The following is a 288,358-nucleotide window of genomic DNA, read 5'->3' on the forward strand; positions in this document are numbered from 1 at the left end:
AACATAGTTCGTCTTCATTATGATGCCATATACATTTTTGGGTGTTTCATTTTTTAATTTTATGAAAGCTTCAAGTGCATTTAATTTTGTATGATCATACAGACGACGGCGGTGTTGAATCTCTTTTATTTGCCGTCAAACAGTTGACCGCTGCCGTGTGTGTATCCGGTCACAAAATGCGGCGAAAAGTCCTACACAACGGTAATAGTTTAAGGTGTTTACATGTCTGTACTGCACTTTAATAATGCGACTAAAATAGGAATACTCCATAGGTCTTAATTCGATTTGTGTTTACTTCGATTATGACTTTAGCCGGATTAAGGCAATCAAAAATCTCTGTTTGCATGGGAGACTCTTAATTAGAGTATTGTCTTAATCGTATTAAAATCGGAGGAATGATGTCCATGTAAACGTCATCATTGTGTATCGAGATGAGCATGTATTTATAACCTCACAAAGCTACCACTCCATTTGCGTGCTGTAATGATATGATCTTCAATTTGAATGCAAATGCCAGTTTGGCCATATATCATCAGGTTGTGTTTATTTATGGCCAAATACCGTGAGAGAGAACATAAATGACCTCAGAGCCTCTTTTTTTAGAAAGGTTAAACCTCAGACAACACATAGTACTGTGTTATAAAGTTGCATGAGTTTTGTTTATATATGTATTTTATTATTTATAATATATTATTAATTGTATTTTTTCGATGTAAAGATACATATTGGGATTGAATATGTAGAGAAGTCATTCAAAGATTGATTTCCTTGCAAAGGAAACATTGTGACTGTGACACTATCACAATATAGATTTTTTTGTTGCATCTCCACCAGCAGGATTAGGATGTTTGCTTGTCCAACTAAAAGTGAAAGTGATGTGACATCCGGCCAAGTATGGTGACTCATACTCAGAATTCGTGCTCTGCATTTAACCCATCCAAAGTGCACACACACAGCAGTGAACACACACACACACACATACACATACACCATGAACACATGGTTCGGTGCCTTGCTCGTGGTATTGAGATTGGAGAGAGCGCTGGACATTCATTCCCCCCACCTACAATCACTGCCGGCCCGAGACGCGAACACGCAACCTTTGGATTACGAGTCCGACTCTCCAACCATTAGGCCACAACTTCTAATGGAAGAGCATTGAAGAAACCTGAAACTGAAAACAATGGGTGTCATTCACTAATAACAACAGGAATTATTCATATTTATACACACAGGACAGCTTTCCACATTTTTCTTTTTTTGTCAAATTCACAACCCTTGTATGACCCCAATTATAGACCATTCATTGTAGCTGCATAAGCATATTTATGCATCTCAAACTACAATGAACCTTTTCTTACTCTTTTACTGTATGTGATGCAATTTATACAGCATAAAGATGATTTATCTCTAGATAACACTTTTTTTTCTTATTCTTAACACATTTATAGTCTTATCCAGAGTGTGCGCTTTTATGTGGTTTCAGTTGTTCCTAAATCTTTTCATAAATTTTGTATGAAAGTTTTTTTTTTTTTCATTAAAATGTTCATACTCAGAATTCATGCACAATTTATGTAACTGCATAGTTAGTAAATGAGACCGAATCGTTGCTGATGCAGTAAACTGAATCATTATATAATATAATTGCATTTTGTGCATGCCACTTAACTAGATTTACTGTAATAGAAAATAAAAATAATTTTTATCAAAATACAATACAAAATTGCAATAATTTCACTATAACTCAGGGATAAAAGAAAATCCAGAGTTTCCCAACAGTAATTACAACTTTTTGGTGCGGTTTATGTGAGTTCAGCTCTTAAATACAGCCTTTTTGAAATGATTTAAATGCACCAAAAATGCATTTAAAATGTAAAAGTTGAAATATCAAAACGACTTTAATATCCTTATAACTAATTATCCAAGGTCTTTTATTCTATTCTTAGGAACTAAATTCAACTTAATTTCTTTGACATTTTAAAAGGTACATCATTCTTGATGTAAGTGACCATGCAACCAAATGACTCTTTAGCTATTATTAAAAAAAATTTATGAAAGCAACATAGAATATCTAAAACTTGCTAAACTTTAAAAGTAACTTTAAATCTACTGAATGCATCCTACTAAGCTCGGTTTCTAGACTAACTAGCAACAATCACTAGCAAATAAGCCTGCGCTACTGATGCTGTACGTGTTTACTTTGTGAGGTACCAATACCCCCTGAAGGGTGGTCTGTAACTGAACAAATAAACTCTGGGATTAGTGCATGCTTCCCTTCTCACTGATAGCATCTCGGTCTCCTGATTGAGGAAGAATAGATAAAAACAGCGCAGCATCAGGACTCAGATGGCACTGACGCAAGAGGCAGTTCCACTCAAGCCATTGCATTTGAATACAGTAGCGTGTCAGTGAACGCTAATGTCTTATTAATGCATCGTTTTGACAAAGCATACAACAGATGATAGCATCAGTGTTACCTTCGTCATCAACTCATTGTGGCCAAAAGGCATTAAGATGAGCTGACAGCTTTCAATCAGACAGAGTCACTCCAACTTCTCTGTCGCAATCGCAAATATCATTACCTGAGAAACACACATGCAGACACAAGAAAATCAAACTATCAGCATCAAGTCTGGTGCATATTGTTGCTTTTTCTAGGCATGACAATCACTTAATCATGAGGAGGACATCTGAGTGACTTGTAAAGCTGAAGTCAGTGCAGCTAACACATTAAAAGTTCATTTTAATAAGAATCAGCAATTTGAGAGATGTGGGCGACACCACTTATGAAAATGAGCTGGTGAATACCAATGTGCATAAATGCAACAGAGTTTGTGATTCACCTTCTAACAAAATTGCAGACTGTTTATTAGAAATGGCAGATTGGAACAGCTCCTGTGTTTTAAACATACAATATGCATCATATGGTTTGTGAACAGCCTTTAGGCGTGTCGTCTGATACTGAGACGACACAATCACAAAGATCACTTTCACTTACCCAGGTAGGTGGCATGAGGTTGGAGCGCTGCCATACAGTGTGAAGACACTCAGATGGTGAACGAGGACAAGATGAGGAGTGCGAGAAGCTTGACTCATGTCCTCCTCCTCGCTGCCTCATGGGACTGGGTCCTCATGTCATAAAACAGATGCGTCTCTTTGATGTGAACATGCCAGACTGTAGCATTTGATGTCTGATACCCCTCTATCCATGTGATCTCTTCATTTCAAACCCCTCACATCTGAGGTAATGCACTATATCTCAGATTTTAATATCTGTAGATATGCCAAACCGGATGGAAGCAGATTAAAAGGAATAGGATGCAGTCGCTGAAAATCATGAATGTTTGTGACTGACATCTCTAGTATCAGACATCGTAGAAAAAAAGCATGTGGAACCAAGCAAATATTTACATAAACTATGAAAATCACATGGGAATGTCAGCAAACATTCTCATTTCATCACAAATGTAAAGCACCTGAGAAAAATACAGGTAATATTGGAGGAGGAATTTAAAGACAAGATTTTTGACTAACAGCTAATCGGTATAGAACTTGTAACACGCGTCTAGTAAAGTGCCGGGGACTAAGCTTGAGTTGTTATAGTATTATTTATACACTATTATTATTATATATTTTTGCATATTTTAAATTAGCTTTTATTTTCATATTTTCAGTCTTTATTTTAATTTAAAAGTTTAGTATTTTTTCTCAACATTACTATTCAGGTTAAATTTATATTATTTCAGTTTTAGTTTTAGTTCAGGTTTGTTACTTAAAGAGACAGTTCTCCCAAAAATGAAAAGTCATTATTTACTCAGCCTCAAGTTGTTCCAAATCTCTATGAGTTTCTTTCTTCTCTTGAACACTAACTAAGATATTTTGAAGAATGCTGGTAACCAAATAGTTGCCGGTAGCCACTGACTTACATAGTATTTTATTTCATACTATGGAAGTTAATGGCTACCGTCAACTGACCGGTACCAACATTTTTCAAAATGTCTTCTTTTGTGTTTAAACTTGTGTGTGCGATATGACGATTTTTGATCATGGACGATAAAAATCTCTCCACGATCTGCTTTTGAAGAAATATCGTAGTATCGTGCTACAGCACACATTCTATCAATTACAGTTCTGGCACCTCCGTCTATACTCTAGTCCAGGGGTTTTCAAACTTTTTTGTCAGCCGAACCCCTTTGACCTAAATTATTTACTTGAAGTACCCCCTGAGATTCTAAGTAAATATTTCAAGAATTTAATGGCACATTTGCATGTTTAACTTTAAAAAAAAAAAAAAAATTGACCATAGGGGGACAATGCGGGACACGTGTGAGACAGATACATTTACTACAGTTATGCTATGCAAATACTGATTTACATCCGTTGTCATATGTGCTTATTTAGGTTTCTGAACGCGCACAAGTAAGCGAGAGAAAGCGCGTCCGTTTTGTGTAGGAGTGAAGAGAATCCACCTGCGATGTAAGAGATTTGTGCCTGTGCATTACAATGCGCTCTGGACATTTGTCATTAAAATATCGCCATAGAAACCGCATCAAACGAACTATTAAAATAAGAAGAAAGTTGTATAGATTTTTTAATTGGTTAAAATGAATGGATAATATCGTGTTTTTCCATGTGCGCTCGACCTTTTCCGTCGGTGGTGCTAGATCGCTTGATGAGGTCTGCAAAAAGAATAAATAAAAAGCTTTTAAAAAGCAATATGACAATTAAAAATCAACAGACTGATGAAAATGTGAGGCATTTTCTCAATATGCGACATGCAGGACAAGGGGTGAACATGCTGTGCGGTAGGCCTAAAACGCAAAGCGGGACGGGTGGTCATCCTAACCATGTACCAACTCACGAACCCCCTGCAATTTCCTCACGAACCACCAGGGGTTTGGGAAACCCTGCTCTAGTCTATACAACACGACATACAGCAGTTGAGTTACTCTGACAGGACACTGCAATTATTCGCGATCGCAAAAGTTGGTTGTTAAATGTTTCATTTGCGCATTGACGCCCGCTTTTTCTGAGCGCACGCACTAAAACCCTTTCAAACAGCGCCTGATTACTGAACTAAGTTATCTTTTGCATGAATGCAGTCAAAACACACAAGGTTTACATATAGACTTACATATAGAGTTGGTTATGTCTAAAATGAAAGTAAACAGTTGAGAGAAAAATGGATACATGCATGTATATTAGATGCATGCAGGTCTTAAAGGGACAGAACGAAACATGCTGTCGACTAACATTAAAGGGATAGTTCACTCTAAAATTTTAATTTACTCGCTCACGTGTTGTCCCAAACCTGTATTAATTTCTGTCTTTTGCTGAACACAAAAGAAGATATTTTGAAGAATGTAGGCAACCAAACAGTTGCTGGTCCACACTGAATTTGATAGAAGGAAAAAAATACTATGGAAGTCACTGTGGACCAGCAACTGTTTGGTTTTCCACGTTCCTCAAAATAGCATTTATGTTCAGCAGAAGAAAGAAACTCTCTTAGGTTTAAAACAACTTGAGAGTGAGTAAATGATGGTATAAAAATAAAACTATCAGAATTGACAGAATTTTGTACCTTTTACCTATAACTATTCCTTTAACGTTAACAAAACGTAAAGAGAAAAATCCCTCACTATTCTTGACTGAAAAACTTTAGTACAGCTGCTTTAGGAATCAGTCTATGTAGTTTTTTATTTTTATATTTGTTCATTCAATTTCTTGAATGCTTAAATACACCTATTGTACCTGAAAATAAAGCTGTTTGTTTTATCTGTATATTATGTGTATCTTTGTTCTTATTTTTTAATAAGAAAGATGAAATAAATGAAAGATTTTTATCTTTGCCCACTTTGGCCTAAATATCTGCCCTTCTTTTGTCTTTATAATAGGGAAATTATTTTGGCTGAACTGCAAAATACTTGCAAAATAGTAAAACCAACATGACAAAGAATCGTGATAAAATCGTGAATAGTGATATTTCTAAAAAAAAAAAAAAAATAGTGATATGATATTTTTCCCATATCGCCCACCCCTACTTTATATTTTTAGTTAGTTGCCAATTTTTTTATTTTAAAATTGTTTAGTTTAAGCTTTTATTTCAGATTAATTTCAATGACCAAGAAAAGTTTTTAATAGTTTTATTTTTACTTGCAGTTAAAGATAATAGTCTTTTATAGGAGGCAGATTTTTGTCATGGACCGCTTTGAATGGAAGTAAAAGCAGATGCAGGGGAAATGGAGGGGAAATGTGGCCGGGCTTCATGTAACAGTTTAATCTACCGGTACAGCCGATGATGTCACATGATGGAGTGGAGACACTAATTAGTCATGGAGTTATCGGGCACTTTCCACACATGGGTACAAAATGGGAAGAATTTTGGTTCTTTTTCAACAAAGATTCCAAGAAACAAGGTGCGCAGGTATCAGATTTTTTTTTTATCATGCATTTAGGGAACTGAACCCATAACCTTGGCATTGCTAGAATCATGTAATGCTATATTGCATAAAATAAAACTAAAAAGTCACATTTTTTCTTACAACGACACGACTGTAGATGTCAAGTTCAACCATTCAACAGTCAAAGACTACAATAAAAATCAAATCGAATTTCCAACTTGTCTTCCCGCCACAATGATGTCACTTCCCGGGTGACAATTTTATTAAATGTTAAATTTTTTTAAGAGGGGAAAAATCATGTATTTGTGTGCAAAATGTGATTTTGGTAATAATTAGTCATTTTAATTATTTTTTCTCTCTAATTAACGGCATATTAATTCAGTATATAAATGTTCAATTTTTGACACTTGTGTGATTTACATTGTTAGATGCAGACAAGAAGGACAAGACCTATGAGCTGAACACTTTGAGATATTAAAAAGACTGTCTGCTGAACGATCCAAGAGTCTGGAGTTTGTATACTTAGAAATAAACTCTAACGTATATTTATTTACCAGGAAAACGCATACTGTTCTGACAAAGATGTCTATCGTCAACAACAACAACAAATATTTGTACAGCAATAATTCTTTCCCCATCACCTTTCAAAACAACTTCACTAACCCGTCTTTATATGTTAAGGATATTGTAATGATTTCCTCATGATTTGATGTATTTACCTTTATGGTGGTTTGCATTTTCAGCACTGGAGGGAAGGTCAAACGGGCCAAGGCTCTTACTGCAGACAAGAACCAGGTGCTACCAAAAGCCGCTTCCCTGTCTGTCAGTATTAATAAAGCCTGTGTTAAAAGACACTGCTGAAGGAAAAAAAACAGTTGGCAGAAACATTTACAAGCATCATTTATCATACACATACACAGTTACGTGATTGACTGAAAGTTGGGCACCCTTTGAATCGAAATTGTTCTGGCACATTTAATAAAGATATAAGGCTCTTCTTGTGTCTCAATCGAAATAATTCAAGTGATACTATAGGAATATAGGTAAACAGATGAAGAGGGAAAACGTAACTTTATACCCAGGCAAACGTTCACGTCACGTTCAGATTGAAGTGCTATTCACCCATGTTGAAGGCCCCACCTGATGCGGATCATAGATTGAACAAGATCTGGCAGAGGAGGACGTATGGAGAAAAACATGACGGCTGGCACATTTGGACGTTTCATCTCCAAGCTGGAATCAAAGGAGAGGGCAGGGTAATCCTGAAAGAGTCTGAATTAACCCTAGGTGTCCCACTTTCACAGGGGCGCGACTGCATCTGGAGGCCAGCTGGCTCTCTGTATGTATATATCTCTGATATATTTCGTTGACCTTGTACAGCAGTTGCACACGGCACTGTTTAACTACGGGAACTGGGGAAATGTACGTTGTGATCAGTGATTTTCCCGTCTTCTCATATTTTTCGACGAGCGCAGACTTTTAAATATCAATGAAGCTGATATTTGTGATTTTATTTTGGTGGAATGGTTTATTAAAGACACTGAGGTAAGGACAATGCTGTTAAAAATAAACAGGACAACTATGAGTTGTAAACTGAAGAACGTCTACATGACAGTTTTTCTATTCTAATATGACACAAAAAGTCATAAAAAAAAATACTTCAAAAAATGTACCTAAAGACAAAGCTAAATTATTTTGTTCAACAAAACACTAGTTTCAAACAAAGGAATATCAAAACACTATGGTTAGAAATGTTACAGACTAGACAGATGCTATTAAAGTTATGCCAGTAACTTCAAGAACAAACCTCACAGATTTTAATTGTTTTGCTGCTTTGCAAGCAAGTTCCTTAAACAGTTGTCCAGATTTTAGAATAAAATGCTGCCAAAACTAACACAAAGGATATACTGTTGTCACCACACCTAGTTGAATAATCGTTGAATAAAACAACAGGGTTTTTTCTAATGATATCAACCGTCACAAACTGTATGTGGTCGCATCCAGGCACACATTTTGGCTCCAAGAATTGTTCACTGCTCAGTACATTAAGCTCTATCAACAGCATTTGTGGCAGGTTGAAATGATTTTATGGTAAGACAAAAAAAACTAAAAAAAACACATTGTTTAGTGCAATGGGTCTACTGTTCTAGGTCTTTTGTTTTGATATTTCTCTATGCAAAAAGTCCTTTATTATTGCACGCATTGTGCAAAACGTATTAGCTTTACTGATGTTACCGACTTTTTGCGGTTTAAAAAGTCAACATGTATTTTCTGTTGTACTTCTTTTGACAATATGCCAAATGCTGTCAATAGAGCTCAACATGCATTGAAGCCAGAACAATGCTGTAAATGTAACCGCTTCAATAAAAGCTCTTTAAGGCAAGTAGGGCAATATTAGGGCATCTTTCATCCAATTGTAACAGCGATTATGGAGTGTACAAGAATAGAGATGACAATTTACTAATAAAACATTTTAGTTTTCTATCTTTACAGTATTGAATACTTAAAATGCACCTTTCACAAGTTAACTCACTTTCTTTTTTTAAACCGAACATATAAAAACGCAGTGATTTAATGAGGAACAACATCCAAAACAGTGCAAGAAGTCCTTTGGGTGGTCCCAGTGTTCAATCATTGTGTGTGTTTTGTTTTTTTACAAACCAAGATCACCTCCTTTCCCTTCTTTGACTGTAACAGAATTGCTTCCGCCTCACTCTCTCCGCACCTGGAAACCGGCTTAGGCCTTCTCTAAAGACTGGTAGTATTCCTTGAGAACATTCCAGGCTTTGGGTGCCATGAAGCCTTCCGGAGGGTTCTGGCCCTCGCGAGCCATCCTCCGCATGCGGGTTCCTGAGATGAAGTCATAGTCCTGGGGTCTGGGTAAAACGAGACGGCAGAGGGAATGTTAAGATGTGCACGGTAAAGGGACAGAGTGGTACCCAATGTGATAAGAAAATGAAAATGAAACATAATCTCGGGGTTTGCGTCAGAGATAATTACTAGGTGTTGTACACTGCTCCATTGTTCGGGACGTTTCGCTCTGGAGGGAACGATGCATTATTCTCTGAAAAGAGCTCTATGATAAAATGTTCTCTCAAGTGGCTCTTCAAGCCACATAATTCCTTTCAACGGTGCAAAGACGAGGAGGTAAACAGGCTGACTTTACTTCTAGTCAAAAAATAAATTAGCAAGAAACAGAAATCTAAACTTCAGACCCACGTCATTAAATCCAAACTCTCGGCTACACATTTCCATTTAAACAAATGCTTTGAAAATAAACAAATGCAAAAAGTCTGATAAATAGAGCTAATTAGTCTCCAACTGCATGTATAAAACTCGAACACTAGTCTAAACACAATCTTCAACGACTCCTACAGATAGGGTTTATTTGTTACGGATTAGTTGTTCTTCAATTAAGACGCAGACCTTACGAAAACAAATTCATACAGCGCAATTAATTTATAAACGTACACGGTTGCACTGCGCTTTCCCTATCGTAACCACATTCACTCACAGCAGCTTTTCAGTCTAGACAAGCAGTTTTACATGCGCTTATAATGTGGAAAGTATTTGAACAAACCCAAGTATTTTAAGTCAGAGTCAAGTCATTTTTATGGTACTGATAGAGTATTTAATAGGATTCATTTTGTTTTATATACGCTTACAGTACAGGATAAAAAAAATACACTTCTACCGTTAAAACGTTTGGGGTCAGTACGTTCTTTTTTCCCCAAAAAATTAATACTTCAATTCAGCAAGAATGCTGAAAGTGAAAAAAGTGACAATTATAATGTTAAAACAGTTCCTATTTCAAATAAATCCAGTTCTTTTGAACTTTCTATTTATCAAGGAATCCTGAAAAAATGTCCTGACTGTTTCCAAAAAATATTAAGTAGCAAAACTGTTTTCAACATCGATAAATATATGAAATGTTACTTCAGCAGTATATTAGAACGATTTCTGAAGGATCATGTGACACTGAAGACTAGAGTAATGATGCTTAAAATTCAGCTTTGACATCACATGAATAAATTACATTAAAATATATTCATAAAGAAAACAATTAATTTAAATTGTAATATTATTTCACAGTATTACAGCTTTTACTGTATTTTGATTAAATAAATGTAGCCTTTAGACATTTTTTCAAAAACAGTAAAAAAAAAAAAAAAAAAAAATGTGCCACCTTCTGAAAAGTACTGTACAGTAGGTATTAGGGGTGTAACGATACGCGTATTCGTATTGACCCGTACGGTACAAGTCTTTCGGTTCGGTACGCATTACAAACCGAACAATTCGTTGGACTAATCCTATTACTTTTGAAAAATAAAAGAGCTTAAAGTGTGTGAAATATAATGTTCTCAGTGCCACTGTGCTCATCAAGGCAGCCCAAACGACGTAACAAGCAACGTGCTGTCTGCCCCATGATAACCTCTCCTTGCATCGACGATAGCCAGAGATATTGTCAAAAAAAATCAATTACTGGCAATATTGTTCATTCTTATTTTTATTAATATTATTATGAAGTTACTTTTATTATTAAATTAAAAATACAATTAATTTGCCCTGCAATAATTACCACATAACTGACGTGCTGCGAATATAAGATTAGGCTATTTACTCCTCAATTAAAATGTTCTTTTAAAACAGGTCTATTAGGCTATACAATTAATTATAGTCCTATAATTAAAAGTATTAACACTGCAGTCATCAAAAAAAAAAAATCAATGAAATAAAAAGCACCGACTTTCAAAAACAACCTGTTTAACAAAATGTTTCTTCTCAGTTTTTTCCCTATGTATGGGCCACAAGAGACATATTAAGGGAATAAATGAAAACAGCTATAGCCTATATCGTTATCAGCATATTGAAGTAGATTCGTTTCTCGTTGTCTGAGAGAATGAACTTTACTTTCACTTTCTGCTTATAGTGAATTGACTGAGATTAAGATGTTCACCAGCATAAATATTGCGCAAAGTTTGCACGTGGGCGAACGCATGCTTGTGTGATAACATTGGCTCACCTTCATGGTTTAAAACAGAAATATTTCCAACATTGCGACGAAACCAATTACCCTGCCCCGCGTATCGAATACGTACCGAACCGTGACACCACTGTGACTTATCGAACCGAACCGTGAATTTTGTGAACCATTACATCCCTAGTAGGTGTGTATATATAACCACCCAGAACACCCTAGCAACACCAACAGAATTCAGAATACAAAACTACATGGTAGCACCCTAGTAACCACCTAAAACACCCTATCAATGCCCTAACATGCATTCAGAACACCTTAGCAATCATCCAGTAGTAACAGGCAAATATGATGCATCCTACTATTGGATGGAGCCCCAAATGATAGTTTATGGAATATTATCACCGTTTCACCTGGTAGTCACTTCAATGGGCTGAAGGGGTGGAACACATAAACTCCAACTCCATAGAGAACAGTTAATATGCATTTAAATGAGAAACAGCTTGAACTGATTTGAGGCATTTTAGAAGAGGACTTTAAGGGGGATGGCTGGCAATTAGGCTCAGCATCCATATTAGTCTCGAATTTTGCCAGGCCCAACACCCTGCTCAAGGAGCAGACGGAACGCCATAAATTTACCAAGGCGCCAAGCGGGGCCCTTTGAAAGTCAGACAGAGTGCGAGTCTGCCACCCAACCCTGCCCCCCAACCAATTTTTCGGGGGTCTTGCTGGGATGGAAGAGGGAAGCGATGCCAGTAACCTACAGCCCCACTGTCACATGCGGCTCAACTTCACATATCAAGGTAAGCAATGATCTCAATAAAATTGCACCACTTAAAACATAGGTAGAGGAACACTAATTCCAAAAATGGTCTCGTATGACTTTTTTCTTGCATGGAAGACAAAAGGAGATGTTTCACAGAATGTCCAAGCTGCTCTTTATTGACTACTTCAAATGTTTATTTTCTTTTATACTTGAACACTGAGTGACCTTAATGCACTTAAATGATTTGTATAGATTATTTTCATAGGTTTTTTTCTGGTCCTCTTTGAATCTTGACAGATGAAAGATCTATTTGAAGATCGGTCTTTGTTGTTGTTGTTCTTCTACAGTAAAAAACAGCCATATATTGTTTTGGAACGACCTGAGGGGGAGTAATGAATACATTTTTTTTTGTTAAGTCATTCCTTTAAACTCTGTGTGGGATGTTCATTTGCATAAAGATCATGCAACATTAAAAGTCTGCTGTCTTTCTTCAAGTCAATTTTGCTGCATGTTGACATGCTACATGGTCTTCATCAGGGTTGACTGAAAAGCCTGTTAACTCGATAGCAGTGGGCGCTATTAATTGCAAGAGGAGACGCAGCGAAAACGCATGATTTTCGTTAGTCATCTTCCGCAGCATTTGCACAGCGCCAGAGGAATAATGGCAGATCTCCACTTCTAAATGACTTCAAAGAATGGAGCAAAGCCGTAGAATTTGGTGAAAGCACACAACAACAAAACATTTCCTGTTATTCTTGGCAATGCAGCAAGGAATCGAGGAAGCCTGACATGGAGGGAAGTTTGTACAGTGATAGATTGTTTGAACATGTATAGAAGATAAATGTTTATGAAGTAAATTCATGCCCTCAGTGGTTTCAATTTACCACAACTGTCAATATGCCCAAGTCTCGAATTTGATGACATTAGTTGCTTAAAGATACTTGTCTTATTCAATTTGTATAGTTAGTTTGTTTTAATAGAAAGGAAGGCAAATTTAAAGGGGGAAAAAGACAAACTTACTTTTTGGGGTCATAAAAATCCATGGCCTTCTTGGCTTTATTGTAGGCTGCCACTTTGAAAGGCACGATTTCCAGGGATATGAGTCCAGGGGCCATGGTGAGAACTTTAGCTCCGTGGGAGGGCTCGTAGAGGTCTTTACCTGTGTCTGGGTGAGGCATTCCTGCGGGGTCACGGCCCACTATGTAAAAGTTGGCCCCAGCCACCATCCGGGCCCTACAGTGCCACTGCACCTGTTGGAAGCAGTTCAAATGTATTTTATTTTTACTTTAAAACTAATCTAAGTGTTAGCATTGTGCGAGAAAAAGGCAAAATTTAAACGATTATTTGCTTAAAATCTTTCCCTCTGTTATAGCTCTCAAATGTCATTCACATTTGTGTTTATTTGAATATGGCATAACAAAATGTTCTCGCAACCAAATGCATGCAAATAAGATTTGAGACCACCCACAACAGGAAGATTTTAAGTGTCTAACTTCAATTTTGGTTTTTGAGACAAAACGGCTATGTGATTTTAGAAGACGTAAAAGTCAAACAGAGAGACACAGAAAAAAAACATCTGGGACAATCTGTGCTGAAATTTCTTCTTTTCTTATGTTATTCACAAATGAAAGAAAGGTTGGAGCAGGATGAGGGTGAATAGATAGAGGGTGACAGATTTGATTTTCTGATTAACGCTTTTTACGCTTAAAACCGGCAGAACAATGATAATGTAAACCAAATGCAAATGTGAAATTTTGTTTAATGGCACAGAGATAGCAACAATTAAAAAAAAAAAAGTCAAAACGTATAATTTCAAGATAAATGAAAAAATCTCTTATTATGGACGTATGATTAGAATTGGCCGACGTCACCTAAGCTGATTCTTTTCTGTGGAGTCAGCATGTCCCCTACTTCCTCCTCATAAGTCAATGAGGCAAACGAGTGCTTCCTGTGGGCTGCTTTAGTCTTAAGACTCTGTCTGCTCCCAATAAATTTTTTAATGTCCCCGGCCACATGATTAAAGAACAAGAGACTTCAAAATAGCCATGGAACACTACACCAGCAACAAGTTTTGTCAGAAGAAAGCTCCCCATTTGTGCTTGCTGTGTGTGTGTGTGTGTGTGTATATATATATATATACACACACACGTATGGATTGTAGACGCCACTGGCTTCTAAACAATTTGGCTCTGTTTACATCACTCTTGGAGACACAAATCAATTCCTACTGGAAAGTCCAGAGACGCGTGATGCCCACAAGAAGAGCATGTCCCTGTGTTCTTCAGCCTCAAGCACAGATTAGGTGGAACAGATCAGAAATCCAGTGCACCACCGACGATTCATGGCGGAATGTGCCCTGTGCAAGTTTCCTCACCACTAACTTTCCATACAAATGTTAATTGGCTTCAAATGCCGTTTTAATTATCATTCTCAGTACAAAGTGCATTTGATAGAGCTTCTTTCTTTAAAATATTGCATATATCAAACAATTTGTAATTCCTAAAGTATGCAAGTATGGAATACTTTAAGAATTACATATTGAGAAAGATCTCAAAAGCTACAAGGCTAATTTGAATCTGGTGTTTCAAAATGAGGTGCATTAACCAGCTGCATTAAAAATGGTCTTGGGGAGGATTTCAGTTTTAATTTTTTTATATATGGTGAACATCATATCTTTAATAGATGACTAGATGTTCAAGAAATCTCCACTTGAAGCAAGAATATGGAAAAAATATAATGACCAGCTGACCTTGAGTTGTTATTTTAATGGGGTGCCTCAGGTATCTGTTCCCTATCCTTTTTCATTTTACACTAACCTCTGTTGGGCCGGCGTACATCATCGGTGAAGGAAAAATGGCCACTATGGTGGAGTTGGGGTCAAGCAGTCCCTCCTCCAGGACGGCCGCATGCTGTTTCATGCGCCAGGCCAGCGGCACGTCATCATCTTTGGTCCAGCCGCCCAGTGGGTGAAGCAGAAGCACAGGTCGACGATAGCCACGTTCAATTAGACGCCGCTGCGTGTCCTGCATAAGCAGTGCATGGCCATTATGTACCGGGTTCCGCAGTTGGAAGGCAAAGACGGCATCTAAAAATGAGAGAAGAGTGTTTAATGTTTCATAACTTGCCATATATATAATTGTATTGCAGCAATATATGGATGAATGCAAGTCTATGATAATACAATTAAATTCCATTGAACAAAATGTATGCCTATGTGACCTGATACAGTTCGAGGGCAAGATTACTTCTACCTCACAACATAGTAGTCAAAATTTGGTCAAAAGGAGCAACTCCTGAGTGTAGCTCCATACCTGCATTCATCTCTTTAAACTTCTGCTTAAGTTCGGTTGGTGTGAGCCTGTAACTATCCAGCCCATCATTCCAGTAGATCCGATCCAGCACCTGGAGATCACCACCAACCAACCAATCTCCGCTCTCCATCACCATCTGCCACAGGAAAGACCATCAGGAAAAACACCAATGATCATCTGTACAATACTGTTGGAAAAACTGCCATAATTTGCCCTGTTTCTTTGAGGCATGAGGAACATAAGGAACCCTTCAGATTCTGAAACCAAATGATGCATGCAAGAACATACTGACTTAAACACTCAACATATTGTAATAAAGTGGTCTAACATAACTATTGAATAAAGTCTTGTATACGGTCTTCTTCTGGCCACAAACCAACAAATGTTTAAAATGGCCAACCATAGTTGGTTCTGAAAACAAACAAAAATCAAACAAAACTATGCATTTAAAAAATATGATTGCTGTGAGTTGTACAACCCAACTAGCTTTTCCTTAAAAGTGCTCACTGTAGCAGCCTAGAAACTTAAATAGTAAATACAGTTTTGTTTCCCTGTACAAGTTTAATAATCCTAGTTAGAAAGCTCTAGTCTACAAGCTTGATATCATTCCTAAATTTGGGCCCCTCTATGTTTAGCTTAAATTTCTACTCAGTTCCATTTAAAACCAGGAATTACAATCCCTCTATATAGTGATCTTTCATATCAGGCTACAACTCTCGGCTGCTTTTGCTAATATTTCGCCTTCAGGAGGTCTTTGCTGGCATTCGCTGAGCCGGTAACTTGGCCAGGGTTAAAAAGCAGTACAGCATGGTGAGAATACCACAGCTCTCGGCAGATTCAGGGCTGCTAGGATGGAGAATACCATTTCACAACCCCACAGACTTTCATCTATTGATTTGACTTGACAGCAGCACTGGTGGCTCAAGAACCTTATGTGCAAGTATGTGATCATATTAAGCAAACTTGGAGAGGCCTAAAAGCGGTGAATGTTAATAAAACGCTTCATCCACGGCATTGCTTTTGCATTTGAAGACTGAATGCATGTGCAGCTGTCATTTGCTGGCCGCAGTATAGCAACAGTAGCAGCTGTTTATTTAATTTATGTTGCAGAGCCTGGTGATGGAAAAACTCAATGAGCGATCTGTTGGCACTTAGCGCACCTATACAGTAAATCAACTCTATTAGCTGTCATAGAAAATAGCGGAGCACTGGTTGAGCACTATTCCCCTTTCAATGAGGAAAAAAAAAAACAGATAATGCAATTAGGTAAATGCTCTCAAGTCTGGTTAACATCCCCCTGCACCAAAACCCCAATGTGGATTCAGCCGTCAGACTGACAGCCGAAATAAACAGGAGAAAGTGTATTTACCTCACATTATGAGGCTAGTTTTACAGTCCTGCTGATTGACACGCTTCAGCAGAGGGAGTTTAACATACACACCAGATGAAGTGAAATAATGAGATGAACATAATATATTCTCAGTTTATATATTAATATTTCACATATACAGATTCATAAAACCAAATTACAGATTCATAAGCTCAAAAACTAGAAATAACATTCGTAAGCCATTTTCCGCAAAACAATTTTGGTTGAATTAATTATCCAAACAATAAATGAATAAAAATGATGGCCAGTAATATTTAAATTCTATGCTGTTCTGCCTAGAATAATATAGAATTATAATAATAAGAATTATGCAAACCAGAGATAAAGTAAATTGTTTAAAATGCTACACATCAATTTAGGCATGACAAGATCATAAAGTACACAAAAAAAATGCATATTCATTTTGAGATTTGCTTGTTATTGAATGATTAGTGTTTTCAAATTTTTTTTTTTTAAATGATTATAGAAGTCATTTAAATGTAAAAAATTTATGTAAATAAGTATGCACAATTAAATATACAATTTCAATTTCATATACAAACTAAACTTTTTACAGCAATTTTAAATTGAAATAACTCTCTCTCTCATATATATATATATAAAAAAAATTATTTTATTATATGGTTTATATCGTTTTAGAATTTAATAATAACTTAATAAATATTCTGAATTTTTTTTTTCTTTTGACATCCTCCAAAAGGACTCAAAGTTTATGGATTGTAAGAAGTCTAAACCTCATCAAGAGAACGCCACTGAGCGACGAATACTGCAAATAAAGAAAGCCGATTGCTAGTTTCTTTCCTATGTGCATGCAATTTCTCTGGTCTGTGGATGGGTTTATTTGTGACCAAAGGCAAACAGACAGACAGGGCCATTCCAGAGTCCGAAAGCCCTCCGTTGGCGCCCATTAGTGCGAGCTGGAGCAGAGCGGAGCCATTAAAGTCCACCTAAGCCCACAATCCCTACTTACAGATGGAAACAATTGTTCAGTATTTACTCTACGAGATTTGTAAGAGGAAGGTGAGGGGAGAGGAGGGGAGGAGAGCGCCACTTGACTAAACACTGTTTAAATAGAACGCAGGGCGAGAAATCCAACTAAAACACATGTGTGAAATGAAGGAGGTCGAGGAATAAAGAGATTACTAAAGCGGAGCCTGAGCAAAGATGAGAGAGAGAGAGAGAGCAAGACCTTGTTTCCATGGAGCGACTAAGAGGGCATCGTGGCTCTGTCTTCTGTCAGAGTGCAGTCCAAGGAAAGCTTGGCAATGCGACCGCACAAAGACCTATTAAAGCATCAGGTCAGCTGTTTCTCGCTAGATATCCATGACTTTACCTTCAAAAAATGGGACATAAGCGGAAAATCTTTTCTTTTAAACACAATTACAGATACAAATAAAATTTCCCTGGGATAACTCACAGTCATGATGTCCCTTCTTAGGTGTCCTTTAAGAAAACAGTAGATTTAAGCTGTAATTTCTTTAGCGCAACACTGCGGGGTTGAGTTTCAGATCAAAACCAAAGCAAGAGCAAATTATTCCTATAAAGGTGCTCAGTCTCAGACAGGTGAAAAGTGATGCATTAATGGATCATGCTGCTGAATCACTGCGATTCTGCTTTCTTATTAACATGTATGTAGTCTAAACAGTGCTCTCATTCACGGCATGCATATAATCGGGACTTTCCAGGTGGTTTGTGAGTCAGAAAAGAAAGAAAAGGGAGGGAGCTGACAACAAAAATTAGCTACAAGATGACGTTAATCATTTCCAACTGCTTACATAAGTTAATAGAAATATTTTATCAACAGTTTTATTCTAACCAAGATCAAGTCTATGGTTAGGTTTACATATATGTGGTTAGCACAACAAAATCTCATTAGTCCAAAATCCAGCTCCACACTGTTGTATAAGAATTACCGTAATTAACCCTCTAGTGCTGTTTGGGTTTTTTTTTTTTTACTTCATCGGAATTGTACGAAACTTGGAAAAGGTTTTGGCACTTGCTATGTGAACACAAAAGAATTATGGACATGATTTAGAAAGGTTAAATGGTCCTGCAAAGTGTCACACTTGTACTGTTCACAGTAAAAAAAAAAAGGACCTCATTAGAAATAGTGTGAAGCAAATCTTATCTAATGGAAACATCTGGTACAGCACCCATTAAAAATCTCATGTTTGAGATATCATCCTCAATTTTGGAACACAACCGGTTTAGATTATGGCTTTGATTTTCACACAGTTTTAGAGTAAAACATGTTTAAGAAAACACATTTCAAATAAAATTCCAAAAAGAAAAAAATGTGCATTTTTCAGAATAATAAACTTAAACTTCTACCATTGTTCTACCAAAGTTTCACTTTAACCTTTTTCACTTCAGTAATAATCTGCCAAGTGTCTTCTTAAAAAAAACTGACTCTGCTCCAAATAATTTAAAGGGGTCATATGATGCTATTTCAAAGATCATTATTTTGTGTATTTGGTGTAACAGAATATGTTGACATGCTTTAATGCTCAAACAACACATTATTTTTCAAATACTGTACATTATTATAGTTCCTCTATGCCTGCCTCTCTCAAACGCGTCGTTTTCTCCAAAGCCCCTCCTTCCAGCAAGCACAGTCTGAACTGTAACGCCCCTTACCATAATCGCGAGCTTCAGTTTTCAGTTAGTTTTACCATCAGTTCAAGCCCGAAAGGGGAACAGAGTCACGTGACAGACACAGTGATGATGCTCGTATGTATTTGCAGCACACAAGCCGCGGTTAAGACGATTTTTGATGGGCTGTACACTGCGCTGTGATGTCAAGTCAATATTATTTGTATAGCACTTTTAACAATGCAAATTGTGATTTATAGTATTTATAGTATTTAGACAGGGAAATAGTTTGTCGAAATAGTGTCATTCTCCTCTGGCCAGACAAAATCAGCAGTTTAAATCTAGGCTAAAACAGAGTCAGATTGTGCAAAGGACTCATCTGGTTCCTATTGTCTTGTTCCGATGGCCGTCTAGGAGACAGGGTCTTTCAGTGATGTGACCCTGTTCCCCTCACACACACACACACACACACGACGCGTTACGCACAAAACTCCGTATTTGAACAGTCAATAGCAAATACTTAAACTAATAACAAAACATACTTACAGTCGCTGATTCAGAAGCGCCAGATTGTCATAGCAAAGTCGGAATTGATGCATAATGCATAATGCTAAATGCATAAATGTAAATGTAACATTAGGGTGGCATTACCCAAATATTTCCACATCGTGACGTAGACATGTGGGAGTGTGTTTTAATGAGGCGTTATAGCCCAGTCTGGATCATCTTTCTCTTTTAGATAGAATAAATCCTTTTGTGGGAGACTTTGAGCTTTGTAACTCTGCAGATCTTATACATGCACAAACAGCTACATTACACACTAAAGAAAAGGAAAACAAGAAATCGCATCATATAACCCCTTTAAGATTTATGACAGTTTAAGTTTGAAATTTTGCTTGCTCAAAAAGTGGTTAACACTTAACCACTTTTTACCCGTTAACTGGTAACAAATGGATCATAACTATTCCATGAATACAATTTAGTACCATAAAAGCCCCGCAAAATGAAAAAAATGAAAAAATATAATATATATATACACACATACATACACTAAAAAAAACATTCAAGTTAAAAAAAAAAAAAAAAAAAAAAAAAATTCACTTTTAAGCAGCACCAGAGGTTTAGTACATTTCCAATTTGTAAAATGCACTCAAATCCTCATGCTTGTAACTACTTGCTGGCATAAATTGTAACAATTACTTGTAAACTCACTTAAAATGCGGAAACACTTAAAATGGCAGTGGCTTTAGCATTACAATGTAGTTAAGCAGTTATTTTGTTAAATTTCTATTTAATAACTCCTATAATTGACTACTGTAAATGTCTTTATTATGCAAGAACAATTTAAAAACAAACAAAAGACATGCAATGCAGTATAATGTAGCTAGCCACCTAATGTCCCGCAAAAACACTATGTTTATTAATAAGGCATTTGCACAACTTCCTGTATTGTGGTTTTGTCTATTGATTACTCGAATTACACCAACTCATTTGGAATTCATAGTGTTGAAATTCAAACGCATAATTCCGAGTTCTAAGAAGTGAGTTGCTCAGAGAAAAGTAATTATAGTAATCTAGTAATTACAATCAAATGCGTTCTAAATGGCTGTGATTGTGTCAGGTCATGCAGAACTTTTGCTTTTTCACTTTTGTTAGGAAACTGTTAGTAATCTTCTAATCATACAGGTTTTGTCTTTATTGACCCCCTCTGACCTTGATGTATGGATGATCCTTGCATGTGGTGCCCCACTGCCGGGCACAACGCTCTTCTTTGCGATGTTCGTAGAACTCTGGGTTTCGCATTATCGCGATCCTCCGACCACCATAGGCCAGCGCGAACGCAGTGCTGCCATCCAGACGCTCCTTATCGGCACTTGAAACCGGGAGGACCACCGGCACCGACAGGTTAATTACCCCACCTATAAACAGAGGTCAGATGCACGGTACATATATCAACCAGACTGAGCCTGTGAAAAATCGACTGCTTTTAAAGGCCTAAAAATGAAGAGTCCTATGACCTATGGGGCGAGATAAGAGAAAGAACTCTTGAATGTGAAAGTGGTGAGTTTTCTAAGTAAGACGTCCAACACCTTGATTAAAGCAATATGAGCGGGAAGCTTTTAAAATCCATTTTCAGGATGAAACACACACACACACACATCATAGCAGAAACAGCTGTTTTCCATAATAAAGAGCCCTGCGAGCATCCCATTTCTGCTCAATCCAAATTAAACTAGTATCAGGCCGCAACATTCACAAATCTGTCCGCTTCATAAAGATGGCAGTCTGGTCCAACAAGAGTCCAACTGGGCATATTGTAAGGATTAAAACAATAACACAAGGTGTTGTACAGTAATCAAGTCTAATGATGCTGTTGATGTAATGCATGAACACCTAATGGCTTTGTTTTGCTGTATTCGGTCACAACTAAACTCAAACATCTACTAGGCCCACTCTATATCTTAGTGTGTGTGTGTATGTGTGTGTGTGTGTGAGAGAGTGTCAATGCATACCTTGAAAGCAAATTTGAATACTAGGCAAGACAACACACAGCAGAGCGTTATGAGGCTGTAAAACTAAATTGACACTTTCTGGAAACTCAAGTTTGATGTAGGAAATTGCTGTAATTACCCAGTTCTATAAATGCGAGGACCGCATTATGGTTTTAAAAAGCCATTCTCACATTTGTCGTTCTTGTAATCAAAAAGGTGCCGACTTTTTATTTCAGATGACCGGGTTTCTGAAACTGGCTTGAGAGCATACGATCAACATCACCCAAACCATTAAAACTATAATAGCTCTTTTATTTCTACCACTAATTAACATTTAAAATCCACTTGCTGAGCCTTCAGATTCCCTCACAGAAATGAAATGCTTTTTTGCAATTGGACCCCCATTCTGAGTTGTTCTCGGGATTCTACCCTGAAGTTCTGAAACATTAGTAGATTATAAGTAGGTTTTTGTTCACCTCCTTGAGTTGGGTATCTTCATGCTCTACCTGATGTTGGTGGGCAATCAATTTGCTTAAGTTTTCTGTTTAACATAAATGTGCAAAATACTTCTAAAAAATTATCATCGTCAATTAAAAGAAAATGATTCAGTAAATCCAAACAAGTGGAAAAGATGATGCACTCCTGAATGTAACAGTGGCCAGCAGAAAAAGGTGCATTGCACTGTCCAACGTCGCCATCTAGTGGTGCATTCAGAAAACAGGTCATGCATGGCATGGATTTCTTTTTCATGCAAAGAGGTAAGATCACATAAGGTCATCTGCTTACCATCAAGCAGACAGTTGAAGTGCAGGCACTGTAGGTACTCTCTCTCCCTCATGAAGCCGTTCAGAGGTGTGGCCCAGCCCTCAGCGAGCACCTGGACCCACTGCATATCCACCTAACACACCAATACAGAACAGACATTAGCTGTTAGGATGTACGCAAGTTATGCCTTAAGTCATAATGTGCTTGCAAACCATTTGCAGGAGTTTAAATCTGTATTTGAGTGGCATATGAGGAGGGAAGATACCTTGGTGATCTCCACAGCTGGAAGAGTCTCTGCATCAGCCTTTGCCAAGTCCAGCTTGTTCTCATGCACATAGAGCTCCTTGACCTCGTAGGATGCATCCACAGGAACTATGTCCTACAAACGGTAAAGACATTATCAAACAGAGATCACTGTCATTTTTATCCAAGTATGAAGAAAGGATAAGAGACACGGCTAAGCCAACGTGCAACTTTTTCTATAAGAGTCAGTGTTAAAGTACAACTGTGGCCTTGTGTTAATTAAATAAGGATGTCAACGTACAGTGCATAGAAAAATATTCCATGAAGTAACGTGATAATGAGTAAGTTAACATATACATAAAATTCAGTTTAAGACCATATTTTGAATATGATGGTTAAATGCATGAAGGCATCAAAATTCATTGTTTAAAAATAGAATTGCTGTCATGTCATCATCAGAAATGCATCCATTTAGCCATGAGTTGCCACTGCTAAACAAACTACAGCTCAAATGTCAGTACGATTTTTAATTTTTAATTTTTTTTTTTAAAGAAACTAATACTTTTATTCAGCAAGAAAGAATTTAATTGATCAAAAGCAACAGTAAATACATTTATAACATTACAAAATAGCTCTATTCATCAAAGAATCCTGAAAAAATTCATCCCTGTCTGTTTCTACAAAAATAACTGTTTTTAATATTGAAAATAATAAGAAATGTTTCTTGAGCACCAAATCAACATATTCGAATGATTTCTGAAGGATCATGTGACACAGAGGACTGGTGTAAATATGAATATTTGCCTTCACAGGAATAAATTACATTTTAAAAAAGAAAAGTGTTATTGTTATAATCATCTCCTTTCAGTGGATTTTGTGAATAAGGTTTATACACGCAACACATTTCCGGGCATATTCCAGGGATGGGAAACAGACACTCAAGAGTGTGGCATTTACGTGACTTCATACTAACTGTACATTTGTAACATTCAGATTAATATCAGAATATTTCTTTGCACGTAAACATATTCATTAATGTAACAAACACTTCTGTGCCAAGTGCTGTTCTACTGCTTGCAACGGGTCATTTGAAATAAGCATTATTTTGCAAGCCAAGCAAGACATTTAGATCACGATCTCCAAATACGCTATGAAGATACATATAGCTGAGGCTCACACTGAATTCCCTTTAACATGAATGAAAGGAGTGAACTTACCCTCTCCTGCAGGAGATCCAGAAGCTGCTGGATGCACTCGTTCACACTGCAAGAATCTGTCTTCAGTACAAGTTCAGGGGCTTCTGGCTTCTCATACTCCGAGTCTATTCCAGTGAACCCTGAGGACAACAGAAGTAACCCGTTATATTAAAAACCCAATTCATTCACCAGCAGAAACATGCATACTTTGAATGCACTTCATGAAAACAAATTTTCATTCAATAGGACTGGAAACAGTTCAGTTCTTAGAAGCGCTGAAATGATTTGTTGTTTTCTACCACCATATAAAGCAGCTCAGATGTGTTGTGCATGTAACAGTTAACATGTGCATGAGAAAAAGACACTTCCTGCTATGAACGTCAATCATTCTATTCACAAGATGTTAGCAGCTTTCAGATTTGCATCTTTCCTGTATCACTCTTCACCTGATTTACCCTCACTTATTCTGCAGCTCCACAGCAAAAGAAATTAAATCTAACAAAAACAGCAGGAAACACAGAGTCACTGAGTCACAGTCATCTCCTACCAGAAACCTGTTTTCAAATAATCAGGAAACCAAAAGGGCTGTGATGAATCACCACTGGTTTGCTCAAAATGTTTTGTGTGACCTCTCAAAGACCTTAAACTTACTCTCAAACTACTCACACAATGCTAATATCACAATTGTGACGGAATGCTACACCAATAAGCCCACAATCTCCAATTTTAAACATTTTGCAAAAATCTAAGAACTCTTTTTTTTTTTTTTACGATCTTCAGTAACTCAAAATATTCCAAGGCCCTTGTCTTGTCTCGTTTAATCATTTCACACATTTCTGCACAAATAGGTCACACAAATTAAGAGAATGCTTTGGGTTTGTTGATACTTTGGGTTAGGACTGACTGTCCTATTGACTACTGACCATTTAGAGATTAAATTTGAGCCATTCAAGATTCAAGATTTTTATTTGTCACATACACAATTATACAGAGTATAACCAGCAGTGAAATGTAAGTCAGGTCCGCTCCAAGGACAGTGCAATTATATAGTGTACAAATATTAAGAAAAAGAAAAGTAGAAAAAAAAAGAGAGAGAATAAAATAAAATAAGAGATAAAAAAATATAAATATAAATGTGCAGGTCAGTATGTTGTTGACATAAAAAGCAATATAACAGGAATGTGCAAAATAACTTTTTAAAACACCATAAAACAGCGTATCTACATCAAAAGAGTGAGTGGAATTGTGGAAATAAGCATTTGTGGACACATATTTTGTACAATAAGTATGTCTGTAAAATGTCTTACCTCTGATTTCTCCAGCTCTAGCCCTCTTATAGAGCCCCTTCACATCTCTCTGCTCACACACATCCAGAGGAGCATCTACAAACACCTCAAAGAATGGAAGGCCAGCAGCTTCGTGGATCTTCCTTGCATTCAGACGATCCTGAGGACATGCAGCAGACAAAAAACAATTGATCAAACATTTAACCTTATAAAGCCTACTGCATCATAGTTGATACATGCATCTCGAAGGCAAGTGTGTCTCCCCTCAGGTGTTTTAGCTGTGAAATCTGTAATGATTTTCATAGGCTAAATGTGAGAATAACGTTTATATTGTTATTGTTATGTCACATGCATACTGAATATTTAAGCTCCATATATCAGACTATATGAGCCATAAAAGCCTGACTATAACAGAAAATATAAATCACATTATATTTTTCTTGATATCATTTGATAGGTCAGGCTTTACATGATTAAGAAGCCTTATACACACACACAAAAAGTTCTGCACGTTTCTCACCCTACTGTATGGGGAAATGAAGCTGGCGATGCACACAAGCCCAGCGTCAGCAAACAGTTTTACCACTTCTGCGATACGACGAATGTTCTCCTCGCGGTCTTCAGGGCTGAAGCCCAGATTCTTATTGAGGCCCTGCCTGATGTTATCTCCATCCAGAGTGTAGCAGGGGATCCCATGACACACCAGATACTCCTCCAGAGCCATGCTGACCGTCGTCTTACCCGCACCAGACAAACCTGAGGATGCAGAACAAGCAGGTCATGATATTTACTGAAAATTTTAGATACAGCCATGATGGAAACATCAAGTTATTCATTTTCCAAAATAACAGAAGAGGGGTTGATAGAGCACCTGTAAGCCACACCGTGCATCCTCGAAATCCTCCTCTAGTGCCGACTACCTGGCCACGCTTGTTTCTGCTCACATGATGGGCTTGATACGTCACATTGGTGGCTCTTTGCATCCCCTGCACAAATTGCAATAAACACATTTACATCACATTTATTTCATCCGTCTCATCTCTGACAAAGACCTCCTGTTTGATTGACATAAGTGAAAAAGTGTTACATATTCAGTTCAAATTTGTTTGTTGTATTGCAATCCTTATTCATTGTGTCATTGTATAATATGAATGGACACGTCTCTTGGTCTTATTTTTAATTAATTACTTTGTTATATAGCCATATATAAATGTAAAAAAACACATACTTTTAATGCCATAATACATATACCAAATAAATAAATAAATTGCAGTATCATGGCACCATGCCCAAATAAACCTGGTCATTTTTATTGATGATATTCAAAAATATTGCACACACCTAAAAATCAAAAACACTTTTTGTACTACCACTGATATAGAACGTGGTATTAAACGATGATCATTTACATACTCCAAAAATACCATGGTACATGTCTTAGAAGCCATGTAAGTCTCGTAGTAAATGTCCAAAATGTGATCATACTCGTACTTTTGCTGCCTAGGTAGGTAGCACACTAGGTTTTAAGACACTTGTACAATCTACGCATCTTTTCATACATTTATCACAACTAAGGACCTCTATTACAAGCATGATTATTCTGGATTTCGCTTATATTATCAGTTAAAAACAAGATGTGTCGGATTCAGCATAAGCATAAACACCATATTCATAACACAAGGTGTGTTACTGTAACTGTACCACATTAGTAATACAAAACATCCCTCAAGATCCACCTAAAACAGTTACTCACCCAGCTCTCAGGCGCGTTACTCAGTTTCTGCTTCTTACTCGAGTTACCAGATGTCTCCATTCTGACCCGCTGAATTCACACTTGATGGATAAACAAATAAATAGTGCGATATATATTCGAAGGCGATGTTTTAATGAAGTGCCGGGTCCACTCCAGAAGGAAGTGTAGAGGTTTACAGGCTGCGGCACAGGAAGTGATGGAGGCCCTGGTGAGTCCCGCCTCTAAAGCGTCAAGGCTCCGCCTACTAGACCATCTGATTGGTCGGAATGACTTTAAAGCCGATCGTGATTGGACAATTGAGAAGTCGCTCATATAGCCGTGGAAACCAAAGCAAACAAGTATCAGGTCAAGAGAGGGAATTGTCGGAAGACATGAAAGGGAAAAAAATTATTGTATTTTGTCCCTTTAAAAAAGTCCCTTTAGACTACATAATTTGTGTGGACCCCACTGATCCAATAAAAATTACAGAATTCATGTATTAGTGTATGAATATATATATTTTTTATTTTTTATAAACAAAACAACTTTTAGTTAACCATCTCTATTACATTTTATGGTTTTTAATATCACTGCTAGTGCTAGTAAATTTATGTATGTTTGTATTTAACTTAAAATTTGCTTGTATTGTTTACTCATTGTGTCTCTGTTTAATTTTATATCAAAATTCGAAGTGTTTTGCAGTTACATATTTAGATTACATAGTCCTGTGATGAAACATATAAAAACTATGAAAAAGTGGTAGAAATAGAATAGAATCAAATTAATGTCCCCTGCCATGCACAGTGATTTTATTTTTTATTATTAGAGACATGCTTCATAGTGGTACAACACAACTATAAACCAAAATAAAATAAAAGTTATACAATACAATGATGTACAATGTGCACACTCACTGTAAGAATCACCACCTCCACATTGATGCTAATAGTATAGGATTTATTGGCTAAATTGTATGAAGCCTATGTTGAGCATGCAGTAAGGAAGCAGTTGGCTATTGATGTAAAATTTAAATTAGCATGAGAAGAACATTAGTCTAGTGCTTTGCCCTGCACCTTAAACACAGTGAGAAGAAACTGAACTTCCCCTGGTCCTCTGAGCGGCTAACACTCCCTGATAAGATCTGAGAAAGTTGTAAAAACGAGGAGCTTCCACTTTTGGAGACCTGAATAGCCATCACAGGCCTGCCCACTATTGGCTTAACCACCCCTGACCCTATATCATTTTGCTTTCCCTGGTTGCCAAATTCTCATTGTAATTTGCACATTCCCACACGCACCCTAGGTTGGCTATTAACAAAACCATTTACTGCCCCTGTATAAGGTCCAGAGACCACCCCATCCCCTTGAGAACTGGGAAGTGTGGGCAGCTTCCTCATGTGTAGATACAGCTTCACAGGTTTACCATAGTACACCCAGCACTGGTTTTTGGGGGGTTGGCACTGGCTTATCCGTGTTTGGTACCACTTCCCCCAGCAGAGGTGGGAAAAGGACTGGCTGCCTCATATTCCACACAGTCACCGTCTCGCTCCTCATCCTTCGGTGTAACTTGATAACCTTCTAGAAGAACAACATCCTCACCTGAGCGCTTCTGAAGCTCTGATCAACAGAGAACAATTGGAACTAAAATTCAGTGGTTCTGCCGTTCACAGTCATAACAAACCAGCGGAGAGGTATGACACATTTACATATATTAGAATGAAAGAATGGGACTTTTGTACTCACTGCGCAGATATTTGCGGCAAATAATATTTATACCTGTGATATAGCACATGAATTTTAATTTGAAAAACCTTCAGAACTACTTCTGATCAATTCATATAGGTTTAGCTTCCAAATTAAGACTAAAGGAGGTCATTGATACAGTTAAGCATTAAAATATTAACGTAAACAATAGTTTTCAGAAACATACCTTCTGTATAATACGGCTGTGAAGTGAGAACCAGTGCAGCAAGCAGTCCATATTTTAAACCTGCCCTTGTGGAGAGCTAATTGTGAAATCACCTGAGGCATTGATTGACTTTATTTGTTAGAAATAAAATACATTTTAATTTCGTCTGACTATCTTTTGAGACTTCATTTGTATGTGGGTGGAGTGTTCACTGTTCTAACAGGTGTTGGGAGTTGATTTCACCACTGAGGAGCAAAGATAAATAAGTTGGTGACCTGGACATTCACTCATATTTAGTGAGAGTGTGGTGGACAGAAAGGGAGGAGCCGCTCTAAATAAGGGTAATGTTGAAGTTTCCAGAGGTTGATGTCAGTGTAACTGGATTCCTCCAGTCTGGGAACAAGATGGCTGAGGGTGGACTGGAAAACTGCTTTTCCAAACTCCCACAAAAGCTGGACTGAAGCCACCCAGAGAAAAACATGCAAGTATAAACTATTCTTATTTTTCGAAGCGTCTCTTTTTTCCAGACAAATACCTTTCTGTGATTTTGTGTTGTTGTATGAAGTTTTCACTCGGATTTTCTCGCTTATTTCTATTGCATAATATCGTAAAATGGATTTGTAGTATTAAAAAGCTGAAAAAAATAACTATTCGATAACTTTGACTTTATAGAAATCAAATTCGAGACTCTTTGAATTAACGTTAGTGTTTTGAGTTTTGGCATCACTTTGCACATAGCTTCCCAATAACCCATCGTTAAAGAGCGACTAAAATGAAGACTTATGTTTATGTTAGGTTACTGTAAACGACACGATGAGCTCCAATCGCGTCCGTCCTCAAGCACCGCAGGCCCAGGCGGCATCCGCATCCTCTCCGCCGTATGAAGGGATCGAGATGGAAAAAATGCATCATGAAGAAGTGGGCCTTGGAGTGCCCGATGAAACCCCCTCTCCACCCACCTCCAGCTCCAGACAGGCATGGAGCCGGGATAACCCAGGATTCGAGCCGGAGGAGGGGATGATGGAAGCGGACTGGCCCCCGGCGAGCTCCGGCCGGAGGTCTGTGTCCACGGCGTCCAGCAGCAGCATCAGTGCGCGGATCAACAGAGGACTGTATCCAACTCCACCAGCACAAGAACACAGCAGCTGTGGGAAGAGGATACTGGAGAAAATGAGAGGTGAAACTTTTGCTAGGATTATTGTGGTTATGTTTCACTACACTGAAAATGCCCACACAAATATTTGACCCTGGACCACAAAACCAGGGCTTTTTTTAATTGAGATTTATACATTATCTGAAATCTGAATAAATAAGCTTTCCATTGATGCATGGTTTGTTAGAACAGGACAATATTTGGCTGAGAAACAACTATTTGAAAATCTGGAATCTGAGGGTGCAAAAAAAATCTAAATATTGAGAAAATCACCCTTAAAGTTGTCCAAATGAAGTCCTTAGCAATGCATATTACTATTCAAAAATTAACTATTTACGGTGGGAAATTTACTAAATATCTTCATGGATAATTTTGACCCTTACAGTGTATTGTTGGCTATTGCTACAAATCTACCCCAGCGACTTAAGACTGGTTTTGTGTTCCAGGGCTACATATAGTAAAACGTGTAATAGCCTTGCGAGGATGGGTTACACTTTTGATAAAGTTGCATTTCATAAAGGGCCAAGATAATGTCTTAAGTAAAATGTAAAAGGGGTCCTATTTATAATTTGCTTAACTAAAGCAACATGTATCATGGTTTCCACAAAAATATTAAGCAGCACACTGTATTCAGCTGTGACAGTAAGAAGTTTCTTCAGCAGCTAATCAGCATATTAGAATGATTGCTGAAGGGTCATGTGGAACTGAACACTTGAGTAATGATGCTGAAAATTCAGCTTTGCATCACAGGAATAAATATAAATACATTTTAAAAAGGCAATAATATTTCACAATATTACTGTTTTCCTTGTAACTTCTAAAGTACCTCACTATGAAATAAGGGTAAAAAAAGGTGTATTTTAGGGTTAATAGTTAGTCTGTATGACTTCACTTAATAGTGAGAAGTCCCTAATTATATAGCTAAGTAAACATGATTTTGTGAATTAATGGAAGATTTATTTCTTGATATTTTTCAGTGCTGTGGGAGACCCGTCTTTTGGGTAAGAGCAACAGTAACAGAGAGATGTATCTGAAAACTGTCCTACGAGAAATGATCACCTACATCCTCTTTCTTGTCACCCTCTGCATATGTAAGTTGAATATCGGACATTTTCGTGCTTGAATATGTTAATGGATACCATGTTACATTAATATAAATTTCCTTTCCTTACATGTTAGAGTAATAGGCCTTAAAATATTCATCAGATTAAGAATCTGTTTATTTAGAACATAAAACGTAATGATACTTTAAAAGTATAACAGCTTTTTTTATTTTAATTGCTACAGTATGAGTTGCCATTCAGCATAGAGAATCAGATGTCATAATGGAAACAATATTGCTCAAATTGTCAGTTTCCCTGGTCTGGTCCAGCTCTGCCGGTCTATCTTTATGGAATAACCGGCACTTTAATCCTCGTAACAACCACAGCAACAATTTACGTTTTTTGAGTATTTAGAGTCTGCTCAAATGCATTTTCATTTTACATTTACGCATTTCACAGTTTTCAGATTTTTAGACAACTTACATTGCATATACAGTATATTTGGTCAGTTAATGCATCCTTTGGGGATTGAACCCATGACATTGGCTTGTACCATGCTTTACAGCTTGAGCTACTGGAACACAAATAAATGCATCCATAATATAAGTGCACAGCATAAGTTTGCCCACTGACAAAGAAATGACCAGTCTATAATTTTAATGGTAGGTTTATTTGAACAGTGAGAGACAGAATAAAAACAAAAAAATCCAGAAAACGCATTTCAAAAAAGTTAAATTGATTTGCATTTTAATGAGTGAAATAAGTATTTGACCCCTTGGCAAAACATGACTTAGTACTTGGTGGCAAAACCCTTGTTGGCAATCACAGAGGTCAGATGTTTCTTGTAGTTGGCCACCAGGTTTGCACACATCTCAGGAGGGATTTTGTCCCACTCCTCTTTGCAGGCTAGGCCACTCCAGGACCTTAATGTGCTTCTTCTTGAGCCACTCCTTTGTTGCCTTGGCCATGTGTTTTGGGTCATTGTCATGCTGGAATACCCATCCACGACCCATTTTCAATGCCCTGGTTGGCTTCAATGCCCTGGCCCTGACGGTACATGGCCCCGTCCATCGTCCCTTTGATGCGGTGCAGTTGTTCTGTCCCCTTAGCAGAAAAACACCCCCAAAGCATAATGTTTCCACCTCCATGTTTGACGGTGGGGGATGGTGTTTTTGGGGTCACAGGCAGCATTCCTCCTCCTCCAAACACGGCGAGTTGAGTTGATGCCAAAGATCTGGATTTTGGTCTCATCTGACCACAACACTTTCACCCAGTTCTCCTCTGAATCATTGGCAAACTTCAGACGGGCCTATACATGTGCTTTCTTGAGCAGGGGGACCTTGCGGGCGCTGCAGGATTTCAGTCCCTCACAGCGTAGTGTGTTACCAATTGTTTTCTTGGTGACTATGGTCCCAGCTGCCTTGAGATCATTGACAAGATCCTCCCCGTGTAGTTCTGGGCTGATTCCTCACCGTTCTCATGATCATTGAAACTCCACGAGGTGAGATCTTGCATGGAGCCCCAGATCGAGGGAGATTGACAGTTATTTTGTGTTTCTTCCATTTGCGAATAATCGCACCAACTGTTGTCACCTTCTCACCAAGCTGCTTGGCGATGGTCTTGTAGCCCATTCCAGCCTTGTGTAGATCTACAATCTTGTCCCTGACATGCTTGGACAGCTCTTTGGTCTTGGCCATGGTGGAGAGTTTGGAATCTGATTGCTTCTGTGGACAGGTGTCTTTTATACAGGTAACAAACTGAGATTAGGAGCTGTCCCTTTAAGAGAGTGCCCCTAATCTCAGCTCCTTACCTGTAGAAAAGACACCTGGGAGCCAGAAATCTTATTGATTGATAGGGGATCAAATTTCACTCATTAAAATGCAAATCAATTTATAACTTTTTTGAAATGCGTTTTTCTGGATTTTTTTGTTGTTATTCTGTCTCTCACTGTTCAAATAAACCTACCATTAAAATGATAGACTGATTATTTCTTTGTCAGTGGGCAAACGTACAAAATCAGCAGGGGATCAAATAAATTTTTTCCCCACTGTATATAGTGACAATTTTAGGAGCATCTAACTGCTCTCCGATATGCTCTACCATCTGCAGAAACAGAATATGTTATTCTGTTTGAAACACATTATTGATAGGCCTATTTGTTTTAGTAACCTACGGAATGGTGAGCACCAACATGTACTACTACACCAAAGTCATGTCCCAACTCTTCTTGGATACATCACTGACAAGTGGAGAACCGACGACCTTCAAGACTCTTTCAACCATGGAGGACTTCTGGAAAGTAATTATTCCACTGACTTTAATGCTCTTTTACAGTATGAAAATGCATATTAGTTCCAATTGCATCACAGATGTTAATGAAAACATTATCTGTAGTTCACAGAAGGCCCTTTTCTTAATGGCATGTACTGGGAGTTCTGGTACAACAACAAGAGCCTCCCAGAAAACCAGAGTCTGATCTACTACGAGAACCTCCTGTTGGGCGTCCCACGTCTCCGGCAACTCAAAGTACTCAATGAGTCCTGTTCTGTCCATGAAGACCTGCGCGATGAGGTTTACGACTGCTACAGTGTCTATTCTCCCGCCAATGAGGACAAGTCACCATTCGGACTGAAGAATGGGACAGCGTATGTAAAAGTACACATATTTTGAATAATAAAATAGTGACTGATCTTTGGTCTTAAACAGGTTTGTCATCCCGTTTATTTGTCAGGTGGAGGTACTCTGAGGAGAGCAGGCTGGGTGGGAGCAGCTACTGGGGTCAAGTGTCGACGTATGGTGGTGGAGGATACTACCAGGACCTGTCACGCACTCGAGAGAAGTCAGCCAATCAGCTGCAGGAGTTAAAAAACAACCTCTGGTTGGACCGTGGCACCAGAGCAGTGTTCCTGGACTTCTCCATCTACAATGGCAACGTTAACCTGTTTTGTGTTGTCAGGTAATGAACTAAAGCTGTGTTACAAGTGCATTAGATCTAATGCCCATTTTGGATTGTTACTATAAAAATGATTAAACCAAGAATACCAAGTATTACATTTTTGCAATTTATTCTGCCCAAACCTTTAACATACAGACTCCATTTAAACTATCAAGCTTTTTTGTAAACTTTTTATACTTGTACTTAAAAAAATATTTTTTACGATTACGAAGTTTGAAAATTATCCATTAATAGTTAAGGTTTCATGATGGATTGAGTACTGAACTATGATTGTTTTCTTGTTTGCATTTGTTTAATGTTAATATATCATTTAAATGACTATTTAAATGAAAATGAACATGTAAATAACTACATTTTAAATAGGCATTTTATATAATAAATAGTGCCGTCAAACGATTAATCGCAATTAATCGCATCCAAAATAAAAGTTTTTGTTTACATAATATATGTGTATGTACTGTGTATATTTATTATGTATATATATATATATATATATATATAAATACACACACATACATGTATATATTTAAGAAAAATATGTTATGTTTATATATTAAATCTATTTATATATAATATAAATTTATACATGTAAATATTTTCAAATCATACTGTGTGTGTATTTATATATACATAATAAATATATACAGTATACAAACATATATTATGTAAACAAAAACTTTTAATTTGGATGCGATTAATCGTTTGACAGCACTAATAATAAAATATAGCCTAGCGTAGGTTTAACATTCTTCCACTTTTAACATATAGACTCCATTTAAAATATCAAGCACTTCTGTACTTTTTACTTATAAAGTATAACTTTTTATATTTGTACTTTAAAAAAAAAAGAAATTTAAGTTTAAGAACATTTTTAGGATTAAAGTTTAGCATTTGTGATGGTGTAATTTGCCCACCATTTGCACACTCTTTTTAAACTATAAATATATTAATATTAAAATAAAATAATTAAAATGAATATTTAAATGTAAAACTGTTTTAATTTACATAAGTACATTTTACGGAGCCTTGGACATGACATGCAGAGGAAAGCAAAAGACATTAGTGCCACTTATTACGAATTTGTTACCACAACTTATTAATTTGTTTCCTCATTTTAGTTAAATTCAAGCCACAGCTTAACTGAAAAGAGGGAACAAATGACCAAATTATGAGAATAAACTAGTACAAAATGACTATACAGTTTACTCAAAACAAAAGAGCTAATTATTAAATTGTCAATTCTTAATTTGTGGCCATGATGTTTTTTTTTTTATGCATGTCACGTGTAGGGATTTGTTCATTTTAAATATGTAATAAAATATAGCATAACTTTAGCATCCATGCTTTACTCTTCTTGACTCAATATACAATGTTTCCTCAAAGATTTGTCACTGACTGCTTTGCTTTAGGTTACTGGTGGAGTTTCCAGCCACGGGGGGCGCTTTGACCTCCTGGCAGTTCCAGACGGTGCGTCTTATCCGGTACGTCTCCAGCTGGGACTACTTTGTGGGGATGTGTGAAGTGGCCTTCTGCCTCTTTGTGCTGTATTACCTGGTGGAGGAAGTTCTAGAGATCCGCCTGCATCGTTTGCGTTACTTCAAGAGCCTGTGGAACTGCTTGGATGTTCTCATTGTCGCAGTAGGTCAAAGTGCATTATTATAGATTATGAGTCACGGCTCACTCCAGCCGATGTCGTTTGTGCTACTGACTATGATACCTTTGGTCTTTGTTCATCTTGTTCATCACTGTCACAGCTCAGCGTTCCAGCCATCATTATGAACATCTGCAGAACGTCAGCGGTCAGTCATAGACTTCACTTCCTGCTGGAGAACCACAGCACATACCCCAACTTTGAGCCTCTTGCTCGCCTTCAGGTTCACTTCAACAACCTGGCTGCCGTCATCGTCTTCCTCTCATGGGTGAAGGTGAGGTCTCGTCTCAATATTTGACATGCAAAAACTATTTTTAGTTGTTGTTTCATCAAAATACAGCCATCTTGCTTTCCCCACAGCTTTTTAAGTTTATTAATTTCAACAAGACCATGAATCAGCTGTCCACCACCATGTCACGCTGTGCCAAGGACCTGATGGGCTTCGCTATCATGTTTTTCATCGTATTCCTGGCCTACGCTCAGCTGGCGTATTTAGTGTTTGGAACTCAAGTCAACGACTTCAGCACCTTCCAGGCCTGCATGTGGGTTTTGGAGGCATCTAAATAACCAAATACATGCTTAGAATTTAGTGTTATATAAATAATAGGTAGCACTTTATTTTAAGGTGTCATAATACAGAGTAATTACCTAATGAAGTACGTAGTAGTAGCCGTTTTACGTACATTAAATAAAATGTATTTATCATGTAAATAAGTTATGGAGCAGCCTGTAATTACAGTTTGTAATTATGTAGATGTAATAATTTAATTATAAATCAATACATTTAGTTAGTACTTTGAAAGGAATAGTCCACCCAAAATGAAAATTCTGTTATTATTTACTCACCATCAAGCTTTTAATACGGAAAAAAATGCAATGGAAGTCAATGTGGAACAGCGACTGTTTGAATACCCACATTCTTCCAAATATCTTTTGTGTTCAACAGAAGAAATAAACTCATACATGTTTAGAACAGCTTGTAAATGATGACAGAATTCAAATTTTGGGGTGAACTGTCCCTTTAAGACATTTTGTTTTTGAAATATCTTCATACTTTATGAATATTATTAATGTTGGTGGTTTCTGTTGCTCACAGTTTCACACAGTTCCGGATCATTCTGGGAGATTTTGACTTCTCAGAAATCGAGGAGGCCGACAGCGTGTTGGGGCCGATTTACTTCACCACCTTTGTGTTCTTCATCTTCATGATTCTACTGGTAAACACAACAAGAGGAACATGAATCAATCGATCTTAAATTTAAAAACACTAATGTTTTACTGGGCCTTTTGTTTTGTTCAGAATATGTTCTTGGCCATCATCAATGACACTTACTCTGAGGTGAAAGCTGACATGGCCCAGCAGAGGTCGGAGATGGAGATCACAGACCTCATCAAGAAGGGCTACAACAGAGCGATGGTCAAACTCAAGCTGAAGAAAACCTCCATCAATGACATCCCAGACAGTTTACACCAGGCTGCAGGCAAACTCAGCTTTGATGAGCTCCGGCAGGACCTCAGAGGGTAAGAAACATTTACCCCCACTCTATGATAAAGATGAAACCCTTGCAACTATCAGTGTGAACTGTTTTATATGCATTTGTACACAGAAAGGGCCATTCGGATGCTGAGATTGAAGCCATTTTTGCCAAGTATGACCTTGACGGAGATCAGGAACTGACCGAACACGAGCACCAGCAAATGAGAGATGACCTGGAGAAAGAGAGAGTGAGTGAAAAACTAATGCTACAGGATGTTGCATAAACGGTTTTGTTTTTGCATGTGGCAGACACTTTTATCCAAAGCAATTTACATTGCATTCAATGTTTTCCTGGGGAATCGAACCCATGACCTTCAGAGCTATAAAAAAAAAAAAAACATTTAAATCATGTAAAATAAAGAAGCAAATTGCTAAATTACGCTGTAACGGATGCTTAGTATCTCATGAACACTCGCCAGGAGGACTTGGATCTGGAGCACAGTACGCTGCCCAGGCCAGTGAGTGGGCGGAGCTTCTCGCGCAGCCAGGACGACTCTGAGGAGGACGATGATGAGGACAGTGGACACAGCTCTCGTCGCCGTGGCAGCAGCTCAGGGGGCGTGTCATACGAGGAATTCCAAGTGTAAACATCACCCGTCACTCAATATCTTTTAGCTAGGATTACATTTTCACTTTATATTGAGTGCTAGAGCTCTAAATAAAATGTTTTTTGTATTTGTTGTGGCCCATCAGACTTGTGCGTCGAGTGGACCGCATGGAGCACTCCATCGGCAGCATCGTGTCTAAGATTGACGCCGTTATTGTGAAGTTAGAGGCCATGGAGAGAGCCAAGATGAAGAGGAGAGATGTGCTTGGACGGATCCTGGATGGATTCATGGAGGTGATGATAAAAAAAAGTTTAACTTTACAAATTTGTGTGCATTATATATTTTTTAATACATTATACACACCAGTCAGTCTTGAATAATTAAAATGAATCAATGTTTTTGAAAGAAGTCACTTATGCTCATCAGGCTGCATTTATTCGATTAGCAATAGAGTAAAAAACTAGTGTGAAATTATTACAATTTAAAATAAGTGTTTTCTATTTGAATATATTTAAAATTTAGTTTTTTTCCAAACTTTTGCCATGTAGTGTACATTTTTTATAATTTATATATTTTTTAAATATATTTCACTTTATTAGTTAAATTACTATTTACTTTGAAAAAATAATTGATAAAAAAAATATTTAGAACATTCCAACATCATTTACTACTAAATAGAAGTGTAATCATATATATATATATACAATATATTACTGTCAAGTTGCAGTTTTGCTTTTAGACAAATTATTTGTCAGGACATGGAGATTGTGCTTGTGATTGCCAAAAAATGCTTTCAAGACTGTAGGTTTTGGGTCACAGCTTTAGTCATTTTATGTTTAATTGTGGATCAGACCAAAGTATTGTAGCATACATTAAGAAATATAATTTGATTCTCTCAGGACGAGAGGATGGGCCGAGATCCAGATCTGCACCGAGAGCAAATGGACAGGCTGGTAAGAGAAGAACTGGAGCGCTGGGAGTCTGATGACACCATGTCACAGGTGAGCCACCATCAGGCCACTCCCATCATCCCATCTGCTCAGCTCCGCCCCCGCAGTTCCTGCTCACCCTCCTCGCTGTCCAACGAGGGCCCAGATGGTGCGACCAGTGTGGCCGCCCACATGTGAAGGAGATCATGAAGTCCACAAGTCTCCAGTGCCACGTCTGGTGTCAAAAATGTACTTAAAAGGGTCATATAATGCACTTTTACAAGTTGTTTGAACTGAAATGTGTTGGCGGTGTGTGTACACAACCACCCTATAATGATAAAAATCCACCCAGTGTTTGTTTTTTTTAATCTACTAAAATCTTTACCCCTTTCTCAAATCTAGCCGATCTCAGATGCCTGTCTGTGTGACGTCACATGGACAAAGGCTGCTTCCACGAAGTAGCATTTTAGCACAGACTGCACTGGTGTCTTACCTCAGACCCGCCCTGAGTGAGCTCCCATCAGTTGTTTCACCGCCAGAGCGGATGTAGACAAGAATGACTCCTAAGCGATTGAGGTGTTTTGTTGTTGGATGTAATAATGAACATAGCAGTCGTCATTTACTCCCGACATCTGAGCCACTGAAGAGGATTAGGTTTGGTTCTGAAGGGAATGCGCCCTCGATCTACATAGTTTCACACAGAACTAGAGGAAGTCTTTCATGAAGTTCATATTGAACATAATACAGAACTTTGCACAGTCAAAACTAACAAGTCCAGCAGCTTTCAATGATATACCAATCTGGACCGTTTAAAAGATAAAAGACAGGATCGTATAGATATAAATAGATCTTGACTGAATAATCTTTTATTATTTCGGAGTTGCAGTGATATAGCCTTCGTGTCATCTCTCTCTCAACAGATGTAATTTACGTTTTGAGAGTTAAAACGCTTTCCATTCCTTACCACGTAACTTATATTTAGGCATTATGATCACGTATACAGTTATACATTCAAAATCAGATCAGGTATCACGCTAAAAACCCATCACTCATGAATCATCACGTCAGTCTACGGATCCCTAGTGATTGGCTTAAAGTGCGGCCGTGACGTCAACATCAGCACCAGTCTCTTTGCAGTGTGTGTGTGTGTGTGTTTAGTCACGTCGTGATGACTGATTGGATGCTGTATATGCACACTTGGGCTTGTATGTTAACCAATTAGCCAATACAATTTATATGTTTGAAAACCACCAAACTGACCCCAAATTTTGTCCACCCGCCCAAGTCAATATTTACCCGCACAATCAAATTCAAAACCGCCCAATTTGGCAACACTGGACAGGGTCAGCAGAGCTCATTAGCATTTAAAGGAGAATGACACAATACGGCTTGCTCTGAAAAGAGCTGTTTTTGACAGGGTAAAAGGTGTTTTTTTACACTACCAATGAGACATTTTAACCAAACTATGTTACAGACTTTTTATTAAGACCCTAAAAAATAATATCAACTTGGGGCATCATATAACCCCTTTAAACAGAGGTCTGCCCTAAAGCCACAGCAGCAGAGTTAAATAGTCCTGCAAAAAGCTATTTATTTGGGTTTCTTTATATTAAAGTTAACTGGGGCTTTATAATGCAAAAATTAAGATAAATGTTTAGTTGTGACAAGGAAGTTCTAAAACACGGTTTCATAATTACTTAATAAAAATACATTTTTGTGGATATGCTAATAAAACAAATGAGATTTTAGGGTCAGTCAGTGGCAGCTTAGCTTTGATTAGCCTGTATTAACATGTATTAACCAGGTACATTTAAATGCATTTTGAAATTGAAATATTGCTTTTTCCAGCAATCTTAACTATGATTACTTCTATTTAGCTAGAACTAATTTACAGTATGCATTGATCCCAAAATTTCTCTTAAACCATTTTCATTACATTAGTAACGGCATCTAAGCAAAAATAAATAAAATGAATACATCTGCTGTATGTGAACCTTATAGTCACTAAAAATCGCCATTTGGTTAGAAGTCATTGTAAAAATGGCTTGGAAAAAGTATATCATAAATCACATTTTTTGTACTGTATCCTGCTATGGTTGAATGCACTGCTTACAGTGTGGTTGAAATGCAGTATATATTAGATATGCATTATGCTTTCACTACCCTACAGTATTAAAGTCCATTTTCATCAGTAATGAAGAAACCAGATGGAAAGCTTACAGTAATGAATGTAATGAAGGAAATAATGTTCAACAAGGATCAGTATCTTTATATGATAAAATAGCTATCATACCTTATAATGCATCTCTCACGTGAAAAGTTAACATTCATCATTTTCAAACAATGAAGGTGGTCACACAAAGCTTTATATATAAACTATGTATTTGGTAATGAGCTTTGGTGCAATTTTCACTCAGTTTGTGGCTTGCTTTGCATATTTTGCAGTTCTGTTTTAGTACAAGTGTGGCATGTTTTGTTAAACATATATACTTAAATTTATTTTAAATAATTATGATTCTTAAATCATTTTGATACTTTTTGCATTTTAAACAAACTTCGATTTGGAGTGCATCTGATTTCATGGGAAACCCACGTGTATGTCTTAAGGTAGGATTTACAGAGCTTTTCATGATTCCCTAAATATAAAGTGTATAGTTTCTGCACAACTAGCATCAACAAACTGAAAAATAATTGTTTTCAGAGGTCAAATATATATACGGTAATAAACAGGTAGTCATTTCTGTCAAATGTGGCAGATGTGTTGCTGCTAAAGAAGCAGAAATTACACTTCGTAATAAAACTTCGTATTTTTTTTTTTTGTGCAATTTCCTCTGTAACTCTTTATGCTACCTCTGTAGTTGGCAAATTCTTTTACAGTTTAATATGACAGTCATTGAAAATAAAATCCGTTCAGACTCGTGCTCATTATTTGGCTTGATCCCAGTCATAATGCCCTCTAACAAAGCAACTGTAAGATATGTACAATAGGGATATTGTGAAGTTATCAGCAGAGTCACAAAGTTTACTAGCTTTTATCCGTGCTTTTAGCACAGCAAACAGTGTTCTTCAGTTCTCTCATTGATGTTTGCTGGCTGTGGATTAGGTCACATTAAGACCAGTTACACGGATTATGAAGGAGCGAGTCGTACCAGGCCTGTGACTGAGGGAACAATGAAAGAGAGATGTAAATATTTTGTCATTTAACTTGATTAATAAATCATTTCAGTATAGGTAATTCTAATAATGTTACGATGTAACAGTACACTAACAAATCAACATGAAACATTCCATTTTATTCCTCTAATGCGATACGTTTGAACAGAATAGGAAAGAAAGTAAATGTAGGGACACATTGATTACCAGAAAAATAATGTGAACTGAGTAAGACCAGTGTATTTGTAAATATTGCCAATTTTAAAATGACTTTTACAGTCTTGAATTTGGGATGAAATCAGTATTGAAAGACAGCACAACTATTCCATCTACATTCATCCTTACTGTAAAGGACAAAATGATATTGTGAGACAGCAGAATTGAGTGTGCTAATGTGTGATGATTCATAAAGCTAACATTTACGAGAACTTAGGAATGAATCTGAGCTTGATGTAAGCGATGATGAGAAAAATCATAGTCATGACTGTAAGTGCTATGTGGTTGTGCCATAAACCCCAGGACGAGTAATCGATTCCTTGGAACGTCAGATGCTGTTCTCCTGTGCACCTGTAAAATATCATGTAGTCGAAGATTACACTAAAAATCTTTTGTACTTATATATACACACTACCATCATACGGACACCAAAACATTTGAATGAAATTTAGCAAATTTAACTAATTCAGGATTTAGCTAATTATGTTCTTAAACTAATAAAAAAGTAATATGTAAAATACATTTATTTAATACTAAGTATAGTTCAAATCTATTAACATATTTACTGACAGATAACTCGAGACTTACTGATATAAAAAGTATAATTCAACTTTATTTGGCGTACTACTTGTGCACAATGCACATTTCTTATTAAGTCTAAAATGTGTTTTAATGCCACTTTTGATGAGGATTGTGTGATCTTTAAATATTTTGCATTTAAAGACTGATATTATTTAAGTACTGTATATTTGCAATAGTTCCACTTTAGAACAATCAAATATACTAAGTATATCTTTAATTGGACTTCAGCACTACTTCCGCACAATTAAAGTGCATTAAGTACAAAATTAGTTGTTTAGCAGACTTTAAGTTTACCAGTTTAGTATACTAAAAATACAATTAATTACATAAATATGAAAATGTATTTGTAGTATACTTAACATGAAATAAATGTATTTCAAATACATTTAAGTATATTTATTTTTCACTAGGGTAGGGTTGCAAAGGGGTGGAAAATTTCTGGTAAATTTCCTGAAACTTCACAAATTCAAAAATTTCTGGAATGTTTCCTAAATTTTATGGAAATTTTCCACCTTTTTGAAACTCTACTAATTAGTAAGATAAAGTGGCATAGTTAGGTGGCACTACTTGCATGCCAACACTACACAATAATAAATATTTCAAAGTGCAAAACCAAACTTATTAGAAGACTGGTAGTTCATATTTCATATATACATATATTTTTACATACATGATGTCAGCAGCAGGGCTGCTCATCACGGCAGAGACATTCCCACAAAACTTCAGCCCCACAAACTCATTTATCTCCAGTGCCTGTTCAAATAATTAGACATTCCTCAACCATCATTAAAACATTATCTCCACAGAAAGTCTTTTAGTCACTCAGATGTAGAGACAGAAGCAGAATACCTCGAGCCCGTAGCGAGGGATGCTGAGGTACTTCAGCCAGGACAGCCAGTCCATGATGCTCTTCAGGTTAACCAACAGACCAGAGAAGATCTAGACACACATGCAATTCAAGTTAGAAGAACAGGCCTTCTCTGCAGTAAAATGACTTTTTCTGAAGTATGTGAACTTGCCATCATGAAGATGAAGCTGATGGTCATGAAGATGTTGGCCACAGCCACCACTGATTGGTTGGCTGAGATGGCCATGGTCATGGACGCAGCCGCACAAGAAACCAGAATCACTGTCAACATGAAGATGAAGAACGCTGCCACTGTGGGTTTTAACCCTGCAAAACAAAGATTTCAACATCTTAGAACACTGCAAGCATGCATCCAAAGATACATTAAATTAAAACTAAATTACTGTTTACAGAAAACTGGTGGATCTTGCAATTCAAGTAAGCAATTAAGAAGTCATTCACTGTTTCTTTAACTTACCAATCATGAAATAAACAACACAGGTGAAGAGTATGGTGGGGACTGTGCGCTGAGTGATGATGTCAGACAGGATCTTAGACAGGAAGTAGACAGACACTCTGTAGTATCCACTTGTGTATTCGTGACTGCAAAAAAAACAAAAACATGCTAATTTACACTGTAGAGGCGGAACAGAAGATGCATATAAAAAAAGTGTTTACACAGAATGAATCGCAGAGATTAAGTAGAGAAATAATGTTAATTATAAATATAGAAATGTAAAATTATGTACAGTATATAATTTTAAAATGTATTTAAAATATAATTATCTTTACATTTTCATTTATTTGAATTGTATTTTTAATTTTTAAATTGTATACTTATTATATATTGTAATAAACATTTCAATTATAATAAAATAAATTATAAAATAATAATAATAATAATAAAAACATACTCTCTAATGGCATATTTAAAAACAAGTTTAAGGCTGAACCAAATGTAGATGCAGAACCAAAACTGCATCAAAGCAGCTTTTTGATATTAGGGACAGTTTTTTTATGCAGCACTGCATTATTACTAGCGCTGTCAAACGATTAATCGCATCCAAAATAAACTTTTTTGTTTACATAATATATGTGTGTGTACTGTGTATATTTATTATGTCTATATAAAAGACACACACATACAGCATATGTTTACATGTATATCTTTATATTCTAATAATTTATAGTATATATAAATATTTAATATATAAATGTAATATTTTTCTTACATGCATGTCTGTATTTATATATACACATACTAAATATACACAATACACATATTTTGTAAACAAAAACTTTTATTTTGAATGTGATTAATAGTTTGACAGCACTAATTATTACAAATAATTTAGAGACCCCAGGATATGCAAAATAGAAATAAAATCGCTCGCAAGAACTTCTTTTCAGTTCCTCATTATGTATGTGTGGTTATTTGCTTGAAAATATACAGTACCCCAGCATCTGATACTCCTTAGTAGCAAATCAAATATTTATTGAGCTTTTCTAAAATGTCAAACAGGTGTTGAAGCACTTACATAAACAGTTTGCGCTCGGTGATGAAGAGTTCGGCAGCCGAGAGCGTGCTGAAACACTGATTCGTTGTGATGAAGAACAAAACACCAAACCTGGAAAGAAAATGGTGACATTTGCATTTAACTAATAAAACCAAAAACAAGGAAGCACGTGTGACCAATTCATGTGTGAAAATGATTCCGCGTGCTCACTGAATTACTCTCACAAGTTGAGTATGATCAATCTTGGCATGGCCTTCCTGGAATACAGTGGTGTGAAAATAAAGTTACTCAATTCCATTTACTTAATGATTATCTCACCTGTTTTGTATGCCATTCTGGTCATCTTTGACTCCATAGAAGATTGCACCAACAATGGCAGCCATGAGGGTCGTAACAGCCAGCTGCCAAAAATAAAGATCGTAATTCAAGCAGTGTGCTTTAAAATTGACACGCGAACACTTTCGTTAAGATATTATTTTGAAGGTAAATATAGAAATACGTCAAGCAAATGCATAGGAAATAACTACTAGCAAATCAAATGAACCACTTGCACAAATTGAACATCTTGGCATCCACACATAAATGGCTGAGCATGATCATTTACTCAAAGGTAATAGGCAGAAGGAGTGACAGCAAGCGAGTTTGACAATAATCTCTTGACAGCTTATGAGTTTCTGAGCAAGTTGTTCCCAGGATAAAAGGCTAAGCAAATACAGCAGAGCTGTGGATGATAAACCACTCTTCACTCCTGATGTCGAGGTGCCAGCGCTCAACTAACTCCAGTCAGGTGATGATCTGATAGACGCCATTCTGTTATTTCTCCACACTGCATGGTCAGAAGGCGGGGAGACCCAGATCACAACAGTTACCAAATCCGCTTAGCTTTGACTTCGAGAAATTAGTCGAAAGTCTCTAAGAGCAATCAACTTCTAATAATTTGTAAATGGAGGGCTGCTCTGATGGTATTTGGTGGTTAATGAGCATCTAAGTCTCCAGAAAGTCTCTTTTGAGGAAAATCTGGAGCGGGATGGGGGTTGGGAGGGAGGGAATGGATCTAAAGTGTAATCTGTCCCTACATTCCTTAAGATGAATGCTTGAATCTCATGAAAACATGAGCTGGTTACATTGCAAAAGAAGGAATTATGGTCAAACTATATTTAAAGGTCCAGTTCTCACTATTAACAAACATTAACATTATTGCATTAATGCTTGCAAATGAAAATGTAAACAGTTTAGAGGAAGGTCAGATGGATAGACAGATCAAAGGAGAACCTTAGCCATATAAACAGTGGTACTGTACCTGTGCTACTGAAGTCTGTGGGTTCAGCATTAGATTCCAGAAGGTTCTCCACAACACCCAGCGGAGCTGGTGGAAGAACGAGCTGTTGTAGGTGATGGTATGACACTTGGCTCTGATGTTGTTGTCTGTGACCCGGGTGATGCGCTCTAGCTCAGCTTTGATGCTCCGCGCATAACTGCAGCTTTTGTACTTCTCCACCAGCTGATCCTCAATAGACTGCTGGCTGACGGCAGCCACTTCAAACTCTAAATCTGCCAACAGTATTACACATAATGTGTAAGTTCATTTAAGTGATACACAATTCGTAATCTACACTGCTGAAGACAAATTGTTGACAACACTAATAATATATGAACCCAACAGCTTATTTCTTTTACTATTTTTTCTAAATGCTTTGTAAATGCCTTTTAACTAGAAGCAAGACGTGTTATTGGCATTTGTTGGCATGTTTTACATTACATATCTGACGAGGAAATCATTTAACAAGCAAATCTGGCTCCTCTAAATCCATTTAAATAGAAATATAACAAAGCACCTCCATTATTCTGAATCTTTGTCATGCTGACAGCTGCGGAGCTGCCGTTAATGATGTCCAAGAAGAAATCAGCCGGGTTATTATGAGCTTCACAAGCATATCCTACAATATCATTTGGAAAAACACCATTAAGACAAGAAATATTAGTATTTAAAATATTGTGTTTCTGTAAAGCATTCACATCTTTTGACACATGACAGGTCAGCTCTTTGAACTAATAACATTAGAAACAGATTAGAACATTTCAGAGATTTCAGTCATTGTATCTGTAAATCATTCTACCAGTGTTGGCAAAGTAGTCTAGAGCATCTTGAGCGGGTCCGTGATAAACTTGTTTGCCATTGGCCAGCAGGGTGAGGCTGTCGAAGAGCCGGTAAATGGAGTATCGCGGCTGATGAATAGACATGATGATGGTGCGTCCCTGACCGGCCATTCTGAAAACAAACATGTATTAAGAGCCTGGGCGTGAAAACTTTTGAACAGAATGAAAATGAGTAAATTTTTCTTGTTTTGCCTGAATATCATATTTTTTCATTTAGTACTGCCCTTCAGAAGCTACAGAAGATACTTACATGTTTTCCAGAAGACAAATTAAGTTAAATTTACCTTGATCTTCAAATTCAAAAAGTTTTCACGCCCCACCTCTTAATGCATGGTTTTTCCTTCTGGAGCATCAGTGAGTGCTTGAACCTTCTGTAATAGTTGTATATGAGTCCCTAAGTTGTCCTCAGTGTGGAAAGATGGATCTCAAAATCATACAGTCATTGTTGGAAAGGGTTCAAATACACAAAAATGCTGGAAAACCAAAGAATTTGTAGGACCTGGAGGATTTTTCTGAAGAACAGCAGGCAGTTTAACTGTTCAGGACAAACAAGGGACTCATGAACAACTATCACTAAACAAAAGAAAACAGCTTTGGATCGTTCAGGTAACAACACAGTATTAAGAATCAAGTGTATGTAAACTTTTGAACGGGGTCATTTTTATAAATTCAACTATTTTCTCTTATGGACTGTATGTAAACATCTTTTATGTGAAATATCTTATTCAGGTCAGTACTAAATAAACAATAACATGCATTTTGTATGATCCCTCTTATTTTGGTAAAATAATTAACATTTTGCAGATTCTGAAAGGTGTATGCAAAGTTTTGATTTCAACTGTAAATATACACAGAGTACACATCCATATATTATGTGAAAAAAAAACTTATTTTGGATGCGATTAATCGCGATGAATTGTTTGACATCACTACTTTAAGGAAAGTAACTTCGGAAATGAATATTTAATTATAATTAATTTCGGTAACACTTTATTTTAAGGTGTCCTTGTTGAACGTTACATGTACTTACTATTATAATAACAAATTATGCATAATTACATGCAAGTAACCCTAAACCAAACCCGAATCCTAACCATATAGTAATTGCACGTTAATGTTAATTAATATTACTCAGTACTTAAATGTATAATTACACTGTAACAAGAACACCCTAAAATAAAGTGTAACCTTAATTTCAAATAAACGCTGTTCTTTTGGACTTTCTATTTTTCAGAGAATCCTGAAAAAAAATGCATCATGGTTCATCTCAGCTGAGCATTAATAATATCAGCATATTAAACAGATTTCTGAATGATCATGTGACACTGAAGATGCTGAAAATTCAGCTTTGCATCACAGGAATAAATTACATCTTAAATATATTAAAATGTATTAAATATATAGGAAATATATTAAATATATAGGAAGTTTTAATACATTTTTTAAAATCGTAATAAAGTTTTTACTGTATTTTGGATAAAATGAAGCCTTGGTAAGCAGAATATACTTTTTTCTAAAACATTATAAAAGGGAAAAAAAAAAAAAATATCGAACTGACCCCAAACTTTTGAATGGTAGTTTATATGATAACTTCCATATCTCAGAAATGGATACTGAAAACTGAAGCTAAACCAGTGGCTGCTTGATTATACTAATTTATTTTTACAATGTCTGTATATAAATATACAGACCTCTTCAGCAGCAGGAGCACAGAATAAGCCGTACTAGCGTCCAGACCAGTGGTGGGCTCGTCCAAAAACAGCACAGAGGGGTCTATGATCAGCTCCATCCCAATACTGGTCCTCTTCCTCTCACCACCTGAGATACCTCGGATCAGCTGCGTGCCCACCTGTGCAGACATACTCTTATGGTTTATATCCTTTATAATGGGATACTAGTGAGGTTCTGTGTAATATCTGACATGAAATATCAAGTTACATGTTAGAATGCATTCCAAAAGGATGATTAAAAATGGTGAATAATATGAAGACCAATTACAGAATTGATATATGCTACTAAATATATTATATATACTATTTCACCTTTGCATCAGCGACTTTGTTGAGGCCCAGCTCTGAGATGAGGTGGTTCACTCGCTCCTCTTTCTCTCTTGGACTGATTTGGGAGGACAAACGTAGCGCGGCTGAGAAACAGAGGTTTTCTCTCACCGACAGAGTCCCCATCACTATGTCATCCTTAACACATAGACACAAATGTTGTAGATAATGTATTGATATGGTCAGCGAGAAAACTTAATTCAGAATCTCAATATACTGTCCTACACCTTATAAGCGAATAGTGATCATGCATTGTACCTGGACAACATAACCAGAAAGACATTTGAAATTAGGTGGCTGTAGGGCTCCATTGATGAGAACTTCACCAGAAAGACCTGCAAGATCCTTCCGGGCTGCGAGAACATCCAAAAAACTGAAAGAGAGAGAGAGAAGAGGACTTCATTTCAGGATGATAGTAATGTTTCATTAGCATTCATCTAATTGATTCCGCGTTACCGGAGGAAACTGTCAGGAGAGATACTCCAAAAGCTTGTTAAATAAATCCGGAATCCATTTGGCACTGATATCTTATTAAGATGTGTAGAAGTCAAATAGGTACTCACGAAGATTTGCCACTTCCCGTAGGACCCAAAATAGCATTTAAACCAGGTCTCATGATCCCACTAAAAAGGGAGATAAAAATGAGATTATGTTCATGTCACTTGCAATGGAATTCATCAGGCGCTGGAAAAAATGAGACACTTATTGCACCGTATAAAAGTAGAGTGCCATGAGCAAATGCTGCTCATCTAATCAATGAATCTGAATGCCACTGCATTTCTGACGAAACATTTAATAGATTGAAATGCTTATCAAACAATAATACTGTTAAAACTAGGTCATCTAGGTGAAGCTGAGACCCTCAGTTTAACCAAGTCTTTTAATAGGTCAAGATCACACTTGACCGCATTTAACCCTGGTGGTTTGTAAGCCAAGAGATCAAGAGATTAGACTCACAAACCCATTCATAATATCATATAATTGACACTAACACTATAGAGAAGAAAGTCCGAAGAAACTATGCTCTTTGCTCTGGGAAATGTCAAGCTCATTTAATGTCTTCAGCATTTTGGTTTTCTGCTCTCCATTGTTCTGGTGAACACATGTTACGCAGCACATGTAAAGGTAAAAATGTTTTATACAGCCTCATGCCACAGGAGAATATATTGATGCCACAAGAGACCTTCTGTATGCTTCATATGACAAAGGAGCATTTTCTCTGTTTCTGTGAGGCCATAAGAAATATTTTAAGATCCATAGATGCCACTGTACAAAGTTTTATGTTTTTATTTTTTATGCCAAGGACTCCTATTCATACACTCTAAAAAACGCTGGGTTGAAGCTGCTGGGTAGGACGTTGGGTTTTTTTAACCCAGTTTTGGGTTGAAAATTGGTCTTGTGAGGCAAATATATCTGTAGTATTTATATAAAATATAGTATATACGTAACACGTTCTTTAACACGTACATGGCAAATTTATTTTTGAACTAGGTTGTCAATAAAATAGTTAAAATTAATGAAAGCAGGACAATGCTACTACTGCCATTGGAGAACTTTTATAAATTCCTATGTTTTCATAGAAGGTCTTTTGATGTCATAGAAGAACCTTTTTGAATTCCTATGTTGCCATAGAGATAAAGTTCTTATGATGTCATAGGATAACCTTTTTTTAAATTTCAATGATGCAAAAAGAGAATATTTTAACATTCTTATGTTATTGAATACTTGAATTGAACTAATATAATTACGTAAAAAAAGGTTTTAAAAACATCAGAAGCTCAACTGAAAAAGATGCTGAAAAGCTCCGATGGAAAATGAACCTGACATATTGAAGAGAGTAAATGAGTCCTAATCATTAATCATTTTGTCTGTGTCATATTGGCTCACTTGAGGTCCACCAGAATCTCTTTATGGAGTGTTGTCCTCCTGCAGATGGGTCCGCTCGTCTGCTCCACTCTATAACGGATGCTGTGGAAACTGACAGTAGCTCCATGTTGCTTCTTTATGAGTTCCATGGCGATGACATTTGACCCAGACATCCCATTTCTGCCCGTCTCCTCAGTGATTTGATCATGCTCAAAGACAGCATTATCTGTCATCTTTTGACAGTTTTTCTCCCTTAGAAGACAGACGCAATATAAAAAAAAAAGAGAAGAAATATGCTTCATTTGTATGCAGGTGCAAAAAAAAAAAATATTTTTAGTGCTGCACTAAAATAACTATTGCATAAGCTTCGATTTACAGTATTAATAGAACATAGGTGAAACATTAGAGAAAGATGCTTACTTCCTCGCGTTGCTGCAGTGACCGCTGGAAGTCTGGGGTTTAAGCTCTTCTCAGGAGTATCAGATGGGGAAAAAAATTCAGATCTGACTGCTTGAGGCGGTGAAGCAGACATTTTATATAGATGGAGCGGAGGGAGGGATTTGGAGACAGGAACCGGGGTTTAAACCTCCACTGAACATTTTCCTGTATTACATTTAGTGGGACACAAAATATGTTTAATAATCAAATAAAGAGAAATTTGCTGAAACAAGCCTTTTGATGACCCCTTATAAAGTAGATCAGACAACAAATAAACAGCAAACATAAATCATGCTTATCCAACAGAGATGTTTCTGGTGAAAATTTATTCACAGCTGCATTATACTTCACAATAATCTGCATATCAATAAAGCAAAGTTAGGTCCAGATAGAGCAGCAGTTGTTTTACAGATTGTTCTGGGCAAGATCCATCCACAGTTGTATTAACACTGAATATAATACATTCGGACAGAAACATATTAATTGAAGAATAGTACATATGAAAAAAGACCCCTATCGTACTGGATGTGCTTTTGGACCTTAAAGAGGAAGACATTAAAGGAAAACGGCTGTTAAAAGTCTAAAATGAGATTAAATGCTGAATGAATATGACAAGTGTTAATGCAGAAATCAATCAATCAAAAAACAGCATCAAAATATGAACCAGTCCTGCAGACGTGAACAAAGATAACGACTTGTTGAGGTCACATGTATAAATAAAAATCACTGGAAATCAGAGATTACGACAGAAGCCTTTCCAATTAAAAGCTTTAGGTTTTACAGTTACAGCAGAATGCCTGCAATTACAATCATATCAGTGGATGAATGAATGAAATTTCACATTTCCGCTTTAATTAGGAGACTTAAAATATGTATTTAAATATAATATATATAATAACATATACCACAGAGTTAACGGTCCATCACGTACATTATATAAATAACAAAACAAATATCTGGACTTTGCTCTATGCATTGTAGGGAATACCACTGAACTGTACAATCTGAACAAAAATAGTTTAGTACCACTAAACGAGCACAAGTCACAGTTTAAAACTTCAGTTATAAACCTAAAGTTGAGTTACTTACCAAAATGACTCGAGCACATCAAAAAAGAACAGATGTTTACGGAAAAGGCACAGAAAAATCATTGAATCGTTTGTGAAATGGTCCTAAAGTTAGATTGCAAATTCACTTAAGTAGAAATTTTTCTTAAAGTAGCTTTAAAATGGCTGGTTGTTAAGCTGGAATAAAGAATGAGTCAATATTCACACTACGAATAGGAGACAAACTTATAGAAATATGTGATTTCACAAGGAATAGGAGTCCATACTTCAGTATGTACAGTGGTCTAACTCTGTAAATATGGGCTTATGAATGTGCACAGCCATCAGACAAAGCCTGCAGACCACTGAAATGTGCTTCAAAGACTAGAGTTATGAGGATTACAAAAATATGGAAGCTCACAAAATCTGAAAGTGCTTAAAATTATTGTTCTGAAAATGAAATGAGATTCACAACACGGTGAATAATTGTTGATTCCGCTAAAGCACACTATTCTAAAGTATAGTATCTACGAAAGTGAAAACCAGAACCGAGGTAACCAAATGAAAAATAGCACCACAGGTTAGGAGCTAAAAGCAGGAAAGAACCATTTTCAAGACAAGGATACATTCGAACCTCAGAGGAACTTTAACTCCAGCAGTTCAGAAAACCGCTTCTCTAAGCAAAATAGCTCTGTATCATTCTATTGAGTCAATATCAACTCCAAAACCACATTAAATGTGGGTTCTGGGTGTAATAGTCTTTTTTTTGAGGTGATCCTTACAGGATGGAGAATAGGAGAATATTGCACATTGGTAAATTCAGACTAGGGAGTCACTTCTGTGTAACGGTTAAACCATCATTGTCTTCTTATTTTTGATTAGGCCCAGCGGCCACTGGAGATGAAACTGCGACTGAAGGAGTAGCTCACGTCAGAGCTTTTGTGTTTGCCCCAGGCACCAAACGGCACCACGATGACAGTGCTGTTGTCTTCAGATCCGTATTGAAGAGCCTGAGAGGGACAGAAGAGTATGACCAGGGAAAAAAAAACTATTAAGTTATAATGCGAATCTTATGCATGTTTAAACCTGCCGCATTCACTATAAAGACAAGAATCAATGAAGCTGTCAGAGTACTCTAACATCATGGTAACATCATGGTAACAGTACATAATATCACAGTATACAGTTGCTTCTGCTGGACATTCAAAAAGGGTTTGATTACTTTCTTTTTTATTTAGAACTCTGATGAACACTAAAAAAAAACAAAGGTCATCATCTAAATATCGGGGGTAAAATTAGCAATCATTGAACAACTTTATGTACCTATTAAGCTGAAGGTGGTAATAACTAGAACATACAGTCATGACCAAAAATATCAGCACCCTTGGTAAATATGATCTGTGAAAATTTATTTGAATTGTTAATCCTTTTGATCTTTTATTAAAAAAAATCCACAAAAACTGGCCACAATTAACGGCACCTTTTTATTCAATACTTTTTGAAACCTCTATTTGCCAGTTTAACAGCTCTACATTTTCTCCTATAATGCCTGATGAGGTTAGAGAACACCTGACAAGAGATCAGAGACCATTCCTTCATCCAGAATCACTCCAGACCCTTTAGATTCACAGATCCATGTTGGTGCTTCTTCTCTTCAGTTCACCATAGCAGAAGCTTGGTTTTGTGCCCAGTGACTCATTTTTGAGTTGTTTTTGAGGTTTGTGTTTGGATTATTGTATGGTTGGAAGATCCAAATATGAGAGGGACAGAAGAGTACTATGCTACTGCATAGCCATAGGCCCATTATAAAATTTCTAACAGTGAGACACTTATTGATTTTTATCTGTTGGTATTTGATAGAATCCATGATGCCATGTGTCTAAACAAGATGTCCAGGATTTCCAGCAGAAATATAGGCCCACAACATCAAAAATACAGCAGTATATTTCAGTGTACACATGGGGTACTTTTTAATCCCGTGTTTACCAAACCCATCTTGAGTGTTTGCTGCTAAAAAGCAAATATTTTAGTTTCATCTGACCATAGAAGCCAGTCCCATTTGAAGTTCCAGTCGTGTCTGATAACTGAATATGCTGGAGTTTGTTTTTGGATGAGCTAGGAGAATTTTTCTTGAAACCCTCCCATACAACATCTGGTGATGGAGGTGCTGTTTGACAAATTTTTGTTTTTAAGGTTTTCTGACCCCGAGACTCATCTATTTTCGGCAATTCTCCAGCTGTGGTCCTTGGAGAGTCTTTAGCCACTCAAACTCTCCTTCTCATCATGCATTAGGACGATATAGACACACGTCCTCTTCCAGGCAGTTTCGTAACATTTTATGTTGATTGGAAATTCTTAATTATTGCCCTGATGGTGGAAATGGGAATTTTCACTGCTCTAGCGCTTTTCTTAAAGCCACTTCACTAATTTGTGAAGCTCAATCTTTTGCTGCACATCAGAAATATATTGTTTGGTTTTTCTCATTGTGATGGATGATTAAGGGAATTTGGGCTTTGTTTTCCCTCCTATTTATATTTCTGTGAAACAGTAAGCCATGGCTGGATAATTTCATGTTTATAATCACCCTGGAGTGCTCAAAATTGTGAATATGAATGGGAATATACTTCAGAGATATTTTACTCATAAGAATTTCTAGGGGTGCCAATAATTGTGTCCAACGTGTTTTTGAGAAAAACATTTATTTCATAATGATATTTCCCCCCATTTTAAATTCTTATTATCCAATGAAAGGTTAGATTTTTGTGAATTGTTTTAATAAAAGATGAAAAGGATTAACAATGCAGATTAATTTTCACAGCCTTCTTTGATTGTATTTAGCAAGGGTGCCGATATTTTTGGCCATGACCGTATACTAAAAAAAATATATATATAATGGTGGATGTTGGACTCTATGACTCACCTGCTCAGATATGCGTTGCGCAGCCTCTTTAGGGTCGTTACATTGGTTAATGATGTCACAGATCTCCTGACTGTTCATGATGAAGTTAATGCCATCAGTGGTAAGTGCCAGAAAGGAGTCGTGGACGTGATGCAACTGACAATACAGGTAGACTTAAATCAATACAACTTGAAATATAAATCATATTTGAATTTTTTAATTATTTAATTTCAAAGATAATTATATTTATTTTTAAATATTTTATATGTAAAAACTATTTACTCAAAAGTACTCAATGTAAAATTGTATGCATACATATTAGGGCTGTCAGTTGATAATTTTTTTTAAATCTAATTAATCGCAAATAACATTTGGCTATGAAAATACCCCCAAAAGATTATTTAAAGCTATTTTTGTGTTAAATGGGAAAGTATTAAGTAGACATTACAAATAGTAGCTTTAGAAAGAAATATATTATTCCACATAACATTTACTACACATAAACGTTTGGGCTACAACGGCCCAACATAAACTATGGAACATAAAAGAAGATAATTTGAGAAACATCTCTTATTTTTTCGTTCATGCAGTGGAAGTCATTGGTAACCAAAACAGCTTTGTTACCGACACTCTTCAAAATAACCTTCTTTAATGTTCCACAAAAGAAAGCAAGTCATTCAGGTTTTAGTAAATGATAACATAATTTTTGCATTTCGTAAATTTCTGCTTCAACACATCCGAGGTCAAATCTGGAAAAATGTGCACCCTTTTTCCCTTTGCATTCTAGAGAGTCAGCTTCGTGATTAACTCTTTCGTTTGGTAATGATGTATCCTGATGACAAACGCTCTTGGACGATCATCTCTTGGTCTTCGCTGGGCCCTGTGCGCACGATCAATCTGGACAGGTTTGATGAAGTTTTCGGAACTCAGCAGTTTTGAACCATCCATTCATCATATCATCATGCAAAACAAACACGACATATAGCAAATTTTTCATTGTTTCTCGAAATGTCATAGCATTTCCACACTGGCGATGACTGCAGCATATGTCGCCACGCGTTGACGTCATCAAATTGCGATCGGTACGTGAGATCGGCCAAATTTATGAGTACCGATCGAGTCATTAAATGTGATTATCGGCCGATACCGATCTCCGGACGATCAATTGGAGCATCCCTACTTTCAAATTCATTTATTACGAAATTATTCAGAGGATTAGCGGAGCTTAGACGAAAACAGCTTTCTCCATTCGATCCGGAACGCAACTGCGGCTGTATATTATATATAATATTTCTATATAATATTATATATATTTTATTACGATAATTGTCAGTGTATTTTGAATATGTGAAAGTGAATTTAAAAGAAAAAGCTCTCACTGAAATCCTCTTAGTCTCTGGTTCTGCGATGACACCTGACGTTTTGAGGTCGAAATCTCCAATGCTGCGTGTCATGGCCAGTCTGCCATTGACGTGAGGCTGACCCAAACTGTTCCAAGTAATACAACCTCCAGTCTTCCGTATCCTTCAGAAACAAAAGCATAGTGATCAAAACACAAGCGCTCTGCAATGCGATGTCTCAGTCTGCTCAGAGCAGTTAGAGTACCTCTCTTTTTCATCCTTTCTCTCAGGCGTGTGATCCATGGTGAGTTTGAGGGCTTTGCCTTTGCGGCAGAGCATGGCCCGGCTGTCCCCCACGCTGCCCACCACCAGCTCGATCCCGTCTCTCAGCAGGGCCACAGTGGCCGTGGTCCCTGCACTCAACAGAGAGGCTGTAACACACCAGAGAACGAGGCAGAATGGTTAGTTTGTGATGCGTTGAAGGTCACAGAAACAGTATAACACGAAATACAGAGTTTGCATGTTTTAGCACAATCACACACAGAACCTAAACAGCAATTTACTTAGTCCTATTCTTAGAATTGCATGTAATGCTAGTGCACTATACTACACAATACTGTGCATATTTATGAGATAGGTACACATTGCTTTGGTAATCAAGCGTCTGATACTGAAACAATTGTAAACTGAAACAAGAAAAGGGAGTTTCCAAAAGAGATGACGTACTGGAGTGGTCAAGGCAAGCAGGTAGCATTGTGCCTTTTTGCCTAGCTAAGGCACATAGGACACGCATTAGAAAACTAAACACCATTGTTTAGGCAAACCATTACGCTTAGCATAGAAAAAAAGCATAAAAGTAATTTTAAGAGGTACATCTCTTTTTAGCATATAGCATTTCTTCACTGAAAATGACTCCCACAGTAAATATTCTAAATGTGTTTTTCTCTGATATCAAATAAAACTAATGTTATACATACACAAAAAACAAGCTTTGAACACAACTAATCAATCATTTTCCAGAAACCAACACATGTGAAGAAGACAGAGCACAGTAAAGAGAGATAAAGAGAAACGACAGCAAGGAAAGAAAGAGAGAAAGGTCAGGAACCTTCCAAAAGTCCACGCAAGCACCCGCTGGAGCAATCTAACCCTCCGGCCTCCATAAAGGTACCGCAGAGCTGCAGCTCTTATAGGGGTAAGCTGGGTCCGCGGCTGTTGTAAATATAACACGCACACACACAGGGCAAGATTGGACATGTCACGCAGCAGGCCACACTAGTGGGCCGCACACTACATGAATATGATGGACCTAGTATAATAGTATTTATTCTATCACAACAGCATTTAATATCCTTATCAACAAAGATTAATCTAAAAAAAAATTAATTAAACTATGCGTTAATATTATATACTAAAGGTAGGAGTCAGAGGTCATCTTTGATACTATTTCAATTCAAGATGATGCTATAATTCCTGATGCATCAATTTTTTCAGCAACACCATTAGATGCAAATCTTTACTAGATTAAGGTTTATTGGCTAAATCTCTGTTAAGATGAACAGAAACGGAATAAATGAGTGTAATAACTTAGAGGTGTAACTTCATTTTTCAGCCCTAAAATACAAATAGACAGAAAACAAAGAAAATAAAACCAACTAATTTCTATTATCAACTGATAAAGGTTCTGCGTGCCAGTGCCACAGTACAAATATCTGACTAGTTACGTCAACTGTCCAGTTGTAAGCAGAGTAAAGGAGCAAACATCTTCACTAAAATATTAATTTTGATAACACACTTGTTGTTTCATGTCAATTTTGTTTAGCAAATATTTTAGGAAAATCATTCAGGATATTTTTATAAAAACAGCAACTATAAAAGGACAGTTCCCTAAATTTACATGATAAAACTGACACATGACGTAAAAAATTACAAATATCTGCCATTTATGTACTTATTTTTTATAATAAAAGGTTTGCCAATTATTTGCATTGTAAGAATATTGATGCATCGAGGAATCATTTTTGTAACCCACCCCTAGTATACACAAGCATGTAAGTGCTATCTATCTTGGGATGGATGCATTTTACAGAGCCAAAGAGAAATCTGTGAATAATCACGACAAGATTATAAAGGTCTTCACTGCTCTGTATTAGGGATCATTGTCAAAATCATTTATTTAGTCTGCATTGTCATGTTCTGTTCACAAATGTCCATTTGGCTCTGTTACATGTTTACCTGATGCATCAACGCAATACTTATTTAAGACTCTAAAACAACAGCTGAGAGACTAAGCATGCTTAAAAAACAAATAAATCAGTAAAATAGGACCTACCATCTGCACTGAAGTGAAGATGCCTTGCTAACGCTTTGTCAACCTCAAGAAATGCTTTGGTTAAAACTAATTCCAAGTTATCCTCCTCCTCTGCTATGTTTCTGAAACACAAATTAAAAATGCAATATAAACAGTTAGTTATTCTGAAACAGCACATACCTTGATTCAGAAGCCCATAATGGTTTAAACCGGTTTAAAAACTCAAGTCCTCTTAAAGGAATTACAAGAATTACAGAACTAGTCTCATGTCAGTAAATACAGAGCTCTACGGGAGTAAAATCATGAGCATTCGTTGTATACGGAACACCTTGCTTATTCTTGACAAAATTAAAATAAAAGCCCAATAATTAAATATTTCACCCAAAAATTAAACTTGACAATTTACTCACAATCAGGCCATCCAAGATGTACAGTTTGTTTCTTCATCTAAACAGAGTTTTGGAGAAATGTAGCATTACATTACTTGCTCACCAACGGATCCTCTGCAGTGAATGGGTGCCGTCAGAACGAGAGTCAAAACACAATAATCACTCCAGACCATTAACATCTTGTGAAGTGAAAATGTGTGCATTTACATTAATTTTTTATTAAAATAATACATTGCTTTATCCAGAAGAAAATTTCCTCATCTGAATCAGGAGAGAAATATACTGGTGATTTTTGATGTTAGATGAAAATGGTTTTGTTTCACCATGTTTTTTTTTTTTTTGCATGGAGCTTTTCATTTCACAAGACATTAACTAATGAACTGGAGTCATGTGGATTATTGTGATGTTTTTATCAGCCGTTTGGACTCTGACGGCACCCATGCACTGCAGAGGATCCATTGCTGAGCAAATGATGCAATGCTGAATTTCTCCAAATCTGTCCTAATAAAGAAACAAACTCATCTACATCTTGAATGGCCTAAGGGCGAGTAAAATCTCTGCAAATTTTTATTTGCACAGTGGTGGCCAAAATTATTAGAACACTTGTATTTTCACCAGCTAAAAATGGTTTTAAGTCGGTTATTTCTCTTTTGCTGTAGTGTGTCAGTAGGAAATATCAGTTTACATTTCCAAACATTCATTGACACACTATTGACACACTACAACAAAAGATTAACTTGCTTCACCACTGTAGATGAACTACCACTGATCCTTACTTAATATGCTGCTCCATGTTTCTGTGGCAGAATTCAGCAGCCTCTGCACCTCCATGCCCATCAAACACTGCAAAGTACATGATGTTGTCTGTCATCTGCGATAGCTGATAGCAGTCTTCGTTCTCCTTCCGTTGGCCAATCTGCGATGCGCAGCCCACCTTAGACAGGCTAACTTTGGGAATGAGTTTACCATATCGGATGCTCGACGGAAGCAAGATGGGCTCATCAATGCGGTTGTCCCAGATCCCAAAGGAGTCCCAGGTAGTCGGACAGCCACTGCTGTCTGGATCAAAGCGAGAGTTGCTGCACCGAGGAGATGATGGCATGTGTAGAGCTCGTTTCGGGTCTTCTTGGTGGATGCCGGTTAGGCCGAGGGCAGCCCTGAAGCAGACACGGGACCCGCTGAGCATGGCATATCGCACAAGAAGAGCCACTGACATACTCGGTGGCAGGGTACCACACTTTCTGAACAAGAAGAGTCTGAAACAAATGGCCTTTAAATTTGCTTCAAAAATATACGCTGGTCTCTGTAAATATTCAGTCTTGACCAGGAGTTCTCTGAAAAACAAGGAAAAGAACAAATTAATGACTTGCCCCGAGGCTTGTTATTCATCAGGGACCTCAAATCTGGCCCATTCCTGCAGAGTTTAGCTCTAACCCTAATCAAACACACCTGAGCATGCTAATCAGAGTCTTCAAGATCACCAGAAAATCACAGGTAGGTGAGTTTGAGCAGGGTTGGAGTTAAACTCTGCAGGGAAAGATTTGAGGAAGACTGGTGTACATGCTATGCAACATGAAGCACGTAGTTAGTTTTCAGGTGTCTCAAAATGTAGCAAGATGCCTACACAGACATCAGTTTTAGTCACCTATGAATTCCAAAAATAGCTACTAAGGTAGGCAGCTCAATTCGTACATTATAAACAACATAACCTGCAAAAACAACATCAATACAGTCATTTCTAATGGGAATAACCAAATTATAGATACATGGGCGAAGAATCAACAAGTTAAATATGAATAGAGGGTAAATAAACATGACGCAACACTCCGCTTATATAACAACATGCTAGCAAAACCTTCTTTATTCAAGTTTTAAACAAAAATGCTAACGGAAAATAGCTGAAACGGGTGTAAATTATACACTAAGCGGATTACTGAGCGTAAATATTCATCACAACAAGCAAATTGGAGATGAATCCTCCGAGCTGGCGCAACAGCAAACCGCGAATATTGTATTATTTCTAGTCTTTTATTTCCTACTTACCTTTAATTTGTATGATAAAAATGATATCTGGTATGTTTTTGCTTAACGGGTTAATATATATGTAATATCGTACAGTAGGTCATTTCTTCTCAACGTTGTTTTTTTTTTAGCAGCAGTGAGGAAAATACATGTGAGCCAATCAGATCCCTCCGTTTCGTCGGTGGGGTTCAATCAGTTGATTGGCCAGGCTGATGTGATTGACATGGATCTAAACCAATGAGGTAAGCGAAACTGTAGTAGTAGGCGTTCTAAACTCAGAAGCTTGTGGATATTGTTTATGTTTTACATGTCTTTTATAAAATGTTTCATAGCGACTAAATATTTATCTTAATTTAATTATACAGCACTATCGACATAAAAAGCTTGAAGAGGGATGTCATGTTATGCAGAATGATAGACACGGTCACCAGTCACATTTTTAAACATGAATGTGAATTGTGACTCTTGTGTCTTCATTCCCTCGTATTTTATCTAACATCACCTTTATGGTCTGTGGAAGAACTGAAAGTCATTGTGGATAGGTTGTCCTACCCCACATCGAAAACCTTCTTTCACACGGTGTTAAAAACAACAAATACAGAGGATAAGATTCAATACTTTCATTTTGTGGGAAGTCGAATAAGTATCGTTTAGCCTGAAACCTGCCTTTCCTGTTTATCTTTCGTGTTTGCAGTTTAACATCAGTGTGTTCGTGAGTCCAGGAAGGAGAGACGCTGCTGGAGTCTGATCTGAGCATCATGTTGTGTTTTTGGGGAGCGCAGGTCAGGGAGGGTTTGGGGCTGGTAAATCCTGACCAAGTCAAACATGGCAGATGTGGAATACGATCCTTATGTCCGAAAACAGCTGTTCAGGACATGTCAGCTGGAAGGAGTTTTGCTGGATTCATCCGGGATGGGAAGGTCTCGGTCCTGAGATTACGCAGTGAAGATTACAATTATGATGGAAAACTAAGTATGATACACCAAATTATACTTTGTCAAAATTGAAAGATATGAATGTAAGATAAATGCTATATATTTATATCTGAGAGAACATGATCTACTGATACTGTATGTTTATAAATGACATCATTGTCAGTCCTCTGTGGTGTGTGTCATGTCTTCCTGCCTCTTGTTTCCATATTTGGTTTGTTTCCTGTCCTTGTTAAATGTAATCATTAGTTTATTCTTGTCCAGCTGTGTTCTTCTCATCTATGATTTACCTGTGTATATTAGTCCTGTCTGTTCAGTTAGATTTGGTGTGGTCTACTCTGTTACCCCCGGTGTTTCCTGTCTGTAAGCCTTGCCTCCTGATGTCTACATTAAAGACTATTATTTGACTATTATTCCTCGTCTGTTTCCTCCTCATGTGTGCACCGTGACAATCATAATGAAAGTGTTTATTTTTATAGTCTGAAGAGAAGTTGAACTGATGAAAAAAAAAAAATATTTTCTACAGAAGAACTACAGCTAAAGAATAACAAAATCCGACTGATTGTCTGTGGAGGAGATGGTGCGGTCCTTCTTTCTTATGGAGGAAATGTTGTCATTATGGACAATTATGTGTGCAGGTTTGTTTATGTAGACCTAACAGGCAGCATAAATGACCATAAATTATATGTGTGTATATATATATATATACGTACATACACAGTGCCATCCAAGAGTATTGGAACAGTAAAGAAAAAGTTGCTCTGTTGGCTGTGGAGTCAAGACATTTACAAATATGATTAAAAGATGAATATGAGACAAAACTACAGAATGTCACATTTTATTATTGGGTGATTCAACACATAAATGTTTTACCAGCTAAGACCTCTATCTGATGTGAGCATAAGTATTGGAACAGTTGCGTCACAGGTCTTTCTAAGTGATCAGCTGTGTCCTGTTGCATTAATTCTTCAGATATTAAAAGCAGGGATTGTGTTTTATCAGTTATATCATAACTTCTGTATTCTGAATCTTGCATTTGATGATGACACACACAAACCATGATGAAGACTAGGGAGCTGACTTTGAGAGAAAAGCAAGAAATTTGGATGCTAAAAGAAAAGAGAAAGTCAGTTAGAGCTCTAGCAAAAACAAACGGCATGGAGAAATCAAGAGTTTGGAAACCACCAGTGACCAACAACGACCTGATCGGCTGAGAAAACAACAGTAGTTGATGACAGACAAATCATAAAAGCTGTGAAAATGAATCCTAAAAGACGTGTCTGTAAAATCACCAACAACTTCCAGAAAGCTGGGGTGATGCTCTGACAATCTACTGTCCTCAGGAGACTTTGACACAGAATTACAGATGCTACACAGCAAGATGCAAACCTCTGACCAGCACCAAAAATAGAAAGGCAAGATTAGAGTTTGCAAAAAAGCACAAAGGTGAGACAGAAGAGTTTTGGAACTGTGTTTATGGACCGATGAGACAAAGATTAATCTTTATCTAAGTGAAAATATGGAGAAAAAAGGGAACTGCAGTGATCCCAAGCATACAGCCTCATCTGTAAAGCATGGTGGAGGTGGTGTCATGGCATGGGCATGCATGGCTGCCTCTGGAACAGGCTCTTTCAACTTTACTGATTACTTAATGTATGATGACAGTAGAAGAATGAATTTGGAAGGGTACAAAACCATCTTGCCCACCAATATTCAAGAAAATGCCACCAGATTCATTGGGAAGTGCTTCATATTGCATCAGGACAATGACCCAAAACACCCTGCCAGTTCAGTCAAGGAATTTATAAGGGCAAAGAAATGGAAAGTCTTAGATTGCCCAAGTCAATCTCCAGATTTAAGTCAAGTCAAATCACCTTTATTTATATAGCGCTTTTTACAATGCAAATTGTGTCAAAGCACTGTACAATATCAAAAAAGGAAAATAATGTGTCAATAAGTTTAAATAGTGTCATTAAATTTAAATCCGATTGAACATGAATTTCACCAGCTGGAGAGGAAAGGCAGAAACTCCCCAAAACAAGCAACAATTGGAATTGGCTGCATTAAAGAACTCTAAAAGTGCTGTTCTTTTTATTTGGTAAAACATGTTGAAACGGCTAATAATAAAATGTGACATTCTGTAGTTTTGTCTCATATTCATCTTTTAATCATATTTGCAAATGTCTTGACTCCACAGCCAACAGAGCAATTTTGTCTTTACTGTTCCAGTACTTATGGAGGGCTCTGTATATATGTATACATTATACATATATACAGTGTGTATATATATATATATATATAATATGACAGATTTTTTGTCTCTGCAGACCTCTTATAGGTCTGGAAAACAGGCAGGTAATTCAGATCGCATGTGGAGACCATCATTCAATGGCACTAACCAACGGTATTCACAGCTATTTCATCTATTTTGCTTTCATCTTTTGATATCTTACGATTGACATTAATTGATTGAGATGCTGTTGCTCTTTCAGATGGCCAGGTGTTCATGTGGGGTGAGAACTCTCATGGTCAGCTGGGTTTGAGGAAAGATCATCCCGGCTCTCCGTCTGCTCAACATGTTCAGAGTCTGAGTGGGATCCCGCTGGCTCAGATCAGCGCTGGAGGAGACCACAGCTTTGTGTTGTCTCTCTCTGGAGTCGTGTTTGGATGGGGAAAGAACTCTGCTGGACAGCTGGGCCTCGGAGACACTACAGGTCTGGTTATTTCTTCATGTAAAAGCTAAATCAGTAACAGTTTGAAAGTACTCATAAATGTAAAACTGTGTCAAATATATATCTAAGCATTAATATGATGGATTTGGAAGTGATGAATGTACTGTTTTTCTACCACAGACAGACATGTCCCAACGGTTGTAAATAGTCTGAACCGGAAGAAAACTATGTCCATCTCATGTGGAGGGGAGCACACTGCCACTTTATCAAAGGTACTATGGTCATAATATATTAGGTTTTATATTGTATTTAGCATAAAAGCAAGCATAAAATGTAATAAACAGTTTGTTTCAGGGTGGCACAGTGTTCACATTTGGATCAGGAGGTTCTGGTCAGCTGGGTCACAAATCATTTAAAGATGAACATCATCCGCGGGTGGTTGCTGAACTGTGGGGGTCTGAAGTGTCACAGGTCACATGTGGGAGGTAAAGACTGTTCATAAGCTTAATTAGCAATCAGCATTTCAGAGCAATAGTACAGTTTTTTATGCACTGTGCTGTCTTTAGCTCTCATGCATAATTCCTCACATGGTTAACATGTCTGATGTTTGAGTTCTGCTCAGTAATTAGGCTTTTGATTATTTCTTGCATAAAGACATCACACACTCGTATCAATCACATCATCAAAGCTGATCTACTCTTTTGGATGTTGGATCCAAGGGAAACTGGGAAATGGCAAAATGATTAAGAAATCTGTGCCTTACCCTGTGGATCTGTCAACTAGTAATTAAAAATAATTTAATAGCAATTTTTATATTCATAATGATGCTCAGAGATCTAATTTAAGTATTTGTTGCAAACAGAATGTAATCATGAATATACAATTGAAAAACTCGTTGCTGGGGAGAATCATTCCTTTGCCTTGTTTTTCAAAGTAAGACATGGCTGTTTTCATTCATAAATAACTGAAGTAATCGCAGTGCAGCAATAATTTATGTTTTTGCTTTTTTTGTAGGAACTTGGGAATGAGTCTGCAAAGTCTAAGCCCATTCCTAGTAGAAGGGTTGTGACATTAAATGAGAGTATGATCGACCGCTGGGTGTCTGAAAGAGACTCATGGCTAGCGATAAAGAGGTGAGTGCTTGACTCAGTTCTATAGACAGAGTTTCTGTTTTCATTTGTGTATTATGTCCACATCAAATAGACTAGTATTTAATGTTGTGGCCTGTAATTTATATATGGACTATATTTACAGGGAAATAACAAAAGTGTTCTCCTCTGCTGCCTGTTTGAATGCAAGTTTTCTCACAGCAAGGTAACTCAGAAGTAGATATGTCTAGCATTTTTTGAAGCCAAAACAAATCTGCTGAAAGCATCACAAATATTTATGTACGTTTTTTGTTTTTGCAGTCATGATGAACAGGATTTTGAGCTGGCTGAAAAAGCTTTTTCAAAGTTATTAGGGAATGAAAAGGTGATATCAAAGGTAATAATAAATTCAAAATATTCAGTTTGCTTAACGTTAATACAACTTAAAGGTGCTGAAAGGGGTTTTCTATTTTCTGTGTGGTGTCTATTTACTTTTTTGTTTACTTTCACAAACTGAAAGAGAACTAAACTGTATACATCCTGAAATTCCTTTAATTTGTGTATCTCAGGTAGTAAAGGTGGTTCAACAGACGCTGCGTTCTCTGAATCCAAATCCAGTTGGTGAGGAATCGCTGAGACTTTACATTCTCCTCCCTGAGCTCATCGGACGTCTCCAGAAACAACAAAGAACTGAACTCACTGAAGCTCTGGCCTCCAAAATTCATGAGCTGAATCCTGCCATCCAGAGGGTGTTAGGTAAAGATGAAGACCTTTTCAGCCTTGTGTTTTTGGCCTTGTTGCATTTGTCTAAGTATTTTAATGTTATAATCTCAGAGAAGTACTGGTCCAAACTCCCTGATGATTGGCTTAAAAGCTTGGTGAAGTTATTTCGTAAAGCATCTGCTGAGCTGATTGCCCAGATTTCTCGTGGTAAAATGAATCCGGAGGATATGCAACACTTGGAGAAGTTTTTGAAGATCCTTCAGATTATCAATCAGGTGCCTTTTTTAAACACTGGATCAAAGATGTAATTTAATCTATCATTGTATAATAGTTGCTTATACTTTGTTGTGAAGGTCTGCTGCAGTGCTAACAGAGACATCCCAAACAGGGATTTCATCATTCATGAGATCAGCGATCTACTAGATACAGTAAGAACAAAAGCAATAGAGAATTCTGCTGCACAGAATGTTTTTTCTTCGAGGGATACTAAAATACAAGAAAATTCTCTTTTTCTACATCAATAGCTGCAAGCCACCTTGGAATACCTGGAAGAGTGCATTGATTTCAGTGATATAGTTCTCAAAATGTATTACATTGTGGGTATTGAAGGCTTTTAACATGACACATATGAATATTTGCATGAACATTTTATGTTTTTTGTTCAATAACTATTTTCTCCCATGCATCTTTCTTTCAGAGAACTATTCAAATATTATTCAAGTTCCCTTTTGCGGCTGATACTTCATCTAAATGGAGAATGTTTCGTGTAAGTGACATATGCCATGCTAAACTGAGGGTATGTTTACACGACAATGATGTACTAAAAACGGAGAAGTTTTTCCATGGAGCTTTTGAAAAGATTTGCATACAGACAGCAACATTGGCAAAACAATCTTCATTCACACAGATCTGAGCGATGTCACTTTGTAAAGAAACACTATGCACCTGCGCACATACCTATAGACTGATCACATAATACACAAATTCATGTTTTTGTAGTTTGAACGGAGATGATATTGTTTTCAAAAACTTGCAACATGTTCTCAAAAGTTTGTTTTCAGAACCCCAAAATGCTGTTGTTTAAATGAACAGCCAAAATAAAGGTTTTCCATTTTTAGTTTTAGAAAACAGTATCGTGTAAACACGCTGTGAATGTAATCATTTTATGCAAATATCCAGCTAACATTATTGTATTTTTTTAAGTACCTGCGGGACGAAGGGATACAGAGCCTTCCAGATGCATTCATGCTTAAGGACAATCTCAACATGTTGCGCATAAACAGGGAATCATCGTTGACAGACACACTTGAGTATCTCAGACAAAACATTTACTCATTTTTCCATCGATTGGAGGTAAATGGAATGCACTAGTTGACCATTTGAAACATCTGATATGCCATTTTACCATACTGTAAGGCCTCGTTTTATGAAACGTTTTTTGGGGGGGTAAAAATGTCTCCTGTGCAGGTGACGTTCATCGGGGAGAATGGAAGAGATATAAGGGGTTTATCGGCAGAATTCTTCTCCCTCCTTTCCCAGTCTCTTCTGAAATGGGAGAAGAAGGTGCTGGAGGTCCATGAGAGTTCATTGGTTTGGTTCAATCCTGATGTAAGTTCACCAAACATTCCTCATTCTTCCTGGTTTCCCCCATTTATCAGAATGTGCTATTATGTTTTTTCAGAACCTGCAAGATGATTTGTACTATCTTGGTGTTATCTGTGGAATGGCGCTCTACAACAGTCATTATATAAAAATTGACTTCCCACTGGCCTTGTTCAAGAAACTCCTCCAGCAGAGTCCCACTCTGAATGATCTGGAGGAACTGTCCCCTGTGGAGGCCAGGTAAACGATTAAAGACTACGAGCCATTTAGACCAGGGCTGTCTAAACTCGGTCCTGGAGGGCTGGTGTCCTGCAGAGTTTAGCTCCAACTCTCCTCAACAAACCTGCATGGACGTTTCTAGTATGCCTAGTAAGAGCTTGATTAGGTGCTTCAGGTATGTTTAATTAGGGCTGGAGCTAAACTCTGCAGGACACCGGCCCTCCAGGACCGAGTTTAGACAGCCCTGCATTAGACTTTATACATTGTAGTGTTACAGAGCAGGTCATATTTATAATTGTATTTCAAAAATCTTCTTTTAGAAGTCTGAAATGCCTTCTTGAGGAGGATGAGAACGAGGTGGTGGATACGCTCTTTTTGGATTTTACGGTAATACAGTTTCTGTGGTTCACTTGTATTATTGTACACAACTGTTATTTTAAAACTTACATTTGTGCTGATATTTACCTCCTTCAGGTCAAAGGGCAAGAGCTCATTCCAAATGGAAATCAGATTCCAGTGACCAAAGTTAATAGGTAGAATCTGTTTGCTCTACTTGTGTAATCGTCTTTCTATCTATCTATCTATCTATCTATCTATCTATCTATCTATCTATCTATCTATCTATCTATCTATCTATCTATCTATCTATCTATCTATCTGTCTGTCTCAACTCTTCAAAATATCGGATAGAAAAGACTGATTAAATGTACCAAAGTAAACTGTAAAATACTTGAATGAATTATCCATTACATTTGAATGGATATTACATGAAAAGACAACATAAAACAGAGAATTTAGCCTATAGATGCTGTATATGTTCCCTGTTTTGGCAGTGCTGGATTTCCTTATGTTTTATTGCAAAATAAGAACACTGTGTTTTTTCCAGACAGAAGTATGTGGATTTGTATGTTGACTTCGTTTTCAACAAGTCAGTAAAAAGTCAGTTCGAGCATTTTTCAGAAGGCTTCTTTAAGGGCTGCCCGTTTGATGCCTGGAGCATGTTCCACCCCGAGGAACTCCAGGAGCTTCTCCACGGCTCCCCTAAATACGAGTGGAAGGAGCTTCAGCAGGTAAACCTGTTCAAGAAACTTGCAAATTTTTGACATTTTAAATATTTCCCAGTACCTGAGTTTTTCTGCTTCATCTTCAGTGTGTTTCCTATGAAAGCTGTTCTGCCTCTGATGAGCTCATCAAGAACTTCTGGACTGTTTTCTTTGAGCTCTCTGAAGAGAACAAGAGGAAATTTCTGGGTAAGTGTTGGCTTTAACGTGAGCATCCTGAAGCATCTACGTCACATGCACATTTAGGCAATATCATTATTATTTCTTCACATTTCATTTATTTTCCTCTAGTTTTCCTGTATGGGACGGACCGAGTACCTGTGGGAGGTTTCTCAAAGCGATCTCTGAAGATTTCACAGGCAGACTTTCCTGATGCAGAAGACCGACTGCCAGAGGCCCAGACCTGTTTTGGCAGATTAATTCTTCCCAAATACAGCGATATCAACAAACTTCGTGACAAGCTTATGCATGCAATCAGCTTTTGTGAGGTTTTTGGACGAGAGTGAAATTCCCACAAGGTTCCAACCCCAAAATATGGCTATAGAGTCGCAGATTTGCCACACAGATGTAACAGAGATCACTCTTGTTGGGAGCAAAACATTTTGCTTATTGTTATCACATTATTTACGTAGATTTATATAGTTATCATAAAAAAATTAAATATTTGTAAATAAACAGGAGTAGGAGAGCTATATTCTATTTTTAGCACTACTTTGACATTTTTATCACATTATAAAATATATTTTGGTATGTCACCTCATAACCTTATGTTTTGTTAATTGGTGTTTAAATAAAAAGACATTCTCCTAAATACTTTTCACATTATCTATCTTTTAAATGAAATATCATAAGACATGGAACATAAACGGCAACAGAACTGGAAAAAGTGTATATGTACCAAGTCATTATTTTGATTTTATTTGAAGCAATGAGACAAAATTCAAATTCAACCAATTTTTTTAACGACTGACAATGAGATGGAAGTCTTACAAGCAGGTGTCTTACATGCAATACCAGTTTTTATCCAGCAGACGCCAAACTTTACCTGTTTTTGTGGTGCTCCTTCATAATCTGTTTGGTTGACAGGTTTGAGCTAATTAACAGCAGGTGTTTCTTGTCACACAGTTACTACAAATGTCCTTCCTGCAGTTTCACCTCATTGAGGTAGCTGCATAGCCTCAGAAAAGTAATGAAGCACAGAAACGGTAACAGGAAACAGCAGAGGATGTAGCTTAATTGTCTTTTGATTGGTTTTCTCAACACTAATCATTTAGTGGACTCATTCTCTTTGGAACCTGGTGAAATTGATCCAGAGGATGAATGGGGCTCGATGGAAAGTTTAACACGATTATGACAGTGATTTGTTTATGCCACAACTAAAAATGCACTCAAAACCGGCACCTCCGCTAAATCTACCGGTGTCGGTACGGATACCAGTGGCTGAACTCTACAAAGACCTTTAGGCAGTAAACCGAAGGGCAGTAAACCGATGCCTCCGCAGGTCAAGTCAATACTTCTGCCCACAGTACCTGCTGCAAAACCGGCAAAATCTGTCTCCCGTGCAACAAAGATGGTGGAGGTTTTGTGTCACGTGGACCGGATGTTAGTGAGAGTCTTGAAGAGTTTTTGTACCAATCCTGGTGCGTGGAGATACTTGAAACTGGGAACGTGTGCTGTCAATAAAGCCACGGCTACTCACTATTATTTTCTGTACTATCTGAAAGGATGTATTTGTCCTGCCCCTCCATTGATTGGACGGCTGGGTAAAAAGTAATGGTGACAAGCGCTGCGTTCTACCCAAAGCTAAACCGGAGCTAAACAGTTCATCAACTCTCAGCTACAAAAAAATAAATAAAAATAAAATATTAATAAAACCGAGCAAACTAACTTGTAAAATATTATAATGGCAGTGCATCAAAATTCAGTGTCATCAGTTTGCCAAAAAGAACACAGATCTTTTTACGCACCATTTACACGTGGTAGGGAGCAGGTGTAAATTTATTTCGTAGCAACTAACGTTTTGAAAATGCGAACATTTTTATGAATCCGAAAATTTACGTCAGAACGGCTTTACGAACGATTTGCACAAATTCGTTCTGCTCGTTTCATGAATGAGGCCCAAGGAGTGCAAATGTACTCTCAAAATGAGCAAAATTTCTGCTCCAATAATTATTCCCCTTGCATATTCTATTAAACGGTTTGTAGGGGTTTTTCACCTTAAGATTTTAATTCACCCACCCAAGTCTGAGAGTAGTAATTGTAGATGTTTGCATGCTGTAGGTGGACTGAGCTATATGGTGATTCCACAGTCTGCAACTGTTGTGCATCTACATGTTCTGCTCCTTCAGTTGCATCTGGTCTGTACAAATGGATTAACTTCCTAAATGAACTTTGATTTACCCAAACTCCTTCCTTGCTGATCAAGTTTTTCTATTTTCATCAGGTAAGACAATGATCACCAGTGAGTCTTGGAATTTGAAGAAGGGCCCAGAAACCTCATCACCTCTTTCACCAGAAGAGTCCATGCCTGAATTTTCTTTAACTGGCCATGATGACTTTGAGTTGTTCTGGGAATCCGATGATGATGATTACTAGGATTTTTTACAGATGGCAGATGTCTTAAGGACTCTAAAATTGCCAACCATGTAGTTATGCCTTGTGAAGTTAATATGATAAACTGAGTTCACTAATTCTTTTGTCTCTTTACATTTGTCATCAAAAGAGTAAATGCATTATGAAATGAACACCTAAGCAAAAGTACATTTTAAGCATTTCCAGCAAAGCATCTCATAATTTGTATTTATTAATTTTTTTATAGACCATTTCTCATTGATCGATATTCATATATCAGCACAGGCATGTTTCTAATCATCTCCTGTAAGTGTCTATTTGTTTTTAAGTACAACTCTTCATTTGACAAAGGCAGAAACAAGTTAACAGGTTTTCCCACGCTGAACTCTTTTGGAAATCCAATCTCACTAGGAATGAGAGGGTTCCCAACCAGAGCATGGTTTAGTGATTTGGCTTTCAGTTTCTGCTGTAAGAAAGTCAGCAGGTCATTAAGCCTGCAAACCATCTGCGCAGGGTCCCAAGATAAGGTTTTGTTGACCAGAAAATGTAACACTGTGTTCTTCAAGTGGTAGTTTGTAAGCCCACATGGTCCAGTGAGGCCAGTCTGATGTTTGTGTAGGAAGGAAAGGATCTGTAGGCAATGAATATGGCATGTATTGTCTGGAAGCGTTTTGGTTATGTGTTGAAGAAAGGCGTTTTCGTAGCGTGTAAAACATACAGGCCAGTGGGTGTCCGAGAATATGGCAGAGGGAGAACACGGGATCAAATGTACTTCTGAGTCTTTAAATCTGACCACAGGTGTGAGGTTGAACAGAATGACCTGACCTGACCTGAAACGAACTTTGAGACTTCCAGGGTTTTCTCTATTCTGGAATAGTAGGTCAAACTCATACTTGTGGCTGATCTCATCCCATGCTTTCCTAATGGCTGTCTTAAACCACTTCACAACATGTGTTTTAGCAAGATATGAGCTATTTTCTTGGCACAGAAGGTCATTAATGTACTTTTCAGTCACATGATCTTTTTTATCTGGATGTAGAAGACACAACGTATCGTCATCATCTAGGTTGGAATTGCTGCAAGGGCAGATGGTTGAACTGGTGCCGCCTTTGACCATCTTGACTTTGCAACAGTACTGGATGATTGAAGAACCTTTACTTTCTTTCAAAAGCTCAAACTCGAAGCTATACGGCTTTGGAGGGACGATGGGTACATGTATGTCACACATGATGCTCTTCCTTGAAGCCCATTGATCGTATAAGTTCCCGACACCAACAAAGTCCTCAATCTCCATGTTTGAACCTGTAGTCCTCACAGCTTCCATCAGGTCATTCACAAAACCCTCTACAAACTCACAAATTTGCCAACTGTGACTGGGTGGAACCAGGATACACTGGTTATGGAAGCTAGTTAAGGTCTTGGAATCAAGATCTGAAACTTGGGAGATGTTCAGGCTTCTCATCATCTTCCTTAGCAGCTTAGAACCCTTTCTGAGGAAATGTTTTAAAATACGAAAAAATGAAATTAAGGGGAGTGTCTTCCAAAGGTACCAACTGTAGGTGTCCTCTTGGTCACTAGATTGTTTCTCTTGATTTGTTGTTGGCAACCTTTGACTTGAAGTTGGTATTTTTTGGTCGATGAGTAATCCCTGATCAACTTGATGTCCGTGATGGGTGTCAGTCCAGCCAGCTTGTGGCTTTTCCGGGTGTTCCGCATCCCCCTGAGAGACATTCTGGTCCACAGTGGGCCCTGACTGGTCCATGTTGACATGTGCATGTGTTAGGCCTTCCTTTGACATATGCAATGTCTGTTTGTCTGTGTCAATATCCAATATTTTCTGGTCATCTGGTGCAAATGCCTTTTGGCGGAAGTAATTTTGCTCTCCCACTGGGGACATTTGTTCCTCGTGCAGCACCGTGGTCTTGACATTTGGCGTAATTTGTTGAACATCTGATGTGTCCCCCTCTCCTCTCCGCACACTGCGATGACTTTGTGACACTTCCTGATCTGAATGTGGCAGCTCCATGGCAACATTGTGCTCCCCTTGTTCTAGCTTTGCCCCCTGCTCCAATAGAAAATGCTCATGGTCTTGCATGCTCACCATGATGTCGTCATCTTGGTCGTGAAAGACATTGTGATCCTTTGAGAGGAGCAGACTGACGACCACGACAAACACCTTTAGTAATGTGTCCTCCATCCTATGAGTGAAAAAAAGTTACTTCCTGCACACAAAGCTGTATATTCTCCATGAAAATATTCACAAACAACATCATTAGCAAAAAAAAAAAAAAAATGAAGTATTGAATCGCTTTTGAAATAATATATTCCTGCTTTAAAGTTCCGGTAGCATTAGTGTCCGTCCGTCATTCTGAAATATTATTTCATTTACATCATCCACTATTGCTTAATGGATTTTTTTTATTTTTTTTATGTGATTAAACAACTTACCTTTCAAGACCCCAACTTTAAGCACAAAAAAGATGTGTCTCAGTGTAAAGCCGAAAAGATAAGTTGGCTGAAAATGTGTTTGCAGAGCTCTGTTCAGTTTTTTTGTTTCTCACACAGGATGTACTCTGTTAGAGTTTGAGTTTGACAGCACAGTGTTCAGGAAGTGTGCTGTCATACAACCCTTCCTCTTTTTTAAAAATAGTACACTGGTAACACCTCTACATTACAATGTTGTATGCAAGTTTGTCTGATTGCTATGTATGGACCAAAATAAAAATGTAAATCACCCCGTAATCAAAACCAACCCATTAGTGGCGCATTTCAAACGATTAATTCCAGAACTTTTAGAATAGACTAATATACTCCAATATACTCCAAGATATATATTTCATTTTTTATTAAAACTACAATTCTGTTCTTTGTAAGAACAAAGTTGTTCAGAAGTCTCAATAATCTCTGCCAGCTGCGGTTGATATTTTTGCTGTTATGGTGTTATGCTGTATTTATGAATGAATCTTTTGAGTAAATAATTTTTAAAGATTCACTCATAACACTCCAGACTCACTGGTCACCACCTTCAGGAATAAAGTTGTAACCTAACAAAAATGTTTCCATATGAAGTGGTGAATGAATATGAGCAAACTTTTTTAAAGTTATATTTATGGGCTTTTATGCCTTTATTGAATAGGACAGTAGAGGTTAGACAGGAAAGCATTTTTGAGAGAGGGGGATGGGATCGGCAAAGGGGACGGGAAGGAAATCGAACTTGGGTCGCCGCAAGCATAATTGCGCTATGCGTGAGATCGCCAACAAGTGTGGCGCTTACTATGAGGTGAAACGTCTTCTGAGGTTCATGCCAGATATTAAGTACAGTCCAAAGGGACTAACTGGATTCAGAATCACAAAGAACGGCGCTGAACATACGTTTCATACCCCAACCGCTGCAATGGCTTTTGTGAAACAACACCTATTACCTGCTTGAATAGGTACAAAGTACTGGAACTTAATGTCTCATTTTCTCTGGTCCATAGACTATTTACAGCACTTAATTCCGTGGTTTAATATGTGTAGATTTATTTTGGTAGGGTTTGTTTATCTGTATTAGGTTATATTTGCTGTATTTAGTATTTGTTTGCGGAGATACGTCCGAGTTCTGTAACAGATTGATACTTGTATTGTGTATTGAGATGTTTGTGTTTTTCTTTAATAAAAAAAAAATAAATAAAATATCCCATAGATTCCATATGGGGTTCAGGTCAGGCATGTTGGCTGGCCAATCAAGCACAGTAATATCATGGTCAGAGAAGCACTTGGAAGTGGTTTTGGTACTGTGGGGAGGTGCTAAAGTCCTGCTGGAAAAGGCTCCATAAAGCTTGTCAACAGATGAAAACATAAAGTGCTCTAAAATCTCCTGGTAGACGGCTGCATTGACTTTGGACTTGATAAAACACAATGGACTAACACCAGCATATGTCACGGCACCCCAAATCATCACTGACTTCGGAAACTTCACACTGGACTTCAAGCAGCTTGGATTCTGTGGCTCTCCAGCCTTCCTCCAGATCTTGATTTCCAAATGAAATGCAAAATTTACTTTTATCTGAAAAGAGGTCTTTGGACCACTGAGCAACAGTCCAGTTCTTTTTCTCCTTAGCCCAGGTAAGACGCTTCTGATGTTTCTGTTTCAGAAGTGGCTTGGTAGCCCTTTTCCTGAAGATATCTGAGCATGGTGACTCTTGATGCACTGACTCCAGCTTCAGTTCACTCCTTGTGAAGCTCTCCCAAGTGTTTGAATCGGCTTTGCTTGACAGTATTCTCAAGCTTGTGGTCATCCCTGTTGCTTGTGCACATATTCCTACCCAATTTCTTCCTTCCAGTCAACTTTGCATTTAATATGCTTTGATACAGCACTCTGTAAACAGCCACACCTTTCAGGAATGACCCTCTGTGACTTACCCTCTTTGTGGAGGGTGTCAATGATCGTCTTCTGGACCATTGCCAAGTCAGCAGTGTTCCCCATTATTGTGGTTTCAAAGAACAAGAGATGCCCAGAATTTATACTGTATGGATGGTCATTTATTGAAACTCAAATGTAAATATTCTAATATTTTGAGATACTGATTTTTGACTTTCATGAGCTGTAAGCTCTAATCATCAAAATGAAAACAAAAAAAACGTTTGAAGTGTTTTACTTTACATGTAATGAATCTAAAATATATGAAAATTTCACTTTTTGAAATAAGTTACAAGAAAAAATTAACTTTCACCATATTCTAATTTTCTGAGATGCACCTGTACTAGTACATACTACGTACTGTATAGCTAACAATAGAGTGTATATTTAAGTTTTCTTAAGGAAATATGGTTGATTTAATAATCATTGTAAATTATTCAAAAGTTTTCCACCAACTGTACCTACCTGCAATCCCACAGAAGATTCAATTTGAATAGGGAGAGGCAATGCCTTTGCATGCGCTCTGAGCCACACCGCCTTTTACCATGGTATCACCGCCTATGTAAATATATGCAATTAACTATATATACTATGATAAAATACAAAGACACTTTTTTGCATTGATACGGAAATCATGATGTTTGCAAGGACAAAAATACAAGCAGACGGAAGTTTAGGATATCAACAGATTCACATTTTCACCTAAGAGCTTAGAATCTTTCACATCACGTGGAAGAAGGTGTGTATTTGGTTTTGTGTGTCAGAGAGAGATAATGAGGGCTGAAACAGATAACACAAAATCCTTTGCTTTCACAGGCGGACGAATATTTGGCAGCACATCGCAAAATTCTGTAAGTAGACAGAGCTGTTTTTTCGGCATTTTGCTGCACTATTATTTCAGACTTGTATATTTAAGTTTTTCATAATTTAGTCAGTAAATTGTCTTGTGACACTATTTACAGTACTTAGTCTAATTATGTATAATTCAGCAGTGCACATTATTCTAAAGAAAACAATTGTTGTCTACAAGTCACTGCATACTGCACATTTTTCGGTAACACTTTACAATAAGGTCTCATTTGTTAACATTAGTTAATTCTTTAACTAACATGAACTAACGGAGAGCAATGTATATTTACAGCTTTTATTAACCTAATAATGTTAGTTCATGAAACTAACTAAATTAGTAACTAAATTAACCTTGTTTTAGTAAATGTTGAGATTAGTGAAGTGAAGTGACATTCAGCCAAGTATGGTGACCCATACTCGGAATTTGTGCTCTGCATTTAACCCATCCAACGTGCACACACTGCAGTGAACACACACACACACACACACACACCGGGCAGCCATTTTATGCTGCAGCGCCCGGGGAGCAGTTGGGGGTTCGGTGCCTTGCTCAAGGGCACCTCAGTCGTGGTATTGAGGGTGGAGAGAGCGCTGGACATTCACTCCCCCCACCTACAATCCCTGCCGGCCGGGGACTCGAACCCGCAACCTTTGGATTACAAGGCCGACTCTCTAACCATTAGGCCACGACTTCCCCCAGATTAACATGAACTAAGAAGATTAATAAATGCTGGTATTGTTCATTGCTAGTTCCTGTTAACCAATGTTATCCATTTTTCATTGTTCAATTAATTCCAAATTGACTTTATACATATTTTTATTGGCATCTGTACGGTGGCCCAGTAGTGCACAACACAACAAAATCTAATTATGGCTAATTATCGTGGCTTGTTTCAGTTGTGTTGTGCTAAATTCATTGTGTTGCGGCTTGTTTCCATTGTGTTTTGCTAATTTCGTTGTATTGTGGCTTGTTTCTGTTGTGTTTTGCTAATTTCATTGTATTGTGGCTTGTTTCTGTTGTATTGTGCTAATTTCTTTGTGTTGTGCACTACTGGGCCACTGTACATCTGTGGTTGCATGAAGAACCTTTAACATTAATGGAACCTTTCTTTTGCACAAAAGGTTCTTTATAGTGAAAAAAGGTACTTCAGATCACTGCGAAAACCCCCCTTTAGGACATTTATTTTAAAGATTGTAGAAAACTTTTTAAGAAAGACATTCTGCATGTACAATATCAATATTGGCCCTTAATTAACACAATTTCTTCTCATACAGATTAATATCCAGATAGACCAATCCAAGATATCAACATGGATAAGTTCCGTATGATGGCCCAGATTCTTCAGTCCAACCAAGAGTCTTTTATGAATGGTATTTGTGGCGTCATGGCCCTGGCGAGTGCTCAGCTCTACACATCTTTTGAATTCAACTGTCCCTGTATCCCTGAATACAACTACTCATATGGGATCAGTATGCTAGTTATTCCACCTATATGGTTCTTCCTTTTGGGTTTTGTACTAAACAACAATGTCTCGATGCTGGCGGAGGAGTGGAAACGGCCGATGGGACAGCGGAGGAAAGACCCTGCGGTCATGCGGTACATGTGTGTGTCCATATCCCAGCGGTCACTCATCGCACCAGCCGTTTGGATCTCAGTGACTCTAATGGATGGCAAAAGCTTCCTGTGTGCCTACAGTATGGACGTGGACATGTCTGAATTTGGCAAGAATGGTAGTGGACATGGACTGTCTCAGGAGGAACTCTTACGAACACTGGCCAAAATACCATGCAAGCATATATATGATGGCCAGAACATCCTGTCGAGAGAGGCCGCAACCAGATACATACGCTGTATTTCACAGGTAAGATGATCTGCTTACTGCAGTATTTGCCACTGCTTGATATTAAAGGGATAGTTTACTAAATGAAAATTAAAATTTTGTTATTAATTACTCACCCTCATGTTGTTCCAAATCAGTAAAACCTTCGTTCATCTTCGGAACACAAAATAAGATCGTTTTGATGAAATCTGAGAGCTTTCTGATCCTCCATAGACAACAAGGGAGCTACCACGGTCAAGGCCCAGAAAGGTAGTAAGGACATCATTATAATACTCCATGTGACATCAGTGGTTGAACTGTAATTTTGTGAAGGTACAAGAATCATTTTTGTGTGCAAAGAGAACAAACATATTGACTTTATTAAATAATTCTTCTCTTTCATGCATGCATTGTATGAATGGTGGTGTACAGTGACACGGAATAGAAGAAATCGTTGAATAAAATCATTATTTTTTTGTCCTTTATGCACAAAAAGTATTAATTCAGAAAGCTCTCTGATTTCATCAAAAATATCTTAATTTGTGTTTTGAAGTTGAATGAAGGTCTTACAAAATTTGTCTCAAACTCAGTTCCTGGAGGGCCACAGTTCTGCACAGTTTTGCTCCAACCCTAATCAAACACACCTGATCCAGCTAATCAAGTTCTTCAGGATTAGACACTTCCAAGCAGGTGTTGGAGCTAAACTGTACAGAGCTGTGGCCCTCCAGGAATTGAGTTTGAGACCACTGTCTTACAGGGTTTGGAACGACATGAGGTTGAGTAGTTAATGACAGAATTTTAATTTTCAGAATTTATTTTTGGGTGAACTATCACTTTAATTCAAAACAGTAGTAGGATTACATTTAAAAAATACACTGATGTTTCTATGCTGCCTAAACTCAAAAAGTACTGTTGGGCACAACAGTTGGGTTCTAGATGTTAAAATAATTAATTTGTCTAAGAAATGTGGAAAAAGTGTGATTCTAAAACTGTAAATAAAAATAAATAAATAATAAATCAAACATTTTTCTTACTTTAAATAAAATAAATGGTAACTTAAAATATTGTAAAATATAAATCTATTTAAGCTAGCTGCCAAGGCAACATTTCTCATTTTCATATAGTTTAACTTGATGTACTAAAATAACTAAAACTGAAATAAAAATTAATAAATTTTATGAACATAACAAAACTAACACATACATATATTTGTTGACAAAAGGAATTAAGAAAATACTTAAACAACCATGGCCGCTGAAAACGATGGCGAAAATGTAGCACTCTGCTCACGCCTAAAACTATTGGCTTAGACTAACATACAAATTTTTACTTCTTAATGGCATTGTACAATGAGCCTGTTAATAATGTTACTAATATATACATTTTGTTTGTCTGTATTTTTAATGTTCCAGGCTTTTGGATGGTTGTTCTTGCTGATCATCACAATCGCTGCATTTCTGATCAGAGCCATTCGTCCCTGCTTCACTCAGGCCGCCTTTCTCAAAACCAAATACTGGTCCCACTACGTAGACACGGAGCGCAAGGTGTTTGATGAGACTTGCACAGAACATGCCAAAAGTTTCGCCAAGATCTGCATCAAGCAATACTTTGAGGGTATTAGCAGTGAAATTCAAGGCTTTCATGATCATTCATGTGGAGATAGCAATGATGAGGACGATAAACCTGCTACAGAGGAAGACAAACTGATGGGCGTTCGGCGCCAGGACACCATGAATAAGTTGCTGTGGGACTGGCACACGTGCAAACCTCCGCTGAATCTAAGAAAGTCTGGAGATTCTAGCACTGGACAAAATGGCGATTGTAGCATGAATGCTAATAAAAATCAAGACCAAAGTGATAAAACTGACCTTAGTGAGGGCCAAAATGGCTTAAAAAGCGGTTATGTGAATCCTGGCCTTGATATTGGCCAAAGCAATTTGGACAAGGGATATGAGAATGCTCGCTTTAGCATAGAACAAAATGGTTTTACGAATAGACGTAGCAATGCTAGCACAAGCCAAAATGAATTCATAAATGGTGGTGTCTCTTCTCCATGCAATACTCAAAGGAAAGCATGGGCAGTGTATTATAGCAAGGTTTGAGATATATTAATGTCACATCTGACTAGAAATCCTACTATATTGCTTTTCTAATGGATGTTGACTTAACCATCAAAATACATTAAGGCCTTTACAGTTATATATTATGTATCACATTATATAACCAAAGCAATAAATCATAATTCTAGTTTGATCCTTATACTATTTGCTCTACTTTTTAGTGAAAAATATATCTGTCAGTAAAAATCGTAAATTAATGTGAGCAGATGATGAATAAAGCACAAGATTTTAAATAAAATGCTGTCTCACGTTTTGCCACCAGAGGCCACTATACAGCACATCTCACCATATTTGACACGCTGGATATACTCTGTAGTTGATGTAATTTTTCTACTAAAATGTGTGTGTATATATATATATACATACATCTATATATATATACATACATACATACACATACACACACACACACACACACACACACACACACACATATATACATATAACAGTAAAGACAGAATTGCTCTGTTGGCAGTGGAGTCAAGACATTTGCAAATATAATTAAAAGATGAATGTGAGACAAAACTACAGAATGTCACATTTTATTATTAGCCGTTTCAACACATACATGTTTTACCAAATAGAAAGGACAGCACTTTTAGAGTTCATTGATGTGAGCAGAAGTATTGGGACAGTTGAACATAAGGCAGATATAAAAGATTAAAAGCTATTATTTAGTTGCAGATCCCTTGCGCACAATCACAGCAGTGAGTCTGTGACCCATAGACATCACCAGACTCTTGGTCTCATCCTTTGAAATGCTTTTCCCAGCCTTTAATGCAGCCAATTCCAATTGTTGCTTGTTTTGGGGAGTTTCTGCCTTTACTCTCCTCTCCAACTGGTGAAATTCATGTTCAATCGGATTTAAATCTGGAGATTGACTTGGGAAATCTAAGACTTTCCATTTCTTTGCCCTTATAAATTCCTTGACTGAACTGGCAGGGTGTTTTGGGTCATTGTCCTGATGCAATATGAAACACTTCCCAATGAATCTGGTGGCATTTTCTTGAATATTGGTGGGCACGATGGTTTTGTACCCTTCCAAATTCATTCGGCTACTGTCATCATACATTAGGTCATCAGTAAAGTTGAGAGGGCCTGTTCCAGAGGCAGCCATGCATGCCCATGCCATGACACCACCTCCACCATGCTTTACAGATGAGGCTGTATGTTTGGGATCATTGCAGTTCCCTTTTTTTCTCCACATTTCTGCTTTCCCATCACTTAGATAAAGATAATCTTTGTCTCATCGGTCCATAAACACAGCTCCAAAACTCTTCTGTCTCACCTTTGTGCTTTTTTGGTAACTCTAATCTTGCCTTTCTATTTTTGGTGCTGGTCAGAGGTTTGCATCTTGCTGTGTAGCATCTGTAATTCTGTGTCAAAGTCTCCTGAGGACAGTAGATTGTCAGAGCATCACCCCAGCTTTCTGGAAGTTGTTGGTGATTTTACAGACACGTCTTTTAGGATTCATTTTCACAGCTTTTATGATTTGTCATCAACTATTGTTGTTTCGCAGCCGATCAGGTCGTTGTTGGTCGCTGGTGGTTTCCAAACTCTTGATTTCTCCATGCCGTTTGTTTTTGCTAGAGCTCTAACTGACTTCCTCTTTTCTTTTAGCATCCAAATTGCTTGCTTTTCTCTCAAAGTCAGCTCCCTAGTCTTCATCCTGGTTTGTGTGTGTCATCATCAAATGCAAGATTCAGAATGCAGAAGTAATGGATATAACTGATACAACACAATCCCTGCTTTTAATATCTGAAGAATTAATGCAACAGGACACAGCTGATCACTTAAAGACCTGTGAGGCAACTGTTCTAATACTTATGCTCACATCAGATAGAGGGATGAAACTCTAAAAGTGCTGAACTTCTTAGCTGGTAAAACATCTATGTGTTGAATCACCCAATAATAAAATGTGACATTCTGTAGTTTTGTCTCATATTCATCTTTTAATCATATTTGTAAATGTCTTGACTCCACAGCCAACAGAGCAATTTTGTCTTTACTGTTCCAATACTTTTGGAGGGCACTCTATATATATATATATATATATATATATATATATATATATATATATATATATATATATATATATATATGTATATATGTATATATATATATATGTATATATATATATATATATATATATGTATATATATATATATGTATATATATATATATATATATATATATATATGTATACATACATATACCGTATATATATATATATATACACACAGAGCCGATCCTTCCTATATGCAGAATACGCAAGCTGCGTAGGGCCCCCGAAACACCAGGGGCCCCCCTCGCTCTCAAAAATGTTTTAATTTTAGTTTCGTTTTTGAATTTGGCCAGCGGTTATGAAAACATGAATGATAATTTATTTTAATGCGGTGCACTGTCATGCTCTCTACGTAAAAATCAGCGAAATCATGTAACGTGATTGTCGTACAGTCTCTTGCTCTTACTAAAAAAACGAGTTGAAAGCGTACCGAGCCGTGGAAGAGATACTGTTTCTCGAGCGCTTTCCATGAGCGTGATTCGAGACGGAGTGAAACCATAGACTGTAAAAAAAAAAAAAAAAAAAAAAGAGTAAAACACGGACAAATGTGTTTCATCCATTCTTTCATTCCAGCACTCCACAACCCCAAAGCGTAGGGCATATATATATATATATAATTTTCATTTTGGGGTGAACTAACCCTTTAAACGTAATTGCTTATTTCAGTTATTTGCCAAGGCAAGATTTCAAATTTTCATTTAAATTTGCGTTTTTCATCCAATATTTATATTTTACTTTATTTCAGCTTCATTTCAATTACTGAAAACAAATTGTTAATAGTTTTCGTATTCGTTAACAGCTCTGGAAAAAAACACCTGTATGACAGCAAATGGCATTCTCAGAATGAAATGTAACCTGTGATTTGTTAGATAACCAGCAAACAATCTGCTTAGCACAAAACTGAACTTGTACACCACCGACAAGTCATCAAGATCGCTGAGTGCGACAAACAGAGAGCACATGGTTGTTAGGCAAGCAGCAGCTGTTGTCTCTACAGAGCCGAATCCCGCACTATAGTGTTGGGGGTTGGTTAGCCTGAGTCTGTTGTATCCCCCCCCCCCCCCCCCCTTTCTCTGTTTAAAAGCTACAATTATATTCTGTGGTTGAACATAAACAGGCTTTGAACATGTCAATGCTTTAGTAGGTCAGACAGCAACATGATCTGCATCAGATCTGCTGCATATACGCGTCAAGTTCAAGTTCAAGTTGAGCTTTATTGTCATTCTGCTACATGTGTGGACATATAGTGGAACGAAATGTCGTGTCTCGCAGGACCACGGTGCTACATACTAGTTAAACATAAGATAAACATACAACAATGCAAGTATAAGAAAAATACCCACATCTGCTGCATATACGTGTCACTAATTCACTAATTTAGTCTGACCTATTTTTTTTAATCTCGCTTTTTTCTCACTCGCTTGTTTTGTCTGTCACCTTCGGCTTCTGTTTTCTGCAGCAGCGTGCATGCATACGGCCTTACTTCCTTTAAAATGATGCAGCCCTCTGAGCGACACATATAGAAGCAGCGGAAGCCATCCTGTGACTGCAGTCACGCAGAGAATTGGAGGAGGGGAATCGCTCAGGAAGGGAGGGAGGGATTGGAGGACAGAGTTGCGAGGCAAACCAGGATCACATGAGCACAGATCTGTTTACAAACTGAAACTGTGCGGCCAGGAAAGACGCAGGAGCCTTCCTGGAGAATATTACTGGCTGGCCTGACCAGAACACATCTTTAACCCCCAGATGCTTGCGTTTTGGCTCGGATATTTGTTGAATGAGCTAAGGGACTGTTCATTTTTTTGTCCACTTTCTTGATGGAAGGATTGAGGGAGCAGATGGTTTTAGGTGGAGAGAAAAAATACTCCCCCACACAGGCGCACACATAAACACTCCAGTGGCTTGATGGTGGTGAAGATACTGTTCTCTTCGATCCCTAAACAGCTTGCTGTTCGATAAAGGAATATACCTCAAAAAAAACAGACGGTTCGAGAGCAACGTCAAGGAAGAGAAGCTAGAAAAATCAACTGAGAGAGACATGCCAATGTCTCTTACAATAAGGGTTTGAGGGAAGACAAAGGCTATAGATGGAGTCTTGTATCAGCTCGTATGTTATGGATGTTTAGTGCTCGCTAAAGCACCATACGCAGGAATTATTACTAAGGAATTTGTTAACTTTTGTGTATGACAACACAAAGAAAGTCACATCCGAAGTGCCATACGGACTGGATCTCAAAGACAAGAAGAATAGCAAGGGCACATTATGCTCCCTTTGTCTGTGTAACAAAGCATCTTGTGCATATTCACATCGGCGGTGCCAAAGAGTGATTGAAATCTTCTGTTCTTCGATGCTGACATCATAAAAGTGGGATGAATGGAGGAATAATTGAACTATAATCAAGACAGCACACCCTGTCATTTGAAGAGCTGCTTTTTAGACCTGTCTGACCTACGGGAAGAACGTTAGGAAAATTGTCAGGAATAAGTCAACCCGAAATCAAGCTTTCGCTTGTGTCCTCCAGCCCCCGCATTGCCTGTTCCAGACAAGAAGTGAGTTTGCAGCAGTAGTGCTTGGAGTCAGATTACATGCAACCATTCCAATGGTGTAACGGTGAGTGGCCTTTGCGAAAAGTCCAAGTTGAACTTGAGTTTGTTTTTTCCACCAGCATTAGTCACTGAAATGGTATTGTTGCTCAGGATGTTGAAACCAGTTTGAAGAAGTCAAGGGGAACTATTCGGAAAGGTCAAGAGTAGCTTGTGAAGATTGTGGAAGTATTCGTGCTAAGCCTAGACTGTTTTTAACAACCCGCATGCTGTCAGCCTTTTGCTCTTCTGAAAACTGATATGTCTAGAGTTTTATTTTTAGATGAAAACATGGATCGACCAATAACGAGTCAAATGTTCAATTACAGTAACGCTAAGCAAGTAGACAAGGACTGCATTCTGATTATTAGTGGAAATTGCTCTGATTCTGATTATGCATACGTCATAAGTCGAGTAAACGTGTCAATCTGATTGCCTTAACCAGATAAAACAAATAAAACTGCTGGCAAACTAGCATATTTACATATTATTAAGACTTTCGGGTCATATATGCATATACTGTTTCCAAAGTTTGAGGTTGGTATGATTGGTTTTTGAATTAAGTCTTTTATGCTCACCAAGGCTGTATTTATTTTCATTAAAAATACAATAGAAACATTATAAAGAAATATTGTGAAATATTATTACAATTTAAAATGACTCAATTCTATTTTTATGTATTTTAAAACATAATTTATTCCTGTGATGCAAAGCTGAATTTTCAGCGTCATTACTCCAGTCTTCAATGTCACATGATCCTTCAGAAATAATTCTAATATGATGATTTGTAGCTCAAGTATATTTTTGTGGAAAGTGCTACATTTTTTTCAGGATTCTTGCAGAATATAACATTCAAAAGAACAGCATTTATCTAAAAAAATAAATCTTATGTAACATTAAAAGTATCTTTTTGATCCATCTAATATATCCTTGGTTAAAAAAAAAATGGTATTATTTTTTTCTGTAAACAAATAAATAAAATACTGCTCAAAAATAAATGAATAAAAATGTAATAAATAAAATCCTACTGAACCCAAACTTTTGAATAATACATACATATATGTGTGTGTGTGTGTAAAAAAATATATGTATACAGGAAGCTGCTGAGCAAGCAAACTTCTTCTGAATGAGGCATTATGGAAAATGACAGTAACCACTAACAAAAATGTACCATGGTAATACTATGGTATTCTATGAGTAACCTGTACACGTAAATAAAGAAATATATAAAAAAATGGATATTCATTCAGTATCCTTACATAAGAATAATAATAATCATTCAATAAAAATACATTCAGCTGTAGTGAACTGTAATCTATGCTTCAATATATGCCAAAATATATTAATAATACTGTACATAATACATTCTCCAAATAGTTTTAAGATCTGAATCCTGTGCATATGGCACACATTAAATCTCACTTTACCGTCTCATCAGAATAACACAAGCTTACAATAATCTCTGTGGAAGCCCCTCTATATAAGCACCTTAGATGAATCGTTACACAGATTCAGACAGAGGGGGATTCTTGCAGACGCTGCATTAATCTTTAACTCTTATGCTGACTGACAGGATAATATGAATAGTTAGAAAACAGTAAAGTATGAATGGTAAACTTTTTTAACACACACTAACACACATATGGCTTCCTGAAAGGCCAGATGGTGATTTGTTGGCTGCAATTAGACAGTTGTTCGTATTTGTTTTGTACAGCTAATTCTCCAGAATTCCCTGAAAATGGTGTGCTTCCAGCTCAAATATTCTCGAGCCATTGTGTGTGATTTAAAGTGTGTGTTTGTGTGCAGGCTGCCTCTGTGGTCTAGGGCTGCAGCATTCAGACTGTGATATGTCAGAGGAAGACATCTACCGTCTGCCGCTCAACGTGTACGTCATTGTACTGGGCATAGGCATGTTCATCTTCATGCTCAGTGTAATCTTCTGCTGCTATCTGTTCAGGCAAGAACCCAAATGCATTCACCACACCCGCACAACAGTGTTGCTCTCTGCTCCTGTAAAGACATGCAGAAAGACAATCTATTATTATCTAAAATGAATACAGTCATCCTATTCACAATCAGATTTTTTAAAATGGTGTGATTTAAATTATATTTAGAATCCCATATTTAATCAGACTTTGAGTTGAGACAGTATAAATGAGTGTTTATATTATATAGAAGTGTTTTATATGCATATATGAGAGAGTTTGACAGAGGAAATGCTGCAGCAAAACGAATTACACAATCACAACATCTCTCTTTTGCACCACCCACAGCAGTTTTGCAGTTCAACTCAGGAAGTGCAGAAGTGTTTCATTTTTTCCTCTTCTCTTTACAGATTGAAACAGCAAGGTACAAGGGAGCAGTACAGCTACAATGAGGTGGGCCTAAAACAATACAGTTCGATGTAAATATAGCATAGTCTTAGCCATATGAAATCCAGATGACCTTCATGATATACTTTGCTCCTCATATAGTTAGCAAATGTGAGATATGATAATATTATATGGGTTATATGACACAAGACAGGATGATATTTTCAAACAAAAAGCTCTAAAACTTAGGCCTGAAAATTAATTTAGTCTTTTTCAAAATGGTGAAAGGAGGTAGGCTACTTAACCTTCATAATGTTGATCAAGCTTATTCGATGTTATGTCGGATAATAGGCTAATTCATCTAAAATATCTAATGGGTCTCATAATAAAATATGGGACGTACGTTACCGTTTTCAAAGAAAATGCTATGTAAACACCTAACTTAGCACATAACATTAAATCAATCAATGAAGCACACTTGTCTATTCTCAGTTACTCACAGTAGTTAGTCACAGTGGCTGGGAAAAGTATAACCTTTTTTAAATTACTTTACTTGATACCAGATTAATATTTAAACAACTAAGTACCTCAAAAACGATAAACACGGTGTCCCTGTGGCGTTACTTTTCGCTCTCAGTCTCAACGGCTCTGCTCGCAACGACGCTGACTCGACCAATAGCATGCGTCTGGGGGCGTGGCTATCTGTTTGTTCGACCAATGGGTGGCGGGGGGCGTTTGGAGAGCTGTTCCCGAAAATGCAGTTCCGTTCGGTGGCGCAGAAATCACGCTTTTGAACTTAAAATGATTTACTGTAAAATTATAAACAACACATTGTCCTTTTCTTTTTTTCATGAAAGGTGGTGTTGAAAGGTGCAGGAAAGAAGCTGAGCCTGCTGGGAGTAAGTGTCATAAGCTCTCTGGGTGTGACTGTTTGAACTTGTTATGTGGCCTAAAGGGTGTATGACTTTAGAATCAAAGCATTATTTTTAAAGGAGAAATGTCATTAGAAATAAAAAAATAAAAATAAAATATAAGGGCCAAGCTGAAATTGATATTTTTAATTTCAGTTAACAAAAGTGAAATTTAGGTAGTTTTTTATTATTAAATATAATTAGTAAAATTTTGGATAGGGACATGCAAATTGTCTGATCAATTTTATTTGAAAAGTTTATTTGCATTCCACACTAAACAGGGCTCAATAGATTAAATTATGTGACTTTTTATAAACACAAGCGTCAGAATCAAAGATTCCAGTTCTACATTTCAGATCTCCCTCGCAGTGCATTAAAATTCCCTTTACAAGGGAGGCTTGATTAGGTTATAAAGCGTTCGTATGATTCATAAAACCTCAGGAGAAATTCTTGATTGTGCAAACAGGATTTTTTTGGTCCTCTCAACCAACTGGTGACCTGCATTATGGGAACCCAGATGTGAAACTGATGATATCCAGTAGAATAGAATGCAACTCCAGACCCTTTGTACCATCATGCAGTAGGAAAAAATGTAGCTGAAACCAAACACAGAGAAATGTTGGCAAAGTTACAGCCAGCATTTCTGTAGCGTCCTGCTGAAGCGGTTGAATTATGTGTGTAAAAGAAAGGAGACTAAAATAGCTTGTTTCTTGTGCATCACAGCAGCCATGTGCCGTGTGTCTAGAGGAATTCAAGACCAGAGACGAGCTGGGCGTCTGCCCATGTTCACACACCTTCCATAAGAAGTGAGTTCCACTGAAACAAGTGTTTACGTAATGGGAAATGTTACAGGACCTGCATGGAATAGCCAGCAGAATTCTACAGAAAACTCATCATTCACACAGTTCATGCCCATTTTAAAATATAATAAAATAGAAAACAGTTATTTTATATGATAATATTTCACAATATTACATGTTCTTTACTGTATTTTTGATCAAAATGCAATCTTGATAAGCATTAAAAAAAACACTTCAAATACATAAAATCTTACCAACCCCAAACCTTTGAACAATATTATATGTAAAATGAATAATAAAGTCTATTTTAAGTGAATAAATCCATTTACACACTCCTATTAATGAATAAGAGAAAATTTAAAAAAATGATATTAAAGCAACTAATATTATAATGCAATGCAATTTGTTTGAAGAATATATGCTTATATGTATCACTCTTACTATTGCTAACACTTCTGACTGCTAACAAACTACAAGCAACTGCAAAGCAACAGCTTAACATTGTGGTGACACCTTTTGCATTGACAAGTAAAAGTGCAAAATACTAGTTTGCCATTTGCAACAGTATTTCTTAAGACATCTCTTGTTGTTTCGTTGTAGGTGCCTGCTGAAATGGCTAGAGATCCGCAGCGTCTGCCCAATGTGCAATAAACCCATCATGCGTCTCCACAATGCCGACGGCCCTCGAGGAGCCGAGGGGCTGCAAGACCCCGAGGAGGTGTGACCCCAGAAACTGTACGGCCCACGGCCAGATTAACACCCTCTAGTTCTGCGATTGTTGGAACATATCATGTGACCTGCCAAGGCTCTCCAAAGCCATCTATATGCACCGCCACAGTGGACCCGGAGAACGCGAGAAACCAGGACGACACTAGTGATTCAGTACCATATTGCCAGTAGTCAAACATAAGAATAATCCCCTATATATCGTGCCACAATAATCTTTAAAGTAGTATCGTGCCGAGGTTCTAAAGCGATAGACACACCGTGCATGCTGGGTAACGGACATCAAAATGAGAGGTAAATATCTCAGGAGTTTGCCTCAGGGGATCTAACCAGGCAAAAAAGAAAACATTAAACTTGTGCTGTCGATGGACAGCCTTATATATGTGATAATAGGGTTGTAGGTGTAGTGCACTGTCTGTTTGACCGGTACTACAGGTCTTCATGAAGATCCTGCGTAGTCCTTACAGAAATATTAAATATATAATCAGTAACCAGCAGTTCTTATCCAATATAGTGTTCATTGCTTGAATTGTTCCTTTTACATTGTTATTTTGTATTGTTTGTTTTTGAATAAAATGTCATGTTTTTGTGGTTAACCTTCATTTATATAAAAGAAATGCTGGATCTGGAGCTTTTGATAGCAGAATTTTTATTGCAAAACATGCATGACTTCATATTACAGCTATATTTTAATCCTTAATAATCATTTATGAAATAGGAAAATGTGGTCACATAGACATTCACTGATATGACATTAAAGTTCAGGAAACACACAAATACAGCTCCAGAAATATGTAAAAGGTGCACAAGGGATAAAAAAAGCAGGAGGATTAAAGATGCTCCTCAAATATCCTATTGATCTTAAGGTAAAATAGATGGCATTAGCTGGCAGCTTCTGCTCCTTTGGACTCCACATATTCTAGAGCTTTCTGTTTGACCGCCTGGATGGTTTCAGGTGTGCCGTTCTTCTTCTCGTACTCCAGGTAGCGCTTGAAGAAGAACTTGATCTTCTTCACTGACACGCTCAGGTGAATCACACGATCAAGAAGCTCCCTGGAAGAAACGGCAAAATATTTTTGATTATGCATTGTGCGAAAACACAAGAAATCTGAATTCAGATTAGAATTTCAAGAGTCTATTCCACTCTACATTTTCCTCTCTACTCCATTAAAACAAAATAATGCAGTAGGTGGATATGGTTGCAAGCGATTTGATCAGAAGGGTCCATTCTTAAAGGGATAGTTCAGCCAAAAATTTAAAATGTCATCATTTACTCACCCTCACGTTGTTCCAAACCTGTAAGATTTTTTATTTCCTCTGCTAAGCACAAAAGATGATATTTTGAAGAATGTGGGTAACCAAACAGTTGCCGGTAGCCATTGACTTCCATAGTATTTTTTTCCATGCTATGGAAATCAATGGCTACCGTCAAATGTTTGGTTACTAACAGTCTTAAAAAGCATCTTCTTTTGTGATAAACAGAAGAAATATACTCATACAGGTTTGGAACAACGTGAGGGTGAGTAAATGATGACATTTTTAATTTTTGGCTGAACTATCCCTTTAAGAATTCATAATATGGGCTGTATGAAGTAAAAAGTTCTCATTTCCTCTCTGACTAGTTATCACCCAGAAACTGTTTACCTCACTTCCTTCTGAGAGCCGTGCTTCACCATCAAGTCTATGAACACGGACCACAGGTCTGTGCGTTTGGGGTAGGTACTCAGGACCTTGTCAAACATGGATTTGGCTTTCTCTGCGTTCCCGTACTGAAACTCCAACCGGGCAAATTTGGCAATCAGGTCCACATCTAGAAAGACAGCAAGGAAAGAATGCATGAGCTGTAAACAGGAAACCTGCAGGGCCTGAATATCATCCAAACTGCCTTTCAGATTCCTAATTATGAATGAATAATCCTAGTGAGTCTCTCAATCCATGCATAAATGTGGGAATTAAGTATGCATGTCTGAAGTGTGGCTGGCACTCACGTTCTTTATTGGACAGGCTTTGCAGCGCCCTCTGCAGAAGGGCATTTGCAGCGTCGCTCTGATGCTGTCGTAGCAGGAAGTTGCCGTAACTCAGATATACAGCTCTCTCCTGTTTGAAGCGTTTCACCATGCTTTTATAAAGATTCTCAGCCTCCTACACACACACACAAAATACAAAATGTAATGTTCTGATGGTTTGTAGCATGTGATGCATATACACACATTTTTAAATATTATTTTAGTAATTAAATAATTAAACATTATGAAAAAAAGTATAGGGTCTGTAAAACTTTTTAAAAGTCTCATTTTAAAAAGCCATAGTTTTCAAAAGTCATATTATTGTGAAATATTACTACAAACCGTTTTCTATTAAAATATATTTTAAAATATGATTTATTGCTGTGATGCAAGGCTGTATTTTCAGCATCATTACTCCAGTCTTCAGTGTCACATGATCCTTCATTTCTTATTATTATCAATGTTGAAAACAGTTATTTTTGTGGAAATACAATAAAAAAATAAATAAAAAAAATCAGAATCCTCAGGATCCAAGCAAAGAACATTAATTGAAAATACAAATCTTTTGTAAGAAAATAAACCTTTTACTGTCACTTTTGGTCAATTTAATGCCTTGCCGAATAAAACTTAATGACTCTAAACTTTTGAACAAATTTGGTCAGACCACCAACTCTTATGCCAAAATAAATATATCACTGCATCCCTTCTAACAACCACACATATCACATGACTGGACATAATGCTTACTTTGATCTTGTCTGACTTGGCGTAAATGTCGGCTAGCTGCTGATACACAGGAAGAGGTTCACAATACTGGATGGCCCGTTCAAAGACTTTCTGCAGGCTTTCTTGTGTCCCATACATGTTCTCCAGATTTAGCATGGCCACCCACACGTTCAGCTTCTCCTGCTCCTCTCTAAACACACAAACAAACCGGTTAACTCTTGTGACAAAATTGAGATCTCATTTAGATGCCATTTAAAAAAACAGGGAAAATCAACACACACCAATAACCCTTTGATCAAAAGCCTGTCATTTATTCGCAACTAGTGTCAAATAAAGACTGTTTTCCTATAACAGCATGCAAGTTGTACTCGATTTAAATCGCAACCATCTTAAACCAGTCTTTTCACCTGAAAGAGATGGTTTTGAGGGCTCTCTCGCTGACTGCGCGTGCCTGCTCGATCTGTGTGGCCTGCAGATGGAAAGCCATGTACTGTAGCCAGAGGAGGGAGCTGTCCGGAGACGACAGGAGCAGACGCTCAAACGCCACTATGCTGTCCGGACGCACAGATGTGTCCATGAGCTCCGCCTCCAGCTTGCTGAGCTGCTGCTCCTGCTTCAGCTCTTTACAGGACTTTTTCGCCAGCTGGAGAGAAAGAGGAGCTGTTTACTGTGTGTTTGCAGACTATGAATTATAAAAAGTGATTGCAAATAAAATGAGGATTTTTTTAAAGTATGTTTTACAAGAAAATGCTATTTTATTCTCTCAAATTCAAAATGTTCTACTTCACATTTAACTGTATGTGTTACTTGCCATTTCTTTGTAATTGTTTAATTTAACATTTTTTAAAAGTTTAATAACCGCTTTATCACACAGGCGGTATTGTGAATATTTTTCCCATTGCAAAATTTTAGACTTCTTGAAAATCAGAAATGTAGCATTACATCACTTGCTCAGCAAGGGATTCTCTGCAGTGAATGGGTGCCGTCAGAATGAGAGCTGATAAAACATCACAATAATCCACAAGTAATCCACACCACACTCCAGTCCATCAATTAAACTCTTATGAAGCAAAAAGCTGTCCGTTTGCAAGAAACAAACAATCACTTGGCCAAAATGTGTCATCTATCCATACTAAGTTGTGTGGACTATTGTGATGTTTTTATCAGCTGTTTGGACTCTCATTCTGACGGCACCCATTCACTGCAGTGGATCCATTGGTGAGCTAGTGATATAATGTTACATTTCTCTAAATCTATTGTGATGAAGCAGCAAACTCATCCATATTTTGCATGATCTGAAGTCAATTTTCAGCACATGTTCATTTTTGACATTTCAGATTTTTATTAGCTTAAATGTGATAACACAATTTTCCTATAAATTCAACACCAAATTGTTTCACTATGTGCACCTTCCATTGTTATTCTGGAAAATTAAATAAATATATATTCAACAGTCTACATGGGAGCAGCTAAGTTTTGACGCATGTGTGAGCTCACCTTGCTCGTGACTTCCTGCTCATCCTCACTGGAATCATGGGTGTCGTCTACTGTGGCAAAAGGTTTTAAAGAGCACAGTGTGGATTCCCACGGGAAGCCAAAAGCCACCTGCAGCCGTTCTGGCTCCTTTGCCTTCTGCTTACCCTAAACAATCAGACACCCGTTTTAAAATATAAAATCAAATCGAATTGATCTGAAGAGAGAAGATGCGTTACCTTTACTTGGACTTGATTTTTACACAAGAGCGTTTCTTCCTCCTCTCGGAAAAACACTTCTACACCACTGTCATTATCCTCGGTTTTAGTTTTCTTCTTTTCTGTGGATTTTCCCTTTACTGGGCCTTCTTTTTTCTTTTTAATCGTCTGTCCATTTTTCTCATCGTCTTGTTGCTAGAAGGATTAAACACAAGGTCAAATCCATCCTCTTCGAAACTATCAGTTAAACACAAAAACACACACACACTTACCTGGCTCTCAGAATTAACCTGCTTCCTCTTGGTGGCTTTCTTGTCACATTCTTGCTTCTGCTTCGGTTCTTGCTTTGTCAAACGCAATGGAATCTCAAGGGATTCTGGGAACAGATCTGGTTTGCCAGTGTCCTTTGACAGCAGCGACAGGTTCACATGCTCGTTCTTGGTGTTCACACTGATTTAGAAGCAAATGTCTTTAGTCATATAGCTCTACAAATAGATACATTTAAATGTATTATTAATAGCTGGTCATTGTACACGTGTAGACATACATTACCTGAGAACCTTGGCTGTCAGCAGTGCATTCGTGGAAATGTGTTCGGAAAATGTTTTTTGGTTGTTCACTAAGTATTTTGTAGCATTCTGGAAAATAACTCTTCCTGAGATGGTTCTTGATAACCTTCATACAAGAAAAATCATTTTAATTCAACTCTTGAGGCTAGAATGGTTTCTTTAAAAATGTGCAGCAAAATCAACCTACTTTACCTCACAAATATGCCTAGATCAGTAATAGATGTCACATATCCCCTGATAATCTGGCCCTCTTTTATATCGGAAATGGACTGAATGTCTGGATCTGTTGGATTCTTATTGTGCTTCTTATACAATCTGCAGAAAGGGGAGAAATTTGAGTTTAATATAAATAAAATGAAAAATGTAAATTACTTGGAAAAAATGAAAAATAAAATAAAAATAAAATAAAAGGCTGATTTTTTGGGACAATAAAATGAGACCAAGCTAAATTTTAAATGATCCTCACACTCAAATATAATACAAAGCAAAACTGAAGTCTTAAGATTTATTTGCAATGCTTTCAAGTTGACTACAAATGGAAATGGCCAGTCAGATGTCCACATGAGAGCAGGCATGTTTTATGAACCATTTAATATAATGAATCAAATGAATTGTCAGACAGTGGCCAAAATATATATAAGCCAACAGAAAAAAAAAAATATCATTGTCATCATCTACACAATTACGCACATGCAGGCCGGATCTTCTCAATATTCTGAGAAGAAAGCAACGGATATATGGGTCAAAGACCTTCACAGACATCCCATTTAATACTTCAGGCAACACATCACACTGCTGCTGGTTTCTCAGGATAGAAATAGCACAAACCATAGCAGTGTTCATTTCAAATTTAAAGTAGTAAATATTGTTAAAAAAACATGTTTTGCCTCACACTTTTGTTAAAAAAAAAATCTAAATGGCTCAATTTATTGTCACAAGCCTAATTTCAATGTCCCATGAAAGAAGAAAAAAAAAAAAAAAAATCAAATAAATAAAAATAATAATATATAATATAAAATCAAATAAGGTAACATTCTGAAAAGTAGTTACAATTGAGTTTACTTTTGGAGTCAAGCGCATCATCCTCTGGTTCTTTGTGTATATTGTTAAAAGAAAAATGTAAAAAAAAAAAAATGCATAAACTTACATTTAATACATTTACATTTAATACTACAAAAAAAAACATTTGACTAAGTACAAAACTGTTAATTAATAATGTTACAGCAAGTATTTTTATCATTACTAGCATAACTGACATTATTATTGTCAAGTAATATTTATCTTGGTAATGTACTTGTAGTTGTACTTGTTTATTATATAAAAAATTCAATAAAAACAAACAAATAAAAAAAAACTGGTGAAATATGAAAATGATACATGATATAAATGTGAAAAATAAAATAAAACTAAATAAATAAATACATTCATTTATTAAAAAGTGATTGCGATCTACAACCCAATTTAATCTAATTTTGAAATGATGCTTGATTATGTACCTGGAGGGCCGTAAAGAAGCGTTGAACTTTCCATTTTCCTCCCCAATAATGTAGCACCTGGATAAAAGAAATGCACACACATAAACGTCACATTTGAAGCTTTTTAATGGTTCCACCCAGGAAAAATCCTTCCAGACATTCGTCATAAATAATTCCAACTAGGTCATGACTCACCGGACTAGTTGGCCCAGCTTGTAGGTCTCTAGCGGGTTGTCTTCGAATGCATCAGAGAGATCCGTTACCGAAGCCAAACCCGAATTCCCAAATGGGAGTTGGAGAAACAGTCCCATGTGAGGCACAATTTTCCAAATCTTCGCCATGGTGATCACCCCTGGCTCCAGCTTGTACATCCCTACAGCAACGGCACACACAGGAAATTCTAAAGAGACTCGAGGGACAACCGCCACATGCGTCATGATGGCAGGAGTGCGACATCAAGAGCCGTGTGACTCAGCGTTTGGTATAACGAGGACAAAATATGAACTAGGAAATGCTGTCACATCAAATCCCCTCTGACAGTACTGATAGTGCTGTGCTTCAAAACAGTTATGACTGCAGATGAAACTACAAGTATTACCTGTGAGTGAAAGGGAAAGACGAAAAGGCCTGCTGGTACCAAGACCAACAACCTTTGTAGAAATGGTCTGTCCCAGTTTAAAAAGCGTCTGTGGGTGTTTAGCTTGCTGTGGGAAAACAATTTGAAAACATTATAGCTTGTTTATTCTGAAATTTATTTAACAAAACATGCATTTAATAAGTGTACGATTTGAAATTATTTTTACAAGTAACATTTAAGTCACGGTTAAATTAACTCTTTCAAGTAATGTTTACTAAATATAAATGAAATACTTTTTAAAATATATGCAGAGCAATATTGTAACATTACTTTTCAAATACGATTATAGCGAAATTAGTTCTCTTTTGCTGCTGATTGCATTTCAACGGTTTAAAATCACTTGTTTTTACGGCAGTGCTTAAAAATGCATGCAAACGAACCAACATCACGTGAGCGTGTAACTGTGATAGAGACGTCAGCTTGAAAGCTCTACCGGTTGACAAATTTATACCGGCTAATCGTGTGTACGGTATATAGCCCACCCCAACAAACAAGGAAAGCAAAGTTGTACAGAGACTTACACTGGGTTTGTTAATCATGGCTAACAGTTCGACGGTTCCCATGACGTTGGGCTTCACATGAACTTCTAAACATTGTGTTTCTTCGATGAACTGAGGAGAAGGCAAAAATTACTTCAACAGCTCATGCAGTTTAATATTAAACATTACATTTCCTTTTCCTTAAACTGTAAAAAGCTACCTTTAATGCAAAGCATATGACTTCATCTCCAGGTTTGTAGTTCAATTTGTCAATTGTCTTCTTGCCAGCATCATTCAGTTTGCTGACAAAAAGTTGAAAAAGAGTGAAGTGTGTAGCACAAAACTATGAATACAATGAATTGAGAAAACATACACCCAGACAAATGTTTGGTGCAGCTGTTCCCATATGCTGCTTGCTCACATTAATATAAAATCAATGTATGGAGAACTGTAGAAATGCATACCTGGGCAGAAGAGTGAGTTCAGGGAGGGAAACCTTAAAGTTAGGGTGAGAGACTGGCAGGAACCTGTTGAAAGAGAATATTTTAAATATAGAATAAAACAATGCCAATATTCCATAAAAGCTGACATTATCACCACAACACCAATGAAAATGATTCATTCAAGCATATTCTTCACATTGAGCCACAAAAACAAAGTATGACCAAATATGAGTCTGTAACTGAGCAGAAAAATGGAAATAAAATGAAAATATTATATTTATTTATAAATTTAGAAAAATAATAGTAAAAATAACCCCATTGTCCCATAAAACAGCAAAAAAAAAAGCATTTAAATTACTGAAATACAAAAAAATTATAATAAAGTAAAATATAAAATAAATCTAACAATGAAATAAAGCCTTTAAATAAAAATAAAAACTAAAAACAAAAAACTCAATTTAAATAAAAGAAAATGAATAAAAGAAAAATTAAAACATTAATATATAAATGGACTTAAATAAAAACAATACAGCTTTAAATAAAATAAAACTCCCACATAAATAATAATAAATAAACACATTATACATACATATATTTTTTTTGCCTCTGGCCGAGTACTATTTGATAGCCTTGTATGTGGGGTTTATAATTAGCCCCATTTAAAGGCACTGAGACAAAGGAGATTCTGTGACAGACAACTTAACACTTCTATATTTACTTGTGACCACGAACTGTGTGCCCTCCAATCACTCTGGCTTCCACCTTGCTCCCGACCTTCAGGGATGATGTTGGGAAGCTGCCAACCACGGGTGATTCCTTGATCTGAGATACATGGATACTTCCTGTGGTGCCCGATGGCAGCATCACCACCACATCCATGGGCTTCACCTTCTTTACCGTCACCGTCATCACTTCCCCAAGATCTGTGCTCCTAGATTTGCTCTGCTCCCGTTTCTGCGTTCCTCTCGTCTCGTTGCATTTCTGACACGCGACAAGAGGAAGTCCTCCCAACTCCTCGCTGCAGGGCTTCTCCACGGTCACATTCAGACAGGAACCGACGTGAAATTTCTCTGAATTTAAGATGTCATTTATGTGGGTGCGAGTGGAAATGAAGGTCAGGTGACCAGTGTCACCCAATGAGATGACAGCAAAGTCTTTGTCGGTGAACTGGATAGTGGCAGTGAGTTTGGAGTCCTTTTCCAACTGAAGACAAACAAAAAGAAAGAACTTTAACAGGCCTGAATAAATTAGATGCTGTGGATTTTCAGGGTTTTGAGTTGGACTTACCTTTTTCCTCGTCGCCGCGGTCAGCTCTGGAAGCAGCGACACATGGACCTCAGACTTTAAAAGGTCGACATGGAGAATCACCGCAGTGAGTTTGCAGCCTGGACTCGCATTCACACCTGAAACATTGACAAATCTAGTTAGATGTGAATTAGCATGTTATCCGTCCATGTCGAGATCACCAAATTCACACACACCCACTGAAATTGTAATGTTGCCAGTTTCACATGCTTTCCACTAGATCAGAGGTCAGCCGAACCCCTTTGACATAAATTATTTACTTAAAGTACCCCCTGATATTTTAAGTAAATATTTCAATAATTTAATGGCACATCTGCATGTTTAACTTTAAAAACTATTTTAATCAGTTTTAAAGTTTCAGTAATATTTATATAGCTATTATTATTACACTCAGAAAATTATAAAAATACATATTACTTTAATTTACAATGTATTAAATTTTTCCACAATACTTTAAATACAGGGTTTTCCAAAAAGAGAATTATTTTATACTTTTAAGATTTTACATTTACATGACAATTGAATAAACCTTTAACATTCATTTGCAAAAACTTTTTAATTTATTTATACTTGTTTTTTTATTTTTTATTAATTCGCTAATGGTATACACTTGTAGGCATACCTTGTACCAACTCACGAACCCCCTGCAATGCCCTCACGAACCACCAGGGGTTCGCGAACCCCACTTTGGGAAACCCTGCACTAGATGGTATATGTAGACAGTCCAATGTGAGTATCATTTCAACAGGAAATGGTTCTTTTTGGAATCAAATGATCCAAGACATTCAGCTACAACATTATTGCAAACTAAAAGTAAAACTATTACAAGTAAGCCAAATTCGGTAAGTGTATTGCAACTGTTTAATCGTTTGATTGGGGTTATTTGAGAAATTGTGCAGTTTAAATTTCAATCATATTTTGCCTTTCAAATAAGGGATATATTTAAGCATATGAAATGCTATCAAATGTGCATTGTCATGTCTCATGTCAGTGACATGTAGTCACAAAGAGATGAGTTAAAGACATTAACAAGGTAGAATATAAAAAAACACTACTGAAATGTACACCAAGACAGTCAAAGGTCTTCCTTCATACAAAATGAAGGCTTGTAGGTCTATTCAGACTGCATTATATTTTATATTATATTATACACTCACTGGCCACTTTATTAGGTACACCTGTTCAATTGCTTGGTAACACAAATTGCTAATCAGCCAATCACATGGCAGCAACTCAATGCATTTAGGCATCTAGATGTGGTGAAGACGACTTGCTGAAGTTCAAACCGAGCATCAGAATGAGGAAGAAAGGGGATTTAAGTGACTTTGAACGTGGAATGGTTGTTGGTGCCAGATGGGCTGGTCTGAGTATTTCAAAAACTGTTGATCTACTGGGATTTTCACGCACAACCATCTCTAGAGTTTACAGAGAATGGTCCAAAAAAGAGAAAATATCCAGTGAGCGGCAGTTGTGTGGGGACGAAAATGCCTTGTTGATGTCAGAGGAGAATGGGCAGACTGTTTAGAGATGATAGAAAGGCAACAGTAACTCAAATAACCACTCGTTACAACTAAGGCATGCAGAATACCATCTCTGAACACACAACACATCGAACCCTGAAGCAGATGGGCTACAGCAGCAGAAGACCACACCGGGTGCCGCTCCTGTCAGCTAAGAACAGGAAACGGAGGCTACAATTCGCACAGGCTCACCAAAATTGGACAACAGAAGATTGGAAAAACGTTGCCTGGTCTGATGAGTCTCGATTTCTGCTGCAACATTCAGATGGTAGGGTCAGAATTTGGCGTAAAGAACATGAAAGCATGGATCCATCCTGCCTTGTCTCAGCGGTTCAGGCTGGTGGTGGTGGTGGTATAATGTGGGGGGGATATTTTCTTGGCACACTTCGGGCCCCTTAGTACCAATTGAGCATCGTTTAAAAGCCACAGCCTACCTGAGTATTGTTGCTGACCATGTGCATCCCTTTATGACTACAGTCTACCCATCTTCTGATGGCTACTTCCAGGAGGATAATGCACCATGTCACAAAGCTCAAATCATCTCAGACTGGTTTCTTGAACATGACAATGAGTTCACTTTACTCAAATGCTCTCCACAGTCACCAGATCTCTATGCCACAAAGAATTAAGGCAGTTCTGAAGTCAAAAAGGGGTCCAACCCGGTACTAGAAAAGTGTACCTAATAAAGTGGCCAGTGAGTGTATATTATCTTACAAATGATACTTTATTGTATACATTTCATCGGCATGTGAATGTAAAGTGGACCAAAATTAAAGTTGAACCAAAACAATATATAAATAAACAATAAATCAATTTTCACAGCATTCAAGAAAATAACACTGGACTATTTAACTATAGAATTCCAAGTGAAAACTAAAAAATAATTGAAAAAGTATAAAATTAATATTAAATTAAATTAAATATAAAATAAAAATGTTGCCAAATTAAATTAGTTGAAATAATGAAACTAAGACTGACAAAAAATTAAACGAATAAAAATTAAATAAAACAAAAACGAATAAAAATGACAAAAGAACAAACACAAACAAAACGTTTTAATAAATCACTCAAAAACTTTCACAAGCCAGTCTATTGTTTAAAAGTTGGCAGTTAGCAGAATCATTTAACGTCTTACTCACTGAAGTGATTCTTGACCAATCAAGTCACTAATTTGAGGGAATTTCAACTTAAAGGGGCCCGAGAACTGTTATTGCATTGTCTACTTTTAAAACTAAAAGTTGTCAATCAATAATTACAAAAAAGTCGTTCTCATGACAATGTTTTTTTGAAGAGGAAGGTGGTCCTCACCTTCTGTGTGATACTTTGAGACCAATAGAGTGGCTTCTCTGAGCTGATCTGAGGTCAGTGAGACAGATCCATCCTCTCTGTTATCTCCCACAGTCACCTTCAGTTTATCTCCCAGTGATACAGAAGAGAGCTGCTGCAGGACGTCAGACTCCCCTGGAGACGGACAGAGATTTTGATTAAAGACACTAGAATACAGCAGAAAACAGAAGTTAAACACCTTATCTTTTGTCATTCATCAGAGTCTACACTCCTACCTCTGCAAGTCATCATGTCAAAAAGGGCCTTTCTTTCCTTCAGACCCTGGATCAGTCTGGCTTGGGACCCTTCCTCTGAGAGACTCAATTCTGACTCCCTCAGACTGACCAGAAACCTGCTCTTCTCTTTGTCCAAATTGGTGACTTTGGCAATAACCGTCTGGCCGATGTCAAAGACAGTTGAGGTGTCTGTGACGAAATGATCACCCATGGCCTACGATGAGACAGAAACACAAACTCAAATCTACACAAAAATGTACAATTTTATACTAAATCCCATCCAAACGGCCAAAACTAAGACATACAGCTTTAGGAGCGAGGCCGAAGAGTCCACATGGGAAATCGACGAAGACTCCATAAGGCATGATGTTCTTCACCCAGCCGACCATCTGCACTCCCACCTGGAGCTCAGAGAAGTTTTGGGGGATGCTGTCGTCCTCCAGACAGGCCTTCAGCAGAGGTTTCTTAGTGAGAGTCTGAACAGAACTAGGTTAAGAAGAACTGAATGTGGAAGTTTGTAGACTTGATTGCACAGATACTATTTAAACTGAACTGAACTGGGGTGCATTTCCCAAAAGCATCCTTAGCTAACTATGGTGGTAAGTCCCATTGAACTCTATTGGTAACGACGGAACTTGCGACCATAGTTGCTTTTGGGAAACGCACCCCTGGACGATAACATCACTGAATCAATGATGAGCTGATTTTAAAGCTGCAGTCCGTAACTTTTTTTGGTTAAAAATTATCCGAAATCAATATTTGAGCAAGTACATAACCAGCCAGTGTTCAAAACTATTGCCTTACTTTAGCCCGATTCACAACTGTTAGCTAATAATAATGTTTTATAATTTGAGTGGTACGGGTAGGTTTTTGCGGGAAATTCGAGCATGGCACCACGTCATTGCGTCACGTCTGTAAACATAAAGAAGTTTTCCCGGCTACTAGGCTATCGCATGTGAGGATCTTGCAGGTGACAGATCGTTTATAGCCTTTTCTCACAGCAGCTAGAATAATTAAATGTATAATTTTGATGACGGATTGTAATCCAGAAAGGATTGTGTTTTAAACACATGTGAATTAAATTAAATTATATTCCAGTTTTAAATGTGCTTCTGATTACAGATTTATATTTTAAAGAAAACCATTTCGAAGGGAGCATAGTTTGCTTTTTGGGTTAAAAGAATTTCTTAACATGAAATTCGAAAGGCATGACAATTAGATTTGACTGTACAGAAATTGAAATCTACACATTAATACACACTATACTCAGTCACGCAATATTGATGTTGTTAACATTAATAATTTGAGAATAAAGTATAACAATAATAATAATTTGCACGGTTTGATATGATATGAGCTAACCGATCATTAGATTAAATCACCATTGGTAGCGCGATTTATTGTAATGTTTTTTTTCTCAGTTTCCAACCACAAAGTCAAATTTGTCAGTCTGTGCTTCTTTTATGTCTCCCTCAGTAACGGCCCTGAAGGATAAACATAGCATCTTTTTTTTTTTCATCACAGACTCACTCGATTCGTTCAAAAACATGGATTCATTCAGGAACAAAACACCGCTGTGTGTTGCTCGGAGACACTCAACAGTTCTGCTGTGGCTTTGATTGGAACTATTTCGTCAGCGAAATTGAGCAAAAACAGTCAATGTTTTGTCTAAAATTAAAGTCACTTAATTTTAACTTCTTATTTAAATACTATTGTATAAAATCAATCACATAGGCTTTCCTGTAGCTCAAATAGTAGAGCATGGCGCTAGCAACGCCAAGGTCATGGGTTCGATTCCCAGGGAAAACAAGAGCTGATAAAATGTAAAAACTGTAACTTGAATGCAATGTAAGTCGCTTTGGATAAAAGCGTCTGCTAAATGCATAAATGTAAATTGCAATCATGTTGATATTGATATGCGGGGAATGATCTCTAAATCATATTTTATAAATATCCCTTTTTTTCTACGGAAGTATGCATCTATAAACTTCTGTGAGTTACTTTGTGTGTGCCATCTCTCTCACACACACACACGCTCACTCAGGCTGTGCAAGCCATCATCTGGCAACGACATAAATACATTATCAGTCGCCGTTTACACTGAAAATGTAAATGCCGTTAAAATTAGAATAATTCTCACGCGAATCGTCGTGTTTATACGCGACTGAGTGTGCGTGTGGCTGTGTTATAAAAGTGTGTTGCCGCTGGCAATAAAAGGATCGGCTCGGAATCGGCAAGATGCGAGACTGACCGATCCGGGCCGGTCATGCGAAAAATCGTCCGATTCCAATCACTGGCCAGTCAATCGGTGCATCTCTAATTGACACACTATTTTCCTGTGTAACACTGTAAAGCTGCTTTGACAGCATCTGTATTCTATAAAGCGCAATATAAATAAAGGTGACTTGACTTGCTAGTCAGAGCTTTTATAGTTATTTTTACTGACAACAAAGACATGAATGGCTGTGTGAGGATACAATGCCCTTCTTCTTGGTCTTGCTGAGACACTTTATATTAGAGATGGTGTCGCCCTCCTCCAGCACCATCCACAAGGGAAGGCAGTTGGTCACATGGTCAGAGAGGTGCACTGTGGCTATGAAAGCTGGCACATCCTCAGGAACAATGGAGACCTCTAGACCATCGAGGACTTTGCGGGACACTTTTACTTCAACTGTCTAAATAGGAAAAAGCAATGAAAAAAGTTTTTTAATTTTCACGTGCTTTGAAAAGAAAGCAAGTATAAAAACTTTAAGTCAAATTACCTTTCCAACCACAAAGTCAAATTTGTCAGTCTGTGCCTCTTTTATGTCTCCCTCAGTAACGGCCCTGAAGGATAAACATAGCATCTTTTTTTCTTCATCACAATCCAAGACTTTGGCCTGGACAACCTGCAGAAAACAATTAAAAGAGTGTTAATAATTAGTGTGAACTGAAGATCATAACCGTTTAAGAGACGCAGAAGTGTGTGACTGGAATAAATTTGACAAAATACACAATGTGCATGAGCAATATAATATACACTATCATTCAAGTTTAGAGACAGTAAGATTTTTTCAAATGGTATTTGAAGTCTTTCATGCTAACCATTTATTTAACTGCCTTTATTTGATCCAAAATGCACACACTCAAATGAAATATTAACTATTCAAAATTTAAAATATTTAAAATTATTTAAAATATTAATATTAATTTTCACCATCAATACTCCAGTTTTCAGTGTCACGTGATCCTTCAGAAATCTTACTAATATGCTGATTTGATGCTCAAGAAACATTTATCATCAACAACATTGAAAACAGTTGTGCTGCTTAACATTTTTTGTGTAAATCATGATACATTTTTATTTATTCTGAAATGAATGGAAAGCTCAAAAGAGCAGCTTTTATTTGAAATGGAAATCTTCTTTAAATGTAAAATCTTTAATGTCCTTTTTTTGTCATTTAATGCATCCTTGCAGAATACAATTATTATTATTTTTTCTTTTTTTAATCTTACTGACCCCAAATTTTTGAACAGTAGTGTAACTAAATGCATTTGACAGTTTTTAAATGTTGTTCTTCTCTGACCTGGCCCGCAAAGAAGAGCTCTTCTGGGTTAGTCACACATTCTGTGGACAGTTCCGCCATAGGAACCAGACCCTTCACATCTTCATAGAAACGAACAATGCAGCCAAAGTCCTTCACACACACGATGACACCGTGGGAGATGCAGCCCACCTTGGCATCAGCATAGGACTGGAAGAGAGGGAGAGTGGACTCAACGAGGGTCTTCTTCCTGGTCAGGCACAACTTCTTCTGCTGAGCGTCCACTGACAACACCTAAACAAACCCATGTTAAATTAATCAGAAGGTTACAAATACATCGTCAGTGAAACAAGACTGCATTCAAGGAAAAGAGATATGTCAAATGCCACAAAATTTGGGCAAAATAAAATCAATAAATTCAACAATAAAACACTTTGGAAGTGTCTATTTGGTTTAAATAATCAAAACATTTAGCATTTTTTAACATCTCAAGTCTGCATTAAAGCGAAACAAAAAAGATATAATAATTATAATTCAAATAATCAAAACAGCTTTAAATTTTACATTAAAAAACTATTTTAAAAAATGTATAACGTGGAGAGAGTAATTTCATTGTCACGTGAAAAGATATTTTCCAACATGTGAAAAAGACCAGTTCAAAAGGGAAAATGGAGTAAACTAGGGCTGGGCGATAAAACGATAACGATATGTATCGCGATAGACACGTGAACGATATCAATAAAAAATGTGTTCGATAAAACGTTCCGATATTTTTTTATTCTTCGTCGGAAGAAAACAAAGGTTGCGAAGCAAGTTTGGTTGCATTAACAAAGGCACTCGCTCTCTGGTAACCTAGAAACGTAGGGAGTGACACGCTAACAGCCAATCATGTAACAGTATCATGTTTGGTTGCGCGGCTTGCGCCATATCGTTGTCTAGTGTCTAAGTGCGCACGCGCGGCTGAGAGTGCACGTCTGCAGCCAGACCGTATTGGCTGGTCTGCTGGATTCCTCTTCATAAGCAGAAAATGAGTGCCGCAGCGAGCGAGGAAATTGTAAATAAAAGAGAAAGTCAGCTCGCCAGTATGGCAGTTTTTTGGATATTATAAGTCTGACCGTAGTCAGACCAAATGTCGTCTGCAAATTATGCAAGACCGTCGTCCCCGCCAAGACTGGTAATACCACGAACTTGATGTACCACCTTAAAAGCAATATCAATAATTATCGATATCGACCGATATGAAACACTGATATCGTGATCAGTTTTCAGCCATATCGCCCAGCCCTAGAGTAAACCCACAAAAACTGCATGGCTTGTTATTATATTTGATAAAAAAAATGAACAAACAAACAAACAATAAAACACTCTGGCATAATCTGTTTGTTTTAAATAATTAAAGCAGTTTTAAATGTTACATTATATTTTCAATATATCAAGACTGCATTAAAGGGGACAGAGCATAAAATTTCAGGAAAATAACAAAATAAACAAACAAACCCAACAATAAAAAATTTAGCTAAAAATAAAAACTATTTGTATTAGTGCTGTCAAACAATTAATCGCGATTAATTGCACCCAAAATAAAAGTTTGTTTACATAATGTGTACTGTGCTTGTTTATATATTTTTTTTATATTTACATGTATATACATTTATATTTTTATATTATACATTAATATATTTAATATATAAACAACATTTTTCTTAAATATATACATGCGTTTGTATTTATATATACATAAATATACACAGTACACGCACATATATTATGTAAACAAAAACTTTTATTTTGGATGCGATTATTTGCTTAACAGCACTAATTTGTACATTAAAAAATATATATTTTTAAAAACCTGTGGTGTGTAGATAGCCATTTCATTGTCATGTGAAGATATTTAAAATGGCGTAACCCCAGAAAGACTGCAAGACTAAATATTACTACTTTTACAATACTTTCATCATCTTGGACAATCCTTATTTTTCACAGACCCAAACAACAGTGGATGACTTTAACATCCTCACCCTGCACTTGACCTTCAGTCCACTAGTGAACAACTTCTCTGGGTTCTTCAGGACAATATCGGCCAGGTGAATTTTGGGTATAAATCCGCTGATGTGGTTCGTTATCTTCACGTACGCACCGTGTTTCTGCAAATTCGTAACTGTACCCTGAAACCCACAGGAAGCATTTGACCATAAGCACATTTATTATACTGCGTGACATTTCCTGCAAATCCAGTTATATTACGTGCTAGAGCACGGTTGCCTACCTCAACAATTTGTCCCACTTTGATGTCTTGATATCCGACCAACTCTGTTTCAACAGTGCTCCTATAAAACAAAAGAAAAACAAAACAACAAATTATAACAGGACACCCAGAGCACCCTAGCAACCACATAACAGCAGCCTAGCAACCAACCTGCGCAGTGTGCCCATGTGTATTCGCTCCATAGGACTGTAATCTATGATTGTCAGAGTGTGTTCAGGCTGGGTCAGCAAGCATTTCGGGTTCAATTCTTCATGAGCCTCCTTCATGAGGTTTTTCTACATGTAAAATGTAAATAAAACTCCATTAGACTCTCATATCAGCGGTCATGTGTGTACATCTGTGTCAAGACTGGCTTTATACTCACATGCACAAAGACTGTGTTCCCGTCAGGCATCTTCATCAAGGCTCCAGAGCGATGGTGCAAAGCAGTCATCTTGCAGCCCTGCACCAGCTCGCTCACCCGCTCACTCGAGAAGTCATCCAGCACAGCGCCGCCCGGTGGCAGGAGATGCCTGCGCAGGGACAGACCCACATGCTGCGTGGATGGATCCACATGCAGAACCCGCGCCAGGACCTGAGTCAGAGCCGGAAGAAAAAAAACTTCATTATTGACTGAGAATCAGGGTTATTTTTGGTATAATTTACATACTATTATATTATAAAGTTTTATTTCTACACTTTCAGTTTTCATTTTAGTTCATGAGTCGTCATTTTGTGCTTTTATTAGTTTTTGTTTATTTTAAATATTACTATTTAGGATTAAAAAAAAAAAATTATTTCAGCTTTAGTTTTAGTACTTTTATTTACAGTTTCAGTGGTTCAACTTAAACTAATCAAAAATTAGAAATGTTGCCTTGTCAACAAGTTAACATTTTATATAAAATTTGTATAATTTACACGGTTTCTGCAGGTTTTATTTTATTTGAGGCTTTTTAAAGACTTAAGGACAATGTAAAGTTGTATTCGCAACACTTTTTTTATTAAGAGTTTATGATTAAAAAACAAACAAATATCTGCCAATGGGATTAATTCAAAAGGGGGGAAAAAAGTCTGTATTCCCCATTGACAGATTGTTCTTATTTTAAACAAACTCAATTTAGTTCACTTTCTCAGAAAACAAGCCTTTGCATCTTCATTTTGAATCTCAAGTAAATGTATTTTGATTTAAGGATATTTGTACTCGACTGGGTTAGGGTTAGTAACTGCCTTTTGACTCATACCTCGTCTCCTGTGTTGTAGGTAGATGCTTTGTCCTCATCAAGGTGCAGAAAATCAACCATTCCAGTAAAAGATGAAAGATACGTGACAATAAGTCCATGAGGAGTAACCTATCATGACAAAACATCAGCAGACAACGTCAACATCTCAAAACGATTGATCTAGAACACTTGAAATTATCTTAAAGGCAATTCAAAATGCTTACAGTGACTTACAGTTGTTCCTGCATATTAAACTGGGATAGGAGGAAGTATTTTAACATTGACAATTTTATATTTTATGTCTATGTGCAGCTGACTAACCCTCTTGATGCATGCCCGGATCAGAAGTCCCGGCAGGAGGGTGTCTAGAGTCCATCCTTGCTGAGTCTCTGCACAGGCCTTTCCAAGAGCCTGGGGATCCTGGGACAGACGCACCACACGTCCATCGTTCTTGACTTCCTCTATCAGGATCGTCATGTACTGACCCACATTCAAATCTGAGATGAACAGGAAACTTACAATCATAATAGAGGACATGGACAGTTCATCCAAAAATGAAATTACTTTAATGTTGTTGTCATTCCAAACCTGCATAACTTTAATTATTATTATAAATGTAATGAAAATGTAAGAGTTTAAATAATTTGACATCTTAAAGCTAGTTCTTGCCATACAGGTTTGGAATTACATGATTTAATTTAAATCTTTAGGTTAACTACTTTATTTTATCCATCATGATTTGGGAGTTATTCATCTTGTCATGGAACTACAATAAACAGTATATGTAGACTAATGACATGTTATGTTGATGTATTTGCCGGATTTTATACCTTTTTTTGAGGATGTGCTTTGTTTGGGCAGGAAAGCTTTAGTGTCACTGATTCCGATGTCAACCAGGAAGCCGTGATCTTCCACACTCTCCACACAACCACTCAGTGCCTAAAATGTTAATGTCTTATCTTAGTTCATAAGTGACAATTACTCATAAAAGATTCAACAACAACTGGGTGATACATACCACAAATTGTATAAAAGTTTGGGTTACGCTCAGTTTAAAAAAAAAAAATTAATATTTTTATTTAGCAAGGACACATCAAATTGATCAAAAGTGACAGCAAAAATATTTGTTACAAAATAATTATATTTCAAATAAATGCTGTTCTGTCTATTTATTAAATAATGCTGGAAAGCGCATCACAAATTCCACAAAAATATTAAGCATCACATCTTTTCAGCATTGATAATAATCAGAAATGTTTCTTGAGCATCAAATCAGCATATTAGAATGATTTCTGAAGGATCATGTAATGAAGATGCTGAAAATTCAGCTTTGCATCACAGAAATAAATTACATTTTAAAATATATTCAAATAGAAAACATGAGTGTGACAGATTTCATAAAAAATAAAATAAAAACTTTTAAAAAAATATCACAGGCCCCAAACTTTTGACCAGTAGTGCATCTAAAAAAAATTGTACTTGTTATTTTCCAGCCATTTGATTATATGTATATGCTCTAAAACAGCATTAATATCGGTTCCAAAAGAACACTGAAAGTATCATAAATATTCAATATATCACCCAGGTCATTTTGATACAACTGTCTACTTAAATATAATATTAAGAAATCTATAAATAAATTATATATAATTGGGGCTGCACGATAAATCGAAATGAGATCAAAATCATGATTAGACAGAAGCTGCGATTGTCATGTGTATCTTTCAGTGAAGCACGGTTCTGTGATCAGCAGTAAATCTCCATCCGAAGGCCAGTGGCCTTCAATATGCCCCGCAGAAGAAACCCAGGAAATCCCTATAGCGGTTGCAGAATAAACCATGGCAAATAAACACACGACCACGGCAATATATGGTTTATCTGAGTTCTTATTATTATAATAATTTTCATTATAACAAAGTATGTCTATAATGCACTGCTAATCGACACAGCCTTTATCACGGCTTAAAATACTGTGAAATATCGTGTGCCTTATTCTGTCTAAGAAGCCACATCATCTCACAGAAGGATTTATTTCAACACTCGATTGATGTTATGAAGTGAGTAGAGTAAAAAAATGTTATTAAATGTAGTATTTTCACATGCTTTCAGATGGAGCAGCATTCATCGAGAAGCGACGCAAACAGCTTTCATTATTGGGAACGATTTCTTCCATTTCATAATCGTACGATTATATCATCTGCGATTTTTTTTGCGTAGCTTGTCGGTGATCTACGGCTATATGTAGTAAATGCTGCTTCATCTGAAAGCAGGTGATGGAGCTTTACTACTAATCACAGAACCGGCTTTACTGACGAGATGCGCATGACAATCGCATTCGATTAATCGTGCAGCCCTATATATATATAATACATAAAAGTTAGCAAACTCACCATTCCAGGTTTCAAAGAACTTGAACTCAACATCTTGTTAACCCCTTTAGGATTGATTGACACCGTAAGCCTAGTACGACGCTCCTTAACGGAGTAGAGGGACGACACAACGCATCTGATCAGCATCCCAGGAGTAAGCAGTTGTGGGAGAGGGACAACTTCCTGTGAAGAGTAGACAAACACAAACAAAATGCATCCTTTAATGACAACATTCACATATAGCTTTACATTTTCAGTCCTTGTGCAGCTGTGGTACCTTTAAACTGTCTTCAGAGTCCAGGGTTTCCTTAAGAATATTGGTATAGGAGTCACAAATGTTGCAGATTGGCAGGTAACCAACAAAACCGCTGGGAAAACCAACTACCGCCTGCGAGTCTGACACTTCCTTCACACAACCCAGCATCAGAGTGCCAATTTTCAGATTCTAGACAAGAGAAACCAGAGTGATCAGATGCAAAGTCAGTGGTATGATGTTTGTTAAAAAATATATATATAATTCCAGACAGACTGGATGTTAATGATCAGATCAGATCTCTGTGTACAGCACTGGATGTTGTCAGACAAATATCTCACTGGATTATTACAATTAATGGCAAAATGTATGTTTGGAAATGTAAACTGATATTTCCTACTGACACGCTACAGAAAAAGACTGACTTAAATCAACTCAATGTTATAAATTACAAATATCTCATATGCATATACATACCCGAAGATGAAGAATTTCCACAGTGGAGGCAGTATTAAGTTTTAAATCCCCACTTTCCACTTTTTGTTGTTTAGTTTTTTGCTTTTCATCCTGTTGCACGACCTTTCTCTTCTTTGTAACCACTGTTTCATGAGTCTGAAAAACATGACAAACATGCACATTACTCTCATAGCAGATGTGAAGGCTGCCCATTGATCTGAATTAAAATCACTGCTGTAGTCTCTACCATCATCTTACTTTAAAAAGATTGTCCACATCATGTGCCTTAACATTTTTGGACTCGGTGGCCTTCTTTTCTGTCCCACCACGAGGAACATCTTCTTCCATAGACGCCATTCTTCGCCGTGTACCCAAATATAAAGGCTCTAATGAATTCCAATAAAGAAACAAGCTTTTTAGACATGAATCCTTGTCTTGACGAACATCTGCTCACATGTCTTTACAAAACTGCAGGTTTGGACACATTAGAAACACAACATATACTATAATGCAATGTTTAACCAGTACATTACTTACATCTAAACACGCAACACGTGCCAGTAAAAACCCTCTAGAGCAGGGTCCTGGAGGGCCGGTGTCCTGCAGAGTTTAGCTCCAACTCGCCTCAACACACCAGCATGGAAGCTTCTAGCATGCCTAGTAAGAGCTCGACTAGCTGCTTCAGGTATGTTTAATTAGGGTTGGAGCTAAACTCTACAGGACACCGGCCCTCCAGGACCGAGTTTGGACAGCCCTGCTCTAGAGGTAAATTTTTTTTTTTACTTACGCTATAAAACGTTGCGTAGATCAATACAAAACACTCCGTGTAAGTAAATCTCACATGTTCCTCAGAAGCGTGCAATCTGTGCGACCCGGACGTAAACGCAGAGAGGCGGGATTTAAGATTGTACCGCAAGGAAAAGAATCAACCAATAGAATGACGGGAAAATTAGATTGACGTCTCGCCGAACCTATTGTTTTAGTGTAAAACGTGATTGACAGGAGTGTAATCCAATGACTGCAGTTCATTCAGGATATCACCGCGAAGGCGGGATTTCCTTAAATCATTCACTTTCCGGCCAGTCCATTGAAGGGCACCAGTTTACTTGGTAAGTCATGTTTAACATTTTAATAGAAATGCTTTTTATTCAGCGTGTTTTATAAATCGATGCTGTTTTTATATTGTTTGCAAAGCGAATATATGCTGCTCAGTAAAGCCCGCAGCCCGCAGGTCGGACTGAGGAGCTAATATACAAATTATAATATCGAACATCTTTAAACATTATTGAAATTAGCTACAAAATCTCATTCTACAACTGTATTTCAGAAAAAAAGACATTGTTCCAATAGGCAGTGTTGTACTTTATGCATTTTGTGTGACCTTTCGTATTTAAAACGATGCGTAATTTAGATTTAAACCTAGTCCCAGACTAAAATTTAAGTCTGAGCTGTTTTAACTGAAAGAAACTTGTACTGATTGATCTTGAAATATGTCAGTGCCCTTGTTTTGTCTCGAGATGCACACCAGTATTGTTTTTTTCTAAGGCATGTCTATAAAAATGACTTTAAAATCCTAATTGGACTATGGCCTAGTCCTGGCTTAAGCTAAACCCTGTCTGTGAAACCGGGCCTGAATGTATTTAGTTTAATTTATGAATATGTCTATTTACAGATTGCTCACAGAAATCATGGGAGGACATGACGCAGGAACTCACCACCAGTTCACTGGCATCGCCAAGTACTTCAATTCATACACAATCACAGGCAGGAGGAATGTAAGTTGAATTGCACTCGAATAATGCAAATTCTGCCATTATGCAATTAAACTCAAGTACGCATTGCCTTTGTATTTTCTCACTACATTAAACCAGACTCTGTTTTTCCCTTGACTTCAGTGTGTGTTGGCCACATACGCCAGTATTGCTGCCATTATCCTCTTCTTCAAATTGAAGCCAAAGAAGCAAAAGGCTGTGAAATCAAGTTAATTTATAGTAAGTACTGCTTAAATTGTGCTCTTCCGAAATGCATGTATATTTTCAAAAGTTTAATTCCAACTCTCTTCCTCTATTTTCAGGATGTTTTGTGATGAAGCTATGGGTGCGGGAAGCTGGATGTCCTTGTTTTGACATTATCACTTCAGTTTAACCATGTAAAGAATAAAAAAAGATCACTTGTACCAAACAAACATTGTGTAGAAAACTTGTTTTATTTACAGTTTTAGGCATTAGTATTAAAATTTGTACAGAAATTGAGAAGAGTGTTCATAAGCAACACATTTCAAAGATCAATAACCAGTTTCTGAATCGGAAAAGTTCATTTACAAAGACAAAAAGAGACCAGCTATATCATTGTGAGACATAGAAAGCCTTGAAAACAAGCATGGCAGTGACTCTATCGATGAGAAAAAGACATGAGCTTTGAGCACGAGGTGTAAAATGTGATCTAGGATCAGCATCTGAATGATGCAAGAGGTATCGGTGGCTGCTCCCAGGTAGCTCGTGTATGCTCTTATGTCTTTCACTTCGCTCGAACCTATTTCACATGTTAGGATGTATCTTTAAACAAAAAACAAACACAGCTATGTAAAGTCAATGTCCTCAGGAATACCCAGTCACTTCACTGGGAGTTGTACGCGCCTGTGGCCAGTAGCAGGTTGCGTCTGGTGAAGTGGAGGTGGGTGACAGGTGTGGATTTGCTGTGGTACGTCCCAAGCAGCAGCTCCTGGGAGTTATCCGGCAGGTGAATGTGGCCCGTCGCTGCGGTGAAGTCGTCTGTCTCCACGTCATCGAAAGCCTTCATAGAGTCCCATAGCCGAACAGTGTTATCCATAGAGCCTGGAGCAAAACACATCAAATTTAAAGTTAAACTGAATGACTTATTGCTATTGAATCTGTAAAGACTGACAAGTGAAATTATATAATCTATTTTTCTTAAATTAAGTTTATTGAACCTTTAGACAAAAAGGGGGGAAAACCAGCTGTATTCTGTGTTTGGTTACACTTTATTTGAATGTGTCCTTGTTACAATGCAATTATTACATTTAAGTACTGAGTAATATTAACAACATGTACTTACTATATGGTTAGGATTAGGGTTACTTGCATGTAATTCGGCATAATTTATTATTATAATAGTAAGTACATGCAACGTGTTTAACAATGACAGCTTAAAGTCTTACCCTGTATTTTTGTTATTATTTGATACAAGGGCTTTCATAGTTCATATATTATGATATAGAAGAATATGGAGCTCATACTGAGCAAAAATTAGCAATTGGCATATTTTGAAAGATTCCATTCTGATATCCTGTAAATGGGATTTTTACAACATTGTTTGCATAATGTATAAAAATATCAGTTGTCACTCCATATCACTCAATAATATGTCTTAAAATTATATTTAAATGCTTCGTTTTATGATCAAAGCTAGTTTTTATTGAGAGGGTAATGCAATGCAATACAATAGAGAGATGAACAAATAAATGTTCCTTAAAAGCCTGATGTATCATTTTTCATACATTTTTTATTTTTAAAGAATGATGTATGGATTATCAAGTAAACCCCAACAAAAAGGCTTGTACCACAACATTAAATGGGACGTGTTTAGAATCATACTAAAATGCCTCTGACAATCAGATAACAGAAGGCATTCAGTAGATTGTGTGCTGACCTGATGCGAGGATTTCTCCATCTCTGCTGAATTTGAGGGCATAAATTGTGTCTGTGTGACCCTTCAGCTCTCCGATCATCAGTCCATGTCCAATATCCCATAATAAAACTCTCCCGTCTGTGGATCCAGTTGCCAGGAACTTTCCATTAGGTGAGAATGCTAGAGAATGGATGGGGCCCTGAAAACCAAACATTATCATTTTTTACTATTAGTCACATGATGTGGAAAAAATAAGGTTATAAAAGGGTCACTGAGTGATAAATTACAAATGAGATGGACATAAAAAAAAAGAAGTTGAGCAGGTTTGTTAGAGATGGGTTTGAAATAGCATGACGAGGATAATTGTTTGGAACAGCAGCTGAAATAAAATATATAAATTAGATGAAAAACTTGATTAGAAAATTAGTAATATTCCCTTGACATCTAATTGAAATACAATCAATTTAAGCTGAAGTACTAAAATAACTAAAACAGAAATAAAACTAATTATTAAAACTCAAAATCCAAATATATAATAATAAATACTATAATAGTAAGGCTACATAACTGAGAGGGACGTCACGGATGCAATGCTAATTCAAATACAAATGAGATGAATGGGATTTCCTGTCCAGTTCTCATTTCACTCAGTTTTCTTTGGAAGCTTTCAATACCTTGTGACCTGCGAAAATGCGGACACAATTTCCATTCAGGACATCCCAGAGGCGTACAGTGCGGTCAGTCGAGCCTGTGGCCACATAGTTAGAGTTGGGGTGGAATCGCGTGCAGGTGACGTCAGCTAGATGCCCAGCAAATATCCGCAATGGCTGGTAATGATCTGTTGCCCAGAGGCTGGGAATCAAATAAAGATATTCTATTTGATTAAGGTCTTGAAAACATCTGCAATAACCAGACTTTGGAAACAGGCTACATGTTAATTGTATAATGACACCTTTTGATCACCAACACCAACAACACCAAGTCTCTTCTGTGCAGAAATTATTATTATTAAATATTTGTAATTTTGGTTAGTTTTTAACAAGAACTTATTTGTTAGAATTATATAAACAATAACGACAATAAAGATTTAACATTTGTAGATGGTCTAAAGCAAAAGAGTTGTAAAAACTCTGAAAATCTTTTAGAGCTTATGATTTGTTTAAAAATAAAACATACTACACATTAATGAATAAATCAGTTTATATAAAATTATTTAATTTACAAGTGTCATGTTTTTTTTTTTTTCATGACCTTTAAATCAAAACATACTCATTATTTTATGACATCAATTACTGCTTTATTTAATCAGAAACAGTCGAAATGTTATTTGTGTGGACTATTTTATTTTTAATTTAATTAGAAGTAGGCCAACAGTGCCCCCTCCAGATTACAACTCCTTACCGAACGGCCGTTCTGACCTGGGGGAGGCTGCTGCCGCTCGTGCTATTACCGTTTACTCTATCACACACCGAACTACTTGCTTTCACAGATTAAATGCAGCGATCCAAAAGAGTGAATCTAATCATCATTCAGACAAAACTTTGCTTCAAGAATGAGCCACACTGCGGACGTGATCTAATCGCTAGCACACCCTGAGCACATGTGAGTAAATGTATTCCTCTTATCGGCAAGACATATGGCATAATTTTTCATATCGGACCGATGCCGATATTTACATTTAAAGCCATTATCGGCCGCTTCCGATATCAATCCGATAATATCATGCATATATACTAATTTAAATAAACCCAAATGGTCATAACTGTAATAAAAGCAATTAAATAAAACATTTAAAAAAAAAATGTTGATTTAATCAACACCATTTGAATAATGATAATCTACTGTACCGTGCTACTCTGTCATGTCCTCCAGACACAAAGTAATAACCAAAGGGTGAGAACTGAGTGTCCCACACTGGATAGTTATGTCCTTTATACCCCACGAGACACGTAAACGTCTGCAGGCTCCACAGTCTGACTGTACCATCCTCAGAACTAGACAACAGATAGTTCCTAAGAGACACAGAGATATTAAACCACACTGTCAGATCTGCTGCACAACGCTTCAAAACTGAAAGAAAAAAAACCAATAATACAAAACATGTTTAGTCTATAGCAAAATAATTGATTGGTTGTTCTTATGTTTACACACCTTCACTGTTGTCTTGTTTTACTTAGAGATACTTTAGAGGACACGTCTGATACCTGTCTGGACTGAAGCTGACACCATACACCGGCCCGCTGTGACCGCAGAGGATCTTGGACTCACTGGCCGTCTTCTCATCCATGATCCTCTCCAGAACGTCATCAGACTCTTTATCAATCAGATTCAGTTCTAGAGAATCGGACAGCACAATTGAAATCATACATTGCTTACACTGAGGTCTAGAAGTAGAAAATGTAGGGTTGTTTTTAAAACTTGAAATGAAGGCAAGATATCAAATAGTGATTATGGAGATACATACCTGCTGCAGATTTGACCTTGCGCAATTTTTTAGGTGTGACGCTCCATACGCGGACTGTGGAGTCTGCAAAGCCTCCCGCTAACAGACTGGAGTCATCAGTGAAGTCTACTGCCGTCAAACCCTGAGCGACAACACACAATCAGCACGTGTGAAGTCAAGCAACACTAAACATCAACAAAAACACTGCCAACCTGGTAGGCATTGAGGAACGAATAGAAGCAAATGGAAGGCAGGTTCTCTGGGCCCAGCCGGATTCTTTTGGTGCTCTCCTTCAAGTACATGATCTTGTCCAGTTTGTCCGAGTCCTTCAGCTCCGGCAGAGGGATTCTGTCAGACAGAGAACACCCCGAAAAAGAATAACGGGTTATGAAACTATACATACAGTTCTAAGCATCATCTAAATTCTAATGGGAAAAAAAAAACATGTCCAATATATACACTACCTTTCACAAGTTTGGGGTTGGTAAGATTTTATAATGTGTCTGAAACAAGTCTGTTTTTAACCCTTGTGCATCAATAAAAAAAGTCGCTAAATATGGCAACACTGCCCGCCTGTATATTAATCGGCCTAATTTGCAGCACAATCGGCCGATGCCGATTAATAAAAAAAATGCCAAAAATCGGCCGATCAATCGGTCGACCTCTAAAAAAAAGTTACACATAGATCCATAATGGACAAAAATGTCCATGTCAAAAAACTGTCATAAAAATTTTAAGCTTGGGAGCACAGACTTATTTATACTTTCACCTGGCTCCGCTTCGCGAGCCTCCGCTTACTGCGCATGCACCTCCCCAAACGGACGAGGCTTTTATACTTGTCACGTTCGCCATTGAAACGACAGGGGGCGACGAGTAGGGTTGGGTACCGTTCACATTTAACCCGGTATCGGTACCGATACCCAACGGTAGCTTTTTTCGGTACTTTACTCTCTGTGTAATTAAAAAAAAAAAAAACATTTATTTCAGTGAAAATATAAGTCAATAACATTTTGAACAATAGGGCCCTACAATTTCTTTCTTCCAGAAATTCTTGTTTTATTTTCCCTGATAATCAAATGAAGGCATGAAACAATTATTTATTTTTAATCAAACGAAAATGAAACCCTTTTATTTTTTGGCAAACAAGGTTTACTGTCAAAATTTATATATGGTAGAAAAAAGTATTTAATAATAATTGTATTTTTTCTACAATTAAGTGGTTAATGTGGTTGTAATAATATTTTTTTTTTATCATTTAATTGTTTCATTTAAATTTGACAGTAAATAGAATATATAAAGAAGTACATTATTCTGTTCAAAAGTAATAAAAGAGTAATATATTTCTGTTACATGTTAAACCGCACTTTTATTTTGACAGGTTGCCGTGAAGTTTCTGTGTGTACAGTATGATATGATGCTAGTTTTCTCAAATGAAATGGTAAAATTCTCACGAAGTGACTCTCACAACCTGTAAGTTCATGTGTTCATGTAGAGATGCAGAGGCCGAAAATCACCGCGAGTTCACGTGTGCTTCAGTATTTGTGAAGTAAACGAAACTGAGTCTCCACCATTCATGCATACAGAGGCTAACGGAACATGCAGGATTTAAACCGTTTTTTGTGTTTTAATATTCACATACACTAGTTTACATCGCGATTCGAATTAAGTGACGGACCTTCTTCTATTCATCCAAAAATTGACGAATTCCGTTACATTCCGCGCTATAGAGTAAATTCCGATTTTATGAACGTTTAAGTGTGTAAGCACACTTCAGAACATTTCAGTTTGCCCTGTGTGTTGTGTTTTAAAGGAGACATATTATGCCCCTTTTTACAATATGTAATATAAGTCTCTGGTGTCCCCAGAAAGTTTCAGCTCAAAATACCCCACAGATCATTTATTATATCATTTTGAAAATGCCTATGATTTTCGTGTCTGTTTCTTTAAATTCAAATGAGCTGCTGCTCCCGCCCCCTTCCCAGATTAGAGCTGCCGTTTCAGCTCGTACCTGCTAAAAACATCTGTTTTGGTTCTGATTATCATGTTTATCGCGCTGAAATCATAAGTTTTAAACCTTATGAGTTTAAACTACTTATATACAATTTTCTGAGCACACATCCGATGCACATGGACAGAAAGTGAGTAAACTAAGTTCTCATTCACACTCAAGTTTACGTTAAAAACACATGAGTTACAGAATGTCTGTGAAGGTAAACAGCTGGAAAATAAACCGCATGATTATTTTAGATCTGTGTGGCAGCAGCATACAGTAAATAAATCAATAAATGCACTGCTCTCTTGTCTCCTATGAGGCTGGGACTAAATATTGTTCTGTGCTCAAAGGCAGAACAGTTAGCACCATCTGGTAAAAAAATTGTAAAAAATAGAATTTTGAAGCTTTGCCAACAGAATGAAAGCCTTTTAACAAAAATTGCATCATTTTACAGTTAAACGGCACTGCGATTAAAAATAGCAGTTTTAATGGGTTTCAATGGGGACATTTTTGTCCAAAAGGTGCCGAGAGGAACAATTTTTTTGTACGTAGTGTAAAATTACAATAAAAATACACACGTGCCAATTTATGCAGCTGGCAATAATAAAACTGAAAAGGACAAAAATATCCTAAAGGTTGCACAAGGGTTAAATGTGTTTAAAGTAACTGTTTTCTATTTAATATATTTTAAAATGTAATTTATTCCTGTGATGCAAAGCTGAATTTTCAGCATCATTACTTCAGAAATCATTGATTTATTATCAATAAACATTTATTATTATTATTATCAATGCTGAAAACAGAAACCATGATACATTTTTTCTGTATTCTTTGATGAATCGAAATATTAAAATAAGTTATTTAAAATAGCATTGTAACAACGACAAAGTTTTCATTGTCACTTTTGATCAATTTAAGGAGTCCTTTATGAATAAAAACTTTCCAAAATAAAAAAAAAATAAAATCATCCTCACCCCAAATGTGCACGTAAACTCAATCTGAATGAAATGGGGTTTTCATTGTAGCTGAGCTTCTGTCATACCTGTTCTGTTGAGGAGCATTGGGGTCTTGTTTCTTACTCTTGGAGCCCAAACTGTCTTTTTTTGTTTTCTTCTTCTTGGGCTTCCCTTCCTCATTCTCTGCTTCATCATCATCATCATCTAACGGGACCTCAATCTCTGGCTCCTTTAGCAGCCCGTAAAATACCTGGTACCATCAGAAACAAAACATACATCATTAAAACACAATCATTTTCAAATAATTCAAGAGATTGCAATTACGAGATGATTTTAAAAAATCTATTTCAATGCCTTTCTTCAGAATTTCCTCAAAGAACAAACTTTCTTGTTATGATCCCATCGAGTAACTTAACGATATTACAAAACATCCCTAATACACTAGCTTTTTACATAAATTAATACATTTGTTTTGCATTAAATTAAAAGACATTTACAATGTTACAAAATATTCCTACTTCAAATATTATTGTTATTTTGAACTTTCCGGAAAAGAAAATCCTCAAAAATTTTACGCAGCACAACTGTTTTCAACATTGAAGATCATTTAAATGTGTGTGTGTTACAGACTGGAGTAATGTTGAAAATTCAGCTTTGCATCACATGAATAAATGGCATTTTAACATATATTAAAATAGAAAACAGTTATTTTAAATTGTAATGCTTTACTGTATTTTTATATCAAATAAATGCAGTCTAGGTGAGCACAAGAGAAAAAAAAACAACAAAAAAACAACTCACCAATCTCAAAATTCTGAACTGTATATTTTCCATATGTAAACACATCTAACCTTGGCTTTATTGACTTCTCGTTTGGCCTCTCCCGCAAAACTGCCGGACATGCTGTCGATCTGGCTCTTGCTGCGTGACATACCGTCGAAGATGTCGATGTACAAGTGCTCCTGAATGATGTTCCATATCTGGTTATTATGCCGTTCCTGCAGGTGTCTCTTGAGCAGCTGGTACGAGTCTCGGGAGATGCGCAGCACGAAGCGGCTGGTGCGGAAGTCCAGCAGCGCCTCGTTCCCCTTCAGGTGCTCTTTCTTAGTGAGGCTGCAGAGAATTCGCAGGTCATCCTGATAGTAACACTCCTGATCGCCGCTGAACCTATCAGCACACAGGAAACAAACTGATTAAGCCACTAGTCCAGTCTTTAGATTTACAGTATTATTATCAAATGACATTGATTAATTCAGATCTGATGCTTACTTCTCAAAGAAAGCCTTTGCTTCATTCTCATGATTGTTGTAGACCAGCTCGAGGTACATGTGAACGAACAGAGGGTAGAAGAGCTGGGACAGCTCCGCTCGGTGACAGTCCAGCACGGACTCGATGAAGTTCTTCAGGCCGCTGTAGTACACCTGATACAGAGAGGTATCCCCCTGCTGGCTGTACGCTGACAGCACCATACTGACATCCTGCTGCCGATGGTCATCTGCTCCTGCAGCAGACAACATAAACAATGTCAAATCACACCTACAGATGTTGATGATATAACTGCATATTGAAAAAGCAGGTAAATCACAGAAAAAGATGCCACACAGTATAAAAACATACAGTACTATGGTATATATACAGTGCCCTCCATGAGTATTGGAACAGTAAAGACAAAATTGCTCTGTTGGCTGTGGAGTCAAAATATTTTTGTGCTCCATTTTTGGACACTTTCAAAAGTTTGGGACCAGTAAGATTTTTGATTGCTTTCAAAGAAGTCTCTTATGCTCATGAAGGCTGTTTTAGTTGATCCAAATACAGTAATAATACTATTGTAAAATATTACAGTTTACAATAATTGTTTTTATTTCTAATATATTTTAATGTGTCATTTATTGCTGTGATGCAAAGCTGAATTTTCAGGATAATTACTCCAGTCTTCAGAGTCACATGATGCTTCAGAAATCGTTCTAATATGATGATTTATTATCATTATTGGAAACAGTTGTGCTGCTTAACTTTATTTCAAGACAAGTAAAGAAAATATTTTGTACTGTTTTAGTTTACTATAGTAATTCTGATTACATTCTGATGCACTATTTATAATAATTACAGTAACAGTTATATTACAATAATGTATATTCTATTTTTATATTTTTCTTAAAAAAACATCTTGATACAATAACTAACAATAACAAAGTGCATGTGGAATGATAGTAAAATATGTTGGAAACTCACTGAAATATAAATAAGTCTATATGGAGGGCTACAACTGTTGATGCACCTAAAGTTTTGTAGAAACTACAACAATGCATGACCTAAGAAAGGCATAAAGCTGATTTTGTACTTTTTTTAACCATTTAAAAGGTGCAATGCAACTTTACTTTATTTATTAAAGGTATGTTGCAATGGAAAACTCATCAAATAGGAGTTGTAGGCGACACTCACTCTTGACTGGTATGGGAGGCAGTGTGCTTTGGGGGGCGGCTGCTGATGCGATGGACACCCGGCTGAGCAGAGAGTTTGTATCCCCTCCGTCCCCGTCACTCTTCCCTCCTCCATCGAGAGTCTGTGAGTCCTCCTGGTCTTCTAACCCGGCTTCCCGCCGCAGGATCTCCACCGACTCCGCCAATTTATTCCGCTTTAGAAACTGCAGAACTGCGATCAAAGTTTGCTGGTCCTCCTGCTTCGGGGCTCCGCCGGCGGTGAGGGGCGATGAGGACAGCGTCCCGCTCGCTGCGTTCCCCGAGAGGTTTGACGTCCCATCGCTGAGGATTTCTGGCTTTATCTCTTTCTCTGCGTCCAGCTCCATCGGTCCATCTTGCACAGCCGCCATTTTTCCCTGGCGCTGGAAGCAATGGCGTCATGACGTACGCAGCGTAGTACGTCATGACGTACGCAGTGTTTTTTTTGGTTCAGTAGCCTAGCTAGAGTACAGTGTGAAGAGAGAATACTGCCACTTGAAAATGACAAATGACAGTGGCGATATTTATGATTTTATAAATGTCACCACTGATATTTTTTATAAAATATATTTTAATTTGTATAATTATTTAGCATAAAATATTAATAGTTATTATATAATTTATTATTATTATTTTAATAATTATTATAATTTGTAATAATTATAAATGTCACCACTGATATTTTTTATAAAATATATTTTAATTTTTATAATTATTTAGCATAAAATATTAATAGTTATTATATAATTTATTATTATTATTTTAATAATTATTATAATTTGTAATAATTATAAATGTCACCACTGATATTTTTTATAAAATATATTTTAATTTTTATAATTATTTAGCATACAATATTAATAGTTATTATATAATTTATTATTATTATTTTAATAATTATTATAATTTGTAATAATTATAAATGTCCCCACTGATATTTTTTATAAAATATATTTAAATTTTTATAATTATTTTGTATAAAATACTAATAGTTATTATATAATTAATTATTATTATTATTTTAATAATTATTATAATTTATAATCATTATAAATGTGTACCACTGATATTTTTTATAAAATATATTACATTTTTTTATAATTATTTTGTATAAAATACTAATAGTTATTATATAATTCATTATTATTATTATTTTAATAATTATTATAATTTGTAATAATTGGGGAAACATTATTATAAATTATAAATATTTTATAAAAATAATTATAAAAATTTAAATATATTTTATAAAAAATATCAGGTTCTTCACGTTGCGTTGTTCCGCGTTTGAAAGCGCGTCTTTACGTAAAAGGCGTACTATTTTCCAAAGCGACTGTGGAGGCCGTAATGTAACAGCAGCAGATAAGGGGAGAGATAGGAGTACAGAGTACTGCTCTATCCTTCACGCTCCGGTAGGAGGTAGTGGTGGGAAGCCTGACTAGTTTCCGTGAATCGGTTCTTTTGAACAGTTCATTTCAAAGAACCAATTCTCTGCGTCATGACGACATTACGTCACCACGTGGTCCCGGTGTAGTGCCGAATTCTGACCCCCGCCAGATTATTACCCCCCTAGTATAGCTAGGTTTAGGGTTAGGTGTGGGGGAGGGGTTAGGATTAGGGGTGGGGTTAGGATTAGGCAATCAGGTAGCGATTTCAACGAGGGGGGTAATAATTTGGCAGGGAGTCGAAAATAGGCACAACACCGGCGTGGCTCTAAAAAGCCACGTTAACACATATTGCTGTTTATTATGCTTTTTTCGATGAAGTATTATGTAAAAGAGTGTTTAGTGTACCAGTTCAGTTTAGTCTGCTGCAATGACCCAACTCATAAAAACATTATAGTTTAGAACCTTTACATGAAGATTTACATTAAAAATCTTGATTATTGATTTACATTTTGAGCCGTCATAAACGTAATTACAGTAGACATAGGTTTTATTGGTCAATATTTATGCAATTTGGCTTTTAGAATATTTACAATATTATCAAGAACCAGTCCGATTCTGGAGCGAGTCGTTTGGAAAGATTCATTCAAAAGAATCGATTCGTTCATGAATCTCACTCACATCGCGAGCAGGAGGTTTCCAGAGCGGCTGTGTCACGTCCGTCAGGGATTCTGTGTTTTTTTTAGGGCTCAAGAAAAACCTAGCGACATCCTTCCCGTCATTTGGAAGAAAGGTGCCTGAATGATTTGCGTTTTATCGGATCTAGAGCAATATTCACGGACTGATGTGGCCATGGCAAGTCTCGTGTCAGCTTTATCGATACCCGGCTGCAACATCTGAAGGATACAAAGTGAAAGATACATTATAATAGTGTAAGTTTATCTGATCATCTGTGCGCATGCGAGATAACAGTTCTGCGCTCTGGATATGCTGATGTGAACTGATATAGGCTGAATGTCTGTCCAAGATAATGTGATTTTGTCTTTCCATAGACATTTTTCTGTGACATTATCATCGGCCAGTCTAAAACGGGGACTAATTTGTGCCATTTGACTTGCAAAGTCTTTTTAAACGGTACATTTGATGGTTAATGAACGGATATCTTCATCTACAATCAGCTGACCACCTCTGAATTCATTGCATTGGAAGAGATAACCTGGAGTTTTCCTTCATTTGCTTAAACAGAAGCTTATTCGGAGCCCAGATATTTCCTCTTGTGTTAAAGGAGCCTATAAGGATCGTGGTTGAACAGTTAAGGGGATCTGGGAGATGTCAGGCCGGCCTAGGACCACCTCATTTGCGGAGAGCTGCAAGCCAGTGCCGCAGCCTTCAGCCTTTGGCAACATGAAAGTCAGCAGTAAGCATCAACATCTACTACTCTATATCTCATATCGTAATAGTTCTCAGCCAAACACTATAAGATAAGCAAGAAATTCACACTTGGTTATGATCAGGATGGATATGTGTATGATATACAGTTTGTGAGCATCTGTCATATAATCATGCTCCTAATGTAATGCTGCCTGGATCTCAAGGGATGGGCCAGGTCCTGTCTCTTATTATCAGATCTGCTCAATGGAAATACATTTGCTGCATTGTGCTCTGAGAAAGCACCCTGCCTGGGCATCATTGCAAAGCTCAGTAGTTTATTCCAGGAAGGTTGCACTGCCCAGACCTTTTTTTTTCAGCAAGATAATGACTGCGTTAGCATGCACAAGAATTGTCAGACAATAATCAGATTTTTAAACATGTAATTATGTAAACACATCACCCTGATTACAAGTTAACTAAAACCATCAAAAAATATTTCCATTACTTGAAATGAATGCAAAATTTACTGAAATAAAAGGAAATATAAAAAAGCTTTTTTTTATTTTATTTCAGCTGGCTGACACATCGTTTAATTTGATGTATTCGAAATAAACGAAAAAAAAAAAATGAAAAAAAAAAATCTACGTTGACATAAAAAAAATAAATAAATAATAATAATGACAGAAACACACAGCAAAATTATTAAAACTTTAACTAAAATAAAAACAGAAAATATAAAATAAAGCTAATTCCAAGTATAATAATATCCTAGTGATCCCAAACTAACACTGACCTGATTATCATAACCAGATTAATCAAATATTCCAGGTTATAGAAATCTGAAAAAGACAGGTGTCACGTGATATACTATTACAGTGTTTATTCTGAATAAAGTGTTTGTTTGACCCAAATGTCTGATTAAGGAATATGCCAACTGTCTTTTACAGATTTAAAAAAAAATATTGTGTCCAATTTTGGAAATTGCATGTATGTGATAAACACATGATCATATTCTGATATGAATCAGAATATTCCTGTATGGACTCATAAAACTGTCATTTAAAGGGACAGTTCACCCAAAAATAAAAATTCTGTCGTCATTTACTCATCCTCAGTTCGTTCCAAACCTATATGAGTTTCTTTCTTCTGTTGAACACAAAAGAAGATATTTTGAAGAATGCTGGTAACCAAACAGTTGATGGTAGCTATTATCATTTTTTACAAATAGAAGTCAATGGCTACCGTCAACTGTTTGGTTACCCACATTCTTCAAAATATCTTCTTTTTTTTGGTACTCAACAGGAGAAACTCATACAGGTTTGGAGGATGAGTAAATGACACGGTTTTCTTTTTTGGGTGAACTATCACTTTAAGAGCTTAATCTGAGACCCTTTAGCTGGTTAGATTCATTGTCCTACCAAGGAAGATGTTCCTTGATGAGCTCAGAGCTTGTTTTAGTGCCCTGAGACCCTTGAATAGGTATTGATTTATAAGCCATAAATGTCTCGAGGCATAGCTTACTACTTGATATCTCGCTTACTTTCTAGCTGCTTAATGTTTAGCTGCTTGAGCTGTAAAATTGCCCATTGCCCCTCTTTGAACCCATGCCCCATGGTTTGATTGACAGGCCACTCTCCTGAGCCTTAGCCCAGCTGGATCACTCATTTCCTGCACTAATGATGTGTATCTCACCACTGTGCTCCTCAGGAAAGGAGGATCAGTGGGATGTGTGTGACTCACCTCTGACTCTACCTCTTTTCCAACAGCAGCTGTCTGTAGAGTCACAGTCAACTTGACAATAGGGGAGGACATGTGGATTGGCTCTGACCGGCACTTAACACATCCATGTCTAATGGTTTTCTACCATAATGGAAACTCAGTGTTTCATTAGATAGTTTTCTACTTGGGATTAGGTTTTGGAGAGTAGAAAAGCAGACATGTACAGCTTGTATTTTCCCTCAAACAGTATGTACAACAATGTAATTGCAAAAAAAAAAAAAGAATAGAATTTGTATTAAATTAGTGCGCTTAATATATACAATATTGGAATATAAACATATCTAACTAATTCTATTATCAAGTAATTCTTCATTGCAATGTGTTGAAACATTTCTTCTTTAGTTCTTTAGTTAGTTTAGTTAGAAGTCAAATATTTTAGTTCAAAATCCATATTATGAAATAGGCGTTTCAAAATATCATCGTTTTTTTTCTCGTGTGAGAGTATAGGTCTTTTGGTTGATCTGATCAGCTGACAGCAAATGACTCCCAGCATCAGTTTTACCAGCTGACTCATCTTGCTGCCATAGCAACACCCAGGCCTGAGGCAGCATGACTTCCTCCACAGGGTGTGCCCTAAAGAGGGGCTACACCTGAGCATGTGACGCGCTCATTATCGTCACACGCCAAATAGTCCAGGTCTAGACATGCTTGTCAGAGAACAGCAGCAGGCCTCTCTTCATAGCTGTGAAATTACATTTCCTGGCTCGTATTAAAGATAATACCATGAACCTGTCTGAGCAAATTAGGGTTTAAACCTATTTAGAGCTATTATAGACCTCCTTAGGGTAAGTGACTATTTAATGTGTATGAAATGAGCCTGAGAGGGACAGAAGTTTGTTCAATGGGTCAATTGTACTGGTGTTGATCATTAATGTATTGTTGACATTTCAAAATATGTCTTTTCATTGAACAAACAACTGAAAGAATGTTTTTTTTCCAATTTTTACATTAAGATTACATTTGCTGTCATTTAATGCTCACTTAAAAGTAATCTTCAAAAAGATATACTTTATTTTTAGTGTTGGTAAGATGTTTTTGAATGAAGTGTTTCATGCTTTTAAGTAAGTGACGTGACATACGGCCAAGTATGGTGACCCATACTCTGAATTTGTGCTCTGCATTTAACCCATCCAACGTGCACACACACACAGCAGTGAACACACACACCGTGAACACACACCCGGAGCAGTGGGCAGCCGTTTATGCTACAGCGCCCGGGGAGCAGTTGGGTGTTCGGTGCCTTGATTCAAAGCTGAATTTTCAGCATCATTACTCCAGTCTTCAGTGTCACATGATCCTTCAGAAATCATTCTAACATGCTGATTTGCTACTCAAGAAACATTTCCTATTATTAATAATGTTGTAAATAGTTTTGCTACTTAATATTTTTTATATAAGGATTTTTTTGTTAAACAGAAAGTCTAAAAACAGCATTTATTTGAAAGTTTTTGTCTTTTACGTCATTTGATCAATTCAATGCATTCATTTTAATGCCGTAACATTAACAGGATTTTACTATTAGTGCATCCCTAAGTGCAGCCAGTTGAATGCATTGAACGTTGGTGCCTCACAGCCTGTTGTCATAAGCTTCAAATTAATTATAACATTCATCCTGACTAACATTCATAATAATAAAAACAAATATACAAAGCTTGATATGTAGAAAGTTGGTGTTTAAATTCTGCAGGACTAATCATTGGATATTCATAATCAGTTCATGTTTCATTTTCATCTGTTCTTGTGGATGGCGAGGGATAATAATGTTGTATGTGTTGATAATGTGATTAATGCTGAAAAGTCTCTTAGACCGGAGAAGATTAAGCTAAACTACGTCTTATATTAAATGCCTCGGTTAATCTGAATTGCTAAATGACTAGTCAGTTCGCGAGCGGGATGGTGTCAGAGGAGCAGGATGGGAAGATGATCTGGGTAAGTAATGGGCCGTGATCGCTGCGTAAGTTTGGGAGGCGAGATCTTTATTAGCTCATTGTGCGATTGTGTGCGCACACACTCACGCCCTCTGACTCATCACATTTGCCCGTGCTGAACACGCACTCTGTCTGCACTTTACTCCATGGCTCACCTGACCTGCCAAACACACACACACACACATACTTATACTATCTCACTTAAATTGGCTTAGATTGCCTGCAAACACGCAGCAAGACTGTTCACTGCAATAATGCATTTTTGTAAGGAATTTCTCATACAGCTCTTGTCTATGCAACAAATCTTAATGATTCGTTCACGAGTCTTTTCTCAAGTTCAGCTCACTTGCTTGATGATCCTTTCGCTGCGGTTCTTTTCAGATCTTTTTAGTCACAGCCGTTGACTGTAAAAGACAGAAACTTAAATGACTAATTTAAAAAGCAAACACAAGCCAAACTGCTAATTATTCCCTTTATTTTTAAGATATTTTTGTGACACCAGTGCATTCCTGACTTAGATGCTCTGTGATGAATCATGATACTGCTATACTGGTAAATCCTTCCTTGTGCTTTCATTCTGTAGGGAGTGTCTATAATAAACACTAACGAACAGATTCACAATTGCCCTTCCCTTACCTTGATTTTTTTCAGAAATGGGTCTGCTTGAAACTCCGGATAAACATTTTTAAATATATATTTAGTTTATATATTTATATGTTTAATATATATTTGTATAGGGGGAAGTCGTGGCCTAATGGTTAGAGAGTCGGCCTTGTAATCCAAAGGTTGCGGGTTCGAGTCCCCGGCCGGCAGGAATTGTAGGTGGGGGGAGTGAATGTCCAGCGCTCTCTCCACCCTCAATACCACGACTGAGGTGCCCTTGAGCAAGGCACCGAACCCCCAACTGCTCCCCGGGCGCCGCAGCATAAATGGCTGCCCACTGCTCCGGGTGTATGTTCACGGTGTGTGTGTGTTCACTGCTGTGTGTGTGCACGTTGGATGGGTTAAATGCACGAATTCCGAGTATGGGTCACCATACTTGGCTGAATGTCACTTCACTTCACTTCACTTGTAATTTATTCAGCATTAAATTGATCAAAAGTGACAGGAAAAATATTTCTGTTTATTGCAAAAAATTCTATTTCAAATAAGGAGTCACGTGACGTGATCATGATCCTATTCATTGGTGGTGCTTTACCTGATGGCATGCAGTCGTAAATAGCAGGAGTTGTCTCCATCAGCTTCTCCGATTAAGAAGAAATCCAAGCCACTGACCGTGAGCGATATGATGGACAAGATGGCGAACACTGTTACACACTTTGAGGACATTCTAAGAACCGAGTTGATGGCGATGCGGAACGAGTTCGCTTCTCACATGTCAGTTGTTCAGTCGCTATGCTCTAAACTGGATCTTCTTACAAGGCAGATGAGAGAACAAAAGAAAGTTGTTGCAGATCACGATAGGCGAGTAGCCGCGCTCGAGCAACAGGTTGTGGACTTGCAGGATCGCAATAGGCACAGAAATCTGCATCTGGTCGGATTGCCTGAAGGTTCCGAAAAGGACGACCCTATGGGCTTTTTGAAAAGATCGCTACCGACGTGGCTCCTGTCTCTGGCGGGCAAAGAGATTGAAGTGGAGCGAGCGCATCGCGAGTACACAAGGCTTTCCTCAGATCACGCTTAACCACAGGTTTTCATCTTTAAACTGCTGCGGTACACAGACAGGGAGCTCATTCTGCGGGCCGCCAGACTTCATGCCCCGGTGAAAACTTCCGATGGAGCAATGCTGTCTTTCTTTCCAGATTTTTCTCCGGTCACCGCAAAAAGAAGAAGTGAATTTGCGCCAATTAGGAACGAGATGAGAGACGCTGGCATCCAGAATTTTCTCCTTTATCCTGCAACGCTGAAGGTCATTCTCAATCAAGGTGAACCTAAAATGCTACACTCCCCAGAAGAAGCAAAAGATTTTCTCAGATCCCATTCATCCACCAACTATCAGTGAACTCCAGCTGGACATTTGCTGTCTAATCGGAGAAGAGATGCTCTAAATTTCACTGTTCACTTTTCTTTTCTTTCTATCTTTTTTTTAAAAATAGAGATACTACCTAGTCAATATGTGACTATGGGGCCAATGTTGGTGCTTCAGTAATGTGCAGGTTTTTGTTGACGCCACAGACCATATTAAGGGGTGCTGGCAGATCAAGGTTTGTTCTTGGTTTGATCTGCCATACTTCATGGGAATGTGTTTATGTTTTTTTGAATGGTAACGGGGAGGGTGGGGGGTGGTTTAATGGTAGATTCAACTGGTTTTATTTTCAAACTTTTGTCTTATTATGCAGTAATTCTGTTTGATTTCTATGACTGACCTTAATATTATGAGTTGTAATATTAATGGCCTAAATGGCCCTCACAAACGTACAGGTTTTCTGGATTTTTTGCACAGAAGAAAGACTGATATAGTGTTAGTTCAAGAATCCCATTTTAAAGAGGAGGATATACGCTGGTGTAATAATAAGTTTTATGAAGTGGTATCTCACTCTTCGGATACTAAAACCAAGTGTCCTAATATTGGTGCGGAGGACTTTAAATACTATTTTAGAGAAAGGTTGTGATACAGATGGTAGAATAACACATATAAAAACAATAGTGGAGAATAGGAATATTGTATTTCTCTCAGTTTATGCCCCTTGTACTCCTGACTGGATTTATCCTCACAAGTCTTTAGGCAACTGAAACATAATGGGGAAAAAGACAAGCAGCCAAAGAATGCATAGCCATCTGCAAAACCTAGGTGCTGCTCCAAAACGTGGCCACCACCTTTGCTCACCATCGACTTTGTTAGTGACAGAAATGTCTTCTCTGAAAAACAAGAAGTAGAAATGACACACTTTTAAAAGGCAAACGCCATGTAGAATACTCAAACCTCTCAAAACCATAGTTGTTCTCTTACCATGAATTATCAGTCTCAGGGTGGCTGGCCTGCTCATGTCATTCTTGATGCTTCATTGCAGTTGTCTTTAAAACACAAATACAAAAAAACAAAATGCAGTAAATATTAAATTCCATTAAAAACTATAACAAACTTTTTCTAAAACTAGAAAAGGCAGCTAGCCATAAAACTTGTTTAACTAATGCTTAGTTAATGATGACTACTGTATTTGGATGTCAACAGAATTCACATACTATGTGCTGTGATTGGCCAATGTCCATTTACCTGCAGGCTACTATAAAGAAGACATTAACATGCTTGATAACTCATATCATATTTAATGAAAAACATTAGTTCTCACATTAATTGATATACTGTTCTAGCCTGTATGCATGCATGAGGTAATGTGGATTTTTGTATATTCCTTTAATAACTCAAGTAGTCTTACATGCACAAAATAATGCTTTTTTTGAGCCATGTACCATAAGCATAGCTTTATCCACAATGGATAGTAAAGACCTTGATTTTTGTGAGCAAAGAAAACGTCATGATCATGTGTCTTAATTAAGGTGTTGTTCATCCATGAAGTCATGAATGAAAGACTTTGAACTCATGTTAGTTTTTAACTAAATATTAATGCATGAAATACTGCATAATTCACACATTAAAATTTGCATGCATTCATGCGAATTCATGTAACCTTACTGTAAAGTGTTACCGAAATATGAATTCACAGAGAGGGACAAAAGTACTGAGTTTCTAAATATATTTCTACTTTATAATTGAGGACAGTTCCCATTTTGTTCTCATCTTTCCCATTTTCATGTTGTCAAGCACTTGCTCAGGGGTGCGAAACCGTGATGAGGTGTGAAGTGGATGAATAAATGATACACGCAGGTTCTAACGTTAATGAGCGTAGTAACACCTAGAGCGCATGTGACAAAGTAAAACAGGCCAGTTCATTACAAAGGAATAGTCATTGAACTTTCTCTCTCACTTTAGGAGATAAAGATGGCAGTAAAGTTACAACAGTGGCTGCGACCCCCGGTCAGGGACCCGACCGACCTCAGGAGGTCAGCTACACGGACACAAAGGTCATCGGGAACGGCTCGTTTGGGGTCGTATATCAAGCGAAGCTGTGCGACACCGGAGAGCTGGTGGCCATAAAGAAGGTGCTGCAGGATAAAAGGTTTAAGGTAAGAATTTATGTATTGTTGGTTTATCATTTAGTCCTAAAGTGACAAGTTTATCCTTACAACCATTTAGCATTATATTGATGTCATTTCTCATGATTATTTCTTTCTCCCTGTCTACAAATTGTTTTTGTGTCAGAATCGTGAGTTACAGATCATGAGGAAGTTGGATCACTGTAACATCGTCCGTCTGCGCTACTTTTTCTACTCCAGTGGAGACAAAGTGAGTGCCACTTTTCTTCCCTCTGTTTTTTTTCTGAGCAGCATCATGTGCCCTATAGACCAGAAACATGCTGTCCAGCAGTTTTCAGCAAATGCTCAGGGTCGTGGGATAGGTATTCCTATGGTGCAACCTGAAGTGAGTAGCAGTCTGATATCTAACTTTTTAATGAGCTGTGCTTGTGAGGGACTGCAGCAGAGCCCTGCAGGTAGTTTGGTTCTTGCACACTCCAGACACCAGCAAACTCATACTTGAAAAAAATCCAATAGAGTACGACCTTTTAGTCAAATCTTTTTATTTGAAAAAATATGTAAATTAAATTATACTTCACAAAAGGAAAATTAAGCCTATTTTCTATTATTTAAAAAAAAAAAAAAAAGAGTTTTTAAAAGTTATTTTTTTGGTAATAGGATTTTTTTATAGTAAGTATTTGTGGGAAAATTGCCATGAAAATGGCACAATAAATAATAACAGGGTTTCTGCTGATCTTAAAAAGACTTAATTCGCCCTTCCACAAATTAAGGCCTAAAAAAGTCTTAAATCAGAGAGTCGTGGATTTAAATGTTGCATGCACTGCAAAATTAAATATCTTCCTCAGTGTTTTTGTTTCCCAGTAGAAATCTCTAAGCATCTTAAACTCAAGGTACATTTACTTGAATAGGAAGTCTTTTGTTTTTTCAGAAATTTAGCAAAATTGATAACAAACATCTGTTAAGAGGTATGAATGAAAACTTGTTTTCCCATTGAATTAGGATTTTTTTGAACCATTAGCCGATATTTGTTTTCGTTTTAATCATAAACGATTCGATAACTTTCTCATAAAACAAGACTTCTTATTTTATGTAATTTTGCTTCTTAAGTGAACATATCTTGCTTAAAGGATCTTTAGACATTAGCACTGGAAAATAAGACAAAATTACTGATGATAAACATAGTTTTTTACAGTGTGATCAGAAGGTACAGTAAAAATGTCCATATTCTAGTAGTTGGGAGCATTTGTTACATTTTCCTTTAAAAGGTCTTAATAGTATTAAATTTAATTTTATAAAACCTCATAATTAAAGATCAATCTTAAATGTGCTGTAGCTTTTTACTTCATGCATATATTTAGTGACATTTTTATACTTTTGAATATTTTTTGTATATATTTCTAAACATATATATTTCATTAAAAAGTAAGATATCTCAACTGAAAAAAGGAATGAATAAATAAAAAATAATGAATAAACAAATACGAATGGTACTATAATATTTATGCAACATTGAAACATTTTATTTTATTTTTTTCTTTATTTGGGGGGACTTTTGCAAGGTTCTCCAATACGTTATGAACAAATTGAATATACTTTACTGTCCCAGAAGGGAACTCCATCTAAAGATGCGGTACACATACACAAAACATTGTCATTCTTCTTGAAATAATTTATAAATAGATCTGCTATCCAAACAGGGTGGTATTTTTGTAGTGATTTACAGCTCAGGCTGCTCATGCCCTCCAGCGTTGACCTGTGGATGGGATTTCTGGTAATCCTGCGATAGCCCCGGGGGCAAAACCTGTCACAGCAGTGGCCAGTGACAGCTCAGTAGGAAACTTTTGATTGATGGGAAGCTAAACTGTTAGACCAGCCCTATTTTTACTGTATGACAAGCTTTGGCTCCTGTGCAGCCAACTTTCAACTTTCCAGTTCAGACTCTTTTAATGTATAATCTGTAAATAGATCACACAAATAGGATCGGAGTCTTGTCAGGATCCTATAACGAGAATGCTATTGCATTACATACCTGAGAGTATGTTTTTAAAGTTTTAACTTTACAAGCTGCAGACATCCAAATTCAACCATTTCTTTCTTTTTGAGAAAGAAGAACAAGGAACCACAATGTAACCCAACACTAACCATGTTCATATATGCATAGTTCATGTCAGAGGCAGTCCACTTCAGCCGCATTCATTTATAAATATAGATTGCAGCTCATGCTTTGGCTGTGGTTTGGAAAATGATTGGTTGTGAAACTTGAGAATTTTTCTGAGCAAATAGGGTCTGTTTCATTTACGTTTTTGATTGAGTGAATTCAGTTGAAGTGTCACATCACTCAGAAAAGCAATCAAGGACCTTTACATGAATAAAGCAGTGTTTAACAGTATATTTGTTCTCTGTGCTGACTTGGGCCAGAAGTTAGGATTTTCAATATTACTTCCTCGAAAATATAATAAATGCATATTTTTAATAATATGTTTATATGTGTATATCTCTATAAATACACTTCCTTTTGCTAAGATTTTTAATGTTCTTGAAATAAGTCTTTTAGGTTCACCAAGACTGAATTTATTTGGTACAATAAAAACAGTAATATTGTGAAATATTAATTTTAAATGATCTATGTTTAATATATATTTTTTTATGTAATTTATTCCTGTGATGCAAAGCTGTGTCACATGATCCTACAGAAATCAGTCTAATATGCTGCTTAATATTTTTGTGCATTCTTTAATGCATAGAAAGTTTAAAAAAACATTTATTTGGAATGTATTTACACTTAGTCATTTAACAGATGCTTTTATCCAAATTGACTTACAAATAAGGCCAATAGAAACAATCAAATCAACCAAGAGCAACGATATGTAAGTCCCGGTTGGTCTAATGCAGTACACAATTTTTGTTGTATATATATAATAAATAAAAAGAAAACAAGTAGATAGAATAAAAATAGAATAGAGAGTGCTAGTGTTGGAGGGTCAAGGTTTTTATAAATAAAAAGTAAACAACAGAATAGAATAGAATAGAATAGAATAGAACAGAATAGAATAGAATAGAGAGTGCTAGTGTTAGAGGGTCAAGGTTGTATATATATAATAAATAAGAGAAGACAAGTAGATAGTGTATAATAGTGTTTATTTTAGTTTTAGAAATCTTTTGTAACATTATAATGTCTATTTGATCAATTTAATGCATCCTTGCTGAATAAAGTATTTGCTTTAAAAAAAAAACTTACTCCAACCTTTAAAATCGCAGTATGTATGTGTATTAAGCGCTAAGATTTCTTAACCAAAAATAAATAAATAAATACTTTTTTTTGTTGGAAAATTATGGAATAAAGTTTGAAACATTTATGCATTTTTAGCCCATTCGAACTGGTGCTTCCAAGACGATCAGAAGTCATTCTTGCAATTCGATAAATCTTAATCGGTGTTAGCCGGATCAATCATGTTACCATGGCAACATATTTAAATCAACTGATTTCAACCACAGTAATCAATACATCACACAAATTCAATGTGTTAGTTTAACAGGCATGTTGTTTTACTAATGCTGAACCCAAACCCAGGCCATCCTAATGGTGGAGCCACGTAAAGACTGGTTTATTCCTCCGTAAACCAGTTTAGTTCACTAAATATCAGCCATCTAACCTGAAGACGTACGTACACAGCGATGCACATACGAGAGGCCGCAGGGTGTACGGTTACTCTTGAGTTATTCTTACACACACCGGCAGGGCTTCTCTTTTGTAACAAAGACAGAAGGGAAGATGTAGAGAACGAGATCATGTGTGAGGGGTGCTTTGAGAAGCATAAAAGAAAAGAAACAGAAAGTAGGATGCTGTCAGTGATTGGCCAGTCGTGATGGATTGAAGGGATACTATGGCCTGAAACATTAATTTCCAGCGAGGATGCAACTTTATATCACAGTTTCAACAAAAAAATATTAAGCAGCACTGTTTTCAACATTAGTAATAAGAAGAAATGTTCCTTGATCAGCAAATCAGCATATTATAATGATTTCTGAAGGGTCATGTGACACTGAAGACTGGATTAATGATGCTGAAAATTCAGCTTTGCATCACGGGAATAAATTACATTTTAATATGTATTAAAATAGAAAAATGTTATTTTTAAACTGTAATAATATTTAACACATTTTCTGTTATATTTGATCAAATAAATGCAACCTTGGTGCTTTCAAAAATATAAAAAAATCTTACTGACCCAACTCTTTCGAGTGTATCGTTTCCTTTCCTCCTTTTTACAAAAAAACTTATCGGCCTGTTTATTGCACTCACTTAGTGATTATATGGTTCGTTTTGTTAAGAAAGTACTTAACGTAAGTGTAAGCATATCTGCAATTTGAAGGAAAGTCTAATGCTAATGTAATGAGATGTTAGCACCACAGTAAGGCAGAAACATGTTAACCTGATAATTTAGCTTGCGTAGAGTATGTTTATGGCCGGTGAAGTGGGTGTCTCTGGCCGTCTCATTGACAGGCAGTGAGAGCAGGGCTGTCCTCACCGATTTAACCCTCCATTCCAGTACGGTGACATAGTGTCTGACCGCTGCGACTCCGTCCCAACGGCTGCCCTGGTGTCACAGAAACAGGATCAGTTCAGTTATGTAACCCTGTCCAGACAGAACTCTCACCCGTTTACTATCACGTCACCTTATAGTCAAGAACAGAAATGCAATCTAGACTCAGTAGTATGCAACTGCGAGCTACATTTGCTAAAATGTGCACGGCTAATGTATCCCACGATGCAATGCGATTGTCTTGACCTTGCAAGCTATAGCTATTTCTTGACCCAATATTTGTTTGGACTGCTAAAATATAAGACATTTATACACAAACGTGGATTTAAAGTCAAAAAGAGCAAAATATCTGTTTCTGATATCCTAACTTTTAAACATCAGTAATTTAAAAAGATTCAAATGATACGCAAATAAAGACTTGTCATATTTCTCATTTTATTATATGTTTGTATCACTCCTCTTGCAGTATTTCTCACAGCGAGCGTCATGGTGGATATTTTTTTAAATTAAATAATACAAAAATAAATTATTATAAAAAGTAATTATTTGTATGCATAATTCTGCTATATATTTTCATCGGGTGTGCCTCACACGTCCTGAAAAGTGAAGCTGCGGGCTCTTCGATCGCCCCCTGGTGGCTGGCTGCAGTACAGGTCATAAACTCCGCCCTCTCCATGTAAACGAATGGGACTAGAGTCATAACAAAAAAATTAATTACACTTCCAATACAATTTTCCCAAATAAGGTTTTGGTCATTTAAGGTAGTTGTTATCACGCTGATATAAAGACTCAGAAAGCACTCGGCCAATCGCAGGACAATCACAGAGCTGATATCACTGTTGCGTTGGCTCAGTGCCTTTGGCAGGTTAATTTTCCAGATACATTAAGGAGTTTATGTCTCTGGGGGGCAACAGAGAGCGAGAGAGAGAAATAATGACTGTTCAAATAATCTATGTGTGACTCATATGTGTTGAGTCTCAGACCCTCTTTTCCTCTGGAAAGACCACCACTGAAATGTTCTGGTTATCCACATGTTTCAGTGAATGTGGGAATGAAATAAACACTCTGGTTTAGTGGTGGGGGATGCTGTATGACCAACATCTGAAAAGATTAAAGTAATATTACACTTTTGTTCAAAAGTCTGTGGTCTGCAAGATGTTTTAATGTTTTTGAAAGAGGTATGTTCACCATGCCTGCATTTATTTGATCAAAAATACAGTAAAAACAGTAATATTGTGGGATATTATTATGATTTAAAATAACAGTTTTCTATGCAAAGCTGAATTACTCCAGTCTTCAGTGCCACATGATCCTTCAGAAATCACAAAAAAAAACAAAACATATTATCTATGTTGAAAACAGTTGTGCGTGTGGAAACCATGTTCAATTGTGTTCAGGATTATTAGATGAATAGAAAGTTCAAAAGAACATCGCTGACTGTCCAATATAAAAGTCTTTGCAGTCACATTTGGCCAATTTAATATGCCATTGCTGAATAAAAGTATTATTTCTTTCAAAGAAACAAATTACCCAAACATTTGAGCAATAGTGAATATCACTGTAATGGTATGTTATATTTCAAATTAAACTAAAAATGACTTATTTATTATATAACCACATAGTAATGCTTATTTATTTTTGAAGAATCTAGTCATTCTGGTGTATATAAAGCAAATAAAAACACACATCCGTGTCATGCTTTTCTGACCAAAAATGATAATTCTGTTATTATTTACATGTCATTCATGTCAAAAGAAGATGATAACCTAAATCAGTTTTTGTTCCCATTGACTTCCATTCTGTTTCTTGTCAATACAGTGGAAGTCAGTGGGAATCAGAAGCTCTTTGGTTGCCAACATTCTTCAAAATATCTTTAGTGTGTTCTGCAAAGAAAGTCATACAGGTTTGGACCGACATGAGAGAGAATAAAAGATGACTGAATTTTCATTTTTGGGTGGACTATCCCTTAAAGATGTGTTCTAGATATCAACCTGCTTCCTTTCGTCCCTCACCTGACTTCTTCTTCACACCCACAGAAGGATGAGGTGTATCTGAATTTGGTGATGGACTACGTGCCTGAAAACGTGTACCGAGTGGCCAGACACTACAGCAGAGCCAAGCAGAATCTGCCCATGGTCTATGTGAAGGTAACATCTGTCAGTAGAATCTGATTTTATTCCCTATTCTGAAGACGTGATTTTTCCATGCAGGTATAAGTTGGTTTGTTGCTGGTCCAGCTCATGAACCAAAGCTGCACAACGTACTTAGTGAAACCAGTCAACTAGTAGCATGGGCTTTGTGGTGTAACTTGGTGAATCATGGTCTTGCTAGTTTAGATATACTGGCTGGATGTATGAGCAGGATTTTCTTGTTTTCATGGGTGTTTGCGCCATGACTTTGTTCCGTTCTGACTTTACGGTGGAATATTTTGTAGATCTCTGAAGTCACTGTTTATGTGTGTTTTCAGCTATACATGTACCAGCTGTTCCGCAGCTTGGCGTACATCCACTCGTATGGGATCTGCCATCGAGACATCAAGCCGCAGAACCTCCTGCTCAACCCAGAGACAGCTGTACTCAAACTATGTGACTTTGGAAGGTGAGACGGGGAAATTAGGTGCTGTCATGCATGTAACATCTGTTAACAGCACTTGTTCATTTCAAGTAAAACAATGTTGAAACGTTGCCTGAGGTTCTGTATTGATGCTCATAATCTATAAAACCTTTTGAGTTAAGTTTGGCGTCAGTAAAAAAACATTTTTGGGGAGAAATGAATACTATTATTCCCCAAAAGTGAGAGAAAATACCTCGTTAGAGAATATTTATATTTCATAGGATCACAGTTTTCACAAAATATGACAATATTACTGATTAACTTAACTGTTTATCAAATAAATGCAGCCATGGTGAGCCTAAGAGACTTCTTAAAAAAAAAAGCCAACCCCAAACTTTTAAAATGCTTTGTATGTTTGTGTTTCTTTAAAAATTGATAATGTGGAGTGAGTAGTGAAAGAAAAGCATGCAACAAGTGTCCATCATATACACAAAATTAACTCAAAAGCATCCCAGGATGCACTTCATGAAGTTGTTTGAAGGAATGAGGACGATGCTTGTGTGATGTGGTACCTTTATTGGAAAACTTCATCTGGCAATTTTACAGCAACTCAACAAGTCTCATGTGTGAAAGTGACTATTTCACGGATCAAATCCCATCATCAGACACATTTAGCTTTGAGCATTCTGATCTAAATCTATGACTTTGATTAAACTGCTTTAAACTTCTTGAAGTTTTGTTCCTCCGTAGTTAACAAACATTTGGATGTAGTTAGTGTTTGGTGATAATGATCATGATTATTGTTCTTGATGATGAGGGCTGTTTTGATTTAGACGCGTGTTGGTGTAATTTCTGGTTATGTCTAATTCTCTCTGTCTGTGTGTCTCCTGCAGTGCTAAGCAGCTGGTGCGTGGTGAGCCTAATGTTTCCTACATCTGCTCGCGCTACTACAGAGCCCCTGAGCTCATTTTCGGAGCCACGGACTATACTTCCAGCATAGGTAATCTAATGTTCTTTTCATTCTAAAACGTTTTAAACTCCACCAGCAGCACTGGCATACTACTGCCAGCTCGATTTAACAAAAAGATTCAGTATCATACAAAATCCTGTCCTGTTATAGTTTGCAGTCATAATATAAACAGGACTTAATTCAGATAATACTGTAGAATAGGTTCATTTTAACTTAAGTGTTACATTTATTAAATCATTGTGTCTTTGTGCTGTGATGTCAAAAATATATATTTTTTATGGGTTTTTGAAAGTCAATTATTTTCACCAAGTTTGCATTTATTTGTTCAGAAATTAAGTAAAATAGTAATACTGCTTGCCATTTAAAGTAACTGTTACTATTTGAATATGTTTTCAAATGGAATTTATTCCTGTGGTTGCAAAGCTGAATTTGCAGAAGCCATTAAATCCAGTCTTTCGGTCTCTAGAAACTGAGATGCATTTTTCTTCATCATTCTTTATGAATAGAAAGTTCAAAAGAACAGCATTCATTTGAAATAGAAATCTTTATAACACTATTAATGTCTTTCCTGTCACTTTTGATAAAAGCAATGCGTTCTTGCTGAATAAAAGTATTAATAAAAAAAAAAAAATTATTTGACTTTGCTGTTTCAGACATATTAAGTGATATAGGATTTAAAATGAATGGATTTGCATAAATTCGTGGTTAAAACTACATGCATCAACAATCCATATTGCAGCTATTTCTAAATGCTTGAATGAATTACAACTCTAACAAAGTTGTTGTGTAATGCTAAAATAATTTTTTCAGTTTTTTCATATTCTCCATCCTTTCCTATCAAAACGCATGCTACGGATGCGAAAACGCAGAAAATCGAACCTGATCCGAATTTTTTTAAGGATGAAAGTTTCGGAGGCAATGTGCAAACGTGATTGACACAACGTGAGGTCGTATTTATTTTTTAACGTGCAAAACTTTCGGACTCAGTGTGCAGTGACCTTGTGTTGTTGAAATATTCAGTGTTTTTACCTCTGTTTCCATACAGACATTTGGTCGGCTGGTTGTGTACTGGCCGAGCTGCTGCTTGGACAGCCGATTTTTCCTGGTGACAGTGGCGTAGATCAGCTCGTTGAAATCATCAAGGTATGGAAGTATGTGTGTTGCATGAGAGTTTCATAAATCATTTAAAAAAATTGATTGCGCCAACTTTTGTTTTTGCTGAAGTATCTTATTTTGCACTTTTCTAGTATTAAAAGTAATTCTAGTGTGAACCAATGGACGATAACATTTATTGTGAGCATGTACTTCAGCAGTTGCAGTGTGCTTTAAAGTAGGAAGGTTTTTGAAATGTTGTCGATCTTTTTTTATAGTTCATCAGCTGAAAAAATCAGTCTGAAAGTGATTCCAACTACATTGTTCCTCTGTATATAGTTGTAATAGTTGTGGTGTGGACGATATATTTTAATTGCAACAGAATAAGAGAACTTGTTTCCTCCAGGTGCTGGGAACTCCTACACGAGAGCAGATCCGGGAGATGAACCCAAATTACACTGAATTCAAGTTTCCACAGATAAAGGCACACCCGTGGACTAAGGTTAGCATGAGTGTTTCCATGTGTTTCAAGCTTTTTTATCACTTTCATTCTAGACTGTGATTCTGGTCTTTGCAACCGTCTTATTTTACATTTTATCTTATGAGTCTGAGTTTTTCCATGTACACAGATGCACTTTAATTGCTCACCTGTGACTTATTTAAAAAAAGAGTACAAATCTATTTCCAAAAAAAAAAAGCATTTTGTACAGTCAAAATTATTATACAAAAGTTTGTATAACGCATTCAAAAGTCCTGCGTTGTTGTCCATATGTTAGGTTTTCCGGCCCCGGACCCCTCCGGAGGCGATAGCTCTGTGTTCCCGATTGTTGGAGTACACGCCTACTTCCCGATTCACTCCTCTGGAGGCCTGCGCTCACACTTTCTTCGACGAGCTCCGTGAGCCCAACCTCAAACTCCCGAATGGAAGAGAGCGGCCTGTGCTGTTTAATTTCACTACACAGGGTATGCTGCACAAATGGCCATGATTGAGTTAACTCTTTTTGATGAAGTATTAACTGATTTTAATAGCAAATGTACACCATCATTCAAATATTTGGGGTCTGCAATAGTTTTACAACGTTTTTGAAAGTCTCTTTGGCTCATTAAGTCTGCATTTATATGATCAAAAATGCAGTAAAACCAGAAATATTGTGAAATATTATTCAAATTTAACTGTTTTCTATTTGAATACATTTTAACGTGTAATTTATTCCTATGATGCAAAGATGAATTTTCAGCATCATTACTCCAGTGTCACATGATCCTTCAGAAATCATTCTAATATGTGACCCTGGAGCACAAAACCAGTCTTAAGTCGCTGGGGTATATTTTTAGCAATAGCCAACAATACATTGCATGGGTCAAAATGATTGATTTTTAATTTATGTAAAAATCATTAGGATATTAAGTAAAGATCATGTTCCATGAAGATATTTTGTAAATTTCCTACTGTAAGTATATCAAAACTTAATGTTTGTTTAGTAATATACATTGCTAAAGACTTCATTTGGACAACTTTAAAGGCAAATTTCTCAATATTTAGATTTTTTTGCACCCTCAGATTCCACATTTTGTCCGATCCTAACAAATCATGCATCAATGGAAAGCTTATTTATGCAGCTTTCAGATGATGTATAAATCTCAATTTAAAAAATTAACTTTTATGACTGGTTTTGTGGTCCATGATCATATATAATGATTCGCTGCTCAAGAAACTTTTCTTGCTATCATCGATGTTAAAAGCAGTTTTGCTGCTGAAATTCTTGTCAAAACTGAATTTGTCAATTTTTCATTTTTCTTTTAATGAACAAAAAGATTAAAAAGAGAATCTATTAGAAATCAAATATTTTCTGGCATTATAAATGTTTTTACTGTCTGTTTTGATCAGTTTAATCGAAATTCGAGATTTCTTTCAAAAACAAAAACAAAAAATCTTACTGGCCCCAACCTTTTTTTTTTTAATGTTAGTGTAAATGTGTTTTCAGTTGTCTTTTGCACTAATATCCATTGCGTTTAATCATCAGAGTTGTCCAGCAACCCATCGCTGGCCTCCGTACTTATTCCTGCACATGCTCAGAACCAGGCGGAAAACTCTTCCCAGTCTGCTTTGTCTGCAACAGGTCGGTTTTTCACCTTCGGCCTCTCACAAACCCCAAGACTGTCCTCACCACCTCTTTTTTTTTGTTTTGTTATAACCTTCTCTTACTGTTCCAGGTGCCAACAGTGGTGATCGTGGTCCAAACACCAACGCTGCCTCTGCCGCCCCTAATCCTTCAACTTGAACCCCATCCACCCGTCAATGGGCCACTTTTACGCTGCTGCTTATTAGCCACGCCCACGGTCAAAGGCGTGGCTAAAACTAACCGAAAAGCTCATGATATGATGGATGCACCAAACCAAACCTTCCCCCAGTCATTGTCTTTGTTTTTATTATTATTATTATTTTTTATTTATTGCTCTAAAGGACAAATCGAGGGCTCCGAAACACCGCCTCAGGATTATCTGCGGTGATGTTTGACAATTCTCACTCTCTGTCTCTCTTTTTCTCGATATATACACTTATATAAACCGTTACACATACAAATAAGTTTTCATATGTCTACTTTGACATTTTATAAAGGGAAATCTGTATGCTGTAGCCGCTGCTTCTTTTATAATTGTCACCTGTAGAGACAAAGACTTTGAATATGAGCTGACACAGACGGCGCAGGTGGGATAGAAGAAAGCTGGTTTCTGATTGGTCGATATGACCAAATCTTTAACGGTATGGACTGATTTCCAGGGCTTGTGTACATTCTGTATGTGAAATATATGCTAATGACTTTTGCCTTTACCCTCAGTATTGGGCAGATATGTTGTATGGTTAAGCTGTATGCTGCTGTGTACCTCTTTGTTTTCCACCACCTTTGAAGTGACATTATCCATTCGTTTCCTGCTCGTCTTCCTCTTTCCCGTTGTATAATACTTCACTGAACTTTACAGATGTTGACACGTAATATCGGATCGTTTCTGTGAGCGAGAGTGTGTGTGTGTGTGTGTGTGTGAGTGCATGCTGTACGTTTTATGTCTATAAATACTGTATGCTGATTAGTGAGCTAAACGGAACAAAATTAAGGAAAATGATAATCAGGACCTTAAAAGGATAGTTCACTCAAAAATGAAAATTCTGTCATTAATTACTCACCCTCATGTCGTTCCAAACCCGTAAGACCTTCGTTCATCTTCGGAACACAAATTAAGATATTTTTGATGAAATCCGAGAGCTCTCAGACCCTCCCATAGACAGTAACACAACTGCAATGTTCCCAGGTCCAGAAACGTAACAAGGAGATTGGTAAAATAGTCCATGTGACATCAGGGGTTCAACCGTAATTTTACGAAGCTACGAGAATACTTTTTGTATGCAAAGAAAACAAAAATAACGACTTTATTCAGCAATCCTTCTCTTCCACATCCCGTCGCATTAAACCGCATTTTTGTTTTCTTACCAATGTACTTGTTACGTTTCTGGACCTGGGAACATTGCAGTTGCGTTGCTGTCTATGGAGGGTCTGAGAGCTCTCGGATTTCATGAATCTCGTCTTACGGGAACGACATGAGGGTGAGTAATTAATGACAGAATTTTCATTTTTTGGTGAACTATCCCTTTAAAACGGAACATGTGAACAGGTTTCTGCACCGCAAATTCCAGCCTAAAGAAAGAGATGTCGGGTTTAGTTCTCAAAATTGTGTCATTCGTGTTAGAATTTAGCGTTTGAAAGCGGTTTGAAACCCTTAACCATCTGGACTACTCCGTCAGAGAAACTGAGACTAATAATGAGGCGGAAGAAGATAAGAAACGCTTTCTCTACAGTACATTCGCTTCCAATTCTTGTTGTTTTTCTTCCTCTCGTTGTCTTTAGTGTCCCCTAGCGTTAGTGGAAGTGTACAACCGAGGCTGTTGTATCTTGTTCCTCCGAATACGGTTGTAAAGAGTCACTTCAGACTGTTTATGTCTCTCCTAAAACTGCTGTTGAAAGAATATCCATCTGTTGCACAGTTAAAGCGATAATTCACCCATTCATGAAAATAAGCATTTTACTCACACACAATGATTGCTTTTTATTTTAAATGATCTTTTCTATACAATGAAAGTAAATGGTGACTAAAGGCTGTCAAACCACACAAAAAAACTTGCATGTTATATTAAATCTTCATACACTCATCTTATGTGAGGAAAACACTAATTACACTAATTATTAATTTCTAACTCTCAAATACTGTGTTGTGGTCAAATTTGAAGACTAATGTGACTTTGATTGTAATGTGATTTGCCATATGTTAATATAATGAATATACATAATTGAGATTTTAAAACTGTAGCTGAGAATGTTTTGTCATTTTTGTAGCTTTAAAGTTGATCTCCAACCACTTTCACTGTATGGAAACGATTCAGCATCTCAGTAAAATTATTATTATTTCATATACTTTTTTCCTACATGAAAGAAAAAGTACAGGTTTGCAACAATATGAAGGAGAGTAATTGATGACAATAGTTTTTGGGTGAATTGTTCCTTTAATGTTGTTCTTTTGAACTTGTTTTTAATGACCTACTATTAAATAATATGATATTGTATGAAGGTGCTCCATCGCTCTCAGTATAGTGTGTATTGAAATGATCATTTGTTTAAATGATGTCTGCTTGGCAAAGGAAACTTGAGATACATTTTTGTTCAGGTCAGTTCACTGTCATAGCAGGGAAAATAGATTTAACAGTGTTTTTCTTTTTTTATAATCTTTTATCTTAAGGTTTCAAAAATGACTTTCTCTTAATCATCCTCTTGTTGGAGGAATGTATTGTACGTTCTCTTAACTGATATTGAAAATCTTAGATTTATGTTTTTGTTTTTTATGATTATGTATAATGTGAGAACACAGTGTCATGTATCTACAGTATTAACAAATTATTTTGCAATAATATATTTTTGATTTGTGTTTGGGGTTTTGTAAAATACTTTCAGCAGCACTTAAAGAGAGGGATGTCATGTAGCACGACAACCTTTTTCATAACCTTTATTCAAATATGTTTTTAAGTACCTTCTTGCACATAAAGCCAGTGCTGTTGGCAGTCACGTTGCTTCACGATTTCCTCAGCATGTCATTTCTCGGTGACTCATATTTGACATGAATATGAGATGAAAGGGGATATATACAAACGTGACTGTTGGTAGCCATTAGAGTTAAACAACAGCCCCCAAAACATAAAACATAGCTATTAATTATAGTTTTATTTTATTTTTCTCTTTACGTGACAGTATGTTGAACGTTACTCTGATGTGTGATCACCTGATACTGTACTGCATTCAATAAAGTGTAGTTAGCCTCACTCCATCACATTGCTTTATTACTGAATCCCCTCACACCTTTAAGTCAGGAAACAGTATAAATTAGTCAAAGATTTAACTCTCATGTTGTTCCAGACCTGTATGATTTTTTTTTCTATATGGAACACTATATTTAAGATATTTAACAAGATATTTAAACTTTGGAAGCCATGTGGACAAAAAAGACATGAGACATTCTTCAATTTCACAAAAGAATGAAAGTCACACAGGTTTGGAACAACCTAAGTAAATTATTTTTGGGTAAACTATCACTTTACAGTGAGCAGTTTTTTTTTAAATTACATTCTTGAATCGTATTTGGCTCTTTCATCAGTTATATAAACAACAATTGTAAATTTAGTTACTCATTGAAATTAGCTAAAATATGACTCATAACCCTTTTGATGTATTCAGAATTTGAATTGCCACTAACCCTAACTTTGACAAAGCGACAAAAAAATGTACTATTGTTTGTTAGTTTATATCAAAAACAAATAAGATATGCACATGAAAAATAGTCCAAACTGCTCATATACATTTATTGCCACAAATAAAGTACAAAAGTTTATGCACTTCATTGGAGTTGGACTTGTCATTTATTCTTATTGAATGATGGCAAATAGTACAAACATTGCTGAACTGACTTTGTGTGACCTTGGCATTTATTTATGCTGATAAAATGAATTACACCACGTTACAGTCTTGGGTCATCATGTACCATCAGTGAATGATGCCTTTGTGATGTTTCATAAATAATGAATAGATCTCACACTGCTGCTGCACAAATGTAACAACTCGTTAGTATAATTCTAGAAAAAAAGTAACATTGTAAAATCTCTTTAGATCATGCATGCTTCATCATACAGCATTAAAATGGTTGATTTTGCTAACACACACACACACACTTAAGATATGTATATTTATCAATGTCCTCATAAGTCACCTTCACCTTGTAATACCTATGTCACACCCGTGTCGTTATACAAATTTACTTACTTTACTTACTTACTTTTGTCATTTAGCAGAATTTATGTCCTCATTTGTCACAAAAACACACACACACACACTTAATATATTTATTATACATATGCTAAACCTCTGGTGCTGTTCGGTCATTTTAGACCGGAAAAAAAAAAAGTTTTGAATGTTTAAAAATCGCTACTTCATCGGAATGGTATGAAACTTGGTGACTTTTATGGCAGTTCTTGATTCAAAAAAGTTAAATGGCCGTAAAAAATTGTCAGACTTGTGTTGTTTGTGGTCAAAAATGAATGGGAAATATGCAAAAATACTGCGATTTTTTTTGTGTGTACAATCTACAAATCATTCACGATGCAGAAAAAGAGTGCACAGCAATAAAGGGGTGACACTCTAAAATATCAAGAGTGCAAAATAGACAGTCCACCCACCCCCCACAGGCACACATATGAACTAATGTGACTGTAACACAAAGCATGTTTCTGCAAATGCATGAAATAACATCAATAATTCGGCCAAAAATGCAGTCAAAACATAGACACCAAGGAAGGGGTTACACACTAAAACATCAAGAGTACAAAACAGACACACACACTCACTTACACGCACACGCACACACACTCACAGACACACACACTACACACACAAATGAACTGGTGTGGCTGTAACAATACAGAAAAATTGAGTCAGAAGACTCAAATAAGAGGTTAAAATAAGCTTGATAACTCTCTGATAAAGCATTCCTATTCATTTTTGTTACATTTTTGTTGAATTTTGATGTTATGTCTAACAAAATGCCTTTCTCTGTGTTCAGGTTTGACTTTAGTAAAATGAACATTTCAAACCAAAATTTCAGACCAAAAAAATCTAAAACTTTACAAAAAGTTGTCTATGAGAATGTCTAAATATATATACAGATCCACAACTTAATAAAATTCAGTCTTTATGCCTACAAGCCACTAGAGAGTTTATCAGCCTTTTATATAGAGCTATATAGGAATCTAGTGGCTAACCCATGGAATTGCAGATGTTTTTCTTTTTGTAATCTGACCAGATGGCACTAATCAGATTTAAAAAATTGGATTTCAAAGGCATTGTCTCTATTTTGACATGAAATGCTGATTTTTTTTTAATTTATTATTATTTTCAATGGGAAAATATTGATCATAATTATTGCATAAATATTAATTAGTACCATGAATTTCTCTCAAAATACAAAATAAAATAAAAAAAATGTTATGGAACAAAAATATATTACATTGATTTTACTGAAAATAAAAAAAGTTGCATTTCGGGTGTTCGGTCAGTTTTGACCGCGAACAACACAAGTGTGACCCCCAAATGAACAACACCAGAGGGGTAAATATAATACGTATAATACATGTCATATTCATATATATATAGAGAGAGAGAGAGAGAGACGAGTCTAGTTTCCACATAACTCTTAAGTTAAAATATGTATATGTCTAGATTCTCTTTTACAAGACATTTTACGTCCATGTAGCTATCACATTACTTAAGATTAGTAATGATGCACCTTTCAGGATAGGAGAACCCTCCCACTGACTGTTTAAAAGTCTAACAGTCCATTTGAGTCCATTTACAGAGTGAGAAACGTCCTTCAGCAGCCATCTTTTTGGTAAGTGATGAAGCCGTTTTGCACTGTTTGTATCCTGTTGCTTCTTACTCATGGTAAGCCTTGTTGTTTATTTAAATTATTATATCTGCTCCAACTTTTCAAATTTGAAACGTTTCATAAAAACGCTGTGATTGTTCTACGGTTCCATAAAGAACCTTTGGAATCTTTCCATTCCACAAAAAGTTCTTTATAGTGGGAAAAAGGTTATTCAAATATTCTTCAGACTAAGAAAATTGGTTCTTTTAAGAATTTTTCACTGATTATTGAAATGATTTTTTTCACTGATCGCAGATCGGTTCACTGAAAGCTTCTTTGGGGAACCAAAAATGGTTCTTCAATGGCATCTCTGCAAAGCCCCTCTATTTTGTAACTTTTATTTTTGTGTTATATGCAAGTAACAATCACTAATATTTTTCTCTTATCTCTTATTATCCACAGGAATGGCACTGAAGTGTAACCTGTGTGTTTCCTGCACTCCATCAGTACAGACATGTCTTTCCCACATGATGGCCTGTGGAAACATCACATTAAGAGCAGGTCTAACGGGTGAGTTCAGCAATCATCACAACCCTTAAACAGATAGTACACAACACTTATTTGTGTTGTTTCCACAGCTCCTTCCTGTATAAGCATGTCGGCCTGCTGGAGCTATTTGCTGTGTGCTGCAGGACTGACCTCTGCAACTAAGCCAACAAACCTGTAATCAGAATCATTAAAGACTTGCGCTTTAGCTGAACTCGACCTTTCGGTAACCTTGGCGGTGTGATTATATGAAATTGTACTGAACACTTAAAGGCTCAGCAGGCAAATGTATCAACGAATTGCAACAAAAATGTTACAAACAGCAATGATGAATAACTTTTTGCAAGCAACAATAAAAGCAGTCAAGTGTGTGTTGTGTTCCTACAAGGTACAAGAAGTCACGCAAAATGAACAAATAACTGAGAGATATCACTTTAAAATAAACTTTGTTGTTAATAATGAATAATAAGTACCTTCTGAGGTTTGAAAATTGAGATCAGTTAATAGACCTAAATCAGTGTGGTGCCATATTTCATTTTTGGCATGAGAAAATGATGCTGAGGGGATTCTTCATTTTTCTGTGTTTGTCACTCATTAAAAAGACAGGGACACTGCTGCATCTTTTCTTTTCTTGTGTCACGTGTCAACTGGAAACTTGGTAGTTCAAGGCTGAAGTGGCTCAAATGGATAATAATGCCTGTCCAAGAGTTTCAGATGGTGCCATCTCCTGGACAATAGACAAATAGACACAGGGCAAGAGTCGAGGATGGAGCTTTTTCGCCAGTAATGCTCAAAACTAAATATTTCAATAAAATTAAATTAATTGCACAAAATAATTGCACAAGTAGCCTACATGTTGGCCTATTCATTATGCAATAAACAAGAACACTTATGCAACCTAAATCTGATCAAATAGTAGCCTAATTTGCCCTGTGATTTTGTCCAACAAAATAAAATGAAATGAAATTGAACTGAATTAAAATATTTTTTTTTTTTTTTAAAGTTAATGTTAACTTTAAATCTCGACTGAGGGCACTTCTGATCTGTTATCTTGATAGATAGATAGATAGATAGATAGATAGATAGATAGATAGATAGATAGATAGATAGATAGATAGATAGATAGATAGATAGACACTTCTAAAATTGGGTGTAAATGTGAGACGTCTACTAATTTTTCTCTTTAATTTTTAAGTATAACATTTGTGATTATTTAATATGCAAATAATATGCTTTGGCGGTTTATAAAACGGAGCACATTTATCTTTAATATCCCGCACGTTTATGTTGATCAGTGCCTGCAGGTTTTATGCAGCCTATTTCCGAAATGTGAAAATGTAAATAAACCTTTTAAATAAGTATAAATAAAATCGAATAAATAAATATTAGTTGAAATAAAATAGCTTTATGTCAGATAAAGACAACAATAGGCGTCCAGAAATAAGACGATATAACAAAAGGGAAAGGGATAAACTTAAGAAAGAATATTTTTATTTTAGACTAATAAATATTTGGTCTTTCAAGGCACTTCCAACATAAGTACTTCGGATAACCTCCGTTTCAGATGATCTTAAAAGAGTTACACATATACCTGCTCCACAAGAGCACGTCAGAATAAAACACGACAAAATATACAGCAGCCTCCTTCCACGATTTCATGGCTTTCGGGAATCGGGTTAACACGTGGCTTTACCGTGTCCAAGATGATATTATAATTAATTACAGTAGGCCTAATAACCAAGAGTAATTAGAAACTGTTCCTCAAATTAATTAAGTACATGTTGTTCGTTAAAGTTATCCAGCACTTATTATTCAGCTATTATAGTAGCCTAATTTCCCTGTGAACTTCGTGTAAACGTTCATATTTGCGCAAGTCATTTCAAAGCCGTCAGATTAATGTTTTTAAGACAAATAATACATCCCATAGGACACGGGTCCGTTAAATAGTCCTGGCATCGGAACGGGCCGCGGGAAAGAGGCTGGAGGTCCGTACAGAGATGATGGGGATCCCAGAGGGAAGGGCAGCGCGAAGGGGGCCAGAAGCGGCTTGGAGGCGCATTTGAACTTCTCCAGCTCGGCCTCCTGAAGTCTCTTGGCCTTCGCCCTCCTGTTCTGGAACCAGATCTTGACTTGAGTCTCGGTGAGGTTGAGGGAGCTGGAGAACTCGGCCCGCTCGGCGATGGAGAGGTACTGTTTCTGTCTGAACTTGCGCTCCAGGGACAGCAGCTGGGAGGTGCTGAAGGGCGTGCGCGGCTTGCGATTAGTCTTGTGCTTGCGTAAGGTGCACGGCGTTGGGCTCGGATGACCTGGAGGAAACGGCGAAATAAAAATACATATATATTTATATTTCGTTAGAAGTAAGAAAAAGCCTGCAAATGCATTGCGCCTTTCTGAAAACGCTTCTTTCTTTCTTGCAAAATTATCTGAAATCTGGGTTGAAGTCTGTTTAAAAAAAAAAAAAACAAAAAAAAACACTTTAGCTTTATTATTTTGCTGGCAAACAGATTTTATGCAAATATATATTTTTTAAAATTGTCATTTCAAAATAGCAAGTATAATGTTTTTAAATTATGTTTAATATTTAATAAATATTTTTGTTTGTAGACTATTATTATTATAGTAGGCCAACTGTAGCAGTTCTCTATTTAGCAATGAGAAAGGTGTGATGGTTAAAATGTAGGCTAGATTATTATTTGAAATATTATTTTTAAGCATTTTCTTTCTTTCTATAACATAAAACTAACATTTGAATAATTTTATAAACAAATTGTAATCTTTGGCTGCCTTGCAAGCACTAGTTTTGACTGGCAAATACATATTTCTTATTTTGTCATTTTGACAACGGTACCAATAACATTGAAAATATTTTAATAATTATATAAAATAATTTATTATTTATTTATAATAAAAATTGGTTTTCAAACGATTAAATAATTTCTAAATGTACAAAAGTATATTCAAAACATAAATGTAGTATACTATCTGTGAATAATAAACGTGATTATGCATTAAAATATTATTATATTTACACTGTTTGGAAAGAAAATAAAACTCAGTTATGATTGTAAATAGTTGAAACCCTTACGAGGAGGAGATGTGAAAGATGAGGAGTTTGACCAAGTGCTCTGTTCCTTATCGCTTAATTCTTCACTGTCGTCGTTCAGGCTGTCCGAAACGCTTGATATACTGTCCACAGAAACTTTGGTTTTCTCTGCAAAGTAAGTCCTTACTAAGTCCTGTCCCAGTCCCAGTCTCGCCGGGGAACACGCGACCTGGCAGCTGGATTTGGCCATCAGGGATTCAACACTGAACGGGAGGTAAGTCTTCTTCACTTTATGTCCTGTGTCGGTGGTCACATCTCTCGACTTTTGACTTTCCTCGCTGTCCGAGTCCGATTTCTCTTGAGCTGCCGTTTCAACGGGTCCCTTAGGATGATTCATCGTGAACCATCCGAGGCAAATTGTCCCAACAATTTCTTACAGGCTGTGGTCCTGCACTGCTTCGGTGCACTTATAATAGTTCGCAAACTGCGCTCCTCCAATCAGCGTGCGCGCTCTTCCTGCTGACTTACAGAAGCCTCGATTTGATTGGTCGGAACGTTCCCCTGGGGCACTCTCGGACCAATCACAACCAACCCCTTAGAAGTCATGTGGTCAAGTTGACACCAAGACATCAAGGGGATGTTGAGAAAAATGAGTACTTAATCGCGGATGTCTTGCAGAGATGATGCATAGATGGCCTCGGGGCTCTTGACTCTTTGGAGCACAAAGTAAACCAAATTTAGCCCAATTAAACAGTGGGGAAGCGCTCAGAGTATCTGTATCCGACTGTTGAGAAGTCATTGAAAAGGCACAATGGAATTACTTTGGGAATACACGGTAAACAAGAAAACAGGAATGTCTTGTTCGCAAAGTTTCAGTTTGTAAATGTTATTAAGAAATAATTATGTAAATAAATAGAAATCTAAATGAAGGCTAGCTATAGCCAACAACATATATATTTATAGCCTATATAACATAAGTATATAACATGACTTGAATACAGCTGTTTAATGATACATTTTTGATTAAATATCGACTTTTTTCCCTTTTTTTTTATTTTAACAATCGAGTCTAAAGTCTACAGCAACTATAAAGGCAAAATAAATAAAAAAATCTTGAAAAACGAACATTTATATATATAAATGCTATAGCTACACACACACACACACACACACACACACACACACACACTATATAGGCTACTGTATATTTATATCGAAAAGCAATATTAATTTTTCTATTAAAATAAAAAGTTTTTATTTTTTTGAAAAAGCATTTCTTAAGTATATGGAAACTTTTCATGGTTGCTTTATTGAGAAAAGCTTTTGTGAAGGCAGAAATTGATTCGAAAGGGCTGTAAGTTACACAATACTCAGGCAATTTAAGGCATGTCACGGGCTTTTAAGGTTACAAAAGGCTCAGCTGAGAAGCGAGCAGAGTTTTCTTCTCTCTCATTTAGAGCCAGACGAGCTGCGTTTTGGAAGGCGCCAGAGACGGTGGGATCAAAAGAGAAGGTACCTCGAGGAGGAAAAGGCAACAGTTTAACTCCACTTAACCAATTGTCCTCAAAATATGTAGTCCTGAGCATAGCTTCAAGGCCAAACGGTGACGTCAAGAAAATGAACCAGTACTTTCCCAAACCCGAAAAAAAAAAACTATTGAGAGAGTGAACACACTCTCCTTAGTGTTTATAATAAGTTTGAGATTCACTTCTCTTTCCAAAACAACAAAAGAACAAGTGAATGCATGCGTACACCTAGTCTATAACAAAACCAAAAACTTTTTTTTTTTTTGCCTATTATTATTATTGTTTTAATGTTAATATATATTTATTGAATAATTTGAATGGTCTGTACATAAATATTCTTGACAATTTGACAATTTGAATCGGACGAGGTCAATTCAATTCGCTCGTTCCAACTAATTGATTGCATTGTTATGGCGTTATTTTACTGCCAAATGTCGAGAGCGTATTAATATTCTCTAAATAAAAGCCGAAGGTTCTTCCAGATCTGTCATGGTGGGTATCAAATCAAACTCACTGGTATCCCTAAGCCCCCCTGCACTAAACTCCACCAATCTAAACGATAAATAATTGAAATGATCACGGAAGATCCGTTACCAACACGTTTTAATAGCTGTAATGAAGATAGTTGATGTGAACCTGATTGAGTCGACTCACTTTTGTAATTTAAGACTCGTTTGGAAAGAACATGAGGACAAAACTGAAGCCTTAACTTAATCTAATTGGATAGGAGAGATGCTGCTGATGTAACCTGAATGAAATGAGCAATCTAGATAGATAGATAGATAGATAGATAGATAGATAGATAGATGATAGATAGATAGATAGATAGATAGACAGACAGACAGACAGACAGACAGACAGACAGACAGACAGACGGATAGACGGATGGATGGATGGATGGATGGATGGATGGACGGAGGACGGACGGACGGACGGACAGATAGATAGATAGATAGATAGATAGATAGATAGATAGATGCATAGCCTAAGCTTCAGTAAGCTTCCACACTGTAAAAAATAATACACTACATCTACTCAATAAAATTGTGGCAACAGATTACAAGCAATATTATTAATTAAATTCAACTGCTATTGAGAATTGAGTTAGAATTAATCAAATTAATTCCTTAAAAATTAGCCATTTAAATTAAGTAGATGCAAATAGCCCACACAACAATATTAAGTAAATTTTAAACAAAAATATTGTTTTCATTGGAGCACTATACTAATGCATACTACTTAAAAAAATTTATTTAACACAAAAAAAGTATTATTTTTAATAAATGGATTAAAGTAATTTTAATATGATTTCACATATGAATAACAGACACAGTCGTTAAAGATTAAATACAAGCTTCTGCTTTATTGCCAACAACAGTTACAATAGCATATATTAGCATTCTCAGACTGTATCCACAATTACTTAATATGAATTCTGCAAAACAAAGTCTCTTTTTGTGTTTCTTTTTAGGTACCAATTGTTTAAAATACACAATGCAGTTACTTTTTTGGGTCATTTTTCTCTTTCTAGGCACAAAATGTTCAAATGTGTGAGGTATGTTTAGCAACATGGAACCACAGAACAGATAAAACCATTTTATTTTAAGACAGCAGTTTAGACCTGAGTGACTGGACTCGTTTTGACAGCATTGACGCATCCAGCTCCAAGAAAAGTTTCTGAAATACAGTAGTGGCCAAAATTATTTTAAATGGTTTTACGTCAGTTATTTCTATCTTTTGCCGTAGTGTGTCACTAGGAAATATCAGTTTACATGTCCAAACATTCATTTTGCCATTAATTGTAATAATCCAGTGAGATTTTTGTGCTCCACACAGAGTTCTGATCTGATCATCATTCAAACTGGAATGACATGAAGAAACAGAACAAACTGAGACAGACTAAATCCAGAAGAACTGTGTCTCCAAGACGCTTCGAGAAACCTATATGCAAAGCTCCTGAAAATCTCTGCTCAAGTGCACCGAGGACAAAAGCTGCTTTAAACACAAAGGACGCTCACACCAAATGTTGATTTCATTTAGTTCATAGAAGTTAATTGATTAAAGAAAATCAATTTATGACAATTTTTGACAGCATCCTCATTTTACAGCATTTTTACACAAGTGTCTAAAACTTTTAACAGTACTGTAGCTTTGCAGGAGGTTTCTTGAAGCGTCTTGGAGACACAGTTCTTCTGGATTTAGTCTGTCTCAGTTTCTTCATTTCTTCAGTTACTGTGAAAGTCCAATAAATTAACTCAAGGCAACAAAACATAACCTCACTGAACCGTTGTCACACAAATGCATTTGTCAGCTTTTAAGTAGCTAAATATCATCAAGTTTAATATTTAATTTACAGTAGAAGGGGAATTACTACCTGAGTATCATGAAGAAAAATACAAGAATAAACAATTTCTCTCAGCCTTACATAAAACAACAAGTAGCCAAATGGCTTGCATGCTTCATTATAAACTACCTTCAGTAGTTCTATCTCAGTTTTCAGTCTTTATCCAAGTGCTCCTCCTTCAGCAGCTTGGGAGTGTGAAGGTCCAGTGAGGACCAATTTAGGCTCCAGCTGCACAGTGATTATTCTTTGAAATTCTGTATTCACCTGAAATATGGAATGAGAGGAAAAAAAATATCACGTTTTGAGAGGGGGTTTTCACATACATTATGTTCCTTTAGGTCTCTAAACATGATTGATAACTCACTTGAGAAGGCTGAAAAAGGGCTGGCATACTTGGACATTCATTTTTTAATTCTTCTTAAATTCTGTTCTGCAGTTCTGAAAAAAATAATGTTAATAGAAATGTGGAATATCAATAATTCAGTAGACGAAAATAACTAACATTTATTTATTTTAGGAGCAACACACTAGTTCAAACGTTAACACTAGGCCACAAAATAAGGATCTGTTGCCCAAGATCGGACAATGACTACAGCCATTATTATACAATGTTGCTTGTTGTCTATTTGTTAAGATAACGTTAGTAAGCTACAAAACAAATATAGGCTACATGAACGAATTAGCATATTTATTTTTTCAAGAGTACTATAACTTGCACTACCACCAATCAATTTTAAGCCGACTATTATGAATGATGCCTATATCACATAAAGTGGACCATTTCGATAATTTACAACAGTTTTTTCCTATATAAATAAAATAATAGCCCATACCTTTGTGAAGTTAACTGAAAAAGAGCAGGGATCAGCCTTGCCTCCATGTTGTCTCGTGCTCACGAGCTGATTGAACCGCACGTTGGAACAGGAAATGCTTGTAAATTGAAAACAGCTCATTTCAATCATGTTGGATTTATTCAATATTGTCTCTATTTTGAGTTATTCAAAATGAATAGCTAAATCCTTAACAACAGAATTAAGTAGGTTTTATTCCTGACATTTTTAAATAGTTTGAACTCAAAAAATATTTATAAAAACAAGAAATTAATTTTGTTAAATGAAGTTTACATAATAAATTTAATGAAATCTACAACCCTATAGAATGACTTTTTACAGTGCAGTACTGTCCTACGCACCACTCGCACTACAAACAAATAGCTTCATAATCATCAGAATCATCATCATTACAACAAAAGGATGTGGTTTCTGTCAGCAGACTCAGTAGGCCTACAGCAGATTTGCTCTCTGAAGGCTGGGCGTTTGTAGGCTGCATAATTTATATAGCCAATAACGGCTCTTTTCACATGGAGTCACTTCCAATCATTTTCAAGCTTGGTTGAAACCACTCAGTCAGTTCATAAAACCAGAGACCAAGTCAAATTTAGCAGCATCAGAGCAGCACACTACACTCTTTAAATGTTGGTCATTGTGTGCTTGACATTCCAGGGATTCTCTGTCTGTTTGAGTATTTATGCCTTCATGCACATCCGTTTTGACTAATCATTCAGTCGTTAATATTGGGTTAATTAGACAGTTCTTTCTTTTTCTATGTTTAATCTTTAAAAGTTAAAACTTTTTATTTAAAAAATAATTTTACTATCATAATGTAAAATTTTTTTGATGAAAAAAATACAAAAACATAGCTTTACTAAAAAAATGACATGACCTATTGCATAACTTCTTCAGGGCACCTTACAGTGTTTGCCATATTCTATAAAAAAATAAAATTAAGACTAAACTATCTAGTTATATTTTTATATTTAAATTATTATTATTTTTTAATTTATATAATTTTCATTATGAAGTTATAATATTTAATTTAAAAATATTATAACGGGGATATAATGGGGATAAATCCTGTTCTGTCAGACCCTTCGACTCCCCTTAGTTGCACTGCTGTTTTGAGTAATTTTACTCCAATTACTGAAAAATATTTGATAGATTTACTGGATCATCTTAAACCATCTGGCTCTTCAACTGATGTGATTCCCCCATTTTTTCTTAAACAAATTCTGGACGTGGTGGGTCCATATCTTTTGACTCTGATAAATCGCTGCTTAGAAACTGGTACTATTCCAGATCTGCTAAAACATGCAATTGTTCGTCCTCTGCTTAAAAAACAGGGCATGGATCCCACCGTTCTAGCAAATTTTAGGCCCATGTCTAATTTGTCGTTCATTACAAAAATTCTGGAGAGAACTGTTCTTGACCAATTACAGACTTTTCTAGCTGAGAATTTGATCTTTGAGGTTTTTCAGTCTGGTTTTAGAATCTATCACTTGACTGAGACTGCATTGTTGAAGGTTTTTAATGATTTACTATTAACATGTGATTCAGGCAGCTACGCTGTTTTTGTGCTTCTAGATCTTACTGCCGCTTTTGATACTGTTGATCATGCTCTCCTTATTAATCGATTGGAACATTGTGCAGGTATTACAGGCGGTGCATTGGAGTGGTTTAAATCTTATCTTACCAATAGAACTTTTTCGGTTAAGATGGGAGATCTTACTTCTAGTAATGCTGTATTAACCTGTGGGGTTCCCCAAGGATCCATTTTGGCTCCCATCCTTTTTTCATTATACATGCTTCCACTTAGTTCCATTTTTAGAAAGTATGGGCTGTCGTTCCACTGTCTGCCTATAAAACGAAATTCGGATGGACTAGATGCTCTCCTGGCATGTTTGGCAGATGTAAAGGCACGGTTGTCGCTAAACTGGAAAAAACTGAAATGATTGTTTTCAAACCCTCAGATTCCTTGACTGCATCCGAACCAAAACTTGGTGGGTTATCCTCATGTGTTAAGCATTATGTGAAAAATTTGGGTGTGGTATTTGATGAACATTTGAAGTTTGATAGGCAGATAAATTCTGTGGTCAAATCATCCTTTCAGTTGCGGCTCTTGTCTAAAGCTAAGACTTTTCTTTCTTTTAAAAATGTTGAGAAAGTGATTCATGCTTTTATTACTTCTAGATTAGATTACTGTAACTCACTCTATGCTGGGATTAGTCAAACAGCTTTATCCCGATTACAATTGGTTCAGAATGCTGCAGCTAGACTTTTGACCGGGATTCATAAACGGGATCATATTACTCCGGTTTTACAGTCTTTACACTGGCTGCCTGTGCATTACAGAGTAGATTTAAAAATTTTACTTATTGTCTATAAGTCACTAAATGGTATGGTTCCTTCATATATCTCTGATCTATTGATTGAGCACAATGTAACCAGATCCCTTCGGTCCTCTAACCAGAGACTCTTGTTTATCCCCAAGACGAGGTGGAAGTGCAGGGGTGACCCATTTTTATTAGAATGGCTTCATCTGTGGCTATTTTTAAATCTAAATTAAAAACCTATTTGTTCAATAAGGCTTTTTATTCTGGTCGAAGCACTTTTTTATCCTTGTCCTATGTTTTTGTTGCATGTTATGATGTAGTATTACTGTTATTTTTATTTGTGTTATTGCTGTTTTTAGTTATTCTTTTGTAAAGCACATTGGTCAACTCTGGTTGTAGTAAATAGTGCTATATAAATAAAATAGCCATTGCCATTAAAAATATTTAATCATATTGTTCTTGCTTTGGTAAGTAGCGTAAACACAATACATTGAAATTTATGGAACAAACCTTACTTCTCAGCTCCTTGTACTTTGCAGTGTTTTCCTGGTGCCGTTGATGTTTATGTTCTTCACAGATGCATTCTTACCAAAGCAACTTATAATTCCCAGTGAATAACATACACGTGAGCTCAAGAGGCAGACTGTTACACAGGTTGTGGCAGAGACTGTGACTAATGTTTGAAAAAAGAGATAAGGAGTTTAAAACTGGGGAATAGCTGACAGTGTTATGAAACCGATGACAGATGAGGAGGTTTTATATTTGTCCAGCGCTGAATGCACTGGGCGTATTCTGCTCACTACAGTAATGTCTCAACAAAGGTTTAAACCCACTATGCGACAAATCTATTATTTTCTGCAACAAAACTCTTTGTGTTCAATGAGTGATGGAAGGGTCCTATAGTGTAAGACAGCCGGTGTTGTTCATTGACTGTGGACTTGCACACTAGACTAGTTTCATTCAGGCTGTTTTATATTCTTAAATTAAATTAATTTAAAAAAATCCTTCTGAGAGAATAACAAATAAACCGTGGCTTTGTTCTAAAACTTTGTAAGCTGTCTACAGAGAGATAATAGTTGTTATAATATGCAACAGTTCTTTTGAATAACTTGATTTTTGTGCCCCTTTCACACCAAGAATGATAACTATAACAAAAACTACATTATTAGCATCCAACACAGAACAAAATTCTGTTTATTATAAGCACTTGCTGCAGTTTATCATCTGTTGCTTTAAATGCTTTAAAGTTGAGTGGATTCTGGTTGTCAATTGTTTTTACTGTGCATCAGCTGGAAAAAAAATAGTTCGGAAAGTGATTCCAATACTGTTCCTCTGTGCCTTTAATGTTATAGTTGTGGTGTGAACTTACCAAAAGAGTGCATTTTTTTCAGTTGTGCTGGTTCCAAAAGTATATTACCCATTCACTTTTAGTATAGAAAAAACAAACACACACTTAAATTAAAGCATTGTAAGCCATGAAGCAAATCAACCCAAACAAGGAGAATCGCAACATTACAAACTTTAATTTAAAGCAAAAAAGTACTTGATAATCGGACAAAAAGACAAAGATTAGAGACTGCGTACATAATGGCTTAAGGGAGGGAAAGAACTACAATCCCATGAAGCACTGTGAATGAGATTAATCAAATTAAAAACAATTGGAAATATCAAATTATTCATTTAAAGTTGTTAGATGTATAGAAATAATATGTTTTAAATTGGTGACAGAATATGCATATAATATGGATGCTGTGACTGTCTGATTGGTGGAATTTTCTGTACAGCATCATGGGTAATGTAGTTTTCCACCAAGGATTCTATTGTTATACATGATTATTTTAAAAGTAAGCTGAATTAATGCAAACAGATGGGTTCAACAAAAGCACAAATCAGTTAACAACCTCGGTACTCACAACAGGTCTGTCTTTAAAGGTTTATCAGTTATTGTTAAAAATCAATTTTGCTATGAAGGAAATTAGTGAAGTTTTCACTTCCGGAACCCAAATGTTGCACTTTGTTCTCACAAAATTAAGGTGCGTCACATTCCGCACAAATTCCGGAGGCAAAGTTATTTATCATCAATTGTGTAATGATTATTAAACGATTATCAAACCTTTATAGGTCTCATATATTTAACAGTATCACCTATTTAGAATCAGAATCAGAATCAGAATGAGCTTTATTGGCCAAGTATGTTTACACATACAAGGAATTTGTTATAGTGACAGAAGCTCCACAGTGCAACAGAAAGACAGCGACAGGACACAGATAATAAAAGAATAATATCAAAATATCCAAATAGGCAATGTACAAAGCAGCAAAAACACAATATATAATATAGACAACTATGTATGTACAGGTCAAGTATGTGCAAATTAGAAATAAGAAAATAAAAATAAAATAAGTGAGTGTGGTGAATGGATAATGTATTATAGGTGTGTGTTCCACGTTTATCGTTGAGTGTTCATGAGGTGAATTGCCTGAAGGAAGAAACTGTTCCTGTGTCTGGTCATTCTGGTTCTCAGAGCTCTGTAGCGTCGACCAGACGGTAACAGTTCAAAGAGGGAGTGTGCTGGATGTGAGGGGTCCAGAGTGATTTTACCAGCCCTTTTGCTCACTCTGGATAAGTACAGCTCTTGGAGAGTGGGGAGGGTTGTGCCAATGATTCGCTCAGCAGTCCGGACTACTCTCTGTACTCTTCTCAGGTCAGATTTGGTAGCTGAGTTGAACCAGACAGTTATTGAAGTGCAGAGGATGGATTCAATGATGGCGGAGTAGAACTGTTTCAGCAGCTCCAGTGGCAGGTTGAACTTCCTCAGCTGGCGAAGAAAGTACAACATTTAGATATTTTTCTCAATATTTGTGTGTGTTGTGCTTTTTATGCATAGAGTACTGTGGTCTATCGTTGGTCCTGTATCTCATGCTCTTATTGTAGGATTATGAGGTTTCGTTTTTTCTGATTTAGGAGGATGTTGCCAACGTAGGCAGCTCATTAGGTTTTGGAACAGAGCCTACAAGTGTCTATGTTTGTGAATGCTACTGTGACTGTTCTATATTTACACCAATCAACCATGAATAGTTATGTGTGTGTGTGTACAAGCACGCACTGTGGCAACTCCATGGTCACTCATACTAACCAGGAATGTCTCCACACTTTCATAGGTAGTTAGTGGCCAAAGATGCACTGTTATTTCTCATGAAGACTCCCACAGCTGCCTAAATTACGCTTTAACTGCTGGGGTCACGTCTCAAACCGCGGGCTATTGTATGAATTCCAGCACTTGGAAGGTCTTGGAGTGGGTATTTTTCTTTTGGCTGTAGACTTGAGTAAGATTGCAAAACGAAACTGTGCTTATTTGTGGCACAGCTGAATATACAAATTGACCTAAATCATCTTAATATGCTTCGCAGTTCATGCCACTAATAGATCAAATTCTGAGTTATGGTTAAGTGACTGCAAAGCTTGACAATAGTATCACTCCATGCATTCATTCCCATTGGACTTCATCGTGAACTAACACAGAGTGTTTTTCCAGTCAAATAACGTGATTTGCATATGAATTCAGTTTCAAGTTGTTACGTGCGAGTATTCGTGAATGTCTTGTAAAAGAAGGTGTGTCAGAAAAGTGAATCTTTGTGAGTTATTCAGAGGAACATTAGAGGAGATTTGATACATCTTATGTTTTTCAAATGTTTTACTCATTAAAAAAAAGCTTTGTTCAATGTTACTGATTTTAAAGTTTTAGTAGAGGTAGGATGAATTGCTATAGGGCTGAAAATCTGAAACCTTCTGAGTATTTTTAGGGGCTCGTAAAATTACTTTTTATATTCTTCGGTATTCTTATGATGGCATTTTTTTCCCTTTTTTATAGGTCCACTGGCATCTCCTTCGGCTTGCCATCTGGTGTCATTTGATTATGTGGGAGATCAGGCATGAACAAATATGTGTGCTTGGTTCTCCTGAGATTACAATTTGAAAGTTTTACCATGAAAAAGCCAGGCACCAGGGGGCCGGTGGGTTGAAATGACTCTTTGAATAAACACTCTTTGGTCTCTCTCAATGAGAATAGAGAGGGAGCGCTGAGCTTTTAACAACGTTCACAGGACACGAGGCAGGAGGTCGGAGCCGCTGTCTCTGGGCAGATGTCTGTTTCACAGTGTCTGTGCTGATCCTAGAGCAGTTTTCTACTTTCTTTTCGGTCAACAGTTTGATTTCTGAATCAGGTGAGATAGAAGCTGTTTCTAGATTAGTATGAAAGATTGGCTTCCATCCAGAACCTAGTTTATTTGATAAGTTACTGAGGCCAAAGACCTTGGGAAAAGTTGTTCTCAGGATTCGGACAAAAGACAAATACAAAGTTTCTCTGTTAGTTTGCTTGAGTGAGGAATTTCTAGCCACTGCATCTAAACATTATATTTACTGAGTTTTCTCAGTTTCTCATATCTGAATAATATGATTTAAAAATAATAAATAATAAACAATGCATTAATACATTTATAAAAGTATTTTAAATAACTTCTTTTAATTGAATAATTAAAAAAAACTGAAGGTTGGAAATTAAATAAATTGTAAATTAAATAATTAAATAAATACATATTTTACAGTATATCTACTTATGTCTCAAAAGGCTTTCCCTCCCTGTTTGACTTTTTCTTCCACCTCTCTCGGACAGAAGGTGTGCGGGAAAAAGAGGGTAAAGTTGAGCGAAGGGAAGAGGGAACTCGGGGCTTTGTTGTTCTATTGCTTAATGAGGTAGAAAACACAATTGCACTTTTCTGAGTGTGATAATTGTCTGCAGGGCGATGTAAATGAGATGCGTGGGTAATGCCTTACAGGGATGTGTGTCTTGCTGTGTGAGGAGAATGAGGAGGAGAGGGAGGGGAGGGTCGAGGGGAAGATCACAGGGCCAGTAAGCTTACATTAATCCACCTTACAGGTAATTGACTTGTTGCATTTCAAAGGCTCTTCTGAGGTCTGTTATCAAGAGTTGGGTAATTAGCAGTAGCTATGAGGAATTGATTAAGAGATTAGACCATTGATGACTGCTTTCACATCCACATCGATGAAGCGGCAGAGTGGCTGAAGTGGTGCTACTGTGTGGGTAAACAAAAAACAGGGCGATATTTTCTAATCAAACAAGTTACAGGCTGTGTTACACAACCTACTGAGCTCTATACATAGTCAGGATTGTGAGGCATCATGACCATAATAATGACACAAAAGAACATTTTAAATATATACATTTTGGGCATATAATATAATGTTTAAGGCAGTAGTGTGTGTGTGTGTGTGTGTGTGTATGTATACACACACACACACATACACACACACACACACACACACACACACACACACACACACACACACACACACACATATATATATATATATATATACGCACACACACACACACACACACAAATACTACACTGTAAAAAAATATGTAAATAAAACAAAGATTATTAAATGATGTTTTACAAAAATACTATTTCAGTTTCCTTTTTTCCTCGATGCATTACTAGCTGTTTCTTTATAGCTATTTGCAAAATGTTTTTATTTAATAAAAAATGCTATAAAAACAGTAATATTGTGAAATATTATTATAGATTAAAATAACTGTTTTCTATTTTCATATATTTTCAAATGTCATTTATTTCTGTAATGGCAAAGCTGAATTTTAGGCAGCCATTCCTTCGTTTTATTATCAATGTAGAAAACTGTTTTGCTGCTTAATATTATTGTGGAAAACTTGATTTTTTTTTCTTTGTTTAATAAAAAGAATAGCATTTATTTATGCATTTGTGATCAATTCAATTCATTCTTGCTGAATAAAAAGTATTAATTTATATAAAAAAGTAGTCTACAAAGTTTTGAAACTGAGCCAATAAGTTCATCAATTAAACTGAAAAATTACACACCATGACTGGTTTTGCCATGTTCATAAAAATTATTTTTTCTCTCTATTTGATTAGGTAATTATTATTCATAGCAAACCTACCAAGCACCTTCGGACGCCAAACAAACATAATTAGCTCATTATGCCGAAGTGGCTTGTCAGACTGTTCTCACACTACAAATTTCCTTTGTCTGCGAGCGTTTCTAAAGTTTTTCCACTCAGCATCTGCCATGCATGACCCTTTATGCTGATATCTGCATATTTTCCCCGCTGAGACATTCATTTCTGCGTCCTGTCTGTCCACACGGCTATATATTAGCCGCCGCTCTTGTTTTGTCCCGTTCATTTGACGTTCGCTATCAGCCCCATATATAATGGTGTTAGAAAGAGAGCTCTAATATTTAGTTGCACAGGGATTTGTCTTTCCCATTCCACAAGGCTGCTGTTACTAAGTGGCGGTGAACTGAAAGGCCTCGCATCCTCTTTTCTTCCTCTCCATAGGGCACTTTGGCTAACAGCTCTGGCAGCTGCTGTGATCTCTATTTGCCCACTGAGCTCTATAGTCCTCTCTCCGCAGGTGAGGTAAGACTCAAAGGACTCTCTAATAATCTCTCTCTCTCGAAGTTGACGGCGACTGACTTTGTGGGTAGTGTTTTCTCGCAAACCAGCCTGCTGAATGCGAATAGCGCTCTTAATAGTTCGTTATTCCATTGGCTGGGAAATTACAGACAGTTGCCGGGCTCGTTTGGCACAACATGTTTGGATGAGGTGTGGTATCGTCCTCAAAGCACTTCTCTGTTTTTCCTCTCTCAATGCTCCCCAGCAAGACAATCTATTCATACGGTTACTTAAGTGTAATTGCCTCCCTTTGAAGCCTCTGAGAAGCAAATGATTTGCTTTGCCCTGGGGGCGGCCATGGTCAAATACCCGTCCCATCCCTGTCCCGTCCTCATGCCTCCCTCCCCGAAGGGTTGATACTGCCGGCCTGCCCAGCGAGAGGGCAGCTCCCTCACAGAGAAGAAATAATACAGCTCGGGCTGCTCAATTTCTCCTCCTTTTCATCCTCGTCTTTTAAAGTTTTATTAACAACAGCTTTTTCTTGTACGGTGGCGGGGTGCGGGGGCGACGGGATGGCGGGCGGCTCCTGGCGAACCCTCAGGTGCTCTCACTGCTGGCTCAATGGCTAGATTCAGCCTTTATATTAGTGTTGTCAAATGATTAATCGCGATTAATCGCATCCAAAATAAAAGTTTTTGTTTGCATGATATATGTATGTGTACTGTGTATACTTATTATGCGTGTATAAATACACACATACAGTATATATTCTGAATATACAGGTGCTGGTCATAAAATTAGAATATCATGAAAAAGTTTATTTCTGTAATACCATTCAAAAAGTTAAACTTGTATATTAGATTCGTTCATTACACACAGACATATTTCAAATGTTTATTTCCTTTAATTTTGATGATTATAACTGACAACTAATGAAAGTCCCAAATCTCAGAAAATTTGAATATTGTGAAAATGTTCAATATTGAAGACATCTGGTGCTTTTAAATGCTCATACATTTTTATTTAAAATATTTGCATATATAAATATATATTTATTGTTATTTTTTTCTATCAATATTGTTCTTTTACTGTGAAATACAATTATAAGCAATGTTTTTCTTACATAATCACCATCATGAATGCTGCTATTTGCATTGCATTTGCAATTAATTCCAGGAGAACATCTTTAGCTGTTTTGCTTATTGATTTGTTCATATATTGATTCGTTCATGTACTAACTTTTTAGTCATCCTTTGGTGACTCTGGTGGTCTGGTGAGCTTACTTTCACATCTTGAAGATTTCAAGAGGATTTACTGTAAAGTAATTACAGGCTCACTCATACATGGATATGAGCTAACAGTAGAGCAGCCTTTGCTTATTTTAATTAATATGAGCAGCAACATCTAATGCAGAAAAGAGTCCTGGCTCCACAAAGATCCCTCCAACCCAAATGCCAGAAAGCGGCATTATCTCAGCCTCGCTATTCCTGAGAGCCCGTGAGCACTTGTGTGTGTGTGTGTGCGTGTAAGCGTCCAGCAACACTAAACCAGGTTATGAACATGGCATTTTCCTTGTATCATTTGCTTTGAGGTTTTTAAGAGAGAAGCATTCCCCAATGTCAGGCCAGATGGTAATGATTCTGGAGCGAATTACGAGGCCAAGCAACATACCTGTGGGCGATGTTTTTTTCACAGCTCCATAAAGAGCTCAGTAATGTAATTTTGATCTCATTTATCTAATATCACTCCAACGCTGGGTACTTTACGCAAAACTGGGCTTCTTGCTGGGCGCATATCTTCTTGATCTCCTGTGTTGAAATAGCTTGTATTATTTAACTCGGAGGATCCAAAGAGGGTCGAGCTGGCTGGAGACGTGGTGGGTTAGCTTTGAATTTACTTAATGGATGTCCCAGGGCACTTGGGATTTTACAATAATATGCTTCTCCACAGAGGTAGACTCCTATGCTTGCATGTCTAGTATTGAAGCCTGAGGAACTTTATAAGAGCAAACTCTGTGTTTCATGATGAACTAAACAAATATTTGCATCTATGGTTCCATGAAAAACCTTTAACATCCACGGAAACTTTCCATTCCACAAAAGTTTCTTTATAGTAAAATATATATATATATATATATATTTAGATTAATCAAATGTTCTTCACATTCTTAAAAATAAAGATTCTTTAATGCCATCAGTGGTTACATGAAGAACCTTAAATATCAAATGGAACCCTTCCATTTCACAAAAGGTTCTTTTTAGTGGATAAAGTTTCTTTAGATCATTCAAATTTTCTTCACACTGTTAAAAATAAAAGTTCTTTGGTGTCCATGGTTTCATAAATAACTTTTAAAGTGTTACTCCACCCCAAAATGAAAATTTTGTCATTAATTACTTACCCTTTGTTCATCTTCGGAACACAATTAATGATATTTTAGATGAAAACCAGGAGGCTTTTGACTGTCCCATTGAATGCCAAACAATTAACACTGTTAAGGCCCAGAATAATATGAATAACATCGTCAAAATAGTCCATCTGCCATCAGTGGTTCAATCTGAACGTTATGAAGCAACAAAAAGAAAATAAAAAATAACAACTTTATTCAACAATTTGTCTCATTTGCATCACCGTAGCACCATTTTGGAGAATATCCGCTGGACGCAAATAGCGTCCACTGTTCTGTGTCAGCCGCGCTTTTCCATTGCACAAAAGGTTCTTTATAGTGAAAAAGCTTCTATAGAGCTTTCATATGTTCATCACATTGAGACAAAATGGTTCTTTTAAGAACTGTTCACTGAAAGTTCTTTGGAGAACCCAAAATGTTTTTTGTATGGCATTGAACCCCCCTGTTTAATTACGGCCAGTTCATCTACTTTTGGATTTGATGTGGTGGCTCCATTTTAACTCAAGTGACTGGATCTGTCCATGTCTATGAACACAAACAGTCCTTTATCAGTCATCAGTTCAGGCATGCTTCATGTAAACATTCCTAGAAAAACGCATGTTTTTTTTTAACTTTGTACGATTTATCTGCATTACATGTCATCCTTAGATACAACACATAAAAACAATAAACCCACAACAAGGCTAAATAACTGAGCATTTAATGGTTAGAGAGTCAGACTCGTAATCCAAAGGTTGCGGGTTCGAGTCTCGGGCCGGCAGGGATTGTAGGTGGGGGGAGTGAATGTCCAGCGCTCTCTCCACCCTCAATACCACGACTGAGGTGCCCTTGAGCAAGGCACCGAACCCCCAACTGCTCCCCGGGCGCCACAGCATAAATGGCTGCCCACTGCTCCGGGTGTGTGTGTGTTCACTGCTGTGTGTGTGCACGTTGGATGGGTTAAATGCAGAGAACGAATTCCGAGTATGGGTCGTATGTCACTTCACTTCACTATTAGGAGGTTGTTTTTTTCCCAGCAATGAGGGAACTTGTGCACGACTGGCAACCCGCTGTGTGAAATCACTCACTGTAATGGCACAACACACATGTTTGTTACAGGAAATCGTACAGCCGCTCTATAAGTATTCCGTCGGTGATAAAACCAAATTGCATCATGATGTTGGGTCAAATAAATGAGAAAACGGCCTCCTCCCCCCGCGTAATTAGCTCCAGGAGAAGTTGCTCTTCCATGCTGATTTGGAACCGGCTTCCCAGTCGCAAACATTAACAAGAGCAACCACAGAACTTGGAAACAAATACCTCTGATATGAGCCAAATGATTGTACTGCAAAGTAATTGCACAATTAAATCGAACTGGATAAACTTGTTGAAGAAGTTGCTCTTTAAAGCTCACCACTGTTGCTGTTTGACTTTTGATGATTAGGACTGGGATTGGAAACTGGTCCTCGTTCAATAAAACAGCACAGACTCCCCTCGAGCAGTTGACTTGTTGCTATTATCCGTACAAATATAAACGCAAAATACCCTCAGAGCCCCAATTATTGTAGATTAAAGAACCTAGCGACCCTAATGAAACTGCTGCAGGGCTGTTTTTATGTGTAAGGTGTGCTAAACAAGCCATTTGATAGGAGTAATTTATGCATGCAATGCGTGTTAATGTGCATCAGACTCGTCAGTTCTAGAACCAGTTGTCCATTTTAATGAACAGAAATCAAGCAAATAATTAAGATAATTCTAAACATTGACTTTTTAGTATCTAGTCCACTCTTTTTAATATAATGAAAGATGTCAAACATGCCATAAAATTGCATTGAGAAACATAATTTATAACAGAGTAGCGATGTCTGAATCATAAATTGATTCCTTTCAATCGGATTTTTTCACTGACCCAGTGATTCATTTGAAGTGGTTAAAAGATGACAAGGAAAGTTCAAAAGTGAATAATTGCTTGTACAATTACTTATATGATTATCTATCCTTAAGTTGCTTGGATAAAAGCATCTGCTCACTGAATTAATGTAAATTTCTGTTTCTTGGTTTTTTGAAGCAAGATTTGGAATAGAGTGTCATATAATTGATTTTATGACACTTTTGAAGCTTGTAAACAGTACATGTGTGTGTGTTTGTCCACAAACTTGTTTAAGTTTGTATGCAATTGATGCATCCTGGGGGCTATTTCAGTTAGTCTGACTTATTGTCAGTTGATTTTGTTCAAAATAAGTCAGACTAACTGAAATAAGCCTGCCTGGCTTATTTGGTAAACTTGTTTTATGAATCAGGCCCCTGATCTGACATTCAGTTAGATACTACAAGCACTATAGTAAACAAACAATGCTGATTATAGTACAACTCTCAAACAGCCACAGGATGTTGTAATAAAAAGTAATTTAGATATGCATCCATTGCGCATCTTCATCATGCTGTTTCTTTTTACAGAATCCATCAAAGTTTTTCAGATGACAAACAAACATGACGGCACAACAGAAAACAGGGAGTATATAAGTCTTGTCTGGTTCTGTTTTTCTGGAGTGTATGAAGCCAATCTTTCTTCTTTTTTTTTCTGACTGTGTGCATTAGACTTAAGATAACCAAACAGTCTTCATCCCTCAAAATCCTGGATGCAGTAGGGCAAAATCCCTAACAAGCCTCCTCTTTGACCCTGTCAGTACTTTATTTATTTTTTTGGTGATGGTATGTCTTTGTAATTCACTGGAAAGTTTTTAAAGTCCATTGGATTTACCCTGAAGAAAACTGAACGAATCCCTGGGAGAAGAACAATGAAGCGTTCTTGATGATTTTTGGGAAAGCCTGATAATGATTTATGACTGAAATAAGACCCAAAAAGCTTCGCAATAAGAGGGAAGTAAATTAAATTCTTGATGTCAGAGAACATCAAAGGTCTGCTGTGTTTTAAAGACATAGTTTACACAAAAAAATTCAATTCTGTCATCATGTATTCATCTCCATGTCATTTAACTAACCTGTACGGCTTTCTTTTTCCATGGAACACAAAATGTTAAGCTGAATATTTACGCAAAGATTTTCTTTACAATTAAAGTCTACAGTAACCAGATGATTCAAAGAAATTTAAGTCTGCTATAAAAATATCATATGCGCTTATCCAGATTTTACATCAATGATAATATAATAATGATGCTGTTCCAAGAAAGAAATAAAAGCATGTTTCTGTAAATGATGACAAACTTTTTTTATCTTTAGTTGAAAAACTTCCTGAAATATGCTCAAATTTGCTGTAATTGTTACAAAAAATATTTCTTTATGCCAAACAAATTTTAATTGTAAGTAGAAATAAAATTGATACGGCCTATAACTTAAAATGAGATATTTTGATATGACAAATATCTCTCTGTCTGGCAATAGAAACATGTTTTTTTCTCTCCAGTGGGGATTTCCTAAGACTTTCTCTCATTCCCTGTTTTCAGAACACAGTTTTTCTTTAGTAGAAGTAATTCCTTCTCTTGGGCCTGAAAACAATATAAACACACAGAACAATAGGAGCTGGGGTGCTTGGTCTGTTCTATTGTCTGTGGGTACTGCAAGCCCATAATCATATTGTTTGAGGTTATATGGAGCTCATCCTACTTTTATTCTCTCAAACTGTGTCTCCAGCACAGGGATATGGTTCAATAACACTGAATATGACTCAATTCTGCTATCTTTGTTTGTTTTGAAATATCAATTATTCTTATAGCATGACTGTGTTACAGGTATAGATCTTCAAATCTGTAATTTTCATGCAAAATATCCTTGATCAAAATAGGAAATCACATTTTCAGTGCGGTGGGCGAACAGAAAAACATCGTTTATTTTCCATAAAAACATGCTGATTTGGAATTTCTCTGTAGACTGCCACAGCAATTTGCCACAAATGTCTTCACTTATTTCAGTACTTCTGTGGCAATAAAACATGGATGAGAAACAATATGAGCTAATGCTACAACAGTGAACTAATACAGTTAAATTTGTTTAAATGTAAATTATCTCACAGCATTCATTTTATGGTTCAAGGCAGTTTTTTGATTATGCAATAGTCAGAGCATATTTAAAATAAAACCAGACCAAAAATCTATATTTGAAATCTGAAACCTGACATTCAGACTTTCATACAAGTAGGGCAACTTGGACAGTAGGGCTAAAATTTATTTTCCATTCATCACAGGTTTTTAACGTCCCCCATGGCTGCATTATAGACAGTAATGACGTGTAAACAGAGGTGTAAAAGTAAAATTAACTGCCAGATGTGAGTGCAGTGAGTACTGATGAGGTTGTAAAGGCATAAATAACACAATACACAAGCAGATAAACACACTTTCTGTGAGGCAATGCAAAGATTTCTATCTAAGGTTCTAGCTGGGCCTCATGAGGTGAGCTGAGACAAACTCATCTTTCCATAGAACTTTTTAGAGCTCAAAAAGAAACAAAACATTTTAAATACGCATACATGCTATGGGTGCCGCTTCCATCCCAGAAAAAAAATATATAATTTTATATATTTTTATATCTCACAGACTTTTGTCCCTACAACATAATTTATGTAAATTCTTATTTTAAACTTCATATTTATTTTATTTTATTCAAACTTTAAATCTCCCAGTGTGATTTCCTCATAATTGTGATTTACATTTAACAATGTGACCCCCCCCCCCCCCCATTTTAAAATCTCACAATTACCTTTTTATCTTTGTAAACTTTATACCTTTAGCCTATACCTCGAAATGGGACTTTATGCAAGTGTGCTTTAGTTTCACATAATTTTCATTTTATATCTCACAATGTCTATACAGAGGCTTCCACAGCAAACGGAAAAGATGGTTTTCCCAAAAATATAAATTCAAGCAACCTTGAGAGTGTTTTCTGTGGTTTTAAGTGGACTTTTTACCCAACAATTATTGAGTTTCATAATATAGTAGGCCTACGTGTGACAACTTGCCCCCTTCTATATTATGCTTTATACATCAAGGCCATGACAAACTTACTCTCATAACAGCAGCAGGAATCAAGAAAGATAATGAACTGCTCTGGAACCAGTGTCTCCTGCACAAACCCCGCTGTCCGCCTCCGAAACTGCTCTGAGATTGGAGTGGAAAGCCAAGCATCTGAAAAACAGGATCCTCTGTGTGTCTGACTAATTGACCCCTGGTTCCCTGGGGGTAAATCAACAGAGGCTAAAGCCACTGGGCCACTAACAAGCAGCTCTCGTAAAGCAATCCATAACCAATGGGCAATTTGAAACATATGTTATTGGATATATTTATGACTCCGTCAAAAATGCGATTCTGATGACCCTTTTTTGTTTTTTAAGACAAATGGCTCATTCTATTTCCTTCTCGAACTGTCACACATAAAGTAAATGCTTCGTAATTGACATGACTTGTGTCTAAACAACGTTCAAATCAATTTTTATTATTAGCCTCATTCAGCACAACATGATTGCATTAGATTGTTGAGGACGGGAGGATTAGGCTTTATATTAAAAACAGCTGGGCCGTTATTCTTTGATTGTCCTCATCAAAATGATCCGACGGAACGCCGCGCGGTCACACATAATCAACAATCACACCCGTCACGCGAATGTAATGCAAAGAGAACTGGCAACGGCAATTTACTTGCATTTCAGTCAGTTGATTTGCTACAAAATTGTGAGTTTTGAATACGTTCTCCCAGACTTCTGGAATTCCATGGTGTGTTCTGGAATTTCAGACCACTCAAAAGTGGCTTGATGCTCTTTTTCTTTTCTCCGACCCTGGTATGCCTGGTTCTGGAGAAGCCAACTGTTATTCCCAGTGGGGTTATCTGACAAAGCACTTCATGAACTGTGCAGCCACTGGCCTCAGACCAGCTGATACTGCTTAGCCCCAGTCATAAAGCAAAAGGTCTCTTCAAGCAATCCATTAGTGCTCCTATCCCCAAGAGTGGAGGCCGCGGTCTGCTCAAGCCGTGCAGGAAAGCTTGAAGGAAAACAGCATGGCAGACAAGTCAGAAGATCAAAGACCCCCTCAGACAGCAGACCCCGTCTCCAGACATCCAATCTCTTCCCCTTCATGTTTCTAATTAGCAGATGGTGGAGAAATGGCTCATATTATGGCTTTATCAATAAGAGAGAGATGTTCATATCTTTCTTTCTCTCTCTTTCTCCTGCTGTCGGCCCATGAGCGTGGCATAGATAGATGAACTGAGAGAAGGAAAAGCATATTGGAAGAGAGCTGCTGCTTCGGATTTAATGTGAATAAATTAGTTCACCATGGAAAAGGAAGATTTTGGTATTTTCTTTTCTGATGATTTTCAATCTACAGATGTGAGTTGATGGTACATGCAACAAAAAGATAATATCTTATGTCGGGATAGTTCACCGAAAATTTCTGTCATTATTTACTCACTCTCATGACATTCCAGTCCATATGCAGTTTTTTTCTGGAACTTTCAAATTCCAATCAGCTCTTTTTCTTACAACATTAGTTTATAATGACCACGTATGCTACAATGACTTTGAGGACTAGACTTGATTTTTTGGTAACAATAAGATTATTTGCTTTACAATAAGGGTGCACAAATATACATTAATTCATGCTTAACTATTGCACAGATAATCAAGAGTTAATGTATAACTCATGAAGAACTAAACCATTTATTAATGATTACTACATCAGCAACTAATGAACACTATATGATTCATAGATTAAGTAATAAAAAAATTGTCATGTCAAGTTTATTTGTATAGCGCTTTTCACAAAGCAGCTTTACAGAAAATTCTAGTTTCTACATTATATTTATATTGTTGTTAACTAATAACTAATTGCTATTAGTTAAATGTGTGTGTCATGATTAGGCTCTATCTGTGCATTAGTTAAGCATGAATTGATGCATATTAGTGCCAGCTTATTGTAAAGTGTTACCGATTAAAAAAAAAAAAATTAGACAAGAAGAACGAGTTGTTTGTCCTGTTATATTAAAGACTAGATGTCTTTTGTCACCTGGAAGACCGGTTGCGGTCTTCCCACCATTTTTGTGGTCTGCGCGTGACTCCGGTCTCCACTATTAATACTGTTGTCGGTTAATTAAAATTTGACGGATGAACTCGCACCTCAATTGGACTCTTATAGCGTCAGCTATGAGTAAACTTTCAAGTGTTATGACATTTGACGTCTTTGAATTATCGACGCCATATTTAATTTGAGAGCTAGCGTAAATATTGTGCTTCAGAAAACTTTTAATTGCTTTTTTTGTCTGTCTTGCATTTTATTATTATTTTTAAGCTTTTTTAAAAAACAGCCTATGGGTTTGGAATGACATGAGGGTGAGTAAATAAATAGACTATTTAACCTGTTTATTTTTAACTAAAGCACAATAATATAAACGGATTGCAGTTGATTGGAGTGGCAGTGCCGACTAAGCTTCAGTACATGATGAAAACATGAGGTCATGCTAAGAAAGAAATAAACAAAGGCTTACATCCAATAAATGACCTGAATGCCCATGATTAAATACAAATACATAATAAGCATTATTAGAGTACTTTCGGGCCCTAAAGTGAACAACAATGTTAAAATGGCTGGGAAAATTCTCATCCAGCACCCATACGATCAGCACTGGAGCTCCTCAGGGCTGTGTTCTCTCCCCACTGCTCTTCTCCCTCTACACCAATGACTGCACATCTAAAGTCCCCTCTGTCAAGCTCCTAAAGTTTGCAGATGACATCACAGTCATCGGCCTCATTCAGGACGGTGACGAGTCTGCCTACAGACAGGAGGTTAAGGAGCTGGTTGTTTGGTGCAGTCTTAACAACCTGGAGCTGAACACGCTCAAAACTGTAGAGATGATCATGGACTTCAGGAGAAACCCCCCTGCTCTCCCCCCACTCACCATCATGAACAGCACTGTGACTGCAGTAGAGTCATTCAGATTCCTGGGCACCACCATCTCTCAGGACCTGAAGTGGGACAATCACATTGAGCCCATTGTGAAAAAGGCCCAGCAGAGGTTGTACTTCCTTCGCCAGCTGAGGAAGTTCAATCTGCCACAGGAGCTGCTGAAAGAGTTCTACTCCGCCATCATTGAATCCGTCCTCTGCACATCAGTAACTGTCTGGTTCAGCTCAGCTACCAAATCTGACCTCAGAAGACTACAGAGGGTAGTCCGTACTGCTGAGTGAATCACTGGTACAACCCTCCCCACTCTCCAAGAACTGTAGTCATCCAGAGTGAGCAAAAGGGCTGGTAAAATCACTCTGGACCCCTCACATCCAGCACACTCCCTCTTTGAACTGCTACCGTCGACGCTACAGAGCTCTGAGAACCAGAACAACCAGACACAGGAACAGTTCCTTCCCTCAGGCAATCCATCTCATGAACACTTGACAATAAATGTGGATCACACAACATTAGTATACATTATTTATTCACCACACATACTTTTCATATTTGCACATATCAGACCTGTACATACATAATTGTCTATATTATATTATATATTGTGTTTTAGCTATTTTGTATATTGCCTATTTGCATATTATTCTTTTATTATCTGTGTCCTGTGCTGTTGCTGTCATTCTGTTGCACTGTGGAGCTTCTGTCACTACAACAAATTCCTCGTATGCGTAAACATACCTGGGCAATAAAGCTCATTCTCTCTCCTTCTCTCAAAAGATGAGTGAATATAAAGCAGTCTTCTTGCATTAAAGCTGTTCTTGCAACTGATGTCTGAGAGTGACAACTGTGATTTATTAATAATGCTTCAAGAAACTGACAAAATTTATAATCTGCTGTTAAAAGGATTTATGCATGCTGCTTTTGAGTTATATTTTATTGGAGTCACCGGTGCACTTAATTCACAAGGCATCTTAAGCATTCGAAATATAACTCGACACTGGTTTGTTAAATAAACAAATCTGACACTTTCAAGATGTCACAATCAAGAGATGAAGCTACTGAGCTCATTGAAGACGAACAAGTTAAAAGACTGAAAAAAGTCTCATTAACGCTGCCTTAATCATGCCAGAATGATGAGCTCATTTGAACACCACCACCATGATGTAATTACAGTAAATAATACAGATATTCTAGTTTTAAGCATGTCAATGAAAGAACAATGGCAGAGGCAAACTGATACTAAACAATTAATTTAACTCTGTAAATAATGATTTAATATTATAACCTGAATAATGCTGAGATTGTTATTCATGTCACTCTCTTCTGACCTCCTGAGCTCTTCTCAGTCCATTAAAACATCTTGTTTTGGGACACTTTGAGCGATCTGTGTATGCCAGACCCTTGGAGACACTCTGAACTATACAGCAGTTGGCTAAACGCTGTCAACGCTCGGCCTCAGTGGCCTGACTCACCTTCTTAATTACCCATCATCCCCTGCACAGCCAGGCTCTCACAAATTACGCCCCATTGAGGACGAGTGATAGAGCTGTCAGCGAGTACTCAGCGTTTCTTAGTGGGAGAGGGCGATCACACATACACACAAATCCGCTGAGTAGGCAAGAGCTGGTGCCAACATCTGAAACACTCCCCGAGCTTTCTTCAGCTTCAACACAGAGGAACAATGACTGCGGCGACACTGACATAATAGAGAGAGCGAGAGAGAAGAATGGTGTGTGCGAGTGTGAGGAGGAGAAAGAGAGAGAGAGTCTGGGAAGTGATGGATGTGATGGAGGCCAAAAAGTATCATGAGAGCTCTACTGGGACTTCGTGACCTTATCTCGGGGTTGACTATGAAATTGCAGGTCTTCATGCAGAGTTAATATTACCTAATGGACAACATTTAGAAGTTCGTAAAAACAAAATAATGTGTCTCAGACAACAAGAAAGAGTCATAAAAACTCAGTATTGAACATTTTTGATTGGAAAATAGGGGTGACTGGGGCAATTTTATTAGATTTATATCATTTATAACACAAATTGTCACATGTTTTAAATGTTGCCATTTAATTTTTTTTCATTATTCATTACTAAATCTATACTGTATTTCCGGTGTTTCATGTTTCATGCTTCATTGTTTATATTTACAAGAAAATCCTGTAAAATTGCCAGTGTCTCCATCAGCTACTTACCCCGCTATTGGGGCATGTTGTCACAAGAGGGTAACATATTATCAGTCAAAAGTTTAGGATAATTACTATTTTTATTACTATGTTTTTGAAAGAAGTCTCGGTAACACTTTACTTAAAGCCTTTAATGCATTATAACAGGTCATTAAAGGGTATAATGCATTATATTTATTCATAATGTGCATTGTAATACATTATATCTTGTTGTAAATAATTATAACAATTTAAAATGCTTAGTGTTACAATCAATTGATAAGTGCTATAATGTATTAACTGTGGTTACAATTGTTCATTGTACAATGCATTATAAGGTGCATAATAATTAAAGCATTAAAACTACTTTTATAATGCATTATAGGCACATAAGTGTTACAGAAATCTCTTATGCTCACCAAGGCTGCATTTATTCAATATAAAATACAGCAAAAACTACGGTGGCCGAGAGAGCTCAACTCGCTGCAAATAGAAAAACACCTGCAAATTAAGAAAACAACTTCGTCAATTTGACAACACACACGCTGCAAATGCACACAACACAAGCAAATAAACAAACGCACTGCAAATAGAAAAAAACACCTGCAAATTAAGAAAACAACTTCGTCAATTTGAAAACACACACGCTGTAAATGCACACAACACAACCAAATAATGAAACGCACTGAAAATACTCACAACACAACCAAACAAAGAAACGCGCTGCAAATAAAATTCTTTATTTGGTGAGCATTTGCAGCACCTGCTGTCAAATTGATGAAGATGTTTTCTTGATCTGGTGCTTTTTCTATTTGCATGTGTTTTCTGAAGTTGCAGTGCATTGAGCTCTCTCGGCCACCGTAAAAAAACAGTAATAGTGTGAAATATTTTTACAATTGAAAATTTATGTCATTTATTTTAAGATTTTTAAAATGTTATTTATTCTTTTGATTGTAAAGCTGAATACAGTTTTTACTGTATTTTTCATCAAATATGCATCCTTGGAGAGACTTTCAAAAACATTTAAAATCTTAATTATTCCAATCTTTTGAATGGTATAGTGTTTTAAACAAATAACGGTTAATATGGTAAAAAAAAAAAAAGTCAGAAATCTAGTAAAAATAAACACTGGTGATTATTATACATAAACAAATACATTGAGTATGCCATAGTTATTTCTCAAAGTTACCATAATTTTATAATGTCTGCAGCAGTGTGCTGCTTTCACTCTGACTGGCTTTGTTAAAAAAAAAAAGCTAAATCAATGTCGTGAAATAAAAACGGTCACTTGTACCATACAAGTCTTCTGAGTCATATCGCTTACACAGTATTGTTCATATAATTATTCTGTCCATGAGACACATGGTTCATGTTCATGCAATTAAGACTTTGATACAATAACAACAACTTCCTCTGTCTGTGAGAGTTTAAATTGGCATCTATTACTCACAATGTAAAACGAGTGAATGCGGTAACAACACATGATTCCCGGCCTTCAGACTGCCTCTAATTTACTTGTCTAAGAATTTGCTCCACGTATGTAATTGCTATAAATTTGGATTAGAGATTGGGGACAGGTTGTAAGTGGATGTGAAGTCCTGATACATACCCATTTGTAAGTCATTAACATTTTTTACCCTCTAATTTTGCATTTTTAAAGAAGAAAATGACGTTATGGCTCCAGTGATTCTGGGTGACACTATAATTATGACATTAACTGGTTTAAGAAATGAATACAAATTCAAATGAAATCATTATTTAACAAAAGAAAATCACCAGGAAATAACAAACAAATAAATTAACTATAATGCTACTCATGCCTTCTCTACATTTTTCTACATTCATTACACTAAATAAAACCATCACAAATTGATTGTTGAATAGAAGCATCACGAACTAAAGATCAAACAGAAATCATTGACCGCAGACACAATTACTGCATACTTGCTCTTTATTCATGGCCTTAGGACAGTCCTAGTCTGATGTTTAATATAAGGATCCTAAATTGTTCCCGGTGTAGCCAGGCTTTGTTTAAACAGGCTTATAGTCAATTTCATCTGTAAAAATATAGCCATTTAATTTCGCAGTACACTCAAATATTTGTTTCTGTGGGTTTCTCCCTCATTGAAGCATAAATTGCTGCAAACTGCAGAGTTTGGAAAATGATTCCATGCCAAGCCATTCCTAAACGAATAAACGAAGGACTAAATGCTGCCCTTAAGCAGCTAAAGACATTCATTCAAACAGTCATTCAAAACAGATCCTACATTCAATACAAACACAGAGCGCACACACTGTAGACTGGCGCTTGCCCAGTGTCACGGCAGGCCTGCCAGCTGTTATTATGCTTTGACAGTTGTAAGTCACTTGATTTCTCATTGATCCCTTTATGACTGCAATATGGCCTTTACTTGAAGGGCAAATGATCAAACGCAGAGGACTAGGTAAGTAAATGACGTACGAAAGAGTTTTTTTCTTGGCCTGTAAGGGTCAGGAGGTTCTTGTGTTACAGCAATAAACTCCCTGTCATAGTGCTAAAATGAGAACACACTTTTATGCAGTTTGAACATTTATAGAAGCAGAAAGTCAACGAAAAACCAGAGGCTGTCAACACTTCTCAATTTAAAGTGGTTTTACAGCCTCACTAAATCATAGATGCTACACACAGGACGGGTACAGTTATACACTTAGTAGTTGTGTTGTAAATTAAAACTAATGTATATGGAACGTTTTAATTACTCTTTCAAAACCACATGATTATCATATGGGACTACTGCCTTTGCAAAATTTATGTGCAGAAAAGTAGAAACTATTTTTCTAAATATATAGACGTTTTCAGAGAATATATTTAGAATTAAGTTTAGTTTTATGAGCCCATGCACTTTGTTTCTTGCATTAAGCATTAATCTGAGAAATAAAAAGGAGACTTAAAACAAGAAAAAAAAAAAAGAAAAAAAAAAACTTTGAAACTTAAATGCAGAAACTCTCATGGTCAAAACTACAATACAAACCAAACATTGAATGTCTGCTCATAAAGTATCACATCAAGTTAATTTAAGACACTGTCATGGTCAAAACAATACCAAAAACAAATCATAAAACAAGCACAATACAGAAAATGAAAAGGAGAACTGTTCTTTAAAAAAAAAAAAAAAAAAAAATAACAATAAATATATAAATATATATATATATATATATATATATATATATATATATATATATATATATGGGTGAGAAAAATTTACTTAATTGATGAAACAGCCATTAAAAAAAAAAAAAAAAAAAAAAGCAAGAAAAACAAAACAACACTACTGGGTCGGCTGTCAATCTGAGTTGAGTATTTTGACACTTAATTTAATCTGTAAGTGTGTGTGTGAGTAAAAGAGATACAGTGTGTGTGTGTGTGTGTGTGTCTATGCGTGTGTGAGAGAGAGAGACAGAGAGAGGGAGGTATCTGTAATGAAAAGCATTCTCTGCTGGCGCCAGTATTCAGGAGATCCTACTGAGACACACACACACACACACACACACGCACGCACGCACGCACACCGACTCCTCAAACAGGGCTTGACCCATAACCACTTTACACCCTCACTCAAATGAACGCCCTTTCCCCTGGCAACACCTGCTGTGAGCTGACTGTGCTATTCTCTAATAATTACTTTTTAACACTTTATTGGGTTCAGCGCCTGCACGACATACAGTACAACGCAAGGAATGAAAATGTTAATTACACAGAAGACTAGAAGGAACATGGTGTGAAATTCTCTGTACACGCACACACGTTTGCTTTTGTGAATTGTGGGAACATCCCATAGGCATAATGGCTTTTATACTGTACAAACTGTATGTGCTATTGCCCTACACCAACCCTACATCTAAACTTAGCCCTCACAGGAAACTTTGTGCATTTTGTACTCTCTCAAAAAAACCTCACTCTGTATGATTTATAAGCGTTTTGAACATGGGGCATGGGGCAATGTCCTCATAAATCACCTTCTCCTTGTAATACCTACGTCATACCCATGTCATTATACAAATTTGTGTCCTCATATGCCACAAAAACATGCGCGCACACACATACACACAATAATATTTAGGTTATGTAAAATACAAACTATTAAAATTTAAAATATGACTTTTGAATTTTTTTTTAAAGTGTATACATATAGATGAAATATTCTCATTTGAATGCCAGCCACATATTTATATTTGCACTAAAATGTCACAAAATGTAGCATGCATAATCAATTTAACATTTTGTTTTTCTCTTTCATATAATTTAATACAATTTAACTCCATGCTTTTTAATGAATTTATGATCTATAATAATTATCATTATTGCCATTATCATTATTTTTAATTTTATAAACAATTTTATTCAATCCTTTTTAATGTTTTATAATAATCATTATCACCACTGTTAAATAATACTAAAACTACAAATAATAAATTATGGGTTTATAAATTACGTTTTATGAATTTAAAGCACCACTGTTACAAAAATCAAGCTCTGGATCTTTTTTTATATCCACATTATATGCAGACCAACTGCAGTTGTAGAAACTCCTGTGACAGAACGCCAAGCTGGTGAATACTGAAACCTTTATTCTGTTATTATCCATTGAGGATGAATGAATGTTTGTTACACACAGAAATGACTAATACTGCAGGATTTATGATTTCACCTGCTGCACCTTACAATAAATTCATCCTTCCAGCACCAGTCAAATAAATAAGAGAAATCCATAAATAAATACACATTAGAACTTTACATTCAGCAATTGTAAAAAAAAAAAAAAAAAAAAAAAAAAAAAAAAAAAATTATATATATATATATATATACAGATCACAATAGATAAATATAAAGCACAATAAATAAACAAACCAGTAACAGAAATGGGAAACATGTTTCAATCTGCTTATGAAAGTTTATACATTCAGCTGGGATTGATTTTCTGTAGAAGTGATAAATTAACAAAATTCAAAGGTCACTCACCTTCATGAGGTGTTATCACATTCTTAAACAATCTACAACATTAATAAACATTTAAATGGCTGCTGGTGCTTAGTGTGTAAATGATTCAGCACACAAACAAACACAAAAATTGTTTTAATACCTAAAAATAGTTTACCGTTACTCCTGTTTACATTGAAATGACTTGGTTTTCACATCTTTAATTTAAATTCTAGGATATGGTATGGTGTTTAAGCATGCAAATGTGTATAAAATGTACTTTTTGCACCAATCATTTCGTCCTTACGATCAAAAGTCAGATTTTCTCATTTAGTAAATGTACAAAAAAGTGTAATAATCGCTTCTCTTTTAAATCAAAGACATGTTGCTTTAAGACAACAATCAGTAGAGTTGATTTAAGGGAAAATGATCAGTTTTTGGAATGCTTTTTCTTGCCAATGCACTCGTTTCTCAGTTGAATTGCAGTTCATTAGAACACAATTCACAGCCAACGCACACTTCATTACACTAAGCTAAATGACTTCAAATTAAACCATAAGTGAGAACTAACTTCGCAGAATTACAAGCAGCACGACTAAATCTACAATGCCACAGTGAGACGTGCCATCGAAAAGTGGCGTGGTGACATTTAAAACGCATAAGGATGAGTCTAGATTTCTTCTAAACGGGTATGGAGCATTGCGAGTAGATTTCTGAAAGCATTTGTATTGCAGAAGTAGAAACCTAGAAACCTTCACTTCAAAGTCATTTGTGTGCGTCACAGTTAATCTAAATAGTTATTCGCACCAAATTCCCATTTTAAACACGAAATACACACATAAACGCCTTCCGATTGACTTGACCATCAACATTATCTGAATTCCATCCTCATAAACCCTTTAAAGTGAAAATACAGTGACCCCTTCTCGCCCCTTATTTCTCAGTGTGGTTCACCTCGTCCTTCATGACTGGCAGCCAGGGAGGAGACAGCTCTGGGATGTTCTTCTTGGCCTGGTTGAGGTGGGTCATGGCGGTGTACAAGCTACCCCTGGAGTTCTGCTCAGGGTAGTACATCTCCAGAGCCGACGGGGTGCAGTGTCTGTGCTAGATTAGAAAGTAGACGTTTGCAAATAAAGGTTATATAGGAATACATTAACTAGAATGCAGAAGGTCAGGCAGGTTCTGTAATAAAGCAAACATAAAGGTGAATGTCATGGAGCTCTGCATTCCTGTTGATATAGCATCGAACTGCTGATAACTGCCTCTGAAACAGCAATCCTGTCACTTCTGTTAACGCACATGCATAAATTGGGGAAACCGATATTTTAGAAGTGGACAATGATATTCTATCACTGTCTTTTCCAGATGTGTTGAGATGACATGTGAAGCTTAGCATATTGTCTACAAACATCAACAAAAATATATTTCTGTAAAAATCAATGACCTGTAAAAAAATAAAAATAAAATATTGTTCGTAATGTGTGTGTGTCCACACACACACACACACAAACACACAAAGCAAAACATAAAAAAATAATAATTAGTATGCACTTTTTTTGTTGAAGTCTCATAATGTTGCATGCAATTCAATGAGTGGCCAATTATCATCTCAGAAACAAAAATTTTAAATTTTGTGTTTCCATTAGTGTAATCAAAAATAAATAAATAAAAGATGATATTAATTATATCCATCAATATGCAGTGAATATGCAATGTGCTCTGGTGCAAAATTCTCATTTGAGCAAATAGCAGATTATCTGGAATTTCATATAAAAAATTTGCATAGTATGCAAAATATACATACTATATTCTGCCACAAAATTTCAATTGTTAAGATATTAATTATTCCTAACAGAGCATGTCATCAACCTAATCATCTTATACAATACTGAAAAAACAAAAAATTAATTTACCATCTAATACATATTTATTATGCATGGAATAGACACGTTAAGTTTTAAGCAAAAAGTAGATAGAACTATTTCTAGTTCAAGGAACACCTTAATATATATTTATTTTGAAAGTTACATAAACACAAATTTAGTTTTAAAATTCAAATTTACAGACCCTGTAGTTATATATCTGAAAATACCCAAATTCTTAAACTTAAATGATCCAAAACTGACCACATAGGGTAAGCAGTAATAAACTATTTCTCTGAAATGCAAACTATGAAAGATTTATTATATTTCCAATTTGTAAAACAGATGCTTAGATGCTTGAAGTGACACTTTACTCATCCCACAAAAAAAAAAAACGTTGTTTTGCGACTAAAAGACGTCAATCAAGAGACGTCAACATGCCAAAGCTTCTATAAACCTCATTCCATCTTAAGAGGCAATTTTCCCGCTCTTCAAGTTAGCAACGCTACATTAGTGTGGCATGCCAATTATGGCAGTGGCATCTGCATCAAAGGGGGTGAGGTGGAAGACCCTGCAGGCCTTAATCACAGTTTAGTCATGGTTAAGACTAATTAAAGACATTCTCACACTCCACCAAAGCTAATGCACCACTTCAGATGCTGTCCGCAGACTGAAGATCTGCAGCGAAGTTTTGCTGAGCTGCAAACGAATATCACACGAACAAAAGATGCAGTTAATACTTAATTGCTCTGCTCCAAAACCTAGTAAGCTGCCCTGCTGCCTAGCCTAACAGAAATATACTTTCATATGTGGGTAACTTAAAACAGCATCTTTGTGCATCAAACAAATAGTTCCTCACATGAAGCACAAGGAAAACTCAACTGAAATGTTTTGAATTAAATTTAAATCAATACAATATTAATTAAAATTGAATCAAAATTGCTGATTCATTCAAGAACAAAACAAATGACTACGCATGGACTCAAATGTTTTGTTCCTAAATGAAAGAACCAAATTGCCTATCACAGCTATGCTGATGATACCCAGATTTACCTAGCCTTATCTCCAAATGACTTTAGCCCCATTGACTCCCTCTGCCAATGCATTGATTAAATTAAGAGTTGGATGTGCCAAAACTTTCTTCAGTTAAACAAGGAGAAAACTGAAGTCATTGCATTTGGAAACAAAGATGAAGTTCTCAAGGTGAATGCATACCTTGACTCTAGGGGTCAAACAACTAAAAATCAAGTCAAAAATCTTGGGGTGATTCTGGAGACAGACCTTAGTTTCAGTAGTCATGTAACTAAATCAGCATACTATCATCTCAAAAACATTGCAAGAATTAGATGTTTTGTTTCCAGTGAAGACTTGGAGAAACTTGTTCATGCCTTTATCACCAGCAGGGTGGATTATTGTAATGTTCTCCTCACCGGCCTTCCAAAGAAGACCATTAGACAACTGCAGCTCATCCAGAACGCTGCTGCCAGGATTCTGACTAGAACCAGAAAATCTGAGCACATCACACCAGTCCTCAGGTCCTTACACTGGCTTCCAGTTACGTTTAGGATTTATTTTAAAGTACTTTTACTCGCTTATAAGTTGCTCAGTGGCCTAGGACCTAAATACATTGCTGATATGCTCACTGAATATAAACCTAACAGACCACTCAGATCATTAGGATTGAGTCAGTTAGAAATACCAAGGGTACACAAAACAATGGGAGTCCGCTTTTAGCCATTATGCCGCCCGCAGTTGGAACCAGCTTCCAGAAGAGATCAGATGTGCTAAAACATTACCCACATTTAAATCCAGAATCAAAACTCTTTAGCTGTGCATTTCTTGAATGAGCACTGTGCTACGTCCGAAGTGATTGCACTATGTATAATCATTTTCTATTCTTAACTGTATTAAATTATTTTTTAAATCAAGTTTTATATCATTTTGTTTTTATTGTTGCGATTATTATTATTTTTAATGACCATTTAACTTCCTTTTATGTAAAGCACTTTGAATTACCACTGTGAATGAAATGTGCTATATAAATAAACTTGCCTTGAGCAGTTTTGAACAAACAGGTTGAATCAATGATTCAATGACTCATGCATAAAGACAGTCACTTGGCCCTGGAGTTACAATGTAACTTAAAAATCCAAACTACTAATGCACAGGCTGCTGTAGAAATTATTCATTTGGTAGCTATATACCACTATTCTCAGATGATTCATCCACAGTGAAAGAAAGTAGGATACATTTTGAGGTGAAAATCATGTTGAGATGTCATACCGGTGTGGCAACCACTGGCTAGTTTTCACTAAAGCCACAAGTGAAGACATTTGTTTACAGAAGTGTGATCTGTCATCTACATTTCAGACCATAAATGGTTTGTACAGCAGCCCACAAATGTTCTCAGCATGGTGTGTTTGTGCTATACTGGGTACCTGGAGAACGAAGCCCTCAGGGCAGCCGAGCTGATCGTACCACAGCGCTTTATACATGACCAAAAGCAACAGACACGCCAGGAACGCCAAGGTGATAATAATCAACCCAGTCAGCTGGAAAACACAGACATTGACATATGGATTTCTGCCTCACATTTCCCTCACTAACAGAGAGACAAATGCAAGATCTAAGTAGGCTGGGCAATCTGTCCTTGTCTTTTTTTTTTCTTTTACCTTGAGCTTCTCTGACATCTCATCATAAAGGTTTATGTTTAGCTTCTTGATGCTCGGCACATACAGCCTCCTTTTCTTCTCCTTCAGCTGATACTCTGCCGTGGTTTTCACAATCACCTATAGAGTCACAGAGAAAGAATGAACAATTAAAATAGTCCAAACAAAGAACAAGATGAGAGGGGGCTGGGCAGAAACCACAAGAATGGGCTCACTGCTTTGAGAGTTAGCATTAGAAACCCTAATGGAAATCAGCTGAAGCAAGTAGCTGTGTTTTCAAAAGTTTCTAACTTGATAAGACGAAGACGTTATGTTCCAAAGAACATCTTGACTATGTTAAGGTGGATTGTTGTTAGTCCAAGATGGTCAACCAGCTTGCGCAGCACTGACTGACACACAACTACGAGTCTTTTTAAGAATTATTTGGACAGCCAAAGTAGTCAACATTACATCCCAACCAAGTCTTATGTGCTATGATTAAAGCCAAATTTAGGATTTAGAAATTTAGGACCTGGCCCTAAACCTAACCGACAGATTTAACAAAAGCAAACATAAGATAAAATGCATTTGCTGAACCTCACTGAAAGTGCAATACTGCACCAGGTGCGCTACCGAGCAAGTTTACTATGTCAGAAGAGCCATACTTATGGAGCTGGTAATGTGATGCAAACATCAAAATGGATTTTTCTAGTTTACAAATCATACACTTGGTTGTTTGTTGAGGTCATAACATAGTATTGTGCAAAGAGATGTGGGATAATGAGTCTTTATTAATTAATACTCTGCCCCTGTAATCATAATTGGTATGAAAACGAATACAAATCAATGTTTTTCTGCCACTAGTGGTCATTTCCATTGGAAACTGCAGTGAATTGTATGTATAGGTATGTTTTGGAAAAATATAGGTAGAGGCAGGTTTTTCAAACAGTGTAGCTTGTAGAATACACAGGATGTTACTTCAGCACATTACAAATGCAGATAACGAGCTCCTACTACGATATAATTTGTCATCTTTTAGATGAGTCACTGCAAAGTTCAATTCAAACTCTGCTGTGTGTTTCCACCCCTTGCACTTGCCTCCTACAGAGCTAAAAATAGATACAAGCCATCTGTGAGAGTCCTGACATGAGCTTGTGTGCATTTGCAAGATCAGATGGTTTGCAAAGTCTTTCAGTGACAACGAATCTTGATGGTGTCACATGAATTCTTTCTTTCATGCAAGGCTATCTGATGGGATCTAACGGGGTGGTTTCTACCGTGTCTTTGATGGTATCAGTGGTACTGGATGTCTGCTGGTCCACCTCCGGTCTCCTATGACCCCTTAATGAAGTTCTATGCAGAGTAATGAGTAACAGAGGTGCGCTGCTGTCTTTAATATGGCGCTATGTGTGGGTTCTGCTCTCTAATGCATGAATGGCAATTACCTTATCAGGAAAAGGCTGCTGTATCTGGCCGACCTCCAGTGGAGTGATGAGGGGGATGTTGTCAAAACCGTCCTCCACCGACAGCTGTCTCTCCATCTTGTCCACCAGGTTACTGCCTAATTTCACCATATCTGAAGCAAACATGAGTGATTAGGTCCTATATCCAGCAAAAAATGCAAATTAACTCAATATATTCAACCGAACACTTATACAATTTCCTTTCTGCAAGTGTCTTACTTTTCATTACTTAGAAATTTTGTGTTACAACAGGAAGTCTTTTGTGGTTTATTGTGATGTTTTCATCTATAAGCGGTTTTTATGTTCAATAAAACATCTGAATTACTTGGTGGGAGAGGTTTTTGGACCTTTTTCCTTTCCTTTTGTTGTGTTTTTTCTCTTAGGATGTGTCAAATGTGTTTATATTGGTGCAATATAACATTCGTATGTGTATACAGTATATACACATGATACAAAAGCCTCTAAGTGCCGTCTGAAATTTTCTTCTAAAATTAGCATTTTTGTCAGGCTCCTATGTTTTTGTTCAGTTATTTCACTTTAATGGCAAAATTGAAAAGAACCTATTCGTTCCCATTAAAATTAAATTACTGAACCTACACATAGGAGTCTAATAAAAATGCTTATTTTAGAAGAAAATTTCAAATGACACTTAGAGGCTTTTGCATCTGAATTCTTCATATAACTAAATATATTTCTTTAGGGAAATTAAGAGGCACAGTAACATTGATGTTATTGCATAATTTAATCCTTCCATGCCATCATTCACCTGTGAGAATTTGTATCTCTGACAATACCGCATCTGTTGTTGGTTGATGTTTTCAATTTAGCACTAGTTAGTCAGTAAATAGCTCTCCATTAAGTCTGTCTCTGAGGGGTCTGACGTTGGAGCTCTGTGATGTTGTTACTCAGTTACTGTGAATCTCTCTCCATGTCATTATGACTCCGTGTGCGTGTACAGACACTTGCGTCTGTGCGTACTAATTCACCAACACAGACACTGTCTCATGTCTTACTCATTAGCCGACCGAGGAAAACATCTGATAGGTTACTGCTCTCTCTCATTATCTTACTCCAACCTAATAGGCTATTAAAGAGCCCTCTACAGAATATAAAACACAAACACAACAATCACTAGTGATAGATAGATAGACACGTCAGCCCACATTAAGCCATTTTGAGATTGTTGGCATTGACCAATAAAATTTCCGTAATTTCAGTTATTCATTTAAATTTTTTTTATTTGATTTTGAGCAAATTATGTTCTAGTTTAAAAAGAAAAAAAAAAAAAGAAAAAAAAAAAAAAAAAAAAAAAAATATATATATATATATAAATAAATGTGTGTGTGTATATATTAGTTCAGATTAGCAAGTCACAGTTTTTTATTTATTTATAGTTTTTAAATTTGGTGCATGCATTTAGAGATTAATCAATCAAAAACAGCTGATTTTGATATGTATATATATTTTTAATAAATTTACTAAATATCAGTATCTCAAAATATCAGTTGCTGAAAACCCCATTTATTTATTTTTCATCATTGTTAAAGACGCAATTAATGGTATTTTGACAAAGCATTACATTTGAAACTGTAGCCTATTAAAATAAATACATGTTCCTTTTCTGACACAATCACTTCACGTGGAAGACGCTGCAGGCCACGGAACAGGCGTGTTTTATTGGCTCTTCCACGCGAACACCTTACCGGTGTTGTGCCCATTTTCGACCCCCTGCCAAATTATTACCCCTCTCGTTGAAATCTCAATCTGATTGCCTAATCCTAACCCCTCCCCCACACCTACCAATACTAGGGGGGTAATAATCTGCATAACACCGGCTCTATCAAGGTTATCTGAGATGTACAACAGCGCATCAGCACGTGTGAGGCGTCCAGATGATGTCTCTCAAATAAGCTTCGACCACAAACCATTACAACACCACTGAACGCTAATCAAACCATAATTCATTATGTATCATACGTAAGCATTTAAGCGTTACTTGTAATTCATCACACGGCATTGCGCGCTCTGAGTGTACCATTATTACGCACCAGCTGCGCGTTCACTGAGACATTATACGTCAAGATATTGATGGATGTTTTTCTTTCTTATGGTGCACTGAAGGGATTAAGCGAATTTTCGATTGGGAAAATAGAATAGACGGAGTCAATTCTACGTTTCCTCTCGCATTTCTCCAATCTAAGCCGCTGCGCAGAGGTTTGGAGACTAAACGATAGACCGTTTCGAATAACACAGCCTACGATTTGTTTTTCGTCGGAAATGAATGCAAAAGAGATACTCACTGCTTCCCCTGCGGTTGTCTTGCTGATGCTGATGGAGAGCTTCTGTTATTATGGCTGAGAGTGTGTGTGTGTGTGTGTAATTGACTGAAGCGCATCCGCTCTAGTCGCTGCTGTATGATGTCAGCTCTATCGCAGCAGATAACTGGCTGATCAATGTGACAAATCCCATTTTATACATTTTCACAATTACTTTGAACATGTGTGTTCGGTGATTTATGTGAAGGGAAGGACAGTAAAAATGTCAGATATGCTGCAAAAAGAGTCCTTCAGGCTACGCGGATAAAAAGGTGTTTTAAAGCAAATGAAATTTAAGTTAAATTATTAAATGTAACAATAGGCCTATGTGTAAAGTAAGTTTGACACGAAAGTGATATTAAGCTGTAATTTAGTACGCTATAATTATTTACTTTTATTTTATTGTATGTCTCATCTATCAAAATCTTCATTTTATTTTCTTACCCATAGTGTGCACATTGGGACGCAGGCTTAGTCTATTAGAATCAGAATCAGAATCAGAAAGAGCGTTTATTGCCAAGTAATTTGTTTTAAAGTCATAAGCTTCCAGTTCACAGAGACAACGACACACAGACAATAAAAATAAGATGAGAATAAGATGTTAGACTAAAGGCAAATTAGTCAAATTACATATGGGGGCTGTGTTAGTTAAGAATCAACCGTTTACAAAGATTTACATTCAGACAAGAGTCAACTAAATAACCAATATGTCTTTTCTTTAGGTCAGACCGGCTGTTTTTCTTTATTTATTTTTCTTTAAAAAAAAATTTATTTATTTTTTACAAAAGAATATAGCAAAATAGCCTAATGGTTTGTTTGATAACTGTGAAGGTGAAGATCAAAAAGAAGAAGAAGAAAATGTATTTATATATATATATATATATATATATATGTGTGTGTGTGTGTGTGTGTGTGTGTGTGGTTATGTATGATGTATGTATGTACACACACACACACACACACACACACAAATATATTTAGATCATGGAGATTTTGGTAATTGTGGTTATACTTTTGTGAAAGTAGTGCATGTAAGACAGACTGAATTCTCTCTGCTATCAGGCTCAGCCCTGTTTGAGCTTATGAACATTTTATTATCTCTCTGCAGGACGCATGTGGATTTGCCAAACTTAATGAATTTATTATTCCAACTCTTTCATCTAGTCCTTCATTAAGTTAACTGAAAACTAACTTCAGAAGAAGTGTCAGTGTGGCCACTTGGCCAGATCTGCACATTAGTACCAGGTTTATAGTTTGATTAATTATGATCTGTTTAGCTAGATCAAATTTCAAATAATTAAAAGACAATTATATCCCACCATGTATATTTTTCTAAATTGTTCCCATTAATGGCTGTAATTACTATAAACGTTCTTTCTGCTCTTCTGCATCAAAAATAAAAAACTAAGACCAAAATCACTTGCAGAGTAGAGTAATGAGCAACATTGCCACCTAGTGTCAGTTGTTGTTGTTTACTCAAATAGGCCTTAAACAAGTTAAATGTTAGTTTCAGAATTTCCAGTTATATTTTCATTATTTTAGTTACTTGCCTTAACGTTGATAATGTTAACATTACAATTAATATATTAAAAAGTTCTAGCGTTAATAAATAAATGCAGGATATAAACTGAAGGTTTAAACTGAAATCCCATTAACTATTGTAATTAACTATTGTTTTTACTGGTACATCATAATAAGCAAACAAACAATCACCACTGCTCTAAAGAATATCTTCTGAGTGTATTTTTATTTTTTTAATTCAGACAGATGTCAAAGGTCACTTGACCAGCTCTGTCTTGATTTTAAGATAGTGGAACAAATCATTGAATTTCCACTTGCACCATGGAGTCTACAAAAGGGCATTTTATGTATTCAGGATTTCTCTGTGCCTATGTTTTCACTAGATGGCACTAGATGTGGTTCTTCTTCTTTCTACCCCAAATCCGATTACACACGGAATGAAAAGTCACAAACTACTGAACTGCTCTTTCCAGATTTATCATGGATGTTAAGGATAATCCCAGGTCAGTCCTGCATAACTTTCCACCACTTACAGTTACAGTAACTGGGACTCTTAAATTAGCCATGACCCTAATCTTCCAGCTGGTGTCTGCTTTAATGCCACAAATAATCTAAGGGAAGCCAATGTTGGGAAATGCCAGTCATGGGATATAAGCTACACTAAACGTTATATATTTATTTATCTTTACCCAGGCCTGGAAATGATATAGAGTTGTAGGTATAGATCCAAATGTACAGAGATGAGTTAGTAAATGTTTTTGGTATTTAGTTTGATTTAGTGCTGCGTTAAACTACTACATGTTTCAGTATCAAGCACAGGCTCAAACAAAACAGTTACTGTAAGGCACAGATGTACCCAGAACAGCAAAAAGTACACCCCTGACAGCTGATGAATGGTTTTTCTTAGGAAATGAGTGTTTTTGAGTCAGCTTCAAGCTCTCTAACACTTTCAATTCCACATGGGAAACTGTGAACATCTGGATGAGGGCTGAATATGTACTCTTTTCCAAACCAAAACGTAATCACTTGAATTGTTTATGATGTTTCTATAACAGTAGTCCTGTTTCTCAAGTTGAACGAGTAAGACATATTAATCAATATTAACATTTTGCAATTTTCCATGCATCTTTCTCAATGTAAATATGATCATATTTATGTTTACATCACTGAATACATAACAGACTGTGGCAGAAAATACCCACTTTCTTGTCTACACTCCAGCAAAGTCTGTCTAATCTAGAGGTATTAAATCAAAATGATACTTTCCTAGGCCAGCGAGGATAAGAACATAATGTCAAATGAAGTGTGTGTGTGTGTGTGTGTGTGTTTGTTCACAGTTGTTCCTGATCACTCATGTAATACAGACTCCCAATTACTGAAAATGTTGGCATCAGATAATCACCTCACTGAACCAATTTGCCCTCGTTTGCTGCAACTCTAAAGGTCAGATATGGTCTGGTTAATTATGTGGGCAGAACTTACTCATGGACTGAATTCAGAAAGGCCGTTGACACTCCAGAAAGCAGAAACATGAGCAACACTAAAGATATTTCCTAACTCCAGAAGAACACTGACCCCAAACCTTAAAGGAATAAAAACATTTCATAATAAATTATATAACACTATAAATATAATACAGTTATGAAAATGGCTCATTTAATTTAGGTGTTTATGACAGCTCTGAAAGTTGTATATAATGTTACCAATTACTTCTATTTTAAATATGTGTTGTTATTTTGAACTTTCTATTCATCAAAGAATCCTGAAAAAATGCATAATGGTTTCCACAAAAATATGAATCTTTAGTTAACATAACTATTTTCAACACTGAAAATATAAGAAATATTTCTTGAGCAAATCAGCATATTAGAGTTAGTGACACTGATGACTGGAATAGTGGCTGCTGAAAATTCAGCTCTGCATCACAGGAATGAATTACATATTAAAATATATTCAAATAGAAAATAGTTATTTTAAAAGATCTAAAGTTGGCTCGAATACTTCACCAGTGCACACTCGTGTTTGATAAAGTTTTATTTTCAAGTATTATTGTTCGTAAGTTAGGTTGAACTTTTCACTCTTGTGAAGAAACCTTCTTGAATAAGTCCAGCTGTAAAGTTGGGAAAGTATCAGTTGCAACAGTAGCCATGTTGTTTGTCTGTGATTAATGTTGTTTAGATACACAAAGGCCACATTCATCTCATCTGCGCATCAAACGCCTGTGCACGAATCACAAACACGCAATTATAGCAGGAGTCATTTTATGTCTAATGATGTCTCAGAAATGAAATCTCTTTCTGCGCAGTCGGAGTCTGGACTGTGGCGATAGGAATAAAATCAGAAGTATTCCTCCTTCGGTTACAACCTCCTCCGTCTAAGCAAAAGCGTTTGGTATTTCTGTTCCTACAAAGCAGCAGATGGAGATCAAAGCCTGTGGATTGATGTGTTTGTATGTTGCTGGCTGCTTCATGTAATATTTATATTCTACACTTGTCTATGTATTCTCTGCTCTAAAGATTTGTCCATCTGAATGTTCCAGGTTTATACAATTCCACATGGTGAAGATAAAAGTGTAGGCTTTCCTTCCAACCCTCCGTTCTCATCTCCTCCATGTAGGCCACGCTTAATTAGCTACTTTCCATCATTCTTTAAATCAACAATCATGTTTTACATGAATGCCAATTTAAAAAACGAAATGCAAACTGCAAGTTTATGTTTATATGTCAGAATTAGAATCATATAATATTATATTTACAGAAAGAGGTCTGGTGCTTAAATCTAATTGACTGTCTGACTTTTTTTTTCAGGGAAATTTTTCTGCACATTATTGTACATTATTTTATACATTATTTTCTGCAAATTTACATTGTTATGCCAGTAGGTGACCAAAACATAAGCCGAAGTTAATCGTAGCTCCATTGCAATTGGAGTTTCAATGGGTCTATGATGCACTTAAGCTTACAATACTTTTGGGAAATGCAGCCCAGAACATTTCGCCCCCTGGTGGCTGGCTGCAGAACAGGTTAGAAACCCCACCCTCTTCATGTAAACAAATGCGACTTGAGCCAAACTAAAATATCAAATTAATGGAGCATAGCCATAGTTCTGGCAGGCCATGTTAGTCAAGCTCGCATCAGCTGACACTCAGCTGATCCACGTCTACCTATAGGATCACGACACCAATCATAATTCCCTTCATAAGGTCCCTTTAGTCATTATTCAGCAGCTATCGCTTCGCTCAGGAACTAATCACAAGGGCAAATGCTGTTGCCTAAATTTGAGTATTGACCATATACCGTACTGCTTTAAAGGGACATGCTGCTCTTTTTAGCTGTTTATAAAAGAGCACCCCTTCGCTACTTCTATTCTTCTGTAAGGGCATACTGCCCCACTCTATGCAGTTCAGAAGGTCTTTGCTTAAAGCTATCAGGATATTGGGATTGCTTGCTTGTTAAGGCTTATCTATTGTCCAGTATCATATCGTTGCTAGACCTGCCGTTGCTAAGGCTATCGGGTGTTTCTGCAGTGCTGGTATCCGGGTAAACTTGCGACAGCAAGAAGCTAATGTTAAGATATTGTTTAAGGCCACCTAATTATCTTGAGATATGCTTGCTGCTATGGGTTATCTGGTTATTGGTAATGCTATTTCTTTAGGTCTGACTACTGCAACATGCCGTGCTTAAGCAAGCTACACACTGTTGCATAAGCTTCGAGAGTATTGGTAAGGATTGTCTACTACACAAATGCAGGTTATCAGATAGAGGACATGTATGTCAGCGAACGCTAATATCATGGGAGGCGACAATCTGTATAAACATGACTTGAATTGAGTTATATGCTGTGTTATGGATGCTAAGCTTAGGCTAGGCAGAATCTGCAATCCCTAAACCTGTCAGTGCTTGCTCTACGGCTACAGTACGCAGTGTTTGCTACAACTGGCAACTGGGCTGAAATCTAGCGGATTCTGCAACTTAATTTCAGGTTGCATTAAAAAGGGGCTTGCTGCTCTTCTTGGCTGCTATTAAGAAGAGCACCTCTTCGCTGCTACGGTAAGGGGCTTGCTGCTCTTCTTAGCTGATTATAAAGAAGAGCACCCCTTCACCGCCACTCTTCTTCCGTAAGCATTCAGTTAGATTGCTATCAGCATTTTGGTTGGGGGGATCAGCATATGGTTGTTTTGGGGGGTATTCTGCTCTCCCTGCTTCTATCCATGCTAGGCTGCGTGGATGGGCAGGGAGTGTTTGCCCAGAAGAGAACCATTCCCCCAACCTAAAATGTATGCTAACCGTAAGTCATATTGACGATAGTGGTCCTGACAGAACTGTTGTTGTTTCTGTATTTTTAGGTAGGTTATTATCATGCTATTGTATGCATTTGTTTTTCTAAAAAATTTACACTCTAAAATATGCTGGATTAAAAACAACCCAGCGATGGGTAAAATATGGATGAACCCAGTGACTGAGTTGTTTAGACCCAGAGGTTGGGTTAATGCCCAGAAGTTTGGGTTAAACATTTAACACAACTGTTGGTTGAAAACAATCCAGCATGTGTTCTATCCACTATTTACCCAGCATTTTTTAGAGTGTAGTTTTAGTTATTTTATGCTATAAAAACGGCTCGGGTTCCCTACTCAGAGAACATGGGTTACACAAGTAGGGATGTGCCCGAATCCGAATTCGGTATTTGGAAAGGTAATGATGTGTACTACGGCAACCGTAAAGGGAATAAGTACGATATATACAAGAAAAATATATTTCAGTGCTTTCAGGGAGCCGTTTTTAATAAGCGGACATTGAAATCACTTATGAATGCGTGTTTGCTTTTTACTTTCACTTTTGAGATTCGTGATCACACACAGAATAATCTACTAAGGAGCGGCACTACTCACCACACATTTCACAAGATTAGATGTTTGTCAGTGGTGCTCAGGATCTGCAAATCATTATGTCCTATCGGTCATCTCTCCTTACCTCTCTCTGTTTATGTTGTAAGTGAAATTTTATGTACTGTAATGTAACAGGCTACTGCTAGCAAGCGGCTAACCATGTCCCTTTTGTGGCTCCGTAGAACGCATTATTCGTTTTCAGTGCCTTTCCGAATACGGATTCGCTATTCGGGCACATCCCATTACACAAGTGACTCGAGACGTTCTCTTTCATAGGTTCACTCAATGCTGCGTTGCTATGACGCATTGGGAACGATATATCGAACACGCCAAGCTAAGAACGCTGCCTTGTCTGGCCCGATTTATTTATTTTCTTTACGAACCAGAGAGCATACATGGCTGGTTCAAGCGAATAAAACCTGAGAACCCAGAGCCGTGTCAAGATCCAAGTTATAGAACCTGATAAAAGTGTGAGGAGAGGACCATCCTGCGACAAGTGCTCATGAAGACATGATGGCCTAGCTTGAAGCGGGCCAAACATGCGTTGAGGTTGGAAATCCGGGCAGGAGCCAGAAAGGCCTGCATTTGAACGGAATCCATGTGAACTTTCAAAAACACAGTTTGTTGAGAAGGAGTGAGAACACTTTTCTTGGTGTTCATTCTGAGGCCAAGAGCTTGAATGTGGCGGAGGAGGACATCCCTGTGGTGGCTCACTAACTCCCTGGAGTGGGCCAAAATGAGCCAATCTTCAAGGTAGTTGAGTACACAAATGCCTTGGAGCCTCAAAGGGGCCAGAGCAGCATCCATGCACTTTGTGAATGTCTTCTGTGCCAAAGCCAGGCCAAAAGGAAGAACACTGTACTGTTAAGCCTTTCCTCCAAAAGCGAACCGAAGGAACTTCCTGTGCCGCCGTACGACCTGAATATGAAAATAGGCATCTTCAAACCAGTCTCCCTCTCGAATCTGTGACATAATAACCTTCAGCGTCAGCATCTTGAACTTCCCTTTGTAAAGGGAGAAGTTCAGATGACGCAGGTCTAGAATAGGGCATAGGCCGCCGTGGAGGTGTGTGGCTAGCGTGTCCTCAATCGCTGGAATGGCGGTATAGCCTTGCTCCACAGAACCCACTAGGTTGGTGAAGTCAGCGGCTGCCACGTTCGTAAGGCGGGAGGAGAAAGGCTGCTTCCAGGATCTGAGGATTTCGTGATGCAGATCGCTGAAAAAAACGGTAGCTTCCTCCGCTCGGGCCTTGAATTTGAACCCAAAACCCATACATTTAACACACTTACTGTGAGGGTCGTCGCTCGCCATGAAGCGAGAACACGGCGGCTGACAGCGACAATACTCCATGGCACTTCACCGCAAGGAGAACAGAGTTCCACTACCGCAATCGCTGAAGTGCAAGTGAAGAATCCCAAGAAAAACAATCTGAAATCGGGAAAAACCCATTGCGTCATAGCTACGCAGCGTTGAGTGAACATATGAAAGAGAACAGGGTTGTGCTTGTGTTCTTGAAATTGAGTTTGCGACAGTTTGGCCGGGATTTTAATATCATATCATAGCTATAACTATACGCAGACTCTGGGTCTTGGGCTCCAAATGATGGTATTAGCACAAGGTAACAGTGCCTGGGACATTTTAGCTTATTTTTCTAAAGTGGAAGAAAACCGATATGTGTGACCCATCTTTTTTTTTTTTTTAGTTTTAACTTGAATGTGCCATGCTTCCGGTGTCATTTGTTTCCAGTTATTTTTAGCTGTACAAACACAACTTGTGTTTTAACTAAATTATAAACAAATAGCACAAATAGGTTTACCATTTAAGCCTACTACACTTTGTTCTTCTTATAGATATTTACCTATAGCAACTATTAATTTGAGAGTCTTGCACATTCACAGAATAGCTATACTTTCACATTGCAAAATAAATTGGATAGGCCCACAATTCATTCAAAAACACTTGTTCCGGGACTGGTTTAGTGACAAATGTTAATTCATTCAGGAAGCGAGTGAGTCATTCACTCAAACAATTTGTTCACAAAGACTGGTTCAAGAAACATTAGACTGATTTTATGAGTAAAGCATCATTCCTTCAACTGATTTGTTCAAAAACGCTCATTCCTCTAAGAATGAAACAATTGAGTGAGTCATTCAATTAGTCATTCAATCATTCAGTCATTCAATTACTACATTTTCTGGACTGAAAAGCTGAACAACAGCCCCAAAGTGATGCTTTAGTGATGTAGCCTGAGTTAGCTTTCCTTGCGAGAGTGTGTTGAAGGTTATGCTTTCCCTGAAACATTCCATAGGGTTTAATATGAGCAATATGAGCACCAAGGCCTGCTGTAAATCACCAGATGTTCACCAGAGAAATGCTGTCAGCTCATTACTGACTGGATCTTCATGATTTAACTTTAGCGAGAAGCATTAGTGTTCAGAGACTCGAGCTCAGTGAATTTCCACAGAATTCCAGATATTCACAGTGAGCAGATCTTGGGGTCTAACTGTTGCGTCAGCTGTCTTGAGTGATGTCAATACCGGGTGTCATGGATGAATCATTAATCAGTTTCCTGTTACTGAATATTTCTCCATATGACTGTACATACATTTTGAGTGTTTTCTTCATGGTCTAATCAGGATTGGTAATTTCCTTTTCCTGCCTCAATTCTGTTTAAACGGAGATAAGATATATAGAGGTCACTGTTTCTGAGCACTAGACAGATTATTTCTGTGCTTATATGGATATGCTCGTTGACCTTACATGCCACTATTGAACTGATTTCTCAAGTTAAATGAACTATTTAAAGAAGGTGTTTAAAAAATATGTAAATAAACTATAATACTCAGAAAAAATACACCTATTTATAAATATAACGATTAAAAGAACAAGTAAATATAATAAAAAATATGACTATAATTATATTAAATGAACATGAATTTAGTACAATTACATGAAAAATAACAAATTCCCACAAGTTGCATTTTAGCATTTAAAAATAAACAGAATATATCTTGAAAAGGGGTTTCAAATGTTAAACTGTTTTTAACAAAAATCATTTACTAAGCATATCATTTAATTCATTCAATTAGTTTAGTTGACAACCCTATAAGTGATTAACACTTAACTAAACGTAGTGTACTATTGGATTTTTTGAAGTGAGTAATACATCAATAAAAAGAAAGTGCATAACAATGGTTATGAGTTTTGAACTGTAAATGTTCATTGCAACAATTTCTGAAGATCATGAGCAATGAATATATTTTTTACTAAGTCTTTCATATCCTAATGGCTTATGTTATGCAACAATCAAATGTTCAATGCTAAAATGTTTTCTTTGAGTAACAGGTGTGAGAAATCTTGTAATTATCAGTAAGCTAATCTGTTTTCCTGTTCCAAACGTAAGAAATGAAACCCTGAAGGAATATAGCAGTGACTAGATAACAGTCATGTGTCTTTTAATCATCTGAACCAAGGATCTATTGTTTGCTCCGTGGGAATATGTCTGAATGATGAAAGAGAGATGGCACAGGTTCAGGAGCTAGTTTCGCAATTCAGTGAATGACATAGAAATATGAATATATTTCACCTTACTTGTTCAGTCCAGAGCCAAGTTCAGTCAACTGTAAGTCAAGCTGTAAGTTAGAACATGCATTACTATAAATCTAAAGATTAAAGTTTCAACAAATATTGCTCAACACTTCTTGTGGAGTGAAATACAAATTAGATGAGCAAAACACAATTATATAAAATGCATGTATAAAATACAGTAGATCAGAGGGTTGTGTAACATGTACAGGTAACACGTTCTGACCAAAACAATACACACATAAACACACACTCACTAAATCCATGGCATCCCTTTGCTTATTTTTAGTATCTTTGCTCTCAATGTCAAAGGATTTAAAGTCACTAACTAGGAGATAAATCCTCAACAGAGCACAAGATGCACTCAGCTGCTTGTGAAGCTGGTTCTCTCAGCAGACATCTGGACCTAAACACTTAACTACAGGTGAGCCTTTACAGTATATCATGCTTAAGCAGACAGCTTGTTGTAGCGTATGAATATAAATTGTATGATATTTTACTACTTCTTTGAGACAGAGAATACCCCCCCACACAAACTGTTTTTCATGTTGTATGGAGACATTCCATTTCTTATACTGTACAAACTTTATTTTCTATCCCCTTACCTAACCAAAGACTTAAAAAAAAAAAAAACAATCCTGTTTGATTTATAAGCTTGTTTCCTCTTGGGACCAGGAAAAAAAGGTCCAAATTGACTGGTATGGTATTAGTATTACTATACTTGTGTTGGTCCCCATAAGGTAGGGAATAACAGGACAACACACACATTTATACAAATGTTCATGAATAGTCAAAAAATATTTATATAGCGTTTTTATTAATGTTTTAAATTAATTTTGTTTTTAGATGTTCTGTTTCAATTTTAATTTTAGTTAAAGTTTTAGTCATTTTGTTGTGTTTTTTTGTAATTTCTATTATCATTATTTTAATATGTTTATATAGTTTTCCTACATTTTATTTCAGTTTTAGTTTTAGTTATTTTAGAACATCAAGATGAACTAAATGAAATGAGAAATTTTGCCTTAGCTGAAATAAAATGACTTACAAAAATACAAGTAACAAAAATTGGTTTTAGCTTTAGTTATCTATAACCATACCCTAGTGAAAAAAATACAAAAATGTATTTGAAATATTTATTTTGTACTTGGTATATTACTAGAAATGCATTTACATATTTATTTGTTGAATAAAACACCCTGCAGTTGTACTTTTGCTAATATACTTAATGTCTGCTAAATTGGAACAACTAATGCACTTTAATTGTGCAGAATTAGTGATAAAGTCCAAAAGATATACTGAAGTATATTTGACTGTGCTGAAGTGGGACTATTGCAAGTACACTTCAGGTACACTTTAAATATCTTGCATTTAAAAACTGATATTATACAGAGATCATACAATCCTTGTTAATAGGGATATTAAAACACATTTTAGGCATAATATTAAGAAATGTGCGCTGTGCAATAAAGAAATACTCCAACTACTCTTAAGTGATATATTAATAAATATGTAAATTGATTTAAAGTTTTGATATGTCTGTTTCGTTGTCTTTCTAGTTTTCCTGAGTTGTCTGATTAGTTATCCTGTCCACCTGATGTCTATTAATTAACTCATTAGATCCCTTTGTTTGCCTTGTGTATTTAAGCCATCTCTTTGTCCATGTTTTTAAGATTGTTAAAAGTGGCTATTTCCTGAGTATTCCTCATCGTGCAAGTTTCTATATTACCATTATGTGACAGAAGTATATTTAGAATGAGGCAAATTTATTTTAAATAAATTATGGCATAGTTTTTTTTTGGACTATGGTATATACACTCTGGCTTGTTTGTGAGTGAAGAACTTCGTTCCTGGTGTTCCCTAGTGTTAGCAGCTGATAAAAGAGAAATAACTTGGCAAAATCAAATAATTAAAAAGGCTAAAACAAAAAGATAAGAGGCCTTAAATTCCTACAAGTGTGGAACGGCCCAAAATGATATGAATATTCACAGCTGATTTGATCCAATACTAATGTTAAAAGAATGTTTTAAGAAAATATAATTAATTTGTAATAAATCAGGCTTGAATCGAGTGTTTTTATCTCTTGCTCTGTCAGTTCCAGCATGAAGCCCAGGAGGCGTCTGACATCTGTGGATCTTCTCCCTACGATTCTTGAGCTCCAGGAGAGCCAGACTCTGGATGATTACATAGAATCCATACGAGAGTTGTCCCAACCCACCTGCCCTCTCAGTGGACTCCTCCGGGGCTCCCGTCTGTCCCAGCTGCGCATGGCCAAACACCCCAGCATGTCTTTGGCAACCACAGGTTCAGTCCTGGCACACAAGCCCTGGGCTCTCTCTGGACCTGACAACGTATCACTAACCTTGACAGACTCGAAGGGCCCAGCGAGTTCAAACCAGGACCCTCTGGACTGGCTTTTTGCACAAGTGCAGACTGACCCAGAAGATGTGTGCATGATATGATAGAGACAAAAATGATGAGAACTCACAGCCTCAGGAATATGCTGCAATAATAATAAAAGTTGCTATGAATTATTTTAATTTTCAGCGTATTAAGTAGTGTGACTTTTGGGGTTTGCACAGTTTGAAGTTTGGGGTTAGAAATATATTTTTTTAACAAAATTATTATTGATACTTGATACTTATTAACTATTCAGCAAAGATGCATTAAATTGATCAAAATGATAGTAAATACATTCATAATGTTATAAAAGATTTCTGTTTTAAATAAATAGTTGTTTTGATATTTCTATTCATCAAATATTCCTGAAAAAAATGCATCCTGTTTCCTCAAAAATATTAAGCAGCACAACATTAATAATAGTAAGAAATGTTTGTTGAGCAGCAAATCAGCATATTAGAATGATTTATGAAGGATCATGTGACACTGAAGACTAGAATAATGATAATTAGATGCTTTGCATTTAGCTTTGAATCACAGGAATAAATTACATTTAAAATATATTTAAATAGAAAACAGTCATTTTAAATGGCAGTATTATTTTTTTGATCAAACAAATGTAGCCTTGCAAGAAACTTAAAAAAATCTTACCGATCAAAACTTTTGAATGGTAGTGCATGTGTGTGTGCGTAATCTTTGTCTCATATATATGTAGTTTTTATGTTTAAATTTAGCTATTTAATGTAAATATGTTGAATGAATTGAAGACTATATTGATGCATGTAAAAAGAAGAAGCATAATTTCAGCTTTGCATTAAAAGACTATGCACTAAATGGACTAAACAGAACGACAGAAGAAAGCAATTATATGTCAGCATGCTTTAATAAACCAAAAAAATAGTTAGGTTTCGTTTTCCTCTAAGCCACTGCGCTTCTCAGACACACTGGCCATGATTTATTTAACCAAAAAAGAATGTTGTCTTGCTGCCAACAGCTTTACACAACTGGACTGAATCACTGCAACACACACTTCAAATTCACTGTCAAGAGTTAAGAGGTCTGAGTTTGCATACAGTTACTGGCAATGTAAACATAACTAAGTTTTCTTAGGAAAGGTTTTCTAAAGTAAACGCAGCATGCTATCATAGAGATCAAAGGTCAAAGAGAGCATTTAGACAGCCAAGATATTTCGCAATCCGGTGCTTTCTGATGAGCTGTGCTCCAAATAGATCCAAAAAAGAAGAAAAATATGGATATATATAAAAAAGAGAGAAAAAAATACAAAACATTTAGCTGCAAACATAGTCTATCTGGTCTTATTTTTGCAAAGTTTTTATTTTATCAGACGACCTAAGTCTCTTTTTTGTCTCAATGGTAAGGGGATTTCTGGGCCACACAACAAAAAAACAGTCCTTCTCAGTTCCTGATTTTGATGTGGCAATGGCATATCCTCTTTTTCCGTCTAAGTTTTCCGTCTAAATATTTGTAAAATATTTGTAATATTTTACAAATGCTGCAATGGGAAATACCTGCACCAGTGCATTTCATGTATAGAGACAACTGTTTATAACTATAATTTGAAATATATGTTTTCTATTTTAATATATTTAAAGATATTTTCAGCATTGTCTTCAGTGTCACATGATCCTTCAGAAATCATTCTAATAGGCTGATATGCTGCTCAATAAATATTTAGTTTTTAATGGAAACTGTCATATTTTCCCCGGATACTTTGATGAATAAACACAAAAATATATACAAAATATAACATTAAAATGTGTATAAATCATTCTTTTTTCTAAAGAAGCTTTGTCTAACAGCGACACCAGCAGGTAAATTTACAGTGGGACTGTGCATCTCTCCTGCTTACCTTGAGCCCATTGAATTTTAACAGACCCCGTCCAAAGCATGCCGGGATTTTTCTGGGGGGTTGTCACGTGAGAGGAGGTCTGTTAAAATCGCATATGACTGGTTATATTCTGCTGTGATTGGTTCATGTGATAAATCCCGCCTCTTGTGTTTGTGCGCATTCACGAATCTGAATGAACAATATAATAGTGTTAATGGGAAGACTAATTTAAAAAAGTAAGTAAACATCTCTTTAAGTCAAAATAAGACTTAAAATGGCAAGAAAACATGATCTTTGGGAGCATGGGCGTAAAATAAGCGTGCCCCCCCCACTTTTCATAAAATGTAAATTTATCCCCCACAATTTTTTCGGGCAAATGAGGTAATGTAGAGATTTTTAAGGGCCAATGTGAATAAATTTAGATTTAAATGCAAAGAGACAAGATACAGTAGTCTTTGCATGACCTAACATTTTATTCGTATCGAAAACGAGGCAATGTGAACATTACTGAGCGCTGAACACTCTCATGCAGTGTATGTTTCATTAATACTCGCACAGAAAGTCCAAAACGGCTTCATAGAAGTAATAACTTGTGACTGCAGGAAATTCCAGGAAATGGTTAAGGCCAGAAGGGATACAGCATAAACTACTGGGCATGTGCACGTCAGTATAGCGTAATTATTATCACACTGTACAACAATAATTACTGCTTTTGCATTATTATAAGGGGTAGGTTTAGGGTTGAAAAAAACAAAAAAAAGTGTTTTATTGTTAGCTTCTGGTTTTTGCTGCAGCCCTTCTAGCCACAACCCTAGGAAATATGGACAAAGGCAGAGAAGTTTTGACGATGAAACGTGAAGACAGCACACGATTGCAACAATGTATGGTTTTTCCAAGTCATCTGCAGGTATAAAGTATAAAGTATATGAATATTGCAGTGTAATTGATATATCATTTATTACAGTAGCCTTTAAAATATCTAAAATATATTTTCCATTTTATTCTGTGATAAAAATGGCAAAAAAGTGTTTGTAGTATATAAATCAATCATAAAATTGTCATTAGGAAAATACAGGAAAAATGTTATAGAATCTATCTATCTAGTAACATTTTACATGTCTTTACTGTCACTTTTAATCAGTTTAACGCAATGTGCTAAATAAAAGTAATTCTTTAAAAAAAAGAAAAAGAAAAGAAAAACTATTGAACCGTAGTGTAATTATACAGAGGAATGAAATTTAAGCAAAAAATAAATACAAAACAATAAATACAAAGATATACAAAATCATAAATAACAATTACAGTTTTTCTCGATTGCTTGAACACATTTCTTGAAATTATGCCTCTTTTTTTGCGAAACTCTAAACACAAATCCATAACTTCTAACTCAATTCCCCAAACTTCCTATAATAAGGTCAAAATAAAGCTACAACACAGTCTTACACACTGATGAGATGAATTCAAAACAATACTACAAACCGGTAAAAAGAGTTGCTTGTGGTACTCCCCATGTGATTTATTCATTAATTTAATGTACTGTAGAGTACATACAGCAAACAATTATTCTGCCCCAGCATCCCGTCTTTGGTCTGGGACAGGCCAAAGAACCTCTTCAACATCACACGCTATATTGGTCCTGGCCAGGCAGCGGGGGTAAAATCCTCTTGCATGCCTGATCCAACCCTGGCACACATCAACTAAAATATATGTTTGACTAAAAGACTGTTTGTCTTCTTGCCCTTGCCCTTCCTCTTCCTCCTCTTCCTCTCTGTACTCCCTCTCCATCTGCTACTCTTCCTTCATTTCTTTCTCTACTCCCTGCTCCTTTTCCTCCTCCTCTGTGGTGTCCTTGACCTCTTCCTTCACATCTCTCTGGATCCATTGTTTCAAACCTGAATACAGTTTTTTCAGTCGCTTTGGTGCATTTCTCAAATGATCCTTACTGTAATATTTGCAAAGAAGTATGTGCATTTCTCAAAACAATTTGTACAAACAGCACCACACAATGGATGGATTACCTGCAAAAGCCTGTAACTTACTCAATATCTTTAGTTCTCTCAAAAGTAAATATTTGTAAATGAGCATATCAGTGCTATCTGTCAGCAAAAGAGTTAATTATAGTGGTCTGTGGAGAACAGGGATAGGAACACTGGAGCAACTGAGCAACTGGTAAGTAGACAAAAGGTAAGTGAGTCAGGTTAGTCAACATGGAATGTTTGAGACCAGACAGTGAGTGAACGGGACGAGTGCAGGGATATAGTGCTGCTGATAAGTGCTGACAGGTGGCAGTGATCAGAAATCAGGGAATTGGGATCTGGTGAGTGTCGTTGGTGGAGACTGTGGTGACTGTGGTGACTCTCTGACACCATCAGAATGAAAAGTCCTTGTGTTATTGTTCACAAAAAAGATGCTTAGTCATGTTGTCAGTATAACCCTGCACTTTGTTGCACAATGCTGTAAACTATGGCAGCAGTTTGGATGATAGTTACTGTACTGAAATTCAGAAGGCAGCACTTCTTATGAATGCCATATATCCATTTCAAAAGTATACATTTACACATTACTGTATGTGGGATATTGATTGAAAGAGACTGGATAAGATCCACAGTTACACTTTTACTAGTGGTCTGACAAAAAAACAAAAACAAAACAAAAAATCATTACAATGTCATTGTGAAATAGAAAAGAAAAAGAAACATGGGCACAAAGAAAAAAAATAATAATAAAAATGAGCAATTCCACTGTCAGAACTCTTGTGTTGTCTTCTGTCTATAGATGCTTTCCAATTGAAGGTTCATGAGATGTCTCTTTGAGCTAGTTCAAAAAACTGGTTTGTCATTGGTTGATCTATAGTCTCTTCATTACAGTAATACAAGTAAAGATCACTTTAGCAATTCATGACAAATTTATAAAAAGTCTAATAGAAATGTGTAGAAAATATGCTTGACAGTTTATGACAACTAGATCAACCATTATGCATTTACCGTAACGACTTATATGAACTAATGACTAGATGTTTTGAGGGGTAAGGCTGCTGCACAGAGAGCTACATAATACATTTTCAGCAACATGACAATAGTATCTGATGATAGGAAACCACAGACAAATGTACATAATCAGTTGCATTAATGCACCAAAGCAATCGCAACTTGTTCTAAAAAAAATTAGAAACTTTTTATGATGTGACTTTATTTAGTGACTAGGTAATGCAGAGGTTGAACAAGTAGTTTTGAGAATTTCATTTCTGATCTGAGAATTGTAGTTTTGCAGTAACAGTTCACCAAATCTGACTCATAAGTCAAAGCAGGGGAAGAGTGTTTAGGGAAATGGGTGAGCTTTATTAAAAATGGCGTTATGGTTTTGAAATTTTAATTCAAAAGACTGGTTATAGTGTTTTAGCAATCGAGAAAAACTGTATCAATTGAAAAGTGGTATATGGTCTTATGTGACAATTACAGCAATTTAGAACAACATGCCTCCTCTCCGCATTTCTGTCTCTCACTTCATCCACAAAAATGTGAAAATAGGTCAAAACAACTGACTCATCACGCTTTCTCATAGAGGTTCAAACCTCACATCAGCCATCTCTGTTGGGCGTCGCCATCAAACTCATTCCTCTCAAATGAATACTACACCCCCCCAGCCAAAAACAAAGTATTCTGTCATTTTATTTGTTCACCCTCATGTCGTTCCAAACCGATATTACTTTCTTTCTTCTTTTGGGGTCCCTATGAGCTATGTGAATTTTGAGCTATGAGCTATGTGAATTTTGCATTTAATGAAAATGGGGAAATGACACAAAATCCCATGAAAACAGGGCATTAGTCAGACTACTGACTTCTGTCAGACTTGATGATCTGCCTCAACATGTCAGACAGTAGCTGTGGTTGCATGTTCTGACGCTGATATGCATAATTGCACTACTGGTTTTGGTAACTGAGATGCACACAATAGAAGTGATCCAGGGAGAATATACTTTCTTATCTCTAAGAAACACTATGAGCCAAATGTTTGGACTGGGTTTGTGTGCAATATCTAAAAATCCTTTTGAAAAGATTTGTGTGCAAATGCTTGCAATAGATTAGATTTCATAAAGGCAATTTTGAGTTTAACCAAATGTATAAAGAGAAACTTTTCTTTTGACTTGAACAAAATAAATAAATTAATAAAAAATTACAGCATAAATAACTATATAACATTCAAGTCAACATGTGAAGTCAGCTATTTATTTCTTTTATTTCTAACCTGTATTTCTTTTAAATTATTTTGTTCACTAGTTCTCTCACTTTCCCTTCTTTCCCCCTTTTGTCTCACTTACACTCCATCCCTCTCTCCCTCCCTGCTCCGACAGGCAAAAATGTGGAAATTCCAGTGTAGCAAAAGGCATCATTGCTGGGAAATGTTGTGGGGTCTGGGAGTTTGTGCCCTATAAAAGACAGAGGAAAGACTTCACTCTTCACACTTTCACTACAGCTCCACTAGGACTTACTGCTCTCTCTGAAAGCTCAGCAAACCACTGGAGCTGATCTTTTTGTCTTTCTTACCAATTTATTACACTAGCAAATTAGTTATGGCATTTTTACCCAGATCCCTTCTTCTGCTGCTGCTTGCAGTAGTTTGTATTCAACTGAGTGGAGGTAAGACATTAATGACACTTTAATATCGCTTTTTATAGTCAGGTATTGCAGAAATTTGGTGCTTTTTTGATGCTTTTTTCACATGATGCAGAGAGCTTTTTATGTAGAATTACTATCTTCTGTTAGAATCATGCATATTAAATTAATCTTTCTATGCTTTTCTATGTTAACAGTCCTAGCTGATGGACCTGACAGGTGCTGGTGTTTGAACAGTTTGAAGAAACGTGTCGCAAGAGAAGAAATTGAAGAGTTCTCTATTTTCCCCCGAAGATCAAAGTGTGACAAGGTTGAAATCATGTAAGTGTCAATCTCTTAACCTGCATATAATAAAATGCTACATATATATATATATATATATATATATATATATATATATATATATATATATATATATATATATATATACAGTCAGTTTACAAAGTCTAAGGATGTCACTATAAATTTAATATGTAGCATTTTATATGTAATAATGTAATTTATATATATAATACACATTAAGGTATAAATCTGTATGTAAACTTTGTTTGCATGAAATCCTTTAAGCTAGGCTGAATCTTTATACATTTTTGAATGTCTACAGATTGACACTAAAACCTGTGAATAGCTCAACTGAAGTCGTCCAGCGCTGCTTGAGTCCAGAAACAAGACAAGGAATTAACCTGCAGGCTTGCTGGAACAAGTACGGACATTTTATTACGTCACTTGCATTTTTCAATCAGTAATAATGATCTAATACTTAATAATAGCCACAAATCTAATATGATGGTATACGTAAAAATAACAATTTTTTTTACTAAGGATAAGAATCAATTTTGTAATTTTCTTATAATGTTTATGCATATTATATATTGAGCATTAGATTAATGTGTGCATTTTCTTTGTTTAATTTGCAACAGGAAGAACACCAACAACACTTTCACATTTAAGATATCCAACTGTTTCTAAAGCCATAAATGAAAGTGCAGAAGAGCACAGGAGGACAAAAGGGGGGATCTGGAAACTCTAGTTACACTGTGAGCGGAATTCTGTCCTGTCACATGACCCCGCACTGGCCAATCAGAATCCTGGGATTTGAGTGTTGGCCTCATGCAGCTGTTGGGAAATCACAGAAGACCTGAAAACACCCGGAGCACTGCCAGTAACCGCCGGACGCAGATATTGTCGGCAAAAGCATTTGGATTAGAATTCACTTGCTGTATGACTGAAGCACTGAATGTATCATTACTCCAAACAGTATTTAAATGACTATATTTAAATGGTTTTATAATTTAACTTATTTTATAATGTCAAAATTTAAAATGTGTTTTACTATTTTTGTCTGACCAGGCCCTTTAATTTTATATATGATGTGTTAGAACTGATTGAGTCACATTACAATGTTTCTTTGACATGCCATTTTTTATAACACATGATATACATCTTGAGGTTACCTAACATCTATTTTATACAGTTTTGTAATAAAAGCCAATTTCAAGTTATTTTGCACATTTATTTTCCAAATCCATTATATTTTCCTCTTGATATGGGAATATGATTAATTGTAGCTATAGAAAAAATGTAGCAGTATTGCATAGATATTAGACAAGGAGGAAGATCAGCAATTTTGTCTTTATGAAGTGTCTTCACACTATTTGCAGACTTTTTAAGTGTAGATTTTACATGAGGCCCATCTACTGGTCATGTCTACAAATGTACACTCAACATGCCTTAAAGTTTGATGACTGACAAAATAATTATTTAGCAGATGCGTTTATCCACGTGTCTTGCTTAAGGGTGTGTGGTTCAAACCTTTTTGGCTTCCAGCCCAGACCTTTGACCACTATGTCAATGAATTGAATTTAAAATATGTTAAAATAGATATTGAGTAAAAATTCAAGAAAAGCCAATGACCACACAATTTCAGATAATCACACATCTACAGCTAATTTTATTTACATGCTGTTGTGTTCCGGCATGTTAGACAACTGAGTGAAATAAACAGGGAGAGATGCATTGCTTACAGTGATTAGAGTTGCTTAATTGTCAAGAATATATGCAAAAAATTCAAATAAAGTAAGTAAAGTAAGTAAATAAATAAACAAACAAATAAACATTAAATAAAAACATAACTCACAAAATATAAGATGTTCTTAACTTCTCAATCATACACATATAGAGGAATGCAAAAAAAAGGGTCATAAAAATCTAAGCGATTTTTCATGAGGTGAGATCTCAGTGTGATACTTGAACACTCAGAACCCCTTTTTAATGTGTCCATTCAGTGAAGTCTCAAGGTTTGTCTGGAGGATTCCACATAAGAAGTATTAACACGGAAGCTGCCAGTCTTCAGTCCCAGAATGTGTGTGATTTTTATTTTTTTTTGGTTTCTCAATCTGCTAGTATAATGAAAAATATCTTTGCAAAGAAACCTTGCAGTGGTGGTCCAAAAATATCAAATTGTCAAAAATGCAGTCATTTCTCTTCCTAATTTAATTCAATTCTTCAAAAGGGCAATCTGCAATTCTAGCAACGGACTGTTACTGGCGATATTGCACAAAATCGCTTTCAAAAAAGTAATAGCACTCCTGAACATGCCACCGGGGACAGTTTCCATATTTTTAAGACTGACCAGATCACTGAAATTCAATGATGGTATATTAAAAATTGTGGTTACTTGGCAGATGCTTTTATCTAAAGTGACTTTTAGTACACTGTGCAGGAGCAAACAACCTAGAGCATTCTGGGACATTTTATGTTGCTACACAGTGGTTAATGTTAAAGTTTGGGGATCAAAAATGTCTATATAGCATCAGATTTATAGCATAAAACAAGTATAAAGCATTACAGTACTGTGTGTGTGTATATAGTCACTCATTATTATTATTATTATTATTAGTGTTGTTTTTGTATTTAGAAATGCTAATAATTATAATTATTAATTACATTTAAATGGAGAAACAGACTTTAAAATAGATGATGAAATAAAGCAAACAATTTAACAATCAATAATAGTATTATCATAATATTCTATATGATGATATAAAATAAACAATTAAAAAATAATTTAAAAGAATTACATATTTTTATTTTTTAATTACTGATGCCACAGGCCTCAAATATAATCCCCCATACATCGACCAATTTAGAAAAAAACACCCAAACCATCCAATCCAATATAAATAAATAAATAAAATATTTATAATTTTTTTTTTCTGCCTACTATTCAATGTTTGTTTAACTCCTTTAGTGAACCGAAAGCTACAACAATGCACTAAAGTACATGGAAGTAAACCATAATCATAAAACCCAGCACTTTTGAAGTCAACTCTTTCCATATGATGCTCCTGGTGATTTGACATATTTACCTTCTAGAAAATTCTCATTGAATATATCTCTCGATTGTGATCGATTGCTTCTGTCTGTCGTGCTGCTGAGAGGTTTGCGATTGTAGCTCCGTGTAGCTTCGCTTTTCTGTTGAATCTCTATCTTACTTTCACTCTCTGTTGTTTAAAGTGATAATATACAGTATAACTTGATTCCCACCATATTTCTGGTATTATCTATCAAACTAATCTAACTAATTTGATCGTTTACTTTTTAAAACCGTGAGTGCAGCGCGCGTGCAGCACGTTAGCATTCGTTAGCCGGTTAGCTTGTCACTCGCGGTTCCATTCGCGTTTGTATACGCGCCTATTATTGTTTTCTTTTTTTCTCGCTCCGTTTCATTTCTCTCTTGGGGTAGATCTGACCTGTTGAAAAGAGATGGTCTTCCTCCCTCTTGGGGTGGTGCCGCTCTTCTGCAGTATGGAGTACCTCAAGGCTCAGTACTTGGCCCCTTACTTTTCACGCTTTACATGTTACCCTTGGGAGATATCATTAGAAAACATGGTGTTGGCTTTCACTGTTATGCTGATGATATCCAACTCTATATTTCTTCACGACCTGATGAAACTTACCAATTTGCAAAACTAATGGAATGTATAGTTGATTTCAAAAACTGGATGACAATTTCTCACTGCTAAATTCTGAAAAAAAAACAGAGGAGTTAATTATTGGACCAACAACCTTTGCATGTAATAACCTAGATCACTGTCTAATACTTGATGGCTGCTCTGTAAATTCTTTGTCATCAGTTAGGAACCTAGGCGTACTTTTTGATAGCAATCTTTCCTTCGAAAAACATGTTTCTAGCATTTGTAAAACTGCATTTTTCCCATCTTAAAAATATATCTTAATTACGAACTATGCTCTCAATGTCAAATGCAGAAACATTAATTAATGCGTTCATGACCTCAAGGCTAGATTATTGTAATGCTTTATTGGGTGGTTGCTCTGCATGTTTAATAAACAAACTCCAGCTGGTTCAAAATTCAGCAGCTAGAGTTCTTACTAGAACTAGGAAGTATGACCACATTAGCCCGGTTCTGTCACTGCACTGGCTCCCTATTAAACATTGTATACATTTTAAGATCGTGCTAATTACCTATAAGGCCCTGAATGGTTTGGTACCTCAGTATTTGAGTGAGCTGTTATCGCATTATAGTCCTTCACGTCTGCTGCAATCTCAAAACTGGCCATTTGATGATACCTAGAATATTAAAATCAACTGCGAGCGAGAGATCGTTTTCCTATTTAGCTCCCAAACTCTGGAACAATCTACCTAACACTGTTCGGGAAGCAGACACACTCTGTCAGTTTAAATCTAGATTAAAGACCCATCTCTTTAACCTGGCTTACACATAATACACTATTGCATTTCTATAATTCAAATCTGTTAAAGGATTGTTAGGCTGCATTAATTAGATCAACCAGAACCGGGAACACTTCCCAAAACACCCGATGTACTTGTTACATCGTTAGAAGAATGGCATCTACGCTAATATTAGTCTGTTTCTTTCTTATTCCGTGGTCACCGTAGCCACCAAGATCCAGACTTTATCCAGATCAAATGGTCACTGCAGCCACTCGGATCCAGTCCGTATCCAGATCAGATGGTGGATCAGCACCTAGAGATGACCTCTACAGCCAGGACACTTAGATGAGCCCCAGAGACTGATCCCCAGTGAAGATCCTGTCTCCAAGACGACGATCGGGACAAGACCACAGGAACCAGATGAGTCCTTTGCACAATCTGACTCTGCTTTAGCCTAGATTTAAACTACTGATCTTGTCTGGCCAGAGGAGAATGACACTATTTCGACATACTATTTCCCCGTTTAAATACTGTAAAGCTGATATAAAGCCACCCAGCTTTATATCATGCTGATGTAAAGCTGCTTTGACACAATTTGCATTGTTAAAAGCGCTATTCAAATAATATTGACTTGACTTGACTCCCATGCAATGCAGTCCAGCAAACACATAGCCTACTGTTCGTTAGATCTGCAAATATTTTATTTATGATGATGAAACAGAACCCAGTTATTGTTGATGTCACCCTCAGAACAAAGGAAACAGTGAATCATAACACGTCCACTTGTATGCAATATTCATATGCCACAGTTTAAAGCATTTTCACAGACTCTGCAGACTGCCGGGGGTCAGCGGGGTGAGCTGTAAATAATGCTGGACTTCAATTAAAGCAGCTGATGACAAGACTGAAAAAAATAAAAAAATCCTCGCAGGGCAGGAAAACATGTTACATCAATCAGATGGTTGGATCTCAGAAAAATGGTCGACAGTGACACCGCTCTCCAATTTATCTCAGAGTGAAGGACTATCCTCTTGGGTTAAAGCGAGATATAATGTCCCATCTTGCCAATCACACGCTCATGGACCAATGTCGGGAAGCTACTTTGAAACCGAAGCTTGTCAAGCTTATGATATAAAGTACTTCATCGAAAGTCAAGCTGCAGTTTGGAAAAGGTAGGTCTAAGCTACAAGCTACTAGCAAATCTTAGCAAGCTACAAAGCAACGATATCTTATTACTGTAAATATAAAATATCAGATAATATAATTCATACGTTAAATAAATAAGCCAAGTATCCACTGCTTTGAACTGGACAGCCAGTCTGACAGCAAATTAATAATAACATATCAGCAATAAAACAACTGTTCATAATTAATATTTTAATGTCATATAATTACAATGATGATTATTATTATTATTATTTAAATTGTATTAAAGGTCTGTTTCTTCATTAGAATTAGAATATTCATTAGAATATTACATTTCTTTCAAAATCAATTTATTATTATTATTTTTTTGCAATATTAATAGTAATAATAACAATAATAAATCTACTGTACTTGAGGGGTCAATATAATTATTATTATTATATATATAATATGGTCATTATTATGGTCATTATATTATTATTAATAATAATAATTATTATTATTATTATGATTATACTTGCTTATTATACTTATGTGCATTTAAATGAAGATGCAGATGTGGAATGTGGCTTTTTGCAGCACTCAGCAGTGTGTTGAGGTGACAGGTTGCCTGCAGGACATAAGCTGAAACAGTCTGAACATTGTTTCTGGTCACTGACTCGGGTTCTTTAGTCCAGGCGCCTACTGTGGCTCGTGGAGCATTCAGATGTAGAACTGTTACGCATGCAAAAACACAACAGCACACGCACGCATGCACGCACACACACACAGGTAGATAGATAGATGGACAGACAGACGGACAGAGGTAGATACAGTAGATAGATAGATAGATAGATAGATAGATAGATAGATAGATAGATAGATAGATAGATAGATAGACAGAGAGACAGACAGACAGACAGACAGACAGACAGATAGATAGATAGATAGATAGATAGATAGATAGATAGATAGATAGATAGATAGATAGATAGATAGATAGATAGACACACACAGAGTGACACACGCACACACAGCCTGTTAGAAAAGTTCTTAAAACACCTAAACAGTGTATCTGACAACTTTTGCAATACTTGCTAATCTATTGCTGCGTGGTTTCTAGAGCATTGCTAGGCAGGTATTCTGAACGGTTTCTTACTGCCCAGAGTCAAAAGAGCCCATCCTCAGGCCTGTTTGATGTTCTGATCCTCTAGATATGGGTGTCGATTGAATTGAATTGATTTGATTTAATGCCCATTTTATTGTCTTCCCAGTGAAAACCATATGTCTTATCATTAAGCTTTGGGCAGAAAATATAATAGGTATGAGCAATCTTAGTGAACCTTGCCTTACTAAGCTCCACTAATAATTTATCATCTCTCTGATTTCTCTTCACCCCTTTATGCTTTAGAGAATGTAAGGTAAAACTGTCATAATTCTATTCTTCAGCTGCAAATCCTAAAAATCATGTTACCTTTATTATGTATTATTAAAATGGAAACCTTCTGATTAGTTCACATCTACACTAGTCGTTTTAAATACAGTAATTAATACTTTTATACAATAAGGATGCAATTATTTGATAAAAAAATGTAAAGACTAACTCTGCTTCAAATAAATCCTCATCAAAGAATCCTGAAAAAAGTATCGCATTCTCCTCAAAAATATTAAGCAGCTCAACTGTTAATAGTAAGAAATGTTTCTTGAGCATCAAATCAACATATTAGAATGATTTCTGAAGGATCATGTGACACTGAAGACTGGAGCTATGATGCTGAAAATTCAGCTTTGCATTACAGGAAAAAAATAATTTTTAAAATATATTCAAATAGAAAAAGGTTATTTTAAAGTGCAATAATATTTCACAATATAATGAGACATTTCTTTAAAAACTTTAACAAACCCTGGTTTAACAAGGACTCAACCATAAGCCACTAAACTATGTAAGAACACTGCATAAATGTATTAAAATCTGACAGTAGTAACAATAAAAATAGACAACATTTTATTTTTGCAATTGTTACAGTTGAAATGGTATAGCTTTTAAGTCATGCACTTCTGCAGGAAGTGTTAAGGAAAATCTTTTCTGCTTTTGGAAATCCAGAAAAATATAGTACACACTTGTTTATTGAGTGATATCTTTTTTTTTTTTCTGTGCAACTCCATTTTAAGGTATTGAGCTTGTAATGATACTTAACCGCCCAAAGGGGGCAGCAGAGGCACCTTCAAAACCGTCCTCTCCTGCCGAACAAATCTGCTCTCACCCTGGTATGCCCACTGTAAAGGATTGGCAGTTGTACTGAACTGAATCCATTAACCTTTTAATCTGGTTCTCTCTGAAAAAACACAGGTGACCCACCCCTTGCAGCACCACAAAAGGAGTTGTGTCAAGGGTCAGGGAAAGCAAGCGGAGGGCCCAGCCCCCCATTTGTCCCCATCTAAGAGGTGTCATCCCGAATCAGACTCTTAGTTATTCACAGGCCCACTCAGAGCCTATAAGCGCTTCACCCTGCACACTGTTGCGGCGTGACCCCGAAACTGATATCCCAGCTCCGGACAGGCGACAAATTGTATGAAAGTTTTTGAGCATGGCGACAATAATGTGGCGCAGAAGCCTCTGATAGCTTTCCAGCACTTGTGAGTAAATTTTCAAAGGCAATTTGCGTCAAAGCTGCTGTAGTTCACTGTCAAATTGAGCGACACACAGTGTTCAGTATGATAGAGTCTAAAACACTGACACTGGTACTAGTATAAAGAAGAGCATTCAAGGAATACAACAGAGAAGACGCTGAGAAACCGTATTATCAGGTATTTTAATATTTTATAATCTGCATTTAATGTGTCACAAACTTGCAATCATGCAGTTTTATGTAAATGAAAGTTTTAAAGCTTTAAAGCTTATCAGTTCGACTCTCTGGCACACACTGATAAATATACAGATGCACAGGTTCACAGTTAATGTGTTTGATTTATTATTTAAAGTAACTCTTTTGCTAAATATTTATATACAGTATACTGTAATAGTTATCTCATCACAAATGTTTCATTTTAATTCCATAAATTAATTATTAATTCAAATATTATTTTTAAAATATAAAATTGTTATTTATTCAGTTATGTTTTGTCTTATAATATGTGACACATATTATTATTATTATTATTATTCACCATTTAAAATATTATTGTCATTACTACTACTAGTACTAATTCAGTAATAAAGCAAATATTATTTTAAATGGTTATTAATTAAATTGTTCTGTTATTGTTATATACATTATTATTATTACTAATGCTGATGATGATAATAATAATAGCAATAACAACAACATCAAAACAACAATAATAATAATTTAATAATAAAGCAATTAATATTTTAAATGATTATTTATTCAATTATGTTATATACATGACTATAATTAATAATAAACAATCATATTTGCTGTATTTTAGAGCTCAGCCGTTTGTTCTTGAAACTCTGAGCATTATAAACTTAATTAAATACACCTTCACAATATAAAAAAATATTTTTATATGATTAAATACAATACAGAAACATTAAAATGAATTAAAATGTCATCATTTATTATTGCTATGGCAAAAGCAGCAGAACAATACAATAATTTGGCTAATTATATAAATATGTAACGAAAACATAATATAAAAAATTAATGAAATTATGTTTTTCATATTGGTTGGACTCTATATCTAAAACAAATTGGTGTCTGATATCATGTTTAAAAAACATGATCTTTAGAGATTGATTGATCTCTAATAACAGAACATTTGTTCATTGATATTGAAATCAATTGCATTAGTTGCAGGAAAAAATCAAATAATATAAATAAAACAAAAGTTCCTGGGGGAACTTGCATAATCAGTTGCATCTACATGCAGTTGTCGCATGACATGAAACTGTAAACAAAACTCTGTCCAATTCATCCTGGAGCATTACTTTGATTCCCAAATGAGTTTCAGATTTCAAAAGCGACATCTTTGTTGCTGGTGATGTTTGACATCTTCTGTCGGGCACAGACTTTTGACATCATTTGTCAGGCACAAAAATACACCAAAGAAGTCTGAGAATGTTTTTTTGTGTGTGTTTGAATGTTTGCAACATGCATCCTTCAGAAAACATCCCCCCCACCGTCTTTCTCCCCAGCAAACATAAAGAATTCTAGAGTATGAGCGCTCTGAAGATCCAAAAGAGAGAGAAAACAAGACGCAAGCCACCACAACAAAAGGAACAGAAATGCAACCGCTACATGACAAGCTGAACACTGCCAAACCATGACATACTCCCACCAGTGTCGAGTAACTCTTAAATGACTCCAAGGTTTTTCTGCTGCTAGAAAGAGAATGATCACGCTTATTAAAAGCAGAGAGCAGGGCAAAAAGGGAGATAGTACAGATGGAGGAAGGCCCCCACTAGACTACGAGAGAGATTGAACATCACGACAGGGAATAGAGAAGAGAGAGATAAGTTTCGAAGGCAGGAGAGCGGAGATCTCAAAGCCCTGTTTCAGCAGATGGAAAGCCCCTAATGAGGAAGGAAGCAACGGACAGGAGATGAAGGTAAGAAAGGGTCAGGGAAAATGAGAATGCCCCTACATGACCCAAGGCATTGGATCAGAGATTTATGGTCACTGAGAGACAGAATGAAATTGACTGTTATAAGGAACACTGAGATAGGGGTGTGCCTGGAGAGTGCTAAATAGCTCTGGAGGAGAAATGTCAAAGAACAACCTGAGAGGAACTCCATGTAAAGTTATACAGTGGATCTTGACCTTCTCGGGTTTAGTACCTTAAAAGGGGTTATATTGTGAGGAATCAAATTTGCCTTGATCTTTTCAAATAAAAGAGAACAATCAACATGTTTTGTAACTTTCAGAACTCAAAATTTCCTCCACAGTCCAAAGAGAACATTAAAACTAAGCTGTAATGGAATACTGAATGCATCTGAACAAATGATCGTCAGACAGACAGACGGATAGATAGATAGATAGATAGATAGACAGACAGACAGACAGACAGACCAACCAACAGACACAGGTAGAAACAGTAGATATATAACTAGATAGATAGACGGACGGACGGACGGACGGAAAGACAGCATGAAAGATAGATTGATAGATAGACAGACATACAGACAGACACAGGTAGATACAGTAGATGGATGGATGGATGGATGGATGGACGGACGGACAGAGGTAGATACAGTAGATAGATAGATAGATAGATAGATAGCTAGACAGACGGACAGACAGACAGACAGACAAACAGATAGAGACTGACAGATAGACAGACAGACAGACAGACACAGCTAGATACAGTAGATGGACGGACGGACGGACGGGCGGGCGGGCAGGCAGGCAGGCAGGCAGGCAGGCATATAGAATGAAAGACAGACAGCAAATCCACATGTGCTGAAAAGTGGTGCATCTTATCAGTCCTAAAGGCACAGCAGCAAAAATGTACCAATTAATTTCAATTAACGAATTGGAGAAAGAGTCAGAGAAAGAGTTGAAAATGATCATGAAAATATAAATTATTCTAGGCCCCTTTAAATGTTTTTAACCATGTGGTTCTGTTCATGGTGGGCAGAAAAGCACCATCTTCATTGTTCAGACAAGAACCTCTGAAGGGTATTTTCAGTCTCGGGATGACAAAAATCACCAGTGACGGGCGGTTGGACGTGGTGTTCAACACCAGCAGGACGTCAGAACTCACCTGAAGCTATTGTAGGTCTCTTATTGACCCTGAAAGTTTCTGCTAACATAGTTTTACCTCGGGGGATCTCCAGAGAAAAAAGATCAAAGCAGAACTGACGTAAATCTGGTTAGTCCAGCATTAAATGCATGGAATGACATCTCCAGTGATGTTCTGTAATCCCTGAATGATGCACATTTAGCTCTGCCCTCATTGTAGCGTGCACAGACCTCTGTCGACCTGGGTTCAAACTGACACAGAGAGCTTGTCTGTGTTAGTCTGTGCGGTGAGGTGACTTTCTCTACATCAGCTGTGCAGGTCAGCCCCAGGGTGGCTGAGGTAAAGACTAGGTCAAAGCCAGGTGAATGTTGAATGAGGCGCAATAAGACCATCAAAAAATACACTGGATATTGAATAGAGAAATGTCAGAAGAGCTGGCTTGCTTGCTTGCATTTTAAATTACCACTTTTGTTTTTTTGTTTTTTTACCATATACCAAGATTATGGTATAGTGTAATTTGTAGTAAGTTTGCAAGGTTTGTGGTATTATATCTAATGATCACAGTCTACATTTCTTCTTCACTTAAAGGCCTGTTCAGTCCAACACGAGTGTTCAGCATGAGAATTCTGATGATTTTTACATGTGATTTGTCTATTTATGCCCAAAAATGGCAGACAGGCTGAATGAAAATACCAATTCACTTTGACAGTAGGTGGCGCTTGCATAAAAGCAGAAATATAAAGTGCAAAATAATTAGTAAATAAGAGAATTTTATTTTTTATATTTTATATTATAAATGTGACCCTGGACCACAAAACCAGTCATAAGGGTCAATTTTTTTAAAATTGAGATGAATTCATCATCTGAAAGATGAATAAATAAGCTCTCCATTGATGTATGGTTTGTTAAGATAGGACAATATTTGGCTGAGATATTCAGCTATTTGAAAATCTGGAATCTGAGGGTGCAAAAAAATCTAAATGTTGAGAAAATGGCCTTTAAAGTTGTCCAAATGAAGCTCTTAGCAATGCATATTACTAATCAAAAATTTAGTTTTGATATATTAACAGTAGGAAATTTACAAAATATCTTCATGGAACATGATGCTTACTTAATATTCTAATGATTTTTGGCATAAAAGAAAAATCAATCATTTTGACCCATACAATGTATTTTTGGCTATTGCTACAAATATACCCCAGCGACTTAAGACTGGTTTTGTAGTCCAGGGTCACAAATTATCGCTTATTCTTTTGATTTTTTTATTATTATTTAATAATAAAACACACACACACACTCACACTCACACACTTTTACACTGACAGCCGTTTATTCAAATTAAAATGTTTATTGAACCAAATTTTTTACATCTAAACATTTGCTGTAATGCTCTGAGCAGGTCTTTACTGATCAGACAGTGGTTGTTGGCCAGAATAGTGTTGACCAATTGCACTTGATGCTGGTTTTGAATGAAAACAGAATTTTACATACAGTGTGTGAAATGTCCCATAAAAGTGAGTTTCACAAGTGCATGTGCAGGACAGCAGCTGTGTCCAGACTGTCCTTCCTTACAGGCTGATCACCACTGAATGCCTACAATCTCAATATCGAGCTGCTGTCCAATGAGGCAAGACTGAAGGCTTGAACGTTAGGAGCTAAGAAGTGGAAAACTGTCAGCATCTGGTGAATGACCGGGTCAAAGTGAATGTGAAGTACTTGATTACAGTATCTGGCAATATCTTTTTACAAAACCATAGTGATGGGTTGAGAAATAAAGCTGAAATGGCAATATGCAAACACAGATCTGTTTTTAGTAAGATAAGATAAGATAAATATTGGTAACACTTTACAAAGAGGTTTCATTTGTTAAAATGAGTTAACTACATTGGTAAACAAACTAACAATGAACGCATAGTTCTAAAGCATATATTTTAATGTTTAAACTTTAATGCTAACTTTAATGTTTCAGTGGGACTGGCTCTGGTTATTTTCTCTTCTGAGTTGCGGAGATCGTCACATAATGGCCTTGAACCGTTTCGGCTGAGCGCCGCTGTCGACTCGTAATGCTCCACTGACGACAGCATCAAAGACTCTGCTAAAGATGCTACGCAGACAACAGAGAAAACTATGGCTATAGTGGAGAAAGTGAATAGGGCCAGAGAAAACAGCACACATCACTCAAACCCCACTTTAAAGACTTTTTAAAAATATCTCAAGGGACTTATGCTGTATGTAAAATGCTATGCATATGAAGTCATTGCTAGGGCATGGGCTGCCCAGTTTGTCATGGCTGAAAGCTTTCAAAGTGATAGCTTGATAAAACAGACCACTTGTCCTCATTCTGTCCTCAAAGAATGATGGCAAAGCCACACAATTGTGTAAAACAATGGTGATTGTATGCATTTGACCACAAAGCTATATACCTGCTGCTATTGATTTTATTCAGTCAAGTACCAATTCATCAGAGGGTAAAGTTTCTTAGTGTTAGCGCATGTGTGTAGGACCGCTAACAGGCATTAAATGCTAATTGTGTACTTGGGAAAGAGCATGAAGGATGTTTTCAGACTAGCGGCCTAATGGTACAATTGATGTGAGTAAATAAACCCATTGCCTCTTCTATCTGTTTGCACCGCTGTGAGGTTAAGTGATGTTGCTTAAGTGAATGAAAATGCTCTCATTATTTACTCACCTTCATGTCGTTCCAAACCCATATGTTGTAACTTTTTTCCATGAAACACAAAAGAATATTGTAGATGAATTTTTACATAATGACAGTGAAAGATTCCAAACTTTCAGAAGTGATACACTATTATTGAAATGTTTGGATGGGTAATATTTTAAAGTCTCTTATGCTCACCAAGGCTGCATATGTATGATTAGAAATACAGTAAAAACAGTAATACTGTGAAAATTAATTACAATTTAAAAGGTGTTTTCTATTTGAAAAAATAATTCATTGCTGCGATGAAAAAGCTGAATTTTCAGCATCATTACTCCAGTCTTCGGTGTCACATGATCCTTCAGATCCTTCATTCTTATGCTGATTTGATTTTTTTTTATTATTACAGTCAAAAATGCTTGTGCTGCTTAACATATATTTAGTGAAAACTGTTATACATTTGATTCCAGATTTAACTGTTGAAAAGAACATATATTTTTTTTATAAAAATATATATAACAGTGTAAAAGTTGTTCAATTTAATCTATGCTAGATGAATAAAAATATTACATAAAAACTTTTTATAATTATTATTTTTTTTCACATATATTTTTGGAAGGGATGTCAATGGGAAAAAGATTTTGTGTTATAGCATCCAGTGTTTCTTGATGTCCCCTACAAATTTTAGAACTTGAAATTTCCTATAAAAAATTAGCAACCTTCATCTCATGATGAAAATATTCAAAAAAGTAGAATATTCATAGTGAAAATTTTCAATAACATCAAATAACACTTTCCAAACCATGTGCTTTTCTTTTTTTACATGGACGATGTCAATGACGCCAAAAGTATACCTGCAGCTCTTCAAGTTTAAATAAGGAGACATGAATGAGATACCGCTGAAAATATTACCTATGAATAATGACTTAAATGTCAATTTGTTCCTCATACAAAGTTAGATTATTTAGATTATGATATTATTAATAATGCGTTTGTATTCATTCACCTGTTTCTCAAAGCTATGGCTCAGTCCCTTGCACTGCGGTCTGCTCTCTAGTTGGGCGGCTCTCAGCAGCCTTTGCTGAAGAGCCGCCGGTGTCTTCAGATGCCACTTTGCATCCATCAGCAGCCCAGTGGGCAAGAGGAAATGTAAATGTCAAACCAGAGAGGTGGGAATTAGGAGACAAAATACATGTAGGGGCAAATAAAAAAGGAAAGAGGCAGGGATAAAGCGCCCACATTTTGATTGCATTGAGCAGGCTCTTCTGCTCCACCTCTTGCATCCCTTTCTGCAGCTGGACAGTCTCTCTCTGCTCCTGATTAAGCAGTCATGTACTGTATGCCTGAAAATGCATTTATAAATACAATTGACTATGAAATTCAGTTAGTTGAATGTTTTGTTCAGTCTTCATAAATCAATATGAAACACACAAAATTAAATTAGGTGATAATTAACATGTAACTGTTAAATTTACTTCATGTATTGAGTCAATCAAAAACATTTTCTTTAAATAATCTTTTTAGGAAATAAATCTGCTCTGTTTGAGGATACCACAATGCTTGAACTTATTATCAGGCTTTCGTATGTTTAAATGAACACCGTCTAGTTTGCTTCAGCACAACTGTATTGTTGATGTTGATACATATACTATATATATATATATATATATATATACACACGCACACATACACAATATATATATATATATATATATATATATATATATATATATATATATATATATATATATATATATATATATATATATTATTGGGTGATTCCAATACTTTTGGAGGGCACTGTATATATACCGGTATATATATATATATTCCATGGTCTGTCTGGATACTCGATTCTGATTGGCTGGCAGGTGTTGATTAAATTCGTTTAACTGCACAGGTAGTTCCAGGTCAGTTTAATCACCGTTCCATATTAATGCGCTGCTTTAATTGATGCACACTAACCAACACTCATCACTCGCTCGCACACACACGGAGAGAGAGAGAAAGAGACATTTATATAAATGAATTAGGCAGCCAAAGAATTAAACAATTCGACTACCCCGGCCCAACCCTAACTGAATCAGGAATCAAATGTCTCCTCTTTGCAGATGATTAAGTCATTCTGTCAAAAACAATAGAGGGACTACAACAGTTCCTCGACATCATAGAGACATTCAGTCAAACATGGGCTCTTAAAAGGAATCTAACAAAAACAAAAATAATGATTTTTCAAAAGAGACCCAGGTGTAAGGAAAATAAATACACTTTCAGAGCAGGAAACCAGGTCCTCCAACACACCCATGAATACACCTATCTGGGACTAAAAAGCAGCTCAAAAGGAAACTTCAATCTGGCTGGGAATGCACTGAAAGCAAAGGCACTGAGAGTTTTCTACATGATCAAAAATACAATTCAGTATGAAATTCCAATTCAAACCTGGCTAAAAATCCTAAAAGCAATAATCGAACCAATTGCACTATATGGCAGTGAGATATGGGGACCTCTAAAAACCCAAGATTTCTCTAAATGGGAAAAAGAAGAAATTGAAATTATGCACACCCAAATTTGTAAAAACATCTGAAAAGTTAACAGAGCGTCCCCAAATTAGGACATTAGTGAATTAGGACAGTATCCACTATTAATTAATATTCAAAAGAGAGCTGTGAAATTCCACCAGCACCTGAAATACAGTGATCCGAGCTCTTACCAGGCTGAAGCCCTGCAGTGGCAGGAGCAGAGCCTGCAGAAGAGTGCACTTTTACAGCTGGTACTCACACTACACCCAAACCAGCGCAGCACTATCAAGCCCAACCAAATTACACAGTTACAAAAACAAAACTACATCGCCTATTGGAAAGATGCCACTAAAATACAAAAGAAGATGGAGCTGTATTTACACCTGAAAAGAAACTACAAACCAGCAGAATACCTGAGCTGTGTAAAAGATCACAAATTAGGAAAGACACTAACAAAGTACAGACTGAGTGATCACTGTCTGGCTATAGAGAGAGGATGGTACAGACAAAGATGGCAGCCACGAGAACAGAGACTGTGTTCACTGTGCTCGCAGAAAGAGCTGGAAATAGAGGAACATTTCTTACTGCACTGTGATTACTATGCCATTCACAACATTAGAGCTGCATATTTCCCCAAATTCCAACAAATTAAACCAAATTTTATGGCATTACCATATGCAGAAAAATTAAGTCTTTTAATTAAGAATGAAAAGTTTTTAGGGGAAAATCCCAAAATGATCACAACAGCAGCAAGATATGTATCAGCCTGCCACAGGACTGTCAGGCAGTGGACAAAACTGAAGCAAGATTATTTCTTGGATGTTGTACAAAGATGTTTTTTTTTTTAAGCAAATGTCTGTCAAAATGACAGACTGCGTACAACTGGCTGAGGGTGGAAATATGCTAATACGGGACAGTACATCAGAGGTTGTGGGAGGGGCCTGAGCAATATGACATCATATTGGCTTGATAACTGTTTAGGTTTTTGGGGGATTAAAAAAAAGGGTTTGTAGGGTGGTTGTGTTTACACACTACTAAGACACATTTATATGCAAATGAAGATATTTTGCATCCAATGTCTCCTTTAAAATTTAAATATTACAGTCTTCATTCAAGTGATGAAGGATTTTGAAAGTCTGACAGTAATAAGTGTTGAGCACTACTGTAAGGTTAACCCTGCCTGCTTTACAGTTTCAAAATGATTAACAGTTGAAAACATTGAAATTTCAAAATGTAATAAAATGTAATCAGTTACATTACTTTAATAAAGCAATTTAAAAGTTACACTACTTATTGCATTTTAAGTAGGGTGACTTGAAATCTGTAACCTATTGCATTTCCAAAGTAACCTTCCCAACACTGAACATATTAGAAAGATTTCGGAAGGATCATGTGACACTGAATGGAGTAACGGAAAAGTCATCTTATAAATGACATTTTTACTGTCATTTTAGCTTAGGAGGGAGCTCATTGTATTTGGGGGTCCTTGGCATCAAAAGTTGGAAAACCTTTGAGTATAGTACTCATTGTTTTCAGCTGTACTGCTGTAGAAGCTGTTTGAAATCTCTTGTGGTAGATGAGTGTGAAGACTCAGAACACAGCAGTGCTCGGCTAACCACAGAGTGCAACAGTCCTCCAAGAAACTCTTTCACTTTCTATCTGTCCTCTCTGCGGTAAATGGTAATATAATTTTTCTTCTTTTGATGTTTTTTGTTGTTGTTTCTTTATTAGTTTGGGCCTTTATTTTGGTTGCTTGGTGGATGTTGTATGTCTACAATACCTTGTAATAGCTATTATATTTTGGGTTGCTGTTGCAGAATATTTCTTAATCTTTTTCCGGTAGGAACAGTATTTCAATCCTCCACTTGTGAAATCCATTTGCTACTAATAAGCAGACAAAACAAAATAAAAATAATTCTTTAATCAATCAGTGAGTTGCAATGTTTATAATAATTAATGCAAATGTGTTATTTAGCCTAGGGCATCAAGTCAAACACATTTCCCCCCAATCTCAATAAATAATAACAACATTTCAGACGCCCCAAGACTTGAGTCAAATCAAGCCCTTTTTTCACGGTCCTACTCTTAAATACAGTGGATCAGGGAGTTGAAAATGATTTACCTGTTCAAATTAGATTCCCCTGTATCCATGCAACTGTGAAATTAGCTGTAAGTGCACTATACAAAAATAGTGAAAACAGAAAAGGTTACCACAGCATTACACAGCTGCAGTGGATGTGGGTGTCGCGCACAGCAAATGAGCTTCTGCAGGTGGCACAAATGAAATGAATATAGCTTTCCTCAAGTAATCTGTCATGGCTTTGATAGTCCGTATGGTATACAGATGAAAAGTGAAAAGTGTGTGATTGTTTACTCACATTCATATAAAAAAACCCATATATTTTTAAAGTCGTATCTTGAAGCAGATGGGCTACAGAACCACACCGGGTGCCGCTCCTGTCAGCTAAGAACAGGATACTGAGGTTACAAATTGCACAGGCTTAGCAAAATTGGACAATAGAAGATAGGAAAATGGTTCCCTGGTCTGATGAGTCTCGATTTCTGCTGTAACATTCAGATGGTAGGGTCAGAATTGGATGTAAACAACATGAAAGCATGGATCCATCCTGTTTTGCATCCACGGACCAGGCTGCTAGTGGTGTAATGGTGTGAGGGATATTTTCTTGGCACATTTTGGGCCCCTTAGTACCAAATGAGCGCTGTTTAATCACCACAGCCTACCAGAGTGTTGTTGTTGACCATGTCCATCGCTTTATGACAACAGTGTGGCTACTTCCACCAGGATAATGCATCATGTCACAAAGCTCAGATAATCTCAAACTTTCTTGAACATGTCACCAGATCTCAATCCAATTGAGCACCTTTGGGATGTGGTGAAACGTGACATTCATCTCATGGATGTGCAGCCAACAAATCTGCAGCATCTGTGTGATGCTTTGGGCTAAAATCTCTAAAGACTGTTTCCAGCACCTTACTGAATCTATGCCACAAAGAATTAAGGAAGTTCTGAAAGCAGAATCAGGTCCAACACGGTACCAGGAAGGCGTACATAATAAAGTGGCTGGTGAGTGTGAGCTACACTGAATATAAAAGATCAAAATGACTCCTTCCCCTAAAACTGTCTTTTATTTTAGCTTAGAGTTCAGCAGAAACTGAGACTTGATAAGCAATCACTAGCACACAACTTCCTCCAAATTACAGATTCTCATTTATATTTCATATCGTTAGTGGGAGAAATCCAAACAGCTTCGCATTTTGTTGTCTGAGCGTGGCAGCGCGGACTGCGTCTTATTTATGTGTCGAGTGAGCGCAGATGTGTGTGTTCGTGTGTGAGCGTGTTCCACTCTGCTCTTTTAAGAAGGGAAGTGTGTCTCATTCATGAAAGATTTATCCCCTCTTTGAGAGGATTTAGCACTTTTCTGCTTCACCCCAGCATACTTTGCATTGCTTATAAAGGAATATGCTTTGTGCTGGGCTTTTCAAAACTAAGGCTGCTTTGGAGCTTTTACAAAAGGCACAAGAAAGGCACAAAACTTCACCTCTTATTCATTCCTTCTTTCTCTGCTTCTTTTTTCCTCTAGTTTACAACCAAAGGAGACGCTAAAGGAACCTCAAAAGGTTGCTCTGTGCCACCTGGTTGAACAAAAAAAGGCCAAAAAAGCAGAACCAAGCCAATCAATGACTGACAAAAGGTGGATTTTGTTTCTAGTGTGTCACTGAAGCCAGTGTTTTTACATGGCATACACAAATATAAAGCCACATTTGAATGGCTCTGTCCCATTCGTGTAGATTGTTTGGAAAGGAATGAAAATCATCAATATTTAAATGCATTTAACTTCAATTAAATTTAATAAACTTTTACAAAACTTGAAAATAAAACTGAAATTGCTCATTAAAGGAATAATTAAATCAAAAATGAATTATTTGCTGAAAATGTACTCACCCTCAGGCCATCCAAGGTGATTTTGTTTCTTAATAGGAACAGATTTGGAGAAATTTAGCATTACATCACTTGCCCATCAATGGATCCTCTGCAGTGAATGGGTGCCGTCAGAATGAGAGTCAGCTGATTAAAACATCAATATAATCCATATAAGTAATCCACACCACTTCCACCACATCCAGTCCATCAATTAACATCTTATGAAATGAAAAGATGTGGGTTTTTTGGAAACAAATCCATCATTAAGATATTGTTAACTTCAAGCTGTTGCTTCTGGCTAAAATGCAAGTCCTCTATCCATTAAATGGATCTGTTATTCTCCATTAAAAAAGTCATCTTGTCTGAATCAAAACACTCCAACAAATATGTTGGTGGATTTTGATGTGAAGGGACAACAGGGGATGGACTTTTTCACTGGAGGAAGGCCTGGTATTTTAGCCAGAAGCGAAGGTTTAAAAAGTTTTAATAATGGATTTGTTTTGTTCACAAGAGATTAAAAGATGTACTAGAGTTGTGTGAATTACTTAAGGATCATTGTGATGTTTTTATCAGCTGTTTGTACTCTCATGCTGACGGCACCCATTCACTGCAGAGGATCCATTGGTGAGCAAGTGATGTAATGCTAAATTTCGCCAAATCTGTTCCGATGAAGATACAAACTCATCTACATCTTGAATAGCCTGCAGATGAGTTTATTTTCATCAAATGTTCATTTTTGGGTGAACTATTGCTTTAAAAGTTTAATATTATGGGTGCCACTAGGGGTGGTCATTTTGTCTTTGATGTGTTTATGCCTGGTGACTTTATCAATAAACATTCAGATCTTTTTATCTTATCTATGAAAATTAAACTGAAAATGAATGTTGTGTCTGCACTCTTGTGCCACTTTTTAATTCAGAACAAATTCCTGCTTTTATTCAAGATTGGCAAAAACATATGCAACCGCATTTGTTGCATCCTACTTTGTATAAGTCACTGGTGTAAGATGAAATGTTCAAATGAAACCTATGCCACCACAAATTAATATCCAATTAATTTCAAGTGAATGTCTAACTCTAAACTAATTTATTCAAACTAGACTTCACAGCAAAATGACTTCAAGTGAAAAACAACATGTATGAAAAGCAGAATAACTTCAAACAGACACCTGGTGTACGTATGAGTCACTGTTTTGATTCTGGCTGCATGTGTCAGACACACTCTACCTGATAATATCCGCTTGATTGGTCATTTTAAGCTTTGGCCACAGGCTCTTTCATTGGTGAATGCTTTAATCCCTGTCAGTGGCAAATTAGTGCGACGCACAGGAGACCAGACACACGGCTCTATAACTACAGATTGTAACTCCTTGACGGAGAGGCATTATTAAAATGATAATCCTTTGAAAATACCTTCAAGCATACGGATAAGGCTTCTCTATTTGCTATTTCAATGAATCTGTTGACTATCTTGACACTGGCTAATTTACAAACTCATTTGCTAGGATCAGAACGGTCAACATGATCTCGCTAGTCGTATCAAGTCCATGTAGACAATTCCATTTATGTATACAAAGTCTATCTTTTAAATAAATATGCAAACTTCGTATAAACAAGCAAATTAAACAGATATAGAAACATATAGGCCTATATTTTAATTTAGCATCTAATTAGAAATAAATGAATTACTATATAATTAATTTTGTGTAATATATTCCTGATGTGCTCTGGATAGACAAAGATGTATCTTAATTTGACACATGCATGGTTTCATACAATCTAACTCGTGAATCAGAAGTTCTAAGGTCAGAATAATAGAAATTGATGTAATTCACTTGGCTGATGTGTGCAATGTGTGCAAGATCATGTTCAATTAAGATGTAATTGGTTAGCGGCTCTCTGTTCCCTTGAGGGTCAACTCCATTTAACACGTCATGCTTTAAATAATGTAATAATTGCATTAGACTTTCAGCTCCAGCCACATTTACGTTCCAACAATTACTTGGTACAATGCGTACGCACTGTCTCCACTTTGTTGCCATTAAGAACTCCCAATGAATTTACGGCTTCAGTCCATGAGTTTATCAAAAGCCAACGATGGCTGAAATACATGATGGTAATAGAGATAGGATGTCACTGACCATATCGAGATATGAGACATGTGGATGAAGCCACATTCACAGTTTTAACAATAATGGTGCCAATAAACTTTTATTGTATGGCTTCTCAAAATAAAGAAAAAAGCTATGAAAAAGAACTAATAAAATGATCTGTGGACAGAGTATTTTCTGAAATCTGCAAAACAGGTGCACCAGAACAGACGTTTTTTTGTTTTGTTTTGTAGAAATCATTATTGCCTATGTTCAATGTAAATGACATCTAAGACACACACACACACACACACACACACACACACAGAGCACACACGAACTACAATTTGAAATATATCACATTTAGGATGTATAAATTATCAATCAATTGTGGGCCAATAGTCATTTGAGGATTTTCCAATTTTGCCTTCACACCTACCAAGATCATCAAAAGACTCCCTCAGACAATCACCCTTTCTTGTCATTTAAGTTGGGAGAATCGCACAAATGATTCAATAATATATCCACCATCGATATAGTTCATATTCTGAGAACATGGGAACAAAGAAGAAGAAATAAAATCCTGTAGATGCTGCAGTAATAGAGGAAAAACACTGAAATGTACAGTAAAAGTGATTTTTCAGTACCATAAATACACTATACATTAAATACCAAAATGTAATTCATCAAATATCAATCCAAATCTGGATAACACCACTATTATCAAGAGGGAAATTATTCTCCCTCTTAAAGTTTTATTCTGAGGACTGAGAATCAGTGATCAAACCGCCTGTCACTTCTACTTCACCACCAAATTTGATATGGCACGTTCTCGCTGTTTACGATATTCGGTTGCTCACACCAAAAAGTCTAAAAGTCAGCTTTAGCTGAACTTTTTCTTCATTAGTTTAACCAACCTTTAAAATAGAGCTTGTCTGACAGAATGGAAGTCAGAGAAAAAAGGATGTCTTCAGAGATACGCCAGATGCATGCATGCTAAAAAGTGCCTGGATAGACCTTTGATCTTTGCCATCATATAATCTGAACTAAAAGATGGAAATCATAATCTGTAAATCTGTATTTTGTGCAGATGAATGCCTACACTCCTTGGAAGCCTCTCACAAATATTAAGATCCCTCCCAAACTAAGTGTACATATGAAGCCAGTCTGTGAGTGTTTTCATTAACAAATCATAATTTATCAATGTAAAAGTTACATTTGCTTGAATTTTTATAACATACAAATATAAAATAATAAAATTATATTATGAATATACAAACCTTATCTGCACACGTAAATACACAACTTGTATGTAACAAGGAGTGTATGAGACCCAATGAACTTCCACAAAATCCCGGAAAGTATGTGATTGTGGCTAATAATTGCAAGAGAATCCAATGACATTACTGTAAAGTTTCAATCAATGGGGCAGATTGCAGTGCTGAGTGATCGGAATAAGAAGCAGACTTGGCAGAGATGAGATGGCGCATGAATAGAATTATTATGGTCAAGACATTGACTTTGCATTCAAGATGCCTACAGAACAAGAAAATCTTGAGATTTTGAAAATCAGACACCTTCTTTTAAAATAAAACTATGATTTCTGCTCAAGCACCCATTTTTAGAACATGAAAAAGATGCATGTATCTCTCCCTAAGACAACTGGCAAATAACCTTTGCCATTTGGACAGGCAATGCAGAATTCCCTGTTTATGTATTCAAAACATGATATATTTTCTTTTGCAATATATTTTTTAATTCATTAAAATAATAATTTTTATTTTTATATTATTTTATTTCATTTTAAAAGTGCTATCATTTACTCACTCGCATGTTGTTCCAAATGACTGGAACAAAAAAGAAGACGTTTCACAAAAAGTCCAAGCCGCTCTTTTCCATTTCCATCCCCATAAATGAAAACTTCACAGAAGAACTAAAGCAGGTAGATTTTCAGACTCTCGTCATAATTAATGCTGACCTAAAGAAAAACAAATCTGATCTATGACATTCATAATAGTATGCTGATTCTCTCGGCAGGTAAGTGTTTCACAAGAAGCCTGCATTACAGCCCACTCCCGAAAAGCTTACAACGAGGATTTTGATGATTAAACAGATGGGAAATAATGGCTTGTGATATAAAACAGCAGTGGCATAATAAAAGATATAAGAGCACTTCATCAGAGCAAAGGAGATCAGTTTCTGCTTCCACAGAGAGTTTCTCCGAAGTTTGAAACACTCTATAACTTTAAACAGATAAATATAATAGCTCTCGCCTCCGAATGGACTAAAGATACTAAAGAATGTGTTTCTATACTGAAGCCCTATGGATGTTAACCTGCTCCGTGAAGGGCTTTATAAAATTCGCTGTGGCTGCAAAATTGCATCATTAGATTGCATCATGCAACAGAATTACTCTGCTCCTGGCGCATATGGAAGTGTGTGTGTGTGATGGTGTTTGTCAGGGGGTTGAATGAGGTGAGCAGGTCTGACTTTGTCTGACTAATCATGAAACATTTGAGGATGTTTAAGGGAGCGCACAGATGTGCCGCCCCACTGACTCATTGTGTGTCTGTACTAGTCTGAAGACTCACAGGACTGGCAGCTGCAATCCTCCCACAGAGACAGAGACTAAAGCATGCTGGGAATCAGAAGCCGCTCTCATTTGGAGTGAACATATAGATAATGAGTGTCAGGTGTAGATGACTTCAGTGTGTTCTTGACAAATTGAGGGTGGGAGGCGTCTGACGTTCATCTGCACATTATATTGCAGACGGGTTCATTTATGATGCTTTAAAGTGTGAAATCTTTTTTTAAAATAGTCATCTGTGAAGAACATCTCATGCAGCTCTATTATGGAACATGATTACATAGCAGTGATAAACAATGTCTATAATTGAAATATCATTCACTGGAATGATTTGCAAGGATTTATATTATACATAGCGGAGTGCTTCAGCAATATCATATTGTCATGTTTGTCTACATAATAAAGTAGTTTATGTACTGTGTAAATTAATATCAGGTAGACCTACATGCTGTTGCAGCTATCCCACTGCTGGGGTGAGCTGTAACATCAATGGAAAACATTGATGTTTTAGTTATTTATAGTTTAATTTATTGTACTAATCAAATGTACTTGTTATGCCATCCCATATCATGTATGGTGGATGAAACGTACTTTAATATAGCTAAATATACTCTTCTGCTCTAATGAGCCAGGCTAATATTATGTAAATGCACAAAGTACTTTAATAAAGGTACAAATAAGACCAAATTTAAGCAAGATTAAACATCTTGCCGTTTTGTGTCATGCATATACTATATACAATGTTGCTTTACAATAAACAATGCTAAAATTTGACATTACTTATTATTTTTGGGCCCATCAGTGAAATCTCAGGGAAAGCCACACCGACCGGATCATTGAATCAGTAGCTGAATCGAGGACACCTGCAATAGGAACAGTCCATTTTGAACAAGAATATTTTAAAGCGATTTTTGAAGCGATTTAACAGATTCACCGAAAAAGAATCAGCTCAAAAGAATGATTTATTCATGAGTCGGACATCACTATCGCACCTCGCATTCGAAATAATAAACTATATGTTTTTATGAAATATAGTGGAGTAAAAAGTCAGGTGTAATGTTTTAGAACGTAGTAACATATTCGTTAAAGGTTCCAAATACACAAATAGCCTACTCTGCTAATTACACTTGAAAAACCAGTAACTAGTGACTTCAGTAACTAGTGTCTTATACATATGAAATAGAACATGCTGATTCATAGAACTTTTTTGTATATCGATTAATCACATAATCTGAAAACAAATTATAAACCAGACATGAAATTATATCTTTTAATGGTGCTTTTAATTTTTGTACAGGATTGTGATTTCACTTATCTGCTCAAGATGGTGCTTCAGTGTATTTTCACTGACATGAAAAGTGGTCACTGTTCACATAGCCTATGAACATTTGCTTTTGATCAGTTTTCCTGCTGCATAAAAACTGTCCTGAAACACTGAACAGAGCGGAAAATGTACACAGACACAGCAAAAGGGCAGATATGAGAAAAAATAAATAAATCTGATAAACACAAAGTTTATTTGTCCTGTTTTCATTTTCTTCTTTTGTGCAACTGTGAGTTCTGTGTGCTAATGGACTGGGGAAATAGAAAGGGTCAAAGTTCATTGTGTATATATAATGTGCTACATGTTGCATAATCAAAATTCAGAGGATAATGGAATAACGCTGTACCTCACATTTGGCAACATAAAACAGACAAGTTGTTTTTTTAGTAAAAGCCTCAGCTTTTGTGTACATAGGCAAAACTGGAACATTTGGTATGATTATAGAGCATGTTTGGCTGCTCCTTCCTGTCTTGTTTTTCTACCAAAAATTATGCTCTTCAATACATTCCTCAAACTCTAGACAAGCAGTCTCGCTAAGGATCACAAGGTCCTAATTTACAAAGAAATTACTGCTTTCAACCTCATGTTCTTTTTAACATCTGAGAGCTCCTCAAGGCCAGCAATACTTTTTCTACTTTTCCTAATCTAATGACATTGACAACTTGTATTAAGAACATGCATGGACAAAAGCATTAAAATACTCTTTTGAGACACCAGGTATAAAACAAAAATGGCGTGCTGCTTTGTGATACAACAAATGAATAACTATCAATCAAGATGTTAAAGCTTGAATAGTTAGCATACACCTGTTAGGTGAAGGTGAAGGTCCAGTGACATGTGGCCAAGTATGGTAACCCATACTTGGCCACATGTCATGTGCTCTGCATTTAACCCATCCAATTGCACACACACAGCAGTGAACACACACTGTGAACACACGCCAGTGGGCAGCCAATGCTGCGGTGCCCAGGGAGCAGCTGGGGGTTCGGTGCCTTGCTCAAGGGTCTCACCTCAGTCATGGAACTGAGGGTGGAGAGAGCCCCCACCTACAATCCCTGCCGGACCTGAGACTCGAACCTGCGACCTTTGTGTCACAAGTCCGACTCTCTATTAGGCCACGACTGCCCCACGACTGTTAGCACAGATAGGAAAAGTGAACATACATCAGGATTACATGGCATACATCAAGAGTTTTCCACCAGAACATACGGTATGACTTTAGAATATATGGAATATATTGCACTGGTTGCAAGGATTACTTTAATGATCTTGTTATAGTGCTTTTTGGACACAACACTTGTATGAGGGTAAGTGAATGCTAAAAGATTTTCAATTTTTGAGTGAATGACCCCTTTGAAAGATACAACAATTCCTGTACAAAACATTATGTACATTTTACACTTATGTACACACAAAAAAAGGGTACCTTTCTGAGTTTAACAGCTTGTCCTTTAAGTCAATTCACTTCTTTTTCTAGAGTGCTTTATACAATACACATTTTTTTCTTCAGAGTAATAAACAGGAAATAACACTGTAAATGTTGCAAAATTGATCACTTTTGAAATCAATTTCAGCTGTGAAGCAGCTGTAAAGAAGACTATGGAGCTACACTCTCAGAAAAAAAGGCACAAAAGCTGTCACAGGAGCAGTGCCTTTTCAAAAGGTACAGTTTTGTACCTTTTAGGTACTAAGGGACAAATATGGACCCTTTAGATACAATAGTGTACCCTTTTGAAAAGGTACCACTCCAGTGACAGAGTGTGTACCTTTTTTCAGAGAGTGTATTATTCAGCTCAATTCAGATTCAGCATTGAATCAATTTAATTCAATGGCATTATCAATATTTCAAAGTTTAAAGAGACAACTTTGTACCTTATCTGTCCCTAAAAAGTACATACTACAGTACAGAATACTCAAGTAAAGCAATATATACCATATTGCAATTCTCGGCTGCATGTTAGTTTAAAATGTTTTATCACCCAGCTCTTAAAGGGGCCATCTGATGCCCTTTTTGCACAAGTTAATATGATTCTTTAGGGTCTTAATTTAAAGTCTATAACATAGTTGGGTTAAAATTTCTCAATAGTACTGTAAAAAACACCTTTTTAAACCTGTCAAAATCAGCTCATGTTGCTTTAAATGCTAATGAGTTCTGCTGACCCCACCCCTCTCTTCTGTGGGGTGACGAGCAGTACTGTTTACTTCGGCCGCAAAACTGGCTATCTAGCATGTTATTAGGAAAGGCGATTTGCAAAGATTCATAAAAACCCGTATAGTCACTTCTTCCATAGGTGAGGCTGGATCACGAATGATTAGTACGAACATAGACGCATTTAGGCAGATTGGGGATCGGTGCATTCACTTCAAAGTGAAAGTACATTAACGTTAATCCTCTGCGTCTTCAGCGGCTCAGATGTCAGGAGTAAATGACGACTGCTATATTCATTATTACATCCAACAACAAAGCACTTCAATCGCTTAATCTGAGACATTTTGTCTTCTCCTGCACAGCGCTGCTTCAAGTCGAACACGACTAAACGAGACGAAATAACGTTATAACATTTCGTTTCGTCTCGTTTTGGTCAACGAAAACGAAGAGACATATTAGCATAGTTTTTATTTTGTAAACCACATTTAGTCTCGTTTTTGTTCTTCAACAATATTGCATTATACATTTAATTATAGTCATCGTCGCATGACCAGCATTTACGTTGCATCTCGTCTCATTTTTGTCACGTGATAAAGGTTCATTGACGAAGATATTTAGTCATAATTTTCGTTGACGAAAGCAACACTAGCTCGCGTGCTGACCTGTTTGAAACTTCGGCTCCTGATTTGATCGCACTGTTAAGCGCTCTCGGCCATATACCATCTGGCAAAGATACACACATGCCTTCAAAGTTCTGGCCAAAGAAACTTTAACACCTGAAGCCGTAAGAACTGAAACAAACTTCCTAAGAGCGTCATCACATCACAGAAAACCAACCAATTGCAAGAGGGAACCCAAGTGATATCGCGTGACGACAACACATCAGCAGCCAATCAGCCGGAGGTTCCCGCCGACCCCTCAGAGACCGCGCGGAAACACCGATCAGCTGTCAAGCTCAACTTAAAGCAAATAATCAAACAATTCTCCATAATTCTGCTGGAAACCGGTTGAAGTAATTTTAAGAGTAAAGGCAGACAAGTTCTCTCCTTGAAACTCGCTCAGGGCGAGGTTTCAGTAACTAGCACGTACGTATTCTGTTTTGTGTTATTTTAGCTTAGTAGTGTTGTAGAGTAGCAAATAAACTTTGATCTATTAAGAAATCTTTTGTCTGGTGCTATGTGATTTTCAAGTCTTAAACTATTTGCCAAAGATCGCGTTACCTATGCTCATGAATTTTGATAAAGTACTATTTGGTTTGTTTTATCGTTGGCCACGAATAAGATAAATTAAATTGTTAAATATATACTGAATTTAACGATTCGCTGGACGAGTCGTTAAAACCTTAGAAATTATACGTTTTGTTTAATATCATATCAATATCGAATCTTAAGAATAGATTCCCTAAAAGCTAAATTAAAATAAGGGCTAATCCTTACTCATTAAGGTACTACTAAACTTTTAGGGGTAAAAAGAGTACAAGGATAAACCTTTAAGAGTTGACAAGCCGTTGTACCCATAAACGTACATTTTTGCACATTTTTTTTCTGTGCATCGTAAGAAACTTTGTTTCGAAACTTTTTTTAATAATTTTTTTTATTCCAAATGTTAAGGTCCCAGCAGGCAGATCTTGATTCATCAAAGCTGATTTGACCAGAGAGAGGAAGGTTCTAGAATGGCAACACATTTTCTCTCTGAGCTGGTGTGACACCTCGATTTAGAAGCCTGCTAAGAAATTCAACAGGATAGTTCAGCCAAGTGTATCAAGGTGGGCTATTAGTGTGTGTGGGATGGTGTGTATGTGAATTTGTGTGTATGTGTGTGCTTGCTACTTTGCAGACAGTGAAGCCTGAACTTTTTCATCAATCATCTGGCTGTGACCTGGTTGGAGCGGCGTGGTGGATGTCAATAGCGCCGTCCGATAGCTCCTCCGGTAGCTGAAACAGATAAGTAATGGCAAAATCTTTTAATGGACACTGGCCTCTGAGGCAGCGCTCAAACCCATCTGACAACAGCAGCTGCCTCCTTCATCAGATCAAGAGCTGGGTTTCTTATGATTGTAATTAGGGGTTTGCTTGCAGCTCAAGGAGTTTTGAAGATCGGAAAGAAGTGTTTAAAAGTTTAAAATAGTTTAAAATATGAGAAACATTTTGCAATGACTAAGATACACACATGTACATATACATATATACAGGGGTTAAATTGGGATTTTTTATGTGGTGGGGGGGGGCTCTATGGTATCGAGCACATATATATATATATATATATATATATATATATATATATATATATATTACAGGCAAAATAAGTGAAAATTACAGGCAAAAGAAGTGAAAAATTTCAGTTTTGGTTGAATTTGAGGTTTCACCAAAATGAGTTCATTAAGCCTTCTTCTAGCGATCCCAATGCTCCAAATAGTAATTAAGCATCTAAAATTATCTTTATTTGTACGTTTTCTGAGAGGAGTACCTTTCCTTTGCTCACTTCTGGACGACGGCTGCTTCTCAACACAAGTTGTAGGTCTATTGTTGCAAAGCGCAACATTCCTGCTTTGTGAATAATCGAATTCTCGATGACATGAGTCCAAACCAGTGAAATATGATTTTCAAACCCATGCATTACAATAGGTCCTAATATAGAGGTCTCAATGTTAATCATACATTAAAAGAAAATATGAAATCACTCGCTGCTCTTGATTAAACTACTGTTTATTTGCACCTTTGTTCTTACTTTTAGTAACAAAGATAAAATAAAAAATAGTTATATTGTGATTAATAATACAGTAATTATTAAGAAAAGAATAGGAGGAAAATATGCAACATTGCTTCGTGATTTTGCTTTGGAATCTTCAGAAAAGTTAAACTTGATTTTTCTCAAAATCAATCTGCTGACTGGCATTAATGAAGTGTTAATGTCGAGCCCTGGAGCTTATGTGCCGGGGCTCTGCCCTGGACGGCCCCGGCCCAATTTAAACCCTACATATATATATACAGTATATGCATATACATAAACATAAACGTATACACATACATATTGTCACGGTGCACACACGAGGGAGGAACCAGGAACACGCAGACGAGGATAGAAACTCAAATATGTCTTTACTGAGGACATCAAGGCAGGGCAAGGCAAGGCAAGGCAGGGTAAGACACAGACATCAACAGGAACACCGGGGAGTAACGAGTTTACCAGACCAAATCTAACTAAACAGACAGGACTAATATACACCGGTAAATCATAGCTAACGAGACAAACACAGCTGAACAGAATGAACATCTAATGACATGACAGGAAACAAACCAAATATGGACACAAGGGGGCAGGAACACATGACACACACACGACAGTTCCCTGACATAACTCCCCCCTCCCGAAAGGCTCGTCCCGAGCCTTAACAGTTCCATCAGGGAGGGGGGGTGGGCGCTCTGGAGGCCTCTCAGGACAGACACGGACCACAGGACGGGGACCTCCAGAGCGGAACAGACAGACAGGACCCATGGCGGAGCAGGGAGCTCAGGAGGCCATGGCAGGTGGTAACTGTGGCCATGGCATCCTTCTTCGGCCCACCCACTCCACCCAGAGCTCTACTACCCCCCCCCAAAATTTCCATGGGGAATCCAGGGGGTATCAGGAGCCCTCCGGGGCTAGACAGACAAAACAGTACAAGACACGACAGAAACCCTCCAGGGTCAGACAAACACGACAGGACATCCCACAGGAACCAGAAGCCCTCCTGGGCTGGCTAGGAAGCTGAGTCTTCCTCTGGGCATGACGAGGAGTCAGGGGCCCTCACAGGGTCCCTCAGCGACCTCCTCCACTTCTGCGACAGGGGGGGCAAGCGGCTGCGACTGGCCTCCATGGCCACAATTCAAGGAGCCGCCTGCCCCAGACGAGTCTCCATGGACAAGACAAGACATGGCATGACAAGGTAAGTTTAAAATGTTCCTGTGGGCACAATAAACACAAACACGGCTCTCCTGGCCGTGACATGTGGACTTGATCCACGGAGAGGGTATCGGCGACCGGCAGGCTTGAGTCAGCGGCAATCCGGTGGGCTTGAGTCAGCGGCAATCCGGTGGGCTTGAGTCAGCGGCGGACCGGCGGGCATTGAGTCAGAGGCGGACCGGCGGGCATTGAGTCAGAGGCGGACCGGCGGCGTGCACAGGGGAGCCGCGGACGGCGGCGTGAACAGGGGGAGCCGCCGACGGCGGGTTGGCTTTCCCCGCGGACGGCAGCGTTGATCTCCCGCGAACGGCGGGCTCGGTGAAGCCGCCGACGGTGGGTTGGCTTTCCCCACGGACGGCGGACTTGGGTGAACCGCAGATAGCGGCGTGATCTCCCGCGAACGGCGGGCTCGGTGTGCCGCGGACGGCGGCGTGAACTCCCGCGAACGGCGGGCTCGGTGTGCCGCGGACGGCGGCGTGAACTCCCGCGAACGGCGGGCTCGGTGTGAGCGGCGAGGTTGGGATAGCCGCGGGCAGCGGCGGATATCTCCCGCGATCGGCGGGCTTGACTCCGCGGCGATCCCGCGGGCTTGACTTCAGGGCTCGCGGCCAGCGGACTCGCGGCACTCGTGGCAATCCTGCCGAACTCCCACGCCGACATGTCGTGGGCTAGGGCAGAAGGACGAGTGGCGACTTCCATGCCGCGAGGGACAAACAAAACAGGAACAAAACAAGACTTTTGAAAAACGGAAAACAAAACGAGGTGAAGGGACGCCGCTTACTGTTTTGGTCTGGTCTTCTGTCACGGTGCACACACGAGGGAGGAACCAGGAACACGCAGACGAGGATAGAAACTCAAATATGTCTTTACTGAGGACATCAAGGCAGGGCAAGGCAAGGCAAGGCAGGGTAAGACACAGACATCAACAGGAACACCGGGGAGTAACGAGTTTACCAGACCAAATCTAACTAAACAGACAGGACTAATATACACCGGTAAATCATAGCTAACGAGACAAACACAGCTGAACAGAATGAACATCTAATGACATGACAGGAAACAAACCAAATATGGACACAAGGGGGCAGGAACACATGACACACACACGACAGTTCCCTGACACATATAGTCGTAAAATGATTTAAAATGTCATTTATTCCTGTGATATCACAGCTGAATTTTTAGGAGCCATTACTCCAGCCTTCAGAGTCACACGATCCTTCAGAAATCATTCTGATATGCTGATTTGGTTCTCAAGAAACATTTCTTATTATTGTCAACGTTGAAAGCAGTTGTGCTGCTTAATATTTTTGTGGAAACTGTGATGCACTACTATTCAAAAGTTTACTGATTGATTGATTGATTGAGTAATACTTCAATTCAACAAAGTTGAATTGAACAAAGTGACAATAAAGACCTTCATAAGGTTACAAATGATTTATATTTCAGATAAATGCTGTTTATTTGAATTTTTATTCATCAAAGAATCCTGAAAACATGATCATGATTTCCACAAAATGTAGCAAAAACTGCTTTCAATATTTATGATAAAAAGACCCATTAATAATTGAGTTCCATTAATAATTGAGCAGCAAATCAACATATTAGAATGATTTCTGAAGGATCATGTGACACTGAAGACTAGAGCAATGAAAACAAAATTGCTAAAACAATTATTTGAAATTATTTTAATTAAATAAATGCAGCCTTGGTGAGCATAAGAGACTTCAAAAACATTACAAGATCTTAATTATTCCAAATAATTGACAGGTAGTTTGCATTTCAATTGTGATCATTTAATTGTTCATTTTAATCAAATATTCCCAGAAAATTCAGTTTTATGTTAGCACGTTATGGCTTGAGATGTCTTTTACAATACCCCAATTAACATTTGTGCATTTCTGCTCCAAGTTATACATGAAAAATTACGAAACCACTAATTGAAGAGGCATTTTCTCTGCCCATGGCAGCGCTTTTGAATACACCTCAGATCCACAGCAGTAAATGAGCAGCAATGACCTTACTTTAAAATCCTAATTGTTTTTGCTGCCAGCGGCCTCACAGTCGGTCTCTCTGCCCCCAGTTAGTGAGCTTCTCTCTGCGTCCCGCAGGGCCATAACCCCCTTCTCACTTAAATTCACATCAAACCAGTCAAACAGAACATCCTTCTTTCTACCATGCATAGACAAAGAAAATAGACCTCAGTTTAATCTCTATAATCGAAGGGTTCTGTGTGTTAATAAGTGACAGTCACTGTCCTATGATTATAGGATATCAGGGCCTAGTTTATTTTAGAACAAACCACCAATTATGTTATAATAATAATGATGATAATGATAATAATACTAAAATCATGTTCTCCAATGTTGCTGGTATCAAAACAACAACAACAAACTAACATATGGTGTCTGATTTTGGTAGGTGGGTTGGCTGACATGCATTTTGCCTTTGCCTTTCTTTTAATAGACACTATAAAGAGTTTGTGGAGATCACTAAACGAGAAGATAACAAGTGAAGCGTGTAAATCACCACTATTTCTATAACATCTCCTACTTTCCTCAGAATTATATTCTGTCATACACTCGCACATGTAACAATTTACGGTGAAAGTGATGCCGAAGAAAACCTAAATTGGATCCCAGGACATTTGTGTCTTTGAAGATAAGGATGCAACAAGTCTTCTGAACTTTGAGTTTTTTGGGTCAGCCATAATCTCTAACAATAGACACTCTTCAGGGACGCCACAGAACCCAACCATCCTCATTTGCATCTTCCTCTGTTCCTGCTCATATGCTGCTCCTCTAATAGTTTTGTTGTTTGTATGCGAGTACAAAAACATAACTACATCTGTCTTTCATTAGTTGCAGGAAGAAAAGGTTAACTTTATATCCTTATGAAGAAGCACGTGTGCTTTGATGTTCATATACTTTATTTTCTACTCAGGTGTTTAGTTGTTTCTAGTTGGATTGACAAACCTAAGTCTTAACTTGAGGAGAAATGGCACAGATTGTCATTAAGTGGAAGCTGATGAAACAAATCTTGTCAATTCGGTTGGATATTTGTCATATGGAGGTCATCAATATGATTTCCACTTCCTGAGTCATGCCTCATGCTGTAGACAGTCAGCAGTGACACTAATGGCTCAAACTGTTCTCAATCATCATAAATCACCGCTCATTAGCAATCATATTTGAATAATACTGTAATCAAGGAGAACTCCGCAAGACTTATAAAATGGTTAGGAACTATTAACGATGAAATATGTTTAATGGCCTCGTAATAATCTGAGAATAGTTTTAGCTCCTCGAAGACATTAAGTATACCAGACAGTGATACAGACAGTATAGATCAGAAAGACTTTAAAATATGAACAATATGAGGGAATGAAATAGTACTTGTGTTGATTGCTTGAAGGAAACATTTGGCCAAAAAATATTGTCATAATTTACTCACCCTGATGCTATTCCAAAAACATATAATTTTTGTTCCATGAAACACATAACGCACATAAACAAAGAAAATCACTATAGCAGTAGAATCTAAGCTGCCATGCAACAATCTGCAAAATTTAGGAACTTCTACATGGAAAAATTGTTAAAATGATATTATTAATGATTGGATGGCTTAAAGGGAACCTTACGCAAAAATCACTTTTATAAGGTGTTTGAACACAGTTGTGTGGCCGCAGTGTGTGAAAACAACCAGTCTATAATGGTAAAAATCCACCCACTCATTTTTTTATAATCTAAAAAAATCATAAACAGTCTCTCAGAACGATTCTCCCTCTGTTCACGTCACCGAAGGGAAAAAGTCTCGCCCATTTGTGACGCTGCCCTATAAGCATAGACACCGCCCTGAGTGAGAAGCTGCGGTCTGCCTCCGCCATTACTGATTACTTGCTGTAGCTGCTGGAGATATACAAAGAGGCATTTCAAGTGTTGTGTTTTGGGATGCACTAACGAACATCGGAGACTCCATAGACTCCCTCCATCTGATCCGCTGAGGACACTGTGGTTAAGTTTCATTGTCTAAGGAAATGTCTCGGAAAATATCGGTAAAGTTCCCAATACGTGTAGGGATCAATACCAATGCTTTGTGCACGAAAGTCAGCTCCAGACAAAGTAAGTATCACACGTTTGTTTTCCAAATTGCCTTTCTGAAAGAGCTTCTTGTCACTCTGTAAGGCTAATGATGCTAAAGCTACCATTGTCTGTTTTCACTGGTGCTGCCCATGAATGATCGTGAATAGGAATGTGGTAGTTAAAAGTTGCATATGAACAGTGTTATGCAAGTTACTTCCAAACTGTAATACATTATAGATTACTTGTTACTGTTATTTAAAAGTAATTCCTTACCTTACAATATTACTGTAATGCGTTACATGACTCCTGTATTACTTTTGAGTTACTTTCACCAAAATAACTACAGAAGTAGAACTTAACATTCTAAAATGACAAAATGTACTAGAGCCCTGCACGGGCCTCAAATTTAGGCCCTAGCCCAGCCCTGGCCCGAGACGCTGAGGCCCTAGCCCGGCCCGTGTCTGACAGCTTATCAGAATTACCCGGCCCGGCCCGCGTCTGAACTATGATGTGAATATTGGCCCGAAGCCCGGCCCTAGGGACGTAAAAAAGTCAGATCCCATTTTAAATTAAATTTTAAAAATAAATACATTTTGGCCTAAAAGTGTTTTGTAACGCAAGCATTACTGAACATGTACCGAGTAAAATATTACTGAAAATTGAGTAGTAATGCCTTACACTACTGCGTTATATCAAAAAGTAATTTGTTACTGTAATACATTACTTTTGTAACGCATTACTCCCAACACTGCATATGAAAGCAATGTGAGTCGATCGCTTGAGTTTGTTGAGCTCATAATCACGAGTGGGGCTTATAAAGTTTGTGATAGCATGCCATGCACCATGAGACCAGCTATGTTGTTATTTTATCCCGCCGTGCTGTGTAATTCATAAACACGAATTTATTATGCACAGTATAATCAGATGACTGACTTTTAAACAGAGTATGTTTTCTGTAAAGATAACAGGCTTGTACTAATCGTGGAATGTTTATTTGCAAAGGCTAGCGCCGCTAATGTGGAGCTGGAGCTTTTGAAGCTCCGCCCTCTTCTCTGGGAGCACCAGCTCATTTGCAATAAAGCAACATACTCAAATACAGAGCGTTTTGGCTCCTACCCTAAAAGTGGCAATTGTAACAAGCTATAAAACATTATCTCAAGAGATTCAAGAGTTTTTTATTTGTCACATACATAATTATAAAAAAACTCTTGAATCTCTTGAGATAATGTTTTATAGCTTGTTACAATTGCCTGTGGGGTATTTTGAGCTAAAACTTCACATACACACTCTGGGGATATCAGAGACTTATTTTACATCTTGTAAAAAGGAGCATAATAGGTCTCCTTTAAAGTGAAAATGAAACATTTTGTCATCAATTTCTCACCATCATTTTGGTCAAAACTTGTTTGACTTTATTTCTTTTGACATTAAAAAAAAAAAAAAAAAAATTATAATCTCAGTGTTTTTTATTTGTCAGTGTTATTTTAGTACTATTTATATTTTAAGGCCTATAGTTTTTTTATTAATGTATCTATATTTTCAGTTTACATTTCTTTATTGCTGTGTGTTTTTGTCCATACTTATTAGTTTTTGTTTTTATATTACAATATAGATTTAATTCATATTTATTTCAATTTTACTTTTCATTTATTGCCATTTTCCACTACTTGTACAATTTGTGCACAATGCACATTTCTTAATATTAAGCCTAAAATATGTTTTACTGTCACTATTGATGATGATTGTATAATCTTTGAATAATGTTGGTCTTTAAAAGCAAGATATTTAAAGTGTACCTAGTATAATTGCATTAGTTCCACTTTAGCACAATCAAATATACCTCGTACCTCGGATGTTGGACTTCAGCACTACTTCTGCACAATGCATTAAGCACAAAATTGGTTGTTCCAATTTAGCAGACTTTAAGTACACAAGTTTAGTACTAAAAATACAATTGCCAGGTATTTTTTTAAGTACAAAAATATGTAAATGTATTTGTAGCATACATAGCATGAAATACATGTATTTCAAATAAATTTTACTATATTAATTTTTCACTAAGTCAGTAATTTTTGTGCTTATTACAGTTAGATGCAAAGGCAACATGTCTAATTCTTGTTCTTCACCTAATATTTGTCACATGTCTGTATGTTGAGTTTCTGTATTGACCTAGTCTCATTTTGCCTGTCTCGTTAAGTTCATCGTTACCACCTGTTGTTTCATTAATTATCCGATTAGTCCCTGTGTTCTTAAGTCCTGAGTTCTCCACAGTTCAGTGCCAGTTATTGATTGATGTTACGTGCCTATTCGTGTGGATTATATTATTAATAGACTGTATTTTGGATTTTCTGCTCTCTGTGAAGTTTATCCTACCAGAGATTGTAACATATTTACATTTTGTTTGTTTTATTACAATGAACAAAAATTTAATAGATTTAATTTTAGTAAGTGATTAAAACCCTGCTATTTGTCCATGAAAAAGTCAACATTCTTCTAAACGTCGTCTTTTGCATCCTGCAGAGGAATGAAAATCATACAGGTTTGGAATAGCATGTGGGTGAAGTAAATGATGACAGAATTGTTTTTACAAACACTTCCATAACGTCGATTTATAAAAATAACCTGCAATATGTAAAATATTACCAAAAGGATTTGACTCTAGACTCATCAGAAAATGTCAGAGACTCGAGGATGTCTGGAGCATGGCAGTATTAAGTCACCAAGCTTGGACATTCTCCCAAACATCTCCTTTTGGGGAAAGAAAATAATACAGGGTTGGAACGACATGGGGCAGGGTTAATGATGACAATTTTTATTTTTAGGTCAATAATTCTGTTAAATAGCTTATCCAGATGAGCTGTTAAATTGCTCACTTGTAAATACAATTACTGTCGGCATGCATATTTGCAGCGTTCCTCTCAGAGCGACCTTTTGTCCTTTACAGCTGCAAGTTATTGTGCAGCTGTAAATATCCAGCAGAAAATGCCTCTGTGTCCTGCAGGGCTGTTGCGTAACTCGTGAACCGTTACGAGTCTGTCATATGTGTAGCCTTGTGAGGTAGATTTTCTACATCATTGCAACAGACCAAATCAACCTCGACCTAATGCTAGAGAGAAACACCTAATATTATTTTGAACACCTGCTGTAGAGGTTAGAAATTCCCACTAGAGGGAGCATGTATCTACTATGGTAATTCATGTAGTACAAGTCTTGTCCTAGGTAGGTCAACTTATTTTGTGGTTTCATTGCATCTTCAAATCTGCTTTGGATCTGTGGGTATTTTGCAATACATTTGAGGATACATCTTCTGGCAGGAATAGCCATTCAGTAGACTGAATGCACACTGGTGGTGGTTGAGGAGAGACCCCCCCCCACACACACACATGATTGTAAAGCGATTTGGATGTACAGCAATACACAAAGCACTATATAAATGCATCATTCATTCATTCACATTTTTGGCATAGATTGACATTCCATTTACACAGAAAGACATAATTGACATACCTTTGCTAAACTTGCAGTTCCTCTCAATTCACATTGTAGTCGATTTTCATTTAGGATCTTTGGGTTATTATCTACAAATTAAAAGATAAAGATTAAAAAAGCTATAAAAGCTGGTTATGTCTGCAGTGCTTTACAGTTAGTTAAAAATGGATAATTCTCCATCAATACTCAAGCTATAATTGACAATTCCAAGTAATAGATGCCCAGCTCACGTATGAAGTCCTTTTTTCATCTTCAACAGGAAACGCATCATTTAGCACCTTATCCAAAGCCTCCAGCTGCATTTGCCCTTATTGTGTTCAACCTCCTGTTGAACAGTTTCATACATTACCTAACCTGAAAATATGTGCCATAAATAAAACAAAGAAAGCATTGTGGTATCTCACACTCTCAGCTGCACGTTAAGTGCTGCTGTTGACAATAATAGGGCATTATCGTGAAAGCGAAAGGGTTCGGCTGAATGGATTGTTGGAGGGGCATTGTGAGATGTTATGATAGGTTACATTCCCTTGCAGGGATCATGCAGACTGTTGAGAAGGAAGGTAGAAATCATCTGAAAAATCCTTCTTTTTGGGTCCTCATGGAAAATTGAAGTTATTTTCTGAAAGTCTTCCACTCCACCAAGGCTCTCAAATGTCATTCAGAAAAATTCAAACTGACATGTCACAATCGGTCACAAGACCATGTAAAAGCAAGTGGCATTTAACATCACTGATGTCAAACGTGGCTCAATGTGTCTCGAGGAGTCCATTTTCAAATATTGAAAGAGAACTTCGGTGAAAGGGAAGATTCCCATTTAAAACAAATATGACAAATTGTGACAAATTGTGAGATATATTCATTTTTTTTATCTTTTATTCTGTGGCAGAAACCAAAAAACAAACAAACAGATTTGCAAGCTGTAAACTCAGACTTCTACGAAAAGGCAAAAAAGTGTGGGATAAAGACTGCAGATTGCAGAGAAATTGCAGATGTAAACTGAATTGTGAGGAAAATAACAACAACAACAACAAAAAAAAACTTGAATTTTGACATTTTTGTAACCGTGAAATAAAGAGATTTTTTGTGGCAAAAATGGGCTTCCATATAAATTAACAGTGTTGGGCAAGCTACTTGGAAAATGTACAGAGCTAAGCTAACAGTTACTCTTCATTAAATGAAGCTGTAAACTGTTCAATCAACAGTTCTTTATTTACCTTTAGACAGCAAACAAGCTGAGATGCATCAAACTGCGTGCCACACTTCATTCACGAGAGAGGCGGGAGGAATAATGAGGTTTGACTCACAGTTTGAGGAGCCAATGGCGTTACGAGCTTTATTGGTTGAGGCGTCACTTTTACTGATCCAGGATCAGTGATCCGTAGCAGTTATATTTCTGATTTGAGCTTGAGTTTCAGAAATGCTTTGGAAAATGTAACGTTAGCTTTTGTTGACGCTACCGCGCTACTTGATCAAAAAACGAGCTTCGCTACTGAAAAGCTATTTGATTCAGAAAGCAGCGACGCTACCACCACACTACTGAGAAATGTAGTTAAACTAGTAGCTTCACTACTTGTAGCGACGCTACTGCCCAACACTGTAAATCAAATAAGTAAATTAAATATCTGCAAAGAAAAACATATTAATAATAACAATAATAATAATACAAATATAATATTAATAATTAAATTCAATTAAAGCAATGAAGTCCTCTGTAATCATATGAGTTGTTTTGGAGGTGCAGGATAAAAATCTCTGGTGCAATGTTTCCTTATGAGAGTATGTTGGGAAATTTCCATCTGAAAAGCTCACACCTTCTTGTCCTTGTTCTTTTCTTGTCTATTGAGTGATCTGTCAACCTCTTGTGCACTGTAGTGCACGATGATGCAGCAAAGCATCTATCAAATGCTCAAAGGTCACCAAGCTTAGATCTCTCAGGTCAGAGCTGTATTCCTTGCGGTGGTCTCCTCCTGCTTGGCAGTCTGCCCTGCTGGCTCAAAGTTTGAATATGAGGTGACATATTTTCAATAGGGACCATTGGCTTTTCCTGCACTGTTGAATATACATTAGGCTGGCACGGCCCCTGCGGAGCGGCTGAAATTCCTTGTCCCGCATCGCTTGTGTCTCAAGCCATAAGAGCCAGTGTCCACTGTAGTGACAGTTTGGAAACGCGTCCTTTGGATCCTGTGGGTGTACTTAGTCTAATGGTTAGAGTAACTCTGAAAAGCCTATACTATTTAAAAGTCTCTACCAAATTTAATTATTGAAGTCTTCAATGTCACCAGTGAAGTTTAAAAGCTGTGTCTGTATTGCTTGGTATGGACGGATACCTTAATATGTGTGAATGCTATTCTTATATGACCAGGAATTTATCTTTTAAAAGAATAGTTCATTTAAATTCTGTCATCATTTACATAACTGTACAAAGCAGTTTGTTATGCTGCTTAATACTGCAAACAGATATTTGTTATGTTATTTTATATTCAATTATTATAACACAGATCTCTGGAATATGTGATTCTGATTGGTCAGTCGCAGCATTTCGAGCTGTGTTATTCCCTGATAACAGCCATCATCATTAATAACAATGCCAAATAAAAAAGTAACTGATTGCATGTAATCTGGATTACATAATCAGATTCCAAAAATGAAGTACTTGTAATTAGAGTATATTACATTATAAAATGCTCATAATCAGATTACATTTACTTTAATATGGATTACATGATTACATATTCACACAATGGCTTTTATCGATTCTTCTTTTTTTTTTCTCTTTTCATTTTCCTTTCTAAAAATCCTACTGTGTGTCATAGCATTTAGCTTGGACTATATTCACATGACTTTCAGTAACTGTTGATTCTGGAAGTTTGGACAAACATATTTCAAATCTGGAAGACTTTGGGCATGCAATGCCATTTTTTTTCCATATAATGCAGGGATCACCAAATGTTTCTGTCAGGCAACCCCTTAAAATAAAATAATTACTTTAAATATCTGAGGAAGTTCATATTTCAATAATTGAACAAAACATTAATTTAATGGTCACACTGGCATGCAGGTAAACTACAGTTACTGTAATCAGTAATCCATCTGGCACTGTGCCCATCCAGGTATTTTTAGGTCGGCGCTTCTTTCATGTGTCTTATATTTTATATATGCCATTTTCATCCTTAGTTATCCACTATATTTAATGTAAATGAAACCGGAGGACTTCAATATTAATAGTATGCCTGCAGTAAGATTGTTTAAGTTTTCATCTTGCTTTCAGAATTATTTTTTTTTGTGCACTGTAACTTTAACAGGTACCATTTTATGCTTTTTACTCAAATAACACTATATGTCCTTGTCTTTTATTTACGTGATGAAATTATTTAGTGTTGCGACTTACATTATGGCTTAAATGTCCATATTGTATGAGTTTGTCCATTTGTAGTCTCAAAGCCATTAGTCTAATTTTCTTTGCCTTGCATTTAAAGAGCTAATAAAATATTTCAACTCAGATTCATTTCATGTGTAATTATTTGTGTAAGTGGCAAGTAACCATGTAAGTCGTGGCCTAATGGTTAGAGAGTTGGACTCGTAATCCAAAGGTTGCGAGTTTGAGTCTTGGGCCGGCAGGGATTGTAGGTGGGGGGAGTGAATGTCCAGTGTTCTTTCCACCCTCAATACCACGACTGAGGTGCCCTTGAGCAAGGCACCAAACCGGGTGTTTGTTCACGGTTTGTGTGTGTTCACTGCTGTGTGTGTGCACTTTGGATGGGTTAATTGCAGAGCACAAATTCTGAGTATGGGTCACCATACCTGGCTGTATGTCAAGTCACTGTAATAAGTTGTAGTATATATATAAAAACGTTTGTAGAAAACAAAAGGTGGAATTTTAGAATTCATACAACAACTTTCCATATTGACAACAACTATCAAAATCCAAAAAGGACAATAAAATATGTCTAGAAACAAACCAAAATTGAGAGAAATATTTCACTGCCTGCCTCATTCTCCATTCCTCATATTGAAACTTTAACTGTGGGACTTGTTAAAGAAAGAGAGAGAAAGAAGGATAGGTAGATAAATAAATCAGGCCTACAGGTTTGGAACCACATGAGGGCGAGTAAATAATGACAATATTTATTTTTGAGAGAACTATTTCTTTAACAACCCAATCAGTACATGATCCCCAGAGCTCTGTGGCGAGACCCATTGAAAAACTGAGCTGAAAATCCAATTAATTAATCCCTCACCTAATTCAGTCTAAAACAAGTATCAACTGAAGAGACTGTGGGAAACTTCATTGATCAATTACTGCAGACCTGTAAAGGGGAATTTTCTGAACCTTAGGAACCGCGAGGGAAGCTGACAGGGGCAATAAGTGAGTAAATGAGCTTTGACCAGTCTGGTTTGTCTATAATGAATAATTATGGCAAGCCAACTCACAAAATCTTATATTTAAGCTTTTAACGGTTTTAGCACCCATCAAACAGTGTTATAAAGTTGTCCATAGAGATGTTTCTCTCAGCAAAAAACGGTATGTCCATATTTCTTCGTAATGACTCCCTCTGATTTCTTGTGTCAGCAGTGGAAACTCAACAGTTCTGGGATTATAAGTCAAATACGCCTCCACCTTCAAATAGATTTTCATGGAAACTACAGCACATTGACATAGGAAGACTAAAAGCTTGCAGAAATCCAATTTTGCCGTCTTCAAAAGCGGTGGCCTTTGCTCAGCAGGTGATAACACAACTATGCCAAATCATCTTGATCAGAGCGGTCAGCAGGCTAACTGAGTGACCTCACCTCATGCTGGTGGCGTCTGCGGACAAATGAGCCGCAGTGCAGTGGCGGCACTGCTGTGACCTACGCAGGAGGCCTGACCGGACAGCTTCATGAAGCATGTGAGCAGAGACCCGCGGCTGTGCCTTAATAAGGTGAGCAGCTGTGTTTATGTGCATGTGTGTGTGTGGAAGTGAATTAGTGAACGTATGTGTGGATATTGTGTGCTTGCAAACGCAGGAGTGTTGTTGCATCAGGTCTCAACTCACTGGCGGCTGGGAACTGGACGATTCACTGACTCAGCAAGCCAACTTTAAAGCTCAGTTTAAGTCTCAACATGGGTTGTAGCGTCTGTGTAGGCTCATTGATGGTTGATTACACTTGATTTTAGGAGACCCTTTTAGCCTTTTGACATTTGCATATAAATTACTGACCTGGCCTCACCGTTTACATTTATATGGGTGCTAAATTGCCAATGGTTTTTCCCCACTATCAAAAAGATGCTAAGCAGATCACCTCTCTGGTCTCCCTATCAAACTTCAAACACATTCTGAAGAGCAGTGAATGAACCCCGTGCCAGGCACCAACGGCCTGACTAGACCAGTTATCTGTCTTCACAATTCCAAATACACATCACACACACACATGTAGTAATTTAGAACTATTAATTTAATTTTAGTTTCTGGAAATCGAGTCAGATTTACAGACGAAGCCTCGGCCACATCTGTACCATGGCATCCAGCTCCACTGAGAGTACCAGAGGGGAAATAGCGCTGTCTACTTACCTGAGTAGCGAAGAGGTCCACCTGAGCCTGGACAAACACTCTCTAGATCTGCTTCACCACCTCGGGGTGAAGCATCCATTCCCCGGGCCTCGGCCCCTGCCTCGACGGGATGTCTGCTCCCACACTGAGATGCCCAGGCATGCGAACTGCTCTCAGCGAGAGGTGTTTGACCTGGGACCACCCAAGGATCTGGTACGCCAGCCTGTACAGGGGGCGTGAACGCAGACCTCCTCGGTGGTTGATGTAAGAGACCACCACTGTGTTGTCGGTGCTATCTCACCAACACACGACGATCTCTTAGATCTGGGAGAAAGTGTTTCGGTGAAACACCGCCAGCATCTCCAGGCAGTTGATGTGCCACATGAGACAGCGAGTACTCCACAGACCACGGGCAGGGTGGCCCCGCACCCCAACCGGTGAGGGACGTGTCCGTTGCTAGCGTTACAAGGCGACACGGAGCTCCCAGCACTGGGCCCTGAGACAAGACCCAAGGTTGTCTCCACATGTCTAAGGCACGTAGGCACCGCCGCGTGACCTTGATCATGTGAAGCGTGTTTCCCCTCGGGAGAACCCCTTGGTCTTGAGCCACTACTGTATGGGTCTCATGTATAGCAGGCCAATAGGCATCACGCTGGATGCAGCTGCCATCAAACCCAGCAGTCTCTAAAACTGCTTGACAGTGAGTGACTGGCCTTCTTTCTCTCTCCTGACTGCCGTGAGGATCGACTCGATCCGAGCAGGGGACATACGTGCCTGCATCGTGGTCGAATCCCACACCACACCGAGATAAGTGGTTCTCTGTAATGGAGAAAGCACATTCTTCGTGGCGTTCAGTCTTAACCCCAACACTTTCATGTGAGCGAGAACAACATCTCGATGTTGAGCACCATCTGCTCTGGTTGAGCGAGGAGAGTGCTAGGCCGAAGGGAAGAACCCGATATTGGTAAGCTTCGCCCCCAAAAGCAAACCTCAGGAACTCCCTGTAAGTGGGAAGGATGGAGATATGGAAGTATGCATCTTTTAGATCGATCATGACAAACCAGTCCTCGGATTTGATCTGAGACACGACCTATTTGAGCATCTTGAACTTCAGTCTGTTGACTGAGCGGTTCAACTGATGCAGATCTAAAATGGGACACAACCCTCCATCCTTCCTGGGAACTATGAAGTACCGGCTGTAGAACCCGGCCTCTCTTTCGTGAAGAGGAACCACCTCGATGGCCTCTTTCCTCAAGAGAGTACTCTACTTCTCATTCCATTACCAGAGCCTGCTCGGGGCCCTCCACAGTGGGATTCCCCCCCTTTAAATCAAGGCGGAGGAGAACCAAACTGGATGCTGTAGCCTCTCTCTACAGTATGCAGGACCCATGGAGACACATTTGGCAGTAGTTTCCACGCTGCCAAATAGTCTACTAAGGGAACTTAGGGGACTAAGGGAGTCTCTCGAGACTGGCCTCCGGTGTAACCAGAGCGGCTAGCTCAGTGTCCTGGAACGGCACGAGAAAGCCGAACTAGCTGCTCTAGAAGCCCCCGAAGGGGTGGCGAGCATCTCAGCTCCGCTACGTTTCCGGGCGGAAGAAACTGAGATGTGTGCTCGCTGGAGATCGCTGCGCCCTGGAACACCGTACGTGGCAGGGTTGGAAGACCGATCTCCTGAGGGCACTGAGCAGAAACGGGCACCGTGATCAAGCGCATCCACTACAAATATGTTTAAATTCATATAGCCTGATTTTTGTTTAACTTCTGCATAATAACTTTATGTAATTTCAGTGCTTATTTCCATTATGAGAGTGGAATATTTAATGTAGATGTGTATATCGACATGAAAACAGAGTTTAAAATTGTTGTTTACTTCATTAATTTTCTCATTCCTGGAAAAAGAGTTTGTACGCATGGGTCAGAGTTTGCGTGCAGGTGCACAAATTCTCCTGTCAAGTTTGTTTTTATAAATCCCACCTTTTGCGTACACTCTTAAAAATAAAGGTGCTTCACGATGCCATAGAAGAACCTTTTTTGTCTAAATGGTTCCATGATGAACCTTTAACATTCTGTTTCACAAAAGGTTCTTCCTGGCGAAAGAAGGTTCTTCAGATTTTAAAAAGGTAAGAAAGAGATAGTTCTTTAAACCGAAAATGGTTATTCTATGGCATCTTATATGGCATCGCTGTGAAGAACCTTTTAAGCACCTTTATGTTTAAGAGTGTAGGAATGCCTCTTTCAGGGCAGGTTTTGTGCATACGCAACGGTTATAAATGAGGCCCCAGGTACCTTAAAGTGCCCCCATGGGTTATGAAAGGTTCATATTTTGGTTTAGGGAGTCCCTAACAACAGGTTGACATGCATGAAAGGTCAAAAACACTTTCATTGTCTTATAATATGCATTTATTTTTTACCTTATTTGCTCAATGACTCCCAAACGTTTCGCTCAACGTTTTATTTTTCCAGACCCCTCCTTTGCGTGATACTAATCTGCAGTGATTGGTCCAATTGGTTGATTTAATTTCCATTTTTGTTGTGCATGATGAGTGCAGTGCTGCTTTGTATACAACAGGGGTGTCAAACTCAGTTCCTGGAGGTCCGGAGCCTTGCAGAGTTTAGATGCAACACTAATTAAACACACCTGATCCAGCTAATCATGTCATTTACGTTTATTTTGAAAACTTGGTTTGTGTGTTGGAGCAGGCTTAGAACTAAACTCTGCAGGGCTGCGACCCTCCAGGAACTGAGTTTGACACCCCTGGTGTACAGCGTTACCGGGGAAACCACTATTTTACCGCTCCAAAAGCAGCACCTAGTGGCAAAGAATGAATATGCATTTTCATTCAGACCAACGCGAAAATCCAGTTTTCCCAGGTCTGCGCACGCAACAAGTGGATGGGCAATATGCTAATATTTCATGTTGACGTCAACATAAAACTTTTTTAAAGTGATTCAGAGTCCACTCTTTCTTTTGAGAGACAATAACTTTATACACGGTGCACTTTCATATTTAAAACCTTGAAGGATGTTTTCATTCACTTAGAGCTGTGTTACACACTGCATGAAAGGTCATTTTCAAAAATCCATAATAAGGGCACTTTAATGTCCATGCATATTCAAAATAGTCAGAAACAAAAGCCAACTACTATATCTTGACATGCAGGTGAGCACAAGCTTCTGATGATGTACTGACAACATCTAAAGATATTACATCAGTGACAAACAGCTAGAACTGATACATGCTATTGATTGAGCTTTTGTTCCTTTGAGACCTGGTGGACATTACTAAACTGAAAGCTATAAAGCCCACACTATTGCTTTTAAGTATCCTGTTGCTTGAGATCTTCTTCCATCAACTGGAGAAGGGAGTTAAATTCATCAAGGACACAGTGGGAGGCATCTATGAAAAGCCTGTTATTTGGAGACAAATAGAAAATATAGGCAAAAAGGTGAACCTCACAATCTAGCCAGTAATGCAGAGCTGCTTTCTTATAAACAAGAGGAGGGCAACCTCTTCTCAAAAGTAGATAGGTGACATCGTTGGGGTCTTTTCTATTGATTCATTCAGCAGTTCTAGGAAACCCAAAGTGAATGCAGGCAACTGATTTTCCAAAGCAACTGAATGTAATTGAGAATTAAGTGTCTGTCTGAAGGGAAGGACAATTAATTCCTGTCAAACTGCCTAAACGGCACGTGAGATTGAAGAATAATGCTATACAGTTTATAATAGCAAAATGATTCATAACACAGATATTTAAGAACATATGTAACCACTTTTGCACAAGTCCCCTATCAAACTCTTTTCCATACAAGTCAAAATCTGCTAATAATAGAACAACAGCTTAAAAAGTGATATTTATTTACAACAGGATCCACATTTCCATGCCTTTATATACAGTATATATATATATATATATATATATATATATATATATATATATATATATATATATATATATATATATATATATATACGTATAATGTAAATACGTAAAAATAAGTATAATGTACTGAACAAATAGCATTTTGATTGTCTCCAGCATGCTGTATAATTACCCCAAAATGAAACCTATTTTCACCCCTTATGTTATCATGTGTGTCAAATACTTAGACTAGCTGTCGGTTATGTGCTCAATACAAAGTAGTATTTACGAGAAACAGCGGTCCAGTGAGTACACATATTTCCTGGAAAACCCACACTACCGGATGTTTTGAATGCATCATTGTTTTCTGAGAGGGAGAAAATAGTGGCCTGAGTGATAACATGCATAATACAATGTAAGCATAAGTTTTTTCTTCGGAAATATCAGGGAACCTTATTAAAAGTAAAATACTTCACATTGCATGGTAAAGAAAATAGTTAATGAACATCGTTCAACATATGTTGGTTTTGACAGACATTTTTTTTAAATGCACAAACTATTTGGATTCAGAACTGATTCCTGATTTGAATATTTTCAATTATGTATTTTTTCATAATTGTGGCGATAGATGAACTGTTAAATGAGTGATCTTGAGATGAGTCCCTGTTGTCCAATTTAAGTCTCATATTCTTATATAATATTTATTACTGAACTGAAAGTTAATTTTTATAAAATGTAGTTTGAATATTTTCTTCTCAGTTCTTTAAAAGATTAAGACAATTATCAAAGTTTGAATTTTTTTATTTTTTTTCCCCAGTATGTTACAATAGATTTTGACTCATTTAAATGAAAAGACAAACCACAAAGAAACAGCTCTTTGTTCTTCATAAGTCTTGGGTTTGGAATGACATGAAGGTGAGTAATTAATGACAGAATTTTCATTTTTTGGGTAAACTAACCCTTTAACAAAACCATAAGTCAACATATGTCCAGGCAAAACAGTATATTCTGTGGAAAAAAAAGTATGCCAGGTTTTGATTCACTTGGATTTGATTCAGCTGTGAAAAGTAAGATGATATATTATTTGTAAATATATTCACTTTAGCTTCTGAAGTTGCATTTGTATCATCTTTTAATTCAGCTCTCTTAAACATTATATTATTATGAGAGCCTCGGCACACTCTGCATCACTTGTAATGACACATGGCTAATATCCCATTATGAGTGAGAAACATTCATGAGTGATTTTACTGGAAAAGCACCATTAGAATAATGCATTTACAGTTCTGTTTTGAGGAAAGCATTGCAGTAGAGTAATTAGACTGAACCTAGAGGATTAAATTAGTTCAATGTGAGTTCCAGCAAAGTATTTTATCATACTTCAGTTACACTCATAGCAGTCGCCCCCTGTGTAGTCATTTAGAAAGTTCTGATGTGTTTATCCTGATTTGAGTGTCTATCCTTTTCAACAAGTGTGTGATTTGGGTCAGTGCCAAATATGGATGTCAGAGGAGGAGAAATTCTCATAGTTTAAAAAGCATGGCAGGTTCTTTGAAATGTGCAATTGTTCATCCAGTTGGTTTTATACACTCATGTACAATATTTTTTCTTCTCTAAATTAGTCTCAGGACAGTTAAACCAACTAGAAAGCATGTTCAGAAGAGGTATATTCAAGGCAAAGGAACTGTATTTTAATGCAATTTTTTTTCAATAACTTAGACCTAAAAAAAAAAGTGTGTCAAATTATTTATCCATTTAGTGTTATACAATCAATTCTAAACTTCTCCGGTCTATGTGATGAGTATTTAATAATTTAGTGTCTTCATGAGCTGATGCAAAAAAAAATAAAATAAAAAATCTGTTTTAAATTTCCACCCACTGCTCCATAAAAATTCCAATTACATTTTTACTCTCAGACAAAACAACCACGTTATTAATCGGTTGAGCTCCGCTGATGGTTTTTCATCTCTGACATGCTGGTCCATGCTGTGATTAATAATTAATGAAAATATGAACTATGGGAGACATTTGGACGGGGGGATTCTCGACGTTCTCTCATTTTCTCCATCTATGGCTAGGTTTTACTAAGCATTTGTGTTTTTCCCAGTTGGGTGTCACTGTTCATTTGGAATGAGAATAATCCGAGAACATTGTTGCTAATTATAAGTCTGTAGACAAAGATTCCACTGTGATTCCATGTATTAATTACCACATTATGTTTCATGCTAATAATTATAAATGTCACTCGTGTAAAAACATGAACGATAAAACAGCTTTGTTTTAATCAGGTAATGGATGAAAGATCATTTCAGTCATCTGAGGATGTAAAAAATGCAGCCCAGATGAAACATTCATATCAGGTTCCAGTAATAAACAGCATGGAAAGATTAGACTATTTAATTTCCAACAATCAGATTAAAAATCTAAACAAAGCACAACAAAGTTATGACAGTGTTATTGCAGAGGTGTTTTATGAATTGACAATGATAGGCCAAAATGCTGTTATAAAACTCTGACATTATGCAATTCCTTTTTGAAGATTCATTCTCCAACACTCAGGTCTAGTTCAACAAAGAATAATTCATCTACACATGAAAATGCTGTTATCATTTTACTCACCCTCGTGTCATTACAAAACTTTCTTTCATTTTTTCACACACCCACAGGTGTTTTCAATGCTTCTTTCCAGTATTTGACAAATATAATGAATATAAATGAGATAAATGCATCATAAAGATATCTTATGGTATCAGATGAAGTGAAATATAGCAGACATGTCAAATGAAATATTTTAATGCACTGTGGGGTGTTTTGCATCCTTTTTGGAGCTTTGAAGCTTCAGCCTCTATTCACAGTAGTGTCATAGAAAACTTGTCTGGGTTTGTAACACCAGTAAATAATGACAGAAATAATTTTTTGGGTGGGCTACTCCTTTAATTGAACAATAGAAATACAACTGTATGGGTTTGTAACACCAGTAAACAATGACAGAAATTCATTTTTTGGGTGGGCTACTCCTTTAACTGAACATATTCATTTATTTCCTGGGAATAAATTATTTTTCTATTATTATTTAATTATTGGAGTTTTGCTAATGAGCAGGATCTGCCTGTCATTTGGTGAAAAATACAATGAAATTTAAATGTCACATCCTCTGTTATGTCACAAAAGATCAGATCTAGACCAGAACAAAAAGTCTTTAACAAGCTACATCACTGATACACCAACATGAAAAGTTAAAGGCTTCAAACTTCTCAAGAATCATACAATGTTTCGCTTTATAGAGCAAGTTGGCGGTATGGTTTTTAAGTTTAAAAAATGCTCTTAGTTTCACACTATATGTTGAACCTGCCATCCACTTCCACCCCTGCTTCTGCCACATCTATGATAGGATCTGAATGACAACTTGAAGGTGGGCAGCGGCTCTCCAGCACGCTTCTACATTTTCATAACCAATACATGCATCTAAGCCTTTGAAGCCTGTGCCTATCTGGCTATCACCAACGTTCACTCAGTAAGATTTATGCAAGCCCGTCGCTGGATCTGGGACTGAAGAGAAGCATGCAAGAACACTTTCCTGCATTGCTATTGTGAATACTTAAGCACTTTGATGGATTACTAGGAACAACGTATTAGCCATGCATCATTTAATGACAGCTTGTGGCAATAGTGCTGGAGTCAAAATAATAAATTGCATGTAGAGGAAAAGGAGAGAAACAAGCTTTATAAAAGGATAGTTTCTTGTTTTCTCACCCATCTGCCCACTGATTTCACACATTCTAAAGTTTCACAGATCCTCTTTACCATAAACATTCATTTGCATCCCCTGCTGCAAACACCAGTGTTAGCTGTGTTTTGGATGATGGTGTCAACAACACATGTCTTCTCTATAGCTTAAAGGGACAGTTAACCGGAAAATTCAAATTCAGAAATTTACTTACTTATTTTCATGTTGTTTCTGACTTTAATCTCTTGAACATACAAAAAAGATATTGTGAAGAATGTTTCAACTGTTTTTTGTCCGAACAATTAATGGAGTTCAACGACAAAAACACTTGACCCCACTGACTTTTAAAATAAGGCAAACAAACAAATTAAAGTATTTATATATGTATTATATATGTATTGTATTCAACAAAGCAACACAAAATAAAAAAATAAAGCAATTTATATTTTTAAAACAAACCCAAACAATGATGCTCATATATATTTGTTGTCAACAAAACAAAACAAAACACAAAATACCTTGCAAGCAAACAAACAATAAATAAATAATAAAAAAGATACATTTGTGTTTGACAAAGCAAAGCAAATCAAAACACAAAATACCAAACAAACAAACAATAAATAAAATATTTTAAAAATATTTTTGAGTTCAACAAAGGAAAGTAAAGCAAAACAAAAACGAACAAACAAAACAAAAATCTAAATGATGTTGTACAACTAAGCAAAGAAAAACACAAAATATAATAAAAAGCACACCAGATTTTAAATTTTCTTTTAAATTTATCTTCTTTTATCAGAAAAGTCAATCTGAAACAATACGATTGTGAACTATCCCTTTAACTAGTAGGGCTATCATGATTGGTCAACTTTAACTAGATAAGTTTTGCTGGTCCACCAGCAGACCACTCCAAGACCGGCATAAACCAACTAATCTTTTCAGCTTTCAATACTGATAAAAAACAACACCAGAATAAAAGTTACATATACTTTGTTCATCTTTTCTCAAGGGCAAGCTGACTCGAGATTGAGCCTTGAAATAGGTAAAAACAAAATGTAAAAGGTGAACAGTTTGCTCTACTGCAGGATGAACAAGATGTCTGGGCTTTTATGGAAAGATGAGGCCAGCAAACAATTTCAGTTGTTCTTTACTGTATGTTCTCGGGAAGAAAAGGCTACATACTCTTTGGTCTCAGAACAGAGACAAAACTCATTCAACCACCGCCCACCATCGCCATCCCCCACAAGTCAATTACTAACCGATCCAATACCTTCCAGAATGCCTTTGTGCACCTTCCTCTAAGGATTTTGAAGTGTCTTGCATTAATCTGAACACGGCGGAAGAAGGATAAAACCGTAAGGGTGTGATCGCACATTGATATCATGATAGATATGTGCAAAGTCACACAGCAAAGGAATCGTCAACAGAGTCCACTATTGTCGAGACCTCCTCCATCTCTCTTGAAGGACAACTGTATTTAATCTAATCCCATGACGGTTCGCGATCCTGACAGCTCATTACGATATGATACTCATAAGCCATTGTACACTTTGACATCTTGTCAAAGAACCTTTAAACATCACATCTCTACAACAATATTGCTAAGTATACAGTCTTTTTTCCCTCTCGAGGGGGTGACAGATGATCGGACGCCTGATCGGTGTTGTTTAGTGAATCTAGTCTTACACTCGCCCTGCAGTGATGGCTTCAATTAGCAGTCTTCCATTCCCAAGCCCGTCTTCTCTAGCCGAGTCCTGCTTGTATAATTGGGCTTAAGGTTGCCTCTCATTATGTGCTTGTCGAACAGCAATCTAACACTTTGCCATCTGTTTACTTTAGCGTTAATCATATTCATTCTCCAGCGTTATTATTCCAGATGGCTTCCATAATTGTGCAGTTTCTTATGCAGCTGTTTTATGGGCAGTTTAGGAGGCAATCCAAACACAGCTGATCGAATGCCACAGTAAGCATAACGGGAAAATAACTGCTTTTTCTTCTACAAGCATGGTTTCAACATTTTGGCCAAGTAATTTCAAACTTTAATTGTGTCCTGTGTAAAGGAGTTGCTCAGGTTTGACGACAAAATGATTCAGAAATAGAGGTTGTCAAAAACTGAAAAATGCTATATAAAGCATGACTACAAAAACATTTCTTTACCGGACAAAATACTTTTTTTATTTCCATGCATACTTCTAGATATAAGTAAAAAAAAAAAAATAATAATAAAAAAGCAAAAGTTGCAGAAGTTTCAAATGTACAAAGTAAGATTTCTTTAAAAAATATTCTAGGGTCGGTTAAGTTCAATTGACAGCATTTGTGGCATAATGTTGATTTCCAGAGGAACAGTTTTAACTTGTTCTTAGTTTCAAATGATAAATGCCTAATGGTTAAATGCAGAAAGAGACAACCAGATAGAGGGGTCAAAATAGTAAACAGAACTACAGATACAGGTGGCCAAAAAAAAAAGCTAAGAAAAAAAAAGCAATGCTATTCTTCCAAGAATATGAGAATCACATTTTCTTGCACCTTCCAGTCTGATAACTTTGAATTGTTGAATCTCCAGCCACCGGAGGTGTCATGACAAATTTTTACAAGTGCGCTGGTCTGCTTTTGACACAGCAATATGAGACCACCCTCATTATGGCCCCATCGTACATATGGCAATATCATTTTTTTGGAGAGGAAATCTTTGGTGTCACAGGCCACAGCTGTGGTGTACAAATTGTCGCCAGGTGAGTGACACTGAATTCTACTGCTTTTTGATTGGTCCTCTCACACATTTGATGTGGGTCAGGGGAGTCTTCACAGTAGATACCTGGTAAAACTGAATGAGTGATGTGATAAATACTCGTCTAACTACTATCATAAAGGTAGAAAAAAACAACAACTCCACAACGCTATTTATCTCCTGGGGCTAATATGATGTCTCTCTCAGAGGTATTGCATGTGTTCATCATTTAGATTTATGGAACTTTTCATTCAGCAAGCACCAGCTTTGAATCTGACCCAAAGTCCTTCAGAAGATCTGGCTCATCTTGCATTCTGACAGTCACTGTCCATACAGCAGCAGATCATTAAATGACATATTCATTATAGTGCTGACTGAGTGATTATAGTCTACAAATGCTTTGCTTGAGCAATTATTTTCCCCTGTATCCCACAGTCTACTGCTGACTCAATTGAAATGAATGCAGCAAAGTTTTGTAGTCACCTGGATGATTCAGATGCTTTCATGTGGATAGTTTTCTGTCATGACATCTAAATTAAGCCCTCATTGCCTTATGCTAAAAAGAGTGCTCAAAATAACAACACAGGGTCGTTGAAAAACGTGCCTCTACCTACATTTTTGGAAAACTGCAAAAATGTACCTATACACACAATTCACTGCAGTTTCCAGCTGAAATAAACAGTAGAGGCAGTAAAACACCAATGGTTTTAATTCCTTTTCACACAAATGATGATTACGGAGGCAATTTATTGATTAATAAAGACATATTTTTGCACAACTCCTTGCAAAGTACTGTTAAAACCTTAAAACATTTTTACCATAGTGCATGATTTGTAAAGTAATACATTTTTCGCTTTTGCTTCAAAGAACCAGCTCCATATTTATAGCTTTTCTACTGTAGTAAACTTGCTTGGTAGCTCACCCGGTACAGCGCTGCGCTTGCAATGTTTAGTGCAGGTATGAATCCTATGAAACAAGTCATGATTATCAATCTCAAAAATTTGTAAGTGCAAGCTGAAATGTCATGGCAAATGTGTTTGTATTGCATGTTTGTTTTTGTTAACACTATCAGTTAGGTTTAGTGTTGGCTTTATTGTAGGTGGTACATTATTTTCAAACACGGAAGAGAGTTACATTTTTAGTGCCAGTTACCAGACATATCACTTTGAAAATGTTGGAGAAGTTAAGTAATATAATTTTGCTGAAATATCACCACAAGGACGTTTTTCCAATGAGCCTGGATAGCAAAATCATTTTCACATTTCACCTTTTGTTGCACAGGCAAGAAAAAGAGCTGAGGACACATGAAGGTGAGTAACTGATAACAAGTCCTGTCCCTTTAAGAAGCATTCTATGAGCATTCTATGTAATATTATTACATGCCAGTTTAGCTAATTAGCTAACAGTGTGATAGAGCATGTAGACATGTTTGCACTAATTGGCAGACACCACACGATATGACTAGCCCCAGAGGTGAAGAGGGTGGACGACAGTTCCCAGATTTCATCTGGTGTGGATATAGTGCCCTCACACTAAAATGACCACGGGGCCACCTTGCCAGTGATTACTTTTCAAGAAACCATGGAGTATTATCTGGCCTATGGCCATATACATTTCCAAGGTTTCTAGTGACAATGCAGAGATGTAGTACGCTTGGGAGAAGACACAGTGAATAATAACCTGCTGTGTGTCACTCATGAGTTGCAATAAAGCACAAGGAAGTGAGCAGGATAGAGCTGAATTATGGAGTACTCGCTATCTCTGGTTGAGGGCACAGGAAATGGAAAGCCACCAATCATTTTCGGCCTAATGGTTCCCAAGAGGCCCTTTCTGTCTTTGTTTGGTATTTAGTATAATGGAAAAGGCAAGAATGTCATGCAATGTATGTAGCAAATGTACCATTGAAAGCAATGCAGTGTGGGAAATAATGTGAAATTGGAAAAATGGATCAGCCATGGCCGATTCGCATTTTCATCTCTCCATGATTCTTCTAAATATCCTTCCCTAATTGTATTAGGCAAAAGAAAGCTGCTACCCATTTGTGCATGGCAACTTTAGAGGACCACGCATGTGTTCTTGTGGCACACCATTACGACATGTGAGGTAATATGTCTCCCTGCCTTGTTTTCTTTTTCTATCGTAAAGCATGGTTATTGGTATGGTCCCACATTCTGCAAGTTTCCCTGATTCAGCTATTTTTCTATCTTTTTTCCCTGCATATTTTTCCAGTATGCTTTGTGACTTTTCCAGCCATTGAGGACAAGGGATAAAACTTGCTTACAGGACTACTTTTTAAATCACTTTATTGTGCACTGCGCTGAGAAATGTCAATACAATTGTTGTCAAAGTAATGTGGTTACATGCCTTGAACTGCTAGGGGAAAAAGGTGATACAAATTGAGAAAATACAGCAGAAACAGTCAAGCTCTGGAAGAACCAAACACAACTATGAAACAATTGCTCAATCCAAGCATGTTCTGAAAGCTTAACATCTGAGAACGTATCGCTTAAAGATGTATTATAACTATTGCTCAATTTTCCATCAGTTCAACGCTTTCTGTTTCAATTCTTGTAACAGTGTCTGTGTTGTTTTTGCACTATGAGTCTCAAACTCTCAGACGTTTCAGATTAAATTAGCTCAGAAATCTACAATTTATCCATAAACTGTTTAAATTTATCAAGTACAAAGAATGTGTTTGCATCCATTACCTTGCTGGATAGTAACACTAAAACATCCAGCAGGTTCTGTACATGCATTCACTGTGGTAATCAAATGTACTTGTTTTGGCTAGCATAACTAAAAACAGACAGGTGCACATGATTTTTTTTTTTTAAATATAGTTGTTTGTTTTTAAAAATCTGAAATATATCCGATTTTGCTTTCATTTCAGGAGGGTGGTGTGTGACTTCACCTATTTTACTAATTTCCAATTGGTTAAACATTGTGTTACAACACTCTCCGGTCTCCTTAATCAGATTTCCACATTAACATTAATTAGATGATACATTATTATAGACTTTATAACACTGACTTTCGATTCCATATTAAGCAAGTACATTTAAAATAAAGCTTTGTTTCTTCTCATATTGAACTGTTTAAGAATTGACTGTTATTTAGTTGGGTCTGACATCCTCAAACTGCATTGTCAGCTGTCTGTGTAATCAGGTTTTAATCCTTATATAGCTAAAACAGCTCTCAGACCGAATGGAAATGCAATATGGAGCCCATGCTCTCATATAAGGTACTCCAGAGAGCCAAGATGTATTCAGGTTAAGTGGATTTGATAGTGGATTTATGACATGTTTGCTTTTTGTTATTTGGATGGAAGAATGGCATGCTGATGGGTATTGACAAATGGTGAGAAGCCTAGTGGTTTAATGATAAAATATAGATCTTTTTAAAATGAGACTGAGTAGACCACTGGACTTGGTCAATGCACAGACTGGGTCTCAACAAACCAAAAAGCCTTATGTCAGCTGAAAACCCTGCTTCCCTCAACATTATTCATATGTCACTAGTGAAAGTCTGAGAAAATGTAGCCTGTATGCACAACATACTTTACATTCTGGTGTTTGTGCTTAAACAATGGAAAACTAAATAATCATTATGATAATAAGGACAAATGTCAATACAGGAGCACACCTTTAATATCCTGCAATGTCATGTAAAGTTTATCACCATGGAAACAAGGGCACTAGCATGCATAGGTGAAAAAAAAATAAAAATCTATAAATTCAGTTTAGAAGTCCTTCTCATAACAAATCTATGGATGCCTGTTTCCACCACAGAATAAAAAAATTAAATAAAAGTAATTAAAATTTTTATTCCACAATTCTGACTTTCCTCCATTGAATACTGAGGAAAAAAAGTAATTTGACATATAACCTCAGATTTAGGACTTTTTTCTGATAATTAAAGTCAATATAAACACAGAATTTATAAAAAAAAAAAGTCTGAATTGAGAAAAAAAAAAAAATCACAATTACCTTTTTATTAATGAATGAACGAATGAAAGAATGAATTAATTTATTAAATTCCCTGGTGGAAACAAGCTTGCATACAAACCAAATCAGTAAATAAATAAATAAATAAACACAACAAAAAAGTTACATTGCTTGAACTATCCAACTCCATAAAACAACCTTAATAATAAAACCTGCTTCACAGCATGTGTACAAATATATTTTAGTGACAATATAACATAATTATATAACAGGTACAGAATTCTCTGCCCACCTAAGCTAGGCAGTACAGAAGGTGCAAGTGCTGCACATACAGTAGTGCTGAACACAGATGAAAAAATGGTGAAAATGCACTATAAACCTATTTATCAAAATTCACCAATTGATTGAGCTACATGCACAAAACCACCTCTATTCTGTAAATCTAACTGAATCAATATAATTTGAGCTTTTATATTATATTCTATATTGAGATTTAGACTTCCTCCTCATAGTCAAGTTGTTTAATAAATTATTAAATTATATTTAGTATATAAATATGTTCAAGCAAATAAATAGAAAACAATGCATGTGCATTTAATTAAATGTAGCTCTGTTATGCTGCTAAAAACACTGTCAGTGTAACTAAGTGTGAAAAGGCCTAATAATTAGCTCCCCACATGGAAACCTGAAAGATTTGCCGAACAAGTTCAGAAAACTTTGTAGTAATCATTACAGTGAAAACCCCAAACAATGCCTTACAGGCTCATTTATACTCTATATAAATCTGAATTATTAACCAAAACAATGTCACACTTTATTCCAGAACAATTATCCACAGATGATGTATTCCATGTTATCCAAGGCCAACACCAACAGGTTTGTAAACCGCATTAAGAGCAAACTCCACCTTTTCTAGGTTTAATTACATTGTGAATCAAAGCCTTGTTTTCTGTCCTTCAGAAAAACTATTCTGGATTTAAAACAGCATTTTTTTTTGCCCAAGGCTACAAGTTTGAGTGAACGACCTTACCTCAAGGTGAAGTGGAATCTCAAAATTCTTGCAACATATGCTCAGCATTTATGCAACATATGCTCAGCCCAATGAGTTTTTCATATTTCTATTATTTTATCAATATGGCATAAAATATTAGGGGCAGAGGTAAGGGAGAATAGAGTCGTGGAGAGAAGTCATAGCAATCTAAGACCAAGATTGTAGTTTACGACCTCAAAATCCAATGCATCAACTAACCTAAAAAAGCAATAACTATCAACAGACAGAGCAGCAGCGGAATCAGTGGAGGTAGTAGAGGTCTGCTATCCAGAGACAAACCCCTGAAAGCTATTTTACTTCACTATGCAACTTATTTCTGAGTCAAAATCATGTTCGATGAGAAAAGGGAGCTAGGAACTTGTATTTAGAAATCAAATAGTCTCAATTCTAATTTTAAATCAGCAGTTTTAAGAACTACAAACCTGACCTAACAAGTCTAGATATGATGAACATAAAGAGCAAGAAAAAGTACAATTAGAGCCTGTGGAATGTGTGCAAATGGGCTTATTAACACTGGGTCAGTTTAACACACAAAGACAAAGACTAATTAAGTGGCAGCTGTGCTCCTCCAAAGACTTTTCTGACCTCATTAGTACAAGCATATGGACTCAACTTGCATAGCTAATAGTCAGTGAATAAGCAAGAATGGATAAGAACAAATAACATCCTTAAAAAAAGAATAGTAGCATTTGTTAATGGCTATTAGTGGAGTATGATAATTAGCATATACCCCAATGTACATATTGCAAATGCACTTCTGTGTTACTTTGACAAATGTTGTAATGCTTCTATTGCAATCTGCGTGTTTGTCAGACCTTGCATTCATTTACTTCAGCCAGTCAGTAAAGAAGAAAGCACTTATAAGCCATTGGTCACACCAGTGAATGATTCAATTACTACCTGTAGTTTCCAGAAAAGAATACATTTTCACAGTCATCAGAGCTCACTAGATTTCCCAGAGAGTGCCTCTGAAGAATCAGAGTAGAAGTTTCTTTTTTTAAGCTTATGTAGGACCAGTGACTGCCTGCCTAAATAGACCTAGACCTCTGAGGAAGTGGAAAAAATGATTGCAGAGCAGCATAAAAGAGGTCTTTCGCTTTGCACTAATGGAGGCATGCTCTATGAGAGCACTCGGATGAGGCGACCAAGATTTCAGCTCTTTGCAGTGGTTTAGGAGATATCTGGAAGAGCAGGTTTGTTAAGATGAACACAGACTGTTATTGTTATGCTCATGCACTGTATGGATGCAAGTGTGCAAGTATATGGATGCAAGTTAAAACTTCAAATGCATTGGTTTAATCCTTTAAAGTTGCAAAAAATATTTTTGAGTTCTGTTCATTGCATTAACTTATTATTGTGTGTAATTTAAACCTTTTCATTAGTAATGTTTTATTAACTTAACTTAATTAATTTTGCATTAACTTTTTTTTTTTTGAAGAAAAGGCCTGTGTGTTAAATGAAGTTTTTGTGCTAAGGAGTTTTTTAATGTAGATTCTAATTAAGTTGCACGTAGCATGTTGCTGTTATAGAAGCAGTTGATTTCAAAAGAAATAGATAAGAATAATCAGATTAAAAATGTATGTGTATGCTACAAATTAAGTTCCTCTCAGTGTAGTTTGTTGGTTAAACAGTTTTATTAAAAGTTGTTATAGCTTAAAAAGATTTATCCAGACTGTTGCATTACTTATTTATTTATTTTGAGCCAACACTATTATTATTATTATTATTGTATAATTCATCATTTATAATTATTATATATTCATATCTATTTTAATTAAAATTATTATATAGTGAGGATCAAAAATATGGCATTAAATTAAATTCAAATTAAATTCAAATTCTAAAATAATAATAATAATAATAATACTTATTATTATTATTATAAAAATATTATTATAAAATGTACAAAATCTGATCAAAAAAAAAAAAAAATGTAAATAAATACAAAATCATAAATTACATGTTTAAATTAAATTTTGTATCCCAGATTTTTCTGTTCTTTAAGAATTTTGGATCCCACAGTATTGAATTAAATACAGCATTCACAGTGTACACGAAGGCTCTCTGTGCTTCTCATGGGCTTTCCCGTGTTTTTGCGGACTCTTTGAATTTGGTGATTGTACATCCAGCAAATAGAAGACAGGGTTCTGTTGAGAGAGGAGGGGATAATATTTAATTTACGGGTGGCTCAAACAGTATTAACAGCCGAAACAGTGCTGACTGGCATGGAATATGCAAAGCTAATCATTTCTCAGTTTGATTTGTGGAACCATTCAACTAATAAATACAAGTAGCACTGTCTGGCAGAGACAGAGAGAGATCTACAGCGAGACACAGGAAGACAGACAGAGAGAAAGACAGGACCGGAGAGAGCACTAAAGGGATTATTTCCTTTTGCTACTGAGAGGGCATTTATTTCCTCTGACCAGACTCTGTGTCATTCGTCAGCACAGGGAAAGAGCCCGAGACACAGATACCGTGTTTTGTGCTATCCAATAACATCTAAAGAGTTTGTAAACATGGTGATTATAAAATGAATACATGGGTAGATTTACTCTATTTTTGAGCACATAAATGCAACCTTGGTGAGCATGATATTTCAGTGAAAACATTTTCAAATCGTAATGTTTCCAAATTTGTGACAAGTGCACTATGCATCTAAAATGTTATTTGTCATACCCCAGGATGTGTGTTAATGACTTAATTCATTCTAAATGTATATCCACTTGAGTGAGGACACTAAGGCACACACGAGTTCCTGTTGCGGTAGTCTGATCCATTTGTGTTGTAATGGGAATGTATTCTTTCATAATCACCTGCGCTGGCTGTGGTTTCCTCCTAATGGGAGACAAAGTGCTCTGGTTCAGAATCAATGTGCTTGTCATTCACATGTATGTCTGAATCTGGCGAAAGGTCATCGAGACTAGAATGTCGATTGCACATAAAATGCTTACAGGTCTGGAGAGCGAGACTGGCAATCTCAAATCCACCCACAGACTTTCAATTGTGTGAGACGCCTCAGAACAAAAGGATGCTTCCCTACATACCAAGTCAAGGATCATTATTTTTCCTGACAGGTGCAAACCATTTACATAATTTTGTTCATCTTACTGATGTCGTATGACCATACATAAGCATAATAATACATCAAGAGCAGCAGTCGAGTAGTGTGATTTGTTAAAGTGCTGCTGTCAGTTGAAAAAGTGTGATGCACGTAAAAAGTGGCCCCACAAAATATTTAGACCCTATAGTCACACTTAAAAATGCCATTTTTGATCAAAACATTTATTTTTGATGGCCCATGTGACTAAGTCTGCATGTTTTGTGACATTAAAAGCTTATTAGATATTCAAAGACTTAATGATATTAATGTATAATTGCTGAAGGTAGATGCGTTACAGCATTTTCTGTTCTACTACTAATAATACTTACTTAACCCTTGTGCATCAATAAAAAAAAAAAGTTACACTTAGGTCCATAGTGGACAAAAATGTCCATGTCACAAAACGGTCATAAAAATTGTAAGCTTGGGAGCACAGACTTAAGTTTGGTCTCATTTAAAAGAAGACCCATGGAAGATTATTGTTGAAGTAAAAAAAGTTTAAAAAGCGAAACAAAAAAACATTATACAGGTCAAAGTTTATGAAAATGATTTATGAACAATATTTAATATTTGATTTTATGAATATTTTTTATATGAAACATGTTGAACTCTAAACCTGCTAGAAAATCAAAACCATAAATCTAAACTAGTTGTGTTCCAAATTTGAGGTTGATATCTAAATAAGAAGGTTGATATCTTTTGAAGCCTTGCCAACAGAATGAAAACCTATTAACAAAAATGGCATCATTTTCTTCTATTAAAAATAGAAGTTTTAATGGGTTTCAATGGGGACATTTTTGTCCAAAAGGTGCTGAGTGGTTCACTTTTTTGTACCTAGTGTAAAATAGATTTATTGAAGGAAATGAGGGTGGAATATTAAAATTACAATAAAAATACACACCTGAGCCAAAATTTATGCAGTTAACATTAACACAGGCAAAATTATAAAAAAACAAAAATGGACAAAAATGTCCATAAGGTTGCACAAGGGTTAAGTTTAACAATTCATTAACAATTTAACAAACTGTTTAACAATTTATTATTAGTCAGAAATTATAAACTAATAATGATGGATAATAAGAGCTCCATGCGCTCAGGCTCTGGCGTTCTTAGCACTATCAAAATAAAAATCTGCTTCCAACACATCGGCCAAACAGAAAAAAATATCAGATGATGCCGAAAATTAAATAAGGTACAATAACAGCAATCTTGGCGATGCATTGGTCAACCACTAATAGATATGGTGGTAAAGATTAAGATTTATGAAAATTAAGTATTCTGGTTGTCAAATGTTAATTGAATGTACACCTCCAACCCTCTAACTTTGGTATTGTGTGTGGGTTTATTTCTTTATGTGCAACTAAATATATATATATACATTTGTAATGTAAGCCTTTACATTATATAACAATTTCCAAATAAGCAGAAAAATAAATAAAATGACTATTTAAGGCTTAAAAGGCTTAAGTCTTATTTAAGAATTTCTGAGTAGAGAGCATTTGCATAGCACAACATTGGGAATATGCCTTGTCATGTTATTTCCAGGAAACAAATAGTAAAACAATTCAAAATTGAGGAACAAAGCTGAGCCGGGAGACACGGATTACATCCTAATGCCAGAATTTTCATGCTCTTTCAGCACTGCAGCATTAAATCAGTCTCAGCTGTGATGTAGAGGCATTTTAAGACCAAATGCACTCATTATTCAGTTGAGGGACAAAAACATTAATAATATTATAGCTAAAATCATGAGAAATCAGATCCAGAAATCAGTGAGTAATTGACAAAAATGACTGAACACTGACTGATAGCTAAAAACGGAGATTTAAAATTAAAATATATATAAAAATTTTAACTTTATACTGAGACTTTTAAGATATGAATAGTCTATATTGTCAGTTTAACTTATTGATAACCACTGTAGGTCTCACACATTTCTGTGTGCTTTAAAACATGATGCTTCTGATCCCTATTAATAAATAAATAGACAAAGCAGACAAAAATACTTACGATTAAGTCCAATACTGTAATTTTATATATTCAGAATTTATTAGCTTATTTTAATTGCTTTGTTTGTATCCTCAGGTACTTTTGAATTTCTGACAGGAGATACTGAGAGAGAACTCTGCTCCACAGGAGAACTGAATGTACTGAAGCTGGGCCGCAGGCTGTAAATCAGCACTAAAATGGGTGTGATGGGAAAAATATGGGCTGGCATATGTGCGTGCACATCCTAATTTAATCATGTAAATTCACTTTGTCTGGGCACCCACACCACCTCAAATTATGTTAAGTCGAGGCTCTGATGTTAGATGAGTGGCTGATCTGGAACTTGACTCCAAAGCTTACTATAGCGGTTTAGATGAAACTAGCGGTCCTGGCTCACCACAATATAAGACAATACTATTTATTTTTCTTTAGCGAGGCACCCTATATGGACATACGTTTTTTAAATCAGTTACTCAGTCATTGAGTCAGTGAGACAGTCAGTCAGTGAGTCAATGAGTGTGAATCAGTTAGTGAGTGAGTGAGTCAGTCAGTGAGTGAGTGAGTGAGTGAGTCAGTGAGTGAGTGAGTGAGTGAGTCAGTCAGTGAGTGTGTGAGTGAGTGAGTGAGTCAGTCAGTGAGTGAGTGAGTCAGTCAGTGAGTGTGTGAGTGAGTGAGTCAGTCAGTGAGTGAGTGAGTGAGTGAGTGAGTCAGTCAGTGAGTGAGTGAGCGAGGCAGTTAGTCAGTGAGTGTTTTGTTCCCCTTCAGGAACTCGAGCTTCCTGGTCATGACGTCACCCACCTCGTCTCGTTCATCGTTTGGTCTGATTACATATATGATTCAGAGCTTGATATTGGTGAAGGCGTCCCCCTAGCGTTTTCCGATGCAGCATCTCATTCCCTTGGGGAACCATGGTTACATAAGTAACCTGGGATGTTTTGTTTATTTATGGATGCATATTATATGTATTTTTGTTTTAATTCTGTTATGTATGATGCTTTGGCAATATGTATCTAAGTATGTCATGCCAATAAAGCAATATGAATTGAACTGAATTGAATTGAGTGTGTGAGTGAGTGAGTCAGGATGGTGATGGCGCAGTGGATAAGACACATGCCTTTGGTGTGAGAGACCCGGGTTCGAATCCACTGTGAGACACCAATGTGTCCCTGAGCAAGACACTTAACCCCTAGTTGCTCCAGAGGCGTGCGACCTCTGACATATATAGCAATTGTAAGTCGCTTTGGATAAAAGTAATAAATGTAAATGTAAAATGTATGTGTGTGCGTGAGTGAGTCAGTCAGTCAGTCAGTCAGTCAGTGAGTGAGTGAGTGAGTGAGTGAGTGAGTCACTTGGTCAGTGAGTGAGTCAGTGAGTGTGTGAGTGAGTAAGTGAGTCAGTGAGTGAGTGAGAGAGTAAGTCAGTGATTGTGTGTTTGTGTGTGTGGGAGTGAGTTAGTCAGTCAGTCAATGAGTCAGTGTGTGTGAGTGAGTCAGTCAGTGAGTCAGTTAGTCAGTCAGTGAGTGAGTGAGTGAGTGAGTGTGTGAGTGAGTGAGTCAGTCAGTCAGTCAGTCAGTCAGTGTGTGAGAGAGTGAGTGAGTGAGTGAGTCAGTCAGTCAGTGAGTGAGTGAGTGAGTGAGTGAGTGTGTGAGTGAGTGAGTGAGTCAGTCAGTCAGTCAGTCAGTGTGTGAGTGAGTGAGTGAGTGAGTGAGTGAGTCAGTCAGTCAGTCAGTCAGTCAGTCAGTCAGTCAGTGAGTGATTGTATAAGTCAGTCAGTCAGTCAGTGAGTGTGTGTGAGTGATTGAGTAAGTGTGTCATTCAGTGAGTGTGTGAGTGAGTGAGTGAGTGAGGCAGTCAGTCAGTGAGTGTGTGTGTGTGAGTGAGTGAGTCAGTCAGTCAGTCAGTCAGTCAGTGAGTGTGTGAGGCAGTCAGTCAGTGAGTGTGTGAGTCAGTGAGTGTGTGTGTGAGTCAGAGAGTCTGTGAGTGTGTGTGAGTCAGTCAGTCAGTCAGTGAGTGAGTGTGTGAGTCAGTCAGTCAGTAAGTCAGTCAGACAGACAGAAACCTTTTTACTCTTTCGCTGATATCATAAAGAATATGACATGCTAACAAAATACCTCAACACATGCCGTAGTTTAAAACCATGTGCGGTAATCAACCTGATTTCCATTAATTTCAGAATAATTAAGCTGAAAACCAACAAATCAACAGCGCTGCTTAATTATCCAAGTCAGAATTAACAAGATATTTTATAAATAGCACAGACACAGGTCACAACCAGAGCACTGAGGAAATTGCAGTACAAGCCGACAAACACAGCAATTACACTGGTGAGAGCTGCAAGCCTTTCGCAGTCGGCGCCTGTTTTCTCACATCTCTCTGAGCACAGGAGACGTTTTCCCACAGACTCGTCTCACCCGCCCACAGTCCAACATCTTATTGGACCATGAAATTAATACACAGCTATAAATTATTCACTATTGTGAGGCCTTTTATCTGACTGTATCGGTTAGAAATCGTGGAGTGCAGGCCTGTTGACAATGCAGATCTGGACAGGAGCACGGCCTATCGTTTGTTACACTTTGAACATTAAATTTAACAAGCTGCAGCGCAGCTAACACAAACTTTATCATAAAACAGGCTCTATGACCCAAGACCATAAAATGGCTCAACTTGGCAAAGTGTCCCCGGGGTTATTCTATTACAGCCTCCTGCGAAGAGAACAGACCCCAGTAATTTATAATACCTGAAGGCTCATGTATTTTATCTCTCAATTCATGAGCTGGCAGCAGAATTCGCAGGCTTCATCTCATATCTGTGTCGACACTAAATATGTGAATGGCCTGTATACTATCCCAGGAAGAAAGGGGATGGAAGTGTCAGCAGAATAATGGGATATAATATTTTGTTCTTGTTGTTTCTGAGCAACTGATACAGTTTTATGATTGTGTAGGAGTGAAACTGCTCTAGTACTTGTGAGAAATTCAAGGTTTTCTGCTGAAGTTACTCTACATTAAAAAGAGAGTATATATTCAAATCTGGCTTGCATCATTTCCTCATGTTCTACATCACTTTCTGTCATGTCTCCACTGTCCTATGTAGCAAAATGTACAAAGTAGGGTAGAGGCAATTTCTTATGTATGTATGTATTTATTATCTCACCAATGGATCCTTTGCAGTGAATGGGTAAATTAGTCTGATATAAACATCATGGTAATTCACAAGTAATCCACACGATTGCAGTCCATCGATTAACATCTTGTGAAGTCAAAAGCTGCATGTTTTTAAGAAATACAGCCATCATTAAGACATTTTTACCTTCAAACCGTTGCTTCTGGCCAAAATACAAATCCTGTATCTATAATATTGCTTTCTCCAGGGAAAGGTTGTCTTGTCTGAATCAGGAGTGAAATATGAATAGATCAAGCACCGTTTATAAGCAAAAACAGTTAAATATGTCAGTGGATGTTGATATGAGACTTTTTCACTAGAGGAAGTGTTATTATGCTTTATGGACTCGTATTTTGACCAAAAGTGATGGTTTACAAAGATAAAACATCTTAACGTATTTGTTTTAGTGCTGTCAAACAATTAATCACGATTAATCGCATCCAAAATAAAAGTTTTAGTTTCCATAATATATGTGTGTGTTACAGATCGACCAGGTTCTCAGGACAACCAATCACAGCGCACACCCTCACCAGAATACTAATTGAACACACCTGCACGTCATTCAGACCTCATCACCACTGCTACTAATACACACACCTCACAGCACTCAGTGCCATCAAGAACTGGCCAATTCCTACCACCATCAAGGAACTTCAACGATTCCTGGGATTCTCTAATTTCTATCGAAGATTCATTCAAGACTACAGTAACATCGCCAGCCCACTCACCAATCTGCTACATAACAAGCCCAAGTCTCTTTCCTGGTCATCGGTCGCGACTGAAGCCTTCATCAGTGCTCCTATCCTTGTTCATCCAGATCCCCAGAAACCATTTGTTGTGGAAGTCGATGCATCCACCTCTGGAGTTGGAGCCGTCCTTTCTCAGCAGCAGGGGAGCCCAGCCAAACTCCATCCATGTGTCTTCTTTTCACGTATTTGTTTGATCCAATGTTTTATTCACTAATTGGAAACAAATTGCACAAACTACTTGCAACTCTACACACTAATCCACTAATTGCTGAAACTGCTGTTCACAATTTGCACCTACAGAAGAATACTAAAGTTGCCCTTTTTTGCAAAACAGTCTTTTTGAGAAGGATTATTAGACTGGAACCATGTAGCTCATGTGTTATTCATCATTTGGAGACCTTTAAAATGTAAAAAATATCAAATAGAAGAGACAAGAGGCGTACACAAAAGGGAAAAAACAGATGGAAGTAAATGCTAATCGCTTTCTGATCTTCCATTATGCCATAAAAAGGCCCGGCATCACGGCAGAAATGAACAATTTAATCACCACTTGACTGCTGACTTGACAAACCTGATAGCTTCATAAATGAACAATTCCACATCTATTATACGCTTGAAAAAATTGGAAGTTTATCAGCACTACATGGAAAGACATTTGAGTTTCAAGTCTAACAGAAGCTCCCATTCTTTTATTAGACAAAATGGACAGAACAAAAATAAAAAATATCCAATTATTAATTTCCATTTTAATGTAACATCAATTTGGTTAATGGAAGTCTACTGTACACTGCAAACCCTAAGAAGCTGACTTTACTAAAAACATGAAGTAAGCTGTGTTTTCTTAAAACCTTATCAGTAAGTCGACTTAAAATGGTCTTCTTAAAGAGTCAATGTAACCATTTAGGGGAAGCCACAGATGCAAACAGGCCACACTTTATGATTTTAATTGAATAACACATACCAAGTAAAATATAGAGATTACAACTATGTTGTCATCATTTGATTGAGTGAGTCAAATGTGAGTCACACAAGAGAGTGATTCACAAACAAACCAGTGCATTAAAGCTCATCGCTGTGGAGTGGAATGGCTTTTTCGAACAGGGCCCACAAAACCATGAAGCACTAATCAACTAATTGCCCTGCAACAGTGACTGCACACAATTCACAAACAAAATTAACATCAGCAATACTGAAAGAGAGCTAAAAAAAACTATTTATTCGGAATACATTTTTACAAATATTTATTAAATAAAATATTTATATAATATTTATAATAGGCAAATGCTAAATGTGAATAAAAATCAGCACTGGTATGTAATCGCAATTGAAATTTAAAGGCAAAGAGAAAAACACATCCATAGATATTAGTATTGTAATTGTACTGCTATTACATTAAATAATAATAATAACAATCACAATAATAATGAAACTAATAATAATAGTGAAATTATTATATACTTTACAATTGAGTGGTACTATAGTGATATTTCTCTGTTTTTTTTTATTTGGTTAAACAAATTTTTGTGTTTTTCCTATTTGTTCTGCCTTTTTATTGAAACAATGCACATAAATATCTGGTAATTTCTTTTAGGCCCTTCTTATTTATATGTGCCTATAAATTCCTATGATTTTATTATGCATACATTAAATTATTAAAGTGCAAGGCCTTACGGGTATTTCCTCTACCTAAAATGCTCAGAAGACACAACAATATGAAGATCATTGCTCCATTGGTTTAATCAAGTCTTAGCTTAAAGGGATAGTTCACCCAAAAATGAAAATGTGATGTTTATCTGCTTACCCCCAGGGCATCCAAGATGTAGATGACTTTGTTTCTTTAGTAAAACAGAAACAAAGATTTTTAACTCAAACCTTTGCAGTCTGTCAGTCATATAATGGCAGTCAATGGGTCCCATGGCTTTGAGAGACAAAAAAAAACATATACAGACATATACATTGAGGTCTTAAAACACAAAACAACCGTTTGCGCTCAGGACAGTTGGACATTGTGGTGGATCAGAGGCAATAAATTATATAAATACTATTCAGTTTCTTGCACAGACTGATCGTTTCGTGTCTTTAGACCTCAATGTATCGCCATGAGCCACAGGGTTTAATTTGGTTTTGTCTGTGTATGTTTTTTTTCGTCTCTCAAAGCCATGGGACCCATTGACTGCCATTATATGACTGACAGACTACAACGGTTTGAGTTAAAACATCTTTGTTTGTGTTCTACTGAAGAAACAAAGTCACCTACATCGTGGATGCCCTTGGGGTAAGCAGATAAACATCAAATTTTCATTTTTGGGTGAACTATCCCTTTAATTAAGCATTTATCTCGTTTGATTAGCTTATGTAACAAATGAATTCCAGTTTCTTTTAGGCAGCATTTATAAGCAATATCCTACACGCAGGTTAGTATGACTGACTGGACTCTTTGAAACACATTACAAAAATTTGGATTTCACATGACAGTTCAAATGCAACGTAATTGTTTTTATTAATGAACAAACAGTAGGATTTACAGCGTGGAGTAGTCTACATGTTTTTATTTTGTTTACTGCTAGCTGGTTAGTTCTCTCCAGACGAACTGAGCCTCATTTAAAATGTTCAATCTGTTCTGATGTGCTCATTATGATCGTGTAACTATGGATCTTCTCTTCTAAATATCTCCCCTTTGTGCTTCAGCTCACATTTCATATAATCATTGATGTTTCGGCTATGAGTTCATGGAGTAGTACACTTTCTACTGCCGTCCTCAAATCTCCTTTAACTTTTTTTTCCTCTGTACTCTTTGCTCTTGATTCTCCCTGGTTACCAGACGACTCAGAGGAGCGTTTGCTGAGAAAAAAAAGAAGAAGAAAAAAAAAAAAGACAGCTGGCGTTTCGTTTCAGAGCCACCCTGTTCTCTTCAGAGCATGGGGTAATTGCCCAACACGTAACACCAGTGATGAGAAGATACTGCAGATGCACTAAAAATAGCTGACAGGGCCTTCAAAGCACAAAGCCAGAAAACCAGCTGAGTGAAGGGGTTTCGATGATTTCCATCACGCCCGGTACGATAATTATCCCCGTGTCATTACAAAAAGGTGCGATAAGCCATTTTGTTTGCACAGAAAGTGATGATTCTCACACTGCCATCCATAATATTAGCATGGACTCTTGGAGAAGTGCTGGTGGAGGAAAAGTAGGAGACAGAGATGTTTGTATTAAGGCTGTCAGTCAATTACAATTTTTAATCTAATTAATTACATGATGCATCGATTAATCTAATTAATTGCAAAATGAATTTGACTGAAAATACAAAAAAAAAAGATTATTTCAATCCATTTTTGTGTTACAAGAGAAAGTATCAAGTAGACATTACAAGTTGTAGCTTTAGAAAGAAATGTTTTATTTGAGTTAACATAAAATTTATTGCACAGAAACATTTAGGCTACAACGGCCTAGCAACTATGGAACATAAAAGATAATTTGAGAAACATCTCAGTATTTTTGGTTCATTGGTTACCAAAACAGCTTAATTACCATCAGTCTTCAAAATACCTTCTTTTATGTTCCACAAAAGAAAGGTTTGAAACGACATGAGGTTGAGTAAATATGATGGAATTAATTTTTTTGGGGTTTACTTTTCCCTTTAATGTTTTATTATTATTTATTTATTATGTTTTTATAAAATTATACTCTAAATAAGAAACTAGGCCTAAATCTCCCAGCAGGGAGAGGTAAATGTCTTTATGAGTCAT

At 36.8% G+C, this 288,358-nt stretch overlaps 15 protein-coding genes across 18 annotated transcripts; 7 read left to right on the forward strand and 8 right to left on the reverse strand.

Annotated features, from left to right (window-relative positions):
• Positions 1-7,918: 7,918 nt before the first annotated feature.
• On the reverse strand, positions 7,919-27,368 carry LOC306873709 (bifunctional 3'-phosphoadenosine 5'-phosphosulfate synthase 1-like). Its single transcript, XM_079423186.1, has 12 exons — positions 27,174-27,368; positions 26,292-26,406; positions 25,941-26,176; positions 25,442-25,580; positions 24,156-24,274; positions 22,961-23,074; positions 22,717-22,828; positions 21,152-21,357; positions 15,457-15,592; positions 14,962-15,230; positions 13,166-13,395; positions 7,919-9,277 (listed from the first exon to the last, which is right to left on the reverse strand). Exons 1-12 carry the CDS (start codon positions 27,231-27,233, stop codon positions 9,139-9,141), a joined length of 1,875 nt encoding a protein of 624 aa, XP_079279312.1. The 5' UTR covers positions 27,234-27,368; the 3' UTR covers positions 7,919-9,138.
• A 2,066-nt stretch (positions 27,369-29,434) lies between these two features.
• LOC306874351 (polycystin-2-like) lies at positions 29,435-41,801 on the forward strand. 2 transcript variants are annotated; one of them, XM_079424317.1, is made up of 15 exons: positions 29,435-29,545; positions 29,856-30,237; positions 31,191-31,304; positions 33,422-33,555; positions 33,651-33,901; positions 33,988-34,212; positions 35,622-35,850; positions 35,967-36,137; positions 36,224-36,405; positions 36,960-37,080; positions 37,164-37,384; positions 37,471-37,588; positions 37,820-37,983; positions 38,094-38,241; positions 38,848-41,801. In XM_079424317.1, exons 1-15 carry the CDS (start codon positions 29,540-29,542, stop codon positions 39,073-39,075), a joined length of 2,694 nt encoding a protein of 897 aa, XP_079280443.1. In that variant the 5' UTR covers positions 29,435-29,539; the 3' UTR covers positions 39,076-41,801. The 2 variants fall into 2 exon arrangements, with proteins under 2 accessions (XP_079280443.1, XP_079280444.1); XM_079424318.1 differs by having other exon boundaries at positions 29,451-29,541.
• On the reverse strand, positions 39,724-51,781 carry LOC306874352 (broad substrate specificity ATP-binding cassette transporter ABCG2-like). Its single transcript, XM_079424319.1, has 16 exons — positions 51,693-51,781; positions 51,294-51,524; positions 49,970-50,029; positions 49,665-49,779; positions 49,392-49,544; positions 49,041-49,198; positions 47,310-47,461; positions 47,028-47,129; positions 46,493-46,743; positions 45,511-45,593; positions 45,214-45,303; positions 44,154-44,278; positions 43,848-44,002; positions 43,678-43,767; positions 43,499-43,581; positions 39,724-42,597 (listed from the first exon to the last, which is right to left on the reverse strand). The coding sequence occupies exons 2-16, from the start codon at positions 51,503-51,505 to the stop codon at positions 42,450-42,452; spliced, it is 1,977 nt and encodes a 658-aa protein (XP_079280445.1). The 5' UTR covers positions 51,506-51,524; positions 51,693-51,781; the 3' UTR covers positions 39,724-42,449.
• A 1,706-nt stretch (positions 51,782-53,487) lies between these two features.
• On the reverse strand, positions 53,488-61,870 carry LOC306873892 (protein phosphatase Mn(2+)-dependent 1K-like). Its single transcript, XM_079423424.1, has 7 exons — positions 61,739-61,870; positions 60,472-61,029; positions 59,328-59,428; positions 57,261-57,426; positions 57,035-57,179; positions 55,677-55,811; positions 53,488-53,766 (listed from the first exon to the last, which is right to left on the reverse strand). The coding sequence occupies exons 2-7, from the start codon at positions 60,909-60,911 to the stop codon at positions 53,635-53,637; spliced, it is 1,119 nt and encodes a 372-aa protein (XP_079279550.1). The 5' UTR covers positions 60,912-61,029; positions 61,739-61,870; the 3' UTR covers positions 53,488-53,634.
• Positions 61,871-61,979: 109 nt separating this feature from the next.
• LOC306873893 (putative E3 ubiquitin-protein ligase HERC4) lies at positions 61,980-71,066 on the forward strand. The gene is made up of 24 exons (XM_079423425.1): positions 61,980-62,689; positions 63,176-63,287; positions 64,977-65,053; positions 65,142-65,363; positions 65,502-65,593; positions 65,676-65,806; positions 65,976-66,103; positions 66,184-66,254; positions 66,336-66,454; positions 66,576-66,635; positions 66,731-66,806; positions 66,979-67,165; positions 67,244-67,407; positions 67,486-67,560; positions 67,657-67,728; positions 67,830-67,898; positions 68,336-68,485; positions 68,600-68,740; positions 68,814-68,974; positions 69,274-69,340; positions 69,428-69,486; positions 69,840-70,023; positions 70,104-70,203; positions 70,306-71,066. Exons 1-24 carry the CDS (start codon positions 62,476-62,478, stop codon positions 70,518-70,520), a joined length of 2,946 nt encoding a protein of 981 aa, XP_079279551.1. The 5' UTR covers positions 61,980-62,475; the 3' UTR covers positions 70,521-71,066.
• LOC306873894 (inositol 1,4,5-trisphosphate receptor-interacting protein-like) lies at positions 70,907-75,182 on the reverse strand. Its single transcript, XM_079423426.1, has 2 exons — positions 75,034-75,182; positions 70,907-74,783 (listed from the first exon to the last, which is right to left on the reverse strand). The coding sequence occupies exon 2, from the start codon at positions 74,780-74,782 to the stop codon at positions 72,827-72,829; it is 1,956 nt and encodes a 651-aa protein (XP_079279552.1). The 5' UTR covers position 74,783; positions 75,034-75,182; the 3' UTR covers positions 70,907-72,826.
• Positions 75,183-77,642: 2,460 nt separating this feature from the next.
• LOC306873372 (calcium homeostasis modulator 1-like) lies at positions 77,643-82,006 on the forward strand. Its single transcript, XM_079422623.1, has 3 exons — positions 77,643-77,838; positions 79,112-79,698; positions 81,069-82,006. Exons 2-3 carry the CDS (start codon positions 79,147-79,149, stop codon positions 81,756-81,758), a joined length of 1,242 nt encoding a protein of 413 aa, XP_079278749.1. The 5' UTR covers positions 77,643-77,838; positions 79,112-79,146; the 3' UTR covers positions 81,759-82,006.
• Positions 82,007-85,358: 3,352 nt separating this feature from the next.
• LOC306873434 (RING finger protein 122-like) lies at positions 85,359-91,760 on the forward strand. The gene is made up of 6 exons (XM_079422716.1): positions 85,359-86,452; positions 88,231-88,381; positions 88,760-88,802; positions 89,594-89,635; positions 90,371-90,453; positions 91,048-91,760. The coding sequence occupies exons 1-6, from the start codon at positions 86,428-86,430 to the stop codon at positions 91,169-91,171; spliced, it is 468 nt and encodes a 155-aa protein (XP_079278842.1). The 5' UTR covers positions 85,359-86,427; the 3' UTR covers positions 91,172-91,760.
• Positions 91,761-91,800: 40 nt separating this feature from the next.
• LOC306873433 (protein RRP5 homolog) lies at positions 91,801-114,536 on the reverse strand. 3 transcript variants are annotated; one of them, XM_079422715.1, is made up of 36 exons: positions 114,444-114,536; positions 113,915-114,042; positions 113,678-113,812; positions 113,225-113,392; positions 112,969-113,130; positions 111,409-111,517; positions 110,900-111,075; positions 110,600-110,707; positions 109,744-109,953; positions 109,530-109,654; positions 109,380-109,440; positions 109,132-109,278; positions 107,153-107,404; positions 106,349-106,474; positions 106,064-106,261; positions 103,892-104,062; positions 103,587-103,800; positions 103,333-103,485; positions 100,487-100,602; positions 99,918-100,402; positions 99,221-99,283; positions 98,977-99,058; positions 98,799-98,888; positions 98,239-98,344; positions 97,836-98,013; positions 97,662-97,718; positions 96,358-96,480; positions 96,149-96,271; positions 95,869-96,046; positions 95,618-95,791; positions 95,403-95,537; positions 94,313-94,548; positions 93,927-94,095; positions 93,162-93,315; positions 92,818-92,983; positions 91,801-92,226 (listed from the first exon to the last, which is right to left on the reverse strand). In XM_079422715.1, exons 2-36 carry the CDS (start codon positions 114,011-114,013, stop codon positions 92,055-92,057), a joined length of 5,421 nt encoding a protein of 1,806 aa, XP_079278841.1. In that variant the 5' UTR covers positions 114,014-114,042; positions 114,444-114,536; the 3' UTR covers positions 91,801-92,054. The 3 variants fall into 3 exon arrangements, with proteins under 3 accessions (XP_079278841.1, XP_079278839.1, XP_079278840.1); XM_079422713.1 differs by having other exon boundaries at positions 95,403-95,546; XM_079422714.1 differs by lacking the exon at positions 114,444-114,536 and adding an exon at positions 114,194-114,306 and having other exon boundaries at positions 95,403-95,546.
• Positions 114,537-114,727: 191 nt separating this feature from the next.
• Positions 114,728-115,841, forward strand: LOC306873421 (ATP synthase membrane subunit K, mitochondrial-like). Its single transcript, XM_079422690.1, has 4 exons — positions 114,728-114,765; positions 115,329-115,431; positions 115,552-115,647; positions 115,731-115,841. Exons 2-3 carry the CDS (start codon positions 115,345-115,347, stop codon positions 115,639-115,641), a joined length of 177 nt encoding a protein of 58 aa, XP_079278816.1. The 5' UTR covers positions 114,728-114,765; positions 115,329-115,344; the 3' UTR covers positions 115,642-115,647; positions 115,731-115,841.
• LOC306873420 (transcription initiation factor TFIID subunit 5-like) lies at positions 115,840-125,564 on the reverse strand. Its single transcript, XM_079422689.1, has 11 exons — positions 125,139-125,564; positions 123,966-124,197; positions 123,548-123,863; positions 122,783-122,946; positions 119,960-120,095; positions 119,769-119,889; positions 119,509-119,638; positions 119,152-119,316; positions 117,979-118,156; positions 117,326-117,503; positions 115,840-116,490 (listed from the first exon to the last, which is right to left on the reverse strand). The coding sequence occupies exons 1-11, from the start codon at positions 125,524-125,526 to the stop codon at positions 116,273-116,275; spliced, it is 2,226 nt and encodes a 741-aa protein (XP_079278815.1). The 5' UTR covers positions 125,527-125,564; the 3' UTR covers positions 115,840-116,272.
• Positions 125,565-127,864: 2,300 nt separating this feature from the next.
• Positions 127,865-147,744, forward strand: LOC306873496 (glycogen synthase kinase-3 beta-like). The gene is made up of 11 exons (XM_079422828.1): positions 127,865-127,957; positions 135,550-135,743; positions 135,880-135,963; positions 142,294-142,404; positions 142,725-142,855; positions 143,704-143,810; positions 144,826-144,923; positions 145,279-145,374; positions 145,649-145,835; positions 146,897-146,992; positions 147,087-147,744. Exons 1-11 carry the CDS (start codon positions 127,870-127,872, stop codon positions 147,152-147,154), a joined length of 1,260 nt encoding a protein of 419 aa, XP_079278954.1. The 5' UTR covers positions 127,865-127,869; the 3' UTR covers positions 147,155-147,744.
• A 7,017-nt stretch (positions 147,745-154,761) lies between these two features.
• On the reverse strand, positions 154,762-156,861 carry LOC306874051 (homeobox protein MSH-B). Its single transcript, XM_079423772.1, has 2 exons — positions 156,460-156,861; positions 154,762-155,680 (listed from the first exon to the last, which is right to left on the reverse strand). The coding sequence occupies exons 1-2, from the start codon at positions 156,812-156,814 to the stop codon at positions 155,277-155,279; spliced, it is 759 nt and encodes a 252-aa protein (XP_079279898.1). The 5' UTR covers positions 156,815-156,861; the 3' UTR covers positions 154,762-155,276.
• Positions 156,862-188,250: 31,389 nt separating this feature from the next.
• LOC306874252 (neuronal vesicle trafficking-associated protein 1-like) lies at positions 188,251-193,401 on the reverse strand (the record flags this gene model as incomplete). Its single annotated transcript, XM_079424153.1, has 4 exons — positions 188,251-188,421; positions 191,618-191,731; positions 191,852-191,968; positions 193,273-193,401. The coding sequence occupies 4 exons, from the start codon at positions 193,399-193,401 to the stop codon at positions 188,251-188,253; spliced, it is 531 nt and encodes a 176-aa protein (XP_079280279.1).
• A 20,814-nt stretch (positions 193,402-214,215) lies between these two features.
• LOC306873610 (C-X-C motif chemokine 11-like) lies at positions 214,216-216,477 on the forward strand. Its single transcript, XM_079423028.1, has 4 exons — positions 214,216-214,479; positions 214,653-214,776; positions 215,060-215,158; positions 215,376-216,477. Exons 1-4 carry the CDS (start codon positions 214,413-214,415, stop codon positions 215,422-215,424), a joined length of 339 nt encoding a protein of 112 aa, XP_079279154.1. The 5' UTR covers positions 214,216-214,412; the 3' UTR covers positions 215,425-216,477.
• The last annotated feature ends 71,881 nt before the right edge of the window (positions 216,478-288,358 follow it).

This window comes from Barbus barbus (assembly GCF_936440315.1).
Source record: "Barbus barbus genome assembly, chromosome: 8".
Classification (NCBI taxonomy): domain Eukaryota; kingdom Metazoa; phylum Chordata; class Actinopteri; order Cypriniformes; family Cyprinidae; genus Barbus; species Barbus barbus.

Excerpts from the sequence above, each read along its gene's own strand:
- LOC306873709 (XM_079423186.1), bottom strand. The coding sequence starts at position 27,233 with ATGGAGACATCTGGTAACTCGAGTAAGAAGCAGAAACTGAGTAACGCG. Across the intron at positions 26,407-27,173 it reads GTAACGCGCCTGAGAGCTGG|GGGATGCAAAGAGCCACCAA; the intron begins GTGAGTAACTGT and ends CAATTTGTGCAG. Across the intron at positions 25,581-25,940 it reads TCATTTCCCCATACAGTAGG|GATCGTCTGAATGCAAGGAA; the intron begins GTGAGAAACGTG and ends GCATGTCCTCAG.
- LOC306874351 (XM_079424317.1), top strand. Across the intron at positions 33,556-33,650 it reads CCATGGAGGACTTCTGGAAA|TTCACAGAAGGCCCTTTTCT; the intron begins GTAATTATTCCA and ends CATTATCTGTAG. Across the intron at positions 38,242-38,847 it reads TCCTGGATGGATTCATGGAG|GACGAGAGGATGGGCCGAGA; the intron begins GTGATGATAAAA and ends TGATTCTCTCAG.
- LOC306874352 (XM_079424319.1), bottom strand. The coding sequence starts at position 51,505 with ATGACAGATAATGCTGTCTTTGAGCATGATCAAATCACTGAGGAGACG. Across the intron at positions 49,199-49,391 it reads ACAAAGTCGCTGATGCAAAG|GTGGGCACGCAGCTGATCCG; the intron begins GTGAAATAGTAT and ends ATGTCTGCACAG. Across the intron at positions 45,304-45,510 it reads CAGAATGGCATACAAAACAG|GTTTGGTGTTTTGTTCTTCA; the intron begins GTGAGATAATCA and ends TTTTCTTTCCAG.
- LOC306873892 (XM_079423424.1), bottom strand. The coding sequence starts at position 60,911 with ATGTCAGTGGCTCTTCTTGTGCGATATGCCATGCTCAGCGGGTCCCGT. Across the intron at positions 55,812-57,034 it reads CAGAGACTAAGAGGATTTCA|TTGCATCACGTCCACGACTC; the intron begins GTGAGAGCTTTT and ends CTGTATTGTCAG. Across the intron at positions 53,767-55,676 it reads CGCAACGCATATCTGAGCAG|GCTCTTCAATACGGATCTGA; the intron begins GTGAGTCATAGA and ends TGTCCCTCTCAG.
- LOC306873893 (XM_079423425.1), top strand. The coding sequence starts at position 62,476 with ATGTTGTGTTTTTGGGGAGCGCAGGTCAGGGAGGGTTTGGGGCTGGTA. Across the intron at positions 65,594-65,675 it reads ACACTGCCACTTTATCAAAG|GGTGGCACAGTGTTCACATT; the intron begins GTACTATGGTCA and ends AGTTTGTTTCAG. Across the intron at positions 65,807-65,975 it reads TCACAGGTCACATGTGGGAG|ACATCACACACTCGTATCAA; the intron begins GTAAAGACTGTT and ends TCTTGCATAAAG.
- LOC306873894 (XM_079423426.1), bottom strand. The coding sequence starts at position 74,782 with ATGGAGGACACATTACTAAAGGTGTTTGTCGTGGTCGTCAGTCTGCTC.
- LOC306873372 (XM_079422623.1), top strand. The coding sequence starts at position 79,147 with ATGGATAAGTTCCGTATGATGGCCCAGATTCTTCAGTCCAACCAAGAG. Across the intron at positions 79,699-81,068 it reads ACATACGCTGTATTTCACAG|GCTTTTGGATGGTTGTTCTT; the intron begins GTAAGATGATCT and ends TTAATGTTCCAG.
- LOC306873434 (XM_079422716.1), top strand. The coding sequence starts at position 86,428 with ATGCAACCATTCCAATGGTGTAACG. Across the intron at positions 88,382-88,759 it reads TTCTGCTGCTATCTGTTCAG|ATTGAAACAGCAAGGTACAA; the intron begins GCAAGAACCCAA and ends TTCTCTTTACAG. Across the intron at positions 90,454-91,047 it reads TCACACACCTTCCATAAGAA|GTGCCTGCTGAAATGGCTAG; the intron begins GTGAGTTCCACT and ends GTTTCGTTGTAG.
- LOC306873433 (XM_079422713.1), bottom strand. The coding sequence starts at position 114,013 with ATGGCGTCTATGGAAGAAGATGTTCCTCGTGGTGGGACAGAAAAGAAG. Across the intron at positions 103,801-103,891 it reads TCGGCCTCGCTCCTAAAGCT|GCCATGGGTGATCATTTCGT; the intron begins GTATGTCTTAGT and ends GTCTCATCGTAG. Across the intron at positions 96,272-96,357 it reads GATCTAGGCATATTTGTGAG|GTTATCAAGAACCATCTCAG; the intron begins GTAAAGTAGGTT and ends TCTTGTATGAAG.
- LOC306873421 (XM_079422690.1), top strand. The coding sequence starts at position 115,345 with ATGGGAGGACATGACGCAGGAACTCACCACCAGTTCACTGGCATCGCC. Across the intron at positions 115,432-115,551 it reads CAATCACAGGCAGGAGGAAT|TGTGTGTTGGCCACATACGC; the intron begins GTAAGTTGAATT and ends CCTTGACTTCAG.
- LOC306873420 (XM_079422689.1), bottom strand. The coding sequence starts at position 125,526 with ATGGCGGCTGTGCAAGATGGACCGATGGAGCTGGACGCAGAGAAAGAG. Across the intron at positions 119,639-119,768 it reads CAAGGTCAAATCTGCAGCAG|AACTGAATCTGATTGATAAA; the intron begins GTATGTATCTCC and ends CCGATTCTCTAG. Across the intron at positions 118,157-119,151 it reads GGACATGACAGAGTAGCACG|CCTCTGGGCAACAGATCATT; the intron begins GTACAGTAGATT and ends TTTGATTCCCAG.
- LOC306873496 (XM_079422828.1), top strand. The coding sequence starts at position 127,870 with ATGTCAGGCCGGCCTAGGACCACCTCATTTGCGGAGAGCTGCAAGCCA. Across the intron at positions 135,744-135,879 it reads TGCAGGATAAAAGGTTTAAG|AATCGTGAGTTACAGATCAT; the intron begins GTAAGAATTTAT and ends TTTTTGTGTCAG. Across the intron at positions 145,836-146,896 it reads GTTTAATTTCACTACACAGG|AGTTGTCCAGCAACCCATCG; the intron begins GTATGCTGCACA and ends TTTAATCATCAG.
- LOC306874051 (XM_079423772.1), bottom strand. The coding sequence starts at position 156,814 with ATGAATCATCCTAAGGGACCCGTTGAAACGGCAGCTCAAGAGAAATCG. Across the intron at positions 155,681-156,459 it reads ATCTTTCACATCTCCTCCTC|GTCATCCGAGCCCAACGCCG; the intron begins GTAAGGGTTTCA and ends CGTTTCCTCCAG.
- LOC306873610 (XM_079423028.1), top strand. The coding sequence starts at position 214,413 with ATGGCATTTTTACCCAGATCCCTTCTTCTGCTGCTGCTTGCAGTAGTT. Across the intron at positions 214,480-214,652 it reads TTGTATTCAACTGAGTGGAG|TCCTAGCTGATGGACCTGAC; the intron begins GTAAGACATTAA and ends CTATGTTAACAG. Across the intron at positions 214,777-215,059 it reads TGTGACAAGGTTGAAATCAT|ATTGACACTAAAACCTGTGA; the intron begins GTAAGTGTCAAT and ends GAATGTCTACAG.